This window comes from Oncorhynchus tshawytscha, linkage group LG30 (assembly GCF_018296145.1).
Source record: "Oncorhynchus tshawytscha isolate Ot180627B linkage group LG30, Otsh_v2.0, whole genome shotgun sequence".
Taxonomy (NCBI): domain Eukaryota; kingdom Metazoa; phylum Chordata; class Actinopteri; order Salmoniformes; family Salmonidae; genus Oncorhynchus; species Oncorhynchus tshawytscha.
Window position 1 is genome coordinate 29075269 of NC_056458.1, and position 288358 is coordinate 29363626.

The 288358-nt window shown below is 42.6% G+C and overlaps 2 protein-coding genes across 2 annotated transcripts in view; both read right to left on the reverse strand.

The window, feature by feature from the left end:
- Window positions 1-7642, reverse strand: part of LOC112228455 (rho GTPase-activating protein 32) — a 241599-nt gene extending 233957 nt beyond the window's left edge. The window contains exon 1 of the mRNA XM_024393786.2: window positions 7161-7642. The gene's annotated coding sequence lies outside the window, so the exon portion shown is untranslated. The remainder of the gene's footprint in view (window positions 1-7160) is intronic.
- Window positions 7643-25410: 17768 nt separating this feature from the next.
- LOC112229095 (protein turtle homolog B-like) lies at window positions 25411-214338 on the reverse strand. Its single transcript, XM_042309595.1, has 20 exons — window positions 213653-214338; window positions 172475-172666; window positions 156844-156990; window positions 127856-128007; window positions 112574-112691; window positions 106092-106233; window positions 87883-88028; window positions 83690-83832; window positions 82435-82575; window positions 82166-82285; window positions 81130-81280; window positions 78213-78336; window positions 71360-71535; window positions 70909-71135; window positions 68067-68151; window positions 64763-64927; window positions 64568-64613; window positions 36061-37740; window positions 27218-27348; window positions 25411-26127 (listed from the first exon to the last, which is right to left on the reverse strand). Exons 1-20 carry the CDS (start codon window positions 213714-213716, stop codon window positions 25913-25915), a joined length of 4365 nt encoding a protein of 1454 aa, XP_042165529.1. The 5' UTR covers window positions 213717-214338; the 3' UTR covers window positions 25411-25912.
- Window positions 214339-288358: the final 74020 nt, after the last annotated feature.

Sequence of the window (288358 nt, forward strand, 5' to 3'; positions counted from 1 at the left end):
ACCCTCCAGCATGACAATGCCACCAGCCATACTGCTCGTTCTGTGCGCGATTTCCTGGAAGACAGGAATGTCAGTGTTCTGCCACGGCCAGCAAAGAGCCTGGATCTCAATCCCATTGAGCATGTCTGGGACCTGTTGGATAGGAGGGTGAGGGCTAAGGCCATTCCCCCCAGAAATGTCTGGGAACATGCAGGTGCCTTGGTGGAAGAGTGGTGTAACATCTCACAGCAAGAACTGGCAAATCTAGTGCAGTCCATGAGGAGACGATGCACTGCAGTACTTAATGCAGCTGGTGGCCACACCAGATACTGACTGTTACTTTTGATTTTGCACTGTCCCACAGTTGACAGTGCATCGTAGAGCTCCGAGGATTGTGTCGAGGCACAGATATGGGGAAGGGTACCAAAACATTTCTGCAGCATTGAAGGTTTGTTCAGGGACACATTTCATTTATGTTAGTCACATGTCTGTGGAACTTGTTCAGTTGTTGAATCTTATGTTCATACAAATATTTACACATGTTAAGTTTGCTGAAAATAAATGCAGTTGATAGTGAGAGGACATTTCTTTTTATTCTGAGTTTATATCCTGATTGCCAAGTCACTTTCACCCCTACCCACATGTACAGTGCATTTGGAAAGTACTCAGACCCTTTGACTTTGCCCCCAAAAAATGTATGTTACCTCCTTATTCTAAAATGGATCCAATTGTTTTTTCCCCTCAATCTACACACAATAACGGCAAATTGAAGGTTTAGACATTTTTGCTAATTTATCGAATTTAAAACATACATAGCTTATTTACATAAGTATTCAGAAGTCTCTGAATGTCATTGAGTGGCCTAGCCAGAGTCCGGACTTGAACCCGATCTAATATCTCTGGAGAGACCTGAAAATAGCTGTGCAGCGATGCTCCCCATCCAACCTGACAGAGCTTGAGAGGATCTGAAGAGAAGAATGGGAAAAACTCCAAATACAGGTGTGCCAAGCTTGTAGCTTTATACCCAAGAAGACTAGAGACTGTAATAGCTGCCAAAGGTTCTTCAACAAAGTACTGAGTAAAGGGTCTGAAAACTTGTAAAAATGTGATATTTCCGGGGGGTTTTTGGCAAAAATTTATAAAAACCTGTTTTTGCTGTGTCCTTGAGGTATTTTGTGTAGATTGATGAGGGAAAAAAAACAATTTAATCAATTTTAGAATAAGGCTGCAAAGTAACAAAATGTGCAAAAAGTGAAGGGGTCTGAATACTTTCCAAATGCACTGTACATAATCATTTACTTCGTACCCCTGCACATTGACTCAGTAATAGCACTCCTTGTATGTTGCCTTGACTGTTTTTGTGTTTCTATATAGCAAATGTTTGTCTTACTTTTTAACTCTGCATTGTTGGGAATGGGATTGTAAGTAAGCATTTCACTGTAAAGTCGACACCAGTTGTATTTGGCGCATGTGACCAATAAAATGCATTTGATTTTTGATTATGGCCCAGTATCATCTTAGTCATTATGGCTGATGTGGCATTGGAAATCCAACAAAGATTGACTAGCGCCAGCCATGTCGCTTGGTAGTTTCCCTTGGTATTGATCACATGATCTGGTCTTTCAAGAGTAAGGAACTCCTTGTTAGTTAGGGTCAATGTTTAGGGAAGCCTTGGAAACTTCAGTACATCACGTAAAGATCTTAAGGAGGGCCATTACACTCCACTCCACTAACGACAGTGTTTTGTGCATAAGTTGGTCATAGCAATGCAAGGAATTGTCTAACCATTTCTCATGCACTTCTCCGCCAAAAATTATATATCAGTGAACGCACTTTGGAAAGCCTAAACATTTTCTTTACATTCTGAACCAATAGTTTCAATCTGTAAAATTTTGATGTGCTACTCTCGAGTGCTTTGCAGGCTGACTTGCTTTTAGGGTGCGAGACAGATTGATGCCATGGACTAGATTAAACTGCAGGCTATGGATGGTATCTCTACGTAATATCAAAGGGGTATAATAAGGGAAGATAAACAATCATATAAATAGCAGGTTGACCATGAGCAAAAAGGCTACTACATATTCATTAACTTGCTTAAGCAGAGATGTGTTTTGGATGATTAAAGGAGAAGTTAGCTTTTTTTACAACCGAATGGCAAGTGTTTGCTAGCACATGTGTAGGCTTGTTTTCTTCTTGTTAGCTTTGATGCATGCTTATGGTATTGATCAGACTTCCCTTACGGAACCAACACGGTTATATTTACACAATAATATGATTATTCTGGATAGTCAGATTAGTATAATAGTTTAAAACATTTACATGCTTTGCAAGATGAACAATTTCCCCAATAATCCTGTTTACATGGCACATCTGAAATGAAGCTACTGATGGGACTTTCGTTGCCTAAACATCGGACCATTAGCATGGTTACTCTATGGATATCAGTCAATGTCATCGCTAAACAAATACAGTAGTCTTTACAGAGCCGAACGTTGAATAAAATTATATTTACACTTACTTTACCGGTTGTACATGCTGTTTGTCCTTTTTAAGAGTAGGAGGCGGCAATAAGGTATAAAGAGGAAAGTGTGATTTACCCAACTTTTTGCAGCACAGGGAGGTTCTGTATCTTGTATTTTCAATCTATTGACGCATAGAGTACCACAGTATTAGTCATAATACCCATAAAACCTAGCGGTAAAACAAGGAAATGATTCCAATCGTTTTTTCACCATGCATTTTCCCATAGAGGATTTTAGAAACGCTTAAAATAAGGGCTGTGAATGGTGTAGGCTTCCCCTGGCATGACATGTTGATAACTGTGTAAATAACTTTAGGACAAAGTGACTTATCAATATATTTGCCTGCACTTACCCCCCAAAAATGAAATGACATTTAGCTGCTAAGGTGGCTATCACAAATAACTACAAATGATATGATGTGGACGAGACTTACGAATCAAGAAAAAAGGTAATCTCTGGGTTAACTATATAATGTTGGCTAAATGTAGTAATGAATAAATTGGGAAAATTTCATTAAAATTGACAATTCTGTGAACTGTCTTGTGCGAGTTTTAAATTGACACAATACCTGTTAGCATGCAGGAGCTTGCAGGGATTTGTAGTCTTGCATGGTCTACTTTTATGCTAATTAACATTTGAGCATAAATCTGAGAGTAAATATTTAATTTCACCTTTATTTAACCAGGTAGACCAGTCGAGAACAAGTTCTCATTTACAACTGCGACCTGGCCAAGATAAAGTAAAGCTGTGTGACAAAAACAACAGAGTTACACATAGGATAAACAAACGTACAGTCAATAACACAATAGAAAAAGTCTGTACAGTGTGTGCAAATGTAGTAAGATTAGGGAGGTAAGGCAATAAATAGGCCAGAGGCTAAATAATTACAATTTAGCATTAACACTGGAGTGATAAATGTGCAGATGATTATGTGCAAGTAAAGATATTTGGGTGTAAAAGAGCAACAACAAAATCAATAACAATATGGGGATGAGGTATTTACAGATGGGCTGTGTACAGGTACAGTGATCAGTAAGCTGCTCTCACAGCTGATGCTTAAAGTTAGAGAGGGAGATATAGAACTCCAGCTTCAGTGATTTTTGTAATTCGTTCCAGTCATTGGAATGAAAGGCGGCCAAATGAGGTGTTGGCTTTGGGGATGACCAGTGAAATATACCTGCTGGAGTGTGTGCTACGGGTGGGTGTTGCTATGGTGACCAGTGAGCTGAGAAGACGGAGCTTTACCTAGCAAAGACTTATAGATGACCTGGAGCCAGTGGGTTTGGCGACGAATATGTAGCAAGTGCCAGTCGACGAGAGCATACAGGTCGCAGTGGTGGGTAGTATATGGGGCTTTGGTGATAAAACGGATGGCACGGTGATAGACTACATCCAATTTGCTGAGTAGAGTGTTGGAGGCTATTTTGTAAATGACGTCGCCGAAGTCAAGGATCGGTAGGATAGTCAGTTTTATGAGTGTATGTTGGCAGCATGAGTGAAAGAGGCTTTGTTGCGAAATAGGAAGCCGATTCTAGATTTAATTTTGGATTGGAGATGCTTAATGTGAGTCTGGAAGGAGAGTTTACAGTCTAACCAGACACCTAGGTATTTGTCCACAAGTCAGAACCGTCCAGAGTACTAACGCTAGTCGGGCGGGTGCGAGCAGCAATCGGTTGAATAACATGCATTTAGTTTTGCTAGCATTTAAGAGCAGTTGGAGGCCACGGAAGGAGAGTTGTATGACATTGAAACTCGTTTGGAGGTTTGATAAGTGTCCAAAGAAGGGTCTGATGTATACAGAATGGTGTCATTTGCGTAGAGGTGGATCAGAGAATCACCAGCAGCAAGAGCGACATTATTGATATATACAGAGAAAAGAGTCGGCCCGAGAATTGAACCCTGTGGCACGCCCATAGAGACTGCCAGAGGTTCGGACAACAGGACCTCCGATTTGACACACTGAACTTTATCTGAGAAGTAGTTGGTGAACCAGGCGAGGCAGTCATTTAAGCAACCGAGGCTGTTGAGTCTGCCGATAAGAATGTTGTGATTGACAGAGTCGAAAGACTTGGGCAGGTTGATGAAGACGGCTACACAGTACTGTCTTTTATCGATGGCGGGTATGATATCGTTTAGGACCTTGAGCGTGGCTGAGGTGCACCCATGACCAGCTCTGAAACCAGATATCATAGTGGAGAAGGTACAGTGGGATTCAAAATGGTCGGTGATCTGTTTGTTAACTTCGCTTTCGAAGATTTTAGAAAAGGCAGGGCAGGATGGATATAGGTCTATAACAGTTTGGATCTAGAGTGTCTCACCCTTTGACGAGGGGGATGACCGTGGCAGCTTTCAAATCTTTGGTGATCTCAGACGATATGAAAGAGGATGGAACAGGCTAGTAATAGGCGTTGCAACAATTTCTGTGGATAATTTTAGAAAGAGGGTCCAGATTGTCTAGCCCAGCTGATTTGTAGGGATCCAGATTTTGCAGCTCTTTCAGAACATCAGCTGTCTGGATTTGGGTGAAAGAGAAGGGCGGGGGGGGCTTGGCAAGTTTCTGCAGGGGGTGCAGAGCTGTTGGTAGGGGTAGCCAGGTGGAAAGCATGGCCAGCTGTAGAAAAATGCTTATTGAAATTGAATTATCGTAGATGTATCGATTGTGACAGTGTTTCCAAGCCTCAGTCCAGTGGGCAGCTGGGAGGTGCTCTTATTCTCCATGCACTTTAGTGTCCCAAAACTTTTTGGAATTCGTGCTGCAGGATGCAAATTTCTATTTGAAAAAGCTAGCCATAGCTTTCCTTAACTGCCTGTGTATATTGGTTCCTAACTTCCCTGAAAAGTTGCATTATCGCAGGGGCTATTCGGTGCTAATGCAGTACGCCACAGGATGTTTTTGTGCTGGTCAAGGGCAGTCAGGTCTGGAGTGAACCAAGCGCTATATCTGTTCTTAGTTCTACATGTTTTGAACGGTGCATGCTTATTTAAGATGGTGAGGAAAGCACTTTTAAAGAGCAATCAGGCATCCTCTACAGACGGGATGAGGTCAATATCCTTCCAGGATACTCGGGCCAGGTCGATTAGAAAGGCCTGCTTGCTGAGGGGTTTAGGGGAGCGTTTAAAAGCAAGTTCCTGCAAGCTAACAGGTATTGTGTCAATTTAAAACTTGGTCGTTTGACCGCGGACCCATTACGGACACAGGCAATGAGGCCGTGATCCTGGTTGAAGACAGCAGAGGTGTATTTAGAGGGCAAGTTGGTCAGGATGATATCTATTTGGGTGCCCATGGTTATGGATTTAGGGTTGTACCAGGTAGGTTCCTTGATAATTTGTGTGAGATTGAGGGCCTCTAGTTTATGTCACCTAAACAGTATATATCCCAGTTTAGGTCACCTAACAGTACGAACTCTTAAGATAGATGGGCAATCAATTCACATATATTGTTCAGGGCACAGCTGGGGGCTGAGGGGGGTCTACATAGAGGGGGGTCTATAACAAATAGAGCCAAATATAGTGATTTATTTTACCTTTATTTAACTAGGCAAGCCAGTTAAGAACAAATTTTTATTTTCAATGAACAGTGGGAACAGTGGGTTAACTGCCTGTTCAGGGGCAGAACGACAGATTTGTCAGCTCGGGGGGTTTGAACTTTCAACCTTCCGGTTACTAGTCCAATGCTCTAACCACGAGGCTACCTTGCCGCCCCAAAGGCACCTTGTCCAGGAGAGATTTACATGGTTATCAAAACATCACGTAACACAGCCCTTATTTTAAGTGTTTCTAAAATTCCCTACTGATAAAAATAATGTTGTAAAAATGATTGAAACCATTTACCATTTGACCGCTAGGTTTTTGGGTATTATTACACCTCCACTGTGGGGCTCTATTACACAATATGTAAACCATATGGGAATGTGGTCGACCTAAGCATGTTACCTCACCTCGCAGTTTGATTAGTCACAGTGCGAATTGCATCAGTATTGAAAATAAAAAACGATATTGACCAACATACTCTAGGTCAGGTTGCTACACTACTCTGTGGATATTTTGTCTCACATTCCTCTCTGTAAAACGACCAACCGGTGAAGTAATATATTTATTCACTCTTTTGCCTCGTATTGGTCGTGAGTTAACTTTCCTGTTCCAAACGCTAATTGCTGCCTACATAGAATTATTTGCAATTCAACATTGGGTTTTCAGGCTAGGACTTTAGATAAATGCAGAAAATCGCCAATCCAAATAAACGTTATACCACAGTAACCATGGTATTTTTGCTAAACTTTTTTGATTCAGATTTCGGACATAACGTTAAAGTTGTATGTGTAAACATACATTTCTAAAGATCCATACTTTGTTTTTCTAAAACTCACTTCACTCGTGCATGAAAGGGTTTTGGAACACGCACAGATCAAATACACCGTTGGAACGCGGATTAAATTGTTTACATGTCCTAATAATTAAAAAGATTATTCCAGAAAACCAGGTTTTTTAATTGATGTATGTTTACTTTGATTTTGACATTAATCCGTTTAAGATAGTCATGTAAACACATTACTCTATTGCCATACTCGGACTACTGCCTTAATCAATTTAATATGGAATTATTGGTATTCATGTGAACGTTTGATAACGTTAACTGAAGTGACAGAAATGTCTGTTTACCGGTGTGTTTGATGAGATGTTTTTCGGGTTATCACTCTCGCTTTCACCACAGTTTCCTCCTCCTGGTGTCTTCCACGCCAGCTGCAGAAACACAGCTTGATCCCTCGGAGCCAAAACACCGCATTATAAAACAAACCAAATACGCTAGATATGTTATATAGCTAACGATAAGCTAGTTAGGTAAATGTTTCCTGAACAACAACGTTACGTCCCATTAAAAAATATATCGCCTCAACCTCGCTGTCCGTGTGTTCAAAAACTCCCGCTGGAGATGGCTCGTTGGCAATGTTCAAACAGCTGTTATCGTGTTTAAGTAAAGCTAAACTGCCTTAAAAAATGTGATGGTACTTCCAATGAGAAAACATTGACTGAAATTCCCTTTGCAGCCAGTTGAAGGACAGTTTTATAGGTAAACTTTACTCGCACTAAAACATTCGAACCACCACTTCCAGGAGAGAATCCGAGGACATCGTGAACGCGCAGAGGCGTACCGTTCGTGACTGTGCGCGCTCTCGTGGAATGAGCGCACGTGGATTAGATTTAACATGCTCGGTCTCTCAGGACATTGCTCATCAATCAGATTGCAATTTTGTAAAACACTAAGTATGTTTGAAACCCAGCTCTGAAACTATCATCTTTGTCGTGTAATTTTACTCTACTACTCTGCCATCCTCTGGTGCTTGTCTGTAATGGCATCCTCTAAAGGTTACCATAATTTACACTGTTGTGACAGTACACCACACCAGTGACTGGCCACTACACCAAATTGCCTTAGGAAAAGCTTAGTCTGGGGCCCCAAAAGCAGGTGTCCGGGGGCAAATAAGAGGCATGCTACAGTACAAATGACGGGGGAAAAAACACATTGATTTGTTACGTTTTATTATATCAAAATACAAAACATATCTGAAGCAGAGTAAAGGTTACATGAGACTTTAGCATCTGACAATGTCAACTCAATACGTTCTGCAGAGTCAGCATGGAATGGGTGAGAGGGAAAGGGGCCTTTAATTGGTACTATTATCCAATACAACACTACCTTGGGAAGCAGGGTACACATCTCAGTAGACATGAATTGCTACTTCCCATGAGCCTCTGGCTAATCAATAGCTAAGAAACGCTCAAGTCCATTCTCTTATATCCAGGCAGAGTTGAGTTTTGATAACTGGTCACAGGATTTGGTAGCAACAACATTGAGTCAGCATCAGTCGATTCTTGTAAAAATGTAAATTCTGAAAACGCTTACCTGGACCTATGTTTGTCCTGTACAACTGCGGTCCTTCCGCAGGGTGCTAAAATACATACTTTTAATAAAAACGTGTATCGAATACAACCACCAACATTTTCCTCATTTGCATTTCTCATACTATTTACTATGTCAATTGAGATTCAATTGGCACATGCACATAGAATACCACAGTATGAGTCATAATACCTAGCTGTCAAACAGGGAAATGGTTCCAATCGTTTTTCGACCATTCATTTTCCCATGGGGGATTTTAGACAAACTTAAAATAAGGGCTGTGTTTCATGTAGGCTTACCCTGGCATGACGTTTTGATAACTGTGTAAAACTTTTATCAATATATTTGGCTCTATTTATTCTCAGAAACGAAAATGCCAATTAGCATTAAAGTAGACATCATGCAAGACTACAAATCCCTGTAAACTCTTGCAAATCCTCTCTTTGACGCCTTTGCTAACAGGTAATGTGTCAATTTAAAACCCAATACCTGTTAGCAAAGGCGTCAAAGAGAGGATGTCCATTCTGGAGCAATTAGGTTTAATTGTCTTGCTGAAGGGCAGATCGACAGTCAGCGTGACTCGAACTAGCAACCTTTCGCTAACTGGCCCAACGATCTGACCGCTAGGATCCCTGCCACAATGTACAGCTGTGTCTGTCGCTATACCGCCTTGAGGGGCCCCCTGGCCTGGGACTGGCGGCTATGCTTCTGGTTGGCTGCTGGTGGTGGTGGTTGAGGGACCAGGGTCTTCAAAATGATTATATATTTATTTAGTTTTAGTAAGTTATTTAATACATTTAATAGTTTAAATTTAGTTAACACACTGCCAGAACTTGAGGTAGGCCTATACAAGAAACAGCCAATGACGCCTTTTGTCTACATTTTAAACAGTCTAATAAATCAATTTAATATATACCATCACATAAATAATATATTGTTTGTAGGAAATTAACAGTAGGAAATTAAAAACTTCGTTTTGAAAGGCCTCTGAAAGCAAAAGTTGGATATTTTATATCAGATGACAAGGTTGAACTATAGCCTAACAGGCACATGGGATTCAGTTCCTTGTGCTTGACTACAGGCATATAGAATGGTGCTGGATTAGATAGCTGTCGTATTACGGGCTCCTGATCAATTCTGCTATTTTGTGTGTGTTCTTTGAGCTGATCTAAACTTATTTTGTACATAATGTTTGCACCATCAGAACAGCAATCACTAACCTCGATTTGGATGAAGATTTTTACTTCAATGAGTCGTCATTGCAGGACATACTGCTTACCCCGTACCAGGCCCTAATCCCTGAGATGCATAGAAGAAAGAGGTGACGTAAGCGAGGCCGACGTGCGGGCACTTAGACGAAACTATGTCGCCTCTACCCTCCATTTTATTGGCAAACATACAATCACTGGAGAAGAAACAGGACGAGCTTGGTTCTAGATGATCCCATCAACAGGACCTGAAGAACTGTAATATCCTTTGTTTCTCTGATTCGTGGCTGAACAAGGACATGGATAATATACATCTATCTGTTTTTTCTATGCATCAGCAGGACAGAACTTCAGCTTCGGGTAAGGTAAAGGGGAGGTGTGTGTCTCTTTGTTAACAACAGCTGGTGCACAATCTCTAATATTAAGGAAGTCTCAAGGTTCTGCTCGCCTAGAATACCTCATGGTAAGCTGTAGACCATACTATTTCCCAAGGAGTTTATCTATATTTTTCGTAGATGTTTATTTACCACCACAAACCAATGTTGGCACTAAGACTGCACTCAACAAGCTGTATAGGGCCATAAACAAACAAGAAAATGTTCATCCAGAAGCGGAGCACCTAGTGGCCGGTGATTTTAATGCAGGGGAACTGAAATCAGTCTAACTGCATTTCCACCAACATGTCACCTGTGCACCTTTACTCCACACACAGAAATGCATACAAAGCTCATCCTCGCCCTCAATTTGGCAAATCTGACCATAAGTGAATCCTTCTGATTCCTGCTTACAAGCATAAACTGAAACAGGAAGCACCAATGATGCACCCAATACAGAAGTGGTCCGATGTAGCGGATGCTAAACTACAGGACTGTTTTGCTAGCATAGACTGGAATATGTTCCAGGATTCATCCGATGGCATTTTAGAGTTTACCACATCAGTCACCATCTTCATAAGTGCATCGACGACGTCATCCCAACAGTGACCGTACGTACATATCCCAACCAGAAGCCATGGATTACAGGAAGCATCTGCACTGAGCTATAGGCTAGAGCTGTCACTTTCAAGGAGTGGGATACTAATCCGGACGCTTATAAGAAATCCTGTTACGACCTCCGACAAGCCATCAAACAGGCAAAGCGTCAATACAAGATTGAATCCTACTAAGCCAAATGCCTTCTATGCAGGCTTCGAGGCAAGCAACACTGAGCCATGCACGAGAGAACCAGTTGTTCCGGACGACTGTAGTGAATGTGAGTAGGACCTTTAAACAGGTTAACATTCACAAAGCTGCAGGGCCAGACGGATTACCAGGATGTGTATTCAGAGCATGCGCTGATCAGCTGGTAAGTGTCTTCACTGACATGTTTATGGCTAACACGACTCACATTAACACCATCATCCCAGACACTCTGGAACCATTCAATTCGTATACCGCCGGAACAGATCCACAGATGACGCAATCTCTATTGCATGCCACACTGTCTTCTCCGACCTGGACAAAAGGACACCTATGTGAGAATGCTGTTCATTGACTACAGCTCAGCTTTCAACATCATAGTGCCCTCCAAGCTCATCACTAAGCTAAGGACCCCGGGACTTGAACACCTCCCTCTGCAACTGGATCCTGGACTTCCTGATGGGTCGCACTCACCATCATTAAGTTAGCTGATGACACGACGATGGTAGACCTGATCACCGGCGATGTTGAGACAACCTTAAGGGAAGAGGTCAGAGACATGGGAGTGTGGTGCCAGGACAACAACCTCTCCCTCAACGTCGCCAAAGACAAAGGAGGATTGTGCACTACAGGAAATTGAGGGCAGAGCACGCCCCAATTCACATTGATGAGGCTGTAGAGGAGCGGGTTGAGAGCTTCAAGTTCCTTGTGTCCACATCACTTAGGATCTATCATGGTCCTTACTCAACAACACAGTTGTGAAGAGGGCACAACAATGCCTCTTTTCCAATCCAGGAGCCTGAAAAGATGTGGCTTGGGCCCTCAGATCCTCAAGTTCTACAGCTGCACCATTGAGAGCATTTTGACTGGCTACATCACCGCTTGGTATGGTAATTGCTTGGCATCCGATTGCAAGGCGCTACTGCAGTTAGTGCGTATGTCCCAATACATCACTGAGGCTGAGCTCCCTGCCATCCATGACCTCTATACCAGGCGGTGTCAGAGGAAGGCCCTAAACATTGTCAAAGACTCCAGCCCCCCATGTCATAGACTGTTCTGTCTGCTACCTCACGGCAAGTCTAGAACCAACAGGACCCTGAACAGCTTCTACCCCCAGGCCATAAGACTGCTAAATAGTTAGTCCAGGTAGCTATTTGGTTAACTATTTAACTAACTGCACTGACCCGTTTAGCACTAACTTTTTTGACTCATCACTTACGCTGCTGCTACTGTTTATTATCTATCCTGTTGCCTAGTCACTTTATTCCTAGTTATATGTACATATCTACCTCAATTACCTCGTACTCCTGCACATCGTTTCTGTACTGGTACCCCATGTATAAAGCCATGTTTTCATTACTCATTGTGTACTTATTATCACTTTTAATAAGTGTTAATACTTTTCTATTATTTCTATATTTTCTTTCTCTCTGCATTGTTGTGAAGGGCCCGTAAATAAACATTTCACTGTTAGTCTCTACACCTGTTGTTTACGAAGCATGTGACACATAAAATGTGATTTGATAAAGCAATATTGAATTGATGTGGATGGTTCTGCTGCTTATGTTGTGAAGACAGCTGTCTACCTGATCTTACATGATTGATGCGATTTTATTGCTGTCCGACTATTCTAAAGAACAAGGTGTAGCCTAGCTTGGCCTAATTATTTCTTCATCATTTTGACTTTAGCTGCTCGTTGCACATTGCCTTTTATCAATCTACGCACTCCATAATCTGGGTACAGGTATAATGTACTAAATGATGATGATACTAGCTACTTTTGAAGTTATTAGCCCTAATTGTAAAAAATGTAAAATAAATAGGAGGCCCCTCAAATGTTTTCATCCCCCCTGTGGCGAAACCCAAGCCTGGTTGAACCTATCCAACAATCCTTTGATATCCAAGTGCCTGTTGGGGCCATCCTGCTCCTCTATCAATCACAGACAACAAGAAACATGTTTGTACATAACACGTATCCCCCGTAAAGCTGCATGGGCTGTCACACATTCTTGATGTCTTTGTCTCGTTCCTCCGTGACTGAATCATAATTTCAAAAACCCCAAACATACATACAGTGGCAGCTAAGAATTCTGTCACTCTGTGCATTTCTGAACACAATTATCCAACTGATTGATTAATTACAATTCATGTTGCAGTCAGTGAAGCAGTATGACAAGTTTTCGTTTGTGATGGCATGTGTAAGTAGTATGCACTTTCTAAAGCTTTCCATACATTCCTGGGGGAGGCATTGGTCTGCCCAGAGAGCACAGGAGAAAGGGTGGGAAAAACAGAAAAACAGTATGACGCAAGGCTTTTGTTCAGCACCATATACAGTACATGTTTGTTTCTCTCTTACACATAAAAGGAAATGTATCAGGGACATTCATATAACAATAATACCAGAAGATGAGGTGCAATTAACCCTCTGGGTGCCTCTTGTATTTGTGAATTATTTATGGAGATAAGCTAATAAGTTGTGTCAGTAAACGAAAAAATGTAATATATGGAATTGAAATGGTTTGGTTTCAAAGTCACTTTGAAGGGAAATATAAAAAATGGTCTATAAAATATGTTTTGAACGGACAGGTACATGAAATGCCATTGATCCATTTGCTTAGAAATCACTCAAAAATGATTTTATATAACACAAAACAATACTCTAACTAAAAAGTGATGTAATATACATCAGTAAACCTACTGCAAATTTCAACATCAAACATACCAGTACACTAGAAATAAAATGTTGTCTGTTTATGGAACGTTTTAGAATGTCTGGGATGACCAGAAGTGAGGAAGTAGATGGCAATACATTCTAGTTATTGTGTCTGTGCTGGCAAATTTAAATGCTAGTATACCCTGCTCTCAAGTGTCCTGATGGCCGGATGATAGTAACTCTCTATGCGAAGATATCTACAATGAGGCATTCTGAGGTACTGAGTTGTCTCCGGCTTCAACCCTACTGTGCTGTAGATTTAATTGAGTATTGTTTTGTGTTACCCAAAAATTCAGAGCGGGAGGCCAAATAAGGATGGGACAATATTTAGCTAAATACATCTGAACAGTCCTTTGTACACTTGTATTGCATTTAGTGAGGCATAATGATGTGAAAAGATGGATGGCATGGAATTAAATCATACACAGAGGCTACATCAAAAGGGTTAACACTACTGCAGTTGAGTGCTTGTAAACTGAATTGTCAAGCAGTGGTGTGCAAACCTGTAAAAAACGTGTGAAACTGTATAATGACCACCAATACTTGGACATACAGGACGGAGCAATCAATGTCTCAATTTATCCAGCATCAACACCCATGTACTCTGTACCAAGAACGACATGGGAGTCATAATAATGAAATGTCTTTCCAATCTATGGCAACTTGGATTCTCATAAAATGGACACTGAGGATGTAAGTCCATCTCATCTGATTATTCCCTGAAGCTGCAACACAACTCTGACACAGCAATATCCATTACATACAGTAAACCCACGCACAAAAAACAATGAATCTATGCCAAATAATAAGTACTTTTTCTTGTTTTCTTTGATCAGCAACGTATCTCTACTCTGTACTGTACCTATACTAACTAACAATGGGCCTACGTCTAAAGGTTTACCTCATTTGATATCCTACTAAACTGTCAATGAATTTGCTATCTTCGTATGTCAAATGCCATAACAAATACAAAATCAGTACAACACCAACAAGGGTTTGTTCATTGCCAAAATGTCTAACCACAATGTAAAGTTTCAGGACGGTTCTACAGTAGACTACAACATTGTTTGTTGGTTAAAAAAAACATGGTATTCACAAGGTGTGTGAAGCAAGGAGTTAAAAACCTCTTAAGGATCTGCCCCTTCTTTTCAATTTTCGCCTAAAATGACATACCCAAATCTAACTGCCTGTAGCTCAGGACCTGAAGCAAGGATATGCATATTTTGAAAGCAAACACTTTGAAGTTTGTGGAAATGTGAAATGAATGTAGGAGAATATAACACATTAGATCTGTTAAAAGATAATACAAAGAAAAAAACATGCGTTTTTTTGTATATTTTTTTTTACCATCATCTTTGAAATGCAAGAGAAAGGCCATAATGAATTTTTCAGCCCAGGCACAATCTATATTTTGGCCACTAGATGGCAGCAGTGTACGTGCAAAGTTTTAGACTGATCCAATGAACCATTGTATTGCTGTTAAACATTTTGTATCAAGACTTCCCAAATGTGCCTAATTGGTTTATTTATACATTTTCAAGTTCATAACTGTACACTTTCCTCAAACAATAGCATGGTATTGGACAGTGCAGTTAGATTATCAAGAATTTAAGCTTTCTGCCATTATCAGATATGTCTATGTCCTGGGAAATGTTCTTGTTACTTACAATCTCATGCTAATCGCATTTATCTATGTTAGCTCAACCATCCCACGGGGGACCCACCGATTCTGTAGAGGTGTTAACTCACCACCTAAAGCACCACACAATGGATTAATAATAGCACCAGTTGTTGTCAGAATGTGTGCAATGGAATTACAAAGTCAATATGCCCCACTTATGGGTCTCTAGAAAATGTTACTGTCATCTTTATAGTCTGCTGCAACTCTACTAATCAAATCTTTGCACCTATTGAGAGCTAGAGGCAGAATATATACATTACACCATAAACAATGTGGCTAAATTGGAAACACACTTACTTTGCTGTCATAAAAACATTAGGAACCCCTAAAATTGTTTTTCAAAGCAGCATTGAATATCTGTTACGTACACATACACTGTAAAATATCTCTGATTACACAATCTGTTGAAGAGAGGAATATAGATTACACATACAGTATATTGTTATCTGCTGCTATACAGAACGCAAATGAACACCTGCATGAAAACGTTCCCTCTTTCCTAAAGCCAATTGAGTCTAAGACAAGATACATGGTTCTTGAGCGGGCCAGCAGTAACATTTGGAGTTGAGGATCTGTGGCAGTCTTGGGAACAGACTGGTATAATGATGGACCTATTGTAGTGCCACATAGTTATTCAATATTCCCATTGGCCAAGCTAGCCATGTTAGCATATCCCAAGATCAACTTGTCAGGAATGATTCATTGCAGGTAAAATTAAGTAAAGAATTAATTCCAGTGCTTTCCAGTTATGCTTAACAATTTGTAAAACCCTGTATCTTTATCTTAGTCCGTAATAAACCAATGACACTTGCACCCTTTTTCTGTTATTTATTTTGTTTTGTACAGAACTGAAATGGTTTGCCTCAAAGGCATTTCTGTGTCAGTGGAATATAAATATTCTTTATTTGTATGATTCTGTTTATCTAAAAAAGCAACAAGTGGATATAAAAATAAAAACAACATTAAATAATACACCATGAAAACCATTGACACCAAATGTATTCTATATCTGTTTGATTTATAATACTGAATACTTAAAACTAATTTGTAGTATTTAGAATAATTCAGTCACTCACATAGAAATCTAGGGGTCTGCTACTTGTCACAATGTACCACTGAAACAGACTGTACACTACTCACTCACTCTGCAATGTACTCGGTGTATCATATTCTCATGTACAAAAAAAATATATATGACAAGGTATGCTTTTTTTAAACATTATTTACACTGCGTTTGCTGCAGTCTTTGAGTCTAGCAGATTTTTCTTTATTTAACTAGGCAAGTCAGTAAAGAACAAATTCTTATTTACAATGACAGCCTAGGAACAGTGGTTTAACTGTCTTGTTCAGGGGCAGAAAAACAGTTTTTTACCCAGTCAGCTCAGGGATTTGATCTAGCAACCTTGCAGGTATTGGCTCAATGCGCTAACCACCAGGCTACCTGCCACCCCAAGTAACTAGTAAACCCACAAGGTTGATTGTATTTCATACTGTACATAATGCTTGGCCTCGACTTGACTGTGTACAGTACTGTGCAGTGTTTTCAAATGTCATTTTCTTGGGGTGGCATGATGCTTTGGTATTTTGTTATACAGCTATGTTTTGGTTTTTACATAATTTTGTGTGAAACTCAGATTAGCGTATGGGAGATTACCAGTGTTCTATTCAAAATAACAAGATATAATACATGTGCTCTACCAGAGGAAGTAAAATTCTGAAAATAATTGTTCAAATAAAACACTGTCCTTGAAAACTTGTGTTTTAGCACCAGAGGTTCTTACTCTACAGACCATTTAATGAATTAGGCATAGAACAACCATCAAAGACCAAAATACATAGGGGCTTTAAAATGCTCTGTAATGCTCTATGCTCTGCTATGAAGTAGTATCATTACTCCTTGGGGAAAGCAAACCACAACCGCGCTCATATCTTAGTTCAAACCAAATAAGAAATAAGGACCAAACATCTCCTCTTCCATAGAGCAGACAACTATGATGACAGTTCCTCTTACAAGGTGTTACTTTGCCAACCCCTAAGTTGCAAACAATATGATCGATATTAGATGACCTCTGAGTATGGTCCAGATACACCAGAAAAAAAGCTATTGCTATACTTCACAGACAGTATCATGTCATTGTTAACTGTAAAATGTACAGCTGTACAGTTTAGATGTGGGCCACTACATCATGTAACTGCTTGTATATCTCCTGAAGTCATTTACACAAATGCCCCAGATATCTGTGAAAACATAAAGGGAAATCCCAGTTACACATGATTGAGTAGGTGAAGTAATGCACTGTATAATCAGTTTAGCTATGGTTTTTTGTAGCTCAGTTGGTAGAGCATGGTGCTTGCAAATGCCAGGACAGTGGGTTCAATTCCTGGGACCACCAAAATGTAAAATAAAAAATGATGCACACATGACTGTAAGTTGCTTTGGATAAAAGCGTTTGCTAAATGGCAGATATTATATAATTATTATGATACAGTCAAATCAGAGTGTATTCACACACAACACACAAAAGCTTGCTTATTACATGTCATACTAATATCCAGACTCTTTAAATGTCAAAAAAATATATCTATACATATTATTATTAAAACATTTACACTTGACTTGAACGTAAAGAATGCATTTCAGCATTATAAATGGTACATTGATTAGTCCGTGGCATGATTAGGCAGCAACTTTTTTTGTCTTATTCGCTGAACTCAGCAAATATATTAGGCTAGCATCATATTTTCAGCAAAGTTAACCAATCGTTGGTCCACAACCCCTTGAATGGGATGTGATTCTATCCAGGCGATGCCATTTAAATCATTCTAATTCTCTCCAGAGCCACAGATGTTCAACCTCTACCCATTGTGATATAGAATAGTACTCTCTGCTTCAAATCCCAACCGTGGGAGAGGTGGATCAATGTATGTGCTTTGATTGCATCTTAATGTTGGCAAAACGCAATTATTTTATTCAAAGGTTCAGGTCAGTCGGTTTTGTGATTTCTAAATCCTTCTCATGTGACACCACTCTGCACTCAATATCAACACTCCACTGACTCAGTATACTGGCAATATATGTATAATATTCCCCAAAAATATTGATGATTATAATGACCTCTAAATTAGTGTTCTTGTTTTTTTTAAAGTTTATTTTTGATTTTTTTAACTTATCCTCTCTTCTCATATATATTAAGTATTGTATATGCATTCCCTCTTTTCACAGCAACATTCAGAAACTTTAACATGCAATGATCTCTCTGCTATACACTATGTACATTTTATCCATATCCATTGCACATTAAATGGTAAATATATTCATATTTTTAAGAGGGACATTCTACTGCTCCCCTTCCCTCATGCTTTACAGTATTTTCTTCATGTTTAACTCTTTAAAAAAATCTGCCTGTATGCACATCTCAAAAAGTATATTTTTTCAAATGTCTCATGTCTTAGGCCTTGGGAAAGCCATTCATTTTTAAATAACTGTACATTCTGAAAAATAGCAAAGGGCTTATTCCCTCTATCTGGAGATTTATGGTCAATATTAAAACTTTTTGAATGCTGGTGATTATTAATGTGGTTGCTAAAAGCAATAGCACTACTGTTATTCTACATACTTATTTAGTTATGAGCTACTTATCAACTTTGGAGAGGTGTTTATCATCCTCTTTACATTCAGCTTACATAACAGACACATGTACAGAAACAACAGAATATGACGCACAGAGCCCTTGCCAGCCTTGGGGATATTCTACAAATATCTACAAAGGGTCCGACTGAGTGGAGAAGACAAAAGGCCAGTTTGCATTATTCAGATTTCTGCATTATTCTGCTGATACTTTAAGGGCCACAATATATCATAAATGTAAATGTGTAAATATAAATACATTTGAAGTCGGAAGTTTACATACACCTTAACCAAATACATTTAAACTCAGTTTTTCACAATTCCTGACATTTAATCCAGGTAAAAATTAAACTGTCTTAGGTCAGTCAGGATCACTTCTTTCTTTTAAGAATGTGAAATGTCAGAATAATAGATAATTATTTATTTCAGCTTTTATTTATTTCATCACATTCCCAGTGGGTCAGAAGTTTACATACACTCAATTAGTATTTGGTAGCATTGCCTTTACATTTTTTAACTTGGGTCAAATGTTTTAGGTAGCCTTGCACAAGCTTCCCACAATAAGTTGGGTGAATTTTGGCCCACAGAGCTGGTGTAACCGAGTCAGGTTTGTAGGCCTCCTTGCTTTCACACGCTTTTTCTATAGGATTGAGGTCAGGGCTTTGTGATGGCCACTCCAATACCTTGACTTTGTTGTCCTTAAGCCATTTTGCCACAACTTTGAAAGTATGCTTGGGGCCATTGTCCATTTGGAAGACCCATTTGCGACCAAGCTTTATCTTCCTGACTGATGTCTTGAGATTTTGCTTCAATATATCCACATAATTTTCCTCCCTCATTATGCCATTGATTTTTTGAAGTGCATCAGTCCCTCCTGCAGCAAAGCAGCCCGCAACATGATGCTGCCACACCCGTGTTTCACGGTTGGGATGGTGTTCTTTGGCTTGCAAGCCTCCCCCTTTTTCCTCTAAACATAATGATGGCCATTATGGCCAAACAGTTACATTTTTGTTTCCTCAGACCAGTGGACATTTCTCCAAAAAGTACCATCTTTGTCCCCATGTGCAGTTGCAAACACTATTCTGGCTTTAATATGGCGGTTTTGGAGCAGTGGCTTCTTCCTTGCTGAGGGCCTTTCAGGTTATGCCGATATAGGACTTATTTTACTGTGGATATAGATACTTTTGTACCTGTTTCCTACAGCATCTTCACAAGGTCCTTTGCTGTTGTTCTGGGATTGATTTGCACTTTTCACACCAAAGTACCTTCATCTCTAGGAGACAGAACACGTCTCCTTCCTGAGCGGTATGACAGCTGCATGGTTCCATGGTGTCTACAATTGTTTTTCTGAGGTCTTGGCTGATTTCTTTTGATTTTCCCATGATGTCAAGCAAAAACGCACTGAGTTTGAAAGTAGGACTTGAAATACATCCACAGGTACACCTCCAATTGACTCAAATGACGTCAATTAGCCTATCAGAAGCTTGTCAATCCATGACATAATTTTTGGGAATTTTCCAAGCTGTTTAAAGGCACAGTCAACTTAGTGTATGTAAACTTCTGACCCACTGGAATTGTGATACAGTGAATTATAAGTGAAATTAACTGTCTGTAAACAATTGTTGGAAAAATGACTTGTCATGCACAAAGTAGATGTCCTAACCGACTTCCCAAAACTATAGTTTGTTCACAAGAAATTTGTGGAGTGGTTGAAAAACTAGTTTTAATGACTCCAACCTAAGTGTATGTAAACTTCCGACTTCAACTGTATGTACTGTGTACTGACCGTGATCATTCAATCGGTTTCTTTTTGCTGACTGGGATTTTTGACTGGGATGATGGTTCAATTCAGTGAAAGAATAAGCTAAGAGTCAATAATATATTACTTGAAGAAGTTCCTATAACTTATGTTTACTTAAAAAGTAAAATGGGTTTCTGAAAGAGCCTCAGGTTTTCAAAGATGAACTTACCCTATGATGCTTTTGGTAAACCAGGCCCAGGAAAATAGTTGAGATTTGATACTCTTTGAGTTACCTCGACAATGATATTAATGCCCTAAGGCAGTATTGTTCTTTACCTGAGCCACTACCAATTGCTTTTGTGCAAGTAGTCACCCGTGTGGAAAAAGTACTCTACATAAATATCATTTTCATATATGAAATCCAAAATATCAGAAAAAATATATACACATATGTAATTGCATGCATATATTGTCCAATTTATTTAAAATATATACTTTTTCATAATACATTGTGCAATATATGCTATAATTGAATGTAGAATATATTTGTATATATTTAATATATGTTCTATAATAGAATATGTTCCTTGCATTTTGGATTGTCATATTTATATAATTCTTCCGAGGGAGGGTTTGAAAATAAATGCCAACAATTTGCATTCCTAAATAATCAGCAGATACATATTTTTTTGTAAAAAATAGAGAAACCATAACATATTTCTGAATGTTATTGCCATAACAAAGCACCTTGATTTTGATTTAACGTGTACATTTTTACATCGAAGCTTACAGTGTCGATAAATCCTGTTGGATCAGCACAAATGAAGGAATATTTCAAAATCATCAGTCTAGGAAGGGAATAGTATGCTAATTATTTAAAGTATCAGTCTATACTGTATGTTAACATGCACAGTAATAATTTGATATTAAACTGATTATGGCAGTAGGAAGATTATGCCATAGTCATGTAAACACCTTATTCTGTTTATCTTAATCGGCATAAGGTCAAAATCGAAGTAAGCATACGTCGATTAAAACAATTGTTTTCTGGGAATCTTTCAAATTATAAACACCTTAATCGGTGTTCCAGCAGTGTATTTGATCTGCGCTAGCACCATCCGAGTGAGCCTCCCTCTTTAGAGCGAGTGAAGTGAGTTCAGAATAAATGTTTTTTGTTGTTGTTGACCTTTATTTAGTTAAGAACAAATTCTTATTTTCAATGATGGCCTAGCAACAGTGGGTTAGGGGCAGAACAACAGATTTGTATCTTGTCAGCTTAGGGATTTGAACTTGCAGCCTTCTGGTTACTAGTCCAAAGCTCTAACCACTAGGCTACCCTGCCATCCCAAATGTATGTATGCGTCTTAGAAGTAGTTTTCACATAGAAACTTTTATATGTCCGAACTCAGAATCAAATATGTTTCCCAAAAATAACATGGTCGGTGTGGTAGAACGTTTATTTGGATTGCCGATTTTCTGCATTTATCAGAGTGCCATCAGGCAGCCGGATTTCAGATGTGTCCATGTAAACAGGATAATTAGGGAAATTGTTCTTCTTGAAAATATGTAATTTTTTAAATCAAACTATTATGTTAATCTGACTATCCACAATAATCATATTATTGTGTGCATGTAACCGTACTCAAAGTCATGTGTTTACAAGTGCAACGTGGGGGATTTACTGATAAATAGAAAATCCTGATCCGGCCGACTACGCAATATGTAACACTCAGGTTCAGTTTAGCCACAAATTGATAATAAACCATCCAAAAAGTCCTGTACTGTCACGCCCTGGTCTAAGCATTTTGTGTTTTTCTTCATGTATTGGGTCAGGCCAGGGTGTGGCATGGGGTTTTTGTATTGTGGTGTGTTTTGTCTTGGGGTTTTGGTGTGTATGTATTGGGATTGTAGCTAGTGGGGTTATCTAGCAAAGTCTATGGCTGTCTGGAGTGGTTCTCAATCAGAGGCAGGTGTTTATCGTTGTCTCTGATTGGGAACCATATTTAGGCAGCCATATTCTTTGAGTTTGTTGTGGGTGATTGTCCTTAAGTGTCCTTGTTCCTGTCTATGTGTTAGGTTACACAAGTATAGGCTGTTTTGGTTACGTTTTTGTAGTGTTTGTTATTTGATTCGTGTTTTACGTTCGTTATTAAATATGGATGCAATCTACACGCTGCAGTTTGGTCCGACTCTCCTTCACCAAAAGAGAACCGTAACATGTACTGTCAAACAAAAGTCAAGAAATTGTGGCTATTTGACACACTTGTTCCTCAGTTGAGGTTTCTCACTTGAAGTCCAACAGAACAGACTGTAACCTGGCTCCATAAAACCATCGTAGAATAACTTTGAGAGTTCTTTAGAAATTTTGCTCGTCTTTCTTTCAACTCTTTAAGGTACATGACTAGGCATCCACAATATGTAATCTGTTTATGATGTAAAATACATATGCAGGCAAAGTATATAAGTTCTACACGCCAAAAAATAAACATAATATGAGCATTGGTATCCATGATTCAGACTCTCTTGGACTCAATGTACACATCCAGCTTAAGAAGCACCAAGATGGATGTTGAAAGGCGTATGGTTGTATTGCACCAACCTTAAAACATCAAGTATGATCAATTACAGTATAATTTCATATATGTGGTAGCTGTCATTCCTCTGAAATTACTAATCTCTCTGCAAGTAGAAATACCACTTTCAGTTTTGGTGAGTTTGTTAGCACCTGAAGTTGCAACTCTTAAAGGAAAACTCCAAACAAAAACTATATTTTGATATTTGTTTCATTAGTCCATTTTTGACAAAGTCCCAAAATGTTGACTATGTCAACAATGAAGTAATGAAACAGATAACAAAACATCATTTTTTTTTTGGGGGGGGGGGTTACCTTTAAGTGCCTTTATTGTACAGTATCAATAATATACCCAATGAGGGAAATGTGTTAATATACCCAAATCAAAGTGCCTGATTTACATAATTCAGAGAAATGTCAAACCAACAGTGAACCAAACAGTTGAACCAAAACATATGAGCAATTGGTCTCCAGTGCACAGCAGCACCTGTGTTCCTACATGTATGGGTGAAACCATTCCAAACACCCCTCTCATTTTCTGACTATCACCAGATCACCCCCCCATTGCCATGACACACACAGTTCAGCCTTGACGAGCCTAGATATGTCTATATCGACATGATAATACAGGCCAATTTTTAAAAAAGCACCCTTCAATGACAGGAAAACACATTTAAAAAAATAAAAACTTTAGCAGCTCTGCGTAGCCGTTATTCCACAAGAAGCTCCTCCATTGATCTTTCCGAAGGAGAATAGACAAGTGTCGAGACATTCTTCTCATCACAGCCATGTGGAATTCCAAGCACACGAAGACAAAAAGATGCCAAGGCTACAAATAAAGCAAATGGCCATCAAAGGCAGTTACTTTCATAAACAATTGAGAACAAAATTATAAAAAAAGACCCCCAAAAAATAAACAAAACTGAAGGGGGCAACCAGAAGAAGCCCTATAAAGGCCATCATAAGCCCCTTGTTCATCGAATCAGGCCCATATGAATGAAAAAATACTATAGTATACTATGGCACAAAATCCTATCCTCCTCTCATTACAGTACACGTGATGTTTTTATTGATTAAGGAAGTTGTAGTATTTTTGGCATTACTATAGTACTTTTTAAATAGGATATGGAGCCCTCGGAACTATTCACAACGCTACAGTAAGTATAATAGTACAAGTGAAGATGGCATCAAATAAAGAGAAAAACAAACATTATTTAGCAAAATGGCAAAAGACAAACTTTTGCTCCAGTGCAAACTCCTTTCCCAGACGATGACACAACCAAAGTCCAACCTGAATAGTAACTGTGTTGTGTAGAGTGTGTGAGGTTGTATGCCTTGAGAGATATACAGTAGCCTAGAGTGTAGTACCTGTTCTGTTCAAATGGAGCATAATCCCAATGTAATCCCTTCCCCTCGCCCTATTCAAAATAGATCTATGAGCTTTTGTGCTTACTTTATGAAGGATCTTCCCCATAAGGGTATATACTCACCATTCCTTTATGGGGTTAAGGGAGAATAAAATTGAATGAATGTTTATAAAGAATAACTAAACTGTACAATTACCTTCTAAATGATTCCAAGAGAATACTTGATGATGGATACTGTATGTCCACAACATATCAAATATGCGAAGCATAACATGCTCCATTTCCCTAATAGCCATTATGAACACTTCAGTTATGGTGTGTCAAAAGACCAGAGCCCGAGGATAGATTTTTGATCTGCATGATATCATTCTACAACTTATAGTAGACCTACATCGACCTAATCAAATGTTGGTATATATTGTTACTGTCATGTTCTGACTTTTATTTCCTTTGTTTTGTCGTTATTTAGTATGGTCAGGGCGTGAGTTGGGGTGGGCAGTCTATGTTTGTTTTTCTATGATTTTGGGATTTCTATGTTTCGGCCTAGTATGGTTCTCAATCAGAGGCAGGTGTCATTAGTTGTCTCTGATTGAGAATCACACTTAGGTAGCCTGGGTTTCACTGTTTGTTTGTGGGTGATTGTCAGTTGCTTGTGTCAGCACAGTTCTCATTATAGCATCACGGTCGTTTATTGTTTTGTATTCAGTGTTCAGTGCTGAAATAAAATCATCATGAACACATACCACGCTGCATTTTGGTCCGCTCCTTACGACGATCGTGACAGTTACCAATTGGATTTTCACATTTGGAGTTATTAAAATTGTGTCAAATTTCAACCAAACCCTGCTTAAATAAGTTATAAGATCATAAAAAAACATACACGCCAATACAGTTGTGTTCAGCTAGCTGAGCCTCGTTGTGGTGCCATGTCCTGTGCTCTGAGGTATATTTTGTAGGATCTGAGTGAGAACCCTGTGTGGATGGGAGAGTCTCTGGGAGGTGATAGAAGGCTAGCAGAGTGAGGCAGGTGAGGATACTCGGGTGAGCAAGGTGCTGTAAACTGAGACCTAACTAGGCTTCATGGGCCGTTTTTACAATGGGCTACGCCTGTACTGAAGTATAAAGATGAGATAGAAAGTGAAAACCTCAGACGGGTCATTTTCCAAATGGTTAGAACATTTGTTTCAAAGTAATCTATGTTGTAGCACACAGTATTGCTTCTCTCAAATTAAATGTTTTGCACTGGAGTAAAACTTTGGAAACATTGGATTGCCACTGTTTTACTTTCAACTTCTTTTAAAAAAGGAACTTAAATCCATTGATTGATGCTGGGGAATGAGCAACGCTTTAGACTGAGAGGTCATTTTCCAGGTGGGGTTTTGTGGCATTTTGGGGGAAGAGTGTAACCTGACTCCCCCACAGTGTCAGAGGAGAGTGGCATGGTCTGGGTCCATGTTATCCATGCTGGCCAAAATGGCCTTGCGGTCCTCCCGGGGCGGGCGGCGGTACAGCAGAGCGGAGAAGCGGGCATACGGGTCCTGTCTGACTGGCCGTTTCTTCTTCTTGCGGAGGTAGAGAGCTTCTTCGGGCTGGAGTACCTGAGAGGTGTAGTCCTGCTGGGTCTGAAAGGTGGAGACACCTGGAGGATGGGGATAGCGACATACAGGTCAGAGGTAAGCGAGCCCTAGGTCAGGATAAGAGGGCAGAGGTGGAGAGTAAGGGTCCTGGGTGCTATCAGACAGACATTGGGACGGAAGGTGAGGCATTCAAAACACACAGGAAACCATGGGTCAGAAAAAAGGGTGGTTGAATTAGAGAATGAGCTCAGTTCCAATCCAAGGTAAATACTTTACACTGTACAACTCACCACACCACACCACCACAATATGGTTATTTGCGCACAATACTCTAGGAGAGTAGATACTTCCCAATCAGCAAAATGTAAACGTTACTCGGGTTACATCATCATAACGTCCCCATCCTCAATAATAATACATTAACACATTTGGATAGCTACAGTAGGCTTTAGGTTTAGCAAATGCTAGCTAGCCAACAGTCCATAAAATGCATTTCAATGCCAGATGAATGACACTATTGGTTTGAATGTTTCAAATTCATTAAAGGGCTTCTACAATGTGGCACCTACATGTTTGGGACCAAAATAAGGTAGTTGTTGGGCAACAAAAAAATTATCTTACAATGGTTCAAATAAGTTAATGAGTTAGAAATGCAACATGAATAAGTGAGACGTTGAATTGTATGAGTCAAAAGATAAATTGTATTAACTGATCATCTACAGTCATTTGATACCTGTGTAAGTATTATTAGAAATTATGTCATGACTATGGAGAAAGTTGGTGTCAAAGTTAGGTTTCTGGAGAACTGCAGAACTCATTGAGGGAACTACCTTGGTGTTACCACCACTACGGCTGGGTATCAGAGATGGGGAAAATATCACACCATGGTACCTTAATCACACCATAGTGGCGTGCCACTGAGTAGATAGCATCGTATGATGCATATATGTAATTTGATTGCCGCCTGTAAAAGAGAAAGTCCTTGTTAATCCTGCTGTGGTGAAGTCTCTAAAAATATATATGGCTACTGAAAACAAATCTGAGTCTGCCAGACACAATTTCTGTCATAAGAGCGGTATGCTACAAAATGTGCATGTTATTCAATCATTGTCTTACGTCAGGACCATACAACCACAACGCCAGAGGACTCACCTGTTTTTCTTCTGGACTTGGAGCTGTTGTTGTTGACCACCATCATCTTCTTGGCCTTTTTAATACGTTGGTACCTCAATGCATCAAACCTCTCAGACCCCGCAGGGGCACTCGGCTCACCTCGACGATTTCTGAATAAAAAAGGAGGGAGAAGACACGTAACCCTGAGGAACATCTGTCTACTGGACCTCTCTGTCTGCATGAGAGGCCCTCAAAGTCCAAAGATCAAACCTTATGAGTTCTGCTTCACATTACATTATAAATATTTGCACATGTTATTTTCAGAGGGGAGTGAAAAGATATATATATAAAATAAACCATACAAATGGAATTTGATTTCAAGCTTAAGTGTAAAGAGCAATACTTTCTTATGGTTTATTTTTACCATTTTTATTCTGAAAAGAACAGTTGCAAATCTGAAACAATATTGTCATTTGTAGAACATGAACGAGTATCCCTATCCAGATACCGAGGCACCTTAAAACGGCAGCCCACAAATTCTGTCACCAACACACCAGTTCCTCAAAAGACACGAAAACAAATAGCATTACAAAGGGGCTGTCCTCCAGACTGTGGCTGCAGAGAGAAAATGAAGGCTTTTAGAAGAGGGGGAAAATCACAGCTGAGCGACAAAGCATCATCAATATGTATTCATAGACATGGATACTGTCTACAATGGGCTTCACCAAGCTGACAGGGAGAGATGGCGGGAGGGGAAAATGGCTACTTGGGAACAGTCACATTACGAAAAATAAGCCAAAACCAAAACGAAGCACTCGGACAACAAACGTAACAAGAGTTTATTCAGATATTTGTTTTTTGGGGGGGAACTGAATATAAATATTTAGCGATGGCATGCATGGCAGTTTCCACATGGAACAGGACTTTAAAGGGGAATACTCTGAAAAGTGGTCATGTATGGCTCAGTTGGTAGATCATGGCGCTTGCAACGCCAGGATTGTGGGGCTGATTCCTGGGGCCACCCATACTTAAAATGTATGCACATATGACTGCAATTCGCTTTGGATAAAAGCGTCTGCTAAATGGTATATATTATTATATAAAAGCACTTCATAGGACTGTGGACCTAAAACCAGGGGTGCTTGGTCCCCCTCACACCCTGGGCCAATGCTACTTTCCCCACAATATCAAGAAAGTGTGTCAACAGTTGTGGAAGGACACTTGCTTCACATGGTAGTGAGAACTGTTCTGCAGTCCAAACTTACAAGTGTAATTAGGTTATTAGCGTGTTTTGTTTCATACTGACTGAAGTTAAGGGAGTTTCGACTGCCAATCATATAAAATATTTCCTAAGAGCATGGGTCCAAAATATTTAATTGGTGTATTATACAAAAGCACCTTAAGTAAGAAAGGATAGTATGTCTACTGCTTGAGAGGAATGCTAAGAATGTAACAAGTCAAAGAGGACATAACAAAGTGCCCATTGCCACAACCCACAAGACTAGACGAGAGAGACAAGCTATTACAGTCTGGACAATCTATAATATAACATTGGGTAGGCTTAGAAAAAGGCAATTACAATTGTAATTGTCTTTGTCAGATACATATATATTTCCTCTGATATCTACTGCTTATTCTTAATGAAGACACAAAAGAAAGCACAAAAAAGTAAGGATAAGTGCAGCTAAGCTGCCAAAGTAACACCATTTTACATAATAATGCTTCTGTGGTCAACAGAACAGATAACATTTTTGTCAGGGCCTTGCTTGTGCAAGGACTTTCTTTCAGCTTTTTATATGTACCTGTCAGCTGTCATGGTAATTAACCAAAACATTCTTCATCGAAAAATAATGTTGTAATAGTGTTGTTAGCATTCATCTCAAGCATGCAGTTGTGTTAGTGATACAGTGCCTTTAGAAAGTTTTCACACCCTTGACTTTTTCCACTGTTTTTTTGTGTTACAGCCTGAATTTTAAATTGATTAAATTGAGTTTTTTTTTGTCACTGGTCTACACACAATAGCCCATAATGTGAAAGTGGAATCTTTTTTCTGAATTTTTGCAAATCATTTAAAAATGAAAAGCTGAAATGTCTTGAGTCAATAAGTATTCAATCCCTTTGTTAAGGGAAAGGGGGATACCTAGTGAGTTGTATAACTGAATGCTCTCAACTGAAATGTGTCTTCCGCATTTAACCCAACCCCTCTGAATCAGAGAGGTGTGGGGGGCTACCTTAATCAACATCCACAGCGCACAGGGAACAGTGGGATAACTGCCTTGTTCAGGGGCAGAATGACAGATTTTTACCTTGGGGATTTGATCCAGCACCCTTTTGGTTAGTGGCCCAACGCTCTAACCAACAGGCTACATATGGCAAGCCTACATAAGTTTAAGAGTAAAAATGTGCTTAACAAGTCAAATAATGAGTTGCATGGACTCACTCTGTGTGCAATAAAAGTGTTTACGTTACTTTTGAATGACTACCTCATCTTTGTACCCCACACATTAAATTATCGGTAAGGTCCCTCAGTCAAGCAGTGAATTTCAAACACAGAGTCAACCACAAAAACCAGGGAGGTTTTCCAATGTCTCACAAAGAAGGGCACCTGTTGGTAGATGGGTAAAAAATAAATAAAAGCAGACATTGAATATCCCTTTGAGCATAGTGAAGTTATTAATTACACCTTGGATGGTGTGTCAATACACCCAGTCACTACAAAGATACAGGTGTCCTTACTAACTTATTTGCCGGGAAGAAAGGAAACCGCTCAGGGATTTCACCATATTTTCAAGCATAGTGGTGGCTGCATTATGTTGTGGGTATGCTTGTAATCGTTAAGGACTGTGGAGTTTTTTTTCTGGATAAAAAAAAAGGAAGGGAGCTAAGCAAACAGGCAAAATGCAAGAGGAAAACATGGTTCAGTCTGCTTTCCACCAGACACAGGGAGATTAATTCAACTTTCAGCACAAGGCCAAATCTATACTGGAGTTGCTTACCAAGAAGACAGTGAATGTTCCTGAGGGGAAAAGTTACAGATTTGACTTAAATCTACTTGAAAATATACTTGAAAATATATGGCAAGACCTGAAAATGGTTGTCAAGCAATGAGAGCTTGAAGAATTTTGAAAATAATAATGGGCAAATGTTGCACAATCAGGTGTGGAAAGCTCTTAGAGACCTACCTAGAAAGACTCACAGCTGTAATCGCTGCCAAAGGTGTTTGTACAAAGTATTGACTCAGGAGTGTGAATACTTACGTAAATAAGATATTTCTGTATTTCATTTTCAATCAATTTGAAAACATACAGTACTAGTCAAAAGTTTGGACACACCTACTCACTTCAAGGTCTTTCTTTATGTTTTACTATTTTCTACATTGTAGAATAATAGTGAAGACATCAAAACTATTAAATAACACAAATGGAATCATGTAGTAACCAAAAAAGTGTTAAACAAATCTAAATATATTTTATATTTGAGATTCTTCAATGTAGCCATCCTTTGCCTTGATGACAGCTTTGCACACTCTTGGTATTTTCTCAACCAGCTTCATGAGGTCACCTGGAATGTGTTTAATTTAACAGGTGTGCCTTGTTCAAAGTTAATTTGTAGAATTTCTTTCTCTTCTTAATGCGTTTGAGCCAATCAGTTGTGTTGTGACAAGGTAGGTGTGGTTTGGTAGCCCTATTTGGTAAAAGATCAAGTCCGCAATAAGGCAAGAACAGCTCAAATAAGCAAAGAGAAATGACAGTCCATCCTTACATTAAGACATGAAGGTCAGTACATGTGGGAAATTTGAAGAACCTTGAAAATTTCTTCAAGTGTAGTCGCAAAAACCATCAAGCTCTATGATGAAACTGTCTCTCATGAGGACCGCCACAGGAAAGGAAAACCCAGAATTACCTCTGCTACAGAAGATACGTTCATTGGAGTTTACTGCACCTCAGATTGCTGCCCAAATAAATGTTTCACAGAGTTCAAGTATCAGACACATCTCAATATCAACTGTTCAAGGGATACTGTGTGAATCAGGCCTTCGTGGTTGAATTTCTGCAAAGAAACCACTATTGAAGGACACCAATAAAAATAAGAGACTTGATTGGGCCAAGAAACATGAGCAATGGACATTAGACTGGTGGAAATCTATCCTTTGTTCTGATGAACCCAAATTTGAGATTTCTGCTTCCAACTGCCGTGTCTTTGTGAGTAGGTGAACGGATGATTTCCGCATGTGTGGTTCCCACTGTGAAGCATGGAGGAGGAGGTGTGAGGGTGCTTTGCTGGTGACACTGTCAGTGATTTATTTAGAATTCAAGAGACACTTAACCAGCATGGCTACCACATCATTCTGCAGTGATACGCCATCCCATCTGGTTTGCCCTTAGTGGGACTATAATATATTTTTCAATAGTACAATGTCCCAAAACATACCTCCAGGCTGTGTAAGGGCTATTTCACCAAGAATGAGAGTGATGAAGTGCTGCATCAGATTACCTGGCCTCCACAGTCACCCGACCTCAACCCAATTGACATGGTTTGGGATGAGTCGGACAGCAGAGTGAAGGAAAAGCAGCCTACAAGTGCTCAGCTTATGTGGGATGTCCTTCAAGACTGTTGGAAAAGCATTCCACATGAAGCTGGTTGAGAGAATGCCAAGAGTGTGTACAGCTGTTACGAAGGCAAAGGGTGGCTACTTTTAAGAATCAAAAATCTAAAATATATTTAGATTTGTTTAACACTTTTTTGGTTACTACATGATTCTATATGTGTTATTTCATAGTTTACGTCTTCACTATTATTCTACAATGTAGAAAATAGTAAAAATAAAGAAAAAACACGGAATGAGTAGTACTGTTTGATTGGTACTGTATCTAAAAACATGTTTTCAATTTGTCATTATGGGGTTGTGTGTGTAGATCAGTGTTTCTTAAAGTATGGGTTGCGACGGGACCTGTTAATGGTGGGTCGCGACGTAAATGTATAATTATTTTATAAATTACTGGAATTGACTTGGCCAAGCGCAACTGCAGCTCTCGGTTCATTGCGATCTCTGTTTAGCAGCGGTCTCTGCTCAGTTTGGCAGCTTCTCGAGTGGGAGAGGTATTGGGAGATGCCCGTGTGCTTCGCGGTTTACCGGATCTTTTTCCTGCAGTTTTCCGTTCAAGCCACTGACTTGTTATTTCCACTCGCCATCACTCACCGCTGTAATGAAATGGACTCATGTTAGCCACAAGTTCTGCCTGTGCTCAATCGTAATGAAACGCAAATACAGTGATGACTTTATGTCTCTTTCATACAAACTTTGAGAAAAAACGAGGAGCGCCCACTGTGTTTTGTGTGGGGAAGTGCTTAGTAATGAGTCTCTCAAAACGAACAAATGAATAAAACGACACGTCCTGACCAAACATCCAGGCACAACATAACGGTAAACCCAGGGTGTTATTTCAGAACAGGGCAGAATGCTTCAGGAAACTGCTTCGAAAGTGGAAAAGTAAGTCAACTAGCAAGGCATTGTTGTCATTTTATAACAGGTGATGATAAGCAGAAATAAGGGAGTACTATCTCTCATAGTAGTAGATATGAGTTTCTCTTTCAAACAATCCCCTGGCCTTGTAACGTTACACAGCTAATAGCTAACGTTAGCCAAAGCAAGGTAACATAAACTCACCCCATTCCGTACAAATGTGCATAACCACGACATTCAAACGAGGCTTCAAAATCGGGGGTGTGAACTAGGTTTCTATTCAAGCATTGATCGACATGGTAATGGCTCTATAGTATTGGAGAAAAGTTGAATAAACGGACCCTCCGTTACATCGGGACATGTCATGTCGCAAAGTACAGCACACATAAAGCAACTATTTCTGTCTTACAATCTCTCTCCACCAGGTGTAGCACTTCTCTCATCCTTTAAAAACAAGAAATGGTAAGGGGGGGATACCTAGTCATTTTTTGCATCATCATTGCATGCGATCATCATTGTCAAAGCCGCTGTTTACTTTATTAGATCACTTTAGCACCACCCTATAAACCGCCCTTCAAATTCGACACAAACCTTCAAATAGTCATGTAATGACACATTATATAAACTCTTTATAGTGTTTTATTTACATTTTAGAGGCGATAAGGTGATAAGTTGGACAGATCGAGTGAAAAAAAGCAATTTTCCCTCACGACATCTCTCCTTCTCACTATCATGCATTAGTTTTGCTTCCCCACCCGCCATTTTTAAAAAGACCCGACGAGGCTCATTGCCTGCTTGAATTATGCAGAAACGGGCAGCGTGGAGGTCATGTAATTGATTCTGTTGGAAAGGGGAGAAATTGTGCTTTACAATGGTATTGACATTACAGTTGATCTGGAAGTATTATGTTTTCTGGAGGCGCTAAAATAAGGGCAATTGTACGGACCAAGGCGATGTACGAGTTTACGTTAACTAGCTCCTGATAGTGCAACCCTAAGAAACAGTACAGATGAAGATGAAAAAGTATCAGGCCTTCTGTACAGTTCACTGTATAAATTATTGTTGGAAACAAGTCTAGCTTGGAACTGTTGCTGTTAAAATACAAGTAATATTTTTTTCATTCTGAACTGGAATAAACTGATTGAAGCAAGATGCTTTTTGAGGCAAACACTCACACAGTTCTGGGTTTCTCATCTGCAGCAGGAAGCGGTCTCCTGTCTGACTGAGAAAGCAGTAGATATTCTGATCCAGTTTGGCACCACATACCTATGCAAGTCAGAGTTCTCAAGTACAGAAACAGTGTCAATGCTGACCATGACCTCAGTGTTGCACTGTCAAAAACTGAGCCCACCTCTCATTAGGACTATGTGTATGTGTGTGTTTCCTGGTCTACATCTGTTTGATGTGATCAATCAGTTTATTCCAGTTCAGAATAAAACATATGTATTTTAAGAGCAACAGTTCCAACCTAGACTTTCTATCAACAATAATTTATACAGTAAGATGTACAATAGGCCTGATCATTTTTTTTCTGGACTGTTACTTATGGTTGCACATCAAAAAGCCTGTGTGTGTGTGTGTTCTGTTATACATCCTGTGTGATGTGATCAATCCATGTATTCCAGTTAAGATTGAAATTATTTATTGTACTTTAACAGTTCCAACCTAGACAGGTATGTAGGAGTATGTAGGATTGTTTTTAATGGGGAAAAATAATAATGAAAATATATTTATGGGTATTTCATTGTTATTTGTTTTTGTCTATATTGCATTTTTGGGGGGCAGAAGGTTCTAAGAAATGTACCGATATTTACGTATAGTTGCATATTTTACTAAGCTTGGGTCCCAGGAAAACACAGAATTTTTCATTTGGTTTCCAGGCGGAAAAAGTTTAAGAACCCCTGGTGTAGATGGTTGAGGAAAAACATCCATTTTGTTTTCAGGCTGTAACACAATAAAATGTGGAATAAGTCAAGGGGTATGAATACTTTCTGAAGGCTTTGTATGTGTCTAACCTCCAAATCAATTATCATAAAGGGTGACATATGCATGTTTATGTCAGAATGCATACATTATTGCAGACTGTAGGACTCAAAATGCATAGTACTTTGAGAAAAGGAAAAAAGGAAATGCAAGTTGATTGGAGTAAACAAAGCAAGAGCGAAAGACTCGTATTCCCCTTTAAAGGACGAGGTGATTCAAAGCCCCACCTGCTGCCCCCCCCTTCAGACATGGATCCAACCCTTACCTATTGTGGTGTAGAGGACCTGGTCACAACAACGCTGCCCAGATAGCTGAGATCAATCAAAAACAAAGCAGGTAAGACTCCAGGAGCCATCAAGAACCACCAACTGCCCCTAATCAATAATGATGGAGACATTGCAACACATGAAAGCGGACAGATCCCTGCAACACGCTTTGCCCAACAAGCCTCCCTGGGAGTCAGACCAGGGATGTCCTGGGAGCAATGGAGGGGTGGGTGAGGGATGGGTTTGGGGTGGAAGGTTCAGGGAAGAGGCAGTTCATGCAGTCAGGTTACTAAGGACGAGGATGGACCCCCCTGTGCCTGCTGAGATGGACTCTCATAAAAGTACCCTCTGCATGATAAATACCGAGTCCTAAAAGGCCTAAGAGTTAGACACAGCAATGGTGTTTGTTTTGTCTGAGAGTCAATTTGGATGCACATATGGGATTCCTCCTGTTGGGTGAAAGCAGGGTAAAGCATGACACACATGGAAAACCAGGGATCCTGTGGTGATGTCCCTCTGATTCCAGGCTTTTAGGGGCTTGTATCAAACAAACTGCACAATGCATTTGAAATGGTTTAGATAACAATGGCAATTTCTCCAAAGACTTACTGTAGCCCCGAAAGGTCTGTAAGGTAATCTGTGAAGCAAATCATTTCTCTTGTTAGGTCACAAAGGAGTTGATCCACCAAGTCCGAATTTAGAGGAAAATTAACAATCGGGGTTTGTCAAAAGACAAGTTTGGTACAGTGCTTCACAGATTCAATGGATGGATGTTTGAAAGTTGATGTCTGACATGAAAAGCAGCATTGATCGAGTTGAAAACGTCAGAACTCCCAAGCCCATAAAATAAATCTATACAGCAAAATTACATTGCAATGAATAATGTAAGAGTCCCTAGTCAATTTATCATCATAAATTCTATCCTTTGATTAAGTCATTTGTCAAGAAAAAAAGAAAAAATATATATTGATATTTCACTCTAAAAACTGACATTTGTATGTAGTCCAACCCAAATTTTCCTGACAAGTGCATTTAGCTTTTAAAAGTAGAACAAAAATTGTCTTCAATGTAACTGCATTCAGAACTCAAGGTGCAACCTAACAAGTTAAAGCAATTGGTAATGGGGCAAATAACAAGTAAATCCCTCTCTGAAGGCCTAGTGCACCTACCCTGAAGCTGAAAACTGGGGTGGAGAGGGCTCTGACGGAAGGACCTCCTCCTCAGTTCTCCTCTGGGATGGTATCTGCCCAATGGGATCACTTGGGATCTGCCCAAACATGTTGCTGCTTTCCATGGGGGGTGACGGGGACTGGGACGGATAGCTTGTGCCGGAGGTGGCAAAGGCCATGTGGGAGCGGAAGCTGGGACTTGCTCTCTTGCTAACCTGACCATGGGCAGGAGAGGAAGAGGGAGACGACCTCCGAGAGAAGCTGGCTGAAGAGGGGGGAAGCAGGGTGATCTCAGACATCTCTGGAGGTATGGAGGGCTGGACGAAGCTAGGACGGGGACGCGGTCGCACTAGAATCTCTGGGGAGCCCTCGTGGGAACTAAGTGGACTCTGGGTGAGGGGCGAGAGGCGGGAAGGTTGGAGGACCATCATGCTAGGCTCCATTCTACGAGCCTGCCTGGGGCTGAGCCGGGGGGTAGGCTCAAACCACCGGGTGTCCAGGCTACTGAATGTGCTAGGGCTGCCCATGAGGGCTGTTGGGGCGGGGTAAGGCAAAACCGGCACACCCATACCGTAGCTTATGTGTCTTAGCTTCCCTAGACTCTGAGCCTCTTGCATAGCTAAACGCTTGACTGGAAGGCCCTGAGGCTTGACCTTGCTGGGAGACTTGCCTGGACAGCTCTTTGGGACCCCCAGCTGCAGAACACCGGGATAGGAGGGCACCTGGAGAGAGGATGGCAGGAGAGCACCAGGGGGAATAACATGGGGAGGAGGAAAGAAAGGTTCCCGGTGGAGATGCAAAGGTTGGTGGGGTGGGAAAATGAAGTGGGGCCTTTCCAGATTTGCAAAGGGGAAATCGGGTCTGTGCCAGATCTCCGGGGAGTGAGAGGAAGAGGTAAGCGTCAGGGGAAGGGGGAAGCTTGAGACGGCATAGTGATGAATATCTCCTTCCCCCATCTCCTCAGGGATGCAGTGGTGACCAAAGGGCCCTTCGGGGTGGTAAGGTGGTGATGACATGACAGAGCTCAGAGGGCTGGTGTCTACCATGTAGAAAGGGGGTGGAGGGTCGGGTTCCCCAGGGCTGCCAAGGTACCCGTAGAAGTGATCGTGGCTCTGGGGGAAGGCTCTGTGGTGCAGGGAGCCTTGGATCTGCCCCGTGGCCTCAAGCCGACTGCTCTCCATGATGGTCATACCTTCCATGGGTCTCTGAAAGCGGGGGCTGTAGGCTGGTGGCTGCAGATAAGACTCCTGGCTGGAGATGGGGGAGATTTGGTGAGGTCGAAGGGTTGCCATGACGGGGGGCATGGGCCCGGGATCATCGTTCTCCTCATCCGACTGGCGGAATTCGGGATAGCGGTCTGACTCTTCAACGAAGGGGAAGCCCTCAATTCGCCGGGGCTTGATGGAAATCATCTCCATGTCGCTGGGGTCCATGACGAAGCGTCCGTCAGGGCCTCGGCTGATCAGCTCAATGGGCGTGGTTGCCTCCATTTCATACTTGGAGACGCTGTACTTTTTGCTCGTTATTGCTCGCTTGGTTTTCTTGTACAGGGAGAGTTCTTCCTTCTTCGCAGAACTCGGGGGGATCTTCTTCATGCTCATGCTATGCCCGTCCTCAGAACACTCTGATGGTTGTCCCATGGAACGCATACTCTCCGGACTCACCTTACCAGAGGAGGACCTGAGAAACAATGGAAAGACAGAAGGCCAGTCAATGCCTGCTCACCTACCTCCTTTAACATGACTCAGCAAACAACCAAACTAAGCACCTCTGTCGATGCCTTTACTGCCAGGCAACATTTTAACTGGAAATTACGATGGAATAAATCAAATAAAGTCTCCAATCAGAGATGACACATGTATCCATAAAAAATTCTTTTTTTAAAGAGCCAAGCTCTGACTATAAGTGTTTCTTATTTAGGTAACAAAATAAATATTGTCATAATTGTTTATCTGAATAAGTTTAGTTTGAGCCTGAAGTTTAAATGGGGATTTCAGATACTGCTACGATGCGCAAATGATTTGATTTGACAAGGCAGTGATTGAATGTTGATTATGTTGATTATGTTGATTATGAATAGAGGATGGAGATGGAGGGACCATGTGCAGCAGTAACTTTAGAGTTTTGGACTGCTCTCCTACGCAACATTATAAATAAATTGTTGAGTCATAGGTACATGGTTGAGTCATAGGTGAAGATGGTCACCACGCATGATCTTGGTATGGAGTCAGATGACCCACTGAGTAAAGTATATTTTATGTGCAGGGTTAACAGTCTATGTTGTCTATTAACTTTCCATTTGCTCAACCGCATCACTTGAACAGCTCAACAGGAGACTGTGCCGATTATAAATCATGTCTGCCTGTTAGTTTCTGATTGAGTAATATTTTCATTGTTCAGTCATGGTAGTGTAATTGATGTGAAGTCAGTCACATTAATTAAGTGTCTCTCAGTGGAATAACAATGCTTAATGTGTGTGTTGTTTCACCTGACATTTCCATTTACTTAGATTTTAATAAACCTCTGATAGTCATTGCCTCTGGTTGGTTCTAACATGCCCCCCCATCCCACCCACACATTCCCATTGCCCAGACATGGCCATCTTGATGACTCAGGTGACCATCTTTAGCAGAGTGGGCATCTCTCCCTTTTCCCCTCCTTTTTTCTCGATAAGTCTTGTCATTACTCAAACTTCCCTGGACCACATACTCTCGAGCCTTGTTCTCACTATATTTATATGTGGTGTTGACATGCATGTTATTTGTATTTCAAATTGTGATTTGAATTTAAGAATATCCACTTAGAATACAGTACATTCTAAGGTTCTCATTGTAGAAATTGGACTACGTGTTTGTTATTAGTTGTATGGGTTTTATTCATTAGGAAGAAATTTGAAAGCCCATTTAGTCAAGAGAGTATTTATGTTATACCAAGAAATGAGGAACAACAAGCATTTTCCAGAAAAGAAAAGAGAAAAATCTGGACGATATGATAATACTTTATTCAGAGTACCAAAATACAATGTAAGGCTGAGGCTTTTCAGTCTCTCTATTTTGCTGAATCACTAAGGCCTAGCTGTGCTTGTGATGGCTGCGGTGGCAATGGAGGGGGTGAGTTTCTAAGGCAACTGACAGTCGAGGACCCGCATTGAAAAGCAATGACGTTCTCATTCTCTGCTACGTATGAGGCACGTACGTTCTCTCTCCACAGAAGGCACTGTCTGTCGTGGTGCAGGGTCTTCAAGTAGAGTGTGCGTGACACAGGCAAACACATCTGACTCCACTGGACGCAGAGCACAACCCACATTCAAGATTCTTCCAGCAAGCTATTCAATATCTACTACTCATGTGGTTCATAATATCTAAAACTATATCAACAAGTTGAATACATAGAAATAGCTATTACAAGCAATGCTATACACATACTTCAGTCTAGATAGAACTGTAATATGTAATATGCTGGCTTGTTTGTTTCTATAAAAATCACTTTTGAATATAGTATGACATTTACTGAATGTTTCATGTTAAGATTGTCACCGCTCATATTATTATGAGACAAAGATGTATTAACACTGGTTATAGCATGACTTTTAGCAGTACAGCAGATGAGGACAATACACGTATGTAAAAGTGAGAACCTCATAAGGGTTCTCCTGGTCATATAGATTCACTGGTTTGATTACAACGCTGTAAAATTACAGGTGGTCACATATACAACATTATACTTCTAGTATGTTACTGTATGTACTGTATATAATGTGCCATGTGCTTTTATACAGTAACATGAGCACCATTTGGCACCAACACTGTATGCTTACCATTACACATACTCACTCTACTAAAGTTAACACTAAATACTCTTGACTTTTCAAGGAATCCAACAGAATAGCTGAGAGGAAAACAGCAAAACATAGAAAAGAGTAACTGACCGAGAAAATAACATTGTGTTGAATTAACTACGTATCACATGAAATCAATTCACAAAGAAAATAAGAAAGGGTTTCATGTTTGGGCAGGGTTAAGTCAAGCTCGGGTGTGCAGGGGCAGGTTCATCACAAAGAGATTCAGGGGCTGCTCGGCTGCAAACAATCTGGAAGGACACAAGGTATATTCAGCTAACACTTTTTGTGACAGACCAACATGAGGGAGATTTCTACAGTATGCTGTCCATTCTAGCAAAAAAAAGGTGCTATTGTTATTGACAACAAAGTAACAGTGAAAAAACTTGCTTGTCTAAAGATAGTACAAACTCGTGAGAAACCACAGTGAAATTTGATGAGATTAAATGTTTAGGTTGAAACTGACATAGAGCAACTATGTATTGTGTGAGTACGTTCTGCAGACAGCCACATTAACATTTCCAAAAGTCTAAAATTAATTCTGTAAAAATTCATTTGACTTTGGAAAGCCTTTGATGAAAGCCTGCATGCTTGTTATAATTTTATTTATTTCACCTTTATTTAACCAGGTAGGCAAGTTGAGAACAAGTTCTCATTTACAATTGCGACCTGGCCAAGATAAAGCAAAGCATTTCGACACATACAACAACACAGAGATACACATGGAGTAAAACAAACATACAGCCAATAATACAGGAGAAAAATAAGTCTATATACAAAGTGAGCAAATGAGGTGAGATAAGGGAGGTAAAGGCAAAAAAAAGGCCATGGTGGCGGAGTAAATACAATATAGCAAGTAAAACACTGGAATGGTAGCTTTGCAGTGGAAGAATGTGCAAGGTAGAGATATAAATAATGGGGTGCAAAGAAGCTAAATAAATACAGTAGGGGGAGAGGTAGTTGTTTGGGCTAAATTATAGATGGGCTATGTAGTTCGTTCCAGTCATTGGCAGCAGAGAACTGGAAGGAGAGGCGGCCAAAGGAAGAATTGATTTTGAGGGTGACCAGAGAGATATACCTGCTGGAGTGCGTGCTACAGGTGGGTGCTGCTATGGTGACCAGCGAGCTGAGATAAGGGGGACTTTACCTAGCAGGGTCTTGTAGATGACCTGGAGCCAGTGGGTTTGGCGACGAGTATGAAGCGAGGGCCAGCCAACGAGAGCGTACAGGTCACAGTGGTGGATAGTATATGGGGCTTTGGTGACAAAACGGATGGCACTGTGATAGACTGCATCCAATTCATTGAGTAGGGTTTTGGAGGCTATTTTGTAAATGACATCGCCGAAGTCGAGGATCGGTAGGATGGTCAGTTTTACAAGGGTATGTTTGGCAGCATGAGTGAAGGATGCTTTGTTGTGAAATAGGAAGGCAATTCTAGATTTAACTTTGGATTGGAGATGTTTGATGTGAGTCTGGAAGGAGAGTTTACAGTCTAACCAGACACCTAGTTATTTGTAGTTGTCCACATATTCTAAGACAGAACCGTCCAGAGTAGTGATGTTGGACGGGCGGGCAGGTGCAGGCAGCGATCGGTTGAAGAGCATGCATTTAGTTTTACTTGTATTTAAGAGCAATTGGGGGCCATGGAAGGAGAGTTGTATGGCATTGAAGCTCAGCTGGAGGGTTGTTAACACAGTGTCCAAAGAAGGGCCAAAAGTATACAGAATGATGTTGTCTGCGTAGAGGTGGATCAGAGAATCACCAGCAGCAAGAGCGACATCATTGATGTATACAGAGAAGAGAGTCGGTCCATACAGAGAAGAGAGTCGGCACCCCCATAGAGACTGCCAGAGGCCCGGACAACAGGCGTTCCAATTTGACACACTGAACTCTATCAGAGAAGTAGTTGGTGAACCAGGCGAGGCAATCATTTGAGAAACCAAGGCTATCGAGTCTGCTGATGAGGATGTGGTGATTGACAGTGTCGAAAGCCTTGCCCAGGTCAATGAATACGGCTGCACAGTATTGTTTCTTATCGATGGCGGTTAAGATATCGTTTAGGACCTTGAGCGTGGCTGAGGTGCACCCATGACCAGCTCTGAAACCAGATTGCATAGCGAGAAGGTATCGTGGGATTTGAAATGATCGGTAATCTGTTTGTTGACATGGCTTTCGAAGACCTTAGAAAGGCAGTGTAGGATAGATATAGGTCTGTAGCCGTTTGGGTCAAGAGTGTCCCACCTCTTTGAAGAGGGGGATGACCGCAGCTGCTTTCCAATCTTTGGGAATCTCAGACGACACGAAAGAGAGGTTGAACAGGCTAGTAATAGGGGTTGCAACAATTTCGGCAGATAATTTTAGAAAGACAGGGTCCAGATTGTCTAGCCCGGCTGATTTGTAGGGGTCCATATTTTGCAGCTCTTTCAGAACATCAGCTGACTGGATTTGGGAGAAGGAGAAATGGGGAAGGCTTGGGCGAGTTGCTGTGGGGGGTGCAGTGCTGTTGACCGGGGTAGGGGTAGCCAGGTGGAAAGCATGGCTAGCCGTAGAAAAATGCTTATTGAAATTCTCAATTATAGTGGATTTATCGGTCGTGACAGTGTTTCCTATCCTCAGTGCAGTGGGCAGCTGGGAGGAGGTGTTCTTATTCTCCATGGACTTTACAGTGTCCCAGAACTTTTTTGAGTTTGTGTTGCAGGAAGCAAATTTCTGCTTGAAAAAGCTAGACTTGGCTTTTCTAACTGCCTGTGTATATTGGTTTCTAGCTTCCCTGAAAAGTTGCATATAACGGGGGCTGTTCGATGCTAATGCAGAACGCCATAGGATGTTTTTGTGTTTGTTAAGGGCAGTCAGGTCTGGAGAGAGCCAAGGGCTATATCTGTTCCTGGTTCTACATTTCTTGAATGGGGCATGCTTATTTAAGATGGTGAGGAAGGCATTAAAAAAAAACAGGCATCCTCTACTGACGGGATGAGATGAATATCCTTCCAGGATATTCAGGAAAACAGCAGGTGTATTTAGAGGGCAAGATGGTTAGGATGATATCTATGAGGGTGCCGTGTTTATGGCTTTGGGGTGGTACCTGGTAGGTTCATTGATCATTTGTGTGAGATCATGTATGAAACTTTATTTCTTAGAATACGTTTATAATATGTCCATCTATGTAGGAAATGTAGGACATTTTCTTAAAAGTGACTCAAAATGGCTTATTTAGTAAGGATGATTATGAGAGTAATTATAAGACAATAATAAGGGGATACATTCTTATGACAAGTCTTATGATGCATTCTAACAGCATAATTGATTACACCTGCACACTTCAAGTATTGTTACCGGAACTTTCAACCCACAGTTAAATTAAGAACTGAATGATGCTGACATTTTTATGGCAACGTATTTGCTATGTTTAAACCACAATCTGTAACTTTCATTCCCAGTCAAAAGTGTTGCCCATGCATGTACAGTCCCAGTCAAAAGTTAGGACACAACTACTCATTCAAGGGTTTTTCTATATTTTTACTATTTTATACATTGTAGAATAATAGTGAAGACATCAAGACTATGAAATAACACATATGGAATAATGTAGTAACCTAAAAAGTTGTATATTTATATTTGAGATTCTTCAAAGTAGCCATCCTTGCCTTGCCCAGATGAGGTAGTCATGAGGTAGTCACCCAGAATGCATTTCAATTAACAGGTGTGCCTTGTTAAAAGTTAATTCATGGAATTTCTTTCCTTCTTAATGCGTTTGAGTCAATCAGTTGTGTTGTGACAAGGTAGGGGTGGTATACAGAAAAGAGCAAAGAGAAACGGCAGTACATCAATACATTCAGTACATCAATACATTTCAACAACTTTGAAAGATTCTTCAAAAATCATCAAGCGCTATGATGAAACTGGTTCTCATGAGGACCACCATGCAGAGTTGTCTCTGCTGCAGAGGATAAGTTCATTAGAGTTACCAGCCTCAGAAATTGCAGCCCAAATAAATGCTTCACAGAGTTCAAGTAACAGACACATCTCAACATCAACTGTTCAGAGGAGACTGCGTGAATCAGGCATTCATGGTCACATTTCTGCAAATAAACTACTACTGAAGGACACCAATAATAAGAAGAGACTTGCTTGGGCCAAGAAACACGAACAATGGTCATTAGACTGGTGGAAATCTGTACCTTAGTCTGACGAGTCCAAATTTGAGATTTTTGGTTCCAACCGGCATGTCTTTGTGAGAAGCAGAGTAGGTGAACGGATGATCTCTGCATGTGTGGTTCCCACCGTGAAGCATGAAGGAGGAGGTGTGATGGTGCTTTGCTGGTGACACTGTCTGTGATTTATTTAGAATTCAAGGCACACTTAACCAGCATGGCTACCACCGCATTCTGCAGTGATACGCCATCCCATCTGGTTTGCGCTTAGTGGGACTGTCATTTGTTTTTCAACAGGAAAATGACCCAACACACCTTCAGGCTGTGCAAGGGCTATTTGACCAAGAAGGAGAGTGATGGAGAGCTGCATCAGATGACCTGGCCTCCACAATCACCTGACCTCAACCCAATTGAGATGGTTTGGGATGAGTTGGACCGCAGTGAAGGAAAAGCAGCCAAAATGTGCCCAACTCCTCCAAGACTGTTGGAAAAGCATTCCAGGTGAAGCTGGTTGAGAGAATGCCAAGGCACACCTGTTAATTGAAATGCATTCCAGGTGACTTACCTCATGAAGCTGGTTGAGAGAATGCTAAGAGTGTGGAAAGCTATCATCAAGACAAAGGGTGGCTATTTGAAGAATCTCAAATATACCATTTTGATTTGTTTAACACTTTTTCGGTTACTACATGATACTACATAGTTTTGATGTCTTCGCTATTATTCTACAATGTAGAAAATAGTCAAAAGAAAAACCCTTGACTGAGTAGGTGTGTCCAAAATTTTGACTGGTACTGTATATGTAAACTGTGTGGGTGGGTCTTGACATATGTCACTGCCACAGAGTTATTTGAATTATGTGGTAACCTAACCTTCCCCCAAACTAAAGACTTCTAGGGGTGTTTTTAGAGTTGGATAGCCCAGACTTCAAATAACTGTGGGAGTAATTTGCACTTTTGATAGGGAAAGAAAGTTACATTTGCCCAAACTCCCCACCCATTGTACACCTTGATGCAGGGACAACAGGTTTGACTAGAAATTAAAGTAACAGATAATGGGGGCAGTAAAAGCAAATTGTCATAATTACTGAATAACTGTCAGCTTCTGTTGAATATCAATCTCATTTGAAGTAGAACAAAAGAGACTCCATGTTCCAATGGTCTCCCTGATGTAATCACTTAACCAAACCCATTGCTTTCCAGTTGTTGTACACCAGACCTGTTCCCTTTATATAGCCATCCCAAACTTAAAAACGCCATTGGTCTACCTGTGCTAGGTTTTAAACAGGTCAGACCAGAGCATGGGATGCTATGCCCGTGAGCTTCATGACAAGTGGCAATATGTTCCTCTAATGTTGCTGTTATATTCTCAGTGTATGGCACAGGAGGGAAGTTAGGGGGTGGGACGTGAGGAGAAGCAGCAGCAGCAGCAGCCAACCAATGAAACCCACGAGATGGGAAGAGAGAATACTGGGTGTGTAGGCCCAGTGGAAATCCTCAATGGGACAGAGTCGTCTGTCGATTCAAAGGAGAGTAAACAACCACACTGGAGTGGTTTCATCTTACATGTCCAGCATGGTGGTCAGCATCGGGGGAAATTGGTACCATTTCGGGAAAACTGAATACAATGGCCTCCTGTGCAATGTTGAATCAGGCACTTGTGTTATTCATATACAGTGTGTGTACAAATCATTAAGAACACCTTCCTAATATTGAGTTGCACCCCGTTTAGCCCTCAGAACAGCCTCAATTCTTCGGGGAATGAACTTAACAAAGGTATCGAAAGTGTTTCACATGGATGCTGACCCGTGTTGACTCCAATGCTTCCCACAGTTGTTTTAAGTGGATCGGTTGTCCTTTGGGTGGTGGACCATTCTTGACACACAGGAAACTGTTGCGCGTGAAAAACACAGCAGCATTCAAAGGCATATCAATATATGTTTTTAAAGAGCAGGTGTTCTTAATGTTTTGTACACTCAGTGTAATTCACTGTAGTTACACCACTTACCGTGGCTTATATGTCAATTTGAATTTGGAGCAGTCTGACCGCTGAAAATCCTTCTCAGTTCCCGGTGCTATCACGCTACGTTTGCACGCACCTCGGGGAGACCATTAGTAGTACTGGTCTGAAATGCTAGTTGGCCCAATTTGGGAACATTTCTGAGATATCGGGATCTAGGGCTTTCGTCTTGATTCGGATGTATTTAAATTCAGCTCAACAGCTTTCTCAAAGGGCACTTTCTACCCCACAATACTGTACGCACGTCACCCTCTGCTGGACATCTAAGACTATGACTATCTCCGTGGACCATAAAACAAGTATGACTCCAGGTAGGTTGCTTAGTGTGTATCTTTTTACAGCTGTATCTATTCAATAATTCTGCATCTCCTGTGAGTGAACCGTGAGGGAGCTTAGGGCCCCAATTGCTTGAACCAGCATGTGACCGTGCGACTGTGCCCAGCACACGAAGCATGCGGCCAAGCCAGCCAGCAGCACACTGACTGAGGGGCGGGCTGAACAAGGTGCATGTAGCCACACTCACTGAGGGCTGGAGGGCGGGGGCTGGTAACTGCTGGCGTCTGGCCCCTCACAGTAGGGCTCTATGCCGGGCAATGGGCTAAGAGGAGTCCTGCGGTGGGAAATACAACAGAGACGGGAGAGGAGGAAGAAAAAGAGGGGAGAAGAGGGAGGAGGAGGAATGCTGTCAATGAGTCTCCAGAGCTTCCACATGTCCAAACAGAGAAAGAGAGAGAGAAAGAGAGTGAGGCATGATAGAGGAGAGACAGAGAGGAGGGAGGGAGAGAGAAAGAGATGGTCAGAGAAATGGAGTGAGTGACAGAGGGTGTGTGGGTAGGGATAAAAAGATGGAGAGACAGGGAGACAGAGAGAGGGGGAGAAAGAGGTACAGTCAGAGAAACGGGAAGAGAAACCTGGGGATAAGCTGAGTCAGAGAAACAAGCAGAAAGCAAAAGGGAGGCAAGACAGAGAGAAAAGGGAGGAGAGGAGATAGAAGCAAGAGCTAGAAACAGAGAGGAATAAAGAATACAGGGAGGAGCGAAAGACACAAGAAGATATTTGTACAATGCACGTCTGACAAGCTCTCCATTTATTAGGCACAATGAGTCATTCAGCATACCATTAGACACCCACACATGCTAGGACTACATACTGAGTACTGTGGAAGTAATGCATATCAGAGAGAACGGGGGTATCCCTCCATCTGGCTTTGGTAGCAGCACCACACACACCCTTGTTCCTATGTCTTTTGGGAGACATTTCCAAACCTCCTTCTTTCCTTTCAACCCTAAACCTATTAGCAGTTAATAGTTCATGGTTGGTTGGATGGAGAATAAGTAAAGGAGTGTATATATACACACACTGCTCAAAAAAATAAAGGGAACACTTAAACAACACAATGTAACTCCAAGTCAATCACACTTCTGTGAAATCAAACTGTCCACTTAGGAAGCAACACTGATTGACAATCAATGTCACATGCTGTTGTGCAAATGAAATAGACAACAGGTGGAAATTATAGGCAATTAGGAAGACACCCCCAATAAAGGAGTGGTTCTGCAGGTGGTGACCACAGACCATTTCTCAGTTCCTATGCTTCCTGGCTGATGTTTTGGTCACTTTTGAATGCTGGTGGTGCTTTCACTCTAGTGGTAGCATGAGACGGAGTCTACAACCCACACAAGTGGCTCAGGTAGTGCAGCTCATCCAGGATGAAACATCAATGCGAGCTGTGGCAAGAAGGTTTGCTGTGTCTGTCAGCGTAATATCCAGAGCATGGAGGCGCTACCAGGAGACAGGCCAGTACATCAGGAGACGTGGAGGAGGCCGTAGGAGGTCAACAACCCAGCAGCAGGACCGCTACCTCCGCCTTTGTGCAAGGAGGAGCAGGAGTAGCACTGCCAGAGCCCTGCAAAATGACCTCCAGCAGGGCACAAATGTGCATGTGTCTGCTCAAACGGTCAGAAACAGACTCCATGAGGGTGGTATGAGGGCCCGACGTCCACAGGTGGGGGTTGTGCTTACAGCCCAACACCGTGCAGGACGTTTGGCATTTGCCAGAGAACACCAAGATTGGCAAATTCGCCACTGGCGCCCTGTGCTCTTCACAGATGAAAGCAGGTTCACACTGAGCACGTGACAGACGAGACAGAGTCTGGAGACGCCGTGGAGAACGTTCTGCTGCCTGCAACATCCTCCAGCATGACCGGTTTGGCGGTGGGTCAGTCATGGTGTGGGGTGGCATTTCTTTGGGGGGCCGCACAGCACTCCATGTGCTCGCCAGAGGTAGCCTGACTGCCATTAGGTACCGAGATGAGATCCTCAGACCCCTTGTGAGACCATATGCTGGTGCGGTTGGCCCTGGGTTCCTCCTAATTCAAGACAATTCTAGACCTCATGTGGCTGGAGTGTGTCAGCAGTTCTTGCAAGAGAAAGGCATTGATGCTATGGACTGGCCCGCCCGTTCCCCAGACCTGAATCCAATTGAGCACATCTGGGAAATCATGTCTCGCTCCATCCACCAACGCCACGTTGCACCACAGACTGTCCAGGAGTTGGCGGATGCTTTAGTCCAGGTCTGGGAGGAGATCCCTCAGAAGACCATCCGCCACCTCATCAGGAGCATGCCCAGGTGTTGTAGGGAGGTCATACAGGCACGTGGAGGCCACACACACTACTGAGCCTCATTTTGACTTGTTTTAAGGACATTACATCAAAGTTGGATCAGCCTGTAGAGTGGTTTTCCACTTTAATTTTGAGTGTGACTCCAAATCTGGACCGCCATGGGTTGATAAATTTGATTTCCATTGATAATTTTTGTGTGATTTTGTTGTCAGCTCATTCAACTATGTAAAGAAAAAAGTATTTAATACGAATATTTCATTCATTCAGATCTAGGATGTGTTATTTTAGTGTTCCCTTTATTTTTTTGAGCAGTGTATATGTACACACAGTTGAAGTTGGAAGTTTACATACACCTTAGCCAAATACATTTAAACTCAGTTTTTCACAATTCCTGACATTTAGTCCTAGTAAAAAATTCCAACTTAGGTCAGTTAGGCTCACCACTTTATTTTAAGAATGTGAAATGTAAGAATAATAGTAGAGAGAATGATTTATTTCAGCTTTTATTTCTTTCATCACATTCCCAGTGGGTCAGAAGTTTACATACACTCAATTAGTATTTGGTAGCATAGCCTTTAAATTGTTTAACTTGGGTCAAATGTTTCGGGTAGCCTTCCACAAGCTTCCCACCTTAAGTTGGGTGAATTTTGGCCCATTCCTCCTGACAGAGCTGGTGTAACTGAGTCAGGTTTGTAGGCCTCCTTGCTAGCACATGCTTTTTCAGTTCTGCCCACACATTTTCTATGGGATTGAGGTCAGGGCTTTGTGATGGCCACTCCAATACCTTTGTTGTCCTTAAGCCATTTTGCCACAACTTTGGAAGTATGCTTGGGGTCATAGTCCATTTGGAAGACCCATTTGCGACCAAGCTTTAACTAATGTCTTGAGATGTTGCTTCAATACATCCACATAATTTTCTTCCCTCATGATGCCATCTATTTTGTGAAGTGCACCAGTCCCTCCTGCAGCAAAGCACCCCCACAACATGATGCTGTCACCCCCGTGCTTCATTTTGGGATGGTGTTCTTCGGCTTGCAAGCCTCTACCTTTTTCCTCCAAACATAACAATGGTCATTATGGCCAAACAGTTCTAAGGCTATTCCAGGTGAGAAATTTCTCATACAACTCTGTGTTCTACTTCCTTCACAGAACAGCGCAAACTGGTTCTAACCAGAATAGAAAGAGGAGTGGGAGGCCCCGGTGCACAACTGCAGCTGCAGTTGCGCTTGGCCAAGTCAATTCCAGTAATTTATTAAATAATTATACATTTACGTCGCGACCCACAATTAACAGGTCCCGTCGCAACCCATACTTTAAGAAACGCTGATCTACACACACAACCCCATAATGACAAATTGAAAACATGTTTTTAGATACAGTACCAGTCAAACAGTACTACTCATTCCGTGTTTTTTCTTTATTTTTACTATTTTCTACATTGTAGAATAATAGTGAAGACGTAAACTATGAAATAACACATATGGAATCATGTAGTAACCAAAAAAGTGTTAAACAAATCTAAATATATTTTAGATTTTTGAATCTACTGACGGAACGCAAGAGGTGGCTAATAACAGACCTCCATCCTATGCTAGCTTGCTACCAATGGCCTGGCTAGCTGTCTAAATCGCCGTGACCCCAACCAACCTCTCCACTCACCGGGCCCTTTTGATCACTCGACTAAGCATGCCTCTCCTTAATATCAATATGCCTTGTACATTGCTGTTCTGGTTAGTGTTTATTCGCTTATTTCACTGTAGAGCCTCTAGTCCTGCTCACTATACCTTATCCAACCTATTAGTTCCACCACCCACACATGCAATGACATCTGGTTTCAATGATGTTTCTAGAGACAATATCTCTCGCTTCATCACTCAATACCTAGGTTTACCTCCACTGTATTCACATCCTACCATACCTTTGTCTGTACATTATACCTTGATGCTATTTTATCGCCCCCAGAAACCTCCTTTTACTCTCTGTTCCAGACGTTCTAGACGACCAATTCTTATTGCTTTTAGCCACACCCTTATTCTACTCCTCCTATGTTCCTCTGGCGATGTAGAGGTGAATCCAGGCCCTGCAGTGCCTAGCTCCACTCCTATTCCCCAGGCGCTCTCTTTTGACGACTTCTGTAACCGTAATAGCCTTGGTTTCATGCATGTTAACATTAGAAGCCTCCTCCCTAAGTTTGTTCTATTCACTGCTTTAGCACACTCTGCCAACCCGGATGTTCTAGCTGTGTCTGAATCCTGGCTTAGGAAGACCACCAAAAATTCAGAAATTTTAATTCCAAACTACAACATTTTCAGACAAGATAGAACTGCCAAAGGGGGCGGTGTTGCAATCTACTGCAAAGATAGCCTGCAGAGTTCTGTCCTACTATCCAGGTCTGTACCCAAACAATTTGAACTTCTACTTTTAAAAATCCACCTCTCTAAAAACAAGTCTCTCACTGTTGCCGCCTGCTATAGACCACCCTCTGCCCCCAGCTGTGCTCTGGACACCATATATGAACTGATTGCCCCCCATCTATCTTCAGAGCTCCTGCTGCTAGGCGACCTAAACTGGAACATGCTTAACACCCCAGCCATCCTACAATCTAAACTTGATGCCCTCAATCTCACACAAATTATCAATGAACCTACCAGGTACCTCCCCAAAGCCTTAAACACGGGTACCCTCATAGATATCATCCTAACCAACTTGCCCTCTAAATACACCTCTGCTGTCTTCAACCAAGATCTCAGCGATCACTGCCTCATTGCCTGCATGCGTAATGGGTCAGCGGTCAAACAACCTCCACTCATCACTGTAAAACGCTCCCTGAAACACTTCAGTGAGCAGGCCTTTCTAATCGACCTGGCCGGGGTATCCTGGAAGGATATTGATCTCATCCCGTCAGTAGAGGATGCCTGGATATTTTTTTTAAATGCCTTCCTAACCATCTTAAATAAATATGCTGTCACGCCCTGGTCTTAGTATTTTGTGTTTTCTTTATTTGGTCAGGCCAGGGTGTGACATGGTTTATTTTGTGTTGTGTTTATGTATGTTTTTTTTTTGTAGGTTTTGAGATTGTGGCTTAGTGGGGTTTTCTAGCATAGTCTATGGTTGCCTGAGGCGGTTCTCAATCAGAGGCAGGTGATTCTCGTTGTCTCTGATTGGGAACCATATTTAAGGCAGCCATATTCTTTGAGTGTTTCTTGGGTGATTGTTCATGTCTCAGTGTTTCTTTGCACAAGATAGGCTGTTTCGGTTTTCACGTTACATTTATTGTTTTTTTATTGTTCGTGTTCATCGTCATTAAAGATGTATCGAATTAACCACGCTGCATTTTGGTCCACCTCTACTTCACCTAAAGAAAACCGTAACAGAATTACCCACCACACCAGGACCAAGCGGCGTGGTGACAGGCAGCAACAGCAGGAGCAGCGAAAAGAGGAATGGACATGGGAAGACGTTTTGGATGGCAAGGGTTGTAACACTTGGGAGGAGATACTGGCTGGAAGAGATCGCCTCCCATGGGAGCAGAGCAGAGGCAGCCGGAGAGAGGAGCCGGCGATACGAGGGAACACGGTTGGCAAGGAAGCCCGAGAGTCAGCCCCAAAAATGTCTTGGGGGGGGCTCAGGGAAAGTGTGGCAGAGTCAGGGTTCAGACCTGAGCCAACTCCCCCTGTTTATCGTGAGGAGCAGCTATCACAGGACTTCTGGACTTGGGAGGAGGTATTGGACGGAAAAGGACCCTGGGCACAGCCTGGAGAATATCGCCACCCCAAAGAAGAACTGGAGGCGGCGAAAGCGGAGAGGCGCTGGTATGAAGAGGCAGCACGGCGACGCGGATGGAAGCCCGAGTGTCACCCCCAAAAATGTATTGGGGGGGGCTCACAGGGAGTATGGCTACGCCAGGTAGGAGACCTGCGCAAACTTCCTGTGCTTACCGGGGGGCTAAAGAGACCGGGCAGGCACCGTGTTATGCTGTGGAGCGCACGGTGTCTCCAGTGCGGGTGCATAGCCCGGTGCGGTACATACCAGCTCCTCGTATTGGCCGGGCTAGAGTGGGCATCAAGCCAGGTAAGGTTGGGCAGGCTCGGTGCTCAAGAGCTCCAGTGTGCCTGCACGGTCCGGTCTATCCAGTGCCACCTCCACACACCAGTCCTCCGGTGGCAGCACCCCGCACCAGGCTTCCTTGTACGTGTTCTCGGCCCAGTACCACCAGTGCCAGCACCACGCATCAGGCCTACAGTGCGCCTCGCCTGTTTAGCTCTGTCAGAGCCTTCCTCCTCTCCAGCGCTGCCGGAGTCTCCCACCTGTTTAGCGCTGTCAGAGCCTTCCTCCTCTCCAGCGCTGCCGGAGTCTCCCCCCTGTTTAGCGCTGCCAGAGCCTTCCTCCTCTACAGCGCTGCCGGAGTCTCCCGCCTGTTTAGCGCTGCCAGAGCCTTTCTCCTCTCCAGCGCTGCCGGAGTCTGCCACCTGTTTAGCGCTGCCAGAGCCTTCCTCCTCTCCAGCACTGCTGGAGTCTCCCGCCTGTTTAGCGCTGCCAGAGCCTTCCTCCTCTCCAGCGCTGCCGGAGTCTCCTGCCTGTTCAGCGCAGCCAGAGCTGCCAGTCTGCATGGAGCAGCCAGAGCTGTCAGTCTGCATGGAGCAGCCAGAGCTGCCAGTCTGCATGGAGCAGCCAGAGCAGTCAGTCTGCATGGAGCAGCCAGAGCTGCCAGTCTGCATGGAGCAGCCAGAGCAGCCAGTCTGCATGGAGCAGCCAGAGCTGCCAGTCTGCATGGAGCAGCCAGAGCTGTCAGTCTGCATGGAGCAGCCGGAGCTGTCAGTCTGCATGGAGCAGCCGGAGCTGTCAGTCTGCATGGAGCAGCCGGAGATGCCAGTCTGCATGGAGCAGCCAGAACTGCCAGTCTGCATGGAGCAGCCAGAGCTGCCAGTCTGCATGGAGCAGCCAGAGCTGCCAGTCTGCATGGAGCTGCCAGAGCTGCCAGTCTGCATGGAGCTGCCAGAGCTGCCAGTCTGCATGGATCAGCCAGAGCTGTCAGTCTGCATGGAGCAGCCAGAGCAGCTAGAGCCGCCAGTCAGCCAGGATCCGCCAGTCAGCCATGATCTTCCAGATCTGCCAGTCAACCATGATCTTCCAGAACCGCCAGTCAGCCAGGATCTTCCAGAACCGCCAGTCAGCCAGGATCTTCCAGATCCGCCAGTCAGCCATGATCTTCCAGAACTGCCAGTCAACCAGGATCTGCCAGAACCACCAGCTAGCCTGGATCTGCCAGAGCCAACTACCTGCCTGAGCTTCCTCTCAGTACTGGGCTTCCTCTCAGTACTGGGCTTCCTCTCAGTACTAGGCATCCTCTCAGTACTGGGCTTCCTCTCAGTCCCGAGCTGCCCCTCAGTCCAGTGGGGTCCTTGGTGAGGGTTAATAGGCCAAGGTCGGCGGCGAGGGTCGCTAATCAAAGGACGCGTTACAAGGGGACTAAGACTTGGTTGGAGTGGGGTCCACGTCCCGAGCCGGAGCCGCCACCGTGGACAGACGCCCACCCGGACCCTCCCCTATGGGTTTAGGTGTGCGGCCGGGAGTCCGCACCTTAGGTTTTGGGATTGTGGCTTAGTGGGGTTTTCTAGCATAGTCTATGGTTGCCTGAGGCGGTTCTTAATCAGAGGCAGGTGATTCTTGTTGTCTCCGATTGGGAACCATATTTAAGGCAGCCATATTCTTTGAGTGTTTCGTGGGTGATTGTTCATGTCTCAGTGTTTGTTTGCACAAGATAGGCTGTTTCGGTTTTCACGTTACGTTTATTGTTTTTTTATTGTTCGTGTTCATCGTCATTAAAGATGTTTCGAATTAACCACGCTGCATTTTGGTCCGACTCTCTTTCGACGGAAGAAAACCGTAACACATGCCCCATTCAAGAAATTTAGAACCAGGAACAGATATAGCCCTTGGTTCTCCCCAGGCCTGACTGCCCTTAACCAACACAAAAACATCCTATGGCGTTCTGCATTAGCATCGAACAGCCCCCGTGATATGCAGCTGTTCAGGGAAGCTAGAAACCATTATACACAGGCAGTTAGAAAAGCCAAGGCTAGCTTTTTCAAGCAGAAATTTGCTTCCTGCAACACTAACTCAAAAAAGTTCTGGGACACTGTAAAGTCCATGGAGAATAAGAACACCTCCTCCCAGCTGCCCACTGCACTGAAGATAGGAAACACTGTCACCACTGATAAATCCACCATAATTGAGAATTTCAATAAGCATTTTTCTGCGGCTGGCCATGCTTTCCACCTCGCTACTCCTACCCCGGTCAACAGCACTGCACCCCCAACAGCAACTCGCCCAAGCCTTACCCATTTCTCCTTCTCCCAAATCCGTTCAGCTGATGTTCTGAAAGAGCTGCAAAATCTGGACCCCTACAAATCAGCCGGGCTAGACAATCTGGACCCTTTCTTTCTAAAATTATCTGCAGAAATTGTTGCCACCCCTATTACTAGCCTGTTCAACCTCTCGTGTCGTCTGAGATTCCCAAAGATTGGAAAGCAGCTGCGGTCATCCCCCTCTTCAAAGGGGGGGACATTCTTAACCCAAACTGCTACAGACCTATATCCATCCTACCATGCCTTTCTAAGGTCTTCGAAAGCCAAGTCAACAAACAGATTACCGACCATTTCGAATCTCACCATACCTTCTCTGCTATGCAATCTGGTTTCAGAGCTGGTCATGGGTGCACCTCAGCCACGCTCAAGGTCCTAAACGATATCTTAACCGCCATCGATAAGAAACATTACTGTGCAGCCGTATTCATTGATCTGGCCAAGGCTTTCGACTCTGTCAATCACCACATCCTCATTGGCAGACTCGACAGCCTTGGTTTCTCAAATGATTGCCTCGCCTGGTTCACCAACTACTTCTCTGATAGAGTTCAGTGTGTCAAATCGGAGGGTCTGCTGTCCGGAACTCTGGCAGTCTCTATGGGGGTGCCACAGGGTTCAATTCTTGGACCGACTCTCTTCTCTGTATACATCAATGAGGTCGCTCTTGCTGCTGGTGAGTCTCTGATCCACCTCTACGCAGACGACACCATTCTGTATACTTCTGGCCCTTCTTTGGACACTGTGTTAACAACCCTCCAGGCAAGCTTCAATGCCATACAACTCTCCTTCCGTGGCCTCCAATTGCTCTTAAATACAAGTAAAACTAAATGCATGCTCTTCAACCGATCGCTACCTGCACCTACCCGCCTGTCCAACATCACTACTCTGGACGGCTCTGACTTAGAATATGTGGACAACTACAAATACTTAGGTGTCTGGTTAGACTGTAAACTCTCCTTCCAGACCCATATCAAACATCTCCAATCCAAAGTTAAATCTAGAATTGGCTTCCTATTTCGCAACAAAGCATCCTTCACTCATGCTGCCAAACATACCCTTGTAAAACTGACCATCCTACCAATCCTCGACTTTGGCGATGTCATTTACAAAATAGCCTCCAATACCCTACTCAACAAATTGGATGCAGTCTATCACAGTGCAATCCATTTTGTCACCAAAGCCCCATATACTACCCACCATTGCGACCTGTACGCTCTCGTTGGCTGGCCCTCGCTTCATACTCGTCGCCAAACCCACTGGCTCCATGTCATCTACAAGACCCTGCTAGGTAAAGTCCCCCCTTATCTCAGCTCGCTGGTCACCATAGCATCTCCCACCTGTAGCACGCGCTCCAGCAGGTATATCTCTGTAGTCACCCCCAAAAACAATTTTTCTTTGGCCGCCTCTCCTTCCAGTTCTCTGCTGCCAATGACTGGAACGAACTACAAAAATCTCTGAAACTGGAAACACTTATCTCCCTCACTAGCTTTAAGCACCAACTGTCAGAGCAGCTCACAGATTACTGCACCTGTACATAGCCCACCTATAATTTAGCCCAAACAACTACCTCTTTCCCTACTGTATTTAATTAATTAATTTATTTTGCTCCTTTGCACCCCATTATTTTTATTTCTACTTTGCACATTCTTCCATTGCAAAACTACCATTCCAGTGTTTTACTTGCTATATTGTATTTACTTTGCCACCTTGGCCTTTTTTGCCTTTACCTCCCTTCTCACCTCATTTGCTCACATCGTATATAGACTTGTTTAGACTGTATTATTGACTGTATGTTTGTTTTACTCCATGTGTAACTCTGTGTCGTTGTATGTGTCGAACTGCTTTGCTTTGTCTTGGCCAGGTCGCAATTGTAAATGAGAACTTGTTCTCAACTTGCCTACCTGGTTAAATAAAGGTGAAATAAATAAATAAAATAAATAAATAAATAAATAAACTCTGAACTATCCACTATAACCACGACGGAGAGAGAGAGGTAGAGAGACGGACAATTCTACAAAAGAAACAAACTTTTCACCAGCGATCAAGACGGCACACCGAGCGTAAATATATGTATTGATTGCAATTGTTCCCGAATGAGTGAGCGTTCATGTGCAAAGGATTAGTATTTCAATTGTTGTAATTATCACTCTGTAGTGACTTCTTAGTCGACCACCACTTCCCCTTTTGTCTAACAAGCCGCCATGCCGGTTTAGCCCACTAGGGCACATTCTCCTATCATTTCTTGTAACCATATTTACAGTTTTTTTAATGCATTTCTGTGATTTACTTAGTTAGTAATAAATAAATAATTTAAGAGAATTGATGTATGGATGACTCATAGTGAAGACTGGGTTCGTGCAGATAACCAACAATTTACGACGTTTGGAATGAGACTAACGTGAGAAAGTAAATAATTCATTAATTCGAAGACTAATTGATCTGAAAAGTTATTTTAGGAAATGATAACTTTGTCATCTGAATATTCTTCCTTGGTGCCCTGGCTTCCTAGTTAATTACATTTACAACTGATTAGTCATGATCGCGTAATACTAATTACAGAGAATCTTTGATAAAATAAGTAACTAAAAATGTGTTAAACAAATCAAAATATATCTTAAATTTTATATTCCTCAAAGTAGCCACCCTTTCCTTTTTGACAGCTTTGCACACTCTTGGCATTCTGTCAACCAGCTTCACCTGGAATGATTTTCCAACAGTCTTTAAGGAGTTCCCACATATGCTAGCACTTGTTGGCTGCTTTTCCTTCACTCTGCTGTCCGACTCATCCCAAACCATCTCAATTGGGTTGAGCTCAGGTGATTGTGGAGGCCAGGTCATCTGATGCAGCTCTCCATCACTCTCCTTCTTGGTCCACACCTCCGGTCCTTACACAGACTGGAAGTGTTTTGGTTCATTATCCTGTAGGAAGACAAATGATAGTCCCCCTAAGCGCAAACCAGATGGGATGGCGTATCGCTGAAGAATGCTGTGGTAGCCATGCTGGTTAAGTGTGCCTTGAATTCTAAATAAATCACTGACAGTGTCACCAGAAAAGCTCCCTCACACCATCACACCTCCTCCTCCATGCTTCACTGTGGGAACCACACATGCGGAGATCATCTGTTCACCTAGTCTGCGTCTCACAAAGACATGGCAGTTGGAACGAAAGATCTTAAATTTGGACTCATCAGACCAACGGACAGATTTCCACCAGTCTAATGTCCATTGCTTGTGTTTCTTGGCACAAGCAAGTCTCTTCTTATCATTGGTGTACTTTAGTAGTGGTTTCTTTGCAGCAATTTGACAATGAAGGCCTGATTCACACAGTCTCCTCTGAACAGTTAATATTGATATGTGTCTGTTACTTGAACTCTGAAGCAATTAGTTGGGCTGCAATTTCTGAGGCTGGTAACTCCAATGAACTTTGCAGCAGAGGTAACTCTCGGTCTTCCTTTCCTGTGGTGGTCCTCATGAGAGCCAGTTTCATCATACCGCTTGAAAGAAAATTCTGTATTGACTGACCTTGAATGTCTCAAAGGAATGATGGATTGTCGTTTCACTTTGCTTATTTGAGCTGTTCTTGCCATAATATGGACTTGGTCTTTTATCAAATAGGGCTTCTGTATACCACCCCTACCATGTCACAACACAATTGATTGGCTCAAACGCATTAAGACAAGAAATTCCACAAATTCACTTTTAACAACACACACCTGGTGACTACCTCATGAAGCTGGTTGAGAGAATGTTCAAATATAAAATATATTTAGATTTTTTCAACACTTTTTTTGGTTACTATATGATTCCATGTGTGTTATTTAATAGTTTTGATGTCTTCTTGACTACTATTCTACAATGTAGAAAATAGTAAAAATAAAGAAAAACCCATGAATGAGTAGTATTGACTGGTACTGTATATATATATATATATATATATATATATATATATATAAATTGACATACAGTTGAAGTCGGATGTTTACATACACCTAAGCCAAATACATTTAAACTCAGGTTATCACAATTCCTGACACTTAATCCTAGTAAAGAGTCCGTGTTTTAGGTCAAGTAGGATCACCACTTTATTTTAAGAATGTGAAATGTCAGAATAATAGTAGAGAGAATGATTTACTTCAGTTTTTTATTTCTTTCATCACATTCCCAGTGGGTCAGAAGTTTACATACACTCAATTAGTATTTGGTAGCATTGCCTTTAAAGGGTCCGACTGAGTGGAGAAGACAAAAGGCCAGTTTGCATTATTCAGATTTCTGCATTATTCTGCTGATACTTTAAGGGCCACAATATATCGTAAATGTAAATGTGTAAATATAAATACATTTGAAGTCGGAAGTTTACATACACCTTAACCAAATACATTTAAACTCAGTTTTTCACAATTCCTGACATTTAATCCAGGTAAAAATTAAACTGTCTTAGGTCAGTCAGGATCACTTCTTTCTTTTAAGAATGTGAAATGTCAGAATAATAGATAATTATTTATTTCAGCTTTTATTTCTTTCATCACATTCCCAGTGGTTCAGAAGTTTACATACACTCAATTAGTATTTGGTAGCATTGCCTTTAAATTGTTAAAATTGGGTCAAACGTTTCCGGTAGCCTTCCACAAGCTTCCCACAATACGTTGGGTGAATTTTGGCCCATTCCTCCTGACAGAGCTGGTGTAACTGATTCAAGTTTGTAGGCCTCCTTGCTCGCACACGCTTTTTTTATTGTTGTCCTGCCCCTGACTTTGTAGTCCTTAAGCCATTTTGCCACAACTTTGGAAGTATGCTTGGGGTCATTGTTCATTTGGAAGACCAATTTGCGACCAAGCTTTAATTTCCTGACTGATGTCTTGAGATGTTGCTTCAATATATCCATATAATTTTCTTCCCTCATTATGCCATCTATTTTGTGAAGTGCACCAGTCCCTCCTTCAGAAAAGCACCCCCACAACATGATGCTGCCACCCCTGTGCTTCACGGTTGGGATGGTGTTCTTTGGCTTGCAAGCCTCCCCCTTTCCCTCCAAACATAACGATGGTCATTATGGCCAAACAGTTACATTTTTGTTTCATCAGGCCAGAGGATATTTCTCCAAAAAGTACAATCTTTGTCCCCATGTGTAGTTGCAAACCGTAGTCTGGCATTTCTATGGCGGTTTTGGAGCAGTGGCTTCTTCCTTACTGAGCGGCCTTTCAGGTTATGTCGATATAGGACTCGTTTTACTGAGGATATAGATACTTTTGTACCTGTTTCCTCCAGCATCTTCACAAGGTCCTTTGCTGTTGTTCTGGGATTGATTTGCACTTTTCACAATAAAGTACGTTCATCTCTAGGAGACAGAATGCATCTCCTTCCTGAGCGGTATGACGGCTACGTGGTCCCATGGTGTTTATACTTGTGTACTATTGTTTGTACAGATGAACCTGGTACCTTCAGGCATTTGGAAATTGCTCCCAATGATGAACCAGACTTGTGGAGGTTTGCAATTTATTTTCTGAGGTCTTGGCTGATTTCTTTTGATTTCCCCATGATGTCAAGCAAAGAGGCACTGAGTTTGAGAGTAGGCCTTGAAATACATCCACAGGTACACCTCCAATTATGTGTATTAGCCTATAAGAAGCTTCTAATCCATGACATAATTTTCTGACATTTTCCAAGCTGTTTAAAGGCACAGTCAATTTAGTGTATGTAAACTTCTGACCCATTGAAATTGTGATACAGTGAATTATACGTTAAATAATCTGTCTGTAAACAATTGTTGGAAAAATGACTTGTGTTATGCACAAAGTAGATGTCCTAACCGACTTGCCAAAACTATAGTTTGTTATCAAGACATTTGTGAAGTGGTTGAAAAACAGGTTTTAATGACTCCAACCTAGGTGTATGTAAACGTCCGACTTCAACTGTATATATACAGTGCAGTCGGAAAATATTCAGAGTAGATGTCCTAACCGACTTGCCAAAACTATAGTTTGTTATCAAGAAATTTGTGAAGTGGTTGAAAAACAAGTGTTAATGACTCCAACCTAAGTGTATGTAAACTTCTGACTTCAACTGTATATATGCAGTGCATTCTGAAAAATTTCAGACCCCTTGACTTTTTAAACATTTTGTTATGTTACAGCCTTATTCTAAAATGGATTAAATATTTTTAAATCCTCATCAATCTACACAGATACCCCACAATGACAAACCAAAAACAGGTTTTTAGACATTTTTGCTAATTCATAAAGAAAAACAGAAATACCTTATTTACATAAGTATTCAGACCCTTTGCTATGAGACTCGAAATTGAGCTCAGGTGCATCCTCTTTCCATTGATCATCCTTGAGATGTTTCTACATCTTGATTGGAGGCCACCTGTGGTAAATTCAATTGATTGGGCATGATTCGCAAAGGCACACACCTGTTTATATAAGGTTCCACAGTTGCCAGTGCATGTCAGCGCAAAAACCAAGTCTCTGAAGGTCCTTGTGTGGCCCAGCCAGAGCCCGGACTTGAACCCAATCGAACATTGCTGGAAAGACCTGAAAATAGCTGTGCAGCGACACGCCCCATGCATCCTGACAGAGCTTAGAGGATCTGCAGAGAAGAATGGGAGAAACTCCCCAAATCGAGGTGTGCCTAGCTTGTAGCATGATACCCTTAGAAGACTTGAGGCTGTAATCGCTGCCAAAGGTGCTTCAACAAAGTACTGAGTAAAGGGTCTAAATACTTATGTAAATGTTATATTTCCTTTTTTTTATATACATTTGCAAAACTTTCTAAAAACATGTTTTTGCTTTGTCATTATGGGGTATTGTGTGTAGATTTAGTGTGGGAAAAAATGTATGTAACAAAATCTGGAAAATGTAAAGGGGTCTGAATACTTTCCGAATGCACTGTGTATATATATATATATATCTTTCATTGTTCTATTGCTCAAAAGTGACTTAGTGTACTGGAGTGCAATTGGCTTGTGCCAACATTTACAGAAGCCAATAATGACAGCTTGCCCTCCAAGAAAAATGGATTGTCCATAAATACCCCATTGACAACAATACATTAAACTTTGTTTTAAATTTCTGTTCTCTTTCTTCTGTGACTATTTTCAAGCCTTATAATATGTACAGTTATTAGAGAATTTGGAAGATAACGTTCAATTGCATAACCATAGCCAAGGCAAACTCCTTCACTTTTTCTTCAATGACAAGTGGATGGAAAGTATGCAACGTTGATGATGAGTACTGCATATTACACAAATAATAGGATCATATGTACAACGCAAGAGATTTCTCCTTGGCATGGTGTTTAAACCATTAAGCCATATCCAAAAGTCATCAAAGGTGGCAGTTATTAGAACTGGGGGGAGAAGACACACAAAAGAGTGAAGAACAAGAGAATTTATCTCATTAGGCTCAGTGAGCAGTTTGGTAAGTTGTTCTTTTCAAGTGTGATTTCAGAGTTTGGAAAATGTGTCAACTTTCCATGATAACATTGATCAAGTGTTTTAGTGTACCATGGTAAACTGCTGAGCAGAGTAAAGCTAGTGCATGTGGCCCAGGGTGCCACGCCCCCCACCCCCAATGTTTTTTAAGCCCTCTGGTATAATTTGCCTTACATAAAATACCCTAATACCCTTACATAAAATACTGACCTTGAATGCAAACACTGTAACAAGACGTTTAGAATTGATTTACGGCTCAAAAGTTTTAGAACACCTGCTCATTCAAGGGTTTTTCTTTATTTGTACTATTTTCTACACTGTAGAATAATAGTGAAGACATCACAACTATGAAATAACAAATATGGAATCATGTAGTAACCAAAAAAGTGTTAAATAAATCAAAATATATTTTATATTTGAAATTCTTCAAATAGCCACCTTGATGACAGCTTTGCACACTCTTGGCATTCTCTCAACCAGCTTCACCTGGAATGTTTTTCCAACAGTCTTGAAGGAGTTCCCACATGCGCTGAGCACTTGTTGGCTGCTTTTCCTTCACTCTGCGGTCCAACTTATCCCAAACAATCTCAATTTGGTTGAGGTCGGGGGATTGTGGAGGCCAGGTCATCTGGACTATATAACCCTTTTCACATTACTACTGAACCGGGCCATGACAAGCCGAGCCGTACTTGGCTGGCCTGGTTACATACCCACCATAGTTGCTGGAAGTTTGCAGGATAGGACAATGTGGAAGGAAAACATCAGAACCAGCACAGTAGAGTTCGGGTCGGCACTTTAGTGTTAAAAGGGTCAAATGGAGTCCCAAGATGAGGGCTAAAGACAGGAATCACAATCAAGTGGCAGCTTTTGGAAAAATAACAGGCTACAGTGATAAATTGGATACTTACCTGTTAGTTTTTTTTTTTTACCTCTTACATGACATTTAAAACACCACAACAGAAATAACACATTCTCTTCCCCTAAAATGTTGGTTGTACATCCTGTTGCAATGTTAGTACCACTACACCAGGAGTTCAACAAAACATGCTCTGTAAGTGAGTGGATCAAAATATATTATACTTCCATGGAATGCAGCTCAACGATATATGCTTGTTCAGTTCTCAAAGCTCACAGAAGAAATTCGTTTGAGAAAGAGAGAATCTATGTGGCAATTAAGATGCTATTTCAATGAGGCCACAGTAGCCAAATGAGGCCCTTGGAAAGATCTGAGGGAGAACCATTTGTCCAATCCAACAGTCTGTGAAACCTCTGAAGCACCGCCCTCAAATAATTATCAAACATTCTGCCTTTAATGTCAGGGATTTTTGATTGATGTCTCTATGTAGCATTGTTTTCTTTTGATACTAAAAGACTTGGGCTGCGTCTCAAATTACACCCCATTCCCTTTATAGTGCACTACTTTTTTTTTACCAGCACCCCATATGGCTCTGGTCAAACGTAGTGCACTATATAAGGGAACACACACAAAGACTTGGTTGCTAGATTAGACACCAATGTTTGTGAACACGGCCATGACAACCTCTCCGTGACCAAGAGATATTGATCGTTCAGTCCCACTGTTATTAGGAAAACAAGGTCAACAACGATGAATTGAACTTCCTGTGACAAAGACAAGCTTGTGTACAAGCTCAGCTCTACTAGTCCATTAAAATTACATGAATGAAAACAGGTAACTGAAAGTGTTTTTTGTTGGGAATTATCGACAACATGATTTGAATTTGGTAAATGTTTATAAAATATGAGTTCAATTTTTTCAATATCATATTGAGCATTTACTGTATGCAACAAGTATCGTTCCAAATATGATCGTTAAAAAGCAAGTATGGGCTTTGCTGAGATGAACTACGGGTAATAGCTAGCTACACAGTGACCGCCCCCTGTCCGTCAATATCTGGCCAATCGCTGGCCAGTGATTGGTGGTCCTGCCAATAAGCTTTCTCTATTTGATGGGCGTGTCTGCTAGAAGCCTTGAGTTGTGATGTAGTGCACCCTGCCCTTGATTTGCATAATTTGCAATGAAGTAAGAAAAAGAGAAAAGCGTTGTTGGCTTAGGGTTACTTACGGAGTTTCCACACTTTTTCTGCAGTGTGTTATCGAGAGAGGGGGGTCTGAAAAAGAGGTGGGGGGGATTCATTCAATGTTTAATTTGATGTCAATTCAAAGAAATGTCAAGAGAGCTCTATATTGCTTTGTCAGCTGTCAAATCATGTGTATGTGTGTCTGTCTGTAAATCTTTGTGTGTCTCTATATGTCTCACCTCTCCTCCTCTTGAGCGTTCGTCGGCGCTGCTTGTTGACGAAGCAGGCTGCCAGTGTGCTAAAGAGGACAGCAGCTGCCAGGAAACAGATGGTAGCCACAATGCCAGCCACCACCGGCCGCGCCAGTCCCCCCTCATCCACCAATTCCGGGGGTGGGAAGAAGTCTGGGGGAGATGAGGGTGGGTGTGAAAGAAAGAGAGAGAGGAGCGTGAGGGGAGAAAGAGTGTTTGGGGGAGTGTAGGATAGGAAGAGGGGGAGGGGAGAGAGGGAGGTAGAGAGAGGGAAAGAGGGAAAGAGAGTGAGAGTGAGACATGACATGACTTGTCTGCCAGGAGGCTATAGGCTTGGAGAGGTCTTTGACCCAAAACAATACTGTGACCGATATCCACCCACAATAATAAGTATATTCGCTTTATATTGGTATCGTAAACTAAGCATATTGGTATATTAGAAAGCAAATATTTCCAGTCTAGCCATTAAACATGCAATCTTGTGAGCAAGAAAAGTGTATTACATTGTGTAAATGACTTGAGTAACTCTACATAGCCTTTTGTACTAGGCTTGGACTTTAAGGAGAATGTAACTGATTACTATGTATGGGAGGGCCTGACATCTGACATCTGCAGGCCTCTATCAGTCACCACACCAACTGTGTGTGTGTCCGTGTGTGTGTGTGTGTGTGTGTGTGTGTGTGTCTAGCTGGCTCCTGCCAATCACCACACCAACTGGCCGTCCAATTCACCTGATTCAGCGACTCATCATTTATTGTCCTGAATCGATAGACACTTAATGGAAATGGATTAGGAAACTCCTTTCCTCATCTACTATCCTTTCATGACCACAGACTGTCTAGATGACTGGATAGTGAATATGTTCCCGCCCTCCTCATTTTATCTTGGGGAGAATTTGAAATATCAACATTCAGCAAGACTGTGATCAAATACTGTTAAAATGTTGTAGTACAAGTATTTCATCAGGAGGGGGCAGCAAAGTACTTCCAAGTTTAGGAAGTAAACTTGTGAATTATGGTGGAAATTACAAGATTATGTTATAATGCTGTAATTGCATCAAATGGTTGTTTTATGCAACAGAATAAGGGGTTATTAGAATGCTCATTTGTATGTGTTCTACTGAAGATGGGCCTCTGGAAGATTTACGATGTCTTTGGGTGATACCGCATTCCAGAGCATGAGTTAATGTTTCTGTTCTACAAGGTACCATGGAGAGATGGCTCCAGTATGGAGTTGGGGGGCCAGACACTGGTCTCTACACAATGAGTTCTCATGTTTTTAGAGCAAATACTGTCTGCTGTGAATTATAAGTATCTTTCAGACAAACCTTAACCTTGTGACCCATTCCATACAGTACATCTGTTGTGTGTCATGTAGACTGAAGGAGGATGGACTTTGCTATAAAATGCTGTGGCTCAAACCAGCTCATTGAGTTCTCAGTGATAACCTCCAGGGGTTATTACCGACCAGCTCCATTACTGCAGTAATTAAATAGTAAAGTTTGATTCTTTTGAAGAAATCTTAAGTCTCTCCTTTTGATTACAATAATTCCACCACAGAATTTTTTTGCAGCTCTGGCGATGCTTTCACAGTTGCTCACAGTCACAATTTCTGTGACGATATATTCCCTGTGACCTCCACACCAGAACAACATCACAGGGTAGAGACTACTTCAACCTGACAGCACTGAAGATGGACATCTTATGTGGAATGTCCATAGGAGGAATATGAACGGGGGTTTTGTGATGTCATACTTTTCAGGCTGTTCCAGGAAGTATTCGTGCCTGGTCCCAGATGTGTTAGTGCTGTCTTGCTAACTCCTATGGTCATTGTCACGTTTGACACTTAAGAATTGGCAATCCCTCTGGATCTCTTACAATATACACTACCAGCCAAAAGTTTTAGAACACCCAACTCATTCAAGGGTTTTTCTTTATTTTTTATTATTTTCTACATTGTAGAATAATAGTGAAGACATACAAACTATGAAATAACAAATATGGAATAATGTAGTAACCAAAGAAATGTTAAACAAATCAAAATATATTTTATATTTGAGATTCTTCAAATAGCCACCCTTTGCCTTGATGACAGCTTTGCACACGCTTGGCATTCTCTCAAGCAGCTTCACGAGGTAGTCACCTGGAATGCATGTAACTTAACCGGTGTGCCTTCTTAAAAGTTCATTTGTGGAAATTCTTTCCTTCTTAATGCGTTTGAGCCAATCAGTTGTGTTGTGACAAGGTAAGGGACTGTGTGAATCAGGCCTTCATGGTCAAATTGCTGCAAAGAAACCTACTAAAGGACACCAATAATAAGAAGAGACTTGCTTGGGCTAAGAAACACGAGCAATGGATATTAGACTGGTGGAAATTTGTCCTTAGGTCCGGAGTCCAAATTGAAGATTTTTGGTTCCAACAGCCGTGTATTTGTGACACGTGGTGTGGGTGAACGGATGATCTCCGCATGTGTATTTCCCACTGTGCTTTGCTGGTGACACTATCTATGATGTATTTAGAATTCAAGGCACACAACCAGCATGGCTACAACAGCATTCTGCAGCGATACGCCATCCCATCTGGTTTGTTTTTCAAACAAAACGATGACCCAACTCACCTCCAGGCTGTGTAAGTGCTATTTGACCAAGAAGGAGAGTGATGGAGTGCCGCATTAGATGACCTGGCCTCCACAATCCGCAGAGTGAAAGAAAAGCAGCCAACAAGTGCTCAGCATATGTGGGAACTCCTTCAAGACTGTTGGAAAAGCATTCCAGGTGAAGCTGGTTGAGAGAATGCCAAGAGTGTGCAAAGCTGTCATCAAGGCAAAGGGTGGCTATTTGAAGAATCTCAAATAAAATATATTTTAATTTGTTTAACACTTTCTTGTTTACTACTTGATTCCATATGTGTTCTTTCATAGTTTTGATGTCTTTCATTATTATTCTACAATGTAGAAAAAAGTAAAAATAAAGAAAAACACTTGAATGAGTAGGTGTTCAAAAACCTTTGACCGGTAGTGTATATTTTGTATGATAATTTTATACCGTTTTGTGAGATTTAAATGGGTCATTAAATTACCACTCCACCAAATTACATTACAGTTTTTTTTAACAGGATGAATCCCTACAATTATTTCCCCATTTGCTTTGTTTTGTCATGTTTTCAGTTAATGTCTGCCATATCTCAATTTTAGTCTGCCACTTGCCCCATGCCTCTCTCTCAAATCCTAGACATGTTTTGTGTGATGAAGGGGTGTCCTTAGACATTTATGCAGAGGTGTGTTGTTTACTCACCTGTACTGGACACTCCTACTGTGTTACTGGGCTCGCTGACCAGTTCCTCCATGACTGCTATGACCCGGAACTCATACCATGCCTCCTAAGTCACACACAGCAGGGAGATGAGAGTAAGACAGGGGCAGAGGAAACACTGTATTTGTGTGTGTTAGTGAAACATCTGTTTAATGTTGAACTCTGTCATTCATGTTGTAGTCTGTCCAATTCTTCTTAGAGTCAATAAAAACGATTGTTTACAAAAAAGAAACCAGTTTGTTCGTTTTAGGAGGAAATCCACAAGGAAATCTACCTGTCAAAGTGGGCATGAAAATGTTTTGCATCACTAACAGTATTTTAGCAAAGAAGTAAAAAGGCAGAGCAACAAATAGACAGTCCCTCATGGTCCAATTACCTCAATAGCTTGAGTAAAAAGCGAGCTGCAGGAATGTGCTACAGTATAGGTGTAATGAGTGATAGAGAAGTGTGAGTGGGTGTTGGGAGTCATGCTAGAATAAAGTACCTGCATAGAATGTGACCGCGTTCCAAATGGCACCCTATTCCATTTATAGTGCTAATATGGTATTTAGTATCCTACTTGAGCCACGTTCAAAAGTAGTGCACTATAAAATAATTAGGTTTCCATTTGGGATGCGTCCTGTGACTGATGGCTGAATGAGACAAAAAAACACACTAAACATTTCACGCCAGGAGCACAATCCGACATACAACAAAGGAATATAGATTTTTTTCAACGTTGGTGGAAAAATAATTTCTATACTTTAACACATCACTCTCCCCAGATGGTATACTTATGTGAGACTAAGTATGCATTCCAAATGGCACCCTAAACCCTATACAGTGCACTTATTTTAACAAGAGCCCTATGGGGGAATAATGGAATTTGGTACTATTTGAAAAGCATCCTAAAATGTTTTATGACTTCTTTGAGATATCAGATAGGCTTGGGCTGACAAGGAAGATAAAAAAGTAATTTTCATATACACTGAGCATTCAAAACATTAGGAACACCTTCCTAATATTGAGTTGCACCCCATTTTGCCCTCAGAACAGGCTACATTTTTCGGGGCATGGACTCTACAAGGGGTCGAAAGCGTTCCACAGGGATGCTGGCCCATGTTGACTCCAATGCTTCCTACAGTTGTGTCAAGTTGACTGGATGTCTGTTGGGTGGTGGACCATTCATGACACACACGGGAAACTGTTGAGCATGAAAACCAAGCAGCGTTGCGCATGGCATCTACTAACATACCCTGTTCAAAAGGCACTTAATTATTTTGCCTTGCCCATTCACCTTCTGAATGGTACACATACAGAATCCATGTCTCAATTGTCTCGAGGCTTAAACATCCTTCTTTAACCTGTCTCCTCCCTTTTATCTACACTGATTGAAGTGGATTTAACAGGTGACCTCAATAAGGGATCATAGCTTCCACCTGGTCAGTCTATGTCATGGAAAGAGCAGATGTTCCTAATGTTTTGTACACTCAGTGTAACATTATATAGTTGGTCCTTTGAAGAACACATTTTTTTAAAACACAACTGACTCCGATCCCCAATCATCATACAATATATATACAAAAGTATGTGGACACCCCTTCAAATGAGTGGATTCAGCTATTTCAGCCACATCCGTTGCTGACAGGGGTATAAAATCGAACACACCCCCATGCAGTCTCCATAGACAAACATTGGGAGTAGAATGGCCTTACTGGAGCTCAGTGACTTTCAACATGGCACCGTCATAAGATGCCACCTTTCCGTTTGTCAAATTTCTGCCCTGCTGGAGCTGCTCCGGTCAACTGCAAGTGCTGTTATTGTGAAGTGGAAACGTCTAGGAGCACCAACAGCTCAGCTCCGAAGTGGTAGGCCACACAAGCTCACAGAACAGGCCCGGCGAGTGCTGAAATGCGTAGCCTGTAAGAATCGACTGTCTTCGGTTGCAATACTCACTACTGCGTTCCAAACTGCCTCTGGAAGCAATGTCAGCACAAGAACTGTTCGTCCGGAGCTTCATGAAATGGGTTTCTATGGCCGAGCAGCCGCACACAATCCTAAGATCACCATGCACAATGCCAAGCGTCGGGACGAGTGGAGTAAAGCTCACCACCATTCGAGTCTGGAGTAGTGGAAACATGTTCTCTGGAGTGATGAATCATGCTTCACCATCTGGCAGTCCGATAGACAAATCTGTGTTCGGCGGATGCCAGAAGAACCCTACCTGCCCGAATGCATAGTGCCAACATAGTGCCAACCTCGCAGTGAAGGGAAATCCTAACGCTACAGCATACAATGACAGTCTAGATGATTCTGTGCTTCCAACTTTGTGGCAACAGTTTGGTGAAGACCCTTTGCTGTTTCAGCATGACGATGCCCCCATGCACAAAGCGAGGTCCATACAGAAATGGTTTGTCGGAATTGGTGTGGAAGGACTTGACTGGCCTGCACAGAGCCCTGACCTTAACCCCATTGAACATCTTTGGGATGAATTGGAACGCCGACTGCGAGCCAGGCCTAATTGCCCAAAATCAGTGCCTGACCTCACTAATGCTCTTGTGGCTGAATGGAAGCAAGTCCCTGCAGAAATTTCCAACATCTAGTGGAAAGCGTTCCCAGAAGAGGGGACCAACTCCATATTAATGCCCATGATTTTGGAATGAGATGTTCGACGAACAGGTGTCCACATACTTTTGTTCATGTCGTGTAGTCATAACCATAGTGTTGGATTGGATGAAGGTGTGTTAATGAGCTTGGCTGGAATTAAAGCATGCGCCCACACCAGCCATGTGGATAACTGGCTACCCGTCATTCTGTATGCAACAGTGTTTATACAGTAAGCTACCTGAATGAGGTCTCTGGCTAGCAGGTCTGTCTCTCCAGCAGGGATGGCATCGTCCAGGACATCCCACCTCTCCCCTAGGCGGAACTCCATGACGTAGCGCTCGATCGGAGCTGTGTGGTTGGCCGGCGGGATCCACATGAGCAAGACGCCCTGCTGCGTCCGATTGGCTATGAGGCATCGTGGTGGGGTAAGCAGCACCAGGGGTTCAGGTATACTTATAGGAAAAACTGGGCGGAGAGAAAAAGGGAGAGAGATAGAGGGGGAGAGATGGAGAGTTGGAAAGAGAACAAAACCACACATCATTCAATTAATTACCATCACAACTTTTCCCTTGCTGCCATCTTGTACTTACAACACACAGTTCTGTTGTGTTCCCGCCAGGTAAGGTCACTCTTGCCTCACTCTCTTAGGTCATATACTGTAGGTCAGAGGTGAATACCGTAATACCCACCTAGTGTGTTCACAGTGATGACCTCGCTGAAGGGGCCCGTGCCCAGCTTGTTATGTGCAAGGACACTGAACTGGTAGGCAGTCTGGGGCTCCAGGCCGGGCACTACCAGCCATGTCTGGCCAGAAGGCACGGCTATAGACAGCCAATCATGTGGGCCCAGCTGCTCCCTCTTCACCCTGCAAGGTGGAGGGGGACGATAGGAGAACAGGCATGGGAGAGGGGGATGAGGAAATACACATAGGAGTGGATATGGAGAGGGCCGAGACTTTTAGTCAATGCACTCTGTCATTTCAGTAACGGTCAATTCTATCCTGTCAGTTCTGTAAAAAGATTTTGTCCGGTCAGTTCAGTAACAGGATTTCTGGAATGACATTTTGCAGTTGCAGTCAGTGGTGTCATTGTGTCTGTATCATTTCAGTAAGATCATTTGTTAGAACATTTCATTTACAGAATGTCATTTCACAGTATTTCAGTCAAATAATTTCACACAGTAATACAGTTGATGGTGGTAAGCCCATGCTGCGCTCAGCCGTGCAAATTCCCATTGAAGCTAAAGATGGACCATGCGTTAGATTCAACACCACTTTTCTGACTTTCACTGCAACAGATCTCCCTGAAAAAGTCATATGGCTTCTACTTTCCAGTGAGTATGCATGGCATTAGTCTCCATTCGTATTGTAACATAGTGTAGTCCTAAATAGATAGCAATGTATGAGACCACTGTGGGACCGTGGGTTTATCTCACTATAAACAAGGTTCAGAAAGATAACACTATACACCAACATGTATATCAACCTGAGGGGGGAGTCATGATCCTCGTATACGATGTAATTGTGTCATGTAATATGTAGGCATAACTCTCCCTAACAGACATGCATGTATAAGCTGCATGATGGTGTACATGATAGAGGCTGGGGGTTAGGGACTGTGATAAATCACAATGTGATTACTTTGTGCTGACGGTCAAAACGCCTCTCTGTGATTTACAGCAAATGCCACGCGCAGACGGTGTTCCCAACTTTCCCAATCCCGGGAAATCATTACGCCATCCTAGGGGGCATCTAGTGACTCTCAGGTCTTGGCCATTGTGCGTATCTTAAGTGACATGATAGCTGCCGTGTGTATATTATGATGCATTCACTATGAGGGTGTGTATATTATGATGCATTAACTATGAGGGTGTGTATATTATGATGCATTAACTATGAGGGTGTGTATATTATGATGCATTCACTATGAGGGTGTGTATATTATGATGCATTCACTATGAAGGTGTGTATATTATGATGCATTCACTATGAGGGTGTGTATATTATGATGGGTTCACTATGAGGGTGTATATATTATGATGCATTCACTATGAGGGTGTGTATATTATGATGCATTCACAATAAGGGTGTGTATATTAGGATTTATTCACTATGAGGGTGTGTATATTATGATGCATTCACTATGAGGGTGTGTATATTATGATGCATTCACTATGAGGGTGTGTATATTATGATGCATTCACTATGAGGGTGTGTATATTATAATGCATTCACTATGAGGGTGTGTATATTATGATGCATTCACTATGAGGGTGTGTATATTATGATGCATTCACTATGAGGGTGTGTATATTATAATGCATTCACTATGAGGGTGTGTATATTATGATGTATTCACTATGAGGGTGTGTATATTAGGATTTATTCACTATGAGGGTGTGTATATTATGATGCATTCACTATGAGGGTGTGTATATTATGATGCATTCACTATGAGGGTCTGTATATTATGATGCATTCACTATGAAGGTCTGTATATTATGACGCATTCATTATGAGGGTGTGTATATTATAATGCATTCACTATGAGGGTGTGTATATTATGATGTATTCACTATGAGGGTGTGTATATTATGATGGGTTCACTATGAGGGTGTGTATATTATAATGCATTCACTATGAGGGTGTGTATATTATGATGTATTCACTATGAGGGTGTGTATATTAGGATTTATTCACTATGAGGGTGTGTATATTATGATGCATTCACTATGAGGGTGTGTATATTATGATGCATCCACTATGAGGGTCTGTATATTATGACGCATTCATTATGAGGGTGTGTATATTATGATGCGTTCACTATGAGGGTGTGTATATTATGATGCATTCACTATGAGGGTGTGTATATTATGATGCATTCACTATGAGGGTGTGTATATTATGATGCATTCACTATGAGGGTGTGTATATTATGATGCGTTCACTATAAGGGTGTGTATATTATAATGCATTCACTATGAGGGTGTGTATATTATGATGCATTCACTATGAGGGTGTGTATATTATGATGTATTCACTATGAGGGTATGTATATTATGATGCATTCACTATGAGGGTGTGTATAGTATGATGCATTCACTATGAGGGTGTGTATATGATGATGCATTCACTATGAGGGTGTGTATATTATAATGCATTCACTATGAGTGCGTGTATATTATGATGCATTCACTGTGAGGGTGTGTATATTATGATGCATTCACTATGAGTGCGTGTATATTATGATGCATTCACTGTGAGGGTGTGTATATTACTTCACCGTCAGTGGGTTTATTGTGCTTCGTTGTCTGTTATGGTTGTGTACATTATGCTTGTTGTCAGTGAGTATATTACCATATGAAATGAATATTTTCATTGTCAGTTTGTATATCACGGTGCACTGCCTGTCAGTGTGTCCATAATGTATTGGCTGTCAGTGAGTAAATCATACGGTGGCAGTCATTGTAATAGGATATGGTGGCTAGCCTGTCAGTGTGTCCATAATGTACTGGCTGTCAGTAAGTAAATCATATGGTGGCAGTCATTGTAATAGGATATGGTGGCTAGCCTGTCGGTGTGTTTGTAATGTGGTCGCGGGGGGCTGTTTGGGGGCGGTCCCATTTTTGCTTAGCACATGAGACCAGTAAAGACCATACGTCCTTCCCAGTGAGGTTAATTCATTTTTTATTTTGGGGGGGGGGATTTCAATAAGTGGGCCAGTACTATTCAGGGTACTATGAATATTTATTACATTTGAGTTTAAGACAATTCCGCTACATCATGTATACATTTTCACAAGTCATTTAATTGAAAAGGACTTGCGAGTGGTGTCTGGGGAAAAGGTTCGTTTTTTCACTTTATCAAAAGCCAAGCACTACGGCTAGACTGCTGATAATGATACTCAGAAATACTCAGGAGGAGATGGAACTTCTGTGTGGAGCCTGTGTGTGTGTGTGCGGGCGTTAATGTGTGATAATGCTTTAGCATACCATGTTTGTTTGTTATTGTTGACTGAGGCTAACCTTTAGCTCAGCGAGTCAATCTGTCATCTAAGGTAGGTGAGTGGAACTAAACCATCAGGTCGATAACAGGTCAATCACACACACGTACCAGTATGTGTGAGTTCATGCATGCAAGTGTGTGTACAGGTGTCTGCGTGAGCACATAAGTGTGTACACGTTGAAGTTTGTGGCAATACACATGAAATCCTATCAGTGTGTGTGTGCACGCGTATGCGTGCGTCTGTGTCTGTGTTCTACAACAGTGTGTGTACGACTGTGTGTGTGTGTGTGTGTGTGTGCAAGTGCACGTGTGTGTAAACGCATCACGGTGGAGGCCTGCCAAGCATGTTTGCTAGAGGAGAAGCGTTGGTCTTAATCTCTTTTTAACCGTGCTGCCTGCATACTGGCACTGTCCTCCAAAATCAGCTCCATATCTGATGCTAAAAGACACAACGCATGCGCACCCTGGTTACCCTGGTCAGAAGTAGTGTACTATATGGGGAATTGGGTGCCATTTGGGATGCAGTCCAATGTCAGCATCAACCAGCAACCTGGCAGTCTCACACACCACCATGCTTTAACACTCTGGAGAGGAGATAGCTATATGGGGCTTGAGACTTGTTATAACGCAATAGTGACCTGACTTAAGGTGTTAAAGTGGGCCAACTAAAGAGATCAGACAGGATCGTTAGAGTCAATGACTGACTGCATCCAGAACAGAGAGCTATAAATGGGGCTTACCACCTGCTATAATCACCTAATGTCCTGACATGGCGTTAGAATTGGTTGTCTGGCCCTATGGGTCTACATACATAATACATAGGGTTATGACCTGTTATAACAGCCTCTTCACCTGATACAGAGTTAGAATACACAATATTATATGAGGCTGGTGTATACTGGGTTTGTGGCACATTTGTGGACAACATTTTCCCGATCAACGCTTCAAATGAATATGAGCTGCTGTTTCTGTCCTTCACACCTGAAACATAATCAAACAAACAAACATACAAAAAACAATGATACTACAGCTCTTTATAGAACATTCTATAGAGTTAAGATTGGAGGTTTAGGCACTAGCCGAGAGAGAGTGAAAGAGTGTGAGAGAAAGAGTGAGAGAGAGACAGAAAGAGAGAGAGAGGGTAAAGGGGGCCAGTTGGTTGGATAGCGTGGAGGAGAAGCTCTGTTTACTCTTGCTTGGCAAAACAGAAACCCTTGAGTGATCAGCATTGTTTTGTGTGTGATCAGCTAACTCTTGAATATCTAGTATTGTGGTGTAATGAACTGACAGTTGTGTTGTTGATGACGATCGAGGCCAGATGATGTCATGAAGATTTGTGGCAGTAATTCCAGTGTGTTGTAAACAGATCCGATGGCACACCTTGCCTGCTGCTAATATAGGAACTAAAAGACAGCATTTCTAAAGGAATCAGTCATCTCACGAGTTCCCTTTCAGGCAGAAAATAAACATTCAAATAGTTTGATGAATTGATTGCAAAATATTTCCACTAAATGTGATGCATCTCAGTACTAGCACAATGGATATGTGATATTGCAAAAACCTTGTTTAATGTGAAGCACAGGCATATTAATGAACTTAAGTTACTAACCACTTCTATTAATAAAAACTACTTGACATGGTAGGTGTCCTCAGAAGTCGACGAGGGAGGGCGCAACGGAGCCTCCAACGAAAACACGCCCGTTGGCGTGGCGTGGCATGAGGGCATAGGGGGGCATGGGGGGTGGGCACGTCACAGCTTTTATAGTGTGACGACCCTCCCACTCTGTCTGCCGTATTCTCTCTTTGTTCTTGTTTCCTTATTAGGATGCCGGTGGGCGGAGTTGGGAGGGTCATCAGCTACATGGGAAACACCTGGGCCAGGTGTGTCCCAGGATAAATACACCACTTCCCCATTCATGGAGGAGACTCTCTCCATGCAGACATCTTTACAGATTTTGTTGTGTATCTTGGTGGCCTTTTGGTTTTTTGCTTTGGCACCTTTCAACACCCTGCAGTATCATATTCATGCATGAAAAACACTCACTTACACTACTGATTACTGATTACACACACATTGTATATTGTACTTAGTTTACTTTATTTAATAAATATATATTTTGTTACTCCTTATCTCCACATTGTCTCCCTTTTGTTACGGGCTTTGAGCCGGTTCGCGACAATAGCACATGAATATATCATTACTTTTTTAGAGGATCACAGTACTTAAAGCGCGCGCTAATTGCCCAGTACGCTTCTCGCTAATTGTTCTCCTCTTTTCTTAATACGATACATCATATTCACTTTTAATAACAACTCCCCCATCTAGGGATCGTAACAGTCTGACAGTTCTTCTCGCTGGTTTTTATCTGTGGTCGTTAAGTAAGGGGCAAGCCCATTTGCTGTGTGTCTGTTTGGGAGTAGGAGAACGAGCTGATGACAGTGCAGAATATCCTGGGGCAGGTCTGGTCTGGTCTGGACTGGTCAGGTCTGGTTTGGACTGATTTGGTCAGGTCTGGTTTGGACTGGTCTGGATTGGTCTACGCTGGTCTGGTTTGGACTGGTCTGGTCTGCTGTGGACTGTGAGTGAAGTGGTGGTGATCTATAAGGAGCTCAGTGGATGCTGCTTCAGGGTCAGTATTCACAAAGCATCTCAGAGTGCTGATCTAGGATCAGGTCCCTGCTGTCCATGTAAGCTTATTTCTTATAATCTGAAAGGCAAAACGGATCCTAGATCCGCACTTCTACTCTGAGACGCTTTATCAATACAGGCCCAGTAGTACTAAGTGAGCTACTTGGTGATAATGTATACTTTTGTAGTGATGCTAGGAATTGAGCATGTAGATGTTATAAGCATGATTATCTGGTGATAAAGTCAAACTATTGTTGATCCGGTTTCCCGTGCTATATTTGCCCCGTTCTGAACATTGGTGTGTAGCTACAGCACATTTCCATGAAAGTCAACTGAAAATATTAGTAATTTGGTGCCTTAAATAGCTTGAATTAGGCGTTTTGTGCTTGTCTCAATCCAAACTTATTGGAGTTGACTTGGGATGACTTGAACGACATGTTACGCTAAGCCGTCCCCTCTCTCTCGTATTATCCCCACTCCTTCCCATCCGCTCTGGGTAACAGTTTACCTTTTTTAAGGCACAGGTCTAGGAACAGCCTACCCCTCCCCAAACCTGAACCTTAAAACGTGAGACTGAACTTGATAGTGTCAAGGGGCAACTTCCCCCCCACTACCCCATCCAGCCCCCCTCTTCCCCAGCCAAGGTGAAGCAGCCTCCCCTAGGCAGAAGAGCAGCAGAAGGGGGCAGAGAGGACCTTGGTTTCCCAAAAAACTGTTGGGCTACATCCCGATTTTCCACCCTTTTCAAGACCTGTGCACTTCTACTCTCCCTGTCATCTACTTCAAAGCACTATATTGGTGTGCAAGCATTGCCTGGAGTGAGAAGGGTAGAGAATCGGGACGTAGCCTTAGAGGGAAAAAAGTTTGAAGAAACAAGAAGCAGGAAGCAAAGCATGCTGGGATGACTCACACATGGCCATACCAGACTGATAATGTCTGCTCAAAGCCGCCGTCGTAGCCAGCCTCCCATGACACGTTGGCCCAGGTGGTGGAGACCGCCGCATGGACGTTGGCCGGGGCGTGGGGGCTTGTGCCTGGGGAGGGGAGGAGTCAAGTAGAGAGTGGCGGTAGTGAGGAGGGTGGGAGAGAAAGAGAGTGAAACATGAATCATAAACCACACACACACATACTTAAATCACACACACACACACTTGAGTTGGCCTGGAAGGAAGTCAGCTCTTTCTGATATGTGTAGGCTTTATGTGATTGTGTAAAGACTACAGTCAGGTGGTAGGCCTCTGAGTGGTTATGCAAAGAACAAGCTTAGGCCTGTGAGCCAGCTGGACCTCATCAGAGCCATACTGAGTGTGTAAGTGCGTGTATGTGTGTGTATGTGTGTGTGTCTGTGTGTATGTGTGTGTGTGTGTTTGTGTGTGTGTGTACTGCCAACTTCTCTACACCTCCATACAGGTGACTCTTGGCAGAACTCGGAAGATTATATCATTTCATAGTAAGACAATAATATACTGTAGCCATGTACTGTAACTACAGTCATTCCTATGTAGTCTCTTGTGACTGACAAGCTAGCTAGCTGGATTATCCCTACATGACAAGTTGGCTCGGGTTTGCCCCATTCCAAGTCCACATATACTTTAATATACTTTAATATCTTAAAATGGTCACCAGTGAGGTCAGACTTGAAAAATAATTTAAACCCTCTTCCCTTTCATCCTTCAATCACACATCAGCATCTGTCATAACAGGTGTGACCTCGTATGGTCATGTCACTTCGTAATGACGCCAGATGTTAGCACCAAAACGTTTCAGCAGACAAAAGGATGTAGGGGTTGGAAGGCAGACAAATTACCCAGGAAGCAGTGGAGGCTGCTGAGGGGAGAACAGCTCATAATAATGGCTGGAACGCAGCAAACGGAATGGCATCAAACACATGGTTTCCATGGTTACATGGTTACCATTCCATTAATTCCGCTCCAGTCATTACCATGAGCCTTTCCTCCCCAATTAAGGTACCACCAACCTCCTGTGCCAGGAAGCCTTTCTGCTGTCCAAGAAAATGGAGGAGAATGTATCTTAATTGGTTGACCTTGTAACCGTAGAACGTCAAAATGTCTTATAGCAGTCCTGCTATGTTGTGTATGCAGTAGACGATTTCAGAAATCTCTAGCCATGTTCGAACAAAAGTACAAAATATTCCCTACTAATTATACATGAAAATGTGCTGAAAGGTAAAGGAGAGGAATGATTTGGCCATAATCTAATCACCCACCAAATACATGAAAACGTATTTCATTGGCCTATTGAACATCTTCGAATTGTGCTATTTACTGTTGCTTGACCATTGAATGCAAGAATGCTAAAGAAACAGTGGCCTGATTACCCCATCTGTAACTCTAGCACCTATGCACAACAACCTCCACACAGGCAATATCAGTGGCCAGCTAACTGAAGACTGAGTGGTCTTTCTACATAGCCAGCTGCAGCTAGGAACACTAAGACTGTTCCAAAAAGGCATCATTAGTAATTGGATGGCCTAGACACAACAAGTGACAGTTAATCTATCGGTTGTCTTTATTTAGCAGACAAACTAGAGTTTTCAGCAGTGGAAACAATCTCTGTGTCTACTTCCCTAATGCGGTGAGCTCAATTTGCTCATTTGTGATTTGCGGATATTGGCGCGCCACGTCGTTGACCTTGCAAATTGCTCTTTGCACATGTCCCCCAGGTGCTTTGGCTGACACGTCGAGCTTTGGAAAATTGTCAGTGGTTGACTCTTGGATGCCGCCATCACTGCCGCTCTGCAAAGCCCTGCCTCTCTTCACTACCCTTTCAGAGCACACAAGGGTCGTAATCATTAAGGCATGCAGCGGTTTTGCAACAGATAATGAAAATTAGTATTTCAGATTGGTTACCTTTGGACGTGATGTTCTAGTATTGGACTACTTCTACTAGACTAGTTATATTGTAGATTCAAATTTAACTGGATTGACTCGCCATGGTGTTAAAAGGCCCATTGCAGCTGTTTTTATCTCAATATCAAATAATTTAACAATGAAGTACCTTACTGTAATAGTTTTCCATAAAAATAAGCCAAAAACTATTTCTCAAGCAATAGTTTTGCTAGGACTGTCTGGGAGTAGTCTGAGTGAGGGGCCTAATTGGAGGACCATAATGCGAGGGATATGTAACCTGAAAACTAGCTGTTATTGGCAGAGGTTTGGAACTATCTTATTAGTCTATTTAAGTGATAGTGCCTGAGAAGCCAGTTTGGATGATATATTGACATGGGTGTTGCCAGTCCCGAGACGAAGTGGAGGTGCCAATATATCCTCTAAACATCACTTTTATACAACGGGTTACAAACATATTCAAATAATAATTGACATATTTTCATACTATTTCCTCCTTCCACAAGATATAGCCCCGACCCAAATCTAGGGTTGCTACCCAAGCTGGCTGGTCATTCATCCTATTGATTCGGTTGCCCTTGCTTTCACCTGTCCAATCGTGTTAGAGCAGGGATAACTTTGAGGACTTCTTGACAAGGCTTGTAATTTATAAATGTCTAACTGAACTCTGTGTGTGTGTCTCAGACCTGCGTTAAAATACTACTGGGTTCAAAGACATTTGGATATTAAGTATTTGGATATTTTTTATTTGAAAAACCAAGCAGTTGAATATTGGAATGATTTTGTAAATACACTTGAAAAATATTTGAAAATACTCAAATACACAGTATACTGTATATAAAATATTTAAACACTCCCATGCATTTGAACCAGGTATGTTTGGTATTTGAAATCCCAAATTTGATGTGTTTGTATGCTTGTGCCTATGCCTGTTCCTGTGTGCGGCAGAGTGGCTCGTACCAATAACTAGGAGGTGTGTGCTGGCAGTGATGCTCGTGGCGACGTTGGTGGCCACACACTCCCACTCCCCATGGTCCTCCTTGCTTAGGGACTTGAACTGTAAGGTACCTGAGGGGAGGACATTGTGCTTGCTTTTGCTGGGCTTCCATACCTAAAAAGGGAGAGGAGAAGAAGGTTGAGTCACACATCTCACAGAACACCACATACTGTACTGGTCCTGGCAAGAAAGGACATTATCGTCCACCCACATAGCTTCCAGACAGACAGTAGATTAGTAGACAGACACATAGAAAGACAGACTGACAGAGAACAGAAGACTGATAGAAAAAAAGGAAGACAGACAAACAGTGACACACACAAACAGACAGGTAGATTAGTAGACAGACAGACACACAGGCAAAACAGAAAGACTAACACCTTTAAAAAAATTCTCCTTCCTCAGTCACTGTCACTGTTGTAAGAGACTCATCCTTCCTCAGCTATTCATATAACTAAAATGTTCGGCATCGGCATCACAACGGTAAGGGGAGACAAACGACTGCAAATCACATTGTTTTCAACAGGAGAGATTAAGAAGCTCCGTAATCAAGAGACAATTTAAGGTTAATGCTAAAGAGTTTGTTTCAACTGATAATGCCACCATTAAAATACAATTAAACCATTGGGATTTCTAGGAGCCAGTTTGATTGCAATCTCATCTCATTCTTTTGGCAAAGATGGAAAAGAAGATGACTCCAATATCAACAATCGTTAGGAAGTAAACACAATGGGGGGGCTTATGGTAGTAATAACCACCCCTCATCATTACTCAATAATGGTCACCTAACATCACTTGGGGAATTAGTGACACCGAGTAGCTTTGTTACCATTAACTCTCAATGCCAAATATATTGTGTGAGTGTACAGCAACATGCTACCCAATACCCAGAACTTTAGAGTGAAAGGATAGAGAAGAGGAGCTGTAGCTCTGTCCTATTATAAAGTAATAGACCAGGCCACAACATGAGTGCTTTGGGTGGTGGTGGGGGTCGTTTACCTTCCTCCATGTGATGTTGGGATAGGGAAATTCTCCCTCAGCCGCACAGGGGATGACCAGTTCTCTCCCAGCCTCCTGCCTGTACTCCCCTCCGGGAACAATCGAGAACTTGGGGGGATCCTGCCCAGAGAAAGTGTGAGATTTGGCCTGAGCCTGGGTGTAGTCGCTAGGCTAACTTGCAGCATGCTAGTCTTCTTATAGAAAATGCATAATCACTGCTATGCTAACTAGTATGCTACACTAATTAGCATTAGCATCAGCCTGCATACCTTTAGCACCAGGGGAGTGGGATCGGACCAACCCTCAGAGCCCAGGGCGTTGTAAGGCATGCAGGTGTAGGTGCCCAGAGAGTCATCCGTCACCTCAGTCACGCGGATGCTCCCGTCCTCCAATTGGCTCCAACCAGGGTACTGAGGGAACAAAGAGGGGCTAACACTATGACATCGCAATGTTTGTATGGCTGAGCTCACCAGTGGCACATCACTATCCCATCATCCTGCAAAGAGGAGCTGAGAAGACTGTGGCTGCCCGATGGAATAGGAAGTGAGAGGTACGCTCGTTCCCCCCATTGTTCTCAATAGTTAAAAGTTCGGAATCAAAGGGGACTGAAGGCAATGTCAAGAAGTAGTGAAACGAAACAGAAAAGTAACAGCTAGATTTTGTCTAGGATATATACAACAATTTATGCACCCTTAGAAGCCTGAAACTAGGAAACTTATTCACTAGTTTAATGCACATGTGAAGTGTAGAAATTACCCACTAAAGTAGCCCTGCAGTTAGCTCAGTTCATCACCTTTGTTGCAGTTCAAAGCTTGAGGGGATTTCCCAGTCTGCCATCCCCAAGCCGGGTAGATGTTGCCCTTCTAGGCACTGTCAGCTTACCCCTTAGCCCTAAACTTAACCATTAGGGGAAAACACAAAACTGACTTTAGATCAGTGTCTTCACCCTACTTAACTGGGCTGTATTCAGTTATCTCAGAAACCCAGAACTAAAATATTCTGTAATTGCGTCAGATGCTCGATGAAGTTCTGGGGGAGTTCGATGTATGAGAAAAGATACTAATGAGACTGGCAAATTCTCCACCCCTCTAAATAGAGGTTTTGGGAATGTCTACGGCCCAAATGTCCCCTCTTCCAAAATTTGAAATCGTAATTTGTCCAAATTGTTAGTGACGAAGAATATGCGCATTGGAACAACGTTCCTCATTAGTCGTTGCATCCCACAGTCTGTTGACAGACGCTACGATAACATACCATCCTATGCGTCTGTCCACAAGTGATTATGTATTCAGTGATGTCAAATATTCTGAACATTACAGATTGAAATAGAACTGACACCATCCCTTATCCTACCTAACAGATCATCATATTGGTTCTACACAATACATTTGTCTCTGAACGTTTTGGCTCATATTCATTAGGAACTAAACGCAAGCAAAGCTACTGAAACAGAGAGGGACTTTTTTTACCCATTGCAAAACATTTTGCTCCGGTGTGCTCTAATGAATACGACCCTCGACTCACCTTCTCTATCCGGAGAGGGTTGCCATCTTTGGTCCACTTGACCAGCGTGGCGGGCGGGTTGGCGTCCACCGGGCAGCGGATGAAGCCTGGCAGGCCGATGGCCACATAAATGGCAGGTGGCATGTCTTTGACACGGGCAGGGTCTGGGGCGAGAAATGTATTTATTGGACATAGGAGAGATGGTGGGAAAAGTAGAGAGTTTGTCACAAAGGCAGTGGGCTGGATTGGAACCCACGATGACACGGGCATACAATGGTGTAGGCAGTGGCAGCAACCTCTAGCTAGACCATCCAGGTCACAAGATAAATATCATACTAAAACATTATCTTTATAGTAGAGTAACATTGGTAGTGATTATGGGACCAGTACTTCAGCAGGAGCAAGGAGAAATAACACGGGCTGTCGTAACATGATAAACTGTGTGCTTCTGTAGCAGCTGGTCTGAGAGCAGTAGCTGTTCATGTGGAGGTTGTGTGTGTGTTTAGAGTAGATGGGTAAACACTGACTAGTGAACAGGGAAATACGTTTTTAGTATGTCAATTCATTTCACAAGGAAGGAGAATCTGAGACAGTCACATATTTAGAATGGAATCAATGTGTGGATAAAAATTAGTTTAGAGAAGGCTGTCCTCTTTAGTATTCAGACAGAGGCTTCCATGGCTGAGGCAGTCTGTCTGGAGTCACGGCTAATTTAACTTTATCCGGCAACAAGGATAGACGACAGGGAAGAGGAGTTGGAACTGAAAGTCAATACACCAGCTTATAACTTTGAACAACCCCGGAAGCAGGAGAATAGTAGGGGTGCTTAGCAAAATTATGTCAAAGTGGGCCTTTTCAAAGAACCATATACCCTATATTTTTACACTTTGGTGGCTGTGTAAGCAGGTCAGCTCAGTCCAACTTGGTTTGGCTTGGCCCAGTTCAGCTCAGGTGTGTGAAAAGCCCTATATAGTGACAGATTCGCCACTACACCCCTTACATTACAAAACGGCACAAACCAGGTTTACACTAGATAACACAGCCACAAAGTCAAAATTGCTTGATCGTAAGAATGTATTAAAACTAAAATGAGCTTTTTGGTCTTAATTTAAGGTTAGGCATAAGGTTAGCAGTGTGGTTATGGTTAGGGTTCGGTTTAAAATCAAGTTTTAAGAAGATACATTGTAGAAATGGCCTGGGTTTATGACTTTGTGGCTGTGGTAACTAGGGACAACCCCACAAACCAAAAACTTGTCTGCACTTCCCATTCTTTCCCTCTGTGTTATCTAACCTTTTACCGGACAAGTCTCAGGATGTGTCGGTTCTGATGGATAATATCTGTGGCCTAATGGCAGATTCAGACATTGTCATCTGCTCAAAGCCCTGTACATATGGCCACAAAGCCACGCTCCACAAAGAGCTAATGGATATCCGTCCGACGGCTGGTGCAGCTCAGAAAGGAACGGTTTAGAAAAAATAATAATAATGCTTGGCAAGGTGCCACAGTCTATTTATAGGAAAGATGAGGGGGGCAGTGCCACTCTCGATACAGCTAGCATACACACACACTCACATGTATCTCTCTCTCACACACACACACACACACACACACACACACACACACACACACACACACACACACACAGCCTGTAATCTTGTCGTAGTGCTGCAGTGCCATCAGTGGTCTATTGGGGCCGCTATCGCCCACGCTGCCTGTCTGCCTGCCTGGCGTCTGGAGCTGACGTCACTGCAGAGGAGAGGGTTTCCACAGAGGATGATGTCACCTCTCCCCCCCCTCCTTCTCTCTTTCACTCTCCCTTTCCCTCGCTTTCTCTGGTTCTGTCATACGCACGCAGCACCGAAACATCAGGTCACGGTGGACAAATTTGGTCTGTGCGTGTGTGTGTGTGGCGTGTGTTGTGGCATGTGTGAGTGTGAGCATTAGAGTGTGTGTGTTTGTATGTGAGTGTGTGTGGCTGCTTCCATGGTACTGTTCTCCTGGGGCAGAAAGGAAGACAAGGAGGGAGAAGAGAGAGAATAGGAGCGATAGAAGGAGAGAGTGAGAAAGATTAGGTTGACAATGTGGATTCAGAGAGGTAGGAGATGATGAGAGGAGAAACAGAAAGAGATCGAGAGAATATTTGTATTTTTATTCCCAGCCCCTGTCCCCGCAGGAAGCTGCAGATGCCTCTTGCTAGGCCATCATTGTAAATAAGAATTTGTTCTTAATTGACTTGCCTAGTTAAATAAAGATTAAATAAATAAAAGTAGACAGCGAGAGAGAGATTAAGAGATGGAGAGAGAAAGCATATCCTGGTAGTTCAGTCTATCTACATCCTACCACCCTAAAAACCCTGGAGAACCAGTAGTTATCACACTATACCACTACTACTCAGCTACAACTCTCAACAAAGACCTCAGTGGCAGCCGAGCAGACAAGAATATCATCCAAAGTCTAAAAATAGAACAGCGCTAGATAGCTAGCAATCTCTTGCTCTCTGCATCCTGGCTCTAGCAGTGACTTGCTTTGGGAAAAGTAGTGGTCACTACTTGAGAGAAAAAAGCTCCCTCTATCTCTGTGTCAAAAAAGTGTCTGGTCTCTGAAAGCAATGGTGTAATGCTTCCTCCCTCCCTCATGACCGGTAATGTTTTCTCCTGCTTGGGCCCTGAGAAGAACAAAAATCTAATTTAGAGCCGTGTAGGAGGAGATAGAGCGGGGGAATGCAAAATGTCTGTTGCCTTGGCTACCCAGACGAGTCACTACCCACCGACACGGGGCCACATCTCTGTGGTGGATGGGTATTACCGGTGCGCAACATTCATCCTCGCCTCCATTCATTTAGATTACAATACATCTGATTTACCTCGGGGGAATGACAGGGCTGGAGTTTTTGAATGTCACAACTCATGAGTGAAAGGCGGGTTGCGTGTAATATTTATTAATTCTGATCAAACACAAAGCCTGTGTGACTGAAAATGAAAGAAAGAGAGCATTTAATGCGAGGAGAACATTGGTGAAAGTGACTCAAATGACTTTGAAGAAGAGTGACTTCAAGGTCACTGTTTCAATTCTAACCAGCAGGGCTCCCGGGAATGATGTGTGTGTTGGGGTTTAGAGACACAGTGTGTGTAGTGGTTGAATGGGATCACGGTTAGGGCTAATATGCCCACTTGGCATATGGGGTGGGGGGTCTGAAATTGTCTCGGAGACCACACACCAGTGTAACTTCCAATTAATCTCAATTACACAGTGCAGTGGATAGAGAGAGAGGGGTTCTATTTAACTAAGTCTATACCAGGGTTCCCCAACTGGTGACATGATTTTATATAAATAAATCAATTGTTTGAGTGATTTTTATTTTGGAAATCTGTTCCAAAGTATTCCCATGCATAATAGAGAGATATGTGTGATCATATATAAATGAAAGCTGGGTTTGAAATTATTATGTTCTTGTCAAATATTCTCTGTTTGGACTTCTTGTGGTCAATTTGCAGTCTAGAATGATTTGTAATTATGATCCAGCCCCCTGACCATCCGCTCAAGAAAAACAATCAGCCCGCGGCTGAATCTAGTTGATGATCCCTGGTGCAAACCATGGCCAGATATCGTGCCATATTTCCTGTAAAGCTTTATCGTCCATTAAATGTATATACAGTAATATGGAAACAGGTATTTGGCTTGTGATTCATAGGGTGGTTAGGTAGTATAACACTCATTAAGTAGAGAACAGCATCAGCAGGACTGAATGTACACAGTTGCAGTGGGACTGCTCAATAGCACAGCTACAGGTTCAAGTTGCTCTTATAAGCACAGATCTAGGATCAGTCAATCAATGTCCTAAATTCGGCTGATGAGAAGAATTAGAATTGTTAGAGTAGGATGGATCTTGCTGTGGTGTACACCCAGTAGCTCTGTGTGCTCTGATGAACACAACCCACATCTTGACAAACGCAGGGTGGCAGGTAGCCTCGAGGTTAGAGCGTGCCATAACTGAAAGGTCGCTGGTTCGAATACCGTAACTGACAAGGTGAACAATCAGTCGCCGTGCCCTTGAGCAAGGGCTGCTCTACAATGGTGACCCTGGCCGTGACCCCACTCCCTGCAGGTGTCTCAGAGGGATATGCAAGAAAAACATGTGTAACAGGACAAATTATTATTATGATAAGGGGTAGGGGGTATGGGTTGACTGTAGAGGATAGGGCGAGACACTCACATTGCACTGTGAGCTGGGCCGAGGCGGATGGGGGCCGGCCCAGGCTGTTGCTGGGGCTGCAGGTGAATCTCCCAGCATCCTCTGGCTTCACACTGCCAATGATGAGCGAGCCGTCCACCAGAATACTGACCCTGTCCCTCAGGCCACTGCAGAGGAGTGATGGCGCGAGAGGGAGGGAGGAAGATAGGGAGGGAAGCGCATCAAAGTAGCGTCTATAACCACATCATTGACTCAATGGGTCAAATCTTAACTTCCACAACACGCATTTTTACCAATTCGTGCATTCATGTCAATGGGAAACTTAAAGTTCAAATTCAACTTACGTGGAAGTTAGGATTTGCCCCAATGACACAGACATATGTGTGACTTTGAAAATTAATGCTGAATATTGGTGCTGAAATAAGCCGCATCCTCAAAGCATGTGCAGCTGGCTGGAGTGTTTACGGCCATATTCAATCTCTCCATATCCCAGTCTGTTGTCCCAAATTTTTTCAAGATGTCCACCCTTGTTCGTGTACCAAAGAAAGTGAAGGTAACTGAACTAAATTACTATTGACCCATAGCACTCACTTCTGTCATCCTGAAGTGCTCTGAGATGCTAGTTAACGACCATATCACGTCCACCTTACTTGACAACCTAGACCCACTACAATTCGCATACCGCCCCAACATATCCAAGTATGATGCAATCGCCATTGCACTGCACACAACCCTATCCCATCTGGACAAGAGAAAGACCTATGTAAGAATGCTTTTCATAGAGTACAGCTCAGCCTTGAACACCATAGTGCCCTCCAAGCTCATCACTAACATCGTGGCCCTGGGTCTGGACCCCGCTCTGTGAAACTGGGTCCTGGACTCCCTGATGGGCCGACCTCAGGTGGTGAAGATAGGCAACAACACCTCCGCCACGCTGATCCTCAAAACTGGGGCCCCACAGGGGTGCGTGCTCAGCCCCTCTATACTCACTGTTCACCCATGACTGCGTGGCCACCCACGTCTCCAACTTATTTGCTGATGAAATAACAGTGGTAGGCCTGATTATAAACAATGACAAGACAACCTACAGGGCAGAGTGGTGCCAGGAAAATAACCTCTCCCCCAACGTCAACAAAACGAAGGAGCTGATTGGGGACTAAAGGAGACAGCAGAAAAAGCACGCCCACATCCACATTGACAGGGCCGCAGTAGAAATGGTCAAAAGCTTCAAGTTCCTCGTCGTGCACATCACTGAAGACCTGAAATGGTCCCTTCACACAGAAAGCGTGGTGAAGAATGTGCAGCAGTGCCTCTTCAACCTCTGGAGGCTGAAGAAATTTGGTTGACCCCTAAAACCCTCACGAACTTCTACAGACGCACCACTTAGAGCATCCTGACGAGCTGTATCACCGCCTGGTATGGCAATTGCACTGTCCGCAACCGCAGGGGCACACTGCCTGTCCTCCAGGACATCTACAGCACCCGGTGTCACAAGAAGGCCAAGAATATCAGAGGACCTCAGCCACCTGAGCAAGGGCCTGTTCACCCCACTACCATCTAGAAGGAGGAGATAGGTGAATCAAAGTTGGGACAGAGAGACTAATAAACAGCTTCTATCTACAGTCCATCAGACTGTTAAACATTCACCACTAGCTGGCCTTCGCCCAATACCCTGCCCTGAACCATAATCACTGTTACTAGCTGGTTACCACCCACCATTAAAGTGAACACTGGCCACTTTAATAATGTTTACATACGGTTTTACTCGCTTTATATGTATATACTGTATTCTAGTCATGGCTCATCCTATACAAGTACCACACCTTTTCAATGCCATACTGTCTATACAAACCATTATATACAGTGCATTCGGAAAGTATTCAGACCCCTTCACTTTTACCAAATTGTGTTACGTTACAGCCTTATTCTAAAATTGATTAAATTGTTTTATTCCTCATCAATCAACACACAAATACCCCATAATTATAAAGCAAAAACAGGTTTTTGGAAATTGTTGTATATTTATTACAAATAAAAAACTGAAATATCACATTTACATAAGCATTCAGACCCTTTACTCAGTACTTTGTTGAAGCACCTTTGGCAGCCTCAAATCTTCTTGTGTTTGACGCTACAAGCTTGGCAAACCTGTGTTCTGAGTTTCTCCCATTCTTCTTTGCAGATCCTTTCAAGCGCTGTCAGGTTGGATGGGTAGCGTTGCTGCGCAGCTATTTTCAGGCCTCTCCAGAGATGTTCGATTGGGTTCATGTCCGGGCTCTGGCTGGGCCACTCAAGGACATTCAGAGACTTGTCCCGAAGCTACTCCTGCGTTATCTTGGTTGTGTGTTTAGGGTTGTTGTCCTGTTGGAAGGTAAAACTTCACCCTTGTCTGAGGCCCAGACTTTCATCAGACCAGAGAGTCTTGTTTCTCATTCTCTGAGAGTCTCTAGGTGCCTTTTGGCAAAATCCAAGCGGGCTGTCATGTGCCTTTTAATGAGGAGTGGCTTCCGTCTGGCCACTCTACCATAAAGCAGGGATGCAAACTGGTGAGGGCCTATTTATTTTATTTTTTTTGCACTGAAACATGCAAAACAATCCCTGCTAGGGGGAAATGCAGGTTTTAACTAATTAAACAAACAACATGACCTACATTTAACTAGGCAAGTCAGTTAAGAACAAATTATTTTTTTCAATGACGGCCTAGGAACAGTGGGTTAACTACCTGTTCAGAGGCAGAACGACAGATTTGTACCTTCTCAGCTCAGGGATATGAACTTGCAACCTTTCGGTTACTAGTCCAACACTCTAACCACTAGGCTACTCTGCCGCCCCACGTGAGACATGCTCAGTCTCTGTGTGTAAAATAAAAAGTGGTTAATGTGAACCTAACTCACAGCTAAAAAATGTAAGGAAAGCATTGCAATGTTTTTTCTTGCCTATATTTTACTGCAAATGATACTCAAGTCTTGAGAAAAAACAATACGCTAATATTGCAGTTAGCCATGACAGCCTTTATAATAGAACGCTTGTGACCACACACACATCTAAATATTGCAATTGGGAAAAAAGCATCTTAAGTAGAAATAGAATGAAACAAACAGGCATTCTATTTTTGCTCTATTATAGTGGCCACCGATCAAGTGCACAAGGCTACATGTGTGCAAAAATAACGTTGACTGAGTAGAAAATGTAATAATTCCCCCTCACTCACATACAAGTGTTATTGTCAAGTTCAACACAACAAAAGCAATATCTTTGGGCTACACTGCACATTATTACATTGTACACTTTCTGCCTGTGGACATCTGTTCTACAATGTGCCAGCACAGCATGAGACCCGTTGTTGGCATAATTGATCTCTTTCAGGCAGAGAGGACACCTGACATACCCCTTTTTATCCACTGTATTGAACAAGTGAGAAAGAGGGAAAGTGTGTGGTGTTCCTTTCATCTCTATAGTGGGATCCTGCTTAAAAAAGGCCCATCTCCAGCTACACTTAACTGTTTAACAAGTGTTGGATTCGGGGTAAACTTTGAACATTGTTATACGCAAAAGCATAGTATATAAAGGAGTGGAAGAGACTGGTATATATACTTGCAGTGGTGGAAACAGGTCTGTCTGAATACAGCTGTGTCGACACTTTGGGAAGAATTAAACTTAGTTAAGCTTCTCTAGTGTCCGTGAGTTATTTACTCTAAAAAATTAGAACATAACACAAGCAACGCCTCATTCTCACCTAATTCTCTCATTCTGAAAATTAACCACATTACGTACTGTACTGTAGAGGGAAAACATTAGTTCAGAGATAGTAGTGAGTTTGTTAGCTAGTTAACTAGTTAGGGAAACTAGTTAGCTAGTTAACATTTCACACAGATTGCCAGGGTCCAGTAAGCAACTAACGAGTTATAACTTGAAGAACGGCAAGGAGTCATATAACGTTACCAGTTAATACTATAGTGAATTGGTTAGGTTACTAACGTTAGCTCATCTCATGTTGTAACGTTAGCTAGCTGACTTTATTAGCCAGCTAATTTTCACACCATAAACTCAATTATTTGATCAGTTCAGTTGGATAATGTTGCTCAACATTTCTCTGGCAAACTATAACGGATCATTCGAACCAGCTAGCAAGACACTTAACAATGCTAACAATACTTGCTCCACCACACTTTCTCCCTCACCTCAATTTTTTAAAATTCCAGTTTTCGGTTACAGCTCATGAAGTAAGCTTCATCAACTTCTCACCCCTGTTTCGTGGTCAGGCTTCTCACCTACCTCTTTGTTATCGTTCAGGGGACGCGCTGCTGTAAATTAACTGGCAAACTGCCTTTCCAAGCCTCTTTCAAGAGTGCACGCTGATGCTGCAACTAGAAAATTGGTTTTCTTTTCTCTCTTCAGTCGCATGCTGCTTTCTGTTGTTATGTGAACGATTAGCTGAGCATTGGATACAGCCAGTATTGCTCCAAACGCGCATCACTCGTTCGCTTACAAGCAAATGTGCATCACTCGTTCACATACAGCCAGTAGTCATCCAAAGCCCCCCCTCGCCCAAACATTTCTCATCGGATCTACACGAATCATGTAGGTCACTTATTTTGGATTCAAAACGGAGAATTTGGCCAAAGGTGACTAGTTTGCATCCCTGATAAAGGCCTGATTGGTGGAGTGCTGCAGAGATGGTTGTCCTTCTGGAAGGTTCTCCCATCTTCACAGAGGAACTCACCTCCCTGACCAAGGCCCTTCCCCCGATTGTTCAGTTTGTGCCCGGCGACTAGCTCTAGGAAGCGTCTTGGTGGTTCCAAACTTCTTCCATTTAAGAATGATAGAGGCCACTGTGTTCTTAGGGACCTTCAATGTTGCAGACATTTTTTGGTACCCTTCCCCAGATCTGTGCCTCGACACAATCCTGTCTCGGAGCTCTAAATCAAATCAAATCAAATTGTATTGGTCACATACACATGGTTAGCAGATGTTAATGCAAGTGTAGTTCCGACAGTGCAGTAATATCTAACAAGTAATCTAACAAATTCACGACGACTGCCTTATAAACACAAATCTAAAGGGATGAATAAGAATATGTACATACAAATATATGGATGAGTGATGGCCATGCGGCATAGGCAAGATGCAGTAGATGGTATAGAATACAGTATTGATAAGATCATTTTGTTCTCTCATTCAATTAACCGAAAATTCTCACCTAACAAGTATATACAGTTGAAGTCGGAAGTCTACATACACCTTAGCCAAATACATTTAAACTCAGTTTTTCACAATTCCTGACATTTAATCCTAGTAAAAATTCCCTGTTTTAGGTCAGTTAGTTTATTTTAAGAATGTGAATTGTCAGAATAATAGTAGAGAAAATGATTTATTTCTGCTTTTATTTCTTTCATCACAATCCCAGTGGGTCAGAAGTTTACATACACTCAATTAGTATTTGGTACCATTGCCTTTAAATTGTTAAACTTGGGTCAAACGTTTCTAGTAGCATTCCACAAGCTTCCCACAATAAGTTGGGTGAATTTTGGCCCATTCCTCCTGACAGAGCTGGTGTAACTGAGTCAGGTTTATAGGCCTCCTTGCTCTCACACACTTTTTCAGTCCTGACACACATTTTCTATGGGATTGAGGTCAGGGCTTTGTGATGGCCACTCCAATACCTTGACTTTATTGTCCTTAAGCCATTTTGCCACAACTTTGGAAGTATTCTTGGGGTCATTGCCCATTTGGAAGACCCATTTGCGACCAAGCTTTAACTTCCTGATTGATGTCTTGAGATGTTGCTTCAATATATCCCCATAATTTTCCTCCCCATGATGCCGTCTATTATGTGAAGTGCACCAGTTTCTCTTGCAGCAAAGCACCCCCACAACATGATGCTGCCACCCCCGTGTTTCACGGTTGGGATGGTGTTCTTCGGATTGCAAGCCTCCCCCTTTCTCTTCCAAACATAACGATGGTCATTATGGCCAAACAGTTACATTTTTGTTTCATCAGACCAGAGGACATTCATCCAAAAAGTACGATCTTTGTCCCCATGTGCAGTTGCAAACCGTAGTCTGTCTTTTTTATGCGGTTTTGGAGCAGTGGCTTCTTCCTTGCTGAGCGGCTTTTCAGGTTATGTCGATATAGGACTTGTTTAACTGTGGATATAGATAGTTTTGTACCTGTTTCCTACAGCATCTTCACAAGGTGCTTTGCTGTTGTTGTGGGATTGATTTGCACTTTTCGCACCAAAGTAAATTAATCTCTTGGAGACAGAACGTGTCTCCTTCCTGAGCGGTATGACGGCTGCGTGGTCCCGTGGTGTTTATACTTGCATACTATTGTTAGTACAGATGAAACTGGTACCTTCAGGCGTTTGGAAATTGCTCCCAAGGATGAACCAGACTTGTGGAGGTCTACAATTTTTTGTGGAGGTCTTGGCTGATTTCTTTAGATTTGTCCATGATGTCAAGCAAAGAGGCACTGAGTTTGAAGGTAGGCCTTGAAATACATCCATAGGTACACATCCAATTGACTCAAATTATGTAAATTATCAGAAGCTTCTAAAGCCATGACATAATTTTCTGGAATTTTCCAAGCTGTTTAAAGAGGCAGTTAACTTAGTGTATGTAAACTTCAGACCCACTGGAATTGTGATACAGTGAATTATAAGTGAAATAATCTGTCTGTAAATAATTGTTGGAAAAATTACTTGTGTCATGCACAAAGTAGATGTCCTAACCGACTTGCCAAAACTTTAGTTTGTTAACAAGAAATGTGTGGAGTGGTTGAAAAACAAATTTTAATGACTTCTGACTTCAACTGTGTATATGTATATATGTATGTGGAGGTCTACAATTTGAGTGTACAAAACATTAAGAACATCTGCTCTTTCTTGTTAAATCAATCAGTGTAGAAGTGGTAAAAGGCACATGACAAAATAATTGTGTTTTATTTATTTTTCATCTTTATTTAACTAGGCAAGTCAATTAAGAACAAATTCTTATTTACAATGATGGCCTACCAATAGGAAAAAGGCCTCCTGCGGGGACGGGGGCTGGGATTAAATATCAAAAATCAAATGAAAATATAGGACACAACACACATCACGATAAGAGACACCACAACACTACATAAAGAGAGACCTAAGACAACAACATAGCATGACAGCAACACATGAAAACACAGCATGGTAGCAACACAACATGACCACAACATGGCAGCAACACAACATGGTAGCAGTACAAAACACGGTACAAACATTATTAGGCACAGACAACAGACTAAAGGGCAAGAAGGTACAACTGTCAGTAAGCGTGTCCATGATTGAGTCTTTGAATGAAGAAATACAGATAAAATGGTCCAGTTTGAGTGTTTGTTGCAGCTCGTTCCTGGCGCTAGCTGCAGCGAACTGAAAAGAGGAGCGACCCAGGGATGTGTGTGCTTTGGGGACCTTGAACAGAATGTGACTGGCACAATGGGGGTTGTATGTGGAGGATGAGGGCTGCAGTAGGTATCTCAGATAGGGGGGAGTGAGGCCTAAGAGGGTTTTATAAAAAAGCATCAATCAGTGGGTCTTGTGACGGGAATTTGTTCTTAACTGACTTCCCTAGCTAAATAAAGGTTGAAAAAAACAACAGAAAAAACATTTACTCTGTGAAGCCTTTGGGCTGCAATCTGAGATGCAGTTAACTCTAATGAACTTATCCTCTGCAGCAGAGGTGACTCTGGGTCTTCCTTTCCTGTGGTGGTACTCATGAAAGCCAGTTTCATCATAGTGCTTGATGGTTTTTGCAACTGCACATGAAGAAACTTTCAAAGTTCTTGAAGTTTTACGGATTGACTGAGTAATGATGGACTGTCGTTCCTCTTTGCTTATTTGAGCTGTTCTCGGCATAATATGGACTTGGTCTTTTACCAAATAAGGCCATCTTCTGTATACCATCCCTACCTTGTCACAACATAACTGATTAGCTGAAATGCATTAATGGAGGAATAATATTCTACAAATTAACTTTTAATTGAAATGTATTCCAGGTGATTACCTCATGAAGCTGGTTGAGAGAATGCCAAGTGTGCAAATTTCTTATGTGTTATTTTATCGTTTTTATGTCTTCACAATTATTCTACAATGTAGAAAATAGTAAAAATAAAGAAAAACCCTGGAATGAGTAGGTGTGTCCAAACTTTTGACTGGTACTGTATATATACGTTAAACAAAAATATAAACTCAACATGCAACAATTTAAAACATTTCACTGAGTTAGAGTTCATATAAGGGTTGAGTTAGAGTTCATATTCATATCAGTCAATTGAAATAAATTCATTAGGCCCAAATCAATGGATTTCACATGACGGGGAATACAGTTGTCGGTCACAGATACAGTGCCTTGCGAAAGTATTTGGCCCCCTTGAACTTTGCGACCTTTTGCCACATTTCAGGCTTCAAACATAAAGATATAAAACTGTATTTTTTTGTGAAGAATCAACAACAAGTGAGACACAATCATGAAGTGGAACGACATTTATTGGATATTTCAAACTTTTTTAACAAATCAAAAACTGAAAAATTGGGCGTGCAAAATTATTCAGCCCCTTTACTTTCAGTGCAGCAAACTCTCTCCAGAAGTTCAGTGAGGATCTCTGAATGATCCAATGTTGACCTAAATGACTAATGATGATAAATACAATCCACCTGTGTGTAATCAAGTCTCCGTATAAATGCACCTGCACTGTGATAGTCTCAGAGGTCCGTTAAAAGCGCAGAGAGCATCATGAAGAACAAGGAACACACCAGGCAGGTCCGAGATACTGTTGTGAAGAAGTTTAAAGCCGGATTTGGATACAAAAAGATTTCCCAAGCTTTAAACATCCCAAGGAGCACTGTGCAAGCGATAATATTGAAATGGAAGAAGTATCAGACCACTGCAAATCTACCAAGACCTGGCCGTCCCTCTAAACGTTCAGCTCATACAAGGAGAAGACTGATCAGAGATGCAGCCAAGAGGCCCATGATCACTCTGGATGAACTGCAGAGATCTACAGCTGAGGTGGGAGACTGTCCATAGGACAACAATCAGTCGTATATTGCACAAATCTGGCCTTTATGGAAGAGTGGCAAGAAGAAAGCCATTTCTTAAAGATATCCATAAAAAGTGTTGTTTAAAGTTTGCCACAAGCCACCTGGGAGACACACCAAACATGTGGAAGAAGGTGCTCTGGTCAGATGAAACCAAAATGGAACTTTTTGGCAACAATGCAAAACGTTATGTTTGGCGTAAAAGCAACACAGCTCATCACCCTGAACACGCCATCCCCACTGTCAAACATGGTGGTGGCAGCATCATGGTTTGGGCCTGCTTTTCTTCAGCAGGGACAGGGAAGATGGTTAAAATTGATGGGAAGATGGATGGAGCCAAATACAGGACCATTCTGGAAGAAAACCTGATGGAGTCTGCAAAAGACCTGAGACTGGGACGGAGATTTGTCTTCCAACAAGACAATGATCCAAAACATAAAGCAAAATCTACAATGGAATGGTTCAAAAATAAACATATCCAGGTGTTAGAATGGCCAAGTCAAAGTCCAGACCTGAATCCAATCGAGAATCTGTGGAAAGAACTGAAAACTGCTGTTCACAAATGCTCTCCATCCAACCTCACTGAGCTCGAGCTGTTTTGCAAGGAGGAATGGGAAAAATTTTCAGTCTCTCGATGTGCAAAACTGATAGAGACATACCCCAAGCGACTTACAGCTGTAATCGCAGCAAAAGGTGGCGCTACAAAGTATTAACTTAAGGGGGCTGAATAATTTTGCACGCCCAATTTTTCAGTTTTTGATTTGTTAAAAAAGTTTGAAATATCCAATAAATGTCGTTCCACTTCATGATTGTGTCCCACTTGTTGTTGATTCTTCACAAAAAAATACAGTTTTATATCTTTATGTTTGAAGCCTGAAATGTGGCAAAAGGTCGCAAAGTTCAAGGGGGCCGAATACTTTCGCAAGGCACTGTACCTTAAAAGTAAAGGTATGGGCATGGATCAGAAAACCAGTCAATAGCTGGTGTGAACATTTGCCTCATGCAGAGCGACACATCTCCTTCGCATAGAGTTGATCAGGCTGTTGATTGTGGCCAGTGGAATGTTGTTCCAGTCCTTTTCAATGGCTGTGCGAAGTTAATGGATATTGGCGGGAACTGGAACACGCTGTCGAACACATTGATACAGAGCATCCCAGACATGCTCATTGGGTGACATGTCTGGTGAGTATGCGGGACATTTTCAGTACAGTTGAAACCAAGATTCATCCGTGAAGAGCGCACTTTTCCAGCATGCCAGATGCCTTCGAAGGTTACGACGCTAAACTGCACTCAGGTCAAGACCCTGGTGAGGAAGATGAGCACGCAGATGAGCTTCCCTGAGACGGTTTCTGACAGTTTGTGAAGAAATCCTTCGGTTGTGCAAACCCAGTTTCATCAGCTGTCCGGGTGTCTGGTCTCAGACTATCCCGCAGGTGAAGAAGCCAAATGTGGAGGTCCTGGGTTTGCGTGGTTACACGAGGTCTGCGAGGACGGTTGGACATATTGCCAGATTCTCTAAAATGTCATTGGAGGCGTCTTATGGTAGAGAAATTAACATTCAATTATCTGTCAACAGCTCTGGTGGACATTCCTGCAGTCAGCATGCCAATTGCACACCCCTAAAAAGTTGAGAATTGTGTGGCATTGTGTTGTGTCAAAACTTCACATTTTAGAGTGGACTTCTATTGTTCCCAGCACAAGGTGCACCTGTGTAAGGATAATGCTGTTTAATCAGCTTCTTGATATGCCACACCTGTCAGGTCGATGGATTATCTTGGCAAAGGAGAAATGCTCACTAACAGAAGCTTTTTGTGCATATGGAAGATTTCTGGGATCTTTTATTTCAGCTCATGAAACGGAAACATTACTTTACATGTTGCGTTTATATTTTTGTTATATACTGTATATATATATATATATATATATATATATATATATATATATATATATATTCTGGACTCTGACATTGCTTGTTCTAATATTTATTAATTTCTTTCTTTTTAGTTTTGGATTATGTGTGCATTGGTTTTGAGCTAGAAACACAAGCATTTTGCTGCACCTGCGATAAAATATGCAAATAAACTTTGATTACAAATGTGGATTTACATACAAATGTTTATTAGGTGCAATGTCCAGGTGGCATAGTGTACGAATTCCCCTGCAACTGCTGCTCATTCCGTGCACCAGTTCCAGATGTATACCCCATCGGCCTCTAGGCGTCGCTGAACCTTCTCATTATGCACACCTGATTCCAATTCTCCTGATTAGTAATTGTATATATGTGCCCTCTGTTCACCATTGTTCCCATGTCCGTTCCTCTGTGAGTACCTGTTCTTTGCTATTTCGGCTCGCTTGCTGCGTGTATTGCACACTTGTTATTACGGGTCTCGTCCCGTGTATTGTTGTGCATTTGTTACTTTGGGTCTCGCCCCGTGTAGTGTATTGCGGGACTCGTCCCATGTATTTATTAGAGGTTTAACCTCGCTCTTTTGTTTGGGTTACATCCCTCTGTTTTTGTATACGTGTTTGTTTTGGGCTTCGTCCCCTTGCCTTTCAAGGCATGTGATATTAACCCCCTATTACATATTCCTGCGTCTGTCTCCAATCATTTATTCAACGTGACATATAGCTTGTTAAATACTGTACATTTTCTAATATCATTGTGTATTAATACCATTGTCTCAACTTCCCTGGGCTCCAATAACAAACTGCCTCATATTGAAACAAGGGCTCTTCCCTTGTCTCTCCTCCCTCCACTTAAACATTTCATTCTCTGGGAGTGTGGAGGTTGAAAAAGTGTACAGGCCACACATGAGTGGATGTGGGATTGCTGGGGGCTAGGTGGAAGTCCCGTAATCATAGCTAGTGGAGCGTGGAACGGCACAAGCTCTGTGTCACTAGATATTCCTGTCACTAGATATTCCTGTCACTGGGGACAAGGAGGGGTAGTGAAGAAGAGGTGGTGTTGGTGAGGGGGTCCTCTATCTATTGCCTTCTACCTTTTTCCATCACTATCTTTCTTTGCTTACTGTCTTTCTGTCTCCATTGTGGTGACACTGTACATACCGTTCTCACTTTCTTCCTTCCACATTCCTTGACTTTGACTCACTCATTTTCTCTATCTTCATTCTCTTATGTACCTCCTTCCCGACCTCCCTCTGCTTCAGTCCAACTCGTTTCCATCTGACTGTCTGTCTTCATTCCCTACTTTGCTTAGAGGTACATGTTACACTGTGCATGTACCTCTTTACCTTCCTCTCTTTCAATCTTATTCAATACTCTCTTCCCCCTCTCTCTACCCTCCCCCCTCCCTATTTATATATAAATTCCCGTTGTACTTTATCAAATATTTTCAGTCAGTTATGAATACTAGGCCTGGTTTCACAGATTTCAGTGTTCTATTGTTTCCAGTACTTGTCTTATATTATCTCCAATGTATCGTCCATGTCAAAAACCTGTGAAATCTGACCTTCTAGTTGAGTATCTGTATATTTTTATAGGAGTGGTTAAAACATGCTAATAACGGTCCTCTGAGTACATAAAAAAATTATATCCCTCAACTGGTATGCATGCAATCCAGCCCTTTGAGTTTTCCCTGACTTAAAGGCTTTAATTGAATCAATGAGCTCCTCCTCTGTAAATTGGCCTTCACATGAGTCTTTCTGTACAGCTGTTAATTATACATTATTAATAGAAATGGAGGAGACTGAAACAAAAACATATGCTTAAAGTACTTTGCTTCCTCTTTCAAAATATTGGTGACTATCGTTTGTAACAAGTTTCAGTTCATTATTTTTGGTAGCATTTCTATGTTGAAGATTAAAAAATAATTTGGTGCATTTTTCCCCATCTTCCATCCAGTTTGCTTTATTTTTTAGAATATATTACACTCGGTTTTTCTTCAAAACATTCCTCCAGTTCTTTTTGTTTTTCCTCTAATTTATTCTCTACCTTAAAAGGACAATTAAAAGTGTCACATAACATAGGTACAGCAGATCCCTTTATTGTATGTCAGAAAAGGTCTGTCTTGGTTAAAAACAAGTAGTCTTACAATAGGCTTTGATTACATTGCCAATATCCTCGCCCACTTGAATTCTGTAAGAGCAATAATTATGCAAATTAATTGATGGTCTGACCGCATTCTGTCCCCTATCAAAACTTTTTACTTTTGGGGCAAGTGAGAATGACATTAGAAAGTAGTGAAGATGACTATCTTGAATTAGCCTCTACCATATACAGTACCAGTCAAAAGTTTGGACACACCTACTCATTCAAGGATTTTTCTTTATTTTTACTATTTTCTATATTGTAGAATAATAGTGAATACCTCAACTATGAATCAAATCAAATCAAATCAAATTTTATTTGTCACATACACATGGTTAGCAGATGTTAATGCGAGTGTAGCGAAATGCTTGTGCTTCTAGTTCCGACAATGCAGTAATAACGAGCAAGTAATCTAACTAACAATTCCAAAAAAAAAAACTATTGTCATACACAGTGTAAGGGGATAAAGAATATGTACATAAGGATATATGAATGAGTGATGGTACAGAGCAGCATAGGCAAGATACAGTAGATGATATCGAGTACAGTATATACATATGAGATAAGTATGTAAACCAAGTGGCATAGTTAAAGTGGCTAGTGATACATGTATTACATAAGGATGCAGTCGATGATATAGAGTACAGTATCAACGTATGCATATGAGATGAACAATGTAGGGTAAGTAACATTATATAAGGTAGCATTGTTTAAAGTGGCTAGTGATATATTTACATCATTTCCCATCAATTCCCATGATTAAAGTGGCTGGAGTAGAGTCAGTGTCAGTGACAGTGTGTTGGCAGTAGCCACTCAATGTTAGTGGTGGCTGTTTAACAGTCTGATGGCCTTGAGATAGAAGCTGTTTTTCAGTCTCTCGGTCCCAGCTTTGATGCACCTGTACTGACCTCGCCTTCTGGATGGCAGCGGGGTGAACAGGCAGTGGCTCGGGTGGTTGATGTCCTTGATGATCTTTATGGCCTTCCTGTAGCATCGGGTGGTGTAGGTGTCCTGGAGGGCAGGTAGTTTGCCCCCGGTGATGCGTTGTGCAGACCTCACTACCCTCTGGAGAGCCTTACGGTTGAGGGCGGTGCAGTTGCCATACCAGGCGGTGATACAGCCCGCCAGGATGCTCTCGATTGTGCATCTGTAGAAGTTTGTGAGTGCTTTTGGTGACAAGCCGAATTTCTTCAGCCTCCTGAGGTTGAAGAGGCGCTGCTGCGCCTTCCTCACGATGCTGTCTGTGTGAGTGGACCAATTCAGTTTGTCTGTGATGTGTATGCCGAGGAACTTAAAACTTGCTACCCTCTCCACTACTGTTCCATCGATGTGGATGGGGGGTGTTCCCTCTGCTGTTTCCTGAAGTCCACAATCATCTCCTTAGTTTTGTTGACGTTGAGTGTGAGGTTATTTTCCTGACACCACACTCCGAGGGCCCTCACCTCCTCCCTGTAGGCCGTCTCGTCGTTGTTGGTAATCAAGCCTACCACTGTTGTGTCGTCCGCAAACTTGATGATTGAGTTGGAGGCGTGCATGGCCACGCAGTCGTGGGTGAACAGGGAGTACAGGAGAGGGCTCAGAACGCACCCTTGTGGGGCCCCAGTGTTGAGGATCAGCGGGGAGGAGATGTTGTTGCCTACCCTCACCACCTGGGGGCGGCCCGTCAGGAAGTCCAGTACCCAGTTGCACAGGGCGGGGTCGAGACCCAGGGTCTCGAGCTTGATGACGAGCTTGGAGGGTACTATGGTGTTGAATGCCGAGCTGTAGTCGATGAACAGCATTCTCACATAGGTATTCCTCTTGTCCAGATGGGTTAGGGCAGTGTGCAGTGTGGTTGAGATTGCATCGTCTGTGGACCTATTTGGGCGGTAAGCAAATTGGAGTGGGTCAAGGGTGTCAGGTAGGGTGGAGGTGATATGGTCCTTGACTAGTCTCTCAAAGCACTTCATGATGACGGATGTGAGTGCTACAGGGCGGTAGTCGTTTAGCTCAGTTACCTTAGCTTTCTTGGGAACAGGAACAATGGTGGCCCTCTTGAAGCATGTGGGAACAGCAGACTGGTATAGGGATTGATTGAATATGTCCGTAAACACACCGGCCAGCTGGTCTGCGCATGCTCTGAGGGCGCGGCTGGGGATGCCGTCTGGGCCTGCAGCCTTGCGAGGGTTAACACGTTTAAATGTCTTACTCACTTCGGCTGCAGTGAAGGAGAGACCGCATGTTTCCGTTGCAGGCCGTGTCAGTGGCACTGTATTGTCCTCAAAGCGGGCAAAAAGTTATTTAGTCTGCCTGGGAGCAAGACATCCTGGTCCGTGACTGGGCTGGGTTTCTTCCTGTAGTCCGTGATTGACTGTAGACCCTGCCACATACCTCTTGTGTCTGAGCCGTTGAATTGAGATTCTACTTTGTCTCTGTACTGGCGCTTAGCTTGTTTGATAGCCTTGCGGAGGGAATAGCTGCACTGTTTGTATTCAGTCATGTTACCAGACACCTTGCCCTGATTAAAAGCAGTGGTTCGTGCCTTCAGTTTCACACGAATGCTGCCATCAATCCACGGTTTCTGGTTAGGGAATGTTTTAATCGTTGCTATGGGAACGACATCTTCAACGCACGTTCTAATGAACTCGCACACCGAATCAGCGTATTCGTCAATGTTGTTGTCTGACGCAATACGAAACATCTCCCAGTCCACGTGATGGAAGCAGTCTTGGAGTGTGGAGTCAGCTTGGTCGGACCAGCGTTGGACAGACCTCAGCGTGGGAGCTTCTTGTTTTAGTTTCTGTCTGTAGGCAGGGATCAACAAAATGGAGTCGTGGTCAGCTTTTCCGAAAGGGGGCGGGGCAGGGCCTTATATGCGTCGCGGAAGTTAGAGTAACAATGATCCAGGGTCTTTCCACCCCTGGTTGCGCAATCGATATGCTGATAAAATTTAGGGAGTCTTGTTTTCAGATTAGCCTTGTTAAAATCCCCAGCTACAATGAATGCAGCCTCCGGATAAATCGTTTCCAGTTTGCAGAGAGTTAAATAAAGTTCGTTCAGAGCCATCGATGTGTCTGCTTGGGGGGATATATACGGCTGTGATTATAATCGAAGAGAATTCTCTTGGTAGATAATGCGGTCTACATTTGATTGTGAGGAATTCTAAATCAGGTGAACAGAAGGATTTGAGTTCCTGTATGTTTCTTTCATCACACCATGTCACGTTAGTCATAAGGCATACGCCCCCGCCCCTCTTCTTACCAGAAAGATGTTTGTTTCTGTCGGCGCGATGCATGGAGAAACCCGTTGGCTGCACCGCTTCGGATTGCGTCTCTCCAGTTAGCCATGTTTCCGTGAAGCAAAGAACGTTACAGTCTCTGATGTCCCTCTGGAATGCTACCCTTGCTCGGATTTCATCAACCTTGTTGTCAAGAGACTGGACATTGGCAAGAAGAATGCTAGGGAGCACGATGTGCCCGTCTCCGGAGTCTGACCAGAAGACCGCCTCGTTTCCCTCTTTTTCTGAGTCGTTTTTTTTTTTGGTCGCTGCATGTGATCCACTCGGTTACACTGGTTGTAAGGCAGAACACAGGATCCGCATCGCGAAAAACATATTCTTGGTCGTACTGATGGTGAGTTGACGCTGATCTTATATTCAGTAGTTCTTCTCGGCTGTATGTAAAGAAACCTAAGATGACCTGGGGTACTAGTGTAAGAAATAACACGTAAAAAAAACAAAAAACTGCATAGTTTCCTAGGAACGCGAAGCGAGGCGGCCATCTCTGTCGGCGCCGGAAGTACAATTTTTATGAAATAACACATATAGAATCATGAAGTAACCAAAAAAAGTGTTTAACAAATCAAAATATATTTGACATTCTTCAAAGTAGCCACGCTTTCCCTTGATGCTCACCAATCCGGGGGCTCTGGCTTTGTTTGACCAACCCTGTCAGGCAGGCTCAGACTCTTGAGTGGGCAACGCTGCTTTAGTGGGTCTCTGACCACGTTTATTTTTCTGTTTTGGCTGAGTATAGACACTACTTGCAGTAGGCCTATAAAACAGATAAAGATAACAGATCCTTAGTGTGCGGGTCACTCAGGTGGGTGTCTAGGATATAGGGTTGGCGACGGTTCCATCGTGATAGGACAATAAATAAATAAACTATATTGTAATTTATTTTAAAATACATATCCCATATCTGCATAAAATTGAAAACTCTCTGTCACAACCCCTGCTCGCAGACACACATGGGCTCTGGCTTTTGCAACCAAATTCACTTTTTCACTCAACACACTTTTTCAATCACACAAACACACACCCCATCTTCCACCGCATGTACATACCCACATACTGTGCCTTCGATGTCCTCTGTTTGCAGTGTTTTTATTACTATCATGTGATTCCTGCCTAATTTCAGGCTTTTGAGTACGTTTGTGTTCCAGTTCCTTATTTGAAGATGTATTTAATTAATTGTACTTTATTTTAATGCTATCTTATCTATTTATAAATACTATAAATAGAAAGTTAACTACAAATTATTTGACTACATTCCCTATCTTGAATGGTATAGTGCATTTGAATTGTATTTCTTTATCAGTTGTATTTTCCTTTTTATTTTTATTACAATCCCTACCATGGATAGTGTTCGGTGTTTGGTATTATCAAGTGTTGATGGCAAACCTCCTTTGCACTCAAGTTTTTTTCTGTCACCATGGTGGGGTACTGCAGCATGTTTGACACTATTTCAGGCACTGCTGTTATGCTATCACAGGGCATCTTAATTCCATGTGAGGAGAAAGAAGTGCACAATAATGCAGGCAACACAATAACTAATACTCTCTCTGTGCAAGGGTCTAAAATGAGATTACATGATCAGGTTGAGAGTTCCAACTTCATTGTGTATGTGTGTCAGGGCGGGATTTTATTTGAGTTCTTCTTTCTCTCAAATGTTACTGCGTGCTGTGACTGCACAAGGACAATGAACAAACAGTTCTGTAAGTGGTGGTTGGTATACACAATTCACACCAAACAAAGCATCACAAAACTCATATTTAATGTGTCCCCAGTTGTACGGCATGTGTTTAGGGTGGTGGGGGATAGGGAATGGATCAGTAATGAACCCGATCATAAATTTACTTCTTGAAGAAGACGTTGTCATCCTCCCAGAACCAGGTGTAGGTGAGGTTGCCCGGGTAGGCCTCGGCCAGGCAGTCCAGCTTGGCGGCCTGGGATATGTTCACCGTCAGATTCTGTGGAGGGGAAACGATGAACGGTGGCCCTGGAGGGACACAAAGCACAAAACAACGGCAATTAGTTACATTCACTTTTTATTTTTATTTTTTTACTTGTACTCAAACACATTAAAAAGGAGAAGATATGAGAAAAAAAATACAGTCCAATCATCCGCCGAACCAGACCCTCTTGCTTTAGCTCACATAGCATTTCGTTCCCTTACGATTTTAGTAAGTTCCTCAGTAAACCAAGGGTTCTCTCTGCCCTTAATCCTGAATTTTAAAAAAAGGGACATGCCTATTGCATACATCCTGGAATTGTCACGGATCCCCCTGGTACTGCTGCTCATTCCATTCACCAGCTACGGAGGTCTACGTCACCAGCTTTCTAGGCTTCACTGAACTGGATCATTACCACCAACCCAGACTGTCTTCGTCTCATTACACACACCTGGTTCCCATTCCCCCTGATTAGTATGTTTTATATATATATATATATATTTATATATATATATATATATATATATATATATATATATAAAAAAAGAAACGTCCTCTCACTGTCAACCGCATTTATTTTCAGCAAACTTAATTAACATGTGTAAATATTTGTATGAACATAACAACAACATAACAACATAAACTGAACAAGTTCCACAGACATGTGACGAACATAAATGGAATAATGTGTCCCTGAACAAAGGGGGGGGTCAAAATCAAAAGTAACAGTCAGTATCTGGTGTGGCCACCAGCTGCATTAAGTACTGCAGTGCAACTCCTCCTCATGGACTGTACCAGATTTGCCAGTTCTTGCTGTGAGATGTTACCCCACTCTTCCACCAAGGCACCTGCAAGTTCCCGGACATTTCTGGGGGGAATGACCCTATCCCTCACCCTCCGATCCAACAGGTCCCAGACGTGCTCAATGGGATTGAGATCCGGGCTCTTCGCTGGCCAAGGCAGAACACTGACATTCCTGTCTTGCAGGAAATCATACACAGAACGAGCAGTATGGCTGGTGGCATTGTCATGCTGGAGGGTCATGTCAGGATGAGCCTGCAGGAAGGGTACCACATGAGGGAGGAGGATGTCTTCCCTGTAATGCACAGCGTTGAGATTGCCTGCAATGACAACAAGCTCAGTCCGATGATGCTGTGACACACTGCCCCAGACCATGATGGACCCTCCACCTCCAAATCGATCCCGCTCCAGAGTACAGGCCTTGGTGTAACGCTCATTCACTCATTTTTGCCAGTCCTGTCTGGTCCAGCGACAGTGGGTTTGTGCCCATAGGCAACGTTTTTGCCGGTGATGTCTGTTGAGGACCTGCCTTTACAACAGGCCTACAAGCCCTCAGTCCAGCCTCTCTCAGCTTATTGTAGACAGTCTGAGCACTGATGGAGGGATTGTGCATTCCTGGTGTAACTCGGGCAGTTGTTGTTGCCATCCTGTGCCTGTCCCGCAGGTGTGATGTTCGGATGTACCGATCCTGTGCAGGTGTTGTTACACGTGGTCTGCCACTGCGAGGACGATCAGCTGTCCATCCTCTCTCCCTGTAGCTCTGTCTTAGGGGTCTCACAGTACGGACATTGCAATTTATTGCCCTGGCCACATCTGCAGTCCTCATGCCCCCTTGCAGCATGCCTAAGGCACGTTCACGCAGATGAGCAGGGACCCTGGGCCTCTTTCTTTTGGTGTTTTTCAGAGTCAGTAGGAAGGCCTCTTTAGTGTCCTAAGTTTTCATAACTGTGACCTTAATTGCCTACCATCTATAAGCTGTTAGTGTCTTAACGACCGTTCCACAGGTGCATGTTCATTAATTGTTTATGGTTCATTGAACAAGCATGGGAAACAGTGTTTAAACCCTTTACAATGAAGATCTGTGAAGTTATTTGGAATTTACAAAATTTACAAAAAGACAGGGTCCTGAAAAAGGGACGTTTTGTTTTTTTGCTGAGTTTATGTGCCCTCTGTTCCCCATTGTCCTTGTCGGTTTTTGTTCCCATATCCTTTGGTCTTGTGAGTACCTCTGCTTTGTTGTTTTGGCTTGCGTGCTACGTGTATTGTGCACTTGTAATTTTGGATCTTGTCCCATGTAGTGTTATGACAGGTCTCGTCCCGTGTAATTATTAGAGGTTAAACCTTGCTCTTTTGTTTGGGTTACATCCCTGTGTATTTTATATACACTACCGTTCAAAGGTTTGAGATCACTTAGACATTTCCTTGTTTTTGAAATAAAAGCATATTTTTGTCCTTTAAAATAACATCAAATTGATCAGAAATACAGTGTGGGCATAGTTCATGTTGTAAATGACTATTGGAGCTGGCAACAGCTGATTTTTAATGGAAAATCTACATAGGCGTAAAGAGGCCCATTATCAGCAACCATCACTCCTGTGTTCCAATGGAACGTTGTGTTAGCTAATCCAAGTTTATCATTTTAAAAGGCTAATTGATCATTAGAAAACCCTTTTGCAATTATGTTAGCACAGCTGAAAACTGTTGTCCTGATTAAAGAAGCAATAAAACTGAACCTTCTTGGTCAAATAGCCCTTACACAGCCTGGAGATGTGTTGGGTTATTGTCCTGTTGAAAAACAAATGATAGTCCCACTAAGCGCAAACCAGATAGGACGGCGTATCGCTGAAGAATGATGTGGTAGCCATGCTGGTTAAGTGTGCCTTGAATTCTAAATAAATCACAGTGTCACCAGCAAAGTACCCCCACACCATCACACCTACTTCTCCATGCTTCACGGTGGGAATAACACAGGTGAAGATCATCCGTTCACCTACTCTGCGTCTCACAAAGACACGGCTGTTGGAACCAAAAATCTCAAATTTGGACTCATCAGACCAAAGGTCAGATTTCCACTGTTCTAATTTCTTCTAATTTCCATTGCTTGTGTTTCTTGGCCCAAGCAAGTCTCTTCTTCTTATTGGTGTCTTTTAGTAGTGTTTTTTTGCAGCAATTCAACCATGAAGTCCTGATTCATGCAGTCTTCTCTGAAAAGTTGATGTTGAGATGTGTCTGTTACTTGAACTCTGAAGTATTTATTTGGGCTGCAATTTCTGAGGCTGTTAATTCTAATGAACGTATCCTCTTCAGTAGGAGTAACTCTGGGTCTTCCTTTCCTGTGTCGGTCCTCATGAGAGCCAGTTTCATCATAGCCTTTGATGGTTTTTGCAACTGCACTTGAAGAAACTTTCAAAGTTCTTGAAATGTTCCGGATTGACTGACCTTCATGTAATGAAGGACTGTCGTTTGCTTATTTGAGCTGTTCTTGCCATAATATGGACTTTAACCAAATAGGGCTATCTTCTGTATACCACACCTACCTTGTCACAACACAACTGATTGGCTCAAATGCATTAAGAAGGAAAGAAATTCCACAAATGAACTTTTAACAAGGCACACCTGTTAATTGAAATGCATTCCAGGTGACTACCTCATGAAGCTGGTTGAGAGAATGCCAAGAGTGTGCAAAGCTGTCATCAAGGCAGAGGGTGGCTATTTGAAGAATCTCAAATATAAAATATATTTTGATTTGTTTAACACTTTTTTGGGTTACTACATGATTCCATATGTGTTATTTCATAGTTTTGATGTCTTCATAAAGAAATAAAGAAAAACCCTTGAATGAGTAGGTGTCCAAACTTTTGACTGGTACTGCATATATTTTTTTGTATTTTACCCCCTTTTTGTCCCCAATTTTGTGAATGTTTCATGAGCTGAAATAAAAGTTCCCAGAAATGTTATAAATGCACAAAAAGCTTTTCTCATAAATGTTGTGCACAAATTTGTTTACTTCCCTGTTAGTGAGCATTTCTTTGCCAAGATAATCCATCCACCTGACAGGTGGGGCATATCAAGAAGTTGATTAAACAGCATGATCATTTTACAGGTCCACCTTGTACTGGGGACAATACAAGGCCACTCTAAAATGTGCAGCTTGGCCACTGACATGCTGGAGAAGTGTGCTCTTAACGGATGAATCCCGGTTTCAACTGTAGCAGGCCGATGGCAGACAGCGTGCATGGCGTCATCTGGGCGAGCGGTTTGCTGATGTCAACTTTATGAACAGAGTGTCCCATGGTGGCGGTGGAGTTATGGTATGGGCAGGCATAAGCTACGGACAACAAACACAATTGCATTTTATCAATGGCAATTTAAGTGCACAGAGAAACCGCGAGGAGATCCTGAGGCCCATTGTCATGCCATTCATCCGCCTCCATCACCTCATGTTTCAGCATGATAATGCACAGCCACATGTCGAAAGATCTGTACACAATTACTGGAAGCAGAAAATGTCCCAGTTCTTCCATAGCCTGCATACTCACCAGACATGCCACCCATTGAGCATGTTTGGGATGCTCGGATTGACGTGTACGACAGCGTGTTCCAGTTCCCGCCAATATCCAGCAACTTCGGCACCGCCATTGTAGAGGAGTGGGACAACATTCAGCAGGCCACAATCAGCCTGATCAACTGCATGAGGCAAATGGTGGTCACACCAGATACTGACTGGTTTTCTGATCCACTCTCCTACCTTTTTGTTGGTATCTGCGACCCACAGATGCATATCTGTATTCCCAGTCATGTGAAATCCATAGATTACGGTCTGATACGTTTATTTAAATTGACTGATTTCCTTATATGAACTATAACTCAGTAAAATCTTTATTGTTGCATGTTGCGTTTTTAGTTTTGTTAAGTGTAATAACCTTACCATGCTCAAAGGAATATTCAATGTCTGATGTTTTTATTTCCCATCTAACAATAGGTGCCTTCTTTGCGAGGCATTCGAAAACCTCTGTAAAGAATCAGTGTGTAGCGGGTCGGACAAAGTCAGGCGCAGGACACAGAAATGAAATAAACCAACAATACATCCCCCACTGGGAAACACACCAGCTCACAGAAGTACTGACCACTTCACAACGAATAAACACGCACAACAACCATGGGGAAAACAGAGGTGAAATAATGAACATGTAATTGGGGATTTGAAACCAGGTGTGAAAAACAAAGACAAAACAAAAGGAAAAGGAAAACTGGATCGGCAATGGCTAGAAGCCCGGTGACGTCGACCGCCGAACGCTGCCCGAGCAAGGAGAGGGACCGACTTCGGCGGAAGTCGTGACAACCTACCTGGTCTTTGTGGTTGAATCTGTTGGAAATTCACTGCTTGACTGAAGGACCTTAGTAATTGTACGTGTGTGGTAGAGAGATGAGGTAGTCATTCAAAAATCATGTTAAACACTATTATTGCACACAGAGTGTGTCCATGCTACTTATGTGTCTTGTTTAGCACATTTTTACTCCTGAACTTATTTAGGATTCCCATAACAAAGGCATTGAATACTTATTGACCCAAACATTTCAGCTTTACATTTTTTATTAATTTGCAAACATTTCTAAAAACATAATTCCCCTTTGACATTATGGGGTATTGTGTGTAGGCCAGTGACACAAAATCTCAATGTAATCCATTATACATTCAGGCTGAACACAACACAAAGTCAAGGGGTGTGAATAGTTTCTGAAGGCACTAAGTGGAATAGTGGAGTGAGAAAAGAGGGAAAGATGGCCTATGATATCTTATCAGTAATTTCAGCTCATTTTATCTGCCGTGTGCGTACACACAAACATACTCAGCACACACAAACATACATTTGAGTAATTTAGCAGATGCAAAGCTGAGCTGATTGCAGAGTCCATAATACAAAGCCCACACACACCCACACAATCCATCCTCCTCCTTAAGCCAGCTTGGTGATTTTGGCTGGCAGCCTTATATGGTAGTTCTGATCCAGAGCCCAGTGCCTGAGCCTCTAACAGGGGAAGGATTCTTATCTGCAAACCCACTGTGTGTGGGTGTGTATGGGTGTGTGGGTGTGTATGGGTGCGTGTGTGTGTATGGGTGTGTATAGTAGGGGCACAACTGGAAACGCTGCCTGCTGCAGATTTGCTTAGTTGATCTGGTGGCGATCGGATTCAGTGGCTTTCCAACAGGGACACCGAATTAGCATAATCCCTATCCCCAGAGTCATTTGCCAATCAAAAGCCACCACCTTTAAAACATGCATCATCAGACAGACAGACAGACAGACAGCTTATTAAAGCCTTGATCCTAAGACATGCTCCATATGGCAGCCAATTAGCTCCTGTAGTGGTAGACCACACACACTTACACGTCTTCCTGCACATGCACATACGTACACCTGTCCACTGACACATATACCCAGCAGAGAACGAACACAAAGACACACATACTGTACATGTCGACTGATATAGACACCTGCCCACTGCGGCACGTAGGTATACATGCACTTACTTACATCCACACACAGACACAAACACACAGACGTTGAGTTGTGGTGAGGCTACCTTGGACAAGCAGGCGTGTGGTGTGGACAACCTCCCCCTGGATGCTGTAGGCTCGGCAGGTGTACGCCCCTCTGTCCTCGCGGCTGACCAACAGCACCGTCAGACTCCCATCAGAAACCTGGGGAGGGAGAGGACACCATAAAATAATTATTACTGATTGAATACTGTACTTTCTGATTTTACTTCCTGGCATAGGGTACCATCAATATGGCCACTGGTCCACTAATCAGGGAACATTGACTTAAATAGGGATTGACATTGGACACTCACATTCCCTTCCATATTTTGGATCACTATCTGTACAACAATAAAGCACTGCAATTGGCACTAAATAACACCCATGTTACAAAATACAAAAGCCCATGTTATGTTGTAGGTTAGCCTGTGTTGGGTTGGTGTGGGCCTGGTGTGGTCTAGCCTGTGTTGGGTTGGTGTGGTCTAGCCTGTGTTGGGTTGGTGTGGGCTTGGTGTGGTCTAGCCTGTGTTGGGGTGGTGTGGGCTTGGTGTGGTCTAGCCTGTGTTGGGTTGGTGTGGGCTTGGTGTGGTCTAGCCTGTGTTGGGTTGGTGTGGGCTTGGTGTGTGCTAGCTTGTGTTGGGCTGGTGTGGGATTGGTGTGGGCTAGCCTGTGTTGGGCTGGTGTGGGATTGGTGTGGGCTAGCCTGTGTTGGGCTGGTGTGGGATTGGTGTGGGCTAGCTTGTGTTGGGCTGGTGTGGGATTGGTGGGGGCTAGCCTGTGTTGGGCTGGTGTGGGATTGGTGTGGGCTAGCCTGTGTTGGGCTGGTGTGGGATTGGTGGGGGCTAGCCTGTGTTGGGCTGGTGTGGGATTGGTGGGGGCTATCCTGTGTTGGGCTGGTGTGGGATTGGTGGGGGCTAGCCTGTGTTGGGCTGATGTGGGATTGGTGGGGGCTAGCCCATATTGGGCTGGTGTGGGCTAGCCTGTGTTGGGCTGGTGTGGGCTAGCCTGTGATGGGCTGGTGTGGGCTAGCCTGTGATGGGCTGGTGTGGGCTAGCCCGTTCCCACCGAATACTCAAATTGGGCCAATGGGGTCATGTTTGCTGGGAATAACCACTGGACCAGGCATTTAACCAGTTGTATCATTACATCATATAATACATCATTTCTTATGAGTGTAACTATTAGTGTTATCGTTTTATATGTATACATGTATGTTCATGCATGTACCAATTAGCACTACTCACCTAGCCCCTTGTGGGATAAATAGAGCAGAACTGACACTTACAGCCTATAACATAAAGACTGTAAATTACACACTACTCAAGCACTACATAAACCGCGGCTGCCACATAGTGCTGTCACTCTGAGAAATGAATAATCTCTCTCTCATTTCCCAGAGTACAGGATGGGACACGACTTGTTGTCCGACAAGAAACCATTTTTAAGAGATCAAGTCACACTACACTACTTCCATAGTGGTGCAACACACATCCTGAGCAGAAAGCTAACTTTGTCAATCTCACTGTAGCCATTTATTAATTACTTTTGACAAATTCCTAAATCATTCCATAGTTATTTATGTTGTAGTTGTAAATGAGAACTTGTTCTCAACTAGCCTACCTGGTTAATAAATAAAGGTGAAATATATATATTTTTTTAAAGTTATGTACAGACAGTGGTTTTTACAAAGCCATTTACTCAATAGAGCCAGAGTCATTGATTCTAATATTCTCCCCCTCAAATCTAACGGACCAATTAAAGGCCAAGTACAGTGGTCTTGATATCCATATGAAATAATTTATAGATAACATTAATAGTTCACCCAGATAATAGGAAAAGTTTACCCACATGTGTTACTGTACATGTGGTAGACGTGTTACTGTACATGTGGCACACGTGTTACTGTACATGTGGCACACGTTACTGTACATGTGGCACATGTGTTACTGTACATGTGGTAGACGTGTTACTGTACATGTGGTATATGTGTTACTGTACATGTGATTAGAGGTCGACCGATTATGATTTTTCAACGCCGATACCGATAGATACTGATTATTGGAGGACTAAAAAAGCCGATACCGATTAATCGGCCATTTAAAAACAATTTTTTTATTTGTAATAATGACAATTACAACAATACTGAGTGAACACTTATTTTAATATAATACATCAATAAAATCAATTTAGCCTCAAGTAAATAATGAAACATGTTCAATTTGGTTTAAACAATGCAAAAACAAAGTGTTGGAGAAGAAAGTCAAAGTGCAATATGTGCTATGTAAGAAAGCTAACGTTTCAGTTCCTTGCTCAGAACATGAGAACATATGAAAGCTGGTGGTTCCTTTTAACATGAGTCCTCAATATTCCCAGGTAAGAAGTTTTAGGTTGTAGTTATTATAGGAATTATAGGACTATTTCCCTCTATACCATTTGTATTTCATTAACCTTTGACTATTGGATGTTCTTATAGTATTGCTAGTGTAACAGTATAGCTTCCGTCCCTCTCCTGACTCCTCCCTGGGCCCGAACCAGCAACACAACAACAATTAGCACACTCTAATTAGCTGGCCATTTCACTTCGGTTACACCAGCCTCATCTCGGGAGTTAATAGGCTTGAAGTTATAAACAGCGCAATGCTTGACGCACAACGAAGAGCTGCTGGCAAAACGCACAAAAGTGCTGTTTGAATGAATGTTTACGCGCCTGCTTCTGCCTACCACCACTCAGTCAGATACTTGTATGCTTGTATGCTCAGTCAGATTATATGCAACGCAGGACACGCTAGATAATATCTAGTAACATCAACCATGTGTAGTGATTATGATTGATTGTTTTTTATAAGATAAGTTTAATGCTAGCTAGCAACTTACCTTGGCTTACTGCATTCGTGTAACAGGCAGTCTCCTTGTGGAGTGCAACGAGAGAGAGGCAGGTCGTTATTGCATTGGACTAGTTAACTGTAAGGTTGCAAGATTGAATCCCCCGAGCTGACAAGGTGAAACTCTGTCGTTCTGCCCCTGAACAAGGCAGTTAACCCACCGTTCCTAGGCCGTCATTGAAAATAAGAATGTGTTCTTAACTGACTTGCCTAGTTAAATAAAGGCATACATTTCTTTAAAATAAATAAATATCGGCAAATCATCGCCCAAAAATACAGATTTCCGCTTGTTATGAAAACTTGAAATCGGCCCTAATTAATTGGCCATTCCGATTAATCGGTCGACCTCTACATGTGGCACATGTGTTACTGTACATGTGATACATGTGTTACTGTACATGTGATACTTGTGGTATAGGGAGACCAGGTCGACAGACGTAGTAGTAAGTGAGATGTGGTGTGTGTGTGTATGTCTGCATGTGTATGTGTGCTTGAGTGAGAGTGTGTGCTTCCCACGCAACCGTCACCTTTAGTTTCCACAAAAGACTAACAGTACTTTCAACAACCAATCAACCACCTGTTACCCAAAGAAAAAGCGGGCCATATGACATCACCATCTTACATTACTAAAAGAAATACAGAAATAATGAATATATTTATATGGAGAGAACACACTCCACTACCACCCTTCTTCAATGCATAATGTGACAGAGGTGTACCATAAGCTTAGCCAGAAATCCTCTGAGAACGCGCACAGATTGGCGGGGACTATGGACTCAGCAAACATTAGTCAGACTAAAAGCCGTACAGTATAATTGCCGTAATTTAATGGAGGGTTTAAAAAAAGACAACACAACAATAACAAAAATGAATGTTTAACACACCAAATGCCTCGTGAGAAAATGAGGACAGACAACAAACAGATTTAAGTGAACTTTTTTTTTCTTCTGGTAAAAAGGGTGAAATTAACTCATAAGATTTGTTTTTGTTTTTCTGGTTTAAACAGATAAACAAATTGATAGGATTAGAATTTTTCCAGTAAAATCGGGGAGAATAGTCAAGACCCCTTAAATTGATATTTTCTTAAACAGCCTGTCTACTGTTTATAAATACTGTTCTGTCCATAACTGTCCGCTGCACTATTCAACAGAACAACTACGTATCTCCTTAAGCACTACAGTGCCTTGCAGTGTCTTCACATTTTATTGTATTACAGTGGGATTAAAATGGATTTAATTGTAATTTTGTCAACAATCTACATAAAATACTCTGTTTATGTCAAAGTGGAAGAAAAATAATGTTTAATATAAATATAATTAAATAATATAGTCTTTGCATAAGTATTCAGCCACTTTATTTAGGCAAGCCTCAATGAGTTAGGAGTAAAATGTGGTTGAACAAATCACATAATAACTTACATTGGCTCACTCTGTGTCACAATCGTAATAAGGAGTAGACCAAGATGCAGCGTGGTATGTTTCCATCCTTTATTTTGGAATAGAAAACTTCAAAGAACAAAAACAACAAAACTAACAAACGAACCGTGAAGCTAGAATAATGCTCACAGGCAACTATACATAGGCAAGATCCCACAAAGCACAATGGGAAAATGGCTACCTAAATTTGATCCCCAATAAGAGACAATGATAAACAGCTGCCTCTGATTAGGAACCATACTAGGCCAAAATAGAAATATAATTCACCTAGATAACCAACCCGTAAATCACAGAGTGTGACACTCTGTGAAATAATAGGCATTGGGATGATTTTTTTATGACAAACCCTTCCTCTTTCCCCCATAGATACATACAGTAGGGGCAATACCAAAATAATGTCAGTGATCTAATGATTCTGTCTCTTCGTAGCAACGTCTGCAGAGGTGAGATGGTTGTATTCCCCATATAAGGTGCCCTCGGAAAGTATTCCGACCCCTTCACTTTTTCGATATTTTGTTACATTATAGCCTAATTCTAAAATGGATTAAATAGTATTTTTCCCCTCATCAATCTACACACAATACCCCATAATGACACAGCAAAGACATTTGTGGGAAGGCATTTTTCCAGATTTCTTAAAAATAAAAAACAGAAATATAACATTTACATAAATATTCAGACCCTTTACTCAGTACTTTGTTGAAGGACCTTTGGCAGAGATTACAGCCTCGAGTCTTCTTGGTTATGACACTACATGCTTGGCACACCTGTATTTGGGGAGTTCCTCCCATTCTTTTCTGCTGATCCTCTCAAGCTCTGCCAGGTTGGATCTCCAGAGATTTTCGAATCAGGTTCAAGTCCGGGCTCTGGCTGGGCCAATTGAAGGACATTCATAGACTTGTCCCGAAGCCAATCCTGCTTTGTCTTGACTGTGTGCTTAGGGTAGTTGTCCTGTTGAAAGGTGAACCTTTGGCCCAGTCTGAGGTCCTGAGCACTCTGGAGCAGGTTTTCATCAAGGATCTCTTTGTACTTTGTTCCGTTCATATTTCCCTCGATCCTGACTCGTCTCCCAGTCCCTGTCGCTGAAAAACATCCCCACAGCATGATGCTGCCACCACCATGCTTCAGAACTTTGAAAGTTTCTTCATGTGCAGTTGAAAAAACCATCAAGCACTATGATGAAACTGGTTCTCATGAGGGCCGCCACAGGAAAGGATACGTTAACTGCACCTCAGATTGCAGCCCAAATGTTTTTTGTTTTACCTTTACTTAACTAGGGAAGTCCGTTAAGAACAAATTCTTATTTTCAACAACAGCCTAGGAACAGTGGGTTAACTGCCTTGTTCAGGGGCAGAATGACAGATTTTTACCTTGTCAGCTCAGGGACTCGATCTTGCAACCGAAACGCTCTAACCACTAGGCTACCTGCCGCCCCAAGTAACAGACACATCTGAACATCAACTGTTCAGAGGAGACTGTGTGTATCATGCCTTCATGGTCAAATTACTGCAAAGGAACCACGACTAAAGGACACCAATAATAAGAAGAGACTTGCTTGGGCCAAGAAACACAAGCAATGGACACCGATGGAGTCCAAATTTGAGATTTTTGGTTCCAACCTCTGTGTCTTTGTAAGATACAGAGTAGGTGAACGGATGATCTCCACATGTGTAGTTGCCACCGTGAAGCATGAAGGAGGAGGTGTGATGGTGTGGGGGCAATTTTCTGGTGACACTGTCAGTGATTAATTTAGAATTCAAGGCACACTTAACCAGCATGGCTACCAGAGCATTCTGCAGTGATACACCATCCCATCTGGTTTGCGCTGAGTGGGACTATCATTTGTTTTCAACAGGACAATGACCCAACACACCTCCAGGTTGTGAAAAGGCTATTTGACCAAAAAGGAGACTGGTGGAGTGCTGCATCAGATGATGCCTCCACAATCATCCGACCTCAACCCAATTGAGATGGTTTGGGATGAGTTGGACCGCAGAGTGAAGGAAAAGAAGCTAACAAGTGTTCAGAATATTTGGGAAGTCCTTCAAGACTGTTGGAATAGCATTCCAGGTGAAGCTGCTTTAGAGAATGCTAAGATTGTGCAAAGCTATCATCAAGGCAATGGGTGGCTACATTGAAGAATCTAAAATATATCTAGACTTTTTTAAGACTTTTTTGGTTACTACATGATTCCATATGCATTATTTCACATTATTTAACAATGTAGAAAATAGTAAAAATAAAGAAAAACCCTTGAATGAGTAGGTGTGTCCAAACTTCTGACTGTAAAGTATTATTATGTTACAGCCTTATTCTAAAACTGATTAAATTGTTTTTTTCCCCCTCATCAATCTACACCCAATACCCCATAACGAAAAAGCAAAAACAAGTTTTTAGAAAATTTGGCTAATTTATTCAACAACAAAAAAACTGAAATATGACATTTACATAAGTATTCAGACCCTTTACTCAGTAATTTGTTGAAGCATCTTTGGTAGCGATTAAAGCATCAAGTCTTCTTTGGGGAGTTGGCATTCAGGCCAAAGAGTTCCATCGTGGTTTCATCAGACCAGAGAATCTTGTTTCTCATGGTCTGAGAGTCTTTAGGTGCCTTTTAGCAAACTCCAAGTGGGCTGTCATGTGCCTTTTACTGAGGAGTGGCTACTCTATCGTAAAGGCCTGTGTCACGAATATTACCGAAGGTGGCTCCCCTTCTTGTTCGGGTGGCGCTCGGCGGTCAGTCGTCGCCGGTCTACTAGCTGCCACTGATCCTTTGTTCTGTGTTCGTTTGGTTTTGTCTAATTGGTTTCACCCGTTCATTGTTTGGTTGTTAGGGTGGGGTTATGTAAGTTCATTTGGCCCGCTTCTGTTTGTGCGGGCTTGTTCTTCTGTATTTGTGAGAGGTGTTAGTGTTTTGTTGGGTTTTCTCGCTGTCCTAGTATTTCACAATAGGGTACTATTTTGTTTTATAGTTACACCTGTGTTGGGTATACTATTTGGTTCCTGTGATTTTTTGGACATTAATGCGTGTTTTTTCCCGCATCCTTTGCTCTCTGCGCCTGACTCCACACCCATTCACTCATTGAGCGTTACAGCCTGATTGGTGGAGTGATGCAGAGATGGTTGTCCTTCTGGAAGGTTCTCCCATCTCCACAGAGGAACTCTAAAGCTCTGTCAAAGTGACCATCGGGTTCTTGGTCACTTCCCTGACCAAGGCCCTTCACCAATTTCTCAGTTTGGCCAGCTCTAGGAAGAGTCTTGGTGGTTCAACTGAAATGTGTCTTCCTCACTTAACCCAAGCCCTCTGAATCATAGCGGTACGGGGGGTTGCCTTAATCAAAGTCTTTGATCAAAGTCTTTGGGGAACAGTGGGTTAATTGCCTTGCTCAGGTGCAGAATGACAGATTTATTTATTTATTTTACCTTTATTTAACTAGGCAAGTCAGTTAAGAACAAATTCTTATTTTCAATGACGGCCTAGGAACAGATACAAGGACAAAGAGGGAAATAAAGGCCATATTACCTACGCCTCAACAGCCCTTCTCTCTCTCTCTCTCTTTCTCTCTCTTGTGCTCTCACACACGCACACACACACACACACACACACTTTTACTCTCCTCTTTTCTCTGTGCATGTGTGTATGTGTCTCAGGGAGTGGAGATAGATAGCAGCTGAAAACAACACACAAACACATAAACAAACACACAAACACATAAACAAACACACAAACACACCCACACGAGAGCACTCCTCCACTCCTATCCCTCAAAAGTCAATGGAACAAACATGGTTGTAAGCTCTGTCAAAACCCGTGTTCATTCGTTCAGCTCTCCACCACGACATATATCTGATGTAGCGTCAAGGAGGGAAAAGTCAATTTTCTCATCATTTACACTTCAAACTACGTTAACATTCAGCGATGCTTGCTAGTGTCATGTAATTACAGTCACCCCAGGATTCCTCAATTGTTACATTTTTTGCTAAATCAACAATTCCCCACATAGTATGCGAGGGCTCACTATTTCAACCAATCACTGTACATTTACCACATAATAAAGTTCAATCAAGCCACACGTCAACAAAAGCTTTCCCTCATCAGAGCATTTTCGCGACAAATTTGACAAAATCACTGCATATTGCACCTAACCTCTGTTGCTATTCAGAAGCAAAAGGACGTGAATAGGGAAATCGCTCAAAAGCTAAGGCCCTGTAGGATCATAGACATGACTTTCTCGAGCGAAGGCCACATTTGGACGCAACATCACCTTAAAGTCGCCTGGTTAGAACTTAGTAGCGGATAACGCGTGGAGATCCCCAACACGTTTAGGGAGGCCAAAGCGAATGATCTCCGCGAACCAAGGCTGCCTGGGCCAACGGGGAGCTACTGGTGCACCAGAGCGTTGATGCATGCCGCTACTGACCACTACTGACCACTACTGGGCCATGTCCAGTAGGTTGCGAGATGCATCCAGGGCCTCATCAAAAATAGCCCCATTGGAATGGTAGGCATTGGCACTGGCACTGGCAAAAACACACTGTGTCCCATACTTTTTCAGACCCACGGCTGTACCATCCGTCCTGGATCTTCGACATAGGAACCACTCGGATTGCCTGCTTCTGGAGACGGGAGGATGTATATACCCTCAAAATGGGCGCTTAGGCCTCGGGAACAGTCAACGTGAGGATGCCACCGAAGTGTGGGGTACGCACAACAAATTGTAGCCTGTACCCTGACGTCACTGTTCACATGATCCAGGGCGACACTGCGCATGCGCGCGATTGGTCGGAGCAGACAGCGAGCCTCCAGTGAAGAGCCATCTGAATGAGCGGGACGCCAACTCATGGACTGGGAGAGATTGGTTATTTTTCCATTTCCACTACTTTTGACAATGTGTCTGAACGTGGAGAAGGGACACTTTTCATTGAAATCACCTGCAGGAGACAACATTTTTGACACCCGTGAACACTGATGAACTTAGGGGTTTATGTGCCAAGGTTTGCCTAAAGCTTGACCCATTCTGGGTACAAGGGCTCCGGTGATCAGTGACATATCTCAAGTGGCAGTACCACCTGGGGGTACTGTTGTCACAACGAGCCTCACTCGGTTTAGGTGGTAAGATGTGTTCCGGTAACCGGCTGGCACCCAGCACTTGGCCTCAGGCATTTAAAAATAGACACTGGGAAAATAACTTAATCATGGAGGTTACCCAACCGACCAGTCATAGGCACTGGTAACAAAGTGCCTTGTAGCATGGATGGGAATGGGAAAGACAGCTCTGAAAAACGGACCCCTTCGGTGGTAACAGGCAGGGGCAATTCGTAATCCAATGGAATTCCCAGGAATCACCTACAGGGCCCATAATCTATATCAATAGACACCTCATAGGGACTAGTGAGCTACAGGGAGGAATCGGCAATGGGTCACCTATGGGGAGGGGTGCCCCCTTGTGGACAGAGATTGATATACGCCTTGGACCCCGTGAACACCGTGGAGCGCAGGGTACCAGAGGGGCATTAAACATGGACAAGCTTCCAACACACGTTGTGCTTCCGTGAGACTGTATTGCCTGCATGAAGCCCGGCCACTTTATGGGCACAGAGGGCTCTGGCATTGGCTAACGTAGTAACCTGTTTGCTGTAACAAAATGTGTGGGCACTGTCGTCGTGGCAATGTTTTTGTAGATCGGCACAGCTGCTCTGGGCCTACTTCCTCATCGGAGGAGCACGGAAGCCCCTCTATCTCTACTCCCTCCAACTCAAGGAATTGAAAATAGGAATGGGGTTGCCATATGCCGGGGGAACGCTAGTAAGCTTCATTCACCGGAAGTTATGATGATAGCCGACATTAGCCAGGAGGCTCATTAGTCTAAGCTAGGCAAGCGCCACCGACTAGTAGAGGAACAATGCCAGCTGTCCCCTAGTCTCACACACAAACTGATTCAAGCGAGGGTAGCTTGAGCATGCACCGTGCCGAGACAAGCAAGACAACCAATGTGAGTATCTTTTGATTCCTTGGGGCATCGGTGCGAACCCAACCCGGCTTGTTAGCCTTCGTCGTTTAGAATGCATTAGTCATCTTACTTATTGCTATAGCCAGGCCAAGCAATTAGAAGAATAACTAATTGTTAGTGATCAGGAAACTTATGAGATCCTTATGATATCTCAATCTCTTCATTCAAAGACTCAATCATGGACACTCTTACTGACAGTTGTGGCTGCATTGCGTGATGTATTGTTGTCTTTACCTTCTTGCCCTTTGTGCTGTTCTCTGTGCCCAATAATGTTTGTACCATGTTTTGTGCTGCTACCATGTTGTGTTTTTATTTTATTTCACCTTTATTTAACCAGGTAGGGAAGTTGAGAACAAGTTCTCATTTACAACTGTGACCTGGCCAAGATAAAGCAAAGCAGTGCGACAAAAACAACTACACAGAGTTACACATAAAGAAACGTACAGTCAATAACACAAAAGAAAAATCTATGAACAGTGTATGCAAATGTAGAAGATTAGGGAGGTAAGGCAATAAATAGGCCATAGAGGTTAAATAATTACAATTTAGTATTAATACTAGAGTGATAGATGTGCAGATGATGATGTGCAAGTAGAGATACTGGGATGCAAAAGAGCAAGAGGGTAAGTAATAATATGGGGATGAGGTAGTTAGGTGGGCTATTTACAGATTGGCTGTGTACAGGTACAGTGATCGGTAAAGCTGCTCTGACAGCTGATGCTTAAAGTTAGAAAGGGAGATATAAGACTCCAGCTTCAGAGATTTTTGTCATTCGTTCCAGTCATTGGCAGCAGAAAAATGGAATGAAAGGCGGCCAAAGGAAGTGTTGGCTTTGGGGATGACCAGTGCAATATATCTGCTGGAGCGCGTGCTGCGGATGGGTGTTGCTATGGTGACCAGTGAGCTGAGATAAGGTGGGGCTTTACCTAGCAAAGACTTATAGATGACCTGGAGCCAGTGGGTTTGGCGACGGATATGTAGTGAGGGCCAGCCAACGCGAGCATACAGGTCACAGTGGTGGGTAGTTGTCACACCCTGACCATAGTTTGCTTTGTATGTTTCTATGTTTTGGTTGGTCAGGGTGTGATCTGGTTGGGCATTCTATGTTAATTGTCTAGTTTGTCTAGTTCTATGTTTGGCCTGATATGGTTCTCAATCAGAGGCAGGTGTTCGTCATTGTCTCTGATTGGGAACCATATTTAGGTAGCCTGTTTGGTGTTGGGTTTTGTGGGTGATTGTTCCTGTCTTTGTGTTTGCACCAGATAGGGCTGGTTTGAGTTCTCACATTTCATTGTTTTGTAGTTTATTCATGTATAGTTTTTCCTTTATTAAACAAACATGAATCATCATCACGCCACATTTTGGTCCGCCTCTCCTTCAACTAAAGAGAACCGTTATAGTAGTATATGGGGCTTTGGTGACAAAACGGATAGCACTGTCATAGACTACATCCAGTTTGCTGAGTAGAATGTTGGGGGCAATTTTGTAAATGACATCGCCGAAGTCAAGGATCTGTAGCATAGTTTTACGAGGGTATGTCTGGCAGCATGAGCGAAGGAGGCTTTGTTGCGAAATAGGAAGCCGATTCTAGATCTAATTTTGGATTGGAGTCTGGAAGGAGAGTTTACAGTCTAACCAGACACCTAGGTATTTCTAGTTGTCCACATATTCTAGGTCAGAACCGTAGTGAGTAGTGAGTAGTGATGCTAATCGGGCGGGACGGTGCGGGCAGCAATAGGTTGAAGAGCATGCACTTAGTGTTTGCTACCATGTTGTTGTCATGTTGTGATGCTACCATTGTGACCACCCTCCTACTCTGTGGTGCCAAATTCTCTCTTGCCTCTTGTTTTCCTTAATAGGATGTCGGTGGGCGGAGCCGGAGGGTCGTCAGCGAAATGGGACACACCTGGGCTTGGGTGTGTCCCAGGATAAATTCACCTCTTCCCCATTCATTGAGGATACTCTCTCCATGCAGACACAGATTTTGGTTGTGGCATTTTTGTGGCTGTTTACGTTGGCACCTTTCAACACCCCTCATTATCACATTTATGCACACAACCACTCACTTACACTACTGATTACTGACTACACACACCCTTGTTAATTATATTTAGTTGACTTTAGTTAAATAAATATATTTTGTTATTCCTTATCTCCACGTTGTCTCCTTTTTTGATACGCACTTTGAGCCGGTTCATGAACCATTCCTGTTCACACTGAGGTGAAGAGCGGAAATTAGTAAGGAATGAATCTGAGCCTCACACTTATCACCTGTGGAAGGCGGGACTTCCAGCGAAGCGCGGATTTCATTGGCCTTGTCATGCGTGATTGTATATCCGAAGTCATGAGAGTGCGACTCCCCCATAGTATGTTGTACCGAAGTTGGCTGACTGAAAGGTAACTGAAATCCGTTTAACCTCATTTTCACCAGCATGTCACCTGTGCAATTAGATGCGACAAAACTCTTAATCACCTTTACTCCACACACAGAAACGCATACAAGGCTCTCCCTTGCCCTCCCTTTGGCAAATCTGACCGTAACTCTATCCTCCTTATTTGTGCTTACAAGCAAGAACTCAAACAGGAATTACCAGTGACGCACTCAATACAGAAGTGGTCCGATGAAGCAGATGCTAAGTTACAGGACTGTTTCACTAGCACAGATTCATCCGATAACATTGAGGAGCTTACCACATCAGTCACCGGCTTCATTAATTAATAAGTACATTGACGACGTCGTCCACACAGTGACTGTACGTACATATCCCAACCAGAAGCCATGGATTACAGTCAACATCCGCACTGAGCTAAAAGCTAGAGCTACTGCTTTTTAAGGAGCGGGACACTAATCCGGACGCTTATAATGAATCCCGCCATGACCTCCGACGAGCCATCAAACAGGCAAAGCGCCAATACAGGACTAAGACCGAATCCTACTACGCCCACTCTGATGCTCATTGGATTTGGCAGGGCGTGCAAACTATCACATCTTACAAAGGGAAAACCAGCCGCAAGCTGCCCAGTGACACGAGCCTACCAGACGAGATAAATGTATTCTATGCTCGCTTTGAGGCAAGAAACAGTGAACCATGCATGAGAGCACCAGCTGTTCCGGACGACCGTGTGATCTTGCTCTCCATTGCCGATGTGAGTAAGACCTTTAAACAGCTTTACATTCACAAGGCTGCAGAGCCAGACGGATTACCAGGATGCGTACTCAGAGGACGTGTACCGATCATTTAGTTTGCTGTCGACAAGACAGTGGTAGGCCTGATCACTGATGACAATGAAACAGCCTATAGAGAGGCAGTGTGGTGCCAGGACAAAAAACTTTCCCTCAACATCAGCAAGACAAAGGAGCTGATTGTGGACTACAGGAAATGGAGGGCCGAGCACACCCCTATTCACATCGATGGGGCTGTAGTGTAGCGGGTCAAGAGCTTCGAGTTCCTCGGTGTCCACATCACTTAGGAATTAACATTGTCCGCACATACTAACACAGCTGCATCACCGCTTGGTATGGCAACTGCTTGGCATCCGACCGCAAGGCGGTACAGAGGGTAGTGCGTACGGCCCAATACATCAAGGACCTCTATAAAAGGCGGTGTCAGAGGAAGGCCCAAAACATTTTCAAAGACTTCTCTCTGCTATCGCACGTCTAGCGGTACCGATACACCAAGTCTGGAACCAACAGGGCCCTGAAGAGCTTCTACCCCCAAGCTAAAGAGTTAACCAAATAGATACCCGGACTATCTGCATTAACACTCTTATGCATTAACTCTTTTGACTCATCACATAAGCTGCTGCTACTGCTTATTATCTATCCTGTTGCCTTGTCACTCTCCCCCTTTCTATACAGTACATACAGTATCTACCTCAATTACCTCATACCCCTGCACATCAACTTGTTACTGGTATCCCATGTACAGTATATAGCCAAGTTATCGTTACCCATTGTGTTTTATTCCTTGTGTTATTGTTTTTCAATTATTTGTCTATTTTTCTCTCTGCATTGTTGGAAAGGCCCTGTAAGTAAGCATTTATCTGTTAGTCTACACCTGTTGTTTATGAAACGTGACAAATCAAATTTGATTTGATACTGTGAATACAAAGTCAAGGACCTCCCATGGCTATTCGGCGCTAAACTCCCTAATGCTCGAAAACGCCAGATACCATTTCTATCTGGAATTAACGCATGGCCAGTTGTAAATGGAATCGGATAGAAATTCTCCATATAACTAGCAGACTATGCAATCCAATGAATAGAGCCATGAAGTAGACAACAGAAGGAGCAGGTCAAATGTAATGTTTACCAGGAATCTATCTTCTAACATTATTCACACATATATAACGCTCCTGCACTTGCTCAACAGTTTGCATGATATAGACAATGTTGTCCTTTCTAGCTTAGTAGAACTACTTATAGACTTCTTTGGGTCATCATCACATGAATACCTAAGAGGTAGCCAGGGGCAAATTACCTGCCCTCCAGGACACCTACAGCACCTTCACTGGAAGGACAAAAAGGTCAGGACAACAACCACCTGAGTCACTGCCTGTTCACCCCGCTATCATCCAGAAGGCGATGTCAGTACAGGTGCATCAAAGCTGGGACCGAGAGACTGAAAAACAGCTTCTATCTCAAGGCCATTAGACTGTTAAATAGTCATCACTTGGCGGCTTCCACCCGGTTACGTAACCATGAACCTTAGAGGATGCTGCACCATATACATAGACTTGAAATTACTAGCCACTTTAATAATGGAACTGTAGTCACTCTAATAATGTTTACACATGTTTACATATTTTTACTTTTAGGTTGTGTGTATTGCATGCATTGTTGTGAATTGTTAGATATTACTGCCCTGTTGGAGCTAGAAACACATGCATTTCACTACACCCCCAATAACATCTGCTAAACATGTGCATGTGACAAATAAAATTTGATTTGATTTTAGGTGGGGCAAACACATGAAGTGGTGAAGTGGGGGTCCTACCTTGTACTTGATGCTGTCCTCCAGGGGCTCACCCTCCCGGAGCCAGTTGATGGAGGGCTTGGGGTTGCCGGAAGCAACGCAGCTCAGGGTGATGCTGCTGCCTTCCTTGGCCTCAACGTACAGTGGCGGCGTGTCCGTGAAACTGGGGGGAGCTGTGAAGAGGACAATATAAAATAAACGGTGAGAAAAATGTTATTGGCAAATATCAGAAGGGAAAATCTCTAATGTTCCAATGTTGTATGTGTTTTCGTGTGATATTTGTGTTTATATGTCTGTCTATGTCAATGTGTGAGGCCATAATGTGGAAAATAAAGTAGACGTATTCTGTTTCAAATGTATTAATCCAATGATCCACTACGAGAAGCTCTAGCTAGCAAACCTTAGATGTGTTGCTGGGAGAGGCGCAAAATCAAGTGAATATTTACAGACTTTGCTTGGACAATGTAATCATTACCACATACAAGTAATGAATACAATGCAGTAGTGTTTTATGATCTTTTTACTGTATATGTGTATGTACTGTATTATGTGAGTAAGCTTCAACGAACATTTCCAATGTATATATTACTGTTAATACCTGCAAATGGCAAATAAACTACTTGAAATTGAAGTTTGGACCAAAATATGACCTGTGTTTAACCGAATAGCCCAAACCCTGGTAAAGTTTTATATTAACGTTCAGTAATAAACCGTTTATAAAGGCATATACAAACAGTTTGTGCACCATTTATTAATCATTACTCCCACAAGGATCCCAATTTCAAACTCTTATAAAAAATATGTGATCTTATACAATTTCTTGCCATAGCCTTCTGTGACTTTAAATAATATTTCTCTCAAAGCTGTGTTTCCAGAAAAATGTGTCCGGAGACTCCATCAGATTAGTCTAAAATCCTAAATTAATCAGGAATAACCATGGTCAGCTATACCATAAGGACCCCTTATTCATGTCTTCACTACATGTAGTAGTAGTAGACCCTTTCTGCAGTCAAATGACAAAATCGCCCTCTAGTGGCCTCGGGTGGCCTCGGGTGGAATGTAGTTAATAATTCATAAATATAGTTTTTTTTAGACCTGCAAAAAATCTGGTGTTTATATGTCAAACAGTTTTGTTATATTTCAGTCTGCTGTGAGCTACAGTACCAATCAAAAGTTTGGACACACCTACTCCTTCTAGGGTTTTTCTTTATTTTGACTATTTTCTATATTGTAGAATAATAGTGAAGACATCAAAACTATAACACATATGGAATCATGTAATAACCAAAAAAGTGTTAAACATTTTAGTTTTGAGATTCTTAAAAGCACCCACCCTTTGCCTTGATGACAGCTTTGCACACATGTTTTGTTGTTGTCAGAAAATAGAATGTGACATTTGAAAGATACAGTTTTTGTCTTTTTGGAAATTGAACTCAAATCATACTGCTGGCAATGTCATAAGAACACCCCACCCCCCCTCCCCCCCAAATCATGTGTGGTGGTCATATTCATAGAGTATGCAATGTAGGTCAAGGAAAGTGTACACATTATTTGTATGCATCCTACACATGTGCCTTTGATCTAGCTCATCGTTTACAATAGGAAAAGTGAATGGGAAAAGAGGTTTGAAGTTTCCTCACCTGTCTGAGTCCTTTTGGAACAGTAATTAGTGACATTTTATATCAGTAATTGGTGACATTTTATTTCAGATATTCAAATCTCATATTCCCCAACATGGGGACAATTTGGGGACAATTCGGGGAAAAGTTGAGATAGTCCCATTTTTCAAGAATCCCTGATTTATTGGAAAATGTTAGATATATTTCCATAAACATTCTGTGTTATGTGCTTATTCTTTTATCATTGATATGATCTAGGTCATTTTCAGAGCTAAGATGCATCAGGTACTGCTGGAATGTCTACGAATGTCATGCTCATCTTATGAGAAATTACACTAGTTACTCAAAACCTTTATAAAGTATTTATAAAGTATAAACAGCACTCATGGTTTATAAATGTAGGAGTAATGATTAATACATGACCATCACACTACTTACAGTTGAAGTCGGAAGTTTACATACACCTTAGCCAAATACATTTAAACTCAGTTTTTCAAAACTCCTGACATTTAATCCTTGTACAAATTCCCTGTCTTATGTCAGTTAGGATCACCACTTCATTTGAAGAATGTGAAATGTCAGAATAATAGTAGAGAGCATGATTTATTTCAGCTTTTATTTCTTTCATCACATTCCCAGTGGGTCAGAAGTTGACATACACTCAATTAGTATTTGGTAGCACTGCCTTTAAATTGTTTAACTTGGGTCAAACGTTTTGGGTAGCCTTCGTCAAGCTTCGCACAATAAGTTGGGTGAATGTTGGCCCATTCCTCCTGACAGAGCTGGAGTAACTGAGTCAGGTTTGTAGGCCTCCTTGCTTGCACACGCTTTTTCAGTTCTGCCCACACATTTTCTATGGGATTGAGGTCAGGGCTTTGTGATGGCCACTCCAATACCTTGACGTTGTTGTAAATAAGCCATTATACCATTATAGCCTATACCTTCACTTTGTTATCCTTAAGCCATTTTGTCACAACTTTGGAAGTATGCTTGGGGTCATTGTCCATTTGGAAGACCCATTTGCTACCAAGCTTTAACTTCCTGACTGATGTCTTGAGATGTTGCTTCAATATATCCACATACTTTTCTTCCCTCCTGATGCCATCTGTTTTGTGATGTGCACCAGTCCCTCCTGCAAAGCACCCCCACAACATGATGCTGCCACCCCTGTGCTTCACGGTTGGGATGGTGTTCTTCAGATTGCAAGCGTCCCCCATTTTCCTCCAAACATAACGATGGTCATTATGGCCAAACAGTTACATTTTTGTTTCATCAGACCAGAGGACATTTCTCCATGTGCAGTTGCAAACCGTAGTCTGGCTTTTTTATGGCTGTTTTGGAGCAGTGGCTTCTTCCTTGCTGAGCGGCCTTTTAGGTTATGTCGATATCGGACTTGTTTTACTGTGGATATAGATACTTTTGTACCTGTTTCCTCCAGCATCTTCATAAGGTCCTTTGCTGTTGTTCTGGGATTGATTTGCACTTTTCGCACCAAAGTACGTTCATCTCTAGGAGACAGAATGCTTCTCCTTCCTGAGCTGTATGACGGCTGTGTGGCCCCATGGTGTTTATACTTGCATACTATTGTTTGTACAGATGAACGTGGTACCTTCAGGCGTTTGGAAATTGCTCCCAAAGATGAACCAGACTTGTGGAGGTCTACATTTTTTTCTGAGGTCTTAGCTGATTTCTTTTGATTTTCACATGATATCAAGCAAAGAGGTACTGAGATTGAAGGTAGGCCTTGAAATACATCCACAGGTACACATCCAATTAAACTTATGACCCACTAGAATTGTGGTACAGTAAATTATAAGTGAAATAATCTGTCTGTAAACAATTGTTGGAAAAATTACTTGTGTCATGCACAAAGTAATGTCCTAACCGACTTGCCAAAACTATATTTTGTTAACAAGAAATTTGTTGAGTGGTTGAAAAACTAGTTTTAATGACTCCAATCTAAGTGTATGTCAACTTCCGACTTCAACTGTATATAAATGCCTTATAAATGGTTTATTGCTGAAATGTAATATAAAGTGTTATCCACAACCCTTTTGTTCATAGCCAGATTAAACAAAAATGAGCTCTGCTAGCTAATCCTGCCAAATTCATGATTGTGTTCATTATTCACGTACATACAAAAGGAGGCCTTGAAAATGCCAAAACACAATCTATGCAAGTTGTGCTCATATACCTGGTGCAAAAGAGCCACTTACTCAATCAGCAATGAATCTTCTGTGAACACCATCTCCAGGCATTTATAGTCTCTAAGTGTACTGTGTATAAGCCACTACCGCTAGCCACTTCCACTCACTTTCCCCTTTCCCCCTCTACTCCTCTGGGATACTTTAAGTATGAATACTTTCTCTCCCTCTTTCCTCTCTCCTCCTCTCTCCATCTCTCCAGGGCCCATTCATTACTTGCTTCTGATTTAGGACCAAAACTATGGCCTAGACGTAACCCAAATCTCTCAAAGTCCCAATTTTGCTTTGATAAGTCACAGAACAAGGGGTGGCAGGTAGCCTAGTGGTCACAGCGTTGGACTAGTAACCGAAAGGTTGCAAGATCGAATCCCCGAGCTGACAAGGTAAAAATCGGTCGTTCTGAACAAGGCAGTTAACCCACTGTTCCTAGGCCATCCTTGAAAATAAGAATTTGGTCTTAACTGACTTGCCTAATTAAATAAAGGTAAAAAAATATGAGAAGTCAGTTAGGCCCTAGTTATAACATTAATATATATGGTCACTATGGAGGTGGGTTATGCTGTCTTTGTCACTACTATGGTACACTTATTTAACACTTTCTCAAAGGTTTTCATTAATTTTCTGCATTAGCCTCAACTCTTTAAATGTTGTGAACATAATGCCTTAATTTTCTGAAAGAGGGAGAGTGAGCGAGAGAGAGGGAGAGAGAGAAAGAGAGAGAAAGAGATGGAACTAAATTACAGCACATAGGGCAAGAGAATAAAAACACATTCATCTCTGAGTTTTGTTCAATGTATTCAATACTACAGTAACGCCATAGTGCATAACCTTCCGCTCATCTTTTTTCAACAATATTCCATTTACATCATACCATGGGACAATTTGCTTTACAGAAGCTTCAAACATAAATTGTTAATTTGACTAACTACAGAATTGCATGTTAATGGACACACGGTTTCTGTAATACCCAATTACAGGCGAAATGCGGACGAAAACAAGGCATTGTGTGAAAATCTCTATTTAAATTACACAAAGGTAATGACTGGACTGAACATCTTTACTGTGCATTTTAGTAGTCAACACAATTCTTTTCAAAATATTTATTTGATTTCATGGTTGAAATTAGAAACTAATTTCCAGGTCACACAACATTTTGGGAAGAATGCTTCATCCACTAACATTTCGGAAACGCCCAACTTTGTTGTGTGTTTGAAAAATGTATAGCGCAGATATTTAAAAGTTACGTTTGAGAGACCCCTGTCTTCCTGATGTTGGAAAGTAACAAATATCAAAAAGCACAGTCTTGGAAAACGGGACAGGAGAAAAAAATATCTGGGGCCTCAAACATAGTTAAATATTTACAGAAAAAAAGTCACAAGGTGCACTGCACTCTCCTACAGAAAGACTGCAGTGATCATGAGACGAGATACTACCTCTATGGAATCGGATGTAGTGTACTTCAGGGCCTCACACTAGTCAACTCCTTAGTTCAATAATGCATGTGCTGAAACCTTCACCTGGCCTTGACTCTACTGCTGGGGAACACCTGTGTGACAGTTTGCCCCAGTGACCACACTTTTAGATGTATCATGGGGTAACAGTCAGGCATGATGGTATCAGAGCCAAAACAGATGCCATGAGGCCTTAACAAAAGGACATAAAGGCATGGGAAGATGGACTCTAGGTAATTACTGCCCATTTTACCTCAATACTGTGTGGGAATCATAACATTCTGCCACTGTCAACACAGCGTTACACATCTGGATATGACTAACTTATTCTTTAGGCAGTTCCCAACCCATGTAGCTGTAGTATCACAGATACTAACTATAGTATTATCCAGACAGATCTCAATTCCATGACATCCTTTGGATCCCACTGTCCCCGTGGGACTCGTGCCTCATGTTCTAATGCGACCAACAGCACCTGGCCAGGAGCTAATAAAGCAGGCAATTAAGAGCGCACAGCATCTGTCCATCCACTGGCTCTCTGTATCTCCACTAGCCTGCTGCATTCAAAGGTTTTTTAACAATACCTTGGCTTTACCCCTTAGCTATAACTGGTGTTATACTGCAGAGGTTGGCAGTGGACTACGGTGCGTGCTGGTTTTTGTTTCAGTCCAGCACTACCTCACTTATTCAAGTCTAAATTGAATGAGCAGTTGATTAGTTGGATCAGGTGTGTAGTGCAGGTCAGTATTCACATCTCGGGTACCGAAGTAGTGGTGCACTAGTATGGCCAAACCTGAAGCTATTACAATTCTTATCTTTCTTTCTCCCTTTCCTCCTTTCCTGTGTCACATCAGGTCAGCAACCACAGCATAGCCACACATCATGCTGCTGCTCATAGCCTCTCCTCTTCTCTCTGTCCCTCCTTCAATGTGACAATATATTAGTGGCGTCAGGTGGATGAGTGGGAGGGAGAAAAGTGAGCAAGACATCAGAGAGAGAGAGAGGAGAAAGAGAGGGAGCGAGAGAGGAGAGATTGAGGAGAGAAAGAGAGAGGGAGAGAGGGATAGAAAGAGAGAGAGTGATGTGCTCGATTAGACATAAACATGTACAGTGCATCCATATGCAGTAGCTAGGGCTTCAACTAGGACCGTAAAAATAAACTGGAGGCCACTGGAGGTGGCAAATGTGGGATTTAAACGCTTTCACTAATGGACGTGGCAGTGTTTCCAAGTGCACCTTTTAAATAGTCTGATGCCTTTTGCAATAATACACCTCCACATGAAAAAGTGTTATTAATAGTAAACAAATAGTTGTATAGTAGTAGTAGTAGTAGTAGTAGTAGTAGTAGTAGTAGTAGTAGTAGTAAAAGTAGTAGTAGAAGTAGTAGTAGTAGTAGTAGTAGTAATAGTAGTAGCAGTAGTAGTAGTAGTAGGACTGTAGTAGTATTATACCATGGAGCAATATCTGAAAGTGGATCCTGATGCTAACAGGATTTTTCCAATACCAGACTGGAGCTTTAAAATCTTGCCAGTTTAAAATGAATCAATTAAAAACATAATCATTGCAACAGACACTACATCTGGCCAAACAACATAACTAGTACTCTGAATCCTCCAAATGGTTTGAAATGGGACGATAAAGGATAGCTTTATTGTCTGGCCTAGCAGGATAATGGCTAGTTTCATAGTCTGACCCATAGCAGGCCTTACCATCTGCATCGGCCCACACTCTCTCTTAGTGTTCAGACTCGGAACACCTGGCATTCTTCTAGTTATTCTCTAAAGCTACATCTGAATGCTGGGAGAGACAAAGCAATCTTTCCAGGCTTCATACACATTTTGACAGATGGAATTTCCTGGCTTTCCATGAATTCTCCATGAATTTAAACCAAATGACTATGACCAACCGTTAGTGGAGTCTCTATGTACGTATAAAAAAAAGTATGCACAATGTGGTATTGACACTGGGAGGCTGCTCTCTGATCCCATGTACCATCTCCTGTCATTGAGCAAGGCACTTAATCCCCCACAAAGTAGAATACCTGTTAGGCAACTGTATATAACACGTGGTCAACCCTCAGTCTGGAGAGCTACTGGGTGTGCAGGTTTTTTTTTATCAAGCTCACCTCACACACATCAGAGCCTGTTTATCAAGGTTTCTAAAATGTGGTTTGTTAGAGGACTGGAATAAAAGCCTGCACACCCATTAGCTCTTTTGGAGGATGGTTGATCACCCTAAATGTATAACATTGCAACAACATCCAAATACGTTTTATGCCTTTTGAAAGAATTCACTCATTTAATATATCAAAGATCAAATGGCTATGGTAGGCTACACATCTTATTATTCAGCTGAAGCAAGCCTACAAATTGTATTCAGTAAATTTACCTAATCTTGTTTCTCTTGGCCTGAGAGTCCTTTAGGAGCCTTTTAGGGGCAAACTCCAAGCGGGCTGTCATGTGCCTTTTACTGAGGAGTGGCTTCCGTCTGATCACTCTACCATAAAGGCCTGATTAGTGGAGTGCTGCAGAGATGGTTGTCCTTTTGGAAGGAACTCTGGAGCTCTGTCGGAATGACCATCGGGTTCTTGGTCATCTCCCTGACCAAATCATGTCCAATCAATTGAATTTACCACAGGTGGACTCCAATCAAGTTGTAGAAACATCTCAAGGATGATTGATGGAAACAGGATACCTGAGCTCAATTTCGAGTCTCACAGCAAATGGTCGGAAAACTTACATAAACCAGGTAGGCCAGTTGAAAACAAGTTCTCATTTACAACTGCGACCTGGCCAAGATAAAGCAAAGCAGTGCAACAAAAAACAACAACACAGAGTTACACATGGGATAAACAAAAGTACAGTCAATAACACAATAGAAAAATCTATATACAGTGTGTGCAAATGGAGTAAGGAAGTAAGGCAATAAATAGGCCATAGCGAAGTAATTACAATTCAGCAAATTAACACTGGAGTGATAGATGTGCAGATGATGATGTGCAAGTAGAAATCCTGGTGTGCAAAAAAGTAAATAAAAACAATATGGGGATGAGGTAGGTAGTTGGATGGGCTATTTACAGATGGGCTATGTACAGCTGCAGCGATCGGTAAGGAAAGGTGGCTGGAAAGAAAGGCGGCCAAAGGAGGTGCTGGCTTTGGCAATGACCAGTGAGATATACCTGCTGGAGTGTGTCATGACTGTCCTGACCAGATCAGGTTACAGGATACCACAACCCTACAGATTATCTCTCAACCCCAACAGAGGAGGAGAGATCTAGGGGTCTGAAGATGTGGGGGGTTTTATGACCCCTCACGCCCCTGGTAAATCTCAGGCCACAGACAAATTCCTTTGTCCTGTTACTATGGAGAACCAGCCTCAGAACATTAAACATGAAATAAAGGGACTTTGGAACAATGGTTTCCGTCAGCCACAATGGTGGTCATGACGATGGATGGAATATGAAAATGTATGTCATTTTTGTTTTGTCATTAAAGGTTAATAGATGACGTTATTACGAAAACAGTGTAATGTGAAGAGTTTTCCTAGTATATGTTTGATGTTTATACATTGTACGTCGTATGGAAAATATCCAAATCAAAGAGAATGTTTTGGGGAAGATGAAATGTTAAGTTAGTTGTCTAAAATTGGATTTGAATCAAATCTAGACCTTGCCTCATTAACTTGGTACGCCCAGAGAATTGCCCTAAAGGCGGTTACGCCCACTTCTGACCCAAGGGTATAAAATCTGTGAGTATAGAATTTACGACAAGACTACGTGACCCAAGCTGCAGCAAGGTCTAAAAAGTCAACGAACCCAGAACGCAACGCAAGTTTGAAGACAAATAAATAATTTTCTACCCAAGCTACGGATGAGTAGCTGTGTCTAAGCAGGTGAATTCAAGTCAAACCACCTAGCCATCTCCCATCGAATCGTGGTATCTAAAGGGTTTCATTCCTATATTGTGAGCTCTGAGCTACAGAGCTGTCTGTCCTCAGAAGACCCCTTCCAGAGCAAAGGGTGAGGGAACAGACTCCTAAGCCAAAAAGGACACTGACATCGGGAGGACGCTCAGAGAGGCGCGCCGGAGTAGTGCGTCATCGAACAGCTGAAGGACTACGCAGAGAATCCTTGGAGATCATCCCCATGTAATTCTATCATTATATTCTGACCCATAAGAGCGGCCGTTTGGGGCAAGGCTGGGGTTGGAATAGCATAGCTGACAAGTTCACCCAAATGTATATTTTTCTTGTGTACTTTCTTTTTTCTCTCTCTTTTGAAATCCCCATTGTGGGTAACACTCGCCATAGTGTGTTGGCCCGTTATACTAAGTTCTAATCAATAGCCTATAATGTGTTTTGTCTATGTGTATCATTTTAGCTTTTTAGTAAATAAATACTCAACTAAGATTGGTGTGGTATGAACTCATTGGTGAGACCCGGGTCCGTGCAGATTCACGGGCTATACGATGTTCAGAACAAGATTGGTAGAGGCAACTGGTTAATTAGCGGCTGTTGTAAAATCGATATTCTGATATTCTTTGAGTTAATTTGGGAAATAGAAACTCAATAAAAACTAGTTTTCTCATGGAGCCCCAGGTTAATGAGTTAATAATTGCTTGATTCAGTTAATCACGCAATTAGAAACTTTAATCATTCGATGAACAACAGTCGTGACATTAACTAATACAACGTCACGACAAGTGCGTGCTACGGGTGGGTGTTGTTATGGTGACCAGTGAGCTGAGATAAGGCGGAGCTTTACCTAGCAAAGACGTATAGATGACCTGGGGCCAATGGGACTGGCGACGAATATGTAGCGAGGGCCAGCCGACGAGAGCATACAGGTCGCAGTGGTGTGTGGTATATGGGGCTTTGGTGACAAAACGGATGGCACTGTGATAGGCTGCATCAAGTTTGCTGAGTAGAGTATTGGAGGCTATTTTGTAAATGACATCGCCGAAGTCGAGGATCGCTAGGATAGTCAGTTTTACGAGGTTATGTTTGGCAGCGTGAGTGAAGGAGGCTTTGTTGTGAAATAGGAAGCCGATTCTAGATTTAATTTTGGATTGGAGATGCTTAATATGAGTCTGGAAGGAGAGTTTACAATCTAGCCAGACACCTAGGTATTTGTAGTTGTCCACATATTCTAAGTCAGAACCGTCCAGAGTAGTGATGCTAGTCGGGCGGGTGCGGGCAGCGGTTATGACCATACACCGATTAAGATAAGCGGACTAAGGTGTTTACATTACTAATAACATAATCAGTTTAATATCGGATTATTATGCTGCATGTATATATAAGCTTGGTTGTGTCTCTCTGTCCAGGAGGGACAGCGGGGGTCCGTTTTGTCGGGGGATGCGCCAATTGTCTCAGATGTTCTGTTTTCCGATCCCAATCTTCAAGCCCCGGGGCAAAGAGGATTTTATTTCTGAGATAAAATTGGGATTTGCATTTGTTTTTTGAGTAAAGCGCCCCAAAGCGATCTTTCTCGCTTTTTTTGTTTTTGCATAATTAGCTGCGGTGGTGTATCACCACATCGGTTTGTTTACTGTAAATTTGTTTCTCCATCTCTATCTCTCATTTCGGCATCCCTGCTTCCCAAAGGTAGACAAAGGCTCAAACTTGCATGGTCTCTTTATATCGTTGAACTCATAATGCTGTCTGTCTATTAATGTTGTAACATATCCCCCCGATAGTTTGAACAATGGGTATTGTCCCACACTGTGAGTGTGCATTTCAGACAGATATGTATTCTGCACTATCGGCAGGGTCAAATGTGTGAAAGCAGTTCAATACTATTACTGTATGATGCAGCACTGGAGCAGTACAAAAGCAGCTGTTAGCTTTTCAGACATACTGTACCTACAGTGCAATGTCACCGTTTCACTAGTTCAACTTCCAGCAACTAGCAACCACAGCAAAACTACTCTTTCTAGAGACCAGTAGGTAGATTTGGGACTTCATTAGCAGTAGACTGTCAGTGACAAGTTTCGTCAGATTCTCTATATCATGTTTTGATGAGTGCATATTGAATATCTGCATTGATCCTGCTACGCACATACACACACATCTACACTTCAGCATATGCACTTTGTCTTGACATGGCATCTCTGTGTGAGGATGGACGTGTCAAGGTCAAGTCAAAGTTGTTTCAACACAGAGATTCGTTTTCTGACAATGGCACACACATATACATGCATGCCTTTATACATTATTTACAATGAAGCATTGTCACGTGAAAGAATGCACACACACACACACACACACACACACACAAACAAACTCTGAGTTCCCCTTCACAAATAAAAGCTTATTGTATTACACTGCTCTCTCTTTTGTTACACTCACCATGGTTTCACAATGTTGAATGGCACTACGGTAATGGGTAACAATACTGTATGGTCCATGCAATCATTCCGCTGACTCTCTGTTTATGAGCTAAATCTCATACATTGAGCTCGGGGTCTGGGATCATAGATTACACCTTATATTCAGATAGAGAGTGCTAAACCCAGTTCATCAGGGACATAAGACCAGCTAACCAATCCTTGTCTGGCACAAGCCTGAATTTGGGCTTATGGGGCAACAATGTCATCATCACCCATCTAATGTTTTTTTGTGCCTTGAATGTGACTTCAAACTTCATAATTTTCCCTTGTTAAGATTGTGAATGGCCAAGGGTATGTTACTTAGCATTAGCCTATGCACTGTGTGTTGTATTTGGGAAACAAAACCTCCCTATTGAACAGGATTTAATGGCTAAAGTTGTTACACCCAGCTAGATGTATTTAGCTCCATTGAAATCCCCAAGATTCTCTGAAATCTCCCTAACTATCCCTAAACAGTACCTCCTCCATAAATGCCTTATATGATATGACGCTGTACTTATTATGAAGTCAGTCACTTCTGGTCATTCATAACACGTGCATAAAGGCTTAATGATGCAAACACAAATGTATTAACACTTAGGGAATTATCAATAACAGCTAAATAATTTAAATATTAAAGACATTTTTACTATACATTTCCTTCTTTAAAAAAAATTGTTCTACAAAGTTCCAAAAAGTCCAGCAATGCAATTACATTGAACATTAGACAGGGAGATTAATAGTGTAGCTTGTCTCTGAGCTGGCAGGGACAAGCTACACTACTCTCTGCCTACTGGAGGTCCTGCATGTTGGTTCTAACCTTAAAAGTAACAACAAAGCAAGTTAGCATGTCTGTTAGGAAATCACTTTGTCACAACATCTGGATAAGGGCATTTCTGTGCTGTGCCAGAAATACTCTAAATGGGGAGATGGGAAACTCCATTCGATCTGTATTATTATATTCCTCTTTCATTTACAAATCTCATGACGTGACTATGAGACTTGGCTGTATCTAGGGTGATTTTTTATTTAGCTGAGCCTGCTAGCTAGCTACATTTTGTTAGCTAGCTAGCTAGCAATTATTGTGAATTCACCAAAATTATTCAAAATAACGTGTGAGGTAGCTATGTAATCTAACGCAACACTTAACTACTATATACAAATTACAATAAATAACTTTGAGGCTGCAATGAAAACTAATGGGACTGTAGCGACTGTGTTGGCATTGAAATCCGGGGTGTAAACTAAGTTTCTGTTCAAGCGTTGATTGACATGGAAATGTACCAATAGTATTGAAGAAAAGTAGAAAAAAACTGACCGCTCTGACGCTGTACGTTATGCAACTCATTGTGTGCCTCTTTCCACCAGGGATAGCGCTTCTCTCGCAGATTAAAACAAGAAATTATCAATGTTGAGCGTAATGGTGAGTGTAAAGTTAATTAATTGAGTTCACCAATAGTTAATTCAAACAATTGGGCTCCCGAGTAGCACAGCGGTTTTTGGCACTGCATATCAGTGCTTGAGGCGTCATTACAGACACCCTGGTTCAAATCCAGGCTGTATCACAACTGGCCGTGATTGGGTGGTGCACAATTGGCCCAGCGTCGTCCGGGTTTGGCCGGTGTAGGCAAACATTGTAGATAAGAATTTGTCATAACTGACTTTCCTAGTTAAATGTAATTATTAAAAAATATACATGTTAATTTTTTACGTCATCACTGTGAGCCATCATGACTCTCAAAAACCGTGACAGCCGCAGATTACTTGTGAAGATAAATTTAGTGCATAAGGGTCTCGTCATTGATTTTGCTGGAAAGGGGATAAATTGTGCTTTACAATGGTATTCATATTGCAGTTGACCTGGAAGTATTACATTTTTGGGGCGCTAAAATAAGGTCAAGTGTATGGAACACTGCGATGTACAAAAGGTTAACTTACTAGTTTTTCACTGTCCAGTGGCACCAAAAGTGGGTATTTGATTTACAAACATCACAAGAAACTCTGCTAACCAAACAACAGCTGAGAATTAAACTACACTCAAATATCAACGTTTCATAGATTTTTCACAGACATCAAAAGTTGTCCCCTGATGTGGTTTAAGCATTTTTGTGAACACAGAAAATCAAATTGAGTTGTTTTTCTATTCAAAAAGTATGCAAAAACTGGGGATATCCAAAACCTGGGAAAACAAAACCAAGAAAATAGAACTTTTAAGAAAAGAAAACTGCACTTTAGAGTGTGTGTGTCATCCTGCAGCACAGCATTTTGGGGAAAGTTGAGGTCAGATCCAATATTGGCTATACACCCAATAGGGAAAGAGGTTGAGCCATCCTAAGAAATGTTTTAGATTAATATAATATAATATATACAATATAGCAAATGCTTTTATCCAAAGGAACTTACAGTCTTGTGTGCATACATTTTTACGTGTGGGTGGTCCCAGGAATCAAATCCACTATCCTGGCATTGAAATGCTCTACCAAGATGCATGACAAGGTTATAAATGCTTTGTGAAGCCTCAATTTAATATGATTAATAAAGCCTTTATTAAGCGGTGCTTATGCCACCCTTGATAAAGTACAGGTTTATGTCATATTTGAGTTTGACATACTGGGTTGTGTCACATTTTACAATGGTGGTTTTTTCCCACAGTTATGCCACATTTATGAACACTTAATAGATCATGGCATACGGTCATAGATGATTTGTGACACATTTATGTAGTGTTTATAAAGGGTTTATGAAGCCTTTATAAGCTGCACATCATTTGTCCGAACTCAGGATGAAATAGATTTCCCAAAAATAACATGGTGGTAGAACGTTTATTTTGATTGGCAATTTTCTGCATTCATCAGAGTCATCTTCAACTAGCCTGTTTTCAGAAGTGTCAATGTAAACAGGATTATTAGGGACAACGATCTTGTAAATCATGTAAACATTTTCGTCTACCTATTATATTAATTTGAGTATTCACAATAATCATATTATTGTGAGCACGTAAATGTACCCAAAGACTCATACAGCTCTTTTTTCATATTCTACGTATCTATAGTCATCTTATAATGGACTGATCTGCTTACATGTGTAATCCAGAAGCTTCTTTCCGGTCATTTGTCTACCATCAGCACCAATTGGCTACCATCAGCACCAATTGGCTACCATCAGCACCAATTGGCTACCATCAGCACCAATTGGCTACCATCAGCACCAATTGGCTACCATCAGCACCAATTGGCTACCATCAGCACCAATTGTCTACCATCAGCACCAATTGGCTACCATCAGCACCATTTGTCTACCATCAGCCCCATTTGTCTACCATCAGCACCAATTGGCTACCATCAGCACCAGGGGCCATGGTGGGGCTAATTTCACACACTCACTATGGGTCAACATGGTTGACATGGGCTACCCAAGGAGGAGGTGAATGAATTCAAAACTATGCATTTGTAGTGTGTGGCAGAAATATGATTTTTTACAGTTGAACCAATTTTCCAAAGGTAGTAAAAATGTATTGATTAAAAGGAATACCAAATGTTTTTGTTGTAGGCCCTACATTGCAGAAAGATGCTGAGTACTGTATTGCAGTGTAAACCCACTCTTTAGACTGAACCACAGACAGAGAGGGACAGAACAACAGATTGACCCCATCACCAACTGCTCCTGTCTGCTCCATGTGTTGTATAGCAAGGCGGATGTTGTGGCTGGATTTGCTTTGTTATCACAGGTTTCTGAGCAAATCTGTCAGGAGATTGCAAGGCATAGATTCTCTACACACAAATGAGAAGCATTATCAGTTGTGTGTTGTGTTACTCTATATAGTCAATGCTCTGAATGGGCCAATAAACATCTGCACAGAAAGAGTGGACAAAAGACCATCACAAACATCAATAATGGCATGACTCCTACCGAAGGTGGCTCCTCTTCATGTTTGGGTGGCGATCGGCGGTCGTCGTCACCGGCCTACTAGCTGCCACCAATCCCTTTTCCCTTTTCTGTTGTTTTTGTCTGATTAGTAACACCTGTTTCTTGTTTAGGTTTAGATTAGCTATTTAAGCCGGGAGGCCCGCCTGCTGTTTGTGCGGGCTTATTTAATTTCCCACTGTGTTATTGTGTGGTAGTGCGTGTTGTTTTTGGGTTTTCCCTCCGGACTGGTTAGGTCCTGGTTTTGGGCATTTGTGTATGTGTGCCCAGTATCTTGGCGAGTACTATTTTTTCAGTGCGTAATAAAGCGCTATTCTGTACCTTCTGCCTCCTGTGCCTGACTCCACACCCACTACGCCCGGTGCATTACAAATAAACAAAGCTCTACTACAATATGGTAGGCTATACTGTACCTTCTGCCTCCTATGCCTGACTCCACACCCACTACGCCCGGTGCATTACAAATAAACAAAGCTCTACTACAATATGGTAGGCTATACTGTACCTTCTCAGCAGTGAGGCAATCGGGAAACACAAGACTAGAATAGAGTAGAATAAAACAGGGTTTTGTCAGACTAGAATTCCACTGTTGGTTCTCAACATTTGTTAGAAGCATCAAAGAACTACTAGAGGAGCTACATATGAAGGATGTCCTCCCGAAGAGAAGAGCCAGTTCCTTATTTCTTAGTATGGAGCGGGTTTAAGTGCAACCAAAGAAACGGGGAAGAAGCTTTGACATGTTAGCTCTTTGACATCAAACGCAGTGGAGGATAAAAGAGTTTCCATTCATCCTACAACACAGACAGTGCATGACTGCACTTCCAGTCTGATTCATAGGCACAGAGCTCCAAAAAAGCCACAAAAAAGTGTATGCTCTCAGATCTATTCTCAGATCTCTCAATTAAAAGGATAGTTCACCAAATCTGACAACTTTGATTTTGGGTGACTACACCTTTAAGAGGCTATCACTATGCTCTTTGAGTGTGGTACAGTCTCAAAGTGTGCTGCTATAACGTTTTCATAACAACTAAGCTGCAGACGAGGGAGGACGGAATCATTTGTTTGAATGAGAAGGGTGGTTTAACTGGTTTGTTGAGTCTGCCTGCATGTGCAGTGAGTATTGGTCCCTTCCACTTTGTAGCGTGACGGTGCAGAGAAACCTCCCACTCGGTGTGAGGCGTCATGTTCTGATGATGTGGCAGCACTGCTCCAAAGACACTCCAACACCATTACTTTTCATTCCATTTCTTTCTTTCCATCCTTCCTTTCAAGTTGTTCTACATGTTTTAACTGAATGTTGTTTTATGCAGTTGGTCTATTTTAATATTAAAAGCTCCTCGTGTCGCCTTGTCTCCTCTATTATAAGACGCAAATAAAGTTGGTTATTATCATCATTGTGAATTCCTCAGTCTTTATACTTTTTTCTCCTTTTACATCATAGTTGCAAGGAGCATAATGTAGAGTTTTGGGCCTTTTATCCTCCAGTCTGGGCTGTTTCTTTAATCCTAAACAGTGGCCAGGGGTCATGGGTTAATCTGTTCAGAGGCGTAAGAGGAGACAGAAAAATATGTTTCTTTTTCAGAGATCTATGAGAGAGAGAACTAGAGATTAAATGAATGCAGCAGACAGAGAGAGACAAATAGAATGAGATAGAGACAGAGTGAAAGAGTGGGAGAGCGGAAAGATATAGAGAAGCTGTGCAGCTTATATGCAGACCTCTGCTGCAAAGGAGGTATGGAGGATGAGAGGCGGGAGCTGGAGGAGCTATTTGAGGGGGTCAATGGACCAAGCCTTGGAGATCTGAACCCCCCCATCCCATTCAAATCAAAAGCTTGGGAGGAAAAAATCCCCAACTCTACACAGAGAAGCATCATTCCCACCAACCCCTCTCCCCTTCCCCCTTTCAACACTTGGCTCACACCTTGGTTGACAGGGTGCGTGAGGGTGTGAGGGCGAGGAATATCACAGGAACTTGAACAGCAGTATCTACATCAGCATCACAATAGCCCAACCGATTGCCACTCAATGCTATGGACGCTAACCTGGCTCTAACCTACTCAGTTACTCAGCGCTACTGAAGCTAACTGCTAATTAGCAACTTCCCCAAATAGCCTCCTGACAACAGAGACCACCAGCGACAACAGGCAGCGGCTGCCGCATTATCAGTATGTGCCGGCTCCAAACCCCGAGAGAGTTCTGGCAGCACAAGGCACCATAAATATATTCATGACGTTACGTAAGGCATTTCCTGTGTCATTTGAAGGCATAAGGAAGGCAGTCACGATGTTGGAAGGGATGGTAATGAGCTCTTTGAGTGGTATCTCCTCAAACATTCAAAAAAACAGAGCTGTCGGCCCGGTGCCGGTTCAAGAGCATGGAGTTGATTCCATTTAATTACTTGAAGATTGAAGTCTCCATCCAGTCCCGATGATTGCAGTACCAAACACGGGACTCGATAAAGCTGCTCGATAGTGTGTGCGTAGATTACACAACTCCTTTTGGGTTGGTTAGTCTCTCGTACTGTATCTTGAGATATTTTGAGATATTTTGCACTTCAAGAAACAGGAAATGCAGGGTAGCATGGTAGCAAAATAGTTGAACCAACCACCAAATTTCACATGATCTTCACCAATGTCACGGAGCCACTCTTAACTATCTGCATCTTGTGAAAACCTTGGGAGCTTGGATATCCATACATCCCAAAAGATTTCCAAACCCCACAATGGATATTTATGACTTTGCCACTGCTACAGTGGGTTGGTGTTGTAAGAGGCGGCTCCACGTACACAAATAGGCCCGCAAGCACTGCAAACACATACACACACACACACTGGCTGGCTACAGTGAGTTCCGGTTAGGGCAGTGTCCACATTTCATCCATTGATCTGATCTTGAAACTAATCTTACTGATCAGGGTCATGAGGAGTTGATGCTGAGGTAAGCTTTTCTTTAGACAACATAGAATTCAAGGACAGCAACATAATAATCAAGGGCCCTGTTTTGTCTAAACTGGTTACCTAGATCAGTTAAAAATACTTCCAGCACACTGAGGCGGCATGATTGAATTATTTTATTATTTTATTTTTTGTTTCACACAGTGGGACACTTTATTGAGCACACAAATCATCGAAATGCATTCGGGCAGTGACAACAAGGTTTTTACATGGTAGCTGGGTTGCTGAAATACAGTGCCTTCAGAAAGTATTCACACCCCTTGACTTTTCACACATTTTGTTGAGAGACAGCCTGAATTAAAATTTGATAAAATTCTTTTTTTTTGTCACTGGCCTACACACAATACCCCCGGAATTATGTTTTTAGAAATTAATAAAAAATTAAAAGCTGAAGTGCCTTGAGTCAGTAAGTATTAAACACATTGTTATGGCAAGCCTAAATAAGTTCAGGAGTAAACAACTGCTTAACAAGTCACATAATACGTTGCATGGACTCACTATGTGTGCAATAATAGTGTTAAACATGATTTTTTTAATGACTACCTCCTCTCTGTACCCCACACATACAATTATCTGTAGGGTCCCTCAGTACAGCAATGAATTTAAAACACAAATTCAACCACAAAGACCAGGGAGGTTTTCAAATGCCTCGCAATTTTAAAAAGCAGACATTAAATATCCCTTTGAACATGGTGAAGTTATTCATTACACTTTGAATGCTGTATCAGTAACTCAGTTGCCGGAGGGGAAGGAAACCGCTCAGGGATTTCACCATGAGGCCAATGGGGACTTTGAAACAGTTACAGATAGTAAAAAACTGAGGATGGATCAACAACATTGTAGTTACTCCACAATACTTAAAAAATATTCCAAAACACGCAAAAAATGTGGCAAAGAAATGCACTTTAAGTACATTATGCTTTGAATCTATTCTTCCGTGTCCAGAAACCTGCTGCTTTTACTCTCTCTTCCGAAAGCACTAGACGACCAGATCTTTTATCCTTTAGCCGTACTCTTATCCTACTCCTCCTTTGTTCATCTGGTGATGTAGACGTTAACCCGGGCCCTGCAGCCCCCAGCATCACTCCCATTCCCCAGGCGCTCTCATTTGTTGACTTCTGTAACCGTAAAAGCATTGGTTTCATGCACGTTAACATTAGAAGCCTCCCCCTAAGTTTGTTTTATTCACTGCTTTAGCACACTCCGCCAACCCGGATGTCCGAGTCGTGTCTGAATCCTGGCTTAGGAAGGCCACCAAAAATCCTGAAATTTCCATCCCTAACGATAACATTTTCTGACAAGATAGAACTGCCAAAGGGGGCAGAGTTGCAATCTACTGCAGAGATAGCCTGCAGAGCTCTGTCATACTATCCAGGTCTGTGCCCAAACAACTCAAGCTTCTACTTTTAAAAATCCACCTTTCCAGAAACAAGTCTCTCACCTTTGCTGCTTGTTATAGGCGCCCCCTCAGCACCCAGCTGTGCCCTGGACATCATATGTGAATTGATCGCCCCCCATCTGTCTTCAGAGTTCGTACTGTTAGGTGACCTAAACTGGGACATGCTTAACACCCCGGCCATCCTACAAGTGAAGCTAGATGCCCTCAATCTCACACAAATCATCAAGCAACCTACCAGGTACAACATGAAATCCGTGACCATGGGCACCGTCTTAGATATCATCCTGACCAACCTGCCCTCTAAATACACCTGTACTGTCTTTAACCAGGATCTCAGCTATCACTGCCTCATTGCCTGCGTGCGTACCGGGTAAGCTGTCATACGACCACCCCTCAGCACTATAAAACGCTCCCTAAAATACTTCAGTGAGCAGGCCTTTCTAATTGACCTGGCCCGGGTATCCTGGAAGGATATTGACCTCATCCCGCCAGTAGAGGATGCCTGGTTGTCCTTCAAAAGTGCTTTCCTCGCCATCTTAAATAAGCATGCCCCATTCAAAAAATGTAGAACTAAGAAGAGATATAGTCCGTGGTTCACCCCAGACTTGACTGCCCTTGACCAGCACAAAAACATCTTGTGGTGTTCTGCATCAATTAGCCCCCGTGATATGCAACTTTTCAGGGAAGTCAGGAACCAATATATTCAGTCAGTTATGAAAGCTAAGGCTAGATTTAGAAATGTTCATCCTGTGGCACTAATTTCAAAAAGTTTTGGGACACTAAAGTCCATGGAGAATAAGAGCACCTCCTCCTAGCTACCCACTGGATAGGAAACACTGTCACCACCGATAAATCTACGATAATTGATCATTTCAATTAGCATTTTTCCACGGCTGGCCATGCTTTCCACCTGGCTACCCCTATCCTGGACAACATCTCAGCACCCCCTGCAGCATCTTGCCCCACCTTCTACTTCACCCAAATCCAGACAGCTGATGTTCTGAAAGAACTGCAAAATCTGGATCCCTACATATCAGCTGGGCTAGACAATCTGGACCTTCTAAAATGATCAGCCGAAATCGTTGCAACCCCTATTACTAGCCTGTTCAACCTCTCTTTCGTGTAGTCTGAGATCCCCAAAGATTGGAAGCTGCCACGGTCATCCCCCTCTTCAAAGGGGGAGACACTCTAGACGCAAACTGTTATAGACCTACAGTATATCCATCCTGCCCTGCCTTTCTAAAATCTTCGAAAGCCAAGTTAATAAACAGATCACCGACCATTTCGAATCCCACCGTACCTTCTCCACTATGGAATCTGGTTTCTGAGCTGGTCATGGGTGCACCTCAGCCACGGTCAAGTTCGTAAACGATATCATAACCGCCATCGATAAAAGACAGTACTGTGCAGCCATCTTCATCGACCTGGCCAAGGCTTTCAAACCTGTCAATTACCGCATTCTTATCGGCAGACTCAATAGCCTTGGCTTCTCAAATGACTGCCTCGCCTGGTTCACCAATTACTTCTCAGATAGAGTAAAGAGTGTCAAATCGGAGGGCCTGTTTTCCAGACCTCTGGCAGTCTCTATGGGGGTGCCACATGGTTCAATTCTCAGGCCAACACTTTTCTCTGTATATATCAATAATGTCGCTCTCGCTGCTAGTGATTCTCTGATCCACCTCTACGCAGACGACACCATTGTGTATACATCTGTCCCTTCTTTGGACACTAACAAACCTCTAAACAAGCTTCAACACCATACAACACTCCTTCAGTGGCCTCCAACTGCTTTTAAATGCTAGTAAAAGTGCAGGCTCTTCAACAGATTGCTGCCAGCACCCTCCCGCCGGTCTTGCATCACTACTCTGGACAGTTCTGACCTAGAATATGTGGACAACTACAAATACCTAGGTGTCTGGTTAGACTGTAAACTCTTCTTCCAGACTCACATGAACTTCTTCGATATAGGGGGCGCTCTTTTAATTTTTGGATAAAAAAACGTTCCCGTTTTAAACAAGATATTTTGTCACGAAAAGATGCTCGACTATGCATATAATTGACAGCTTTGGAAAGAAAACACTCTGACGTTTACAAAACTGCAAAGATATTATCTGTGAGTGCCACAGAACTGATGCTACAGGCAAAACCAAGATGAAATTTCAAACAGGAAATGCCCCAGATTCTGAAGGCGCTGTGTTCCAATGTCTCCTTATATGGCTGTGAATGCGCCAGGAATGATCCTACACTTTCTGTCGTTTCCCCAAGGTGTCTGTAGCATTGTAACGTATTTGTAGGCATATCATTGGAAGATTGACCATAAAAGACTACATTTACCAGGTGCCCGCTTGGTGTCCTCCGTCGAAATTATTGCGTAATCTCCAGCTGCGTGCAATTTTCCATTTGGTTCAGAGGAGAAACCAAACTGCCACGAATGATTTATCATCGAATAGATATGTGAAAAACACCTTGAGGATTGATTCTAAACAACGTTTGCCATGTTTCTGTCGATTTTATGGAGTTAATTTGGAAAAAAGTTTGGCGTTGTAATGACTGAATTTTTAGGGTTTTTTCTGAGCCAAACATGATGAACAAAACGGAGCGATTTCTCCTACACAAATAATCTTTTTGGAAAAACTGAACATTTGCTATCTAACTGAGTCTCCTCATTGAAAACATCCGAAGTTCTTCAAAGGTAAATGATTTTATTTGAATGCTTTCTTGTTTTTGTGAAAATGTTGCCTGCTGAATGCTAGGCTTAATGCTATGCTAGCTATCAATACTCTTACACAAATGCTTGTGTAGCTATGGTTGAAAAGCATATTTTGAAAATCTGAGATGACAGTGTTGTTAACAAAAGGCTAAGCTTGTGAGCCAATATATTTATTTCCTTTCATTTGCGATTTTCATGAATAGTTAACGTTGCGTTATGGTAATGAGCTTGAGGCTATAATTACGCTCCCGGATACGGGATTGCTCGACGCTAGAGGTTAAGCATCTCCAATCCAAAATTACATCTAGAATCGGCTTCCTATTTCACAACAAAGCCTCCTTCACTCATGCCGTCAAACATAACCTCGTAAAACTGACTATCCTACCGATCCTTGACTTCGGCGATGTCATTTACAAAATAGCCTCCAACGCTCTACTCAGCAATCTGGATGTAGTCTATCACAGTGCCATCCGTTTTATCACCAAAGCCCCATATACTACCCACCACTGCGACCTGTATGTTCTCGTTGGCTGGCCCTCACTACATATCCATCGCCAAACCCACTGGCTCCAGGTCATCTATCTCAGCTCACTGGTCACCATAGCAACACCCACCCGTAGCATGCGCTCCAGCGGGTATATTGCACTGGTCATCCCCAAAGCCAACACTTCCTTTGGTTGCCTTTCCTTCCAGTTCTCTGCTGCCAATGACTGGAACGAATTGCAAAAATCACTGAAGATGGAGTCTTATATCTCCCTCTCTAACGTTAAGTATCAGCTGCCTAAGCAGCTTACCGATCACTGTACCTGTGCACAGCCAATCTGTAAATAGCCCACCAAACTACTTCATTCCCATACTTTTACTTCCCTCTTGCTCTTTTGCATCCCAGTAACTCTACTTGCACATCATGATGTGCACATCTATCGCTCCAGTATTAATGCTAAATTGTAATTATTTTCGCCTCTAGGGCCTATTTATTGCCTACCTCCCTACTCTTCTACATTTGCACACACTGTACATATATTTTCTATTTTTCTTTTCTATTGTGTTATTGACTGTATGTTTGTTTATGTGTAACTCTGTGTTGTTGTTTTTGTTGCACTGCTTTGCTTTATCTTGGCCAGGCCACAGTTGTAAATGAGAACTTGTTCTCAACTGGCCTACCTGGTTAAATAAAGGTGAAATAAAAAAATCTCTCACATCTCAAAATAGGGTTACTTAATGTTAGATCCCTCACTTCCAAGGCAGATATAGTCAATTAACTAATCACTGATCATAATCTTGAGGTGATTGGCCTAACTGAAACATGGCTTAAGTCTGATTAATTTACTGTGTTAATTGAGGCCTCTCCTCCTGGTTACACTACTGACCATATCCATCGCACAAAGGTTGGAGGTGTTGCTAACATTTACTAAGGCAAATTTCAATTGACAATAAAAAAAAGACTGTTTTCGTCGTCTGAGCTTCTAGTCATGAAACCTATGCAGAATACTCAATCACTTTTTATAGCAACTGTTTACAGGCCTCCTGGGCCGTATATAGCGTTCCTCACGGAGTTCCCTGAATTCCTATCGGACCTTGTAGTCATGGCAGATAATATAAAACTTTTTGGTGACTTTAATATTCACATGGAAAAGTTCACAGACCCACTCCAAAAGGTTTTCGGAGCCATCATCGACTCAGTGGGTTTTGTCCAACATGTCTCCGGACCTACTCACTGCTGCAGTCATACTCTGGACCTAGTTTTGTACTGTGGAATAACTATTGTGGATCTTAATGTTTTTCTTCATAATCCTGGACTATCGGACCACAATTTTATTACGTTTGCAATCGCAACAAATAATCTGCTCAGACCCCAAACAGCGATCATCAAAAGCCGTGCTATAAAATCTCTGACAACCCTAAGATTCCTAGATGCCCTTCCAGAGTCCATCCACCTACCTAAGGATGTCAGAGTACAAAAATCGGTTAACCACCTAACTGAGGAACTCAATTTAACCTTGCTCAATACCCTAGATGCAGTCACAACCCTAATAACAAAAAACATTAGTCATACTAAACTAGCTCCCTGGTATACAGAAAATACCCGAGCCCTGAAGCAAGCTTCCAGAAAATTGGAACGGAAATGGCGCTACACCAAACTGGAAGTCTTCCGATTAGCTTGGAAAGACAGTCCCATGTAGTATCGAAGAGCCCTCACTGCTGCTCGATCATCCTATTTTTCCAACTTAACTGAGGAGAATAAGAACAATCCAAAATGTATTTTTGATACTGTCGCAAAGCTAACTAAAAGCAGCATTCCCCAAGAGAGGATGGCTTTCACTTCAGCAGTGATAAGTTCATGAACTTCTTTGATGAAAAGATCATGATCATTAGAAAGCAAATGATGGACTCCTCTTTAAATCTGCATATTTCTCCAAAGCTCAGTTGTCCTGAGTCTGCACAACACTGCCAGGACCTAGAATCAAGGGAGACACTCAAGATTTTAATACTATATCTCTTGACACATTGATGAAAAATAGTAATGTCCTCTAAACCTTCAAACTGCATACTTTCAAGCTGCATACATATTCAAGATAAATACATATTCCAACTAAACTACTGAAAGAGCTGCTTCCTGTGCTTGGCTCCTATGGTGAACATAATAATATCCACCGGATGTGTACCAAACTCACTAAAAGTGGCAGTAATAAAGCCTGAAAAAGCCAAACCTTGATCCAGAAAATATAAAAAATTATCGGCCTATATCGAATCTCCCATTCCTTTAAAAAAGCTGTTGCCCAGCAACTCACTGCCTTCCTGAAGACAAACAATGTATATGAAACGCTTCAGTCTGGTTTTAGACCCCATCATAGCACTGAGACTGCACTTGTGAAGGTGGTAAATTACCTTTTAATGGCGTCAGACCGAGTCTCTGTATCTGTCCTCGTGCTCCTAGACCTTAGTGCTGCTTTTGATACCATCGATCACCACATTCTTTTGGAGAGATTGGAAACCCAAATTGCTCTACACAGACAAGTTCTGGCCTGGTTTAGATCTTATCTGTCAGAAAGATATCAGTTTGTCTCTGTGGATGGTTTGTCCTCTGACAAAGCAACTGTAAATTTCGGTGTTCCTCAAGGTTCCGTTTTAGGACCACTATTGTTTACACGACATATTTTACCTCTTGGTGATGTCATTCGGAAACATAATGTTAACTTTCACTGCTATGCGGACGATACACAGCTGTACATTTTGATGAAACATGGTGAAGTCTAAAAATTGCATGTTTTTCAGACATAAGGAAGTGGATGGCAGAAAATGTGTTACTTTTAAACTCGGACAAAACAGAGATGCTAGTTCTAGATCCCAAGAAAAAAAAACATCTTCTGTTGGATCTGACAATTAATCTTGATGGTTGTATAGTCGACTCAAATAAAACTGTAAAAGACCTCAGCATTACTCTGGACCCTGATCTCTCTTTTGACAAACATATCAAGACTGTTTCAAGGACAGCTTATTTCCATCTACGTAACATTGAAAAAAATCTGAAGCTTTCTGTCCAAACTGATGCAGAAAAATGTATCCATGCTTTTGTCACTTCTAGATTAGACTACTGCAATGCTCTACTTCCCGGCTACCCAGATAAAGCACTAAATAAACTTCAGTTAGTGCTTAACACGGCTGCTAGAATCTTGACTAGAACCAAAACATTTTATCATATTACTCCAGTGCTAGCCTCTCTACACAGGCTTCCTGTTGAGGCTAGGGCTGATTTCAAGGTTTTACTGCTAACCTACAAAGCATTACATGGGCTTGCTCCTACCTATCTTTCAGATTTGGTCCTGCCGTACATACCTACACGTCACGGTAACAAGACGCAGGCCTCCTTACTGTCCCTAGAATTTCTAAGCAAACAGCTGGAGGCAGGGCTTTCTCCTATAGAGCTCTATTTTTATGGAATGGTCTGCCTATCCATGTGAGAGATGCAGACTCGGTCTCAACCTTTAAGTCTTTATTGAAGAGTCATCTCTTCAGTAGGTTGGTCCTATGATTGAGTGTAGTCTGGCCCAGGGGTGTGAAGGTGAATGGAAATGCACTGGAGCGACGAACCGCCCTTGCTGTCTCTGCCTGGCCGGTTTCCTTTCTCTCCACTGAGATTCTCTGCCTCTAACCCTATTACGGGGGCTGAGTCACTGGCTTACTGGTGCTCTTCCATTGTGTCCCTAGGAGAGGTGCGTCACTTGAGTCGGTTGAGTCACTGACGTGATCTTCCTGTCTGGGTTGGTGCCCCCCTCAGGTTCATGCCCTGGGGGAGATCTTTGTAGGCTATACTTGTCTCAGGGTAGTAAGTTGGTGGTTTGAAGATATCCCTCTAGTGGTTTGGGGGCTGTGCCTTGGCAAAGTGGCTGGGGTTATATCCTGCTTGGTTGGCCCTGTCTGGGTGTATCATCGGACGGGGCCACAGTGTCTCCCGACCCCTCCTGTCTCAGCCTCCAGTATCTATGCTGCAATAGTTTATGTGTCAGGGGGCTAGGGTCAGTCTGTTATATTCTCCTCTTATCTAGTGTCCTGTGTGAATATAAGTATGCTCCCTCTAATTCTATTTTTCTCTCTTCTCTCGTTGGACCTGAGCATTAGGACCATGTCTCAGGACTACCTGGCCTGATGACTCCTTGCTGTCCCCAGTCCACCTGGTCATGCTGCTGCTCCAGTTTTAACTGTTCTGCCTGCGGCTATGGAACCCTGATCTATTCACCGGACATGCTACCTTGTCCCGGACCTGCTGTTTTCGACTCTCTCTCTCTCTCTACCGCACCTGCTGTCTCAAACTCTGAATCATCGGCTATGAAAAGTCAACTGATATTTACTCCTGAGGTGCTGACCTGTTGCACCCTCTACAACCACTGTAATTATTATTATTTTACCCGGCTGGTCATCTATGAATGTTTGAACATCTTGGCCATGTACTGTTATAATCTCTACCCGGCACAGCCAGAAGAGGACTGGCCAACCCTCAGAGCCTGGTTTCTCTCTAGGTTTTTCCTAGCCACCGTGCTTGCTGTTTGAGGTTTTAGGCTGGGTTTCTGTATAGCACTTTGTGACATCGGCTAATGTAAAAAGGGCTTTATAAATACATTTGATTGATTGAATTGATTGATATTCACCTTTCAGCAGGACAATAACCTTAAACACAAGGCCAAATATACACTAGAGTTGCTTACCAAGACGACATTGAATGTTCCTGAGTGGCCTAGTTACAGTTTGGAGTTAAATTGGCTTGAAAATCTATGGCAAAACATGAAAATGTCTGTCTAGCAATGATCAACAACCAACTTGACAGAGTTGTTGTAATTTTAAATAGAATAATGAGCAAATATTGTACAATCCAGGTGTGCAAAGCTCTTAGAGACTTACCCAGATAGACTCACAGCTGTAATCGCTGCCAAAGGTGATGCTAACATGTATTGACTCAGGGGTGTGAATACTTACGTAAATTATATATTTCTGTATTTCTAAAAACATGTTTCCACTTCATCATTTTGGGGTATTGTGTGTAGATGGGTGAGAAAAAATTATATTGAATCCATTTTGAATTCAGGCTATAACTCAACAAAATGTGGAATAAATCAAGGGATATGAATACTTTCTGAAGGCACCGTATCTCAGCAACCGAGCTACCATGTATGACTTAGTAGAACTCTAAATCTAGCCCATGTCAGAAGTATTCCCAAGTCAAATATTTATTTCAAATATTTCACATAATTGAGGTGGACTTGAAGCAATGGAGTCCAAAAAGTGCAAACTCTTAATGTCAGGCAAGTCTCTCAAACAGTATTTGGAATAAGTAGACAACCCAGGCCTGTCCTACACAAAACATCCACCACAAGAGAGTAAATCTACTCTGTAGACAAAACAGAATCAATTGTACCAAATCAAACCACCCACCCCAAACAACAGAATCGCCTTCATCAAAGACCCATTGACGAAGCCAAACTGACTTGCTATGTTGATAACTAAGGTCTCATTATAGGACATTCAACCCATCCACAGCAGTAAGGGCTGGGGTGTCCAGTCAGCAGATGGCTGCTGCAATGAATCCATTTCAGTTAGTCTAGCAGAGGCGTGATAGTTGGACAGTGGTAGAGCGGAGGGACCTGGGGCCTAAATGACTGGCTCCTCTCCAGAGCTCTGGGTAAGTCATACAGCGCTGATGACACTGAGCTAATGTGCTGTGACCAGGGACCGGGGGAGGCTGCGTGTCTGTCTGAGGTGTCTGCTAACACAGCGACAGGTGTCTGTGTGTGTGTGGAGGGGTGGGCGTGCAATTGTGTGTATGAGAGAGTGATGGACTGGGTGGGTGTGTGTGCGTGTGTGCCTGTGACGTCCACCTAACTCACCGTTTACTGTGAGGTGCACCCAGCTGCCGTTGTGAAAGGTGTTGTACTGCTGCTCCAACATCAGGACCTTACACTCATACCAGCCCTGGTCGTCTGAACGCACCTTCTCAATCCGCAGAGAAGATTTTCCGTGCAGACTGGCTCGGCCTGGGGGGGATAGGAAGGAAGGGGAGAGAGATTAATAACAGTGGTCAAACCAGGAAATATAGTATTCAGTACGCTATAATCCATAGTACACTCTTAGAAAAAAAGTTGTTATCTCAAACCTAAAAGGATTCTGAGGCTGTCTCCATAGGATAACCCTTTGTAGAGTCCGTTTGGGTTCCATGCAGAACCCTTTCCTCAGACGGTTCTACATGACACCCAAAAGGGTTTTACCTGGAACCAAAAGGGTTTTTACCTGGAACCAAAAGGGGTTCTCCCTTGAAGAACACTTTTGGAACCCTTTTTTCTAAGGGTGTATATAATCCTCCCTCTACTGTATCATATAGACCAGGTTTTCCGAACCACCGGGACCCGGACCTGTACCTTTATCTTCTTCTTTCTAGGGCACGGGATGGGTATTCCATTAACTACATGAACTTCCATTAGTCTGTGAGCCAGTCTGAGAGCCAGTAGCTCATATCTTACTCCCTGAAGCATTTTTGTGAAAAAAGTAATTACCCACAACATATGCTGGTTGGATGGACTGGACACACATCAAGTCTCAAACATTATTACAGTAGCCACATTACACTATACTTACAGGAGTAAGCTTACATGGACATGATATGCAATAATACTATCCATTTTAGCACATTGACTAACCACGATTTACATGAGAAGTTTGAACAGAAGTGAGGTAAGTAAATAGCCTATGGTCAAATAACTACAGTAGGCTAATACCAAATGCCCCTTGTTTCTTTAGCCAACTAAAATCAGGGATAGCTCCCAGGGATCCAAGAATGGTGAGCTGAAATGGTTTTAGTATTCTCCCAAGTGACATTTGCTTGCTAAATAGCAATTCAATTTGCATGCCAAATGAAAAGAAGAGACCCTGTATATACTGTTGTGCTCTACAAAATCTGAAGAAATACCGGTAAGTAGATGTGTTTGTTTTATTTTGGGTGGCAGGCGTGCCGAGTGCCATTCCTAACTCTTCCAAACACCCCACCAGACGCATAGAAATGGAGCACAGAAACACAAGAGCCTGCCAAATCTGAATCCATCATAAAACTAAGACTACAGGGGTTGTGTAGCAGCCCAGTGTCACAGCAGCTTTCACTCTTTACAGGTCAAACAGTGAAAGGGGGGGGGGGGTATTTATGATTTTGCTCTTGGCAATCTGGCAACCCCTCATAACAGATGGCGGCCGACGATGTGGGCTAAACAAAGGGCTTTGAAGGCACAATGGCCCACAACATCAACATTATCAAAGTCCTCCACGGCTCATTACGCACTCCCCAGAGTCAATGTTTTTGAGTGACTTCCGTTATGTAACACATGTTATATCACAATAAGTAAGGCAAATAGGAAATGACTATTAATAGGACAACTGTGACTTTATTCCTAGCCTGTGTGCAAATGTGCAGGTCTGTTTCTATCCATCTGCTTTTGTCATCATAACACCACGTGTCCATCTGTACTCATCTCTGTCTATCAGTGTATGTACAGTGCCTTTAACTTTTTCCACATTTTGTTACGTTACAGCCTTATTCTAAAATGGATAATAAATAAAGATCCTCAGCACTCGAAATTGAGCTCAGGTGCACCCTGTTTCCATTGATCATCCTTGAGATGTTTCTACAACTTGATTGGAGACCACCTGTGGTAAATTCAATTGATTGAACATGATTTGGAAAGGCTAGTTAGTTAGATCTAAGTATGGTAATTTGTGTTTAAAGTCAGAAGGAACTCCCATTTGTTTCTGTAAAATAGAACATGACTGTTTCTCCTAGAACTGGATTGTCCTCCATTAATTGTAAGTCAACTGTAACTTGTTTGAGTCTATATAAGGTCAACAGTTGACAGTGCATGTCATAGCAAAAACCAAGCCATGAGGTCGAAGGAATTGTCCATAGAGCTGCGAGACAGGATTGTGTCGAGTCACAGATCTGGTGAAGGGTATCAACACAGTGGCATCCATCATTCTTAAATGGAAGAAGTTTGGAACCACCAAGACTCTTCCTAGAGCTGGCCGCACGGCCAAACTGAAAAATCGAGGGAGAAGCACCTTGGTCAGTGAGGTGACCAAGAACCCGATGGTCACTCTAGAGTTCCTCTGTGGAGATGGGAGAACCTTCCAGAAGGACAACCATCTCTGCAGCACTCCACCAATCAGGCCTTTATGGTAGAGTGGCCAGACGGAAGCCACTCCTCAGTAAAAGGCACATGACAGCTTGCTTGGAGTTTGCCCCTAAAAGGCCCCTAAAGGACTCTCAGGCCAAGAGAAACAAGATTAGGTAAATGTACTGAAGACTATTTGTAGGCTTGCTTCAGCTGAATAATAAGATTTGTAGCCTACCATAGCCATTTGATCTTTGATATATTAAATGAGTGAATTCTTTCAAAAGGCATAAAGCCAAGATTGAACTCTTTGGCCTGAATGACATGTGGCACGTCTGGAGGAAACCTGGCACCATCCCTACGGTGAAGCATGGTGGTGGCAGCATCATGCTGTGGAGATGTTTTTCAGCAGCAGGGACTGGGAGACTTAGTCAGGATTGGAAATATGGGAAATATTGGGAAATATGAACGGAGCAAAGTACAGAGAGATCCTTGATGAAAACCTGCTCCAGAGCGCTCAGGACCTCAGACTGGGGTGAAATTTCACCTTCCAACAAGACAACGACACTAAGCACAGAGCCAAGACAACGCAGGAGTGGCTTCGGGACAAGTCTCTGAATGTCCTTGAGTGGCCTAGCCAGAGCCCGGACTTGAACCAGATCAAACATCTCTGAAGAGACCTGAAAATAGCCGTGCACCGAAATTCCCATTTCAACCTTACAGAGCTTGAGAGGGTCTACAGAGAAGAATGGTAAAAACTCTCCAAATACAGGTGTGCCAAGCGTCATACCCCAGAATACTCAAGGCTGTGATCACTGCCAAAGGTGCTTCAACAAAGTACTGAGTAAAGGGTCTGAATACTTATGTAAATGTAATATTTCAGTTTTGCTTTGTCATTACGAGGTATTGTGTGTAGATTGAGGGAAAAAACTATTTAAACCATTTTAGAACAAGGTTGTAACCTAACAAAATGTGGAAAAAGTAAAGGGGTCTGAATACTTTCCGAAGGCACTGTACATGCATATGTGTTTATATCTGTATATACTGTTTGCCTGAATGTCTATATCGGTGTTTCTTTATTTTTCTGTGTGTACCAATGCTTTATATATACACTCGATGACTGTGTTGAATCCATCGTGCCTCCATCTTGGCACTCCACCACCCTTGTAAAAAAATATTTTGGAAGGTATAGAAATGCATTTATACATGTCTACATTCGTTGTTTTTTTTACACATGTATTATATTACAGACACCTTAATGCATACTTTGAAATTATATTATGTGAGCTAAACATAAAAATGATACGTAAAAAATATATAAGAAATTGTTAAATACATACATATGGAGGACTGATCCTACAACCGGTGGCTTCAAAGCCTCTCAATGGCCAATACATAGCACCAGTAATCCAGGTTTTATATACATAATTGGTGTGTACAGGTAGGGCAGCAGCATAAAGCCTCAGGTCTAGAGTACCACTCAGTCAGACCTCTTCTCTGAGCTAATGATGACACAAGTCCAGCTGTTACACTTGTCCCTCCTTTCCCTCTTCTCTCCTCTCGTTCCTCAAATGACCTCATACCCATCAGTGCATGTCAGACTGCCACACCTAGTGATTGTCATATCAAATCAAATGGGATGATATTGTGAGAGGAGCCATCTACAATTCACACTAGCTCCAACGCAAACCTGAGAGGATTCCTAATAATTTCTGCTAAACTTTGACATAAGGGCAATGTGGATGTTGTCGCTTTGAGGAACTTATGCAACTCTAGTCTTTTTTGGGGCCTTACTTGGAGATCCTCATTGATATTGGAGAGTGGCTGTGGTTGAAGGTTGGCTCTCACACTGTAGCGAATATTGGAGATCAGTGTTGGAGATCTATACTTCAGAAGGATAACAGCCTGCCTGGCCAATAGAAAGGAAGGATTGCTTTAAAAGTCAGCTATATTTTTTAAGTGGGGATGGGAGAGAGGGGGGAAACTACACGGACATGGAAGTTGAAGATAGTACCAAAGTTGTGGGACATGCTGGAAGTGTAGGTACAGGTAAATAGAGTCCTCTACTCGGTGGAGTGGCCAGTATCTGTGCCACAGTTAATGTAACCGTTACTGTGGCTCTTTTTCTTTGAAACAAGTGTACCACAATCTTTTGGTTTCAGAAAAAATGCCTGATCCAACGCTGAGTGCTTGTTTCTATAGAAACACAGGACATAGGGAGAGAAATCCGGTTTGGCTTGGTATTAGGGCAAGTGTAAGGAAAGTCATCAGTTTGGGGACAATGTTTCTCTAAGGTCGCCATGTGCAATCTTCGACAGCAATGTTCTCAAGAATTGCAAGGGGATGAAGGTTGGAATATTCCATATGTTGGGTTATTTTGGGGGATCTGGTATGCCTGCTACATTGACCATCAGCAACAACAAAGAGACCCTTTAAAGCGATCTTAATCCATTTGCAGTCAAAGGTAGGCAGACTGTCTTTCTAGCACAGATTGGAATGTTCCGGGATTCTTCCGATGGCATTCAGGAGTACACCACATCAGTCACTGGCTTCATCAATATGTGCATTGATGACGTCGTCCCCATAGTGACCGTTTGTACATACCCCAACTAGAAGCCATGGATTACAGGCAACATCCGCACTGTGCTAAAGGGTAGAGCTGCCGCTTTCAAGGAGTGGGACTCTAATCCGGAATCTTATAAGAAATCCCGCTATGCCCTCCAACGAACCATCAAACAGGCAAAGCGCCAATACAGGACTAAGATTTAATCGTACTACACCGGATCAGACGCTCGTCAGATGTGGCAGGGCTTGCAAACTATTGTGGACTATAAAGGAAAGCACAACCGAGAGCTGCCCAGTGACACGAGCCTACCAGACGAGCTAAATTACTTCTATGCTCGCTTCGAGTCAAGTAACACTGAAGCATGCATGAGAGCATCAGCTATCCCGGACGACTGTGTGATCACACTCTCCATAGCTGATGTGAGTAAGACCTTTAAACAGGTCAACATTCACAAGGCCGCAGGGCCAGACAGACTCCGTGCATGCGCTGACCAACTGGCAAGTGTCTTCACTGACATTTTCAACCTGTCCCTGACTGAGTCTGTAATACCAACATTCAAACAGACCACCATAGTCCCTGTGCCCAAGAATACTAAGCCTACTCCCGGGTGGCGCAGTGGTCTAGGGTACTGCATCGCAGCGCTAGCTGTGCCACCAGAGACTCTGGGTTCGCGCCCAGGCTCTGTCGCAGCCGGCCGCGACCGGGAGGTCCGTGGGGCGACACACAATTGGTCTAGCGTCGTCCGGGTTAGGGAGGGCTTGGCCGGTAGGGATATCCTTGTCTCATCGCGCACCAGCGACTCCTGTGGCGGGCCGGGCGCAGTGCACGCTAACCAAGGTCGCCAGATGCACAGTGTTTCTTCCGACTCATTGGTGCTGCTGGCTTCCGGTTTGGATGCGCGCTGTGTTAAGAAGCAGTGCAGCTTGGTTGGGTTTTGTTTCGGAGGACGCATGGCTTTCGACCTTCGTCTCTCCCGAGCCCATACGGGAGTTGTAGCGATGAGACAAGATAGTAATTACTAACAATTGGATACCACGAAATTGGGGAGAAAAGGGGGTAAAAAAAAAATTACGTTTTAAAAAGAATACTAAGCCTAAACGACCCGTAGCACTCACGTCTGTAACCATGAAGTGTTTTGAAAGGCTGGTCATGGCTCACATCAACACCATTATCCCAGAAACCCTATACCCACTATACCCTATACCCACTATACCCACTCCAACTTGCATACCGCACCACAGTTTTGCACTCAAAACTCCCCTTTCCCACCTGGACAAAAGAAACACTTATGTGAGAATGCTATTCATTGACTACAACACCATAGTGCCCTCAAAGCTCATCACTAAGCTAAGGACCCTGGGACTAAACACCCTTTGCAACTGGATCCTGGACTTCCTGACAAGCCGCCCCCAGGTGGTAAGGGTAGGTAACAACACAGCCGCCACGATGATCCCCAACACGGGGACACCTCAGTGGTGCGTGCTCAGTCCCCTCCTGCACTCCCTGTTCACTCATGACTGCATGGCCAGGCACGACTCCAACACCATCATCAACTTTGCCGATGACACAACAGTGATAGGCCTGATCACCAACAATGATGAGACAGCCTATAGGGAGGAGGTCAGAGACCTGGCCGTGTGGTGCCAGGACAACAACCTCTCCCTCAACATGATCAAGACAAAGGAGATGATTGTGTACTACAGGAGAAGGAAGACAGAGCACGCCCCCATTCTCATTGACGGGGCTGCAGTGGAGCTGGTTGAGAACTTGAAGTTCCTTGGTGTCCACATAACCAACAACCTATCAAGGTCCAAACACACTAAGACAGTCGTGAAGAGGGCATGACAAAGCCTATTCCCCCTCAGGAGACTGAAAAGATTTTGCAAGAGTCCTCAGATCAACATACAACTCTCCTTCCGTGGCCTCCAATTGCTCTTAAATACAAGTAAAACTAAATGCATGCTCTTCAACCGATCGCTACCTGCACCTAACCGCCTGTCCAACATCACTACTCTGGACGGCTCTGACTTAGAATACGTGGACAACTACAAATACTTAGGTGTCTGGTTAGACTGTAAACTCTCCTTCCAGACCCATATCAAACATCTCCAATCCAAAGTTAAATCTAGAATTGGCTTCCTATTTCGCAACAAAGCATCCTTCACTCATGCTGCCAAACATACCCTTGTAAAACTGACCATCCTACCAATCCTCGACTTTGGCGATGTCATTTACAAAATAGCCTCCAATACCCTACTCAACAAATTGGATGCAGTCTATCACAGTGCAATCCGTTTTGTCACCAAAGCCCCATATACTACCCACCATTGCGACCTGTACGCTCTCGTTGGCTGGCCCTCGCTTCATACTCGTCGCCAAACCCACTGGCTCCATGTCATCTACAAGACCCTGCTAGGTAAAGTCCCCCTTATCTCAGCTCGCTGGTCACCATAGCATCTCCCACCTGTAGCACACGCTCCAGCAGGTATATCTCTCTAGTCACCCCCAAAACCAATTCTTTCTTTGGCCGCCTCTCCTTCCAGTTCTCTGCTGCCAATGACTGGAACGAACTACAAAAATCTCTGAAACTGGAAACACTTATCTCCCTCACTAGCTTTAAGCACCAACTGTCAGAGCAGCTCACAGATTACTGCACCTGTACATAGCCCACCTATAATTTAGCCCAAACAACTACCTCTTTCCCAACTGTATTTAATTTTAATTTATTTATTTATTTTGCTCCTTTGCACCCCATTATTTTTATTTCTACTTTGCACATTCTTCCATTGCAAAACTACCATTCCAGTGTTTTACTTGCTATATTGTATTTACTTTGCCACCATGGCCTTTTTTGCCTTTACCTCCCTTCTCACCTCATTTGCTCACATTGTATATAGACTTGTTTATACTGTATTATTGACTGTATGTTTGTTTTACTCCATGTGTAACTCTGTGTCGTTGTATCTGTCGAACTGCTTTGCTTTATCTTGGCCAGGTCGCAATTGTAAATGAGAACTTGTTCTCAACTTGCCTACCTGGTTAAATAAAGGTAAAATAAAAATACAAATAAAAGATCCTCAAAAGGTTCTACAGCTGCACCATCGACTGGTTGCAACTGCTCGGCCTCCGACCGCAATGCACTACAGAGGGTAGTACATCACTGGGGCCAAGCTTCCCTCCATCCAGGATCTCTATAGCAGGTGGTGTCAGAGGAAGGCCCTAAAAATTGTCAAAGACCCCAGCCACCCTGGTCATAGACTGTTCTCTCTGCTACCGCACGGCAAGTAGTACCGGAGCGGCAAGTCTAGGTCCAAAAGGCTTCTTGGTCCAAAACAGCTTCTACCCCCAAGCCATACGACTCCTGAACAGCTAATCAAACGGCTACTCAGACCCCTCTTTTACGCTACTGCTACTCTCTGTTTATTATCTATGCACGGTCACTTTAACTCTACCTACATGTACATATTACCTGAATGACCTCGACTAACCGGTGCCCCCGCACATTGACACTGTACCGGTACCCCTGTATATAGCCTACCTATTGTTATTTTACTGCCGTTAATTATTTGTTACACTTATTTTCTATTTATTATTTTTTTTTGTTACTTATCTATTTTTTACTTAACACATTTTTCTTCTTAACTTCTTAAAGCATTGTTGGTTAAGGGCTTGTAAGTAAGCATTTCACTGTAAGGTCTACTACACCTGTTGTATTTGGCGCATGTGACAAATACAATTTTATTTGATTTGATTTGATTTATCATATTCTCTATGAAGACAGTCAAATGCAGACCCAAGTCAATGGTGTTTGAACTGAGGTCTCATTTAGGCCCAGAATGTGGTGTATGACAGACTCTTTGTAGCGCCTAATGGAACAAGCCAAACACCATAGATAAATGTTCCTCTCTCATACAAAGTGGAAATGCCTTCCTGCCAATACACAAAGCCTTTTCATTGGCTTGGGGTGGCTAGACGGCACGACACCGAAACAAAGATGCACCTTGTTGGCACGACAGACGGAGGGCCGCCCTTTGCCCAGAGGAAGCAGTGCCCCCTCAGTGCCCTCCATGGTGAAAAAAGCAGCAGTCCAATCTACAATGTGCACAACTCAGACCTCTGTGTGAATAAGAAGTGCTATTGATTCCTAGCCTTGACGCTGACCCTCATTCTGTTCCGGCGCTGTTCCATCCTCACTGTGTTCCATTGTAACTCACAGTAGAGGGAGGCAGAAGTCAGTTAGCGGCGACTAGAGCTTCGGATCCAGCAGTAGCATTAATTGAAAAGGGCCCCTGTTCAGTAGCTACTGCAGCGCAGCAGGGAAAAATTGGCTGAAGTTTAAAGCACGGGTTGTCAATCTCTGTGAGGGTTGTCAAATGTAATTTGTGCCGGGGTGCGAGGAGCTGTCTAAAAACAGCAACGGGGAAGATTGTAGAGGAGAAGCATAAATCCTTTGAAAGGAATTCCAACAATAAAAAAACGCCTATGATCTAGAGCTGGCTGGAAGCTATTTTAGAAGATTGAAAATGTTCTACCACCTTCAATTATTTGTCTCTTGATGCACTAAAACACTATCCATATGATTTAAGTCTTTGATCCAGTAAAATGTTATTAATCACAATCAATTGGTCAATGTATCACTTCGATGCCATTTAGCCATATAATAATTCTGTTGACTATTGTTCTCTAAATGATGATTTACACTGAACAAAATTATAAAAACAACATGCAAAGTCTTGGTCCCATGTTTCATAAGCTGAAATAAAATATTAAAGAAAATGTCCGTACTTCACCCATTGAGCATGTTTGGGATGCTATGGATCTACGTGTACGACAGCATGTTCCAGTACCCGCCAATATCCAGCAACTTTGCACAGACATTGAAAAGGAGTGGGACAACATTCCACAGCACACAATTAACATACTGACTAACTCTATGCGAAGGAGATGTGTCACGCTCCACGAGACAAATGGTGGTCACACCAGATACTGACTGGTTTTCTGATCCACGCCATGACTTTTTTTTAAAGGTATCTGTCACCAACAGATGCATATCTGTATTCCCAGTCTTGAGAAATCCATAGATTAGGGCCTAATGAATTTACTTCAATTGAATGATTTCCTTGTATGACCTGTAACTAAATAAAATCTTTGAAATTGTTGCATGTTGAGTTTATATATTTTTTCTGTATAGTTTGCAGCTTCAACCTAATCAAGTAGTCAGCAATACATAAAGAGGCATACTTTGTCCCCAGTGTCCCTGTTGTAGATTCCGATGTAACCTAACTGACAGAACTGCTCAGACTTTGGCCTGATGTAGAAATCCTCAACCGCTCTCATTAACATTTACTGTGAGGACAACCATTAAAATAGCATATTCTGCCCCTGGCGACGTCTGATAAACTATCAGGTTTCATTTGAGCTTTTCTAAAACGGACATGCTCAGTATATTACCACACTCCTTTTCTGTGGTTGCTCCGTATCGATGCTGTAATGTTCCAATCGCCCAGATGAAGAAGACAAAAACACATGGTCCGACACACTTTTGACCCATCACCTCTACCGTTACGCACTTCTGGTCTGGAGGCCTTTCAACTTCTGCTCCTGTTTGAAGTGCAATGGCATACCACCTGGGTGGGTATTCTCCCCCAACCGATTGTCCACAGGTTATTGAAGTCAGCAGAGCTATTCTGAGAGGTTGTCTGTCCTTTTCCCAAAGGGCAGCGATTGTCTAAAAGCCATTGCTGAGTTTCACGTGCTTAATACAAATATATTAAATATTAAATAGGATATTTCTCCAATTTACATGATTCATATTAATAAAATCACCTTTGAGGGAACACATCTTTCTCATGATTATGGATTCCTTTGCTCTTATTTCCTGTTATTATTAAAGAGTATTGATTCCCAGAGACTGACACAGAGGCCAGAGTCCTATAGACTCTCTATCTATACTGAACAAAAATATAAACTCAACATGCAACAATTTCAAAGATTTTACTGAGTTGCAGTTCTTATAAGGAAATCAGTCTATTTAAATAATTTCATTATGCCCTAATGTCACGCCCTGGCCTTAAAGAGCCTTTTTATTTCTCTATTTTTGGTTAGGTCAGGGTGTGATTAGGGTGGGCATTCTAGGTTTTCTGTTAGTGTGTTTTTTTCTCCCAATCGGAGGCAGCTGTCTATCGTTGTCTCTGATTGGGAATCAGATATAAATTGTCAGTTTCCTTTTGGGTTTTATGGGACCTTGTCTTTGTTTGTTGCTTTATTGCACGACTAGCTTTATATTCGGTTCGTGTTAATTGGTTTTCCCCGGTGTTACGTTTTCAAATAAAGAGAGAATGTACGCCTACCACGCTGCACCTTGGTCCGGTCATTTATCATCCGACGACGAGCATAACACTTAATCTATGGATTTCACATGATTGGGCCTGGCTCCCAAGTGGGTGGGCCTATGGCCTCCCAGGCCCACCCATCCACTGTGGAGCCAGGCCTAGCCAATAAAAATGAGTTTTTCCCCATAAAAAGGCTTTATTAGAAACAGAAAGACTCCTCAGCACCCCCTCAGACGATCCCGCAGGTGAAGAAGCCGGATGTGTAGGTCCTGGGCTGGTGTGGTTAAACGTGGTCTGTGGTTGTGAGGCCGATTGGACGTACTGCCAAATTCTCTAAAACGACGTTGGAGGCAACTTATTCTCTGGCAACAGCTCTGGTGGACATTCCTGCAGTAAACATGCCAATTGCACGCTCCTTCAAAACTTCAGACATCTATGGCATAGTTTTGTGTGACAAAACTACACATTATAGAGTAGCATTTTATTGTCCCCAGCACAAGGTGCACCTGTGTAATGATCATGCTATTTAATCAACTTCTTGATATGCCACACCTGTCAGGTGGATGGATTATCTTGACGAAGGAGAAATGCTCACTAACAGGGATGAAACAAATATGTGCTCAGAATATGAGAGAAATACGTGTTTTATGCGTATGGAACATTTCTGGGATCGTTTATTTCAGCTCACTTTACATGTTGCGTTTATATTTTTGTTCAGTATATAATACATATAATACATGTTGGAACCATGTGACATCAAACACGCAAGTGACTTGCTACTTGGCTGCTCAGTCAGCTATCTGGCTACAGTGTTAACTATTCTGCTTCATGGCTGGATTATCGGTCATAATCAGTTTTTTATAATACATTATAAAGAAGGCATTCATAGCAACTGCCTCCGACTCCAAATCCTAGAGATTTTGCTGTGGGAGCCTGGCTCTGCATTGTAAAGGCACTTTAACAGAAACCTCCACTTTGTCTGATGCAGACTGCAGATAATCTTTTGACTGGCTCCCAATCAAAGGGATTATAGTGTGCTAATCATATATGTCATATTAACAGTATAAATGCATCTAATGGGAGTGATGTTATTTAAGGGATCAAAGGGAAGCAGATTGTTTTCCACTGTGATCATTCTAGGATACCTTTAATAGCGAAATATATGACCTAGGAACAAATGCACCTGTAAAATCAATGGAGTTGTTTATTATCCATTTTAAAGGAAGGCATCTTTGTATCTTCACCCTCATTATACATTGATCTATTCTATCAATAAGTATTGAAGCACATTTTACACCCATTCATTATATCTAATAACACCTGTCAAAGAACAACAATATTATAGTCTCATAGCTAAAGCAGATATCAGCCATATGTCATGTTTCACAAGCAGTATCACACTTCTCGCACCTGAGAAGGGGATATTTCTTACAGAGCATTTGATTCCCACTGTGGGTGTAAGGGGAGGGTTGTGAGAGTGTGGGAGTTGATGTTATGTGCTATACAGAGATAACCTCATCTAGACTGCAGTGAAACACACACACTCGATCTTGTGAATCTGAAAACACTTTAGCCTCTCTGATCATTTGAACGTGTTTTTTTATTGAGACAGACAAATGATATGGAAGGGGGAGATTCAGAGTAGCGGTGGGGCCGGGATTTATATACAGTGGGGCAAAGTCAGCCACCAATTGTTCAAGTTCTCCCACTTAAAAAGATGAGGGAGGCCTGTAATTTTCATCATAGGTACACTTCAACGATGACAGACAAAATGAGAAAAAAAATCCAGAAAATCACATTGTAGGATTTTTAATGAATTTATTTGCAAATTATGGTGGAAAATAAGTATTTGGTCACCTACAAATAAGCAAGATTTCTGACTCTCACAGACCTATAACTTCTTCTTTAAGAGGCTCCTTTGTCCTCCACTCGTTCCCTGTATTAATGGCACCTGTTTGAACTTGTTATCAGTATAAAAGACACCTGTCCACAACCTCAAACAGTCACACTCCAAACTCCACTATGGCCAAGACCAAAGAGCTGTCAAAGGACACCAGAAACAAAATTGTAGACCAGCACCAGGCTGGGAAGACTGAATCTGCAATAGGTAAGCAACTTGGTTTGAAGAAATCAAATGTGGGAGCAATTATTAGGAAATGGAAGACATACAAGACCACTAATAATCTCCCTCAATCTGGGGCTCCATGCAAGATCTCACCCCGTGGGGTCAAAATGATCACAAGAACGGTGAGCAAAAATCCCAGAACCACACGGGGGGACCTAGTGAATGACCTGCAGAGAGCTGGGACCAAAGTAACAAAGCCTACCATCAGTAACACACTACGCTGCCAGGGACTCAAATCCTGCAGTGCCAGACGTGTCCCCCTGCTTAAGCCAGTACATGTCCAGGCCCGTCTGAAGTTTGCTAGAGAGCATTTGGATGATCCAGAAGAAGATTGGGAGAATGTCATATGGTCAGATGAAACCAAAATACAACTTTTTGGTAAAAACTCAACTCGCCGTGTTTGGAGGACAAAGAATGCTGAGTTGCATCCAAAGAACACCATACCTACTGTGAAGCATGGGGGTGGAAACATCATGCTTTGGGGCTGTTTTTCTGTAAAGGGACCAGGACGACTGATCCGTGTAAAGGAAAGAACGAATGTGGCCATGTATCGTGAGATTTTGAGTGAAAACCTCCTTCCATCAGCAAGGGCATTGAAGATGAGACGTGGCTGGGTCTTTCAGCATGACAATGATCCCAAACACACCACCCGGGCAACGAAGGAGTGGCTTCGTAGGAAGCATTTCAAGGTCCTGGAGTGGCCTACCCAGTCTCCAGATCTCAACCCTATAGAAAATCTTTGGAGGGAGTTGAAAGTCCGTGTTGCCCAGCAACAGCCCCAAAACATCACTGCTCTAGAGGAGATCTGCATGAAGGAATGGGCCAAAATACCAGCAACAGTGTGTGAAAACCTCGTGAAGACTTACAGAAAACGTTTGACCTCTGTCATTGCCAACAAAGGGTATATAACAAAGTATTGAGATAAACTTTTGGTATTGACCAAATACTTATTTTCCACCATAATTTGCAAATAAATTCATTAAAAAATCCTATAATGTGATTTTCTGGATTTTTTTTCCTCATTTTGTCTGTCATAGTTGAAGTGTACCTATGATGGAAATTACAGGCCTCTCTCATCTTTTTAAGTGGGAAAACTTTCACAATTGGTGGCTGACTAAATACTTTTTTGCCCCACTGTATATGCTGAGGTGTAACGATGTGGGCTGTGAGTCGGGAAGCAAGTTCAGGGAGTGTGTGTTTTAATAAATAAACACAACATAATACAAAAATAAGAAACACGAACAATGCAGACATGACACAGAAACAATGACGCCTGGGGAAGGAACCAAAGGGAGTGACATTGTAACGGCTGTCCTCTTCATCTGAGGAGGAAGGATCGGACCAATATGCAGCCTGGTAAGTGTCCATGTTCATATTTATTAAACTCAGAACACTAAGACCAAAATAACAAAAATAGACCAACACGAAACAGTTCTGTCTGGGACAGACACAGAGACAGAAAACAACTACCCACAACTCAAGGGCGAAACCAGGCTGCCTAAGTATGGTTCTCAATCAGAGACAATGATTGACAGCTGCCTCTGATTGGGAACCATACCAGGCCAAACACATAGAAATACAAACATAGAATGCCCACCCCAACTCATGCCCTGACCAACTTAAAATAGAGACATAAAAAAAGGAACTAAGGTCAGGATGTGACAGACATATAAAGGGCAGGTAATCAAGGAGGTGATGGAGTCCAGGTGAGTGTCATAATGCGTGTAACGATGGTGACTGTGTGCCATAACGAGCAGCCTGGTGACCAAGAGGCTGGAGAGGGAGCACACGTGACATGAGGGGTGACGTTTATGTGCTGCATGTTGCAGCGTTACTTGCTAGACCAACCTCGGGCACGATTTCAGAGTAAATTTAATTACTATTGTAATTGCCTAAACAGCTTTACTTTGAATTCATGCCCAAGGCTGGTCTAGCAGGTAACATATAGCATAAAGAAACTACATTGAGTGTACAAAACATTAAGAACACCTGCTCTTCCCATGACATAAACCGACCAGGTGAATCCAAGTGAAAGCTATGATCCCTTATTGATGTCAATTGTTTGTGTCAAAAACTGCAACGCTGCTGGGGTTTTTATACTACTCAACAGTTTCCCATGTGTATCAAGAATGGTCCACCACCCAAAGGACATCCAGCCAACTGGATACAACTGTGGGAAGCATTGGAGTCAACATGGGCCAGCATCCCTGTGGAACGCTTTCAACACCTTGTAGAAGAGGGGCTGAATAGGTGTACAAAATGACATTGACAAAACTGACCAACGGCAACAAACTGTGACACCCGTGGTTTGGGGCTAATGAAGAGGGAGAGGTGTTCTCTTACCGGCGTACTCCGGGTCCACATGAGGCGGGTGGAAGCGGAAGTTGATGAAGAAGGGGATGGGCACTCCGAACTTAAACCATTCCACCACATAGGGCTGGCCGTTCAGGGGGTGGGCCACGTCGCATCCCAGGATGACGTTCTCTCCAGCGCGCGCAGTCACAAACTGGGGCTCCTCTCGCACGCCGTGGGCACCTGGGAAACGGAGAGGGGGCGGGCATTGTGAGTATCCTTGTAACAGCTAGGGACAATATTAATTGTGGTGAAATAACCAACCGAAAGCAACCTTGAAGCAAAAGGGTCATCTTTTATTAGCATACCATCCACATTGTGTCTTAGAGTTCCAACATCAACCACAAACATTTTGTTTGTTTTTTCACATGTAAGATAAGAAAGCCTCCTTGAAAATGTTCATGAAGTACAATATTCACAAAACGTGATATACAGTGGTACATCCTCAAACAACATAAACAGAAGACCTAACCTAAATTACACTGATTGGGCCACAGAGCCTTATTCAACCATAAGGTCTTCTTATTTGTTAGAACATCTGCCTTTTAAGTAGCCTCCTCCACTTCCACCATCCTGGTTGACTTTTTCTCTCACGTAGAGAGCACCCTGTTTGTGATGACAGAGAACTACGGGTGTCATAACTCAAGGTGGCGACAACAAATTCCATCCTGAGCTAAGACCAATAGTTTTAGGAATGGAATATATTTTTATTTTACCTTTATTTAACCAGGCAAGTCAGTTAAGAACAAATTCTTATTTTCAATGACAGCCTAGGAACAGTGGGTTAACTGCCTGTTCAGGGGCAGAACGACAGATTTGTACCTTGTCAGCTCGGGGGTTTGAACTTACAACCTTCCGGTTACTAGTCCAACACTCTAACCACTAGGCAACCCAGCTCTGTGTGTGGGAAAAAAAACTGTGCACTTTGTCTTGATACCATCACCTGTTGCTGCCGTGGCATTAGGCTTTCTACGAGTCTGAGACACTCACTTGAGAAAGATAAGGCACACGCTCACAAAAACACACACAGACACTGTACATTTACTGGTTTTTCATTACATGCTGTAAAATGTGATGGAACATTTCTTAACTTCCTTATTTACTTTTTACAAGACATACACTATATGATCAAAGTATGTGGACGCCTGCTCGTCGAACATCTCATTCCAAAATCATGGGAATTAATATGGTGTTTGTCCCCCCTTTGCTGCAATAACAGCATTCACTCTTCTGGAAATGTTTCCACTAGATGTTGGAACATTGTTGCGGGGACTTGCTTCCATAGAGCAACAAGAGCGTTAGTGAAGTCGGGCACTGATGTTGGGCGATTAGGCCTGATTCACAGTCAGCATCCCAATTCATCCCAAAGTTGTTTGATGGGGTTGAGGTCAGGGCTCTGTGCAGGCCAGTCAAGTTCTTCCACACCGATCTCGACAAACCATTTCTGTATGGACCTTGCTTTGTGTAGGGGGATTTGTCATGCTGAAACAGGAAAGGACCTTCCCCAAACTGTTGCCACAAAGTTGGATGCACAGAATTGTCTAGAATGTCATTGCATGCTGCCGTGTTAAGATTTCCCTTCACTGGAACTAAGGGGCAAACTAAACAATGAAAAACAGCCCAAGTCCATTATTCCTCCCCCACCAAATTTTACAGTTGGCACCATGCATTCCGGCAGGTAGCCTTCTCCTGGCATCCGCCAAACCCAGATTAGTCCGTCGGACTGCTAGTTGGTGAAGCGTGATTCATCACTCCGGAGAACACGTTTCCACTGCTCAAGAGTGCAATGGCAGCGAACTTTACACCACTCCACCCGACGCTTGGCATTGCGCATGGTATTGCGCATCCTAGACGTTTCCACTTCACAATAACAGTACTTACAGTTGACTGGGGCAGCTCTAGCAGGGCAGAAATTTGACAAACTGACTTGTTGGAAAGGTGACATCCTATGACAGTGCCACGTTGAAAGTCACTGAGCTCTTCAGTAAGGTCATTCTACTGCCATTGTTATATATGGAGATTGCATGGCTGTGTGCTCGATTTTAACACCTCTCAGCAACTGGTGTGGCTGAAATAGCCGAATCCACTAATTTGAAGGGGTGTCCACATAATTTTGTATGTATAGTGTAATTCTGCAGACACTGACAGGGAACTTGACATTGTTGGTTTATTAAGATGAAGCTGTGTGTACATATGTCCACAGGGCTATCTGTTCTACCAGAGCATTGATCCTCTACTAATTCATGTATGGCTTGGCTTTACAACCGGAAGTGAAGTGTTCTTTCATTTTACCAGTCAATACGGCTAATCAGATGGTGGTCTGCTCACCTCTGTGGCCCATAGGGATGCTTGGGATTATTGGGTTTGTCTTTGAAGATGACCCAGTGCCAGTGGGTTGTTATAGGAATGCTCTACATCCATGTTGCTCTCCAGCTGGTGTCTGCTGGTTTTCGTTTCTCCCTGGTACTTAATTATTGATCTGTTACTGTAACATAATAACCAATGTCTCACCAACTCCTAATTCCCGCTGCTGGGAGGGGGAAATTCACTTTTATTTCCTGGCTAGAATAGGAGTAGGCTTATAGTCAGGGGCCTCGGTGAATGCAACAAATCAAGGAGCAGCAGAGACAGTGACGCTTGTAAACCTTCAAGTTTCCACATCACATTCTGCACTACTGTTTACAAACAATAGGGTGAAAGGAAGCCAGCAGCCAGGAAAACTATGTGAAGTACACTTTGTTGAGGAGAGACTCAAGGATATTATTGTATGTTACAAATGACTTAACTCATGTTTACAGCAAGAGGCAGGGAACACGTTTACAGCAAGAGGCAGGGAACACGTTTACAGCAAGAGGCAGGGAACACGTTTACAGCAAGAGGCAGGGAACACGTTTACAGCAAGAGGCAGGGAACACGTTTACAGCAAGAGGCAGGGAACACGTTTACAGCAAGAGGCAGGGAACACGTTTACAGCAAGAGGTTTGAAGCAGGGAAAAACGGCATGAGCTTTTCAAGTGTATATTAAGCCCATATTCAGAGTAGAGGTTGACCGATCAATCGGAATGGACGATTAATTGTGGCCGATTTCAAGTTTTCATAACAATCGGAAATCTGTATTTTTGGGCACCGATTTCCGATTATTAAAAAAGAAATATATAGATATATTTTTTTTTATACCTTTTATTTAACTAGGCAAGTCAGTTAAGAACAAATTCTTATTTTCAATGACTGCCTAGGAACTGTAGTTTAACTGCCTTGTTCAGTGGCAGAACGACAGATTTTCACCTTGTCAGCTCAGGGGTTCCAATTTTGCAACCGCACAGTTAACTAGTCCAACACTCTAACCATTGCACTCCACGAGTAGCCTGCCTGTTACGTGAATGCAGTAGAAGCCAAGGTAAATTGCTTGCTAGCATTAAACTTATCTTATAAAAAACAATCAATTATAATCACTAGTTATAACTACTAATCCAGTTTAGCAGGCAATATTAACCAGGTGAAATTGTGTAATTTCTCTTGCGTTCATTGCACGCAGAGTCAGGGTATATGCAACAGTTTGGGCTGCCTGGCTCATTGCGAACTAATTTGCCAGAATTTTATGTAATTATGACATACATTGAAGGTTGTGCAATGTAACAAGAATATTTAGACTTAGGGATGCTACCCGTTAGATAAAATACCGAACAGTTCCGTATTTCACTGAAATAATAAACGTTTTGTTTTTGAAATGATAGTTTCCGGATTCGATCATATTAATGACCAAAGGCTCGTATTTCTGCGTGTTATTATGTTATAATTAAGTCTGATTTGATAGAGCAGTCTGACTGAGCAGCAGCAGGCCCGTAATCATTCATTCAAACAGCACTTTCGTGCGTTTTGCCAGCAGCTCTTCGCAAGCACAGCGCTGTTTATGACTTCAAGCCTATCAGCCTAATGGCTGGTGTAACCAATGTGAAATGGCTAGCTAGTTAGCTGGGTGTGCGCTAATACTGTTTCAAACGTCACTCGCTTTTATATTTGGAGTAGTTATTCCCCTTGCGCTGCAAGGGCCACGGCTTTTGTGGAGCGATGGGCGACGATGCTTCGAGTGTGGCTGTTGTCGATGTGTTCCTGGTTCGAGCCCAGGTAGGGGCAAGGAGGGGGACGGAAGCTATACTGTTACACTGGCAATACTATAGTGCCTATAAGAACATCCAATAGTCAAAGGTACATGAAATAGAAATGGTATAGAGAGAAATAGTCCTATAAATACTATATTAACTACAACCTAAAACCTCTTACCTTGGAATATTGAAGTCTTGTGTTAAAAGGAACTACCAACTTTCATATGTTCTGATGTTCTGAGCAAGGAACTTAAACATTAGCTTTTTTACATGGCACATATTTTACATGGCACACATTTTTACATGGCACATATTATAGGTATGGGCTTTTTAGTCCTCCAATAATCGGTATCGGCGTTGAAAAATCATAATCGGTCGAACTCTAATTCAGAGGCATGAAAAGCTTCAACAGTTACCTTGGCTGGAGGTCAACACAAAAGAATAGCTTAATTACCTCACTTTACACTAAACAGAGGATGATTATCATATAATTCCGTTGTATTTGCTACATGTCGGATGAACCCAAAAAGGCTTCATTCTGGGCAGTCGGAGGCTGCTCAAAATGCTTCTTCAGTACAGAGAAATCCTCTCATTCTGTCTTTTTAAGGTATGGAAGTCAGGCACTTACATTGAACGCTATAACTATAACAGGCATATTTACGGTTGCCGAAACATTGCTGTAATGTTGGATGATGGTTTACTATGTGGATCTGTGTGTGTTCTTCTTGTGCTTGGAATGGGCGGATAAATAACAGAGTCTGAGGGAGAGCGCGTATACCCAAGACTCCCCCTGCCTCCCCTACATAGCCCAGCGCTACGGGTTGATTGGATGCCGGTGACATCACCAGCGAGCGAAAACAGGCCTCTGGAAGGTATGACTTCACTGTTTATATTGATGAGAGAGAGGGAGGAGAAACAAGCGTTAATAAGCTCCTCTTCTCTTCCATTAGGATTTTGCCCGGAGTGGGACGGTCAAACGCTTTAATCTCCGAGCTGCAAGAGGGAAGAGTAAAGCATATCCTTCCAGAGAGGTTCACAGACAGCCTATAGAGTGGGCTCTGTTTGAGCATGGCTGTCTGTGTTCAAGAAGATGAGATGTCCTTTGGACAGCTGTCACTCAATGGCGTCTCTGTCCGAATTTAATGAGCCCAATCCAAATGTTCTTTATCAGTCCAACCATTTTAAGAGTACAGTATTTCATTATGATTATATTAATAGCTACATTTATCAAACAAACCATTCACTTCTGAACTGTTTGTGAACTGTGCCTGAAGTTTGAAGCACCCTCAATCACACTCCTCGAGAGATTAGAAGTATACATTAAATATGCAAGACTTTCCAAACTCATTGAGAGAGACCATTGTTGAATACTAAAGTCCATATGCTAGCTTGCACTGAATACAAAGAATTCTTAAGTTCAGGAAGATGAAATAGTGGTAGATGGCGGAGAAGTTGAACTGAAATGTAAACTCTACAGTCTACACTGTAAATGTCCTTACCTCCAGAAAATACTTATGTTGGGAGTTTTAAAAAATAAAGAAAATTACTTTTTGGAAAATTAACTTAATTGCTCAAATTTAAGTGGGTATTAACCTACAAGTTAAGTGGGTATTAACCCAAAAGGTGTAAACTAATTTGATGATATAGCATATTTAAAATCTATTAATTTAGAGAAACACATAATAGGGTAGTAAAACTACACTGAACAAAAATATAAACGCAACATACAACAATTTCAAATATTTGATTGAGTTTCAGTTCATAAAAGGAAATCAGTCAACTGAAATATATTAATTAGACCCTAATCTATGGATTTCACATGACTGGGAATACAGATATGCATCTGTTGATCTCAGATACCTTAAAGAAAAGGTATGGTCGTGGACCAGTCAGTGACCACCATTGGCCAAATCTCCTTGGCATAGAGTTGATCAGGCTGTTGATTGTGGCCTGTGGAATGTTGTCCCACTCCTCTTCAATAGCTGTGCGAAGTTGCTGGATATTGGCGGTAACTGAAACACACTGTTGTACACGTCGATCCAGAGCATTCCAAACATGCTTAATGGGTGACATGTCTGGTGAGTATGTAGGCCATTGAAGAACTGGGACATTTTCAGCTTTCAGGGATTGGATACCGGTTCTTGTGACATGGGGTATGCATTATCATGCTGAAACATGAGGTGATAGTGGCAGCTGAATGGCACGACAATGGGCCTCAGGATCTTGTCACAGTATCTCTGTAAATTCAAATTGCCATAGATAAAAATGCAGTTGTGTTCGTTGTCTGTAGCTTATGCCTGGCCATACCATAAACCCACCACCACCATGGGGCACTCTGTTCACAATGTTGACATCAGCATACCGCTCGCCCATACAACACCATACACGTGGTCTGCAGTTGTGAAGCCGGTTGGACGTACTACCAAATTCTCTAAAACGATGTTGGAGGTTGCTCATGGTAGAGAAATTAACATTCAATTCTCTGGCAAAAGCTCTGGTGGACATTCCTGCAGTCAGCATGCCAATTGCACACTCCCTCAAAACTTGAGACATCTGTGGCATTGAGTTGTGTGACAAAACTGCACATTTTAGAGTGGCCTTTTATTGTCCCCAGCACAAGGTGCACCTGTGTAATGATCATGCTGTTGAATCAGCTTCTTGAAACGCAACACCTGTTATGTGGAAGGATTATCTTGGCAAAGGAGAAATGCTCACTAACAGGGATGTAAAACACATTTGTTCACAACATTTGAGACAAATAAGCTTTTCATGCATATGGAACATTTGGGATCTTTTTTTCAGCTCATGAAACATGGGACCAACACTTTACATGTTTGGCATTGTTATTACCTAACCAAAAAGTGCCAGAGAAGTGGTGGCAGCCAATAGGCTGAGCACTCAAAGATCAAAGGCAGCACGACTCAGTTTTAGATCAATAAAGGGAAAATTTGCAAAACCATAGAAACTGGATTCATTGTGCCTGACTGTGCAATTATCACACGCAGGGAAGAGAAATCCAGCGGGACACATGCCGTGAAAGGGAATGAAATGTGAAATAGTCCGTTAGCGTTGTTTAACTTATGCAGTAGAAGAAGAAATGGGAAATTTAATATGGAATTGCTTCACCTCCTCGGCCAGACTAATTGCGCTGCTCATCTGTGTATGTCGACTGTCAAAAACCCAAATATCATGGTGGCTTGAGAAACTAATGAAGCACAGAGGGAAGGGCAGGATTTGACCTACTTGGCTCACATGCCCTCCAACGAGTATCACTCACTCATTTTCAATTCAAAGGAGACTCTGCCGGGGTGCACAGAGAGCATCTAATTCTTCCTGCATCACTGCTAGAGTGTAGTCATGGCCTTATTATCATGCCATGAATTCATGTCTATTCAAGTCTACGTATCTAAAGGTAATGGTTACATTGCTGCTTGTAACATCAAAGAGTTCTGATACATGTGAGTTTTATTCACAGGACCAAGTGAGAGATTGTTATTTGGGTTCATGTATGATAGTACCATTTGAAGGAAACCTTCATTGAGTCTGTCTAGTGTGCACTGCTCGCTAACAGTTTACCTCTCTGCAAGCTAACTCCCTGGTACACCGTCTCTGCCCTGTTGCCCTACACCTATCTCTCCCCCAGAACGGACTCACATGCCAGTTTATTAGGTACAGCCATCTAGTACCGGGTCTTAAGTAAAAATACTTTACAGTACTACTTAACTCTTTTTTGGGGATATTTGTACTATTTATAGTGTTGACTACTTTTACTTTTACTTCACTACATACCTAAAGAAAATGATTTACTTTTTACTCCATATTGGACCATTTTCACTGACACCCAAAAGTACTTGTTACATTCTGAATGCTTAGCTGACAGGAAAATGGTCCAATTCATGCACTTATCAAGAGAACATCCCTAGTCATCCCTACTGCTTCTGATCTGGCGGACTCACTAAACACACATACTTTGTTTGTAAACGATTCGTTTCTAAACGAGTGTGCTCTCCTCGGGTGTTCGTACATTTTAAAATCAAGAAAATGGTGCCATCTGACATGCTTAATATAAGGAATTTGAAATGTGTGCTTTGGGTGGTACCCTTATGCTGGCTGGGTTTGCAAAAGGGGAGTTAGTATATACATTTGTATAGTGTTTAGTAGTGTCAAACTTGACCACTCAATTGCCAATCTTTAAGCCCAACAAGAGTTCAGACCAGTTGTGCCAATTACTGGTCTAGGGCTAATAGCGTCTGGAGATTTTGCTTAGTTAAGTAACTAAAGTCAATGTTTGGCCAAACTTTTAAATTTAATTTGGTTCTCTTCATATTGGACATCTCATAGATTGTTGTACATTGAAGAATTGTGACGTTGTACATTTCGACTGATATCATGTCATGCAACTATGCATTCTTCAAGTCATTCCACTACAAGTGTCACGCCCTGTCCTTAGAGAGCCTTTTTATGTCTCTATTTGGTTTGGTCAGGGTATGGTTTGGGGTGGGCATTCTATGTTTTGTTATCTATGATTTTGTGTTTCTATGTTTTGGCTGGGTATGGTTCTCAATCAGGGACAGCTGTCTATCGTTGTCTCTGATTGGGAACCATACTCAGGTAGCCCTTTTTTCCCTCCTTTCGTTGTGGGTAGTTAACTTTGTTTGTGGCACTAATGTCCTGTAAGCTTCACGGTTGTTTTTCTGTTTGTTGTTGACATATTGAAATAAAAAAGACAATGTATGCTCACCACGCTGCACCTTGGTCTTCTTCCAACAACAGCCGTGACAACAAGGTACGTGTTCCCTAAAATCCTTGTCAAAGGTGATTCGGACCAATACCTCCAACAGAAACCACTGAGTGAAGAACCTTATGAGGCCAAACGTTGTGGCGCTGTCAATAAAAGGCGCACACTGCATTCGTGTCCATTCATCGTGCCTCTCCACTGCCTGCTTTCATTGATGGTATTGATGCTCATCATATGTACCCTAACGACTTTCTTAATACAAATCCACACCCTTTCAGTGCTCCTCTGCTCTCAGAGTGCAGACAAATCCTATCTCACATAAGCTCTAATAAATAATCATAGAGTAGCATGTTAGCATTGATGGACCTCTAATTATGAAAGAGGTGAGGAGGCAGTGCATAACTCAACCACGCAGCGTCGATTAGCATTTTAGAACCTGATGAGAGGCTGCTACTTTGTGCAGGTTGATTACTTCACCTTAACCTGTTCACCGCTTCTGTAGCAGCATCCTTTATGATGGATATTGCTTCTGACAGCTCTGTTAATGCCATCTCCTTGCCCCCTTCCCTCTACTTTACCCTGTGGTCCCCCCTGATATCTAATTTCCCTATAATGCTCTTATATGGTGTGCATGACTTCACTTTGTAGTGCCCTGTTGATTCATGGTGCCTACAATCCTTGGAGGATCTTGGTGACTCTGTTGATAATTAGTCATTGGACTAAGGTCAGACAGAGGGGTTTTCATATTCCGGGAACTTCTGTTATCTGGTTTCTAAGCTTTACAGACCATCTGAAGCTTTACAGCAAAGTCAGCAGGTCAGAAAACATTGCAAAAATATATATAATGAGATTTGCCTTGAAAGAATCAGTATGGTGAAAAGGTTTGACAGTAAAATAGAAATCTTACTCCCCACTCTAATTTGCATATAGTGCAATTTATCACCATCAAACCTAGGGAATTGTGAGACAGTGAACAGTATACCATCACCTGCTGATGAATGTAAAGGCTTGGGACTGCCGAGACAGTATGCACAAAACCGGAGCATGCAATTAAAAAGACTGCAAATTAACTGTATAGCTCTTAAACAGAGTTTGTACTTATTAGGAGTCAAATGTATTCAGGAGGCAACAGGGAACCTTCATGCAGAAATTTCAGAGGAAGTGGAATTTGAACCTTTTGCCTGCTTACACTTAAGATCTCACCATGGAGTGTCTTTGAAGAGGACAAAGTAACTGGGTCTGATTTTGAGACTTACCCCCTAGTGTCTGGCTGGAATTAAGGCCAATAGAGATGCACTGACACCCCCGATTCTCCACCTTTTTCCTGAAGTGTGCACTCACAGACTATTGTGCATGGATGCATACACCAACCTTATGCTTTTAAATCCATGACAGGAGTGTGCAAGTGCACACTTCTGGAAAAGGGTGGAGAATCGGGACAGTCAGTGCAACACTATTACCATACAGGAACGATATAAATCCTCTCTGCAGAGACATCACAGCAAAGGGTTTAGGGTGAGTACAGCTAATCCAGATAGTTTGTTGGTATTTGAGGTTTAATAAACTTAATCAGCAAACATATGAAAATAGGTGATGAGGAATCTATTGCTTCACTGATGATAGTAATCTACTAAATTCATTTCTCGAAATATGGTTTGTCTTTGGGAGTACTAGGCTTGTGAGGGTTATTGTTTGTTAGGCTTCTGTAACTACTTTCACATGGACCTGTGATTTTGCGACTGGTAGCCTGGTGGGCACAGTTAGCATCTGTGTCTACCACTTAAAGACACTTTATTCTACGGGGACTTAATCCACATTATTTGATTAGGTTGTACACTTTTCTGACTGAAAGAGAACAGATAAAATCAATGGCATGTTCTGGAAAATCTTGGAAAATGTACCAGAGTTCAGTTGACTAGAGTACTCTGCTCACTGAAGAAGATAGGTTAGCATTCAACAACACAATTTTTGCCTAATCAGGACCGAAATCTGTGAGTACAAAATTTAAATCCAACTGTAACTGACAACAAGGAGATTTCTCAAAATATAATGAACAGATATACTCACTGAAGTATTAGGCTTGGAACACATAACAAAGCATGAGTGACAAATAATTGTTGACCTAACTGCTTACTGTTCTACAACATTAAAGGAGACAATTACTCTAAGAGCTCAATTACCAAGCGCTCTATGATTAATGGTTGTACCGTATTTACCTTGGCATGTCTAGGCCTGACATCCTGGGTTAAATTTGCTCGGCTCTTTCAAAGGTAAAATGCTTGCTTTTCTTCATCATTAAATGCTATTATTTTTCACAAATTTGTTTACATCCCTCTTAGTAAGCATTTTTCCTTTGCCAAGATCATCCATCTGCCTGACAGGTGTGGCGTATCAAGAAGCTGATTAAACAGTATGATCATAACACAGATGCACCTTGTGCTGGGGACAATAAAAGGTCACCCTACAATGTGCAGTTTTGTCACACAACATAATGCCACAGATTTCTCAAGTTTTGAGGGAGCGTGCAATTGGTATGCTGACTGCAGAAATGTCCACCAAAGCTGTTGCCAAAGTCGCCTACTATGTCGTTTTAGAGAATTTGGCAGCCCAGAACTTCCACATCCGACTTCTTCACCTGCGGGATGGCCTGAGACGATCCACCCGGACAGCTGATAAAACTGCACAAACTGTCAGAAACTGTCTTAGGGAAGCTCATCTGCATGCTCATAATTCTCACCTGTGTCTGGACCTGATTGGTGTTGTAACCAACTTCAGTGAGCAAATGCTCACCTTCGATTGCCACTGGCACGCTGGGGTAGTGTGCACATTTGGGATACTCTGGAACAACGTTTACGACAGTATGTTCCAGTTCATGCTAATATCCAGAAACTTTGCACAGCCATTGAAGAAGAGTGGGACAACATTACACAGGCCACAATCAACAGCCTGATCAACATTATGCGAAGGAGATGTGTTGCACTGCATGAGGAAATCCATATATTAGGGCCTAATGAACTTATTTCAATTGACTGATTTCCTTATATGAAAGGTAACTGAACACATCTTTGAAATTGTTGCATTCTGCATTTATATTTTTGTTCAGTATATTTCAGAATCTAGACATACTCCAACTTTTAGAGCATGCTAAAAGCAGTATAATGATAAAGATGTTGTCTGTATCATGTACGGTTCACAGATCATCGGGTCTTACAGGAGGGCATGAATAGGTCACTTTTATGATTTTCAAAAAGAAAATTGTGATACAAATGTAAAAAGCATGTCAAACATTCTTTCTCCCAATGAAGTTTCTGTGAAAATTTCTAGAACAATCTGAGAAACCCCAAAATAGTTTTGGGCTATCCTGCAGTGGAATCGCCTATTTCAAACATTGCACTGTCAATGTCAACCAGGGAAGTGCTTATGACTGTCAATAGAGGGACACCACATACTTTCAATTGTGGTTGCTGTACCAATACATTAGCCTCATAAAGCGTAATTTAACATCAATGCCCTTACAACAAGCCATTTGAGCAATTTAGTCAGTTAGCCTCAGTGCAACCACTCAACATATTTTCCACTTCGCTGGCTGAGCATTTCTAAAATACAAAATATCAATCTGTATGGTAACCCAAGTGTAACCCTTATCTCTTCAGAAATTACTAGCGTTTGGTCAGCCCGAATCTATAGATAGTATATCAAGATGTGGCGTTGCATGAGAGGGCAGCAAGGAGGTAATTTCAATTACGCTGCCCGTGCTCCAACAGGGGCACAGCCGGCCAGCGGTCTCCGTAATGGTAGCGAAAGGGGTCTCCCAATCAAGGATGTGACTTTGCTTGGCTGGTCACAGACGTTGATTGGGTCATAATGGAGTGCCTGTCACGCCTCTGTGAAGGTCACGTCAGTCGGGGGAACGGGACGAGGGAAGAGAGGCAGTCCAGAAACCGTGGGAGCCTAAATGGAGAGCCTTCATTCTCTTTCTCTCTCTGTTCATCTCATGTCACAGGCCATCCCTTTGGCTCAAACCTCTATCACAGCCATAAACGGCTAAAAGTGTGCCTCATCAGCATGCACTCTCTGCCAGCGTCCAGGGAGGGGGAATTGCAAATCCCACAATGGTAGAGATAAACACACTCTCCTAAATGAGATTATAAAACATGATTAGATCTATGGCAGACGAAGGGCACAAATCCCATATTGTTGGCAAAATGTTGACCGTGTCTTATCCTCATAGTCTGCAACTTTTTCTTGGAGGAAGAGGAGCTCATTCTTAATCCTCCCCATGCGGCCCATGGAAACAACTTTGCTAACTTTAGCCCGGTGGCAGAAGCAGTATCCCTTAGGGTTGGACGGTATCCAAAATACGGTATTACCAGAAGTGCACACAGGGAGTGCTATTTAAAACAATATATATATATATATATATCATTTTTTGGGGTCGCACCAAACATTTTAGGCAACAGGGATCTTGATCCAGGAGGGGATTGAATGTCTCTGCTGTAACCAAGAAGCTTGATCTTGATATCTAGAGTTAGCAAACCATAGGTGGAGCCCTGAGCTGGATATGTTTTATTTGACATATCTTAGATTTCTTATAGTTATAACTTATTGTTATGCCCCCAACCCCAACCCCCCCCCGTATTGAAAATCATATGTCTGTATTCCAAAATACTCCAGTATACGTAGCCCTGAAGACATGGACCACCCAATCAGCACAGCATAACACACCGGATCCTGAGGTCAGACAGAAACAAGGAGAGGAGTGAGGAGGGTCCTGGAGAGAAAAGAACATCATGATTCTGGTGTGTTACTTGTAGTCTGGAATAAAAGTAGTACAACCCTATCATAAGTATTCTTACGCCCCCCCTGCTCCTTTTCTCTGCCGAACTCTTCGCTATATTTGTTATTTGAATCTTGTACTGACGGTGTACAAATCTATGCTGTAATATAGCAGGACTACAGCAACATGGTAGATACAAAATATGTCATTTCAGGTACTAGCAACTTTTGAAGAACAGAATATTTACTCCAGTAATATTACCGCCATGCCGACAGTCATGAGTCAATTCCACATGACCGTTGAGTCATGGTAATCTCCTCGTTGGTAGTACCCAACTCGCTAACGATCATAAGGTCGCTAATTGCCTGACACTCAGAGCTCTATTGTCCCTCTTCACCACACTGAAATCATCACAAATTCATCAAAACAGTATATTGCTTTTAAAACTCTCCTTACTGAAATTGATCAACTTGAAGAAAGACGTTCGACAACAGGTTGAAACTGAGTGGAAAACATGGAGGTTGTTTTAAAGCCTAACACAGCGTAATGGACAGCACTTTCTAAGGTGATGATTAGCCTAATTCAAAACACTCATTAGCATGTTAGAGGTTACACATACAGTCCCATTCAAAAAGTATTCAGACCCCTTGACTTTTTCCACATTTTGTTACGTTACAGCCTTATTCTAAAATGTTTTAAATTGTTTTTTCCCCTCATCAATCCATACACAAAACCCCATAATGACAAAGCAAAAACAAGTTGACATTTTTGCTAATTTATTAAAAATAAAAAACAGAACATTTGCATTTACATAAATATTCAGACCCTTTATTCAGAACTTTGTTGAAGCACCTTTGGAAGCAATTATAGCCTTGAGTCTTCTTGGGTAGGACGCTACCAGCATCGCACATCTGTATTTGGGGAGTTTTCCCCAATCTTCTCTGTAGATCCTCTCAAGCTCTGGTTGGATGGGGAGTGTTGCTGCACAGCTATTTTCAGGTCTCTCCAGAGATGTTCAATCGGGACAAATCCGGGCTCTGTCTGGGCCACTCGAGGACATTCAGAGACTTGTCCCAAAGCAACTCCTGCGTTGTCTTGACTGTGTGCTTAGGGTCATTAGTCCTGTTGGAAGGTAAACTTTTGCCCCAGTCTGCTGTCCTGAGCGCTCTGGAGCAGGTTTTCATCAAGGATCTCTCTGTACTTTGCTCTGTTCATCTTTGCCTTGATCCTGACTAGTGACGTGATGCTGGGCATCCCAGATGTGACGCTTGGCATTCAGGCCAAAGAGTGTAATCTTGGTTTCATCAAACCAGAGAATCTCGTTTCCCATTGCCTGAGAATCTTTAGATGCCTTTTGGTAAACTCCAAGCGCGCTGTCATGTGCCTTTTACTGAGGAGTGGCTTCCGTCTGGCCACACTCTGGCCACAATCATAAAGGCCTGATTGGTGGAGTGCTGCAGAGATGGTTGTCCTTCTGGAAGGTTCTCCCATCTCCACAGAGGAACTCTAGAGCTTTGTCAGAGTGACCATCAGGTTCTCGGTCACCTCCCAGGCCAAGGCACTTCTCCCCCGATTGCTCAGCTTGGCCGAGAGGCAAGCTCTAGGAAAAGTCTTGGTCGTTCCAAACTTCTCCATTTAAGAATGATGGAGCCCACTGTGTTCTTGGAGACCTTCAATGCTGCAGAACCCACACAATCCTGTCTAAGAGCTCTACGGACAATTCCTTTGACCTCATGGCTTGGTGCTCTGACATGCACTGACAACTGTGGGACCTTATATAGACAGGTGCGTGCCTTTCCAAATCATGTCCAATCAATTGAATTTACCACAGGTGGACTCCAATCACGTTGTAGAAACATCTCAAGGATGATCAATGGAGACAGGATACACCTGAGTCTCATCGCAAAAGGTCTGAATAGTTATGTAAATAACGTATTTCTGTTTTTATTTTTAATACATTTGCAAAAACTTCTAAAAACCTGTTTTCGCTTTGTCATTATGGGGCATTGCGTGTAGATTTTTTATTTAATCCATTTTAGAATAAGGCTGTAACGTAACAAAATGTGGAAAAGAGGTCTGAATATTTTCCGAAGGCACTGTATGGTGTTAAACAATGCATAGCTTACTGCATATTATATGCATGGCAAAACAAATAATCATTAACTGATTTAAGATGTCTTTGGTACATAATTGGTCTAGCCTATACTCCGAGATTAAACAAATTCTAGTCATCACTTTTGAGTGTGGACTGTACTATTATGCAGACTGGATGGACTAGTTGACTTGTGCTATGCTCCAAACTTTCTACCCATGAGTCTTAGAGAGAATGTATAGGCCCAGGCTATGCTGTTGATTCACTGATTGTGCAGGGCTGCTTAAAGAGTTAACTACAATTATAGCGAACATGTAAACTCAGCAAACAACGTCCTCTGACTGTCAACTGCGTTTATTTTCAGCAAACTTAGCATGTGTAAATATTTGTATGAATATAACAAGATTCAACAACTGAGACAAACTTAACAATTTCCACAGATATGTGACTAACAGAAATTGAATAATGTGTCCCTAAACAAGGGGGGTCAAAATCAAAAGTAACAGTCAATATCTGGTATGGCCACCAGCTGCATTAAGTACTGCAGTACATCTCCTCCTCATGGACTGCACCAGATGTGCCAGTTCTTGCTGTGAGATGTCACCCCACTCTTCCACCAAGGCACCTGCAAGTTCCGGACATTTCTGGGGGGAATGGCCCTAGCCCTCACCTTCCGATCCAACAGGTCCCAGACGTGCTCAATGGGATTGAGATCTGGGCTCTTCGCTGGCCATGGCAGAACTTTGACATTCCTGTCCTGCAGGAAATCACACACAGAACGAGCAGTATGGCTGGTGGCATAATCATGCTGGAGGGTCATGTCAGGATGAGCCTACAGGAAGGGTACCACATGAAGGAGGAGGATGTCTTCCCTGTAACGCACAGCGTTGAGACGGACCCTCCACCTCCAAATCGATCCCGCTCCAGAGTATAGGCCTCGGTGTAACGCTCATTCCTTTGAAGATAAACGCAAATCCTACCATCACCCCCGGTGAGACAAAACCGGGACTCGTCAGTGAAGAGCACTTTTTGCCAGTCCTATCTGGTCCAGCGACGGTGGGTTTGTGCCTTTAGGCGATGTCGTTGCCGATGATGTCTGGTGAGGACCTGCCTTACAACGGGCCTACAAGCCCTCAGTCCAGCCTCTCTCAGCCTATTGCAGACAGTCTGAGCACTGATGGAGGGATTGTGCGTTCCTGGTGTAACTCGGGCAGTTGTTGTTGCCATCCTGTACCTGTCCCGCAGGTGTGATGTTCGGATGTACCGATCCTGTGCAGGTGTTGTTACACATAGACTGCCACTGCGATGACGATCAGCTGTCCGTCCTGTCTCCCTGTAGTGCTGTCTTAGGCGTCTCACAGTACGGACATTGCAATTTATTTCCCTGGCCACATCTGTAGTCCTCATGCCTCCTTGCAGCATGCCTAAGGCACGCTCATGCAGATGAGTAGAGACCCTGGTCATCTTTCTTTTGGTATTTTTCAGAATCAGTAGAAAGGCCTCTTTAGTGTCCTAAATTTTCATAACTGTGACCTTATTTGCCTACCGTCTGTAAGTTGCTAGTGTCTTAGTGACCGTTCCACAGGTGCATGTTCATTAATTGTTTATGGTTCAGTGAACAAGCATGGGAAACAGTGTTTAAACCCTTTACAATGGAGATCAGTGAAGTTATTTGGATTTTTACAAATTATCTTTGAAAGACAGGGTCCTGAAAAAGGGATGTTTCTTTTTTTGCTGAGTTTATTTGATTTTGAATACCCTAGAAATCTAGGCTGACACATTACCTTGAGCTACATAATATCTCACCACCATGTAATTTCCATATCCTCCTCTATCTCCTTCATTCCTTTCTCGAGCGTGCAGAGAGAGCGTCTGTCAACAGTTTAATTAAATAAGTTTTGTTGTGAAAACATGTTACTATCAATGTTCCAGAACAGATTACACTTGGTTTCCCAAATTAAGCACTGGGAAGCAGCAGGAACAGAGATTGGGTGGAATATCACCTGTCGCGCAGGGAGAGAATACATGCTCCTCAAAATTTGGTTGATAAGTCACTCTGGATAAAAGTTTCTGCTAAATGACTACATTCAAAAAATATATATTCTTCTGGCCACCACTGGGTTTACCTTCTACTGCTAGGGGGAGAGATGTCTCTGAGTATGTGTGGAACAATGGCTCAATCCCAAATAGACTCCTAGACCCCAGGATCTATGTGCTTGTGGAGATCTAAGAGGATTTAACATGTGCAATCAATATCGTAATAGCTCCACCTTGCTCTAAAAGGCTAGGTGGAAGTTTCACCATACTGCTTCTACCAATCATAACCTTTCAGATCTCCACAAGTACATAGGACGTAGGGTCTAGGGGTCAACTTGGATTTGGGCTAATCAATATACACCCATTTGGTTCAGAGTAATCCAAACAATTGAGACAAACTGATACTAGTACTAGGGCTGGGCAATATGGACAAAACATCATAATGCAGTATTTCTCTCATTTTTGACGGTATGAGAGTATTTGATGTTTCTGAATAATATACGTTTATGGATAGTGCTCGACCCTAGGATGGCAGCAAATTAATTAAGGACAAAACCAACAGTGAAGTAATCCTATTTGAATTAAAATCCTGTTTTCTTGCCTCAAACTTTGGTACTCGACTAATGTCTGCCTTTGTATAGTTATTTGTTACATTCGAGCCTCCGTTTGACCAAATTTCTATCAGCATGTTAAATGTGTAACCAGAGGGGAAAAATCTCGAGACCACCTTTACTCCACACACAGAGACGCGTACAAAGCTCTGCTACGCCCTCCATCTGGCAAATTTGACCATAACTCTATCCTCCTGATTCCTGCTTACAAGCAAACATTGAAGCAGGAAGCACCAGTGACTTGGTCAATAAAAAAGGGGTCAGATGAAGCTGATGCTAAGCTGCTAGCACAGACCGGAATATGTTCCCGGGAATCTTCCGATGGCATTCAGGAGTACACCACATTAGTCATTGGCTTCATCAATGAGTGCATTGATGACGTCATCCCCACAGTGACTGTACGCACATACCCTAACCAGATTACAGGCAACATCCACACTGAGCTAAAGGGTAGAGCTGCCGCTTTCAAGGAGTGGGATTCTAACCCGAAAGCTGATAAGAAATCCCGCTATGCCCTCTGACGAACTATCAAACAGGTAAAGCATCAACACAGGACTGAGATTGAATCGCACTACACCGGCTCCGATGCTCTTCAGATGTGGCAGGGCTTGCAAACTACTACAGACTACAAAAGGAAGCACAGCCGAGAGCTGCCCAGTGACACGAGCCTACCAGATGAGCTAAATTACTTCTATGCTCACTTCAAGGCAAATAACACTGAAACATGCATGAGAGCACCAGCTGTTCCGGACGACTGTGTGATCACGCTCTCCGCAGCAGATGTGAGTAAGACCTTTAAACAGGTCAACATTCACAAGGCCCCAGGGCCAGATGGATTACCAGGATGTGTACTCCGAGCACGCGCTGACCAACTGGCAAGTGTCTTCACTGACATTTTCAACCTCTCCCTGTCTGAGTCTGTAATACCAACACGTTTCAAGCAGACCACCATAGCCCATGCGCCCAAGAACACTAAGGTAACCTACTCACGTCTGTAGCCATGAATACTTTTGAAAGGCTGGTCATGGCACACATCAACACCATTATCCCAGAAACCCTAGACCCACAAAAGAAGATGATTGTGGAGTACAGGAAAAGGAGGACCGAGCACACCCCATTCTCATCGATGGGGCTGTAGTGGAGCAGGTTGAGAGCTTCAAGTTCCTTGGCGTCCACATCACTAACAAACTAACATGATCCAAGCACACCAAGACAGTTATGAAAAGGGCACGACTGAAAATATTTGGCATGGTGTCAGATCCTCAAAAGGTTCTACAGCTGCACCATCGCCTGGTATGTTGCCATACCAGGCAGTGGTGCCTGGTTGCACCACTGCCTGGTATGGCAACTGCTCGGCCTCGGTCCGCAAGGCACTACAGAGGGTAGTACATCACTGGGGCCAAGCTTCCTGCAATCCAGGACCTATATGTCAGGCGGTGTCAGAGGAAGGCCCTAAAAATAGTCAAACACTCCATTCACCCTAGACATAAGACTGTTCTCTCTGCTACCGCACGGCAAGCGGTACCGGAGCGCCAAGTCTAGGTCCAAGAGGCTTCTAAACGGCTTCTAACCCCAAGCCATAAGACCCCTGAACATCTAATCAAATGGCTACCCTAACTACTTGCATTGCCCCCCACCCTCTTTTACGCTGATACTACTCTCTGTTATTATCTATGCATAAGTCACTTTATTAACTCTACCCACATGTATATATTATCTCAATTACCTCGACTAACCGGTGCCCCCGCACATTGACTCTGTACCGGTACCCCCTATATATAGCCTCGCTATTGTTATTTTACTGCTGCTCTTTAATTATTTGTACTTTTTATTTCTTTTTTTGTGTGTTTTTATTAAAACTGCATTGTTACTTAAGGGCTTGTAAGTAAGCATTTCACTGTAAGGTGAAATGTTGTATTCCTGCGTGCTATATGGCAGACCAATCAAAACTCATCTATCGGCATGTCCAACCCATTCATTATCTTAGCCAATCATGGCTAGTGAGAAGGTTGCTGTCATTTTCTGTGGCTAAACCAACTAGGCTTGTAATTTAACAATTGTATTTATATTTACAGATGGTATACACGTTTGTTATTAAGGCACATGAAAGTTCACATGTTCAAGAAGGCATTTTTGCCAAAAAAGTTAACGTTCAAACAGCTCTCCTGTGAAGAAGTGACCCGCGACATATGCCTAATTTCCTGAAACTGGTCACATAAGGTCTCAGAGTTGACAGTGCATGTTAGAGGAAAAACCAAGGCATGAGGTTTAAGGAATTGTCCGTAGAACTCCGAGACAGGATTGTGTCGAGGCACAAATCTGGGGAAGGGTACCAAAACATTTCTGCAACATTGGTGGTCCCAAAGAACACAGTGGCCTCCATCATTATTTAATGGAAGAAGTTTGGAACCACCAAGACTCATTCCAGACCTCGCCAAATTGAGCAATCGGCGGAGAAGGACCTTGGTCAGGGAGGTGACCAAGAACCCGTTGGTCACTCTGACAGAGCTCCAGAGTTCTTCTGTGGAGATGGGAGAACCTTCCAGAAGGACCACCATCTCTGCAGCACTCCAATAAACAGGCCGTTATAGTAAAGTGGCCAGACGGAAGCCACTCCTCAGAAAAAGGAACATGACAGCCCACTTGGAGTTTGCCATTTTGGTCAGGTAGTGTGTCAACCATGGTTTGCCAGTGCTGTGATAAGATATTGTGTAAAAATAAGGAAAAACCCTTGAATGAGTAGGTGTGTCAAACTTTTGACTAGAACTGTAAGTATTCAGACCCTTCACCTTTGGAAGCAATTACAGCCTTGAGTCTTCTTGGGTATGACGCTACAAGCTTGGCACAACTGTATTTGGGGAGTTTCTCTCATTTTTCTCTGCAGATCCTCACAAGCTCTGTCGGGTTAGATGGGGAGTGTCACTGCACAGCTATTTTCAGGTCTCTCCAGAGATGTTCGATCTGGTTCAAGTCCGGGCCCACCGAAGTGTCCGATTTCAAATAGTCTTTTCAGCGAAAGCACTACAAACGATTATGTTAGGTCTCCACCAAACCACAATAAACACAGTCATTTTCCAGCTAAATATAGCATTCACAAAAAACAGAAATAAAGATAATTCAAGGTTAGTGATTCATTTTATCTTCATCAGATGACACTCATAGGACTTCATGTTACACAATACATGCATGTTTTGTTTGATAAAGTTCATATTTATATAAAAAAAATATGAGTTTACATTGGCTATTTAGATTCACTAGTTCCAAAAACATCAAGTGATTTTGCATAGCCACATCATTTCAACAGAAATACTCATCATAAATGTAGATGATAATACAAGTTATACACATGGAATTATAGATAAACCTCTCCTTAATGCAAACGCTGTGTCAGATTTCAAAATTGATTTGTTTGATTTGTTCGAAAATGTTATTTATGTCCAATTAGCTACTTTGGTTAGCGCGTTTGGTAAACAATTCCAAAGTCACAAAGCACGTCCACTATAACGTGACAAAATATCCAAAAGTTCCGTAACAGTCAGTAGAAATATGTCAAACGATGTAATGAATCAATCTTTAGAATGTTGTTTACTTATATCTTGAATAACGATCCAACCGGAAAATTAGAATGACTTCAAATGAGCGGTGGAACGCAGGTGCTTCCCCTGTGAATGCGCATAGTGAATGCATGGTCAACTCGTGGCAGTGGTGACTGTGTCATTCGACCCACCTTCACATTAGAGTCATCAGACAAAGTTCTATTGACTATTGACATCTAGTGGAAGGCGTAGGAAGTGAAAACTCATCCATATCTCGCTGTAATTTCAATGAGAGCTTGGTTGAAGATCTGCCACCCCCAGAAAAAAAAACAGGAAGTGGAATTTCTCAGGTTTTTGCCTGCTATATGAGTTCTGTTATACTCACAGACATAATTTAAACAGTTTTAGAAATTTCAGAGTGTTTTCAATCCAATACTAATAATAATATGCATATATTAGCAACTGAGAGTGAGGAGCTGGCCGTTTACAATGGGCACCTTTTCATCCAAGCTACTCAATACTGCCCCTGTAGCCATAAAAAGTTAAGTACCACCGCATATGTTCAATTGGTCGGATTACCAGAATATAGTTCATTTCCCCCCACCTTCTGATGTTCCCAGAATCTCTATGTTAACCAAGGGGTTTCAGTATGGTAGAGAGAGGAAAAAGGAGGGAAGAAGTATTTATGACTGTCATAAACCTACCCCCAGGCCAACATGACACTAGCATCCAAAATTCCATGAACATCTCAGCCCTAACAAAAGGTACCAATTGTATAGCTTATGGTATAGCTTACTCTTACTCCGTTACACTAACCCCCATCTAACCTTGCCCCACAGCGACCCTAGCAGTCGAGCTGAGCCCAACTCTGGAGCACCAGTGTGCTAGCTTGGCATATATACACTGCCTCCCTGAACTCGCCTCTGACTGGGCTTGGACCAGGCTCCTCTACCTCGCTAACACACGTGGCTGCCAGTTTGACAACGTACAAACCATTTGAGCCACACAAAGTTACCAATTGGATAGCTCCATCTGTGACACTTCAAGCTAGCAGTGGAGTGAGGTTATGGTGGATTTTGAGTAAGTAAAGTGACATATAACAATAACTGACCACTACCAATGGCACACACATAATCAAGGCCAACACAAACATACTCCTTTAACTCTGGCTCTGACCCTGGCTCTGAGCCTGTTGAGGTTCCATGTAAACAGAATAAGAGTGATGTAGAGGTCTGCTCCTGTTGGTGCTCTGGGACTTCTCAGTGTGATAGAGTAGCTCATGTATCCAAAAGCCAACCTGCACTACCACAGGGGTGGGTGGGTGGGTGGGTGTGTGTGTCCAAAATATGTGGCGTGTGCAGGATAAGTGTGTGTACAGTTATGTCCAGTTAAACACTGTGCCAAAGAGGTTAGGAACCTGAGAAGAGAGGCAGACAGACATACAGACACACTTGTACACATTCTGCTTGCCAGTCACAAACCCAGAACGTTCAATACAGAGAGTAGGGATGGTGAAGCCAAGAGAGGAGATTGAGCTGACCAAAGAAAGCAAAAAAAGACAATGGAGAGAGAAGATAAGAATAGGGATAGGCAGGATGCGAGGGGCTGATCCATCAGCCGTGGCCTTCTGGGAGTGACAGGGAGCGTCCGGAGTGCGTCACGGCTGGTGACAGGGGCCTGGGCTGGGAACAACTGATGATGTTATTGTGTACTCTCACTCTCACACCTGCATTCAACTACTGGGCCCATCTACTGATGGATGGATGAAAGTTGCCGACATACTGTAGTATAGATGAGTTTCTAGAGAATGACAGGAAGATGTGCATCGCTTACTGCACACATCAATTCAGACAAATATATATGCATCATGCACTGCAAGGTGCATCTGTTCAAGAGATATTCTACTACTGCTTCTACACTGTAGTATCTCATACGCCAATGGAGAACCAGTCTTATTCTACGATGTCCGGTCAAATACACCATAGTGTCCCTTTCTGGAATACAGAATTGTGTCTTATTCAATCCAGGCTATCTATGGGTGAATTGGAGGGCTCCGGGTCTTTGCCGAGGGTAGGAGGCGAGCTCATTCCTCGGGCTGAGTGCAGTGCAGCGGGGCTGGGCCATGGTATCTCATGGCCTGGGTCCCATGAATGTTTAATGGGGCTGGAGTAGCCGGCATGGAGGAAGCTGACTGCGCTGCATCAGTGGCCAGCTGTAAGATGAGATGGGGGAGGAAGCGGCCCGGCAGGGGGTTTGGGGGACTGAGGAAGAGGCACAGCACTGTGCACGCAAACGCATATGGGAAGACATGGTGCCAAAATGCCCTGTGCAAGCTACACACCACACCGCACCACACAAACACACAGATATACACACTGGCAGAGATACTGTACAATGCAACATGCACATACAGTTGAAGTTGGACGTTTACATACACCTTAGCTAAATACATTTAAACTCAGTTTTTCACAATTCCTGACATTTAATCCTAGTAAAAATTCCCTGTCTTAGGTCAGTTAGTATCACCACTTTATTTTAAGAATGTGAAATGTCAGAATAATAGTAGAGAGAATGATTCATTTCAGCTTTTATTTCTTTCATCACATTCCCAGTGGGTCAGAAGTTTACATACACTCAATTAGTATTTGGTAGAATTGCCTTTAAATTGTTAAACTTGGGTCAAAGGTTTCCGGTAGCCTTCCACAAACTTCCCACAATACGTTGGGTGAATTTTGGCCCATCCTCCTGACAGAGCTGGTGTAACTGATTCAGGTTTGTAGGCCTCCTTGCTTGCACATGCTTTTTCAGTTCTGCCCATAAATTATTTACAGGGTTGAGGTCAGGGCTTTGTGATGGCCACTCCAATACCTTGACGTTGTTGTAAATAAGCCATTTTGCCACAACTTTGGAAGTATGCTTGGGATCATTGTCCATTTGGGAGACCCATTTGTGACCAAGCTTTAACTTCCTGACTGATGTCTTGAGATGTTGCTTCAATATATCCACATAATTTTCCTCCCTCAATCTATTTTGTGAACTGCACCAGTCCCTCCTGCAGCAAAGCACTCATACAACATGATGCTGCCACCCCCGTGCTTCACGGTTGGGATGGTGTTCTTCGGCTTGCAAGCATCCCCCTTTTCCCTCCAAAATAACGATGGTCATTATGGCAAAACAGTTGTGTCCCCAGTCAGGTCTGTCCTGCTCCTCGCACTCGCCCTGAGGTGCGTGTCATCAGCCCGGTGCCACGTGTACCGGTCCCACGCATCAGGACTCCAGTGCGCCTCCACAGTCCAGTACGTTCTGTGTCTCCTCCCCGCACTCGCCCTGAGGTGCGTGTCACCTGCCCGGTACCACCAGTGCCGGTACCACGTATCAGGCCTCCAGTGCGCCTCCACAATCCAGAGCTTCCGGTGACAGTTCCCAGTCCAGAGCTTGCGGCGACGTTTCACAGTCCGGAACCTCCTGAGACGGTCGGCAGTCCGGGAACCTCCTGAGACGGTCGGCGGTCCGGAACCTCCTGAGATGGTCGGCGGTCCGGAACCTCCTGAGACGGTCGGCGGTCCGGAACCTCCTGAGACGGTCGGCGGTCCGGAACCTCCTGAGACGGTCGGCGGTCCCGAACCTCCTGAGACGGTCGGCGGTCCGGAACCTCCTGAGACGGTCGGCGGTCCTGAGCATCCAGCGACGGTCGGCGGTCCAGAGCCTCCAGCGACGGTCTGCAGTTCAGAGCCTTCCGCAGGGGTTCTCAGTCCAGAGCCCCCTGCGACGATACACGGTCCGGTTCCTCTGGTGACGATCCGAAGCCTCCGGTGACGATCTAAGGTCCGGTGCCTCCGGCGACGACACACGGTCCGGTTCCTCCTGCGACGATCCCCTCACCAGAGCCGCCATGGAGGAAGACGTCGTAGCTGCAAGCAGAGTGGGTACTTCGCCCCGCACCGGAGCCGCCCCCCAGATGGTAGATGCCCACCCGGACCCTCCTCTATTGAGTCAGGTTTTGCGGTCGGAGTCCGCACCTTTGGGGTGGGGGGGGGTACTGTCTTGCCCTGACCATAGAGAGCTGTTTATTATCTGTTGGTTGGGGCGTGATAGTGACTAGGGTGGGTCATCTAGGTAATTAATGGTTTATGTTGGCCTGGTATGGTCCCCAATCAGAGACAGCTGTTTATCGTTGTCTCTGATTGGGGATCATATTTAGGCAGCCATTTCCTCATTGTGCTTTGTGGGATCTTGTCTACAGATAGTTGCCTGTGTGCACACCAGTAGCTTCACGTTTCATTTGTGCTTGTTTGTTTTGTTTGGTGAGTTTCTATTAATTAAAATATGTGGAACTCTACGCACGCTGTGCCTTGGTCCATTAATTTTGACGAGCATTTGAAGGCACAGTCAACTTGGTGTATGTAAACTTCTGACCCACTGGAATTGTGATACAATGAATTATAAGTGAAATAATCTGTCTGTAAACAATTGTTGGAAAAATTACTTGTCATGCACAAAGATGTCCTAACCAACTTGCCAAAACTATAGTTTGTTAACAAGAAATGTGTGGAGTGGTTTAAAAATGAGTTTTAATGACTCCAACCTAAGTGTATGTAAACTTCCGACTTCAACTGTACACTCCCACTCAGGGCTCACACATGCACGTGCGCATCCATCCACACACACACACACACACAGCACACTCCAAAGAGCATTGCTCTGCCTAGCAAATGGAAAAAAGCATTGATCGAAGTGAGTGCATGCAGTTCAAAAGCTCTTCCACCTGCCTTGCTTGCCTGCCCACCTTTCTGTCTGTGTGAGTGACGGAGAGTGGCTGGGCTCACAGAGCGATGACAGAGACAGCAGTGTTGCAGTGGTCTCTCCTTGTGTTTGTTTCTGTGCGTGTGTCTCTGTGTGAGCTTGCCCAGGACTCTGATGGGAAAAATAACACTGACAACCCGGGATTCCTCTGAGAGAGAAAAAGGGCTTGAGACAGGCAGATGCCTCCAGCTTCTGTCAACCTCTGAAAGAAGGACACAGTGTATCCCACTGACAATGACAGCATTGAGGTGATTCGCACTTCCGAGTCACAGTCTGGAGTGTTGAATGACGAACGTCTAAAATAATGACAATGTTGTGCCTGAGGTTGGATGAGGCTTATGTGATCCCCAACCTGTGTGGGATCAAATCCCGGGCTCCACCGGTATTTACACTATGTTCCCTCTATTTGTCTCCCAGCTCCTTCTGTCTCCCAGCTCCTTCTGTCTCCCAGCTCCTTCTGTCTCCCAGCTCCTTCTGTCTCCCAGCTCCTTCTGTCTCCCAGCTCCTTCTGTCTACCAGCTCCTTCTGTCTTCCAGCTCCTTCTGTCTCCCAGCTCCTTCTGTCTCCCAGCTCATTTCTGTCTAGGCTATCAATAAAACTGAAAAAAAAATATAAACAAAATATATATATATATATATACAGTAGCGGTCAAAAGTTTGGACACACCTACTCATTCAAGACTATGAAATCACATATGGAATCATGTAGTAACCAAAAAAGTGTTAACAAGCATGGCTACCACAGCATTCTGCAGCGATACGCCAACCCATCTAGTTTGTGCTTAGTCCCACTATCATTTGTTTTTCAACAGGACAATTACCCAACACACCTCCAGGCTGTGTAAAGGCTGTTTGACCAAGAAGGAGAGTGATGGAGTGCTGCATCAGATGACCTGGCCTCCACAATCACCTGACCTCAACCCAATTGAGATGGCTTGGGATGAGTTGGACCGCAGAGTGAAGGAGAAGCAGCCAACAAGTGCTCAGCATATGTGGGAACTCCTTCAAGACTGTTAGAAAAGCATTCCAGGTGAAGCTGGTTGAGAGAATGCCAAGAGAGTGCAAAGCTGTCATCAAGGCAAAGGGTGGCTACTTTGAAGAATCTAACATTTTAAATATATTTTGATTTGCTGAACACTTTTGTGGTTACTACATGATTCCATATGTGTTCTTTCATAGTTTTGATGTCTTCACTATTATTCTACAATGTAGAAAATAGTACAAATAAACAAAAACCCTTGAATGAGTAGGTGTGTCCAAACTTTGACTGGTACTCTATATATATTTATTTTAAATTATTATTGTTTCTAAACCACCTTTGTCCATAGACCAGTACCATAGTGTTCTGTGGGGTGTTTCATACTGGTCTATCAGATAGTTCTAGTACATCAATAATCAGTTCTCAAGTATTAGTTTAAATTCAAAAGGTCACCAATGCCAGAACACCAAAGCCTACTAGCCCCTGATATCATTTTTGTGGGGAGAGACACTGGCCTAAGATCAACAGGTGTCTAATTGTAATGTGAAACAAAGCTCCCTCCAACATCAATATATTAGCACAAGTTTGTGCACAGACAGGACATCGCAAGATGTTTCTAAAATAGGATTGCCATGGAATGCAGTTTTGTTCTACCGCACTTCACAATTTTGCTACCACCACAACCAAAGCCCGGAGCGAACGAAGCACACAGGCCAATTAGGTAGTGAACACTAGCGTGGAATTCTAATCAAGGGCCCTCAAACTGCGGGCCTGGAGGAGAAGATGTCTTAATCTTCTTATTCTGCATGTGGACAGCTGCCGCAGAGTAGGCCCAAGCTGCCAGATAACCCCGGGCTAGGGGTAGTGGTGGTGCTTGGCTGCACATACTCCCAAAAACAGGTAGTATAGTGTGTGGGACTCAGTGTACAGTATGATGGCGAGTAGTATATGCTCCTGGATATAGGCGTGGCCGCTGCCAAAGAGGTGTAGATTACAGTCAATTAGTGGGTCAATCAATCACTTCACAAAGGTGCATGCACGCCAGAAAAACAAATTTACAACAGTCACCCCTCAGCACACAGACCTATGTACCCACTTCCGCACATACCGACACATATGCACACATCTTTCTATGCACGCATGTCATATGCACACACCAACAGAAACAACTTGGATGCACTCACTGAGCCGTCACATTCACGCAATCCCGGGAGCGTATGCTCCTCATCCAATACGGCAGATCATTGACAAAGAACTTGGCTGAGGGACAGACAATCAGACTACAGAGAACTAGGCTTTCAACTTCTGGACAAACATTTCAGCTATATTTACATTTTAGTCATTTAGCAGATGCTCTTATCCAGAGGGACTTACAGGAACAATTAGGGTCAAGTAACTTGCTCAAGGGCACATCAAGAGATTTTTCAACTATTCTGCTCAGGGATTTGAACCAGCAGCCTTTCGGTTACTGGCCCAACGCTCTTAATCATTAGGCCGTTGCTATATGATGTACAGCTCCATTACCTCCAATACTTTAGCCTTAATCAGCAAATGGGTGTAATTCATCCCAGCTGTTCCTGCCAGGTAATATTAATAATTTTCACCAGCCATTTTACTGGGGATCTAGCACTGATCAATGGCATATTGAAATTAATGTAACATATTGGAATGAATGGAAAATTAAAACACATATAAACTGTAATGTATGCCATAAAACATTGCAATACAGAAGACTGTGATGAAACTGATTTGATCTCTGATGGAGAACATCACAACATTTGAATCCATGCACTTCTCCTACACTCAATTACTGGAATGAATGGAAAATTAAAACACATATAAACTGTAATGTATGCCATAAAACATTGCAATACAGAAGACTGTGATGAAACTGATTTGATCTCTGATGGAGAACATCACAACATTTGAATCCATGCACTTCTCCTACACTCAATTACTGGGTAGGCAAAGGATTGTCACTTGGGTCCATGGCACCAACAGAGGATGAATCAATGTTCACCTATGTGAAATCGACAACAGCGCTCTAAAATCCACGGACCCTGGCAGGGCCTGGCTGTTATATTATATTTTGTCCTCCTAATACATAGTCCCCACTGTAGAATCCCTCTCTGCTGGTGTGATCTCAAACAAACACAGTCATAGAGGAGCGTTACCTTACCAACCTGACCCTCCCTGGGGGCCTGGGTAGTGACCTCATAGTTTAAATGAGTTCAAAGGCATCACTGCAGCAGAGGCAAGATGGCCAACCACCAGTGCATGGCGTTTCGCAACCCACATCAAGCTTGTCTCCATCAAGGCAGGGCAGTTCAGCAGCTGTGAGGAGAATACTGACATCATCAACAGCCAAGCAGTCAATGAACTGAAAAGCCATGAAAGATGCTTAGTTGAAACCGGGTGTGGGACTTCTCACCCTTGAAAAAGCCAAAGCCTTTGCCACAACAATTAATATTCTGGACAATATGCCTGATCTGTATTCTCCCTTTGCAGCCTTTGGCCCAAGTGATTACAAGCTTGGACGGCTTAAATGTGACTGAACTGCGACAAGAGGAGATGTTTCGCAAACATATGAGAGCGCAAATGCTCCTCTAAACCAACACACTTTCAGTCGACTGCGAGTCAGGTAATAGGCCTGTACTGTAGCAACTGTGGCTCCAATACAAATCCCACCACAGGTTTTTGTGGGCCGTGGAGTGGGCCTGTCAATGCATATTAGGAAGTATAGCATTAACATGCCGATCAATGGCTCCCAACTATCATCTCCTGTCTCCATCCTTCATGAGATCAGTACACGGGGCCAAGAGACTACCCGCCCGTCTCCCTCCACACAAAAACAACAGCGCACCCAGACTCCTCTACTCCACCTTCCCTCCTGGCTGATACATAATTTAAAGCATGCAGGAAGTTTCAAGGAGAGGAAGTCCTTTTCCCTGTACAGACTTGAGCTTTTCCCAAAAGACTTAAGCGGTGGGGCGTCAAACACTTGAGCACATGCATATATGCATGCATGAAGCCACTAATCTGCCAGACTAAAAACTAAATGTGGATTCCTGTCTTCTTTTGCTGTGGAAAGCCATTGTTTGAAGTGCAATATATTTTTAAGAAATTGAATGCCACAGCTTTGTCCTTTGAGACACAAGACACTTGCTTGACCTTGAGGCAGTTTGACAAGTTGCCCTAGCACCCCTGTCTGCATAAGACATCTTCCAACAAGGCAATAGCTAATCAAATAAATCATACTAAGAACATGAAACACTGAGACAGGGCTACATGTGCTACCTTATCGGTCAAGTAGCAATTTTCTACTCCAAATGGTTAGACGTCCAGCAGACATGGAGAGGGGAAACAGACAGGTAAAATAGTGTGTGTTATCCACCACTGCAACATGAATAAAACAGCAATTTACTTTGTTGCAAATGTGAACTGGGTGGTTTTCAGTGTTGACAAGACTGAAATAATAACACACTGACCTACACTAAACTCTGTGGAGTAGAATCATGCATAATTGAAGATGTTCCACAAGGCTCCCACCCATCTTCATCTGGAGCATCTTTCACCAGTACTCTCTAGCATCAGTTGGTCCAGAAGGCACCTCAACCATAGAAACTGGGTTCTCTCAGTGACCCAAAAATGGAGTCTGGATCCCAGGGGGCTTAGGACCTGAGGCAATCTTTCATATTCCAAATATCAGCTGATTGATGTCTGAAGGTTGGTGACTTTTATGGAGCACGCCGTTTGCCCTGGGTGAGAGGGGAGGCTGCAACTGTACTTCCCATCAAGCTCAAACAGGGTGAAGGACTTCCTTTAGCAGGACATGGACTCTATCGAAAGCATATTATCATGCTAACAAGCATAAACAACCATGAACTAGAGGAAAGACGAAAAGTAGCTTTATGTGTTACTGCTCTATGCTCTTAATGCTCTACCAAATTCCTTAAGCATCTTTTTAAGATCTATTTCAAGAAAATCTTTATAAGCAGTGACCCACATCTCTCCATAACATACTTCTTTGTCATACTGGTTAACTACTCACCAGAAAATACATCCCATTAGATGCATAGTAGCATAATAAAGAACCATGTGCAAAAATATCTCTATAAAAGGTATTGAAGAACCTATGAACTTATGCAGATTCAAATACTGGCCAAGGCCTCACTCTTCGAGAGCTACTTCTAAGTACGACCGCCAAGCCAGAGCACCGGTTTCCCTAAAACATTTTCTACACTTTTGATATTTCTTTCAAAAGTCCACTGTTGATACAGTCCTAAAATATTTTGGATGTCAGCAAGTCAAGTTTTCAAGATATTGGACTTTAAAGAAACAAAGTGTCACCGGCCACATAATAATACTAATAAGTTGAGCATCAGGTACCAGAGTAGGTGAAGGTACCACGTTCATCTGTACAAACAATAGTACGCAAGTATAAACACCATGGGACCACGCAGCCATCATACCGCTCAGGAAGGAGACACGTTCTGTCTCCTAGAGATGAACGTACTTTGGTGCAAAAAGTGCAAATCAATCCCAGAACAACAGCAAAGGACCTTGTGAAGATGCAACATTTTGAACAGAAACTAAATGGTTCATTGGATCAGTCTAAAACTTTGCACATATACTGCTGCCATCTAGTGGCCAAAATATACATTTCACCTGGGCTGGAATAATACATTATGGCCTGTCTCTTGCAATTCAAAGATGAAGGTACAAAGAAAATACAAAATCATGTTTTTCTTTTCTTTGTATTATCTTTTACCAGATCTATTGTGTTACATTCTCCTACATTCCTTTCACATTTCCACGAACTTCACAGTGTTTCCTTTCAAATGGTAACAAATGGTATCAAATGGGCCTGATCTACAGGCAATTAGATTTGGGTATGTCATTTTAGGCAAAATTAAAATTGAAAAAAGGGGCAATCCTTAAGATTAAGTGCCAACCACTGGTACCATTAATGCTAGTTAGTGATAGTTTGACCACCAGAGGGCATCTTTGAGAAGCATTTGATAGCCTTCAATAGTGGCTGTACTAGAGAATTTAAAACCAATTTTTGTAAGAGCATACTATATGGGACTGATTTTAAGAAATGTTGCTTAAATAATTAGATTAATATTATGGCGTTTATATTCCAAGAAAAACAAAAACCCTCTGGGTCTCTAATAGGATGGAACGGAAAATATGGCGCGGTTCAACATGAATGTTGTAGACTACAGTGCTGGGCTTTTTAGCTAAAGAATCCCCATGTCATGTAGGCACGCGGAAGACCAGGATTCAATTCCCCGACGGGTAGGAAGGAGTAGCCTGTCCTTGTAAATTATCATTTGTTCTTAACTGTTTCCATATGTGTTATTTCATAGTTGTGATGTCTTCACTATTATTCTACAATGTAGAAAATAGTAAAAATAAAGAAAAACCCTGGAATGAGTAGGTGTGTCCAAACTTTTGAGGCCATCAAGATGTTTTGGCTCGAGAAATTGCCGATACAACAATGCAACAAATACATTGATAATCTCAACAAGGTTTTACCCGTGGTTGTGGAGCTGGGTGGAAGTGCAACAAAAATGTAGTTTAAATGATATATCTGCGATAATATCCAAGGGGCTTTTATATAATTCTAAATTAATAATAATAATAATAGCTTATTTCGATTATTTAGATTTCAAATAACGTAAAATGAGCGAGAACATGGAAATTGATGTAAAAATGTATCACTAGCACTTTAAACAATGCCACTTAATATAATATAATGTACAGTATATACAGTGGGGCAAAAAAGTATTGTCAGCCACCAATTGTGCAAGTTCTCCCACTTAAAAAGATGAGAGAGGCCTGTAATTTTCATCATAGGTACACTTCAACTATGACAGACAAAATGAAAAAAATTCCAGAAAATCACATTGTAGGATTTTTAATGAATTTATTTGCAAATTATGGTGGAAAATAAGTATTTGGTCACCTACAAACAAGCAAGATTTCTGGCTCTCACAGACCTGTAACTTTATGGCCTTCTTTAAGAGGCTCCTCTGTCCTCCACTCGTTACCTGTATTAATGGCACCTGTTTGAACTTGTTATCAGTATAAAAGACACCTGTCCACAATCTCAAACAGTCACACTCCAAACTCCACTATGGCCAAGACCAAAGAGCTGTCAAAGGACACCAGTAACAAAATTGTAGACCTGCACCAGACTGGGAAGACAAAATCTGCAATAGGTAAGCAGCTTGGTTTGAATAAATCAACTGTGGGAGAAATTATTAGGAAATGGAAGACATACAAGACCACTAATAATCTCACTCGATCTGGGGCTCCACGCAAGATCTCACCCCGTGGGGTCAAAATGATCACAAGAACGGTGAGAAAAAATCCCAGAACCACACGGGGGGACCTAGTGAATGACCTGCAGAGAGCTGGGACCAAAGTAACAAAGCCTACCATCAGTAACACACTACGCCGCCAGGGACTCAAATCCTGCAGTGCCAGACGTGTCCCCCTGCTTATGCCAGTACATGTCCAGGCCCGTCTGAAGTTTGCTAGAGAGCATTTGGATGATCCAGAAGAAGATTGGGAGAATGTCATATGGTCAGATGAAACCAAAATATAACTTTTTGGTAAAAACTCAACTTGTCGTGTTTGGAGGACAAAGAATGCTGAGTTGCATCCAAAGAACACCATACCTACTGTGAAGCATGGGGGTGGAAACATCATGCTTTGGGGCTGTTTTTCTGCAAATGGACCAGCACGACTGATCCGTGTAAAGGAAAGAATGAATGGGGCCATGTATCGTGAGATTTTGAGCGAAAACCTCCTTCCATCAGCAAGGGCATTGAAGATGAAACGTGGCTGGGTCTTTCAGCATGACAATGATCCCAAACACACCGCCCGGGCAATGAAGGAGTGGCTTCGTAAGAAACATTTCAAGGAGTGGCCGATCCAGTCTCCAGATCTCAACCCCATAGAAATTCTTTGTAGGGAGTTGAAAGTCCGTCTTGCCCAGCAACAGCCCCAAAACATCACTGCTCTAGAGGAGATCTGCATGGAGGAATGGGCCAAAATACCAGCAACAGTGTGTGAAAACCTTGTGAAGACTTACAGTTTGACCTCTGTCATTGCCAACAAAGGGTATATAACAAAGAATTGAGAAACTTTTTTATTGACCAAATACTTATTTTCCACCATAATATGCAAATAAATTCATTAAAAATCCTACAATGTGATTTTCTGGATTTTTTTTCTCATTTTGTCTGTCATCGTTGAAGTGTACCTATGATGAAAATTACAGGCCTCTCTCATCTTTTTAAGTGGGAGAACTTGCACAATTGGTGGCTGACTAAATACTTTTTTGCCCCACTGTATATACTGTACTCTATATCATCTACTGCATCTTTATGTAATACATGTATCCCAAGCCACTTTAAACTATGCCACTTTGTTTACATACCCTACATTACTCATCTCATATGTATATACTGTACTCGATACCATCCACTGCATCTTTTCTATGCCGTTCTGTACCATCACTCATTCATATATCTTTATGTGCATATTCTTTATCCCCTTACACTTGTGTGTATAAGGTAGTAGTTGTGGAATTGTTAGGTTAGATTACTCGTTGGTTATTACTGCATTGTCGGAACTAGAAGCACAAGCATTTCGCTACACTCACATTAACATCTGCTAACCATGTGGATGTGACAAAAAAATGTTCACTTGATTTGGGTGAGACATAGTTACTAATTTGTAAATAAAGCCAGTTTGTTAATTATAATTACAGTGGGGAGAACAAGTATTTGATACACTGCCAATTTTGCAAGTTTTCCTACTTACAAAGCATGTAGAGGTCTGTCATTTTTATCATAGGTACACGGAATCTAAAACAAAAATCCAGAAAATCACATTGTATGATTTTTAATTAATTAATTAGCATTTTATTGCATGACATAAGAATTTGATCACCTACCAACCAGTAAGAATTCCGGCTCTCACAGACCTGTTCTCCACTCATTACCTGTATTAACTTCACCTGTTTGAACTCATTGCCTGTATAAAAGACACCTGTCCACACACTCAATCAAATAGACTCCAACCCCTCCACAATGGCCAAGACCAGAGAGCTGTGTAAGGACATCAGGGTTAATATTGTAGACCTGCACAAGGCTGGGATGGGCTACAGGACAATAGGCAAGCAGCTTGGTGAGAAGGCAACAACTGTTGGCGCAATTATTAGAAAATGGAAGAAGTTCCAGAAAACGGTCAATCACCCTCGGTCTGGGGCTCCATGCAAGATCTCACCTCTTGGGGCATCAATGATCATGAGGAAGGTGAGGGATCAGCCCAGAACTACATGGCAGGACCTGGTCAATGACCTGAAGAGAGCTGGGACCACAGTCTCAAAGAAAACCATTAGTAACACATTACGCCGTCATGGATTGTAATCCTGCAGCACACGCAAGGTCCCCCTGCTCAAGCCAGCGCATGTCCAGGCCCGTCTGAAGTTTGCCAATGACCATCTGGATGATCCAGAGGAGGAATGGGAGAAGGTCATGTGGTCTGATGAGACAAAAATAGAGCTTTTTGGTCTAAACTCCACTCGCCGTGTTTGGAGGAAGAAGAAGGATGAGTACAACCCCAAGAACACCATCCCAACCGTGAAGCATGGAGGTGGAAACATCATTCTTTGGGGATGCTTTTCTGCAAAGGGGACAGGACGACTGCACCGTATTGAGGGGAGGATGGATGGGGCCATGTATCACTAGATCTTGGCCAACAACCTCCTTCCCTCAGTAAGAGCATTGAAGATGGGTCGTGGCTGGGTCTTCCAGCATGACAATGACCCGAAACACACAGCCAGGGCAACTAAGGAGTGGCTCCGTAAGAAGCATCTCAAGGTCCTGGAGTGGCCTAGCCAGTCTCCAGTCCTGAACCCAATAGAAAATCTTTGGAGGGAGCTGAAAGTCCGTATTGCCCAGCGACAGTCCCGAAACCTGAAGGATCTGGAGAAGGTCTGTATGGAGGAGTGGGCCAAATTCCCTGCTGCAGTGTGTCCAAACCTGGTCAAGAACTACAGGAAATGTATGATCTCTGTAATTGCAAACAAAGGTTTCTGTACCAAATATTAAGTTCTGCTTTTCTGATGTATCAAATACTTATGACATGCAATAAAATGCAAATTAATAACTTAAAAATCATACAATCATACAAAAATCAATATAATGTGATTTTCTGGATTTTTGTTTTAGATTCCGTCTCTCACAGTTGAAGTGTACCTATGATAAAAATTACAGACCTCTACATGCTTTGTAAGTAGGAAAACCTGCAAAATCGGCAGTGTATCGAATACTTGTTCTCCCCACTGTATTTATTTCTGTTTTTAGAGGGAGAGAAACCAAAAACCTACAGTCATCTCACAAGTCTTCCTGTCGAGGCCAGCACAGGTATTGAACCAGCATCTGTAGCAACACAGCTTGCTATGCAGCGTCTTAAACTCTTGCGCCACCTAGGCACTGTACAACATGACCGGTCGGGAGTGGGCTGCAGTACTACAGTAAGATCAAAATTATCCTTACAAAATAAAATAATAAAAAACTTAGTGTAACAACAGTTTTAATAAGTAATACTGAAGTCGTGCACAATTATCAGTTTCTATTTAGGTTTATGTCGCCCATTCATTATCAGTTAGAGACACAGTAGGACCCAAAAGCATAATCAGTGCTCTAACTCCCCCTTACGCTGGTCTGGAGCAATGAAGTGGTGACGCAGGGTACCATATTAAACCACAAATTACCTCTAAGTACAGCAGCATAATCGCAAAACATTTAGTGGAGCAACCACTGTCGTATGAAATACAACATATGCTATGTGATTTGTTGTGTGTATGTGGAACACCAAGTGACCATGTCACTTGAATATCCATGTCATGATTAAAACCTGTCAGCAGTGTTAGGAATTCCCTAAATGCACACACCTTACACACACACATATGGACACATCATACATGCAAACACAAATTCACTCTAACTAGCTGGATTTCCATCCAATTTCTAAAATTCTAAAATACGCATAAAAACAATGTGCGCATTTTCCCACCAGAGGTGTTTCCATAAAATTGACTTGTTAAAAGTCTGTGCGTGATGACCTAGTGCACATAAAAATAACTGTTGCAGTTCAATTACCATGTACCGATACAAGTTAACTGGGGTTCCATCACATTTTCAACTCTACTGATGGTTTTGTCACAAAAAAGTTGCATCATACGGCGATTGTGCCCACTCTGGTCTTGGTACATGCGCTCTAGCCAACAGCCCACAGATACAGTGCGGCTAGTCTACAACATGATGAGATTATTATGGACAAAATAGCAAGATTATTTGTATTTGTCATACAGCAGCCACGTATCGATCATCATGTCATCCGAATAAGACCCTTGATATTTATTGCAAAGGAGTAATTGATTCATTTTGGAGGTATTTGACCCAGTTGTGTTCGAAACATGAATTATTTCTACATAATTATTTCTAATGATTATTTCTCAATTCAATAGTGTTCGAACAAAACAAGTAAATTAAGTAAATCTGCCATAATAATTTAATGTATATATTACCTGTTTCCATTATGTGTAACTACTGTCCAAAATGTAATTACTGTCCAATAAACTGCATGCTTTTCCGAGTCATAGTGGGAGGACCACACACTGACTTATCATATGACACCTAGTTTACTTCGATATGATGGTTATATAAATATTTGCACATGAAGGCATTTCCACCACCATTTCTTGCATAATGAATTTTACCGACACCATGTAGAACGAACCATATTATCTGTCTGCATTTATAAAGTTGTACCAATCTCACGCGCTCACTCACACAGACACATACACACCTTATACCGAACCTTCACAATTAAATTGATTGCTTTAAATTGGCTGTCTCAGCATTCATATTTTTGGTTAATTAGTAACTAGTCTTAAGGTTTCTGTGAGGTCATCAACAGTCGCCCACTCTCTCCAATCTCCTCTTTTGCAATGTGTATACATACCACTGAAGTATTTTTTTTTTTGCAATGGCCCTGTGAGGCAGTAAAAGTATTAGGAACTGATATCTCTAACATTATGCCTTTAACTAAATCTCTTCCTGTGTGTTTACACTCTTTACCCTCCCCGGTCTGCACACATGCAAGACATATAGCCCACTCATGCAAGCACAAATATATGCACAGACACACACACACACACACACACACACACACACACACACACACACACACACACACACACACACACACACACACACACACACACCTGAGAAACGATCCTGGGGGCAAGTGATGTTCCAACCCGCCCCTTGACCCAACACAACCTGGCCACTCTGCACCTGTGCCATGTGCATTATGGTGGAGCACCAGAATGGCATTTAACTCACAGCTAAATCATAATCAGTTTTACAGGGGGAGAGCGCCATCCTGTTAGTGGGCATATGCTCATATCATGGTTAAAGACTCACTATTCCCTCAGGGGGGCTATGTGGGGGATGTAACAAGTGGAGTGTGGATACTAGCAGCTGATTGCCATGCACCCCTCCAGGCCTCCATTAACAACGCTCTCCATGCTCCCACGCCCCCCCACTCTGTCATCCCATATTGCTTAGAGCCAGCCAACTTAAATGGTGGTGGTGGGGCGTTGAGTTTGTGTGGAGAGCTAGGGAAATAGGTGGAAGGACAGACAGACAGACAGACAGACAGACAGACAGACAGACAGACAGACAGACAGACAGACAGACAGACAGACAGACAGACAGACAGACAGACAGAGACAGACAGACAGACAGACAGACAGACAGACAGACAGACAGACAGACAGACAGACAGACAGACAGACAGAGGAAGCGAGTGTGGCAGAGAGGAAGATAACTTAGAGAGAGCACCTGACCAAAGAACGGGGGAGAGATGGAGGGTGTGTGGGGGGAGGGGGGGAAGAGGATGCACAGACAGAGAGAGGAGCAGACAGAAAGACAGTAGATGAGACTTAAGACGGGGAGAGAGTAACAGATTAACGGGGGGGCAGAAAGAGAGAATTTGTGTCCAGGGTTATCGCTGGCCAGAGTCGAGGGTGGCGTTTGCCAGCTGACAGCTTGAGATAGAGCGTTCGGGCAGAAGAACGTAGTACAGCCAGCTTCTGCTGGTGTGTATGTGTGTATGTGAGTGTGTACAGCTCTAGAGCTCAGTGACTGTCTGTCTGTAACGCCTAGACGGGGAACATATGCAGAGGAGCGCAGGAGCGGCAGAGCAAGGTGACAGACAGTCAGTCCTCAGTCGCCCAGAGGCGCATAACACCAGCAGCACAGCGTCACTCACTGTACTGTCCTCGTCTTCTTGGCAATGACAACCATCTGCTGCCTGCCTGGCTGATACTGCATTGAATGGGACTACATGTGAAAGGAAGATATACTACTATTTTAATGAATGCTGTAGGCTACGTGTAACTATTATCTACACAGCAGGAAAGGCTAACTGTCAAAGTAAACTCGACCTCTTGATTATTAAACCAAAAATGAACTGTCAACTGTCAATGGATATATGCAGTATAAACTTGCGCATGTTTCACCATACTTCAACATACTGTACAATGTACCATGTTGCAGCAATTTGATAATATCAAAGATCCTTCCACCCAGTGGACAAATATGGAAGTACTGGCCTAATTGAGTCCATAAAAGAGACCGGTATATTGGGATGAAAATGTGTCCATTTATCACTTTACCTGTTTTGGCAAGACATGATGTATTACCATAGTTGGTAGCACAAACATACAAGTAGGCCTGCATTTTGCGATGAAGAAAGTCAAAAGAAAACTCTACAGGATGGGTGTTTTAGAATCTATAACACACTGAACTAACCATGCGTTTTTAAACATACAAAAAGCTATAGACCAGTCAGTCAATATGCTTACTGTAGCTTACAACACTATTGAGAGCCTCTGCAGCTACCTAAAGAGGGTTAATCAAATTTATAGCAGCATGACAATCCATGCCCAAACCATATTATTAGATATATTAGTGATATATATCATGATTAGTGCTGTTAATTTCTTATTATCCACCCCCATTATCCTAATTTAGATACTGGACATGGAGTGGCTATTCATAATTAAAATAATTTGTATTACTTTTCCTCCTAATTTGTGCTCGTCTCATCATTCAAACGTAACATATCATACTAAAATGGAGTGTCTTGGATTTACGTACAGAATAATAGTAAATACTCTGAGACCATTTTGCAACATGACACTTCGAAACAGGTGCAAGCACTTCAAACACATTGAATATCCAATTTAATCATCTCAATTTTCGTACTTCTGTTAATTACTTGTGGACAACATTTACGACAGGCAAACAACCAATCATTCTGAAAGCCATATACCCTTTTAAACATATCCACAAAAAAACTTAATCAGCAAGCAGTATAAAATATTGCACTTCAACTCACCTTGAGCTGCCGTTCCTCGGGTGCTGAATACACTTGCTATCAAAGTGACCACATACCAAATCATAGTACTATTGCCAACCAGAAAGAAACCTCATCATATCTCAAAGTGTCCCTTGCAAGAAACCTTTCATTGCGGAGCCCCCAAGTCAATAAATGCGCTATCTGCTGCTGTTGATATCATTTGTATCATTCCCTGCACCATACTGCTGACTTTTCACCGGCGCTTTCCTTCTCTCTATCCCTCCCCTGCACTCCTTTCGCATCCTCTCTCGCTTAGACAGAGCACCTGCAACACTGTGAGAGGAGAGCAGACGGGTCTAGATGGCAAATCTAACATGAAACCAAGCTTGACAATTTAGCTATTAGATCCGCCTCCGCATTATTTTTATTGGTGAGTTTGGGAGGGTTTGGGGCGTGGATTGGTTTCCCCACTGTCGCTCTGGACGCACTACCAGAATACCAGACGAGCCCTGTTTCAAGGTGAGTTGGAGCGTGAAGTTGTACAAGAGCCGCAGAATCATGCGCAATAACAGTGATAGAGGAACTTGTATATTCGATCCAGAACCTATCTAAAACATAATTGCACTCACTAACACGAGCGGAGAGTTAGGATTCCAAATATGTCTTCCATCTTCATGGGACTTGATGCAAAAAAAAATGAGGCGACTTGCAGGTGCAACCTGCGCGCGCTCCTACACTCTTGACGGTGAGCGGTCCACCGTGCTACTTTATCATACACTAATCGTTTATTGACACAGACTTTAATTAAAATATTTTCTACTGATTCATGGCGTTCAGGAATATTGGATTACTTCCTACATGGAACTATAATTCAATATTGCCATCAACCGAAGCGCAACATGCGTCATTCTGATATAGCCCTGAGTAAAGCTACGCCAACGTCTAACGATACTGCCCATAAGTCCGTGAAGAACACATCTCGATAGTTTATCTCGTGTTTTCTGAGGATAGTTCCCCTTTCCATAGGTCAAATTGTCATTGCTTGCGCACAACTATTCTGTATCTCCACCGCAGAGAATAGCTATTCTAATAGTTAGCCCACCAGTCGTATGCTATTACACTTTTGTAATAAGTTATTAACCATTTGTGTAATTACAACATTATTTGATGAGCTTTTTATTGTGTTGTGTGTACTATACCATATGATTGGTTAATGTCCTATGTAGGCTGTTATAAAGGCTTTATGAATGCATATCTAGCTGAATGTGTTACCAGTGTGGACAGAAGATTTCAGAGGTACATTATATTAGTGTAGCCTACATGCAGAACACACTTTGAAACGTAAACACGTGCCAATTAATCTGGAGTAATGAGGTTTTTTTTTTTACTCGTGAGGGTTTAAATACCATCATAAGAGCTTTAAATAATATATGTTTAGTCCAGTGGATTTGATTTTAAACCACATAATACACCATTTCTAAACTATTGGGAGAATATATTAGTATTAAAAGTGTTAAAACAATAAGTAAGGAAGTAATTTGTGTATGATTTGCAAAGTAGCACTATGCAAACAACAGTAAACCCTTCAGTCGTAATTATGGACACTTTCTTCCGTAGCTAGTAGGCCTCGTACAGTGGGAATGGTTTGCTATTTCAGACGTTTTTAATGGAAGCATTGGTGGACTGCCAATGCTTTCTGACCCTCAATTATGCCAGCCTCTATATGACATTTTACAGCTGGGCAGCACTCAGGTTGACACTTAACCAAGATGCACTGTATCTCTCATCTTCAATGTTTATTTCTACGTGCTGGGCCCAATAATTCTTTGGCATCAAAATGCACTTGGACAGGGGATCGTGGACAAATAAAGTTTAATGCATGATAATATATTATTTTCTATTGCCCTACAAAGCTACAACCCTTTCAACTAAGTGACAAAACTAAATATTTTACCTAATCAATGTAAACGTGTCATTATGTAAGATTTACTCTTGCCTACTGTTAGCATAACATGATTGATTGATTGTACAGTATAAAGCCATTTAACAAGCTCTGAACTTTTGAAGGAATGATTAATATTCTGCTGGTTGCCTAATGATACAACCCACTATCACAAATTATCATGCAATAGACAAATTACTTTTGAAAATTCGTGACAGACACATTTTTTGTGTCCACCACAAAAATGTGTATACAGTGCATTTCAATCACAGATTAACCTAACGTAGGATGTGAAAAATTAACACCTGAAACTAGATTCCCAACATGGTGTTGATGGCAACAACAAAAAAAGTGTCGGGGAAGGTTCTCTTCTGCACTGTTCAACCAATCCAGGAAATGTGGAGGTGGATTTAGGATGGATTGTCGTCTTGTTAATGTCTAAAAGCGGAAGTCGCGTAACAGGCTCTCGTTACATTTCCCCAGAAAACCGGAACATCCAGTTGTTGGGGACTGAGCAGTGGTTAATCACAGATAAAGGTAGTAGGTTACTTAAGACAAAAATGATAGAATCAAGGTTGGTCAGGGAGGATGGGCGGATGTGTAATGCAAAGGTCTAGCAACCCAAACATTGCATGTTTGAATCACATGATGGACCACTTTAGCATTTGAGCTAATTAGCAACTTTGCAGCTTCTTATTACTTTTGAACTACTTTGCTAACATGTAAGCTTAACGGGTATGAAATGGCAAGCTTGTTAGCGGTGCACACTATTAATGTTTCAATCGGTGATGTCACTCGCTCTGAGACCTTGAAGTAGTTGTTTCCCTTGCTCTGCAAGGGCTGCAGCTTTTGTGGAGCAATAGGTGAGAGGCAGTTGTTCATGTGTTCAGAGGATCCCTGGTTGGAGCAAGGAGAGGGAAGGAAGCAGTACTGTTACATAAGTTAGCCCTAACCTTAACCCTTTAAGTACTTAGCTAGCATGTTACCTAAATGTAACCCCTAACCGTAACCCCTAGCCTAGCTAATGTTAGCCACCAAGCTAACCTAGCTAGCTAACATTAGCCAAACCAAATTGGAATCGTTATGAAGAAAATCGCATTCTGGACACGAATGAGTTATGTAGAAGAAAATAATGTGGTGGACATGAAAAAAAAAAACTTTTTCCTTTGCGTCTCACAAATTTTGAATAAGTAATGTGTCTTTTTCATGATAATCTGTGACAGTGTAATAATCTACAGTCAGGGCCAGAGTTATGGGCGGGCCTTAAGGGGGCCTGGCCCGCCCTACTGTACTTCCTTGCCTGTCCAAATAAAATATTGAAATATTGATAATTTATTTGATCAAGACGCGCGCCTTCAGAAAGACACATCAATCTCAGAGAAAGTGTCAGAGCGAGCGAAACAGTGCCCCTCTGTCTCAATATGTGTAGAACAGGGATGGGCATCTTTGATGGGGGTTTATTTGTTTGTTTTATAGTTAATTTTGTGCAATTCTACCAATTTCGCCATGGGGTTATAGAAAATGTTGCTGTTTTAAAGCTAGTTTGCTGCAATTCTACACATTTTGCCATGGGGCAGAGATAAGATTTTGTCATTTTATAATTTCATTTTTATAATCCCCCCCCCCAAAAAAATGAAACTATTTGCCCATCCCTGGGGAAGACAATGTACAAAAAGAGACTAAAAGAGTATGGTATGTCATACTATTTCTGTCCAGACAGCATCAGATACATGGGCTACATATAGTAAGACAGAGGGGCGCCGTTCTGCTTGCTCTGGTGCTTTCTCCATTGAGATTAAGAAGAGAGGAAGAGGCGAAGCGAGAGGGCTCACTCTCACCAAAATCTGGCCAGAATAAGTCCAATGCGTTTCTTTGGGACAACGACTCCCACTGTTCGGATGCTGGCGCGTCTCTCTCGCCAATTCTTGCTCATTCATTGTTTCATTGTGTGAATTGTTTGCCCTTTGTTTATTTTGATCTATTTCCCATTACATGTCACCAGTAGGCTTAGTAAATGTACCTGTAATCCCCAGAATTTGGTTCCATTCTTTTATGTTAATGCATCTGTCACGTTCTGACCCTAGTTATTGTATTAATTGTTTGTTTTAGTTGGTCAGGACGTGAGTTGGGTGGGCATTCTATGTTTTGTGTTTCTAGGTTGTTTTTCTGTGTTCGGCCTAGTATGGTTCTCAATCAGAGGCAGGTGTCGTTAGTTGTCTCTGATTGAGAATCATACTTAGGTAGCCTGGATTTCACTGTTTGTTTGTGGGTGATTGTTTCCGTGTCTGTGTTTTACACCACACGGTACTGTTTTTGGTTTTCGTTATTCACGGTACGTTTATCGTTTTGTATGGAGTGTTCAGTTTATGTGTTTAAATAAAGACCATGGACACTTACCACGCTGCATATTGGTCCTCCGATCCTTCTCGCCTCTCCTCTTCAGACGAAGAGGAGGAAAACCATTACAGCATGTGTCAAAAACAGAGTTCTATAATCCTACAGCAATCACAGAGACAAGCCAAAGTACAATCAAAGGTTCTTTATTATAAATTCAGCTTTTACAACAATGACAATACACAGTATCACAATGTATAAAGGAGCTAGGATTTAGGGCTATAGGCTAACTATGACCATCGAGGAAACTAACACAGCAGTTGATTCACTTACAGAGCGTTGGCATATGTTTGTTTGTTCGGCTCTACCCAGGCAGGTTTTGTTTGTTTGGCTCTACCCAAACAGGGTTCGGCTCTTCCTCCCAAGCATGGGTCATTAATCGACAGCTAGTCCGGTAGTCAATGACTGGTTCAGTCATCAATACCAGATTTGCTGGCTACTTACAGGGCTATCTCTCGCTCTATGCTTGGCCTGCTGGGTTTTAGCGCTGGGTGTAGCCTCTCACAGGACACCTACACCACCCTATTTGGTGGTGGGCGGTAAGCAAATTGGAGTGGGTCTAGGGTGTCAGGTAGGGTGGAGGTGATATGGTCCTTGACTAGTCTCTCAAAGCACTTCATGATGACGGAAGTGAGTGCTACGGGGCGGTAGTCGTTTAGCTCAGTTACCTTAGCTTTCTTGGGAACAGGAACAATGGTGGCCCTCTTGAAGCATGTGGGAACAACAGACTGGGATAGGGATTGATTGAATATGTCCGTAAACACACCAGCCAGCTGGTCTGCGCATGCTCTGAGGGCGCGGCTGGGGATGCCGTCTGGGCCTGCAGCCTTGCGAGGGTTGACACGTTTAAATGTTTTCCTCACGTCGGCTGCAGTGAAGGAGAGTCCGCATGTTTTAGTTGCGGGCCGTGTCAGTGGCACTGTATTGTCCTCAAAGCGGGCAAAAAAGTTATTTAGTCTGCCTGGGAGCAAGACATCCTGGTCCGTGACTGGGCTGGTTTTCTTTTTGTAATCCGTGATTTACTGTAGACCCTGCCACATACCTCTTGTGTCTGAGCCGTTGAATTGAGATTCTACTTTGTCTCTATACTGACGCTTAGCTTGTTTGATTGCCTTGCGGAGGGAATAGTTACACTGTTTGTATTCGGTCATGTTTCCGGTCACCTTGCCCTGATTAAAAGCAGTGGTTCGGGCTTTCAGTTTCACGCGAATGCTGCCATCAATCCACGGTTTCTGGTTTGGGAATGTTTTAATCGTTGCTATGGGAACGACATCTTCAACGCACGTTCTAATGAACTCGCTCACCGAATCAGCGTATTCATCAATGTTGTTGTCTGACGCAATACGAAACATATCCCAGTCCACGTGATGGAAGCAGTCTTGGAGTGTGGAATCAGATTGGTCGGACCAGCGTTGAACAGACCTCAGCACAGGAGCTTCTTGTTTAAGTTTCTGTCTGTAGGCAGGGATCAACAAAATGGAGTCGTTGTCAGCTTTTCCGAAAGGAGGGCGGGGCAGGGCCTTATATGCGTCGCGGAAGTTAGAATAGCAGTGATCCAAGGTTTTTCCACCCCTGGTTGCGCAATCGATATGCTGATAAAATTTAGGGAGTCTTGTTTTCAGATTAGCCTTGTTAAAATCCCCAGCTACAACAAATGCAGCCTCCGGATAAATGGATTCCAGTTTGCAAAGAGTCAAATAAAGTTTGTTTGGGGGGGAATATATACGGCCGTGATTATAATCGAAGAGAATTCCCTTGGTAGATAGTGCGGTCGACATTTGATTGTGAGGAATTCTAAATCAGGTGAACAGAAGGACTTGAGTACCTGTATGTTGTTATGATCACACCACGTCACGTTAACCATGAAGCATACGCCCCCGCCCCTATTCTTACCAGAAAGATGTTTGTTTCTGTCTGCGCGATGCGTGGAGAAACCAGCTGGCTGCACCGATTCCGATAGCGTCTCTCCAGTGAGCCATGTTTCTGTGAAGCAAAGAACGTTACAGTCTCTGATGTCCCTCTGGAATGCTACCCTTGCTCTGATTTCATCAACCTTGTTGTCAAGAGACTGGACATTGGCGAGAAGAATGCTAGGGAGTGGTGCACGATGTGCCCGTCTCCGGAGTCTGACCAGAAGACCGCTCCGTTTCCCCCTTTTACGAAGTTGTTTTTTTTGGGTCGCCGGTTGGGATCCATTCCATTGTCCTGGGTGAAAGGCAGAACACAGGATCCGCTTCGCGAAAGTCATATTCTTGGTCGTACTGATGGTGAGTTGACGCTGCTCTTATGTTCAGTAGTTCTTCTCGACTGTATGTAATGAAACCTAAGATGACCTGGGGTACTAATGTAAGAAATAACACGTAAAAAAATCATGAAGGGCCGCAGTTGCTACCCATTTTGCCATGGGGTGTAGAGAAAATGTTGTTTTAAAGTTAGTTTGCTGCAATTCTACACATTTTACCATGGTGCAGAGAGAAGAGTTAGCCATTTTAAAACTAATTTCATGCTAATTCTTTAATTTTTAGAGTTAATTTCGTGCAATTCTACTCATTTTGCCATGTGGTGGAGAGGAACATGAGCAGTTTTACAGCTTTATGTCTTGCAATTCTACACATCCAGACTCACATTAACCATCTCCAATCCAAAGTTAAATCTAGAATCGGCTTCCTATTTCGCAACAAAGCCTCCTTCACTCATGCTGCCAAACATACCCTCGTAAAACTGACTATTCTACCGATCCTTGACTTCGGCGATGTCATTTACAAAATAGCTTCCAACACTCTACTCAACAAACTGGATGCAGTCTATCACAGTGCCATCCATTTTGTCATCAAAGCCCCATATACTACCCTCCACTGCGACCTGTATGCTCTAGTTGCCTGGTCCTCGCTACATATTCATCGCCAAACCCACTGGCTCCAGGTCATCTATAAGTCTTTGCTAGGTAAAGCTCCGCCTTATCTCAGCTCACTGGTCACCATCACAACACCCACCCGTAGCACGCGCTCCTGCAGGTATATTTCACTGGTCATCCCCAAATCCAACACCTCCTTTGGCCGCCTTTCCTTCCAGTTCTCTACTGCCAATGACTGGAATGAATTGCAAAAATCACTGAAACTGGAGACTTATATCTCCCTCACTAACTTTAAGCGTCAGCTGTCAGAGCAGCTTACCAATCGCTGCAGCTGTACACAGCCCATCTGTAAATACCAGTCTGCTGTTCCCACATGCTTCAAGAGGGCCACCATTGTTCCTGTTCCCAAGAAAGCTAAGGTAACTGAGCTAAACGACTACCGCCCCGTAGCACTCACATCCGTCATCATGAAGTGCTTTGAGAGACTAGTCAAGGACCATATCACCTCCACCCTACCTGACACCCTTGACCCACTCCAATTTGCTTACCGCCCAAATAGGTCCACAGACGATGCAATCTCAACCACACTGCACACTGCCCTAACCCATCTGGACAAGAGGAATACCTATGTGAGAATGCTGTTCATCGACTACAGCTCGGCATTCAACACCATAGTACCCTCCAAGCTCGTCATCATCGAGACCCTGGGTCTCGACCCCGCCCTGTGCAACTGGGTACTGGACTTCCTGACGGGCCGCCCCCAGGTGGTGAGGGTAGGCAACAACATCTCCTCCCCGCTGATCCTCAACACTGGGGCCCCACAAGGGTGCGTTCTGAGCCCTCTCCTGTACTCCCTGTTCACCCACGACTGCGTGGCCACGCACGCCTCCAACTCAATCATCAAGTTTGCGGACGACACAACAGTGGTAGGCTTGATTACCAACAACGACGAGACGGCCTACAGGGAGGAGGTGAGGGCCCTCGGAGTGTGGTGTCAGGAAAATAACCTCACACTCAACGTCAACAAAACTAAGGAGATGATTGTGGACTTCAGGAAACAGCAGAGGGAACACCCCCCATCCACATCGATGGAACAGTAGTGGAGAGGGTAGCAAGTTTTAAGTTCCTCGGCATACACATCACAGACAAACTGAATTGGTCCACTCACACAGACAGCATCGTGAGGAAGGCGCAGCAGTGCCTCTTCAACCTCAGGAGGCTGAAGAAATTCGGCTTGTCACCAAAAGCACTCACAAACTTCTACAGATGCACAATCGAGAGCATCCTGGCGGGCTGTATCACCGCCTGGTATGGCAACTGCACCGCCCTCAACCGTAAGGCTCTCCAGAGGGTAGTGAGGTCTGCACAACGCATCACCGGGGGCAAACTACCTGCCCTCCAGGACACCTACACCACCCGATGCTACAGGAAGGCCATAAAGATCATCAAGGACATCAACCACCCGAGCCACTGCCTGTTCACCCCGCTGTCATCCAGAAGGCGAGGTCAGTACAGGTGCATCAAAGCTGGGACCGAGAGACTGAAAAACAGCTTCTATCTCAAGGCCATCAGACTGTTAAACAGCCACCACTAACATTGAGTGGCTACTGCCAACACACTGTCAATGACACTGACTCTACTCCAGCCACTTTAATAATGGGAATTGATGGGAAATGATGTAAATATATCACTAGCCACTTTAAACAATGCTACCTTATATAATGTTACTTACCCTACATTATTCATCTCATATGCATACGTAGATACTGTACTCTATATCATCGACTGCATCCTTATGTAATACATGTATCACTAGCCACTTTAACCATGCCACTTGGTTTACATACTCATCTCATATGTATATACTGTACTCGATATCATCTACTGTATCTTGCCTATGCTGCTCTGTACCATCACTCATTCATATATCCTTATGTACATATTCTTTATCCCCTTACACTGTGTATAAGACAGTAGTTTTTTTTTTTGGAATTGTTAGTTAGATTACTTGTTCGTTATTACTGCATTGTCGGAACTAGAAGCACAAGCATTTCGCTACACTCGCATTAACATCTGCTAACCATGTGTATGTGACAAATAAAATTTGATTTGATTTGATTTGATTTTGATTTAAATAGCCCATCCAACCAATTACCTACCTCATCCCCATATTTATTTTTGTTTTTCTGCTCTTGTGCACACCAGTATTTCTACTTGCACAACCTCATCTGCACATCTATCACACCAGTGTAAATTGCTAAATTGTAATTACTTTGCCACTATAGGCCTATTTTTTTGCCGTACCTCCTTACTTCATTTGCACACACTCTATACAGATTTTTCTTTTGTGTTATTGACTGTACGTTTGTTTATCCTATGTGTAACTCTGTTGTTTTTGTCGCACTGCTTTGCTTTATCTTGGCCAGGTCGCGGTTGTAAATGAGAACTTGTTCTCAACTGGCCTACCTGGTTAAATAAAGGTGAAATAAATCAATAAAAATTGTGCCATAGGGTGGAGAGAAATGCTTGCAGTTTTTTATATGATCTGAGTGAGATTGACGAAGAAAATCAATGGGTTCTCCCTGGGCTCTAATTCAACCTTGGTTACAATACATTTGGATAGCTGACCACTAGACGAATTTGACAATTAAAAAACTGTTAGCTGACATGGGCTAATTGAGTGACTATCAATGACTGACATAACAAGAGAAAAACTGTTGAAGCACAACAAAAATTTGAAATTGCAACTTGTGTATTCTACTATTCTACCTCTGTTTTTAGGGGGAGAATTGATCCAAGGGCCTTCAAAACCGCGGGCCACCAGTTGGCCATCCCTAATGTAGTCCATACCAATCTGGGGAATCACAGCACACCATGCAAGCAAGCAAATAGTTCATGCAATTAAATTTCACACAAATTTCACATTCTGACATTCACAAATGTCAGAATGTCAGAATTGAAGTAAAAGTCAATCGTTGTAAACAACACACAGCACACGTGATTAAAATGCACTCATTAATAGGCATGATATAAAATAATAAGACCTGCTGATTAGTAATATACAAATAATGGCAGTACCTAGTTTGATAAGAGTCAGTGTCAGTTGTTGAAAGTATTAATTACTGTAATTTACCTACTTCTCTCATTATTGGAGTGGAAACGTTGTTTGCAGAGTTCACAACCTGCCACACTTGCGAGTTTTGATTTATTTCATAACCATGATTTACAAGTTTTTTAAAACATTTTTTCATTGTCTTTTGTTTTGAGTGCTCCATGTAAGCAATGAGCATGTTCCTGGTTTCTCATTAAGGGAGCATACGGCTGAGAACACATAGAAGTAGGCCTACCTGGCCTGCTGCATGTAAATGTAGGAAAGTGCCCATTTAGGGATATCTCATATCTGATCGTCTTAACTCACCATGTCCACCACTAATTATCTGAGCTTCTCTATCATTTTTTTCTTCACCTCACTGAAAAAGTCATTAAAGTCCATTTTTCTTACCTCCATTGCCATTAATAATAGTTCCTCACAGTATTGGAACATTCTTTCCAACACTCTCCCGACCTCGATAATCACCAAGCCTTGGTGTGAAAGAGCAAAATATCATGATCTGATTATCCCATATATCCAATGGAAATGTCATTAAGAAAACAGCTGTCTGTCCTGAGCCCACTGGCAGAGAAACTCTGAGGAACCAGAATAGGCTAGTTGATACAATGGTTCAAGTTCTCTAGGGACAGCTTCAGGCCAGACCCATGCTGATTGATTTTATACAATATTGCACTTCACTAGTGATAGCTCAAGTCAAGACAAATAGAAAGGGAGGCAGACAGACAAAGTAGAGAGATAAATGCGATTGAAAGAACCTGAATTTTCATCAGTATGTTTTCTACTGTTTTTATTTGTTGGCTTTAGGCCTACAAGTGCTTTTTCAGAAAGTATTCACACCCCTTAACTTTTTCCACATTTTGCAGTGTTACAGCCAGAATAAAAAATGTATACAATTTAGAGTTTTTGCCACTGGTCTACACAGAATACCCCATAATGTCAAAGTTAATTAAAAATGAAAAGGTAAATGTGTTGAGTCAATAAGTATTCAACCTCTTTGTTATGGCAAGTTCAGGAATAAAAATGTGCATAGCAATGATCATCAACCAACTTGACAGAGCTTGAAGAATTCTGAAAAGAATAATGGGCAAATGTTGCACAATCCAGGGGTGGAAAGCTCTTAGAGATTTACCCAGAAAGACTCACAGCTGTAATCATTTCCAAAGGCGCTTCTACAAAGTATTACCTCAGGGGTGTGAATACTTCAACAAATTAGATATTTCTGTATTTCATTTTAAATAAATTAGCAACATTTTCGAAAAACAAGTTTTCACTTTGTCATTATGGGGTATTGTGTGTAGATGGGCGAGAAAATAAATAAATTGAATAAATGTTCAATTCAGACTGCTGTAACACAAAATTTGAAATATTTTGGCAGAGGCTGGTGCTCTCGTATTAGTTGAATTGTAACTTTATTCAGATTTTGATGATTTGCCCCGTGACAATGATTGAGAAACGAAAACGTTATTATTTAAATTAAACTTTTCCACAAAAATGTGCATAGAAAAATAATCATAACTGGCACGCAGATTAGTGATCTGACATGCTGTATTGTTCACGCCGCGCTGCTCGTTCACTCCACACTGTTCATTGGTAAGAGAATACCCCTACTACCTCTCTCAACTTGTTGACAGGTGTTTGGCTCACTGCCCCGCAATTTACTACTTGCTTCTACAGCACCAACTTGCGAGATGGTCATCTCCCGCTCGTATAGTGTATGAGAAAGTCCTCCGTTTTCTCTCTGTTTGTCGTATTGGTGTGTGACTACAGGCTAGCTAGGCTAATTGGGCTTCCGTGTCTCTATTAACAGGAATTTACAAAAAAATTGCTATAAACCACAGTGAGTTCCCAAATAGAGCCCGCACCGCACCTCCTAAAACAAGCCCGTGAATTGGCAAACACACAAGCAGCACACACTTGAGTCATCACACATCCATATTCAGATGGGACAGTTATATCACGATATGCCCCCCTCTACATTTTCTTTAATATAATCTATGGACATAGATAGTGGAACCCCAGAATTAGATAGTGGAACCTCAGCTTAGCTGAAGTTCCAGGGAAATGACTTGTGATTTTCTTCCCCATGAGAGGTTTTTTTCTCCAGAATCTTCCCTTGCTGAGCATAGTCAGCACAAAATAATAACAGCATACCATTACCAATGAACCGGGCTAATGTGACTTCCCCTCTCTCTTTCTTAACAGCATTGGTTAATTGAATAGGGTGTAGATGAGACCCTGTGGTCACATCAAACATGATTACGACTTTCCACTCTGACACATCATTACTTTTGTTTTTCACTACCTTCACCCGCTTCACAGTCTCAACACTAGAACTGCCACTGCTGTCTGCAGTGCTTATAGCAGGGCCTTTCACTACCTTCACTGTCTCAACACTAGAACTGCCACTGCTGTCTGCAGCGCTTATAGCAGGGCCTTTCACCACCTTCACGGTCTCAACACTAGAACTGCCACTGCTGTCTGCAGCGCTTATAGCAGGGCCTTTCACCACCTTCACGGTCTCAACACTAGAACTGCCACTGCTGTCTGCAGCGCTTATAGCAGGGCCTTTCACTACCTTCACGGTCTCAACACTAGAACTGCCACTGCTGTCTGCAGTGCTTATAGCAGGGCCTTTCACTACCTTCACGGTCTCAACACTAGAACTGCCACTGCTGTCTGCAGCGCTTATAGTAAGGCTTTTCACTACCTTCACCCTCTTCACGGTCTCAACACAAGAACTGCCAATGCTACCAGCAGCGCTTATAGCAGGGCCATTCTTTTTTCTTTTACTTTTCACCACAGACCATCCAGGTCCATGACTTTCATCATCCCCACCCGTACCATCAGAACTATCATCCATGTCGACCACAGTCCAGCATCCTACCACAATATAGAACGATGAATTCTATTTTGCTTCCTTGTTTGAAGTCGAACCTCGCCTCTGCCTCCTGTCCTATTTCTCAATTGCCTAAATAGCTGCCAATCAGCTAACGAGCCAGTTTGTCTAGCCTCGGCCCAGGCTTAATTTCTTATCAAGAGGTCTGAGAGTACAGGAGAGTAGCATGGGTAGTTCGGGTTTTTGCATCTGAGTCACTTGAAAGTGGCATGTTTATCATCCAGAGAGGTAAAACTGGATGATAAAAATTCAAGTGTCAAACAGTATGCAGCTAGTAGAAAAAAGCTCTGAATAATATAGATCATGAAGGAACGCCTGGGGGAGAATGGGAAAAAAAACATCTTCACAATTATACAAGGGTTAGAGTTTTTCCATTTGGTATCTCTAATCCAAGCAATAGGGCAGTGGTCGCTGATATCCTTTGCAAAAACACCACTAGCCAAATACTTATGAGGATGGTTAGTCAGGATGAGGTCAATCAATGAGGAGTTTTCTAGGTTTTTCACAATAATCAGAGTGGATTTCTTTATCAGCTGAGTCAAGTTGTACTCAAGATGGACATTCTTCAACTGATCTGTCACGTTCTGACCTTTCCTTTGTTTTGTATTTATTTAGTATGGTCAGGGCGTGAGTTGGGTGGGCAGTCTATGTTTGTTTTTCTATGTTTTGGGGATTTGTATGTTTCGGCCTAGTATGGTTCTCAATCAGAGGCAGGTGTCATTAGTTGTCTCTGATTGAGAATCATACTTAGGTAGCCTGGGTTGCACTGTTTGTTTGTGGGTGATTGTCTATGTTGATTGCTTGTGTCATCACAGTTCTCATTTAGCTTCACGGTCGTTATTTGTTTATTGTTTTTGTATTCAGTGTTCAGTACTTTCTTTAATTAAATATCAAGATGAACACAAACCATGCCGCATTTTGGTCCGCCTTTCCTTCAACAGAGGTAAAGCATGACATTATCTGAGGCATGTGTAATCCAATCCAGATTTAGGTCTCCTAACACAACCAGTTCAGATACCAGAAATGTTTTAAATAATCAGAAATAATCTCACCAACCTCCGCCAAAGCAGCTGGGGTAGGCCGCAGCAATAAATATGTGCATATTTTGGCTTATGGACACTTTTTTATAACCAACAGCTCACATATTTTGGGGACAGAGATGCTAAGAGAGCATGATGCCACAAGAGAAGATCTTACATAAATAGCAACCTTTTTTGTCTATCACATCAGAAAATGTTGTAGTCCGCAATGGTAACGTACTTACCAAATTATTCAGCCAAGTCTCTGAGATAACCAGAACATCTATGCTTATGTCATGCACCCAGACATCCAGAAAGTCCAGTTTAGACATCAGGCTTCGTACACACATTTATATGTAAAAGTTCAAGCCCTCTGCGAGATTTGCAAACAGCAGGAGCATTAATGGCGACACAAGAGTCAATATAACTGGATAAGTTAGCCACAACAGGCTTCCAGATTGGATACAAAGTTGCAGAGCTAATAGTAGAATTCAGATAAATGTACACATGATTGCTGTTGACAATACCCCTATGCTTATAAGCACATGTAGCAAAATGATAGCTTGATATAAAGCTATAAATAGCATAGGTGGAGATAACAAAATTGGGTTCCTTACAGGAGCTAACAGAGCTATGAATGAAAATTAAATTAACAAGCACAGAATTACTATTTACAATACACCTATGGGAAGCTGTGTCAGAATGAAATCGCTGCGATATAATGGGAGTAAATACCTTTGAGGAGCTTGATTTGATCAGTCATTGCTTCAGCGCTGCCTTGTATTTTTTGGACAGGATCCAGGCACCCAAATGATTAGGGTGGATCCCATCCTCCTTATAGAGCATCCTCTGCTTCCAAAAGGTGTCAAAGTTGTCTACAAAAGCTAAACCTAAGGAGCTGCAGTAGTCACGTAGCCAGTTGTGAAGTGCTAATAGCTTGCTAAAACGTTCACTAACTTGACCCAGCGAGGACACAGGGCCAGAAATGGTAGAACGTTTTTTGGTATCCAGCAGAGACTCAATAAATTCTTCCAAATCCTGTTTCAGACATTCCGAGCTAACATTCCTAAAGTCATTCAATCCCACATGGACTACAAATCAAATCAAATTTCACTGGTCACATATACGTGTTCAGCAGATGTTATTGCGGGTGTAGCGAAATGCTTGTGTTTCGAGCTCTGACAGTGCAGTAATATCTAACAAGTAACATCTAACAGTTTCACAACATGTACCCAAAATACATGTTAATCCAAGTAAGGAATGGATTCAGAATATATACATATATGTCAGAGCAGCATTTGACTAAGATACAGCGGCATAGTATAGAATATAGTATATATATATATATGATGGGTGATGCAATATTAACACACAATTAAAGTGACTAAGATACTGTAGATTAGTATACAGTACAGGTTACACATATGAGATGAGTAATGCAAGATATGGAGACATTATTCAAGTGGCTAATGTTTCATTTCCTTAAAGTTGCCAGTGATTCCTAATCTATGTCTATTGGCAGCAGCCTCTGATGTGCTGGAGATGGCGGTTTAGCAGTCTGATGGCCTTGAAGTAGAAGCTGTTTTTCAGTCTCTCGGTCTCAGCTTTGATGTACCTGTACTGACCTCGCATTTTGGATGATAGCGGGGTGAACAGGCATTGGCTTAGGTGGTTGATGGCCTTGATGATCTTTTTGGCCTTCCTATGGCATTGGGTGCTGTAGGTGTCCAGGAGGGCGGGAAGTTTGTCCCAGGTAATGTGTTGGGCAGACTGCACTACCCTCTGGGGAGAGCTTTGCGGTTGTGGGCGGTGTAGTTGCCGTACCAGACGGTGATACAGCCCGACAGGATGCTCTCAATTGTGTAAAATGATGCTCTCAATTGTGTAAAAGTTTGTGAGGGCTCAAGGTGTTAAGCCACATTTCTTTAGCCTCCTGAGGTTGAAGAGGAGCTGTTGCGCCTTCTTCACCACACTGTCTGTGTGGGTGGACCATTTCAGTTTGTCAGTGATATTTACGCCGAGGAACTTGAAACTCTCCACCTTCTCCACTGTGGTCCCATCGATGTGGATAGGGGGGGTGCTCCCTCTGCTGTTTCCTGAAGTCCACGATCATCTCCTTAGTTTTGTTGAGTGAGAGGTTATTTTCCTTGCACCACACTCCCAGAGCCCTCACTTCCTCCCTGTAGGCTGACTCATCATTGTTGGTAATCAAGCCTACTACTGTTGTGTCGTCTGCAAACTTGATGATTGAATTGGAGGCGTGCTTGGCAACGCAGTCATGGGTGAACAGGGAGTACAGGAGTAAAGGAGGCGGCACAACTGCATCAATCTCTGTGTGCTGACATAGAACGGTGTGGAGCAGGCTAGAAATATCCTGTACTCGAATCCCGGGGTAGCACAGGGATTTTGCTCCAGAAACCGAGATGTTACCATAGAGCTGCCTAAGACAACAGTTGGCAAGATATCTGCCCATTCCCATGCCTCGAATGATTCAGGTGAACCGTCGAGGACCTGCAAGAGGTGGAATCTTGCATGCCTGCAACTCTTGGCAGCCGGTTCGAGATTCCCATAACCAACAAAGTGGAAAGCTACAGTGCAGTTAGTAATATTAAGTTACACAATTTTATTTTTCAAGTTATTATTATAATATATTTTTTATTATTGAGTATTCGAAACATACAATACACTTGCAGTGAAGCCGCTCAACAACTAAATCATACCAGTCATCGAACAGACTCCCATTCAGAGTGGCACACAGAAACGTCCAGGGTCAATGCCCTGCTCAAGGGCAAGTTGACAGATCTCCCACCAGGCCAAAAAACGTGAACCCGAACCCTCCAAGATCCCCCCCACAGTTCACCAATAGCTGTCCCTCCCACAGTCCCCCCCCAAGAAGAAAAATAAAAAATACCATTAATTCCATTCCCCACCCCCAAGAACCCCCCAATGCACCAACAACCAAGAGAATGAACTAAAGAGAAAAAAGAGAAAGACAGAAAACAGAAAACAACAATGCAAAAAAATAAATAATAGTAATACATTTAAAACAAAGGACATCAAGGACAACTGAAATCATAACAACAATGGCAACTGTAAATGTTTGTGTGCATGTCTGGCAATATTACATGTATGTGTGCATTCTTGTATGCGTTTATTTGAATGAGAGTGTGTGTATATGCATGTGTACAAACACCTGCACGGCATCAGCCTCAGGCAAACCGGCATTAGTTGTAAAAACACTGCCCCTTAGTGTCTTTCAAACTTACTTTTATTAGGTATTATTCTGCCTTTTTTAAAACTTATCTTTGACCATCATTCTATCTCCCGCACAGCAACTCCACTCCCACTTGTCTCCAATTCCACATCCTAACCCTCAGCTTCCCTCAGCCCATCCCATCTATCTCTGCTGGCCACCCACTTCGGGTTTCTACGCAACACATATCCTTCAACTATGCTGTGATGTTTAACGTACAGTTTCAATCTATCTAATCGAATAGAATCCACAGAATGCAAGTTGAAGATAAATACTTTTACTAAGAGTATTAGTAATTTACTGACCCGGTCTCTCCAGATCTCATAACAGTACTATTTCTAGGGTCAATTTTATATCAATGCTATGCATTTTCATCCATTCCTGAACCTGAGACCAAAAACAGGCTACCTGAGAGCAATACCAAAATAAATGGTCCATTGATTTTGTATCCTCACAACAAAATCTGCAGAATTTCGAGGATTTTATGCCCCAAATATTCAACATTTTGTTGGTGACAAAAATTCTATATAATAATTTTATCTGTAAAGCACGAAGTCTTTAATCTTGCATTGTTTTATGTATCAACTCATACACCCTGTACCATGGAATCGGTACATCAAAAATCTCTTCCCAACTATTTTGCAATCTGTATAGCACAGTTGTCAACATCCTGGTCCTCAAATGAAACTGGAATACTTTCCTTATGTATGCTATTTTTATTCCTCTGCCAGTTTTGATCCTTTATATTGGGCAGACAGACCAGTTCCCTACCTCCTCCCACTGCCACCTGCCTCCTCCATTTTTGAGGTAATGCTGTAATCAATTGGTTGTACTCTTTGATTGAGCAGACCTTCCCGTACAATTCTGATAACTCCATGAAGGACATAACTCTACCCTTACAATTAGAATATAATTTAAGAACAAAATACCCTTTTCAAATACCCTTTCCCATAAATACAGGTATTTTATCAACCAGCACATTTGAGTAGCCATATTATTTGTTGTAATATTTGTTCTATCTTTTCAGGGAATGAAATTTAAATTGTTGCCAATGCTTGTTTGAAAAAGAGAGATACTTTGAAAAAAGTATAATTTTCAATTAATCAAAAATGAGGTATGGCAATCTGCACAAAGGCAAAAAGGCAATTTTTTCTTATTAATCTACTTGAGAACCATTTAGGGTTCAAGTAGAACTTTCGAATAAGTGAAGCTTTTAGAGAGAGGTTTAGTGCTTTTATATTTAATAATCTCAACCCACCCAATTCATATTCATTATATGCAGTGGGGCAAAAAAGTATTTAGTCAGCCACCAATTGTGCAAGTTCTCCCACTTAAAAAGATGAGGCCTGTAATTTTCATCATAGGTTCACTTCAACTATGACAGACAAAATGAGAAAAAAAATCCAGAAAATCACATTGTAAGATTTTTAATTAATTAATTTGCAAATTATGGTGGAAAATAAGACATTGCAGGGATCAGCTTGCGGACTTAATATAAAACTTGAGTCATCGGCATACACGGACACCTTTGTTTTTAAGCCTTGGATTTCTAATCCTCTAATGTTGTTATTGTATCTGATTTTAATAGCTAGCGTTTCGATGGCCATAACGAATAGATATGGTGACAGCGGACACCCTTGTTTAACTCCTCTTGACAATTCAAAACTCTCTGAGAAGTAGCCGTTATTTACAATTTTACACTTGGGGTTGCTATACATTATTTTTACCCATTTTATTAGAGAATTACCGTAATTGAAAAAAATCCAGTCTTACTTTATCAAATGCCTTTTCAAAATCCGCTATAAATACCAGGCCTGGCTTCTTAAATGTTTCATGATGTTCTATTATTTCTAGTAGGTGTTGTATATTATCTCCAATGTATTGTCCATGTAAAAACATGTCTGATCAGGATGAACAATACCTGGTAAAACCCTTTCATCACAACATTGAAGTGTAAGGGGCCTCCAGTTTTTTTAGATAGACTGGGTCTTTATATATGCCATCTTGGTCTTGTTTTAATAATAGAGAAATCAGACCTTCCTGCTGAGTAATAATTATACAACATTTTAAATGGACACTTTCAAAATCAGATTAGGATATATGCCAAGGACTAGATAAAAATGCATTTTTACCTGGAGTTTTTCCTTATCGTGGGGTACTACTTTCACCACTTTTAGTCTTGAAGTCTTTGGTTATTTACTACACTACTTTACTCACTCTGTTAAGCACACGTTAATCCTTAAAGAGATGGATGGGACTACGGCTTAAGAGCGTGTGAAATCTGAGAAATGTATTTTGAATGTAAACCAATCAGGGTTTAGACCTGGGCATAACATTAACCACTTTAGTTGTTAAATATTCTTGTCAATGCTTTCGACACTAAAATGAAATGTGCTGCTTTGTTTGTGGACGTGTCAAAGCTTCTAATACTGTTAATCATGCTGTTTTATTGACTAAGTTGTCCTCGATAGACCTGAGTTGAACACCTGTTCATCGTTTCAGATCTCAGGCCATTGTGAGTAATGGGGTTAAGTTGAATTTCTTGATGTGCATAAAGATGTACCACAGGGGTCGATTTTGGGATCTATTCTCTTCACTATTTATATAACACCACCCAGACTTTTGATCTGGCTGTGTCAAAACTACAGTCAGATTTTACAGCTATGCAGGAATCTCTTGCTGATTCAAAACTTGTGCTTAATACAGGCAAAAACAAAATTCATGTTGCTTTTAAACTCTTGTAAAAATGTATGATGTTCGCTTATTAAATGGTTCTCTAATTGAACGTGTTCCCCCATATAAATACTTAAGCATTTGGATTGATATGGATTTGACGTTTAAAAACATATACAGTACCAGTCGAAAGTTTGGACACACCTACTCATTCCTGGGTTTTTCTTTATTTTTACTGTTTTCTACATTGTAGAATAATAGTGAAGACATCAAAATTATGAAACAACACATATGGAATCATGTAGTAAGCAAAAAACTGTTAAGCAAATAAAAATGTATTTTATATTTGAGATTCTTCAAAGGAGCTACACTTTGCCTTGATGATAGCTTTGCACTCTCTTTGCATTCTCTCAACCAGCTTCCTAGCCCCATACTCATCTTTTTTGGTTACAACATGATTCCATATGTGTTATTTCATAGTTTCCAGACTCACATTAAGCATCTCCAATCCAAAAGAATTAAATCGAGAATCGGCTTCCTATTTCGCAACAAAGCCTCCTTCACTCATGCTGCCAAACATACCCTCTTAAAACTGACTATCCTACCGATCCTTGACTTCGGCGATGTCATTTACAAAATAGCTTCCAACACTCTACTCAGCAAACTGGATGTAGTCTATCATAGTGCCATCCGTTTTTGTCACCAAAGCCCCATATATTACCCACCACTGCGACCTGTATGCTCTCGTTGGCTGGCCCTCACTACACATTCATCTTCCAAACCCACTGGCTCCAGGTCATCTATAAGTCTTTGCTAGGTAAAGCCCCGCCCACTGGTCACCATAACAACACCCATTCGCATCACACGCTCCAGCAGGCATCTTTCACTGGTCATCCCCAAAACCAACACTTACTTTGGCTGCCTTTCCTTCCAGTTCTCTGCTGCCAATGACTGGAACGAATTGCAAAAATCACTGAAGCTGGAGTCTTATCTCCCTCTCTAACTTTAAGCATCAGCTGTCAGAGCAGCTTACCGATCACTGTACCTGTACACAGCCAATCTGTAAATAGCCCACCCAACTACCTAATAACCATATGGTTACTTATCCTCTTGCTCTTTTGCACCCCAGTATCTCTACTTCCACATTCATCTTCTGCACATCTATCACTCCAGTGTTTAATTGGTATATTGTAATTATTTTGATGGCCTATTTATTGCCTTACCTCCCTACTCTTCTACATTTTCACACACTGTACATAGATGTTTCTATTGTGTTATTGACTGTAAGTTTGTTTGTAACTCTGTGTTGTTTTTGTCGCACTGCTTTGCTTTATCTTATCCAGGTCACAGTTGTAAATGAGAACTTGTTCTCAACTGGCCTACCTGGTTAAATAAAAGGTGAAATAAAATTACAAATAAAAAGGAAGTAGTTTTAGACTCCTGCATCATTACTGAAAAAGTTCCGATTTGGACATATCTTTGCTTAAGTATGCAGCGCCCATCATTGCTGGCTAGGTAATACACATTTCTTATTTAACTTGATAATTATCCACCCATTTCCAGGCTCCCTTATCTTGCGAAATTACTAGAATCATTGGTCAACAAACAGTTGCATTATTTTCTATCTGTAAATGGTATTCTTAATGTTAATCAATTTTGATTCAGACCTAAACATAGCACTACTACGGCTACCGTGCTTGTGGTAATTTATATTGCAAATGCCTTAGTTGATAAAAAAAAAATTCTGCCATGTTTGCAGACTTGTCAAAAGCTTTTGTTACTGTAGACCATGTTATTTTGTTGTATAAGCTGTCCTCGATACGGTTGTGTACTGATGCTTGCCAATGGTTTCATAATTATCTCAATGACAGAACTCAAGCCATCAAGGTAGATGGGTTCAAATCTGAGTTCCTTGAGTTATGTAAAGGGGTGCCTCAAGGTTCGATATTCGGCCTACTACTGTTTACAGTCTATATATACAGGGCATTCGGAAGTATTCAGACCCCTTGACCTTTTACACATTTTGTTACTTTACAGCTGTCACGAATATTACCAAAGGTGACTCCCCTTCTTGTTCGGGTGGCTCTCGGCGATCGTCGTCACCGGTCTACTAGCTATCACAGATCCTTTGTTCTGTGTTCGTTTGGTTTTGTCTAATTGGTATCACCTGTTTCTTGTTTGGTTGTTAGGGTGGGTTTATTTAAGTTTGTTCAGCCCGCTTCTGTTTCGTGCAGGCTTGTTCGTCTGTTTTGTGTTAGTGTATTTTGTTTGCATTTTGGGTTTTGCGCTGTCTGTTTATATTTCTGTTCATTTGTTTTCCCACTTTTGTTCATGTTATTTTTCCTGGACATTAAAGCGTGTTTTTCCCCACATCCTTTTGCTCTCTGCGCCTGACTCCACACCTCTTCACTCATTGCACGTTACAGAAGCCCGCACCTTATTATAGAGTCAGCAGGAGCAGCGACCACTCCTCTTCCCACGATGGAGGAGAGAGTCCTTCATCACACGTCCATCCTCCATCGCCTTGGATCAGCAATGGATCAAATGATGGAGAGGATGGATCGTTGGGAGAGGAATGGTCTCCCTACTACCCCACCGACCCTCCCACCAGCAACTCTACCATCTCCCCCATCAGGATCCGGTTCCAGCGCTCTGCGCATTACGCCTCCGAGGGAGTACGATGGAGCAGCGACGGGGTGCCAGGGATTCCTGCTTCAACTAGAACTCTACCTGGCCACCGTTCGGCTGGCTCCCTCGGACGAGGAGAGCGTGTGTGTCCTCATCACATGCCTTACGGGTAGAGCCCTTGAGTGGGCCAATGCGGTCTGGAAAGGGCCCGACTCAGCGAAGGGCAATTACCCGGAGTTCATCCGCCGTTTCCGGGCCGTGTTCGATCACCCTCCAGAGGGTCGAGCGGCGGGTGAGAGGTTGTTCCATCTCAGGCAGGGGACGAGGAGCGCGCAGGACTTCGCGCTGGAGTTCCGGACCTTGGCCTCTGGAGCAGGGTGGAATGACAGGGCCCTGATAGACCATTACCGGTGTAGCCTGAGAGAGGACGTTCGCAGGGAGCTGGCTTGTCGGGACACTACACTTAGCCTGGATGGACTGATAGACCTGTCGATCCGGTTGGACCATCTGCTAGCTGCTCGCGGACGTTCTGAAAGGGTCCTGTCAGTTCTACCTCCTGACCCTCCCGCTCCTATCCCGATGGAGCTAGGAGGGACCGCGTCTAGGGAGATCGGAGGAGGAGGCTCCTCCTGTACCAGTTGTGGCCGGAGAGGGCACACGTCTGGTCGGTGCTGGAGGAATTCATCTGGGAGTCGAGAAGGCAGGCAGAACACTCCTCGGTCACCCCAGGTGAGTAAGCACCACACTCTCCCAGAGTTTCCTGTTGGTCACATGTACTTATTAATTTGTTTCCTTAATTATTCTCCCTCTCTCAAGCATAAGGCACTGGTAGATTCAGGTGCAGCTGGGAACTTTATAGATCGCGGACTCGCTCAGAGGTTGAGGATTCCGTTAGTAAAGGTAGACCCCCCTTTTCCCGTGCACTCTTTAGATAGTCGACCATTAGGGTCAGGGCTGGTGAGGAAAGCCACAATTCCGTTGGAGATGATTACGCAGGGGAATCACAAGGAGCGAATTAGTCTGTTCCTTATCGATTCACCTGCGTTTCCGGTGGTGCTGGGGATTCCCTGGCTGGCTATTCACAATCCTACGATTTCGTGGAAACAGGGAACTCTCCAGGGGTGGTCTGATGAGTGTTCAGGCAGGTGTGTAGGGGTTTCCATCTGTGCGACAACGGTGGAGAGTCCAGACCAGGTTTCCACCGTGCGCATTCCAGCTGAGTATGACGATTTGGCTATCGCTTTCAGTAAAAAGAAGGCGACCCAATTACCGCCCCATCGTCAGGGGGATTGCGTGATAAACCTCCAGGTAAACGCTGCACTCCCCAGGAGTCATGTGTATCCTTTATCCCAGGAGGAGAAGGTGGCTATGGAAACATATATCACCGAGGCTCTGGGACAGGGGTACATTCGGCCCTCCATGTCACCTGTCTCCTCGAGTATCTTTTTTGTGAAGAAAAAGGATGGTGGTTTGCGTCCGTGTATTGATTATAGAGGTCTAAATTCCATCACGGTGGGTTTTAGTTACCCATTACCTCTCATTGCTACGGCAGTGGAATCATTTCACGGAGCGCAGTTCTTCACAAAACTGGATCTCAGGAGTGCGTATAATCTGGTGCGTATTCGGGAGGGAGATGAATGGAAAACTGCATTTAGCACTACATCTGGCCATTATGAGTACCACGTCATGCCATACGGGTTAAAGAATGCTCCAGCTATATTTCAATCCTTCGTGGATGAGATTCTCAGAGACCTGCACGGACAGGGTGTAGTGGTGTATATTGACGATATTTTGATCTACTCCACTACACGCACTGCGCATGTGTCTCTGGTGCGCAAAGTTCTTAGACGACTGCTGGAGCATGACCTGTACGTGAAGGCGGAGAAATGTGAGTTTTCTAAACGATCAGTTTCCTTCCTGGGTTATCGCATTTCCAGCTCTGGGTTGGTAATGGAGGGTGACCGCGTAAAGGCTGTGCGTAATTGGCCGACTCCGACCACGGTAAAGGAGGTGCAGCGGTTCTTAGGGTTTGCCAATTACTACCGGAGGTTTATCCGGGGTTTTGGTCAGGTAGCAGCTCCTATTACCTCACTGCTGAAGAGGGGGCCGGTGCGTTTGCAGTGGTCAGCAGAGGCGGACGGAGCTTTTCGTAGGTTGAAGGCGATGTTTACTGAGGCGCCGGTGTTGGCGCATCCGGACCTTTCTTTGGCGTTTATAGTAGAGGTGGACGCATCCGAGGCTGGGGTTGGAGCGGTGCTCTCACAGCGTTCGGGTGCGCCACCGAAGCTCCGCCCCTGTGCCTTTTTTTCGAAGAAGCTCGGGCCAGCGGAGCGGAATTATGATGTGGGGGACAGGGAGTTGTTGGCTATGGTTGAGGCCCTGAAGGTGTGGAGACACTGGCTTGAGGGGGCTAAGCACCCTTTCCTTATCTGGACTGACCACCGTAACCTGGAGTATATCCGATCAGCTAGGAGACTGAATCCTCGTCAGGCGAGGTGGGCCATGTATTTCACCAGATTTTGTTTTACTATCTCGTATCGACCAGGTTCCCTCAACACTAAGGCCGACGCGCTGTCACGACTCTATGACACTGAGGACAGGTCCATCGATCCTACTCCCATCATTCCGGCAGCTAAGCTGGTGGCACCAGTAGTATGGGAGGTGGATGCGGACATCGAGCGGGCGCTAAGGGAGGAACCTGCGCCTCCACAGTGTCCGGAGGGTCGTAGGTACGTGCCGCTCGCTGTTCGTGATCAATTGATTCGATGGGCTCATAGTCTACCCTCGTCGGGTCACCCAGGTATTTCTAGGACAGTGCGAGGTCTTCGGAGGAAGTACTGGTGGCCCACTTTGGTGAGGGATGTGCGATTCTATGTCTCCTCCTGATCGGTGTGCGCCCAGAGTAAGGCTCCTAGGCACCTGCCACGAGGTAAATTACAACCTCTCCCCGTTCCACAACGGCCGTGGACCCATCTATCGGTGGATTTTCTTACTGACCTTCCCCCCTCTCAGGGTAACACAACGATCCTGGTCGTTGTGGATCGGTTCTCTAAGTCCTGCCGTCTTATCCCATTGCCCGGTCTCCCTACGGCCCTACAGACTGCGGAAGCTCTTTTCACCCATGTCTTCCGGCACTACGGGGTGCCCGAGGATATACAGTGCCTTGCGAAAGTATTCGGCCCCCTTGAACTTTGCGATCTTTTGCCACATTTCAGGCTTCAAACATAAAGATATACAACTGTATTTTTTTGTGAAGAATCAACAACAAGTGGGACACAATCATGAAGTGGAACGACATTTATTGGATATTTCAAACTTTTTTAACAAATCAAAAACTGAAAAATTGGGCGTGCAAAATTATTCAGCCCCCTTAAGTTAATACTTTGTAGCGCCACCTTTTGCTGCGATTACAGCTGTAAGTCGCTTGGGGTATGTCTCTATCAGTTTTGCACATCGAGAGACTGAAATTTTTTCCCATTCCTCCTTGCAAAACAGCTCGAGCTCAGTGAGGTTGGATGGAGAGTATTTGTGAAATGCAGTTTTCAGTTCATTCCACAGATTCTCGATTGGATTCAGGTCTGGACTTTGACATGGCCATTGACTCGGCCCCCGGGTCGTCCCCGAGGCCGGCGTTGGCGCGCTGCGGGAGCTGCGCGTCAGGGGGGTACTGTCACGAATATTACCAAAGGTGACTCCCCTTCTTGTTCGGGTGGTGCTCGGCGGTCGTCTTCACCGGTCTACTAGCTATCACCGATCCTTTGTTCTGTGTTCGTTTGGTTTTGTCTAATTGGTATCACCTGCTTCTTGTTTGGTTGTTAGGGTGGGTTTATTTAAGTTTGTTCAGCCCGCTTCTGTTTCGTGCGGGCTTGTTCGTCTGTTTTGTGTTAGTGTATTTTGTTTGCATTTTGGGTTTCGCGCTGTCCGTTTATATTTCTGTTCATTTGTTTTCCCACTTTTGTTCATGTTATTTTTCCTGGACATTAAAGCGTGTTTTTCCCCACATCCTTTTGCTCTCTGCGCCTGACTCCACACCTCTTCACTCATTGCACGTTACAACAGCCTTATTCTAAAATGGATTAAATCGTTTTTTCCACTCATCAATCTACACAATCTACATACCCCATAATGACAATGCAAAAACAGTTTTTTTAGACATAAAATATGATAAAATAAAAAATATCACATTTATATAAATATTCAGACCCTTTACTCAGTACTTTGTTGAAGCACCATAGGCAGCGATTACATCCTTTTGTCTTCTTGGTTATGACACTACAAGCTTGACACCCCTGTATTTGGAGAGTTTCTCCCATTATTCTCTGAAGATTCTCTCAAGCTCTGTCAGGTTGGATGGGGAGCATCGCTGCACAGCTATTGTGAGGTCTCTCCAGAGATGTTCGACCGGGTTCAAGTCCGAGCTCTGGCTGGCCCACTGAAGGACATTCAGAGACTTGTCCCGAAGCCGCTCCTGCGTTGTCTTGGCTGTGTGCTTAGGGCCTTTGTCTTGTTGGAAGGTGAACCTTCGCCCGAGTCTGAGGTCCTGAGCGCTCTGGAGCAGGTTTTCATCAAGTATCTCTCTCTGTACTTTGCTCCGTTCATCTTTCCCTGGATCCTGACTAGTCTCCCAGTCCCTGCCACTGAAAAACATCCCCACAGCATGATGCTGCCACCACTATGCTTCACTGTAGGGATGGTGCCAGGATTCTTCCAAACATGACACTTGGCTTTCAGGCCAAATAGTTGGTTTCATCAGACCTTCATTTTGAGTCTCATAGCAAAGGGTCGGAATACTTATGAAAATTTGCAAAAAATTCTAAACTTGATTTCACTTTGTCGTTATCGGGTATTGTGTGTAGGTTGATGAGGATTTATTTTAATTTGATCCATTTTAGTATAAGGCTGCAACGTAACAATGTGGAAAAAGTCAAGTGGTCTGAATACTTTCCGAATGCACTGTATTTTTTATGTATTTTTTTATTTAACTAGGCAAGTCAGTTGTGAACAAATTCTTATTTACAATGACGGCCTAGGAAGAGTGGGTTAACTGCCTCGTTCAAGGGCAGAATGACAGATTTTTACCTTGTCAGCTCGCGATTTGATCTAGCAACCTTTCTAACCACTAGGCTACCTGCCTCCCCGCTGTAGGAGGTCCCGTGGGAAAACACGTGCCCGCCTATGGAAATCAAATGCCCGTCCAACTGATTCGTTGTGAAATATTCATGAGTTTAGCTTCAACTGTTCCCTTGATGTTTTTGGATCTCGCCTCTTAACGGCCCTACTCATTATTTATCACCGTATGCTTTAAAAATAGATGACAAAAGATAATATATACACTACCACTCAAAAGTTTGGGGTCGCTTAGAAATGTCCTTGTTTTCCTTGAAAACATACATGAGATGAGTTGCAAAATGAATAGGAAATAGTCAACACGTTGACAAGATTATAAATAATTATTTTAATAAAAATTAGAATTGTGCTTTCGTCAAATAATCCTCCATTTGCAGCATTTACAGCCTTGCAGACCTTTGGCATTCTAGTTGTCAATTTGTTGAGGTAATCTGAAGAGATTTCACCCCATGCTTCCTGAAGCATCTCCCACAAGTTGGATTGGCTTGATGAGCACTTCTTACGTACTATACGGTCACGCTGCTCCAACAACAGCTCAATAGGGTTGAGATCTGGTGACGGTGCTGGCCACTCCATTAGACAGAATACAAGCTGACTGTTTCTTCCCTAAATAGTTATTGCATAGTTTGGAGCTGTGCTTTGGGTCATTGTCCTGTTGTAGGAGGAAATTGGCTCCAATTAAGTGCCGTCCACAGGTTATGGCATAGGGTTGCAAAATGGAGTGATAGCCTTCCTTCGTCAAGATCCCCTTTACCCTGTAAGAATCTCCCACTTTACCACCACCAACGCACCCCCGGACCATCACATTGCCTCCACCATGCTTGACAGATGGTTGTCATTTTTTCAGCGTCTCACGAATGTTCTTCTTTGTGATCCGAACACCTCAAACTTAGATTCGTCTGTCCATAACACTTTTTTCAAATCTTCTTCTGTCCAGTGTCTGTGTTCTTTTGCCCATCTTAATCTTTTCTTTTTATTGGCCGGTTTGAGATGTCTTTTTCTTTGCAACTCTGCCTAGAAGGCCAGCATCCCAGAGTCGCCTCTTCACTGTTCACGTTGAGACTGGTGTTTTGCGGGTACTATTTAATGAAGCTGCCACTCGAGGACTTATGAAGCGTCTGTTTCTCAAACTAGACACTCTAATGTACTTGTCCTCTTGCTCAGTTGTGCACCGGGGCCTCCCAGTCCACTTTCTGTTGTGCTTAGATCCAGTTTGCGCCTGTTCTGTGAAGGGAGTAGTACACAGCGTTGTACAAGATCTTCAGTTTATTTGCAATTTCTCGCATGGAATAGCCTTAATTTATCAGAACAAGAATAGACTGATGAGTTTCAGAAGACAGTTCTTTGTTTCTGGCCATTTTGAGCCTGTAATCGAACGCACAAATGCTGATGCTCCAGATACTCAACTAGTCTAAAGAAGGCCAGTTGTATTGCTTCTTTAATCAACACAACAGTTTTCAGCTGTGCTAACATAATTGCAAAAAAGTTTTTCTAATGATCAGTTAGCCTTTTAAAATAATAAACTTGGATTAGCTAACACAACGTGCCATTGGAACTTCCACAGGAGTGATGGTTGCTGATAATGCGCCTCTGTACGCCTATGTAGATATTCCATTAAAAATCAGCCGTTTCCAGCTACAATAGTTATTTACAACATTAACAATGTCTACACTGTATTTCTGATGAATTTGATGTTATTTTAATGAACAAAAAATTAGCTTTTCTTTCAGAAACAAGGACATTTCTGAGTGACCCAGAAATTTTGAACGGTAGTGAAAATATGAATAGGCATACCAAATATGCCCAGTAAGTACATGGTTGGCATTTGCCAAAGTGAGAGATGGTAAATTCCAGAAGTCCATTATGGGTATCACAATAGCCAAGGGAAAAAAAACAGTATGTTGGGGGTGGGTTTACATATTTGAAAATTACAGAACTTTATGATGTGCCATAAGTCTCTGTACTTTATCCACATACAGTTGGTGGGAGAATATTTACCAAAAGCTTTTCCTTTCCGAGTGGCACTCTAAAAGCTTGCTCCCCTAACAACCCTGTAATTAAGAGCAGTAATATTACAGCCCTTATTGCCTGCCTTAATGCATCCCCATATGCCCAAACCCCTAGTACATTATGGTTTACAAGAACCCTAGACACAGAGCCTGAAGCATTGTCATGATTCATCAAGACAACACGACTCACATCCCCACATCCCAAGGGCCAGACAAAGTCCTAAAAAACAGTAGGAGCACTTCACATCCAAGTCCCTACAGCCATAGTTGAGCGAGTTGAAAATAGAAATCCAAAAAGACTCCAAAATATATGAGCCACTTCCACAGACTCTAGATCAGCACTCATACATTGGAGTTGGTGTTCTTTACAAAGTGCTTGGCTGTAAGCTGAGCCATTGTCCTCAATAGGACTGTTGCTACAGCCTCACTGCTTTGCCTTGTGTGAAAATGTAAGAGACAGACCATGGGAAACAACAAATATAATACCAGTCAAAAGTTTGGACACACATCTGTCCTGGATATTGTGTGTGTCTGTCTGCGTGTGTGTGAAGGCGGGCTGCTTGTCAGTCTTTGTGCTCTCACCATGGTGGGCCATTTTGCCAGCTGGACCCTCTGCTCTCCTGGGTTTTGGGAAAAGGTTGGTCAGGGGGAGAGAGCCAGCAGACGACATAAATTGCTAGGTTAAACATTCTCATACTGTTTTGTCTTTAATCTTAAGTCCCATGTCAGTAAAATGAGACCTCCAAATATAAACCTGAAGAACAAATTTGATACCTTCATGTTACCATGACAATATAATTAGTAGAGGCTTTAATATGTACAGTGCATGCATTAAAAAATACAGATCTGCGAAGCCCCCCACGGGCATTTTAGAACTGAAGAACTTTTGTCTCTTCGTGTACCTGCAGAAGACAATAGATAGGTCTGTGTTTTCCCGCACCATTAAAGGATTTGCATATTTCGAAAGGACAGCGAAAGAGTCGCTTGCGCGACTGTCACTTATCCACACTCAGGGATCCATTTGGGTTGTCCTGCGCTTTGTAAAATGTTAACTGCAGTTGACTCAACAAATGCAAATGAGTTGGGCCCAGGCTCTGTGGTTATTGGTTATTGTAAGACATAAAGGGAGGGCCGATAAACAGCTTTCCGGCTGGCTGGCTGAAGCTAAGCCCAGTGCCACCATGCTTGCAAGGGAATCTGTTACAACAGGAATGGAGCCGTGACGGCTCTGTGCTCCTCTTATTGAGCTAGTTGGTGTTCCCAGAATTCCTGCAGTTTGGGCTCTGACACAATGGAATTTGTTCACAGACTATACAGTAATGGTCTTCAGTCTTTTACTCCCAGCCCTGTTTGTTCTCTTTTTCTATGTCTGTTAATATTCTAGTTTTAGTTACTCCTCAAACATCCTAGCACCGTTCAGAGAAATAAATGACAAATTAATCTAACCCAGCCCATGTGGTCAATGGCCTTGATCTATGATCAAGAAAGATAATATAATTCTCATTCTGGCATTTTTTGAGTTTGGCTGGTACCCTTGTGTACACGCTGAGTATTAGAGAATAAGATCACTGGAACTTCATGCTGAAAGACTATTACATTGAAGCATTATAAAAGGTTTCTCTTATTGAATTAGTCATTAAACTACAGATGCCACCTTTTGTACTCTGAACAGCCTTTGCAGAGAACCAAACACAACCAAAACACCTTAAAGGTAGACTTGCAGATATTGAGATGAGTGAGATGCAGGACTTCGCTCTCACACAGTCACACACTATCTGCGCATGGGCATGGGTTTGCATCACGCTGTTACAGCATGGTAGCTAGTGGACCAGTAGCTGAGAAGTTGAGTGCTCCCACTTCAACACTTAGTTGTTCCAGAAATCAAATAAAATCAAATTGGTTACATACATGTGTTTAGCAGATGTTACTTTGGGTGTAGTGAAATGCTTGTAAATTGACCTGCTATGCTGTTTACTTTCTGCATCTACTTCATATCACTGAGTCTACCTTTTAAGTAGTCAATAGGGTGAGTTTGGAACACTGTTGACCAGTCTTTTGTAAATGTCCACTGTGTGTACTCTAATGTACATTTGTTAAACCCTTTGGTTTGGTTATGGGGACAGGGTAAGTTGAGCTGCCTTGGGGTAAGTGGGTGAACATGTCCTGTGACAGTGAGTGATGGTGCTGGTAGGTCAAAGTTGAATTATGTGGTATATTGTATATATCTTAAATATATGCCTACATTCAGATATACAGTTAAAGTCAAAGTAATAATAGTGGAGTGATTTATTTCAGCTTTTATTTCTTTCATCACATTCCCAGTGGGTCAGAAGTTTACATACACTCAATTAGTTTTTGCTAGTGTAACAGTATAACTTTAGACCGTCCCCTCGCCCATACCCGGGCGCGAACCAGGGACCCTCTGCACACATCAACAACAGTCACCCTCGAAGCATCGTTACCCATCACTCCACAAAAGCCGCGGCCCTTGCAGAGCAAGGGGAACTACTACTTCAAGGTCTCAGAGCAAGTGACGTCACCGATTGAAACGCTATTTAGCGCGAACACCGCTAACTAGCTAGCCATTTCACATCCGTTACACTAGCATTGCCTTTACATTTTTTTACTTGGGTCAAATGTTTCGGGTAGCCTTCCACAAGCTTCCCACAATAAGTTGGGTGAATTTTGGCCCATTCCTCCTGACAGAGCTGGTGTAACTGAGTCAGGTTTGTAGGCCTCCTTTCTCGCACACGCTTTTTTAGTTCTGCCCACACATTTTCTATGGGATTGAGGTCAGGACTTTGTGATGGCCACTCCAATACCTTGACTTTGTTGTTCTTAAGCCATTTTGCCACAACTTTGGAAGTATGCTTGGGGTCATTGTCCATTTGGAAGACCCATTTGCGACCAAGCTTTAACTTCCTGACTGATGTCTTGAGATGTTGCTTCAATATATCCACATTTTCTTCCCTCATGATACCATCTATTTTGTCAAGTGCACCAGTCCCTCCTGCAGCAAAGCACCCCCACAACATGATGCTGCCACCCCCGTGCTTCACGGTTGGGATCGTGTTCTTCGACTTGCAAGCTTCCCCCTTTTTCCTCCAAAAATAACGATGGTCATTCTGGCCAAACAGTTCTATTTTTGTTTCATCAGACCAGAGGACATTTCTCCAAAAAGTACGATCTTTGTCCCCATGTGCAGTTGCAAACCGTTGTCTGGCTTTTTTATGGCGGTTTTGGAGCAGTAGCTTCTTCATTGTTGATCAGCCTTTCAGGTTATGTCGATATAGGACTCGCTTAACTGTGTATATAGAAACCTTTGTACCTGTTTCCTCCAGCATCTTCACAACGTCCTTTGCTGTTGTTCTGGGATTGATTTGCACTTTTCGCACCAAAGTACGTTCATCTCTAGGAGACAGAATGCGTCTCTGATGGCTGCGTGGTCCTATGGTGTTAATACTTGCGTACTATTGTTAGTACAGATGAACGTGGCAGCTTCAGGAGTTTGGAAATTGCTCCCAAGGATGAACCAGACTTGTGGAGGTCAACAATTTTTTTCTGAGGTCTTGACTGATTTCTTTTGATTTTCCCATGATGTCAAGCAAAGAGGCGCTGACTTTGAAAGTAGCCCTTCAAACTATAGTTTGTTAACAAGAAATTTGTGGAGTGGTTGAAAAACTAGTTTTAATGACTCCGACCTAAGTGTATGTAAACTTCCGACTTCAACTGTAGATCTCTCTGTTCAATATCACTTAAGCCTTCCATTTCTTGATCAGTTGTCTGGGACAGGAATATTATTTAAATGTACCAATTCATAGGCAAGATCTCTGCATTTTGGCCACTAAGCCCCTGAAAACTGGTCCGCTAGATTCTTGATATGTTTAGCAAGCTCAGACTCCATATCATCCGACAAGACTGTGTGCCTCTGCTGCATGGCCTTTCTTTCGCACACGTACATGTTCATTTGATTTTTTTTGTCAACGTACCTCCAGTGTCATTCAGTCCAATTTTTTCCATCCCTTGCTGCTGCTCCAATGGACTTCTTTCCTTCTCTAACTTCCTTCACTGCTCATTCAAGAACCTCAAATGGGGGCTAGACCCATGCTTGTTTTACGTTTGTATACATGGGGCATGATGATGTATGTTCTGTAATAATAAAAATCCACTATCTTAAGTTCATATACATGACTCATTGCAAAAATACTATGCACATTATGCATAAAACAGATAAAATGTAAACATAATTCGTATGGGGTATGGTGGCCATTGGCTCAACTTACCCCAAGACAAACTATTAGCCCACACAACTAGGATGCACTTTAATGCTAGTTTTAGGACCTCATATTATAGCCTATAGAGACCCCAAGTAATATATAAAAAAAATCTTCCCCATACTGCCCTACTTTGGTTTAGATTCAAGCATCACAAAACCTATAACACTGTCAATTAATTTGACTTTGTGAAAATCAGTTTTTTGGAACTAACTTTCTTCCTTCACAGACTCCATGAACTGATGACCTCTTTCTAAATAGTTGTTCACATGATTAATTTTGTTTAGGGTTTCTTAGAAACGAGGTAGCTCAACATCTCAACTTACTCCACTCTCCCCTACTGGGGAAACTGTTGTGAGAAGACAGAAGATGTGGAATTTGAGTGTGCTGTGTTGGCACCATTTTAGCAGCATATTGCCAAAATGCAGCAGACATTCTACTGGGAGGAAGAACATTTATCTTTTTCTGGAATGCTTTCTTCCAGCCGTATGATAAAGAAACTTCCACTAGCCACTCCTCATAGCAGGGAGCTCACAATAAACACATGGATTCCAAGAAGGATCAATGCGGTGTTTTAGCGATGAACAAAATGTGTTCGCTTCAGAAGTGGAAAAACTGGTTGCAATGACGCCATGGTCGCAATGGTCTGGTTGTATACTGTTGTGTAAGGACATTTTGCTGACGTATTTTTAGGTTATACATTTGTAGATTATTTTCTGCCACGTAACTTAAAAATTAAGTGGAACATTTTCATAAATCCGAAAATCTCAGCGTGTCAGTTGCTGTCCCTTCATGCCTTCTGACTTTAGAACAGACAACTCCCGCTCTGTCTGAAAACAGAAAGGGCAACTTTTAGAAACTTTTCAAACAATCAAGCCAAGCCCAAGTAATTCCTTTTCATTACGTCCGGAGCTGAACAACTAATTGCGTATCTGATGGCTGGCTTTTGCTCCACATTCGCCTGGCACAGCTTTACCCCCCTTTTTCTCTGTACCCAGGGTAGACAGGCATGGAACACACTGTGTGGCACTGGATTTTTTTTTAGGGGGGGTTGGGGGGGAAAGAGGGCGTGAGGGTGAGTTAACTAGGTCAAATAGAGAGTGGGCCTGTCTCACTCCTACCCCATCTGCCTATATTGAGAAGTGTAGGGGTTGTGAGTGTGCCACCCACCCAACCATGACGTTTTTGGATTAATACACTCTGTTGGGATACATTGGGGATTCATTACTTTGAGCTCTACAACACTCCTGATGAATCCACATTGGATAAGTGCAGCAACTTTTACCAGTACAGATCACCAGTTCAATCGATTCAAATTTGAATTGATTGGGACAACCACATGGCCTGGTTTAGTACACATATCAATAGTCGATAATCCAAGCCACTGCATTTTGGAATTTAATACAGTACATGGCTTTGTCATTTGGGAAACATCGAGAGTGCTGTTTTTTCAGCACTCTCAATGTATCTGTATGCCTACTGGGCTCTGTGACAGTGGTTTAAAAAGCTGGAGTGAGCCAGATTGGTCTTGGAGCACTGTGCAGGGTGCACAGCTGCATTTGTAGATCTTATTTGTCTGTCAGCGTTTGACATGCTGAGTTTGACGTACCGGGTTAGTTTCTAGTCTTGACTGTTTCTTGGCTGACCGATGTGTCTCAGGCTGTGTTATTTCGGACAGAGGAGAGACAGACAGAGAGAGAGAGAGAGAGAGAGAGAGAATTAAAAAAATGAAAATACATATTTTTTAAAGAGTGAAATAGCAACAAACACATCTACAAAACATTGGCCTTATCTCTCCTCCAGACATCTAAGCCACTGGGCTTTCCGACAGGCACCATGCCAAAAGGTAATTCCTCGCTATCCTCTACCATATCCAACAGTATCCCTTCCTGCTCTCCAAAAAGAATGTTCACTTCACACTAGATTTGAACCCTTGGTCAAGACTGCCCTCTTTTTTTTGGTGTTTTTTTGTTGATGAATTTTACCCCACTTTTTCTACCCAATTTCATCTTGTCTCATCGTACGGGCTTGGGAGAGACGAAGGTTGAAAGTCATGCGTCCTCTGATACACAACCCAACCAAGCCACACTGCTTCTTAACACAGCGCCATCCAACCCAGAAGCCAGCTGCACCAATGTGTCAGAGGAAACACCGTGCACCTGGCAACTGCGCCCAGCCCGCCACAGGAGTTGCTGGTGCGCAATGAGACAAGGATTTTTCTACCGGCCAACCCCTCCCTAACCCGGACGACGCTAGGCCAATTGTGCATCGACCCACGGACCTCCCGGTCACAGCCAGTTATGACAGAGCCTGGGCACGAACCCAGAGTCTCTGGTGGCACAGCTGGCACTGCAGTACAGCACCCTTAACCACTGCGCCACCCGGGAGGCCAAGACTGCCCTCTTTATGTTGTCATAAGCTTACAGAGAAAACAAAAGTCATATCATAACCGTGCCAACATAGGTCATTAGGATGACTACTAACACTGACATGGCCAAATTCAGCAGTTGGCAAGCTTGCTCGTAGCTAGCAGGTCGCCTAACTCACAAACTGACTGCATATTGTTACTGTTGTAATTAACTAGCATTAGTTGATTATGACAGCTGATAATATGGCAGGGAGGCATGCATGCCAGCATAGAGTTCTATATGAAGTGCTACCAAAGGCCGGGGTCAATAATACCCTGGATCTTATAATCATTTGCACATTTTGAAGTACTTTAAACCCCAAACCATCTTGAGCTAAGGTGAAGGCCAAGGAATCGCTCTAGTCCCAACATTAGGACACCTGCTTTTTCCATGACATAGACTGACCATGTGAAGCTATGATTCCTTATTGATGTCACTTGTTAAATCCACTTCAATCAGTGTATATGAAGGGGAGGAGACGGGTTAAAGAAGGATTTTTAAGCCTTGAGACAATTGAGACATGGATTGTGTATGTGTGCCATTCAGAGGGTGAATGGGCAAGACAAAATATTTAAGTGCTATGGTAGTAGGTGCCAGGCCAGTTCCTAATGTTTAGTATACTCAGTGTACATTGCAATGGCTCCTTAGGCGGCTTATACAACAAGACAGAAACTACTTTCTGTCCATGGTGCAATCATACACAATCAATTGATTGATTTGTCAATGCACACTATCAATAGTGTCAATAAAAGGACAAAATCTGTGAATTGGAACCACAACACTTCTCAATCCACAAGCTGTCACTCAGAACACGGCTGATATCACTCAACACACCATAAGACACAACCATTCAAGGGCTCAGCATTCAAGAGGATTGGACTCTATTCTAAGTAATTCTTCCATTATGCAAATGGTCCCGGTGCACCACCGGCAGGCTCCAAACTATAGAGTAATCCTTTCCGGATCACAAGTGATTTTTACAAGGGCAGTGTGAATGGCCAACTGCTGCGGCCAGCCTTCTCCAAATGGTTACAGTCACGTCATCGACATCTGTTCCCCAGAGAGGACTGAAAAATAAGCCCTGGACAGTGCATTTCCTCAATGAAAACCTGCTCCAGAGCACTCAGGACCTCAGACTGGGGTGAAGGTTCACCTTCCAACAGGATAACAACCCTAAGCACACAGCCAAGACAACACAGGGGTGGCTTCAGGACAAGTCTCCTATTCTTCTCTGCAGGCCCTCTCAAGCTCGATGGAGAGTGTTGCTGCACAGCTAGTTTCAGGACTCTCCAGAGATGTTCGATAGGTTTGAAGTCCGGGTTCTAGCTGGGCCACTCAAGGACATTCAGAGACTAGTCCCGAAGTCTCTTCTGCGTTCTCTTTGCTCTGTGCTTAGGGTCGTTGTCCTGTTGCAATGTGAACCTTCAACACAGTCTGAGGTCTTGGAGCAGGTTTTCATCAAGGATCTCTCTGTACTTTGCTCTGTTCATCTGCCTCGATACTGACTAGTCTCCTAGTCCCTGCAGCTGAAAAACATCTCCACAGCATGATGCTGCCACCACCATGCTTCACCGTAGGGATGGTGCCAGCTTTCTTCCAGATGTGACTCTTGGCTTTCAGGCCAAATAGTTGAATCTTTCATCAGAGCAGAGAATCTTGTTTCTCATGGTCTTAGAGTGTTTAGGTGCCTTTTGGCAAACTCCAAGCGGGCTGTCATGGCCTTTTACCGAGGAGTGGCTTCCATCTGGCCACTCTACCATAAAGGCCTGATTGGTGGGGTGCTGCAGAGATGGTTGTCCTTCTGGAAGATTCTCCCATCTCCACAAAGGAACTCTAGAGCTCTGTCAGAGTGACCATCAGATACTTGGTCATCTCCCTGACCAAGGCCCTTCTCCCCCGATTGCTCAATTTGGCTGGGCGGCCAGCTCTAGGAACAGTCTTGGTGGTTGCAAACTTCTTCCATTTAAGAATGATGGAGGCCACTGTTTTTGGTGACCTTCAGTGTTGCAGAAATTGTTTGGTAACCTTCCCGAGATCTGTGCCTCGACACAATCCTGTCTCGCATCTCCAGACAATTCCTTCGACCTCCTGGCTTGGTTTTTGCTCGGACATGCACTGTCAACGGTGGGACCTTATATAGACAGGTGTGTGCCTTTCCAAATCATATCCAATCAATTGAATTTACCACAGGTGGACTCCAATCAAGTTGTAGAAACATCTCAAGGATGATCAATGGAAACAGGATGCACCTGAACCCAATTTCGGGTCTCATTGCAAGGGTCTGAATATTTATGTAAATAAGGTATTTCTGTTTTTTGCTTTTTTTATAAATGTGCATTTATAATGCACATTTATGTGCATTTACATTTCTAAACTTGTTTTCACTTTGTCATTATGGGGTATTGTGTGTAGATTGCTGATAATATTTCATTTATTTAATCCATTTTAGAATGAGGTGGAAAAAGTCCAGGGGTCTGAATACATTCCGAAGGCACTGTTTGTTCACTCAGTATGCATGTCAATTTGAATTGATGCATGAATACCCACAAATCCAAATGTATGGAACTAAAGTGTGTCCATCTTGGTGTCTGTGTACATGGTGATTATAAAATCATGCGTTCTGTCTCAAAAGGCCTCATATCCCTCCTCACAGAGGAAACACTACTGGCTGTTTGTGAAAACAGAATGTCTGCATCCCAAATGTCACCCTACATTATCTCCTGTATAATACCCTATATTGGAGCAGAGTCCTATGAGGCCTGGTAAAAAGTACTGCACAATATAGGCAATAGGGTGCCATTTGAGATGCAGAAACTCTGATAGAAGAGCAGACACTCAGTCTAGACATAACAAAAATCTATTTTCATCAGTCCAGACATAAAAGCAACAACCTTGGCTGAATCCCAATTAACCCCCTTTCCCCTCGACCCACCATTTGTGTGTTCACTCGCACTTTTGCCATATACACAAGTGTCTCAAAGCTGAGGGAGTGAAAATGATGATGGGTGTAGGGGCTAATTAAACCCTCAGATAACCACTTTGACCGAGCCAACAATGCTGCCGGCATCAGAGCGAAATGGAATCCCATAAGGCATCGTGTTATTTTTGTGTTTCACACTAAAGAATGGAGAGGAATTAATGTTTAACTATTCCTGAGGTTTATAACGTTTAAAACGATGGGGGGATTTGTTCATTTGAATTTCATGCTGATTTGTATTATTTAAAAGTTGAACATGAATTCATTCAAGTTAGGGGTGTGTCCCGAAGTTAATGGGTTATTGATACCCTCGCCACTCTCTGGAAGTCACCCCCGGAGTTTCATCAGCAACACGTGACAACGGAGGGCTTTCCGAGCGAGTTGTTAGGGGCGAAGGAGTGGTTTGGGATTCACTACCTGTCTCATCATTCTCCCTCAACCTGACAGAACATGGATTGTGTCCCGATGACCATTCAAGGCAGAGCTTATATGACACCACTGCTGAACATGAGACCTGGTCCTAGAACTGTATGTGCTGCAGCCACAATAGTGTCAGGAGTTGGCTAAAGCACAGAAACGAGCTACAGATAGGACTAGGCTAGTGAAGTAGTATGACAAAGAGAGGATTTCCCAGACAGAGAATAAGCCTATTCCTGTACTATAAAACAAGCTGTTCTTATGACAGGACTAGACTTAACCATGTATTTGGGAAAGTGGCAATTCTGTGCAAATGCTTGGTTCTTGTGGAATTGGTGAACAGTATTTTGACCCAGGTTTCTTATATGCGGGCTGGAGACTTCACGAGCGTCACTGCATCATGTTGTGTTAAGTCACAATGACAAGGGAGTAGAGAACTGTCTGTTCGTGACAAGTGTGTGGGCCAAGCTAGATTACTGGAGTAGAGGGTTGTCGTATTCCCTCAGTGTGGGTACTCGCATACGCTCAGGAGTATGGAGTCATGTACTCTCTCTCTGTGTTTGTGTGTGTGTGTGTGAGTATACATACTTTTGTATATATATATATACTGTATATATATATGTGGACACCCCTTCAACTTAGTGGATTCGGCTATTTCAGCCACACCCGTTGCTGACAGGTGTATAAAATAGATCACACCTCCATGCAATCTCCATAGACAAACATTGGCAGTACAATTGCATTACTGAAGAGCTCAGTGACTTTCAACGTGGCACTATCATAGAATGCCACCTTTCCAATAAGTCAGTTTGTCATATGTCTGCCCTGCTAGAGCTGCCCTGGTCAACTGCAAGTGCTGTTATTGTGAAGTGGAAACGTCTCGGGGGCAACAACGGCTCAGCCGCGTAGTGGTAGGCCACACAAGCTCACAGACCGGGGCCGCCGAGTGCTGAAGCACGTAGCACATAAAAATCGTCTGTCCTCGGTTGCAACACTCCAAACGGCCTCTGGAAGCAACGTCGGCACAAGAACTGTTCCTTGGGAGCTTCATTAAATGGGCTTCCATGACCGAGCAGCCGCACACAAGCCTAAGATCAATATGCGCAATGCCAAGCATCAGCTGGAGTGGTGTAAAGCTTGCCACCATTGGACTTTGGAGCAGTGGAAATGCGTTCTCTGGAGTGATGAATCACACTTCACCATCTGGCAGTCTGACGGACAAATCTGGGTTTGGCTGTTGCCAGGATAACGCTGCCTGCCCGAATGCATAGTGCCAAATGTAAACTTTGGTGGAGGAGGAATAATCGTCTGGGGCTGTTTTTCATGGTTCGGGCTAGGCCCCTCAGTTATAGTGAAGAGAAATCTTAACGATACAGCATACATTGACATTCTAGATAATTCTGTGCTTCCAACTTTGTGGCAAAAGTTTGGGGAAGGCCCTATCCTGTTTCAACATGACATTGCCTCCGTGCACAAAGCGAGGTCCATACAGAAAATGGTTTGTCAAGATCTGTGTGGAAGAACTTAATTGAACACCTTTGGGATGAATTGGAACAGCGACTGCGAGCCATGTCTAATCGCCCAACATCAGTGCCCGACCTCAATAATGTTATTGTGGCTGAATGGAAGCAAGTCCCCACAGCATTGTTCCAACATCTAGTGGAAAGCCTTCCCAGAAGAGTGGAGGCTGTTATTGCAGCAAAGAGGGGACCAACTCCATATTAATGCCCATGATTTTGGAATGAGATGTTCGACGAGCAGGTGTCCACATACTTTTGGTCATGGAGTGTACATGACGGTTCAAGGAAGGTAAAGTGCACCGGAAGGGATGTCACTTCTGAACAGCCATAGTGTACTAAGCCTCCTTTACCTGCTCTCATAGAAATTATACACTGCGTAATAGAAGCCTCTGGAAAAGAATAGCTCGTCAGTCTCTCTCCCTTATGGGAAAAACACGTTTTTATTTACCCCATAAATTCTCAGATAGCTTGTTACTGTATCAGGGAACAGCACAACAGAAGACTCCAGAGAATTATCCCAATGTGAAATTATTCCTCAGGATAATCCTGCTTTCCTTGTATGGAATCCACTGATATCAAATCCATTGATAAATTAAAGAAGTAGATAGGTTTCAACAATAGTGCTGTTAGTTGTCAGGGGCTTTCAGATCCGTGGTCACAATGGAGAGTAGACCAGGGTCATGCTCATTAGGACAAGCAATGGAAAATGATTGAAAACAAAAAATGTGAGTTTCCTATTGGAAAAGTCCAGGTAGTTGCTCCCTGTTTTAGTCTTTCTTCCCTTTGGTGCCTAATGAACGCAACCTAAAAAAGGAAGCCATTTCAGACTATTAGGATGTGGCCACTGTGTTAGAGAGGTGCAGGTATTTTCTCTGTTTACACTCCCACCCATAACACAGAAACACACACACATTTCCCACCCCATCCCACACACTCCCCAGCCCTGGGCCGATCCCTTTACAAAGCTGCCACAAGATGCAGTGTGCTGTCACCAGTCCAAGATTAATGGATGGTTCCTAACTCACTCGCCTATATTACTGGATGAGCCACCACTAATTGGAGTTTATTTAGGAAGGGATCTTTAAAGGCAAAAAATGCTGAGCCACAGAAACATGTAAGAGGGAAAAGATGGGACTGTAGACAAATTGAAGGGGCGATAGTTAGACAAAGAGAGAGAGCGGAAGGAGAGAGAAGGGGGGGGGGCTGAGATACAGAGCGTGCAATACAGAACAAGAGAGATAGAGGGGAGGAAAGTCAGACACAGAGAGGGAGCGAGAGGAGAGGACAGAGACAGAAATTGAGAGAGCGGGAGAGAGAAAAAAAGAGGGAGGAAGGGGATTGGCCAGTTTAAAGCAGTGAGATTACCTCGTGAAAGCCTAAAGAAGGGAATATGGGGCAGAATGTGATAACATCTCTCTTGTGACCTCAAACCAAGGAGAAAAAGGCCTATGAAATAGAAATGTGAACACTCCCCTCATCTCTCTTAACACCAGCAGAGCACTACATTTGTAACAACAGAGAGTAGGTCTATTTATTTTGAACATTGTAGATAACTCATTATATTTCTGACTATGTTGAGAGATGCCTTTGGATAGGATATAGTACCATGAATATTGCAATAAGGTGGACTTTATTGTCAGTGGTAATTCCATCAATCAGTCTTCAACTCTAGTTTTGCTATGCTAACAAATACTTTGATCTCTAACTCATTCATCACACCAAGTGAAGCCAAAACAACAGTATATAGCAGGGATCATCAACTATTGTAGATTCAGCCGCAGGCCGATTTTGTCTTGAGAGGATGCTCGGGGGGATGGAACATAATTACAAATAATCTGTAGACTGTAAGAAGCCCAAACACATACAATATTTGACTAAAACATGATAATTTCAAACCTTGCTTACATTTGTATACAATCACATTAGTGATGCGCGGGTTGACTCATAACCCGCAGTCCCCTCGATTATATCTGTGGGTGGTAAAAGAGGATGATAGCAGTGCCGGTTCTGTTATGTGTGATGATTGTGAGGCACCATACAAATTCGACAGTCACAAGACTGGGACTTAAAATACAGTGGAAAGTATTGCGAAAGTATAACTATTTACCTCCCCCCAAAGTCAATAGTAAAGTCAATAGTAGAGACACCTTTTGCAGCAATTACATCTGCATGTCTCTTGGGGTATGTCTCTGTAAGCTTGGCACATCTAGCCACTGGGATTTTTGCCCATTCTTCAGGGCAAAACTGCTCCAGCTCCTTCAAGTTGGATGGGTTCCGCTGGTGTACAGCAATCTTTAAGTCATACCACAGATTCTCAATTGGATTGAGGTCTGGGCTTTGACCATTCCAAGACATTTAAATGTTTCCCCTTAAACCACTCAAGTGTTGCTTTAGCAGTATGCTTAGGGTTATTGTCCTGCTGGAAGGTGAACCTCCCTCCCAGTCTCAAATGTCTTGAAGACTGAAACAGGTTTCCCCTCAAGAATTTCCCTGCATTTAGCGCCATCCATCATTCCTTCAATTCTGACCAGTTTCACAGTCCCTGCCGATGAAAAACATCGGGCTCTCGGGGTGAAAAAAGCTACATTTTAGTCTCATCTGACCAGAGTACCTTCTTCCATATGTTTGGGGAGTCTCCCACATGCCTTTTGGCGAACACCAAACATGTTCGCTTATTCTTTTCTGGCCACTCTTCCGTAAAGCCCAGCTCTGTAGAGTGTACGGCTTAAAGTGGTCCTATGGACAGATACTCCAATCTCCACTGTGGAGCTTTGCCACTCCTTCAGGGTTATCTTTGGTCTCTTTGTTGCCTCTCTGATTAATGCCCTCTTTGCCTGATCCGTGACTTTTGGTGGGTGGCCCTCTCTTGGCAGGTTTGTTGTGGTGCCATATTCTTTCCATTTTTTAATAATGTTTTTAATGGTGCTCCGTGGGATGTTCAGTTTCAGATATTTTTTTATAACCCAACCCTGATCTGTATTTCTCCACAACTTTGTCCCTGACCTGTTTCAAATCAAATCAAATTTTATTTGTCACATACACATGGTTAGCAGATGTTAGTGCGAGTGTAGCGAAATGCTTGCGCTTCTAGTTCCGACAATGCAGTAGTAACCAACAAGTAGCTAGCTAGCTAACAATTCCAAAACTACTACCTTATAGACACAAGTGTAAGGGGATAAAGAATATGTACATAAAGATATATGAATGAGTGATGGTACAGAGCGGCATAGGCAAGATACAGTAGATGGTATTGAGTGCAGTATATACATATGAGATTAGTATGTAAACAAAGTGGCATAGTTAAAGTGGCTAGTGATACATGTATTACATAAGGATGCAGTAGATTATATAGAGTACAGTATATACGTATATATATGAGATGAATAATGTAGGGTATGTAAACATTATATTAGGTAGCATTGTTTAAAGTGGCTAGTGATATATTTTACATCATTTCCCATCAATTCCCATTAATAAAGTGGCTGGAGTTGAGTCAGTGTGTTGGCAGCAGCCACTCAATGTTAGTGGTGGCTGTTTAACAGTCTGATGGCCTTGAGATAGAAGCTGTTTTTCAGTCTCTCGGTCCCAGCTTTGATGCACCAGTACTGACCACGCCTTCTGGATGATAGCGGGGTGAACAGGCAGTGGCTCGGGTGGTTGTTGTCCTTGATGATCTTTATGGCCTTCCTGTGACATCGGGTGGTGTAGGTGTCCTGGAGGGCAGGTAGTTTGCCCCCGGTGATGCGTTGTGCAGACCTCACTACCCTCTGGAGAGCCTTACGGTTGTGGGCGGAGCAGTTGCCGTACCAGGCGGTGATACAGCCCGACAGGATGCTCTCGATTGTGCATCTGTAGAAGTTTGTGAGTGCTTTTGGTGACAAGCCAAATTTCTTCAGCCTCCTGAGGTTGAAGAAGCGCTGCTGCGCCTTCTTCACGATGCGGTCTGTGTGGGTGGACCAATTCAGTTTGTCTGTGATGTGTACGCCGAGGAACTTAAAACTTACTACCCTCTCCACTACTGTTCCATCGATGTGGATAGGGGGGTGTTCCCTCTGCTGTTTCCTGAAGTCCACAATCATCTCCTTAGTTTTGTTGACGTTGAGTGTGAGGTTATTTTCCTGACACCACACTCTGAGGGCCCTCACCTCCTCCCTGTAGGCCGTCTCGTCGTTGTTGGTAATCAAGCCTACCACTGTTGTGTCGTCCGCAAACTTGATGATTGAGTTGGAGGCGTGCGTGGCCACGCATTCGTGGGTGAACAGGGAGTACAGGAGAGGGCTCAGAACGCACCCTTGTGGGGCCCCAGTGTTGAGGATCAGCGGGGTGGAGATGTTGTTGCCTACCCTCACCACCTGGGGGCGGCCCGTCAGGAAGTCCAGTACCCAGTTGCACAGGGCGGGTCGAGACCCAGGGTCTCGAGCTTGATGACGAGCTTGGAGGGCACTATGGTGTTAAATGCCGAGCTGTAGTCGATGAACAGCATTCTCACATAGGTATTCCTCTTGTCCAGATGGGTTAGGGCAGTGTGCAGTGTGGTTGAGATTGCATCGTCTGTGGACCTATTTGGGCGGTAAGCAAATTGGAGTGGGTCTAGGGTGTCAGGTAGGGAGGAGGTGATATGGTCCTTGACTAGTCTCTCAAAGCACTTCATGATGACGGAAGTGAGTGCTACGGGGCGGTAGTCGTTTAGCTCAGTTACCTTAGCTTTCTTGGGAACAGGAACAATGGTGGCCCTCTTGAAGCATGTGGGAACAACAGACTGGGATAGGGATTGATTGAATATGTCCGTAAACACACCAACCAGCTGGTCTGCGCATGCTCTGAGGGGCCCGGCTGGGGATGCCGTCTGGGCCTGCAGCCTTGCGAGGGTTGACACGTTTAAATGTTTTCCTCACGTCGGCTGCAGTGAAGGAGAGTCCGCATGTTTTAGTTGCGGGCAGTGTCAGTGGCACTGTATTGTCCTCAAAGCGGGCAAAAAGTTATTTAGTCTGCCTGGGAGCAAGACATCCTGGTCCGTGACGGTGCTTCTTTTTGTAATCTGTGATTGACTGTAGACCCTGCCACATACCTCTTGTGTCTGAGCCGTTGAATTGAGATTCTACTTTGTCTCTATACTGACGCTTAGCTTGTTTGATTGCCTTGCGGAGGGAATAGTTACACTGTTTGTATTCGGTCATGTTTCCAGTCACCTTGCCCTGATTAAAAGCAGTGGTTCGCGCTTTCAGTTTCACGCGAATGCTGCCATCAATCCACGGTTTCTGGTTTGGGAATGTTTTAATCGTTGCTATGGGAACGACATCTTCAACGCACGTTCTAATGAACTCGCTCACCGAATCAGCGTATTTGTCAATGTTGTTGTCTGACGCAATACGGAACATATCCCAGTCCACGTGATGGAAGCAGTCTTGGAGTGTGTTTCTGTCTGTAGGCAGGGATCAACAAAATGGAGTCGTGGTCAGCTTTTCCGAAAGGAGGGCGGGGCAGGGCCTTATATGCATCGCGGAAGTTGGAATAGCAATGATCCAAGGTTTTTCCAGCCCTGGTTGCGCAATCGATATGCGGATAAAATTTAGGGAGTCTTGTTTTCAGATTAGCCTTGTTAAAATTCCCAGCTACAATGAATGCAGCCTCCGGATATATGGATTCCAGTTTGCAAAGAGTCAAATAAAGTTCGTTCAGAGCCATCGATGTGTCTGCTTGGGGAGGAATATATACGGCTGTGATTATAATCGAAGAGAATTCCCTTGGTAGATAATGCGGTCTACATTTGATTGTGAGGAATTCTAAATCAGGTGAACAGAAGGACTTGAGTTCCTGTATGTTGTTGTGGCCACACCACATCACGTTAACCATAAAGCATACCCCCCCGCCCCTCTTCTTACCAGAAAGATGTTTGTTTCTGTCGGCGCGATGCGTGGAAAAACCAGCTGGCTGCACCGTCTCCGATAGCGTCTCTCCAGTGAGCCATGTTTCCGTGAAGCAAAGAACGTTACAGTCTCTGATGTCCCTCTGGAATGCTACCCTTGCTCGGATTTCATCAACCTTGTTGTCAAGAGACTGGACATTGGCGAGGAGAATGCTAGGGAGTGGTGCACGGTGTGCCCGTCTCCGGAGTCTGACCAGAAGACCGCTTCGTTTTCCCCTTTTTCAAAGTCGTTTTCTGGGGTCGCCGGCTGGGATCCATTCCGTTGTCCTGGGTGAAAGGCAGAACACAGGATCCGCTTCGCGAAAGTCATATTCGTGGTCGTACTGATGGTGAGTTGACGCTGCTCTTATGTTCAGTAGTTCTTCTCGACTGTATGTAATGAAACCTAAGATGACCTGGGGTACCAATGTAAGAAATAACACGTAAAAAAACAAAAAGCTGCATAGTTTCCTAGGAACGCGAAGCGAGGCGGCCATCTCTGTCGGCGCCGGATATTGTTAGAGAGCTCCTTGGTCTTCATAGCACGGCTTGCTTGGTGGTGTCCCTTGCTTAGTGGCGTTGCAGACTCTGGGGCCTTTCAGAACAAGTGTATATATACTGAGATCATGTGACACTTAGATTGCACACAGGTGGACTTTATTTAACTAATTATGTGACTTCTGAAGGTAATTGGTTGCACCATATCTTATTTAGGGGCTTCATAGCAAAGGGGGTGAATACATATGCACGCACCAGTATTTTAAAAAATTTCACTTCACCAATTCGGACTATATTGTGTATGTTCATTACATGAAATCCAAATAAAATCCATTTAAGTTACAGGTGGTAATGCAACAAAATAGGACAAAATGCCAAGGGGGCTGTATACATTTACAAGGGACTGTAGGCCTGTTCAGATGGGTTAAATGGAAACTGAAATTTGGACACTGACTGTAGGCCTATAACTTCTCACATATCCTTAATATTAACTCCTGCAGAATTAAGCATTTCTTGCAGTGAAATGACATACCAAATGTAGGCAAAATAGTTACTTGGGAACAGGAGTGGAGAAACGTGATTGTGTGATGATTTATTTCAGCATCTTGACAGAATGCAAATGCACAGTTAGATAGCTCATCTACAGAGGGTATCATTATCAGCATCATAAAAGCTGATAGTATTTCAACCACATAAAATATGCATCCAAGCCGAACTGAAATGTTATCAGAAAGATGTTTGGTCGATTTGACAGCTTTCTATTTCATTACAACCGGTCAAACTTATGTCATTTGGAAATTTTGCACAGACATTTTTTCCTGTTGAATTATTTTTCTTTGTTATGGCATTTTCTCCCCAGTCCCTAAACGGCTTTGCTTCACGAAAGAAACAGAGATGACAGAGAACATGACCAATGTCAACTAGATGGAAGCATTCATTATATCGATGTATTACCTTATTCTGGTGAGCAAGGGTTTATTTAGTATTTTAGGGCAACATATAATGACAGAGAATCTGCATTTTTATAATTATAGACATGTTGACTAATAAAACAAAGCCTACCACAATGCAAATGCAAAAATCAGGCCCCAAAAAAGTCCTGCACCCCCTGTCAAAAAATGATTACTCATTTTCTATATTAGCGGGTTGGGTGTGGGCCTCAGATGACATCATATCACATATAGTTGGGCGGTTACAGATGGGTTATTAGTAGTTGCGGGCGGGTGCAGGTGAACAAACAGCTGACCCGTGCACCACTAGATCACGTATCTCTCTATTATGCGTGGGACTACAAAATTAAAATCATTTGGGGCAAATTTCCTGGTGTTTGTACAGTCTTGTGTCCTGGCTACCAGTTGGGGATTCTAGTGTATAGAGTGCCTGATTCAACATTGGCAGAGTTAGCTTTTTGGGCTTCAAGCTCTTCTCCGAAAATAACAACTAGAGACCTCCAGGCACCAGCTCCTCCCCCAATCCGAATTAAAGGGCTTCTTGATGTTTACTGCAGAGTTTTAGGAAGCAGTAATCTGGGGGATCATGGGTAGGGAGGTTAGCACTGGTAAGCCTGGGTTGTGATCTATCACTTGGCAAATATCAGTGATCATAAAAACCTGTTGAAACATGCCTCCAAAAATGTGATTACACAGCTTTGGCATGGCTTTCTTTGATTTGAGTGGGCCAATATCCTCGTTGGTCAGTAGCATGTGTTGACCCAGTTGATTCCAATTTAAACAGGGATATGCTGGTATTAGCTTAATCTTAGCCCAAATCAGCACCTAAACCAAAGGGGACTGATTTGAGTAGTGTTGGCCCATGTGGGGCTTGTATTCTAGGCTTCTTTGATAGACAGTATATGTGCCCTTAATATTACGATTGATAATCTCCAGCAGATTGGCGATAGGGCAGTTCGGGCAAATGCTTGGTGGTTCAATCCATATTTAGGCTAGTGGATTGGTTTCATGCGAGAGAGAACCTGTTTGCCGGTGTGTCAGAAATGCCTGGGCCGATTTCTGGTCCCAGTTCGCTCCTGATCACATGATCATTTATACTGTATCACACTTTATTTGAGGAATCATCACAATTGAGGAATTATACATTCTAATGGAGTGATGAAAAACAGCAGGGTATCTACTGTATATGAAAGAACACCGGCCGTGTTGCCCTTAGGTATAAATAAATGTTTCTCCAAATCAATTAATTGTTTTCTAGACAATTAAAGTGCTACGATAAAATGTAAAATGTTACCCCTTTGAACAATTAAAGACACATTTACATACATCTTAGGGTGGACCTTTTTTAATGCATTTTCTATTTAGTGAACCACCAAATCTTATAGTGATCATGACAGTAATAATTTAAGCTAGCAATTTGATACATTTATCCATTTCCTCTGCTGTTGAACACAATTATTACCACTGCTTGTGAATGAAGGATCAATAATTAATACCTGAAAGAGGCTGTAAGCTTTCTGTTTCGGGTGGGGAAGTTAACCTAATGTCAAGCTGTCGTGGGACTTTATTGGATCTTTGTATCCAAGTGCGTGACAAAGTGATGTCTGTGACTACTTTTGGCAGGGATTTGACCTCCCGCTGCTCTGAAGGCAACACATTGTCAATTGTTTATAATATCTCTATCTAATCTGTTTGAACAGGAGGCAATTCAAAATCTGCACAGACGATTGGTATTCTCTCCAGTAAGCTAGAAGTATTTGTGTGTCAGTATCCCCCTTTTTAAACATTGGCGCAGTAACCATAAGGGATAACTGAAGTATGCATAAAATGCATCTCATTTTGATGTTACACCTGCTCATAACAGACCTATGTTGAGTCTCAGGGTAACAGATATCAAACACTGTACATAGGCCTACTATATGTATGTATTCCTATTTCTCTGCCTGTCAAAGCCTATGTAATTCCTCCCTCCTTCATCACTACAGCAGTGTAATTGCTTGGCTGTGCCAGCAGAGGATGTATGAAATACTGCATAGCATTTCCAATGATTTCATCACTGCCACAGAGAACAGGCAGTGCAAAGGAATGGTCAGTGGATAGGTCTATAGTGGGGCTGAATTCAAGGGGCTGCAGTGCACGAACAAGCTCACTTTACAGGCGAAGTGAATTGGCCTCACTGCCAGAACAAGCGTGTTAAGTGTGAATTATCAGAGTATTTATAATAGATAAAAAATAGCTGCAGTTTCATTGGTCCAGAAAAGTTGGATATTGGATAAGTGAAGTTTTTACAACTGTTTGAATACTTGAGAAACTGAACCCTGAAGCAAAAATGCATCAGCTTCAATAAGAGTTGTTGCATACTTTGTACGTGTTGGTATATTTTCTTTCATCATCTATCAAGATGTTTTTTATTTAGCTATATTGAAATAATTTCATGGTACATTTACTGTAAAAATTCATATGACTGGATACACATTTTAGTTATCTTATACTACAAATTTCTACACTGATCTAACCTTACCTCAACATATCCTAGATGGAATTTGATCATTCTCCTCCTCAGTGAGAAACCAAGGCTGCATTTAGAGAAGCAGCCCAATGCTGATCTTTTTTTCCCTCACTAATTGGTCTTTTGACCAATCATACCAGCTCTGAAAAAGAACTGATGTGATTGGTCAAAATACCAATTAGTGGAAAAAATATCAAATTGGTTTGACTGTCTAAACGCAGCCTAATTGTATGTGTGGGCCTATTTCTGAAACAGTCCGACACTTCTCCTATGGATTTACAATTAATAAATTACTGGACACTCCCCCTCCTTTCCCTCGTGTTATTGGGCCACATACAGTACCTGTCAAAAGTTTGGACACACCTACTCATTCCAGGGTTTTTCTTTATTTGTACTATTTTCTACATTGTAGAACAATAGTGAAGACATCAAAACTATGAAATAACACATAGGGAATCATGTAGTAACCAAAAAAGTGTCAAACAAATCAAAATATATTTCATATTTGAGATTCTTCAAAGTAGCCACTGTTATTCTACAGTGTAGAAAATAATAAAAATAAAGAAAAACCCTTGAATGGGTAGGTGTGTCCAAACTTTTGACTGGTACTGTATGTCCATGGAGATAAGATACCTTTTCTCGGCCCATTTTAAGGGTAATGAGCCATCCAATGTGATAGCCATGGCATTAGATGGTATTTTCCCCAAGATGGACTTTCTCCGCTCACCTTTAGGATTTACGCGTAACAATACGTCCAGGCTCTGCCCTGTCTAACCGCTTCTCCGCTCATACCATATTATCTATACCCTTGAAACTGAAGAAGCACGTAATATTGTCATTTCCTTGTTGCTTGTTTTGAATAATGCTGACACCTATTCATTCCCCAACAGCCCTGCTCTTTAGAAATGGCCATGCAGTGCTATGCCCCCGAGCATAGGATTACCTGTCTTCAATTTCTTTCTAACTACAATTTGTCGGGTTCTTGAGTTGATTTGTAATGACATACAATGTAATTGGAGAGCTCTTTATGACAAACCATGATTCAGTATGGAAGGGAGTAGAATACATAAGGTAGTTATCCCCTCACAGGAAGACACACTAGACTTGGCTGTTTTGAGAAAACCTGACACTGATCTTACACTGTCATTGTGCCTCAATGGGGGAAAACAACTCTTTAGCTACTGGTACATTTTACCTCACCATCGAGCATAAAATCCTTTTGGATGGACAATTCACAGAGCATGTAAAGAGCCATCCCAAATGAGGTTGCCCGTTAGTCGTGCTACAAATAATGTTCGGCCTTGATGGTCAAGTCCTGGCAGTATTTTTCCACTGCTGATTAATTCCAGCATTCCAGCATCGTTTTTTTGTCTTTCTAGGCCTCGGCAATAGAGAGAGTGCCAAAGGCTCTCAAAAGGGAGCAGCCCAGGCCCTTATTTAGGACATGGGACTAAGAAGACACCCTTGGAGCAGTCCATTCCAACAGTCTTTTGGAATTGAAACTCGCCAAAACATCAGATTTTACACAAGCTCTTACTCACAGACCTGTAATTTGAGGACCCTTTAAAAGACCTTACTCTGCCACTTGGTTGGTTAGACTCCACTGAGTGCAATTTGGAGAGACTGTTGGAAGTACAGCCTACATTTCCAATACAGTACATACACTAGCATCAGAGTTGAGCTCTTTGGATTGAAATGCAATGTTTTACATACCACATACTTTCCTTAAACTTTCAAACCAAAAGTGGATGGTAATATCTATCAAAATGTGTGTACACTCTAACTCCATGTAATCACAGAGGAGCAGCACTCAATGTCGTCTATTGCCACTCAAATCCATCTCTTCAGACACAGGCATAACTTGGAACGAAACAGGCATCATGTGGCTCTCTCTGTCCCACTTGCAGTAGTTTTTTTTAAAGATATTGAAATGATTACCTCTCATGCTAGAATTAGTCGATCCCCCTCAGGCGTACACACTCGCTTTTTCTGCAATTTGACCTTTCTAGTGTTCAAAGTACATTAATAGATGTGTGTTCAACGTGTTAGCTGTGGTTCTTCTATGGAGCAAGCACACCACCTCACGTGTGTGTTCATTTTGTTTTCTCTCACCAAGAAACAGGGAAAGCTCGTTGTGATTAGAGATCTGTCTCGTTTCAGTGGTGACATTTCTCAACCACGGCGAAGCCAAAGCTGCCAATTCATTCGAAGATGGCTGATAAACTGAACTCAGGACGATTGTTCATGCATAACGTTGTTGCTTAATGAGAATACTCTGACCCAGAATTCACTACAGATTAAACATTTTGACTTCACATTTAGGTCTGGACTTTTTATATACAGTACCAAAACGAAGTTTCTCAACCAGGAGTCAAAGGGTCTGGTTTACTGTTGGTGACAATGTTCATCGTTTTACTATTCCTTTATTTTGGAGATTGCACCCTGAAAATCTTAAAATGGCTCATAGATTATTATATATGTTGTGTTAACCTCATTTGCTGAAGTTGTCCTAATATAGACACTGTGAACTTGGTTCCCATTTCAAATCATCCACCAATATTTTACAACTTATGAGTGCTGATACATGTCAGTTGATGCGAGTGGTATTTGGTGCCAGTCTGAGCCAGGAGGTTGGATCCCACACTGTTGACTGGGTGGTTGGAGGTGTGAGCACCAAGAGAAAGGTTGCAGCTGGCCATGTGGCGCTGACATACTGTCGACAGACTGAGTCGTGTACCAGTAGGCCTATGTGTTACTGACAAGAGCGTGATGTGCACAATAAGAGATGAACATACAGTGCATTTGGAAAGTATTCATACCCCTCCACTTTTTCCACATTTTGTTTGTTAGTCATATTCTGAAATGGATTAAATTGTTTTTTCCCGCCTCATCAATCTACACACAATATCCCATAATGACAAAGCAAAAACAGTTTTTTTTTGCAAATGTAAAAAAATTGCATTTACAGAAGTATTCAGACTTTGTCTGTACTTTGTTGAAGCACCTTTGGCAGCGTGTACATCCTTGTGGTATGATGCTACAAGCTTGGAACACCTGTATTTGCAGAGTTTCTTTTTCATTCTTCTCTGCAGATCCTTACAAGCTCTGTCAGGTTGGATGGGAAGTGTCGCTGCACAGCTATTTTCAGGTCTCTCTAGAGATGTTAGATCGGGTTCAAGTCTGGGCTCTGGCTGGGCCACTCAAGGACATTCAGAGATTTATCCCGAAGCAACTCCTGCGTTGTCTTGGCTGTGTGCTTAGGGTCCTGTAGGAAGGTGAACCTTCAACACAGTCTTATGTCCTGAGCGCTCTGGAGCAGGTTTTCATCAAGGATTTCTCTGCTCAGTTTATCTTTCCCTCAATCCTGACCAGTCTCCCAGTCCCTGCCGCTGAAAAACATCCCCACAGCATGATGCTGCCACCACCATGCTGCTTCACCGTAGGGAGGGTATTTAAAAAAAATTATAATTATTATTTAACCAGGCAAGTCAGTTAGGAACACATTTCTAATGATTTTATCACTGCCACAGAGAACAGGCAGTGCAAAGGTCTATACTGGGGCTGAATTCAAGGGACTGCAGTGCAAGAACAAGCCTACCCTGGCAACACTTGGCCAATTGTGCACTACCCTATGGGACTCCCAACCACAGCCAGATGTGAGGCAGCCTGGATTTGAACCAGGGACTGCAGTGACACCTTTTTTCACTGAGATGAAGTGCCTTAGACCACTGTACCACTCGGGAGCCCTGAGTGTTGGGCTCCTGGTATTGACCAGGTGATGAGGGGTGTTTGGTTTCCTCCAGACGTGATGCTTGGAATTCAGGCCAAAGAGTTCAATCTTGGTTTCACCCGACCAAAGAATCTTGTTTATCAGGGTATGAGAGTCCTATGGGTGCCTTTTGGCTAACTCCAACCGTGCTGTCATGTGCCTTTTACTGAGGAGTGCCTTCCGTCTGGCCACTCTACCAGAAAGGCTTGATTGTTGGAGTGCTGCAGAGATGGTTGTCCTTCTGGAAGGTTCTCCCATCTCCACAGAGAATCTCTGGAGCTCTGAAAAAGGCCATTCTCCCCCGATTGCTCAATTTGGCAAGGCGGCCAGCTCTAGAGTCTTGGTGGTTGCAAACTTCTTCCATTTAAGAATGATGGAGGCCACTGTGTTCTTGGGGACCTTCAATGCTGCAGACATGTTTCAGTTCCCTTCCCCAGATCTGTGCCTCGACACAATCCTGTCTCGGAGCTCTATGGACAATTGCTTCGACCTCATGGCTTGGTTTTTGCTCTGACATGCACTGTCAACTGTGGGATCTTATATAGACAGTTGTGTGCCTTTCCAAATCATGTCCAACCAATTGAATAAACCACAAGTGAACTCCAATCAAGTTGTAGGAACATCTCAAGGACAATCAATGGAAAAAGGCTGCACCTGAGCTCAATTTCAAGTCTCAAAGCAAAAGGTCTGAATACTTATGTAAATAAGGTATGTTTTATTTTTATTTTTTATTACATTTGCAAACATTTCTAAAAAAAACTGTTTTCGCTTTGTCATTATGGGCTATTGTGTGTAGATGGATAAGGATACTGTTTTATTTCATCCATTTTAGAATAAGGCTGTAACGTAGCAAAATGTTGAAAAAGTGAAGGGGTCTGAATACTTTCTGAATGCACTGTAGAATGATGGGAGAATGTCCTTTAACTCGTGGGACGGCCTTTCCCCCATATTTGCTGGTTAGTGATTCAAGGAGAGGGACTGGACAAAGGTTCAAGCATGTTGCTTTCACCTATCAGATACCCTTCAGATCAGTGATAATGACGGAAAGGATTACAAGAGAACTATTCATGACTTAAGTAATATAAGGTAACATGGGCTATCCAAATAAAGTGTTACTGCATAAAATGATAGGCTGTGACAAAAGGACTACAGGAAACATGTCACCTATGAAGCACATGACTTCATCTGCTTCTATTTTGAACACATGATTCTTTCTGAGGGATTGTGTAGGATTAGTGTTGACTCTCTGAGTGCAGTGGGGAGAGTACGATAACGTACCTGCTAGAGACCGGTTGTGTTGGCCCCTTTGTCAGTGGCAGTCAGGACAATAAAAGCTGCACCATGAGTGGCACTGCAGGACATTCATGTTGACTGGAACCACTCCCTGGGGACATCGCTACCTCACATCCCGAGTCCACAGCACAGTGCAATGGAACCACACACGCATTAACTGACTAATGACATGGGACAGGTTAAGTTTGAATGATTTTGTGATGTAAGGTTATGACAGCCTTACTGGTAGAACTTCCGTAAACTTACATATGTGCCATTTGGTACCAGGTACCATTTGTGTTGAGTTATTTGCGGTAAGTCACTGTCTAGAAAGTATCTATTGTTGCAGGTAAATATTAGGTACTGTAAGTACCAACCTAAACCAGGCTGTGAAATAAAGTGCAATCACAAATTCTTATCAAGGAATACTGAATAGAAGGACATTTTTTAAGAACACCTTGAAGACACCTTCTTTGGCCAATGCCCACTTCAAATCTTGTCCTGGAGGCAGAACTGAGCGATTTTGGCTTTATTGTAAAAATTCACAAAAACAACAATTTGCTTTTTGGTTTTAATTTAAGGTTAGGGTTAGTAGTGCGGTTAAGGTTAGTGTTAAGGTTTAAAATCAGATTTCACTCGGGAGAGCTGCCTCCAGAACACAATTCATGACAAAAAACGCTAACCTGCTAATTGGACTGAAGAGGTAAAGGTCTTGACAGTAAGAACAAAAAGCATATGAAATAAATACTGTGATTTAGGGGCAAATCCAAACTTCCCTGTCAAATTTTCACTTAGCCACCCATTCAAAATGCAAAAGGCATTTGAGCTATCTTTTTTGTCAGGTGCATGTTAACAGTTGGATAAGATGAGAAAAAATAAGAAGGAACCCGCACACTGCTCTCGATCGTATCACTGATCTTTAATAAGCTTTAAGTATCGGCCTCACGGCCTTCATCAGAGCTTTTGTGAGTTTTACACCCTTATGTAGACCTAGCCACACCCACATACGTTCCACGCATCGAATGGGGTTGGAGGCGAAGGAAAAACAAATAAGTGCTACAAAATATAACATTATGCATTTCATAAATATTAAAATGAAGTGTGTACATAAAACTGTAAAACCCCAATCAGGACATCGACCTACCAAGCAAGTTTTCATAAATCATTGGGTACAGTGTAAGAAAAACGTCAAGAGTAATCTGAAATAGGGGCATAATTCATGTTCAAATTTACAAAACATACATAGGCATTTTTTAAATGTATTTTTATTTCACCTTTTATTTAACCAGGTAGGCTAGTTGAGAACAAGTTCTCATTTGCAACTGTGACCTGCTCAATATAAAGCATAGTAATTCGATACATACAACAACACAGAGTTACACATGGAATAAACAAAACATAGTCAATAATACAGTAGAACAAAAGAAAACAAAAAGTCTATATACAGTGAGTGCAAATGAGGTAAGATAAGGGAGTTAAGGCAATAAATAGGCCATGGTGGCAAAGTAATTACAATATAGCAATGAAACGCTGGAATGGTAGATGTGCAGAAGATGAATGTGCAAGTAGAGATACAAAGGAGCAAGATAAATAAATAAATAAATACTGTATGGGGATGAGGTAGGTAGATAGATGGGCTGTTTACAGATGGGTTATGTACAGGTGCAGTGATCTGTGAGCTGCTCTGACAGCTGGTGCTTAAAGCTAGTGAGGGAGATATGAGTCTCCAGCTTCAGAGATTTCTGCAGTTCATTCCAGTCATTGGCAGCAGAGAACTGGAAGGAAAGATGACCAAAGGAAGAATTGGCTTTGGGGGTGACCAGTGAGATATACCTGCTGGAGCGCGAGTGGGTGCTGCTATGGTGACTAGTGAGCTGAGATAAGGCGGGGCTTTACCTAGCAAAGACTTATAGATGACCTGGAGCCAGTGGGTTTGGCAACAAATATGAAGCGAGAGCATACAGGTCGCAATGGTGGGTAGTGTATGGAGCTTTGGTGACAGAACAAAACAGATGGCACTGTGATAGACTGCATCCCGTTTGTTGAGTAGAGTGTTGGAGGCTATTTTATAGATGACATCACCAAAGTCGAGGATCACTGAAGGAGAGTTGTATAGCATTGAAGCTCGTCTGGAGGTTAGTTAACACAGTGGCCAAAGAGGGGCCAGAAGTATACAGAATGGTGTCATCTGCATAGAGGTGTACCAGAGAATCACCAGCAGCAAGAGCAACATCATTGATGTATACAGAGAAGAGAGTTGGCCCGAGAATTGAACCCTGTGGCACCCCCATAGAGACTGCCAGAGGTCCGGACAACAGGCCCACCGATTTGACACACTGAACTCTATCAGAGAAGTAGTTGGTAAACCAGGCGAGGCAATCATTTGAGAAGCCAAGGCTGTCGAGTCTGCCAATAAGAATGTGGTGATTGACAGTCTAAAGCCTTGGTCTGGTCGATGAATACGGCTGCACAGTAATGTCTCTTATCAATGGCGGTTATGATGTCGTTTAGGACCTTGAGCGTGGCTGAGGTGCACCCATGACCAGCCTTGAAACCAGATTGCATAGCGGAGAAGGTACGGTGGGATTCGAAATGGTCGGTAATCTGTTTGCTAACTTGGCTTTCGAAGACCTTAGAAAGACAGGGTAGGATAGATATAGGTCTGTAGCAGTTTGGGTCTAGAGTGTCCCCCCCTTTGAAGACGGGGATGACCGGGGCAGCTTTCCAATCTTTGGGAATATCAGACGATACGAAAGAGAGGTTAAACAGGCTAGTAATAGGGTTTGCAACAATTTCGGCAGATCATTTTAGAAAGAGAGGGTCCAGATTGTCTAGCCCGGCTGATTTGTAGGGGTCCAGATTTTGCAGCTCTTTCAGAATATCAGCTATCTGGATTTTGGTAAAGGACATTTTATCATTAAGACCTTTTAGGAAATAATGTCTGGAGGGTGATAATCCAAAAACATTCTCTTTTACTCAGATTTTTATTTATATCACCTCCCCTGTCTGATATCTTAACTTTCTCTATGCCACAAAATGTCAACGTAGAAATGTCATGTTTTAGGTCATTAAAATGCACTGCGACTGGATAATCCCTGTCGTTTCTCCTATTTGAACTTTGATGGTCACTGATTCTCTGTTTGAGAGAATGAGAAGTTTTACCTACATAGCACAGCCCACATGGACATTTAACAATGTAGATTACATGGGTGGTGGAGCACATAATAATGTAATTTATTTGGAACCGTTTTCCTGTATGTGGGTGGCAGAAATATTCACACCTCATCATATTGCTGCACTGTGTGCAACCTCTGCATTTATAGCTACCATTTGGTAGAGGGCGTAAAAGAGCCTGGCTGATTTTCTTTTGTGGCTGGCAGTTGGCATGGACCAATTTATTGCGTAAATTGTGACCTCTCCTATATACAATAAGTGGTGGATTCTTAAATTCAGCAGGCAAAGCTGGGTCCGATGATACAACATGCGGTCAAGTGTTTCTTGACCGCATCTCCTACTTTTTGCGAGTTCAAAGTATATGTAGTTGTGAACATTACAGGGTGTTCTTTAGCTTTAACGGGTCTTTTTTGTAGCAGTTCATGTCGTGCTTTCAGCAATGCTAAATGAAGAGCTGGAGAGAGCTGGAGAATACCCTCTTAGAGCTGGAGAATACCCTCTTAGAGCTGGAGAATACCCTCTTAGAGCTTGAGAATACCCTCTTAGAGCTTGAGAATACCCTCTTAGAGCTGGAGAATACCCTCTTAGAGCTGGAGAATACCCTCTTATTAGAAACCTATTGCGCATCTCCGCAGCTTTTTCTAGATAGTCCTCCGTGGAGTGGCATATATGACGCAGTCTGAAAAACTGGCTTCTTAGAAGTCCTCTTTTTAATCATCAAATCAAATCAAATTTATTTATATAGCCCTTCGTACATCAGCTGATATCTCAAAGTGCTGTACAGAAACCCAGCCTAAAACCCCAAACAGCAAGCAATGCAGGTGTAGAAGCACGGTGGCTAGGAAAAACTCCCTAGAAAGGCCAAAACCTAGGAAGAAACCTAGAGAGGAACCAGGCTATGTGGGGTGGCCAGTCCTCTTCTGGCTGTGCCGGGTGGAGATTATAACAGAACATGGCCAAGATGTTCAAATGTTCATAAATGACCAGCATGGTCGTATAATAATAAGGCAGAACAGTTGAAACTGGAGCAGCAGCACGGTCAGGTGGACTGGGGATAGCAAGGAGTCATCATGTCAGGTAGTCCTGGGGCATGATCCTAGGGCTCAGGTCAGTTGAAACTGGAGCAGCAGCACGGCCAGGTGGACTGGGGACAGCAAGGAGTCATCATGTCAGGTAGTCCTGGGGCATGGTCCCAGGGCTCAGGTCCTCCGAGAGAGAGAGAGAGAAAGAGAGAATTAGAGAACGCACACTTAGATTCACACAGGACACTGAATAGGACAGGAGAGGTACTCCAGATATAACAAACTGACACTAGCCCCCCGACACATTAACTACTGCAGCATAAATACTGGAGGCTGAGACAGGAGGGGTCAGGAGCCACTGTGGCCCCATCCGAGGACACCCCCAGACAGGGCCAAACAGGAAGGATATAACCCCACCCACTTTGCCAAAGCACAGCCCCCACACCACTAGAGGGATATCTTCAACCACCAACTTACCATCCTGAGACAAGGCTGAGTATAGCCCACAAAGATCTCCGCCATGGCACAACCCAAGGGGGGGCGCCAACCCAGACAGGATGACCACATCAGTGAATCAACCCACTCAGGTGACGCACCCCTTCCAGGGATGGCATGAGAGAGCCCCAGTAAGCCAGTGACTCAGCCCCTGTAATAGGGTTAGAGGCAGAGAATCCCAGTGGGAAGAGGGGAACCGGCCAGGCAGAGACAGCAAGGGCGGTTCGTTGCTCCAGAGCCTTTCCGTTCACCTTCCCACTCCTGGGCCAGACTACACTCAATCATATGACCCACTGAAGAGATAAGTCTTCAGTAAGGACTTAAAGGTTGAGACCGAGTTTGCGTCTCTGACATGGGTAGGCAGACCGTTCCATAAAAATGGAGCTCTATAGGAGAAAGCCCTGCCTCCAGCTGTTTGCTTAGGAATTCTAGGGACAATTAGGAGGCCTGCGTCTTGTGACCGTAGCGTACGTATGTACGGCAGGACCAAATCAGAGAGATAGGTAGGAGCAAGCCCATGTAATGCTTTGTAGGTTAGCAGTAAAACCTTGAAATCAGCCCTTGCTTTGACAGGAAGCCAGTGTAGAGAGGCTAGCACTGGAGTAATATGATCAAATTTTTGGGTTCTAGTCAGGATTCTAGCAGCCGTATTTAGCACCAACTGAAGTTTATTTAGTGCTTTATCCGGGTAGCCGGAAAGTAGAGCATTGCAGTAGTCTAACCTAGAAGTGACAAAAGCATGGATTAATTTTTCTGCATCATTTTTGGACAGAAAGTTTCAGATTTTTGCAATGTTACGTAGACGGAAAAAAGCTGTCCTTGAAATGGTCTTGATATGTTCTTCAAAAGAGAGATCAGGGTCCATGTAACACCGAGGTCCTTCACAGTTTTATTTGAGACGACTGTACAACCATTAAGATTAATTGTCAGATTCAACAGAAGATCTCTTTGTTTCTTGGGACCTAGAACAAGCATCTCTGTTTTGTCCGAGTTTAAAAGTAGAAAGTTTGCAGCCATCCACTTCCTTATGTCTGAAACACATGCTTCTAGCAAGGGCAATTTTGGGGCTTCACCATGTTTCATTGAAATGTACAGCTGTGTGTCATCCGCATAGCAGTGAAAGTTAACATTATGTTTTCGAATAACATTCCCAAGAGGTAAAATATATAGTGAAAACAATAGTGGTCCCAAAACGGAACCTTGAGGAACACCAAAATTTACAGTTGATTTGTCAGAGGACAAACCATTCACAGAGACAAACTGAGATCTTTCCGACAGATAAGATCTAAACCAGGCCAGAACTTGTCCGTGTAGACCAATTTGGGTTTCCAATCTCTCCAAAAGAATGTGGTGATCGATGGTATCAAAAGCAGCACTAAGGTCTAGGAGCACGAGGACAGATGCAGAGCCTCGGTCCGATGTCATTAAAATGTCATTTACCACCTTCACAAGTGCCGTCTCAGTGCTATGATGGGGTCTAAAACCAGACTGAAGCATTTCGTATACATTGTTTGTCTTCAGGAAGGCAGTAAGTTGCTGCGCAACAGCCTTTTCTAAAATTTTTGAGAGGAATGGAAGATTCGATATAGGCCGATAGTTTTTTATATTTTCTGGGTCAAGGTTTGGCTTTTTCAAGAGAGGCTTTATTAGTGCCACTTTTAGTGAGTTTGGTACACATCCGGTGGATAGAGAGCCGTTTATTATGTTCAACATAGGAGGGCCAAGCACAGGAAGCAGCTCTTTAATGGCTCAGGGTGGAAGCTGTCCCCCTGTAATAGACTATTTCTGTCTGTTTCTTTTCCATACAGAGTTGTAAACAGTGTTCCATTCGATTTCTCAATCCATATATCGAGGTAATGAACACGTTTAGTGTCACATTCAATTGTGAAGTTGAGATTGGGGTCAATGTCATTGAGGAATGTCATAAAGTCTGACAGCTCTTTTCCCGTTCCTCCCCATATGCAAAACGTGTCGTCAATATATCAATACCACTTCAAGACTTCATTCAAATATGGATTTTCATTTTCATTATTAACAAAACGTTCTTCAAAAAGGCCCACATAAAGGTTAGCGTAACTCTGAGTGAATGTGGAGATAGTATTCATCATCAGACCTGAAGTAGTTATACGTCAAAACTTATTCAGCCAGCTGTAGAATAAAGTTGGTTGGTGGGTATTCGTTAGTATCTCTGTCTCTCAAATAGTGAGCTAAGGCTGCCAGCCCCCCCTAATGTGACCAAAATACAGTCTTCTGTTAAACCCGTTATTGGTGAGATCTTGTTTATGAAGTTTAGCCAGAATTCCTCTGTCCAGTGTTCTTTTGCCAATCTTAATCTTTTCTTTTTATTGGCCAGTCTAAGATTTGGCTTTTTCTTTGCAACTCTGCCTAGAAGGCCAGCATCCCGGAGTTGCCTCTTCACTGTTGACGTTGAGACTGGTGTTTTGCGGGTACTATTTAATGAAGCTGCCAGTTGAGGACTTGTGAGGCATCTGTTTCTCAAACTAGACTCTTGGATGTACTTGTCCTCTTGCTCAGTTGTGCACTGGGGCCTCCCACTCCTCTTTCTATTCTGATTCAAGCCATTTTGTGCTGTTCTGTGAAGGGAGTAGTACACAGCGTTGTACGAGACCTTCAGTTTCTTGGCAACTTCTCACATGGAATAGCCTTCATTTCTCAGAACAAGAATAGACTGACGAGTTTTAGAAGAAATATTTTCTTTTCTGGCCATTTTGAGCCTGTAATCGAACCCACAGATGCTGATGCTCCAGATACTCAACTTGTCTAAATAAGGCCAGTTTTATTGCTGCTTTAATGAGCACAACAGTTTTCAGCTGTGCTAACATAATTGCAAAAGGGTTTTCGAATGATCAATTAGCCTTTTAAAATTATACATTTGGATTAGCTAACGCAACGTTCCATTGGAACTTCTACAGGAGTGATGGTTGCTGATAATGCGCCTCTGTACGCCTATCTAGATATTCCATAAAGAAATCAGCTGTTTCCAGCTACAATATTCATTTACTTTTATTTTACTAGGCAAGTCAGTTAAGAACAAATTCTTATTTTCAATGATGGCCTAAGAACAGTGGGTTAACTGCCTGTTCAGGGGCAGAATGACAGATTTGTACCTTGTCAGCTCAGGGATTCAAACTTGCAACCTTTCGGTTACTAGTCCAACGCTCTAACCACTAGGCTGCCCTGTCGCCCCAACATTAACAATGTCAACACTGTATTTCTGATCTATTTCATTTTAATGGACAAAAAGTGTGATTTTCTTTCAAAAACAAGGACATTTCTATGTGACCCCCAACTTTTCTATGTGACCCCCAACACAGTAGTGTACATCTGTTTGCTTATTTTGGCTTTTTGATATTCCTCAGTGAGGGTGCTGCTAAAACAGCCCCCTGGGTACCATGTGGGAGAGAAATAAGTTACAAATGTCTGGCTTCATGTTTTTCATTATATGAGACACAAGTGGTGATTTTCGATTAGTCATCTGACAGCTGGTCTATCTAGCCAAGCCAACCCTCCTTACGCTGCCATAGAGATTGGCCTTTAGTCGCTGCAGGTAGGCCAGTCATCAAAGACTAAGCACTCATGCCACCCTTCGTAAGCACTGGTGGTCTGAGATGACATCTGGCTTCATAAACGGGTCAGGGGTTTAGTCAATCAGCCCGGCAACTCCTACACTGGCTTTGTCCCAAATGGCACCCGATTCCCTTTTTTTTTGACCTGGGCCCATAGGGTTCTGGTCAAAAGTAGTGCATTATAGAAGGAATAGGGTGCCATTTGGGACGAATCCACAGCCCTTTGACAACCAGGGGAAAGTTGTTAATTTATGTTGTCTCCAGCTTTGGACTCTATGGTTAAAGTGACAGTTCACCCAAATTACAAAATTATATATTTGTTTCCTTACAATGTAAGCTGTCTATGGACAAGGAATGACAGCATTTGATTTTGTTTACCTGACCAGTGTTTCAAATGGTAACTCTTTAGCATTTGTGCCACAAGTCCAATGCATGCCATGTCGAAATCAACCTAAAGTTTCTCAATGTATTGTGTAACTCAATTAAATTATATATAAAGCATTTGGACGTAAAGCACGGAAATGGTTATATAGGTACCATTGACTTGCATTGAATTTGTGACAAAAATGCAAAAAAGTTAGCATTTGAAACAGTGGCCATACCTTGTCCATAGACGGCTGTGATAGGTGTGTAAGCAATAGGGTGAATGCACTTTGAAGTAAATCTCAGCTCAGTTTAAAGTACACCCAAGAAAAACTTTTATTGATCATAGTGATTCAGGAGTATCATTAAAAGAGGTTAACATGCCCCATCAATATTAGACAACTATACTGAAAGCCCTTAAATTGCTGCAATAAGTCAATCAAATCAATAATGAGAATAGTCAGATTAACCAATACAGAAAACGCTGTGGTGGCATAGCAGGAAGATTGGCATACTGTGCACCAAGAGGCTATGAGTTCAAATCCCAGGTGAAGACTGTTGAATAATAACTACTGTATAAATTAACATGCACATTGTAGTACAGTATGTCAGTGTGTGAAATATGAAAGTTGAAAATATTGTGTGAGTATCCCTAACCTTGCCAACAGATGAAGAGCTATGAATGTGTCTGTGGTTCCTCAATCAGGATCTTGATTGGATTGGAACAGTAACAAGGTGTGATGTGTAATAATTTAAAAAATTGGGTGGAGAATGCTTCTTAGGTTCCATCAGGCAATGTTCTGACAACTGATACAAATAAATGTTCTTGCAACGTTCTCATGAAATATCTCTAGAACATTAATATCTTATGTTCTGAGTATATGGTATGTTTGGTGGGTTGTTGATGGAATATTCGCCTAACCCTCAGAAAACGGGACACTTGAATGTTCTTGCAACATCCCATGAAACGTGTCTAGAACATTAATATGGTATATTCTGGGAACATGGTAACCATGTTCTGGGTATGTTCTGTTTTACATTAAGGGACATTAATGTTACATTAATGTTACATTAACATTCTCTGAACTGTAACACCAAAAACATGCTAAAAAGGTTCTCAGAAGGTTTTTGCTAACATAGAATGTTTCCCCTAACAAACGGAAACTAACAATCAAACATTAGGGGAACATTACATGTAGTAACATTACAGCCACACTCTGTCACGGCCGTTGAATGAAGAGGACCAAGGTGCAGCGTGGAGCGCTTAGATATTCCTTTATTTATATGACGCAGACAAAAACAATAACCAATCCAAAAACAACCGTGACGCTATAGTGCCAACAAACAAAGACAACTTCCCACACTGAAAGGAGGGAAAGGGCTACTTAAGTATGGTTCCCAATCAGAGACAACAATAGACAGGTTTCCCTGATTGAGAACCATACCCGGCCAAAACATAGAAATACAAAATCATAGAAAACAAAAACATAGAATGCCCACCCCAAATCACAACCTGACTAAACCAAATAGAGACATAGAAAGGCTCTCTAAGGTCAGGGCGTGACACACACAAGCCTAAGATCACCATGCACAATGCCAAGCATCAGCTGGAGTGGTGTAAAGCTTGCCGCCATTGGACACTGGAGCAGTGGAAACGCGTTATCTGGAGTAATGAATCACGCTTCACCATCTGGCAGTTGGATGGACGAACCTGAGATTGTCAGATACCAAGAGAACACTACCTGCCCAAATGCATAGTGCCAACTGTAAAGTTTGGTGGAGGAGGAATAATGGTCTGGGGCTGTTTTTCATGGTTCAGACTAGGCCCTTTAGTTCCAGTGAAGGGAAATCTTAATGCTATAGCATACAATGATATTCTAGACGATTCTGTGCTTCTAACTTTGTGGCAACAGTTTGGGGAAGGCCTTTCCTGTTTCAGCATGACAATGCACCATGCGCAAAGCGAGATCCATACAGAAATGGTATGTTGAGATCTGTGTGGAAGAACTTGACTGGCCTGCACAGAGCCCTGACCTCAACCATCAAACACCTTAGGGATGAATTGGAACACCAACTGCGAGCCATGCCTAATCACCCAACATCCGTGCCTGACCTCACTAAGGTTCTTGTGACTCAGTGGAGGCTGTTATAGCAGCAAAGGGGGAACCAACTCCATATTAATGCCCATGATTTTGGAATGAGATGTTCGACGAGCAGGTGTCCACATACTTTTGGTTATGTAGTGTATCAATGTGTCTTCAGAGCACATGAAAGGTGTGTGTGTGTGGACAATATCAGTGTTTGGGGGGGTAGGGGTGGTAGCGGTCTCTGTGTAGTGGGTGCTCTCTACATTTCAAGTAATTTCAAGGAGAGTGAGATTGAATATCTGCATCACCAGACTTCCTGTACAGTAGCCTACAGACTGAGCCCTCTTGCTCTCTTATTTTCCCCCTCCAGTTGTGCTGAGTTGACAGAAGTGGGCACCATCAGAGAGTGGCGACGCCTCCTGCCCTGGGTATTGTAATTACAGTTCTCTCAGCACACATGGTGCTGCTGCCTTAGCCCTGCTGGTCATTTGGGGCTGTGTCTGAGGCAGACGTGTGCTGCTGTGAATCTCAAACACCTTGCTGCTCTGCTGCACTATCAGCACATCTCAGTTCTACTGGAACCGCTGAACCCTCAGCCCTGAGGATAGTGAGGATAGGGTTCTTCAGTCCTGGTCCTGGAGACCATCGTAACTAACACACCTGTTCACCTCATCAAGGGCTGGGTTGAAAAGCTGAATGATTAAATTATCTAAGGGCTTGAACCAAGTGTGCTACTGGGTTAGAACAAAAGCATGCACACCCTGTAGGGCCTCCAGGGACTAGCATTAAAGGGATTTGGCTGGAGTTCCCCAAAAATTGTGAAAAGCAAAATGCTATGGATTACTGCTAACAACGTCCATCTACACCCTGAAACAATCCTTTTACGATAGATATGCAGAATTAAACATTCATGCTTAACCCCCAGAAACTCATCTAGGTAGATCTGAAACAATTGGATAGACATAAGCACAAAATTCCACCCAGCCCATATGGGGCAAGGGAAGCAATTATCATATTGTAGAAATCCTATTCAACCCTTTCAGATCTACATGAGTGTCTATGGGGTAGGGTGTAGGGGTCAATTTGGAATTCAGAAATAGTGCCTGGAGCTAAGCACACCTGTGCACAGAAATCATTCCCCCTCTCCCCCATCCCTCATTTAGTGCTCTCCCCCACTCTTTCCCTCTCTCCCTCCCATCCCCATCCCTTGTTTAGTACTCTCCTTCTCCCCCTAACACTGAGACTTTTGTCAAGCCTGGCTAGTCCCCGTGGATAAACAGGGTCCTGTGTATAATTTGATTTGTGCCACCGCAATCCACTCTCTCCCGTTGTTGGGCCGCCTTGTGATATGCCAGCAATGTTAATAACTCTGTCTGCCGGTTTAGCATTGGCTCTCCGTGAGTGATTAACACTGCATCCCACTGTATTGGAACACATTACCACATCTCCCGGCGCATAATTACAGTTTAATGTAGTATGTGTTTTCGCCATTGTGTTTTCTTTGGCCCTGACAAAACACGATCTCTTCTCTCTGCTACCGCTAATAAAACCGCCATTTGGTTGAGCTATTGTAAAGCCGAAGTGCACTTAAATGTGGCTTAATTTAAAGTAGGGGCTATTTAGTCTGGGGAAAGTACTGAAAACCCTAGAAAGATATGAATTTGTGTACGCCTCAGCTTTACATCAAAGATAAGGCAATAAATGAATGAACTACATGTTAGCAGGTCCAAGCTGAGCATACATGTACTGCAATACAGCTAGCTAACAGCCAGATTCAGAAAGCCAGTCAGGTCAAGTTGTCTTCCACTGTCAGGGGCTGTATGTGTGTCCTCGGGGGGGGGCACACAATGAAGCAATTAATGACAGACCCTTTTGGCTGACACTGCATGGATTCATGGCATTTCACAAGCAAACTCCAGATAGGGACCCAATTGGACATGTACAGGTAACTGCAAAAATAAAGGAAACACAAACATAAAGTGTCTTAATAGGGCGTTGGGCCACCATAAGCCAGAACAGCTTCAATGCACCTTGGCATAGATTCTACAAGTGTCTGGAACTCTATTGGAGGGATACAACAACATTCTTCCACAATAAATTCCCTAATTTTGTGTTTTGTTGATGGTGGTGCAAAAGGCTATCTCAGGGGTTCAACTGGGTTGAGATCTGGTGACTGAGATGGCCATGGCATATGGTTTACGTTGTTTTCATGCTCATCAAACCGTTCAGTGACCACTCTTACACCGTGGATGGGGGCATTGTCATCCTATGGGGCATAGCCATGGTAGCCAAAATAATGGCCAAATAAATGGCCTGCCCAGCATTTTATACATGACAGGATGTTAATTGCTTAATTAACTTGTGTTTCTATCATTTTGGCAGTTACCTGTAGTTAGCATGTGTTCAAGGTTTCTCAATCAATATACTGCCCAGAAAAGATCATTGGATTTCACTGTATTTCTCCATCTTCTAGCTAAATGGACAAAGGCAGAGACAATTCATTTAATATAGATGAAAATACCCTCAAATTAAAGCTGAGAGTCTGCACTTTAACCTCAGTCATTGTATCATTTCAAATCCAAAGTGTTGAACTACAGAGCCAAAACAACAAAAAATGTGTCACTGTCCTAAAACCTTTGGACCTTACTGTATATTATGTGAGTTCCCTGGACATGCATCCAGTATTTTACAATAAACAAGGTGAAGCTCTGTCATAGTCAAGATCGCTTTAAGAGCCCTAGAGTGCCTTCCAGCACAAATCCATTCTCATTTTCTCTCTGGAGAGCGGGGCAATAATTTTTATTTTACCTTTATTTAACTAGGCAAGTCAGTTAAAAACAAATTCTTATTTTCAATGGCGGCCTAGGAACAGTGGGTTAACTGCCTGTTCAGGGGCAGAACAACAGATTTGTACCTTGTCAGCTCATGGGTTTGAACTTGCAACCTTGCAGTTACTAGTCCAACACTCTAACCACTAGGCTACCCTGCCGCCCCAATACATCGGGGCCCAGCATGCTTTGCGGCCACGGTTAATGTTTTGTGGTGGTGCTTAGGCTTAATTGCTACCATGGGGAAAGCCTGAGTGGCCAGTTCATTTGCGTCCAAAGTGATAATAAGGGATATCGCCGCAAAACCAGAGATTTCAACTGACTAAGTTAAGAAAGCCCCGTTGTTAAGAGGGAACTTCAGAGCAAAAGCAGCCAAAGGGTCACTGCGGTGATATAGTAACAGGAATAGAGGGACTGGGGCTGTTTAGCAAGGGGATATTGGGTCAAACGTTAAAAGGAATGTAACAAAGCAGAAATGATTTACCGGGGAGACAAATATTTGTACTCTGTATTCTATTCCTCGATAGCACAACTTCATGGAGTATATTTAGGACCGGAGGTCTAAGTATAGGACTTTTTGAGGTGGTAATGGTCAGCTTTGAGGGCAAAATGTACTTACATTATCACAAAGCCTCTTCATTTTCCAAACATGACTGTTTTATGTCATCAACAGTCAAAAACGTTTGAAAATTATGAAATGACAACATACTGTACAGTAGATGCATTCGTTAAGCGGCCCGTGGAAAGCTATACTTTTGGTATGTGTAAATTTCTTGCACAGGTCACACTACTCATGAGGTGTTTGTCAGCTGTCACACAGTGAAGAGAAGTAGAGAATTTAATATGACTGTAACATAGACACTGGGAGTCGAGAAGCAGGTGGTAAGTTTAATATAACAAATAACATGGACCGATACGGCGTAGCGTCTAAACAACAGAAACAATACTGCCTGGGAAAGGAACCTAAGGTAGTGCCAGATAAAGGGAAAGTAATGAGTGAGGTAATGGAGTCCAGGTGTGCTTAATTATGAAGCGCAGGTGTGCGTAATGATTAAAGCCAGGTGCGCGTAATGATGGTTCCCAGGACCAGTGGTTGGTAAACCAGAGACTTCGAACGCTGGAGCGGAGGAACGGGAGTAGAAGTGACAATGACTTATTATTAAATGTGAGCATTAACACTTTGTGCCCTCTCATCATAAATGACTCAGTTGAAAAGGATATCTTATTATACTGTATAAATACAATCAAGGGGATCATATAGATTCACAATGTGACTAAAACATTCAAAGAAGTGATATCAAATCAAAATCAAATGTATAGGTCACATACACGTGTTCAGCAGATGTTTTTGCGGGTGTATTGAAATGCTTGTACTGCTAGCTCCGACAGTGCAGTAATATCTAACAGTTTCACAACATATACCCAAAATACACGTACATCTAAATAAGGAATGGATTAAGAATATATACATATATGTCAGAGCAGCATTGGACTAAGATACAGTGGCATAGTATATAATATAGTATATACAGTGCCTTGCGAAAGTATTTGGCCCCCTTGAACTTTGTGACCTTTTGCCACATTTCAGGCTTCAAACATAAAGATATAAAACTGTATTTTTTTGTGAAGAATCAACAACAAGTGGGACACAATCATGAAGTGAAACGACATTTATTGGATATTTCAAACTTTTTTAACAAATCAAAAACTGAAAAATTGGGCGTGCAAAATTATTCAGCCCCCTTAAGTTAATACTTTGTAGCGCCACCTTTTGCTGCGATTACAGCTGTAAGTCGCTTGGGGTATGTCTCTATCAGTTTTGCACATCGAGAGACTGAAATTTTTTCCCATTCCTCCTTGCAAAACAGCTCGAGCTCAGTGAGGTTGGATGGAGAGCATTTGTGAACAGCAGTTTTCAGTTCTTTCCGCAGATTCTCGATTGGATTCAGGTCTGGACTTTGACTTGGCCATTCTAACACCTGGATATGTTTATTTTTGAACCATTCCATTGTAGATTTTGCTTTATGTTTTGGATCATTGTCTTGTTGGAAGACAAATCTCCGTCCCAGTCTCAGGTCTTTTGCAGACTCCATCAGGTTTTCTTCCAGAATGGTCCTGTATTTGGCTCCATCCATCTTCCCATCAATTTTAACCATCTTCCCTGTCCCTGCTGAAGTAAAGCAGGCCCAAACCATGACGCTGCCACCACCATGTTTGACAGTGGGGATGGTGTGTTCAGGGTGATGACCTGTGTTGCTTTTACGCCAAACATAACGTTTTGCATTGTTGTCAAAAAGTTCAATTTTGGTTTCATCTGACCAGAGCACCTTCTTCCACATGTTTGGTGTGTCTCCCAGGTGGCTTGTGGCAAACTTTAAACAACACTTTTTATGGATATCTTTAAGAAATGGCTTTCTTCTTGCCACTCTTCCATAAAGGCCAGATTTGTACAATATACGTCTGATTGTTGTCCTATGGACAGAGTCTCCCACCTCAGCTGTAGATCTCTGCAGTTCATCAAGAGTGATCATGGGCCTCTTGGCTGCATCTCTGATCAGTCTTCTCCTTGTATGAGCTGAAAGTTTAGAGGGACGGCCAGGTCTTGGTAGATTTGCAGTGGTCTGATACTCCTTCCATTTCAATATTATCGCTTGCACAGTGCTCTTGGGATGTTTAAAGCTTGGGAAATCTTTTTGTATCCAAATCCGGCTTTAAACTTCTTCACAACAGTATCTCGGACCTGCCTGGTGTGTTCCTTGTTCTTCATGATGCTCTCTGCGCTTTTAACGGACCTCCGAGACTATCACAGTGCAGGTGCATTTATACGGAGACTTGATTACACACAGGTGGATTGTATTTATCATCATTAGTCATTTAGGTCAACATTGGATCATTCAGAGATCCTCACTGAACTTCTGGAGAGAGTTTGCTGCACTGAAAATATACTGCACTGCACTGAATAATTTTGCACGCCCAATTTTTCAGTTTTTGATTTGTTAAAAAAGTTTGAAATATCCAATAAATGCCATTCCACTTCATGATTGTGTCCCACTTGTTGTCACAAAAAAAAAGTTTTATATCTTTAAGATATCGTCGCAAAGAATAGTATAGACTACATATGAGAGTTTATACAATTAAATATAAGAGATATTAGAGTTTATACATGGTTAGGGTTAGGGTTTCATTTCCTTAAAGTGGCCAGTGATTCCTCATCTATGTCTATAGGTAGCAGCCTCTGATGTGCTGGAAATGGCTGTTTAGCAGTCAGTGGTGTAGTATAGAATACTATACAGTATATACATATGAAATGAGTGATGAAATATGTAAACACAATTTAAAAGTGACTAAGATACCGTAGAATAGTGTGGAGTGCAGTTTATATATATGAGATGAATAATACTAGATACGGAAACATAATTAAAGTGGCTAGTGATCCATTTCTAAAAATGGCCAGTGATGTGAAGATGGCACTTGAGGGGGTGGCTGCCGTCTTACCGGCTATTAACCAACCATGCTATTTTGTTAGTTTTTTCGCATTGTTTGTAACTTTTGTACATAATGTTGCTGCAGCCATCTCTTATGAAAGAAAAGAGCTTCTGGACATCAGAATTACTCACCTCAGATTAGACAAAGAGTTTTTCTTAAATGATCTTCGGATGGGAGGGAGATACTACAAACACCCAACCAGACCCAGATCCCCGGCATTCGCTGGAGTAGGAAACTGAGATTTCTTGGAAAAAGATTGGGGTGGTTTGTAAGGATCAGGCGACGAGTGGCTAATCCGCCTTTGCCTTCGATCCTGCAAGCTAACGTTCAATCGCTGGAAAATAAATGGGACGAACTGAAAGCACATATATCCTACCAACGGGATATTAAAAACTGTAATATCTTATGTTTCACTGAGTCGTGGCTGAATGACGACATTAAGAACATACAGCTGGCAGGTTATACACTCTATCGGCAGAATAGAATAGCAAGCTCTGGTAAGACACAGGGCGGGGGCTTATGCATATATGTAAACAACAGCTGGTGTACGATATCTAAGGAATCCTCCTCATTCCTGCTTACAAGCAAAAATTAAAGCAGGAAGCACCAGTGACTAGATCAATAAAAAAGTGGTCAGATGAAGCAGATGCTAAACTCCAAGACTGTTTTGCTAGCACAGACTGGAATATGTTCCGGGATTCTTCTGATGGCATTAAGGAGTACACAGTCACTGGCTTTATCAATAAGTGCATCGAGGACGTCGTCCCCACAGTGATTGTACGTACATACCCGAACCAGAAGCCATGGATTACAGGCAACATTCGCACTGAGCTAAAGGGTAGAGCTGCCGCTTTCAAGGAGCAGGATTCTAACCCGGAAGCTTATAAGAAATCCTGCTATGCCCTCCGACGAACCATCAATACAGGACTAAGATCGAATCGTATTACACCAGCTCCGACGCTCATTGGATGTGACAGGGCTTCAAACCATTACAGACTACAAAGAGAAGCACAGCCGAGAGCTGCCCAGTGACACGAGCCTACCAGACGAGCTGAATAACTTCCATGCTTGCTTCGAGGCAAGTAACACTGAAACATGCATGAGAGCATCAGCTTTTTCCGGACGACTGTGTGATCACACTCTCCGCAGCCGATGTGAGTAAGACCTTTAAATTGGTCAACATTCACAAGGCCACATGGCCAGACGGATTACCAGGACGTGTACCCGAGCATGCACTGATCAACTGGCAAGTGTCTTCACTGACATTTTCAACCTCTCCCTGTCTGAGTCTGTAATA

Coding starts and splice junctions, on each gene's coding strand:
- LOC112229095 (XM_042309595.1), bottom strand. CDS start 213,716: ATGATTTGGTATGTGGTCACTTTGATAGCAAGTGTATTCAGCACCCGA. Junction 83,833..87,882: donor GGCCCAGCTCACAGTGCAAT/GTGAGTGTCTCG, acceptor TTCTCGCCCCAG/ACCCTGCCCGTGTCAAAGAC. Junction 27,349..36,060: donor CCCCAGTTTTCAGCTTCAGG/GTAGGTGCACTA, acceptor TTTTTTATTCAG/AAATCGTCGAGGTGAGCCGA.